Below are 247,710 nucleotides of genomic sequence, written 5' to 3' on the forward strand. Positions count from 1 at the left end.
TTTTCCAAACTACTCTTTTGTTTATGGAGGCTTAAAATGCTTGCCGCCTGCACCCTCCTGGTGTGTTGCAGAGTGGAGATAAAGTGGCTGAAAATAATTAGTATGGCTTAATTTAGGGAAAAAAATAACCTCAAAAGAATTTTGCAGAAAATTTAAGGCGGCACATTTTACTTTGTTTTGGCAGGAAATATTATGGAGCTGGAAATGGGACTTTTATGTTTTCCCTGTGCTATATTTCACCAGGGCAGCAAACCTGCAGGGCGGAGGAGGAGATTTTCATGCCTGGTTGTTACCAGAGCTCTCCCACACCTCCAGATTCATCACCTGGGCACCTGGAAATGAGTCTGCTGGGAGCCAGGGGAATGCTGCAGGGATGGGACCCATCCCCAGGCCCTGGATGGGTGCAGGGACCCCTTCCCAAAGCTGCACCCGTTTTCTGGAAGCCCAAGACATGAGTGATGCCCACCTCTGGCTCGGGAATGCCACTCCCCAGGGAGATGTTGGCATCATCCCCCCATCTCTGGGGGCTGAATTATTTAATTTATCCTTTCCCCTCTAAATGTGAGTAGGTTTTTTCCCCCCTGTTCTCCCCCACATCCCACTCCCTCAATCCCCCCCACCCATCAGCTCCTCTGAGCTGCCCAAAGGCCCCGGGTTTGCTGAGTCCTGCATTATCCAGCAGCGTTTGTCACTCGGGAGATTGCAGGCCCCTGTCACCGTAATTCCAGTGAGGATGCAAAGCCAGGCAGCTTCTCCCTGTGGGGATTAACTCCCTGCTCAGCAGGGGACAGCAGCACAGGGGGGCTCCCCTGGACCCAGCACAACTGGGGGGTCCCAGCCCTGCAGCCCCAGGATATGGGGCCAGTCTGCACCCACACGGGGTGGGACAGATCCAGGGGCTGCAGGGTGGGTCTGATGGGAGCTGCCTGGCATTGATGGAGCCCCTCAGGGGGGATTTCTTGGCTTCTTGCCACCACCCTAAATTTCCCTCAAGCTGTTTGCTCTTCAAGCCCCCCCAAATCTTTTCTCAGCCCCACAGCCAAGTTTCTGAGCCAGAGGTGCTTTAAGCCTCTCCATAAAGCCTGGAGGATAACAGGATCCACCATGGTTGTCACGCTGCAAGCAGGGGCTGAAGATTTAGGAATTTTTTTTTTTTTTTCTTTTGAGTCAAATCTGGCCGTTCCTTGCACAGCAAGAATTTAAAGCCCAGCTCCCACTTTCCTCCCCAGGGTGTGTGACAGGGAGGGATCCTGACAGGGTGCTGAATTCATGCAGGAAAACCTGCAGCCCTGGGGTTGTGAAGAGTGGGAAGAGGAGCACAGGAGCCATGCAGCCCCCAGGGATGCCATCCTGCCAGCAGTGATGCTCCTGAAGCCCAGGAATGGCTTGGATTGCTCCTTTTGGGAATTAGAACATCATTCCTACAGAAGGAGATAGTAAGAGGGAGGGGGAAATAAGCACTGAGACATCCCAGCCTTGGATTTGGGGTGTGGGAGCTGCTCACCCACACATTCCCACCTGGTTCAGGAGCACCCAGCACCATTTCTACCAGGGGAGGTTTAGGGTGGATATTGGGAAAATTTCTTCATGGAAAGATTTGCCCAGCCCTGGCCCAGCTGCTCAAGGCAGAGCTGGAGCCCCCAGCCCTGGAGGGGTTTAAAAGCCACGTGGATGTGGCACTTGGGGACGTGGTTCAGTGGTGGCCTTGGCAGTGCTGGGGCTCGATGATCTTGGAGGCTTTTCAACCCTAAACCATTCCAGGCTTGGGATTTGGTTCAATCCCAAACCCTTCCACGCTGCCACCGCAGCTCCCGGAATTCCACAGCAGTGGGACATGCCCAAGTCAGGGAGGAACATGCCCAAACCGTGCCCAAACCGTGCCCAAACCATGCCTAAACCATTCCCAAACCGTGCCCAAACCATGCCTAAACCATTCCCAAACCGTGCCCAAACCATGCCCAAGCTTTGCTCCTGCCCCGTCCCACCCGTGTCACATCCATGCCCAAGCTGTGCCCAAGCTGTGCCCAAGCTGTGCCAAGGACCCCGGGCTGAGCCAGGGCGGGTGACAAGTGGCACCCAGGGCCGGGTTCTCCTGCCAGCAGGTGGCAGGGCCCTTCTGCAGGTGATGCCAGTCCTCCCTCTTGGGACAACAAAACCGCCTAAAATAGGATATTTTGAGCAGGAAAAAGGCTGGGTTTGGGGCATTGGCAGACCGTGCCAGGGGGCAGTGGCACCGGGGGCTCAGCACAGCCCCCCAAAATGCCCCCCTGAACCCTGAAATCCGTCAGAGGCAGCGCCTGGCTCTTCCCATTGACATTCCTGCGCCGCCGCCGCCTCCTCTCGCCGCGTCTCTAATAATATCAGGGCAGATTAATTGGCACTAATACAAATGTACACAGCTCCATAAAAAGATGTCACCTCGCTCACAATGGGGGGAACGGCTGCTCCCGCATTATCTCTGCTCTGCAGGCGTGTAATTCACTCCTCGGGAAAACACGCTGTTTGTTCGGCTCCCCTGCAAACAGCACGGCCTCGGGAAGGGAGCAGGGAGACACCCAGCCCTGCCTCTGGCACCGCCACCGTCCCCGTGCAGGGCCACCCATGGGTGCCCCCGGGGGACGGGGCAGCGGGATGTGGCATTTGGGGACATCCCTGTGTCGGGATATGGCATCTGGGGACATCCCCATGTCGGCATGTGGCATTTGGGGATGGGGTGTGGCATTTGGGGACATCCCTGTGTCGGGATGTGGTATCTGGGGACATCCCCATGTTGGGGTGTGGCATTTGGGGACATCCCTGAGCCGGGATGTGGCATTTGGGGACATCCCCGTGTCGGGATGCAGCCTTTGGTTGGTGGTTGAGACTGAGAATTGTCACCCCTGGAGGGTCTAGGTGGGTGTGGGATGGTGCCAGGAAGGGAATTAAAGGGACATTGGCAGGGATGCAGCCCTTGGGTGGTGAGAATTGTCACCCCTGAGGGGTCCAGGTGGCTCTGGGTTGGTGCAGAAAGGGAATTAAAGGGACATTGGCAGGGATGCAGCCCTTGGGTGGTGGTCAAGACTGAGAATTGTCACCCCTGAGGGGTCCAGGTGGCTCTGGGATGGTGCCAGAAAGGGAATTAAAGGGACATTGGCAGGGATGCAGCCCTTGGGTGGTGAGAATTGTCACCCCTCTGGGGTCCAGGTGGCTCTGGGTTGGTGCAGAAAGGGAATTAAAGGGACATTGGCAGGGATGCAGCCCTTGGGTGGTGGTCAAGACTGAGAATTGTCACCCCTGAGGGGTCCAGGTGGCTCTGGGATGGTGCCAGAAAGGGAATTAAAGGGACATTGGCAAGGGACGTGCCAGGGGAAGGACTGCAACCTGTTTCCTTTGCTTCCCAGGGCAGGGTGGCAGCGCCCATCAGCTCCAGCGAGGCCTTTGGGGCATTTTTGGGGGGGAATGCAGCCCCCCGTGGGTGTGACAATGTCCCCTCATGATGCTGCCACCCCTTCTTCCAGCACAAAGAGCCATGGACAGCCCCCATCCCTCTGCTGCCATCCCTGGGCAGAGGAAATTTGGGCGCCTCATCGGTGTTCACTCCCCCCAGCCCCTCAAACCCGCGCAATTAACGACGCTGTGTTTAATTAAACGCTTGTCTAATTATCTCGGCGTAAGCAAACACGCCAGGTGGGTACCACGAGGGACATCCATGGATGTGCCAGAGGAACCGGCTGGATCTGCAGCGCCCCCAGCCCCAAAATCCCCACAGCAGAGCCAGGGGGAGCCCAGGGACCCCCAAAAGGGCTGGGATGGGTTTGGGATCCCCTCAGGAGGCAGAACCATCACGGCTGGCACGGAGCAGAGCCCACTGCAGGCTCCACAAGCGCAGCAATGCCAGTCCTCCCTCTTGGGACAAAAAAACCCTAAAATAGGATATTTTGAGCAGGAAAAAGCTGGGTTTGGAGCCTTGGCTGGGAGGGAGGGGAGAGCTCCACAAGCAGAGCTGCCCCCCGAGGGGATGGTTCCAGGGATGGTCCCAGGGATGGTCCCAGAGATGGTTCCAGGGATGCTCTCCAGTAAGGCAGCAATTTGAGGCCATTTGAGGTGAAAGGCGCCACCAGCACGGTTTTGGGGGGTGGTCAGTCAGAGAGTCTTGTCCTCAGCAGCATCTCCCTCCTTCCATTGGGTTTTTTTTTCTTTTTTCTCCCCTGGATTTCTTCTTAATTCCTAACTTAATTTCTTTTGACATCCTCATTGCCGGTTTGACCTCTTTACTGGAATCATGCGCTGCTTAAAACTCATTATCCCACCATTGAAACAGGAAGTTAATTAAAAACCCTTTAAAAAAAAAGAAAAAGAAAACGGGGGGAAAAAAAGCACATCCCATGTCCGGGCATAGATGGAGAAGGGATATGACCGAGCTGTGCCATGTCCCCACAGCCCCCTCCATTGATCCATCATTATTTGGGGACCACCAGCCTTCACCACTGGCAATGATCAAAAAACCCATCAAGATTTGGGGACCACAAGCCATCACCACCAAATCCCCCTGATCCAAGGTCAGCCACGGCAAAGTCCAGTTTGGGAGAAATTGTTGTTTTTCACAGGACAATATTTCCATCGTGGATTCAAAATCTAAGTGGCTCCTGTTTAACCCATGTTTCAACCCAAAATTTGTCCGTGCTCACAGGTCACCTGACTGGGATGATGCCAAGGGGGGACCCCAGGACACCCACACCATCCCAGGGTGTCATGGGGTGTCCCCCACCCCATGGAAGTCACAAGTGGGAGGTTTTGGACCATTCATCTGGAAATGAGAGGGGTTCCAAGGGATCCAAAAGAGCACCACAGAAGGTTTGGGGGGCGCCATAAGAGGCTTTGAGGATCTGCAAAAGGTGAATTGGGACCCAGTGATAGCACTGAGGTTCCAGCAGGGGGACCTGCTGTGAGTGCAGGAGCTTCCAGAGAATCACAAGGGATCCCAGAGGGGAATTTGGGGAACCCAAAGAAGGATGAAAGACCCCAAAGGGGCAGTTTGGGATGCTGGGGATGGGTTGCGGAACCCAAAAGGAGGAATTCGACCTAAGGGGGTGGTGCCAGACCCAAATCAGGGGCTGGAGCCTCACGGGGCTCACAGAGCGGGGCCGGGACCCCTTTGGGACCCTTTGGGGACCGCGGCGGGAGCGCGCACGGAGCCCCCGCAGGGAGCGCGCCCCGAGGCCACGCCCCCTCTGCCGTTAGCCCCGCCCCGCCGCGCGCGCCATCCGGTGGGCGTGGCCGGCGGGGGGCGGGGGCCTATGGGCGGCCGCGGCGGCGGCGCTGGCCCCGCCCCCCGCAGCGCTCCGCGGGTTTGATCCGGCGCGGCGCCCATTGAGAAAATCCCGCGGCGGCGGCGGCGGCGGCTTCGCTCCGCCGAGCACGGCCCGGCCCCGGCCCGGCCCGGCCCCGGCCCCGCGGGCGGGCGGGCGGGCATGCGAGCAGCCGGGGGCCCGCCCGCCGCCACCCACCTGCCGCCCGCCCAGCCGCCAGCCGGGGCGCCGGGCTCGCCCCTCGCCGAGCGATGTCCAGGAGGAAACAGAGCAACCCCCGGCAGATCAAACGTGAGTGGCCGCTACCGGCACCCCCCTCCGCCGTTCCCTGCTGGACCCACCGCATCCACGCCCCCTCCCCGCTTATTTTTGTGCACCACCCCTTCGGCGGCAGCGCTCCCGCACCCCTTCCCCCGTTGCCCCCGGTACTCCCGGGACACACCCGGGACACACCCGGGAGCCCCCCGGGACGGCCGCCGTGGGTGCCCGTTCCCGCTACCGGCCGCTCGCCTGCCTCGGTCTCTGTCCCCGCCGCTCCCCCCTCCCTCCCGCGCCGCCTCCCCCCCGCCAGCGCGGTGGCTCCGGTACCGGCTCCCGATGGGGGCCCCGATAAGGCTTTAAAATATTCCGTTCTGCAAGTCCCGTCCTGATAACATCGCTCTGTCGGGACGGCCTGAAATTGTGATCTTATCTCCCCCGCCTGCCTCCCATCCAGCGCCGGCGGCCAGGGCCGGGGGCTCCCCGAACCCCCCCCGGGCTCCCGATCGCCGCCGGGCCACCCCAGCCCTGCCGAGGGCTCCTCACCCTGCCAGGGCTCCCCATCCTCCCTGGGGTACCCCAGCCCTGCCGGGGGCTGCTCACCGCGAGGACAGCGCCCTGACCCTGCCAGGGCTCCCCTTCCAGTACGGGGACCCCCATTTGCCTGGGCGCTGCTGGACCCGCCGTGCCACCGTCCCCATGGTGCCCGTGTGCCATCCTCCCCACCGGGCACGCTGTCCTTGGCCCCCCAGGTGCCGCTCTGCATCCCAGCCCAGGTGGGACGTGGCCATGAGGAAGCGCCGCAGGATCCCTCGGGGCTTTGGGCACATCCCTGTCCCTCCCTGGGCACATCCCTGTCCCTCCCTGGGCACATCCCTGTCCCTCCCTGGGCCATGGTGCTTCCCGAGGGTTTCCACCGGCCGGGCTCTTGTTTTGCTCCAGCGAGGATGTACCAGCAAGGCAGAGGAATCCTGCAAAGTGCTGGAAGTTTTTTGGTGCCGGGCTCAGCTTGGCTTTTCTCCTTCCTCTCCGGTGTGTGTGTGTTTTTTCTTTCCCCCTCGAGTCGATGGAAGCTGCTGATAAGAGGGAGATGGGAGGATAGGGAAGGCTGGCCACCATGTGATAATCTACCTTTATCTTTCTCTTGAAATAATTGCAAGGCTGAGTTGCACCTACCTGTTTCCCTGCCTGGGGTGATTGCCGTGGTGATAACGCTCAGCTAGACTTTTACCCGGGGAGAGTTAAAAATAGTCCCAGCTGCCTCCTTTCTTTTTTTTTTTTTTTTTTTTTTTTTTCCGGGATACTTTTCTCCTTTGGCTTTCTCCAACTTCCGCGGCTTTATTTCGGCAGAAAGCCGCGTCTGGGTGGCTGCAGCTCGCTCAGCCGGCAGCGCTGGGAGCACTGGGAGCGGTAGCGCTGGAATCCTGCGGGATGCCCGCTCCCAGCGCCCACTTTGCGGGGCAAACTGGGGCAGGACGAGGCCGTGGCAGCTCGGCCGGGCGGCGGCGGCTGCTGCTGCTCCTCGTATCTCCTTCCTCTGCTGCTTTTCTGCAGAGATGTGAAGAAATGATAAAGTGGGAGGCTGATCTCAGGCCGCCGGCGATGGCCAAAAGTGATTAAAAGCTGAGAGCTTGGAAGCCTTCCTGTATGTGTCAACATGAAAACAGTCATTAGAGGCGGCGAGCGCGGCGAGAGCGCCCTGCCGCTGCTCCATCGGGGAAGGTATGCATGAATCAGGGCTCCGGTAACCAGACTCCTCTCATGTACACACCGGACCTGTTTCCACAAAGTCTATCCTCCTTATCATCTCGGCTGGAGCATTAAAAACCTCCTCCAGATTGGTATCTGCTGATTTTATTTTCCTGGGTGACGCGACGTTCTCGCTCGGGCTTCGCCTTCTCTTGCGGGGTTGGGGTTTTGTTGTGTTGTTTTTTGGAGCCCGATGCGAGGCGCAGATTAAGGCTCGCGGGGAGATCGCCGGGAGAGCGGGCGATCGCCAGCGCAGATAAGGCAGAGATCAGACACCGGACTATATTTAACCGGCTGCTTTAACCTTGCCCTCCTCGCTGCCTTTCCGGGCCGGAGCCGAGCGGGGACGGAGGGGCCGGGGGTGCCGCTCGCTCCCTCCGAGCCCCCCCGGCAGCGCTGGGCAGGTTTCAGAGCCGATCGCATCGCGATGGTGGCTTTCGATAGCGCAGAAAACACCCCGAGCATCTCTGCCTTTCATTTCTGGGGGTTCCTGCCCGCAGAGGACAGTTTCTTTCCATCCTTGCCTGTGCCACCAACCTCCCTGCAGCTGCTTCTGCCTTATGAGGTGGTTGATTTTTTTTCTTTCTTTCTTTTTCTTTTTTTTTTTTTTTTTTTTTTTTTTTTGTGTGTCTGTCTTTTGTTCTGCTGGTAGATAGATGTGAGGGGCTGATAGGGAGCAGGAGCTGATCTCCAACCCAGATAGCCTGTTATATTTATTAACTTCAAACATGGGAGCGCGGGCGCCCAGCTGATGAGCGAGGCTCTGGCAGCTGCCGGTGCTTTCACAGCGCCGGGTCCTGCGATGGGGGAGCTGATAAGCGCGAGATTGATCTCATCGCGCTGATGTGCCTCCCCCTCCCTTGTTCTTTTAATACACATTATTTTTTATTATTTTTTTGTTGTTGTTCCTAAGCGAGCTGGAAGCGCGTGTTTTGTCATAGTTGCAGGGGCCTGTTTGTGGTTTGTTTTTTTGTTTTTTTTTTTTTATGGTGGTGGGTTTTTTTTTTTTTCCTTTTCCCTTTTTATTCTGCGCTCAGCTACAGTAGATCTGAGCTCCCGATAAGCGCCAAGCCCCGATCTCCATCCTGATAGAGATTGCCAGGGCTGATAAGGAGCACTTATCTCTCCCCACCAGACCGGAGCAGGATTCGCTACAACAACAAACACAGCAAAGAGGGGCAAAAGGGCTCCAACAATTTGTTCCGCTGCAAATGTGATTAACGCAGGCACTTTAATTATCTGATGGGGGGCAGCTGCATGTGTGTTTTTGTTTCTCAAGGTGGTGGGGTGGTTTTCCCCCCCTCCACGTGCTCTGTGAAGCGAGCTGGGTTGAGAAGCCGAGCTCTCCCAGCTCCTGTTATCGGCTGCAGATGTTGCATTAGTTTGATGAGAGCTTTGACTTTTTTTGATCGTTATCTCCCATTCTGCACCGCCGAGCGAGCGCACGGGCTGGGCTGGAGGGGGGGGGGGGCGAGGTGAAAACACCGTCATATTTTTGCATGTGGATTTTCTTTAATTGCCATTAGATGGTGTCAGATAAGGAGCGCGATCTGCGCTGTTAAAGCCGCCGTCTCTCGATGGGCCGTGCTGGGCTCGGGTGCTTTTATTTGGTTTTATTTTTTCCTCTCCTCCTGCACGCTCGGGCGCTCCCCGGTGATGCCGGGCAGGGGTGGCCGTGGGAGAGACCGTCCTTCCCTCCCTTGGGGGAGCTTGGAAAATCGCGTTTCTTTAAAAGATGACAGTGGCCAACCCAGCGTCTATTTTTAGCGGCGGCGTGGTGAGCCGGTGGCGTGGGATGCTCCCGGCACGCCTCCTGCCCGCTCCTTCCCGCTGCCTTCCCTCCCTCCCGAGTCCTCCTTCCCTTTCAGGTGACTCTGTTTCAACCTCCTCTGCTTGTTGCTTTTGGTTTTTTTTTTTTTGTTTTTTTTTGGCCTGTTTTTCCCTCTGCGCTCTGATGCAGCTGCACTTTTCCATCCCTGCCACCTCCGTGCCTCAGTTTCCCCATCCGCGCCTCCGGGGTGGGGGTGTTTGGGGAGGGGTTACCCCGGGGTGCTCCGTGGGGTGGGGAGGGTTTGCTCCTGAGATGAGCTGGGTTCCATCAGGGCCTCTCAGCTCTGCTCTAAAACCGGAATTCTCTGCCCATCCCGGGCTCCCTCAGCCTCCCATCCCCCTGTACCCCACTGCTGGCATCCCCAGGGTGGCATCCCCGTGTCCCACATGTCTGTGACACCCACGGGGCGCTGCCTGCCTGCCTGCCAACCCCTCCCCTCTTGAGCAAACAGCCCCGAGGCTTTTGCCAGCCCTGGCGCGGCGGTGGCACCGAGCAGCTGGCAGGGCGAAGGTGGCAGAGCCCTGTGGCACCGCTGCCCCCGCAGTGGCTCTGCCCAGCCCAGCTGTCACCGGCCTCGGGGATGTGACACTGGGGGCTCCCAGGGCTGGGGAGCATCGTGGGATAGGGGAGGGAGTGGTGGGATACCAGTGGATCAGTGGGATTCTGGTGGGATGCACCAGCAGAGCCCACCGTATGGAGTTCTCCCAGCCACCCCCAGGTGTTTCCCACCGGGCACATTCCTGCCCCGTGGAGGGTCTGCCCCAGCCTCAGGTGGTGCTGGAAGAAGTTTCCCTCCCCTTGCACAGCCAGGTGTGAGCACCCCTGCAGGGCCCAGCTCCAGGAGAAGCTTGGCAGCTGGTGGCCAAGGGGACAGCTCCATCCACCATGGATAATGGAGAGATGGCACTGCTGGCCAGTGCCACCGCCCCGTGCCCTGCCAGCTGTGGCACACTGCATCCCTCGATGCCAGGGAACCCTGTGAGCCCTTTGGGGCCGTGCTGGGGGTGCATCCCAGGATGGCTCTTCCTGGCCAGCCCCGGGAGAGGAGGATGAGGAGGATGCTGAGGGAGCCAGGCCTGGATCCAGGCTGGCCATGGCCAAACCAGTTCTGCCAAGGGCCCGGCGAGGGAGGTGAGGAGGCTCTGCCAGCAGCTCCTTCCAGGGCCGTGGGCGCTGGGGCTGGGTTGGTTTTGTGTCTGCTGCTGCTCTTCCACCTCCTGAGCCCCCGGGGGACACCCCCACACCATCCCCAGCGTGGGCACAGAGCCATGGTGATGGACTGTCCCTGGCACCCCGGGGAAGTCACCTCCAGCCGGGATTTACACCTCGGGATCCCGATGGCGAGGTTGGGCAAGGTCTTATTTTGCACGGTGAATCACGAGGCCACCTAGCCAGCTGCAGCTTCCCCTTTGGCCAAGTTGTGATGGGGCCAGCTCGGCAATCAGGGCTGGGGAGGACAGCAATCCTTTCCCCACGGGTATTGCAGGAATTGTGCAAGGAGGCAGCGCCATGGCACAGGTGAGCCCGGGTTCCTGGAGAGGGGCAGCACCCCAAAGGCATCACCCTGTCCACATCATCCTGGGGCAGGAATCTCCGTGCCATGGGACATTCCCAGACCTGAGGGGACACCCACATCCCTGGGAGAGGAAAGGACAAGGCTGCCCAGAGTGGGAGCAGCAGGGCTGGGGATGGAGCTGCTGGTGCTGCTGGATTTGGGGTCAAACGCAGCCGTGCTGGCCGAAGGAAGAGGATCTTTTGAGGATGTTTTCTATCCGTCCTGCTGCAAAAAAAACCAAAACATGATCTGCCTTGGAAAACACTGGATGGGGCGTTGCTGTGGAGGGAAAACCAGCCCAGAGCTTCCACAGAGGCACAGCCAGGGCTGAGAGCTGATGCTGCCCAGAGAGAGGGATGTGAGCAACCGGCAGGAGCGAGGAACCTGGAGCTCCTCAGAATCAACATTAGAGAAGATGAATTGGAAAAGGCCTCTGTGCCAGCCCTGCACCACACTCCATGCTGAGGATGTGGATTTTTTTCCTTCCCGTGGGGCCAAGAAATCAGCTCCCCCACTTTAGAGAGGAGCAGCAATGGGAGCAGCAGGCCAATATCTCCCTTTTTTTTCTGCGCCACATCCCATGACTGCTTCTGCTGCCTGACTCAGGGCTTTTGGCCGCTCCAGCTTGGCCGGGCTGTGTCCTGCTGCTCCTTTTATCAGGAAAGTTCAAGTGTTTCGGGGTAATAGAGTTCCCTCTTCCGATGGCTGCCCGGTAAAGGCTCCACATTGTTCCTGCAGCAACATGTTTTTTTGGAAGGGCTGAAATGCCGAAAGGAATGCAACTGCTGACCTTGGGCTGCAGTGGGGTTAAGGAGTGTGTGCCTATGAGTCACTCCAGATAAGAGCCTTCCACGGCTCTTTTCCTCCAAAATAATTCTTTATCTCCTCTTTCTCACATCAACATATTTTCTTGACATCTCCCCTTCGATAGCGCGTGGAGGAAATGTGCTCCTCGGGTTTGTCCATCTGATGAAATGTGCATCCATTGTTTTCCCTCGGCCTTGGCCAGCTGGGAGCCTGACCCCAGCATTTGGGGATGTGCCTCCCTGTCAGTGCCAGGGCTTGGGGATGCTCAGTGGGGTCATGGCTGGGAGATTCTGGGGTCAGTGTGTGGGTTTTGGGATGTTCATTGCGGTCAGTGCCTGGAACTTTGGCAGTATTTAGGATTTTTGGGAATGCTTGATGGAGTTAGTGCCTGGAGACTTTTGGGATGTTCAGTGGGGTCAGTGCCTGGAGTTCTGGCAATATTTAGGATGGGTCCCTGCATTTTTGGAGCTGCTTGGTGGGGTCAGTGCCTGGAGGCTTTTGGGATGTTCAATGGGGTCAGTGCCTGGAGCTTTGGGAATATTTAGGAATGGTGCCTGCAGTTTTGGGAATGCAAACCCAGAGTTTGGGGATGTTTGATGGGGTCAGTACCCCTTGCTTTAGGGGTGGGCTTTGGGGTCGGTGCCCAGGATTTTGGGAGTGTTTGGCATGCTGGATTTTGGGGATTCCCCACAGATTCAGTGCCTGGAGCTTTAAGGATGCGCCTTGGGCTGAGTGCCCAGGAATTTATGGATGCTTGAAGGAGTTTGGGGATGCACCTTGAGGCTGTGCCTGAGCCTTTGGGGGGGATGCTCAGCAGGGTCAGGAATGTGCCTTGGGATGGTACCCAGGGTTTTGGGTGGAGGAAGAGTGAAAAGCAACTTGATGCTTGATGAGATTGGTGCCAGGGATTTTGGGGATAATTCTTTTGGTCGGTGCCTGGGGTTTGGGGATGTGCCTTTGGGATGGTACCCAGGGTTTTGGGATAGTTGATGAGACTGGTGTCAGGGGTTTTGGGGGTACTTCTCTTGGTTAGTGCCTGGGGTTTGGGGATGTGCCTTGGGATGGTACCAAGGGTTTTGGGAAGCTTGATGAGATTTGGTGTACTTCTCTGGGTCAGTGCCTGGGCTTTGAGAGTGTGCTTTGGGATGGTCCCCAGGGTTTTGGGATGCTCGATGAGATTGGTGCCTGCGGTTTTGGGGATGCTTCTCTGGGTCAGTGCCTGGGTTTGGGAATGTGCCTTGGGACGGTACCCAGGGTTTTGGGATGCTCGATGAGATTGGTGCCAGGGGTTTTGGGGATGCTTCTCTGGGTCGGTGCCTGGGGTTTGGGAATGTGCCTTGGGACGGTACCCAGGGTTTTGGGATGCTCGATGAGATTGGTGCCAGGGGTTTTGGGGATGCTTCTCTGGGTCGGTGCCTGTGGTTTGGGGATGTACCTCAGGGTTGATACCCAGAGTATTGTGATGTTGGAGGAGTCAGTCCCCGCGGCTTTGGAGATGTTCCCCCGGAGCTTTGGCAATGTGAGACCGGGAGCCTCAGGCAGAGCATCCCCATCCCGGGAGGGCACGGCGGGCAGGAAAAGCCGCTCTTCCCTCCCCTCCCTGCTCGGCCGGGAAGTTTGGCCGCTCTCTCTCTCTCTCTCTCTCTCTTCTCCGTCTCCCAGCCGAGGCCTCTCATGCTACTCGCAGCTCCTATGATAATGCGGAAAGTTGAACTGGCCCCATTACTGCGCTGCGATGGTTGCGGCGATAAGGGCGCGATAATGGCAGCGATAGCGGCAGCTCGGTAGCCAATGGCTCCGCCGCTCCTCCCATTAACATTCCCCACCACGGCCGGGCTCGGAGCTGCCTATCTGCTCTCCATTTCCACTCCTCCGCTAGATAAGAATGGAAATACTGACTTCATAGCTCACTGATTAAAGTGTCTGGATTTCTTGATAATACACAGATAAATTATGTTTTTCAAAAAGAAGGTAGGGAAGGGAGTGCGAGGGGAGGGAAAAACCTCCAGTCCATTTTTATTATTTTTTTTTTCCTCTTTCCTTCCCTCTTTCTGGCCGTGCCCTGGGAGTTGGGATTTCGCTGCTCCAAAATGCCCTTCCCAGCTGGAGGGCAGAGCCCTGTGAGGTGCCCTCAGGAATGGGGGGGATACAGAGGATTTTTGGTGGGATGGAGATGCTGTTCCTGCACCCAGGGACCTGCTCCCATCATGGGCAGCTTGGGCTCTGCCAGCTGTGCCACATGGCCAGGATCCTGCAGGTGGGATCTGTCCCCAAGCTGGCAGCACCAGGGATGCTCAGGAAGCATCTCCATTTCTCCATCTCTGCAGGATGTGCCCTGGATACTCATCCCTCTGCCCCATCCATGCTCAGCTCCTTGGCTTTCCTCCCTCATCCCCACTGGAGCAAACAGAGCTTCCAGACTCCTTAGCTTGGAGCAGGTATCGACCACAAGCCTGTCTGAGTTTGTTTCATCTAAATATAAAACTAAAGAGCAAACAGTATAAAGTTCATTTTTTAATGTGCTGCCCCATTCCAGTTGGGCTGCTCTCTTTATTTTTTTTTTAGGGGAACTGTGATAAAAAGCAGAGATAAAGCCAGGACTGTTTTGTGTAGGAGTCGGTATCTGCGTTATCTATCTCCCTTTTTCACTCTCCGGGCAGCTCTGTTGTTTTTCGCTCTTATCTCGCTCCACCAAAATGCCAAGAACAGGAAAAAAAAAAAAATTAGAAAAAAGAAAGAGAGAGAGAGAGGCAGCACAGGCACGTTTGCACAGAGAGAACTCGGTGTCCACGGAGCTGGGCAGGAGAAGGGCTGGGAGTTGGAGGAAGAGGAGGGTTGGGAAGGATTTTGGGAGCAGCGCTGTCCCAGGGATCTCCATGTGCCAGGCTTGGTGCCAGCTGCTCTCAGCTGGGCCACCCAACCTGGCTGTGCCCTCTGAGGGTCCTTCCCTGCCCCTGGAGCCCCACAGCTCCTGCTGGCTCCCTGGAGTGCTCCAGGATGGCTCTGGGAGCTGGGATGGGGCATCCTGTGGGACTGGGAGCAGCAGGGACATCCCAGCCAGAGCATCTGTGCTGATACCCTCCTGTCCCCATCCTTGTCCTCATCCCTTGGGCCTTGTTGTCACAGACTGAAAGCCTTGGGGTGGACACTGAAAACCATCCCTGTTCCCTTTCCATGCTTTTGGAAGTGGGATGGACCTGGCAGGACCTGGAGGCGCTTCCCACAGGAAGGGGGATGGCTCCAGCTCAGCATCTCAGGGTAATTTGTCGCTGGATTAGCCCAGAGCTTGACCTCTGTCCTCGCTGTCACCTGCTATTGATGTGCTCAAGTGCTGCCTGAGCATCCCCACCCGCAGCCACTCCCGCCTGGAATGTCTTTATTCCAGATGGGAGAAGTATCCGAATTGAGGGCTTTTCCCCCAGTTCCACTCTCTGGCAGGGAGCAGGGGTGGCATTGAGGGTTTTTCCCCCAGTTCCACCCTCTGGCAGGGAGCAGGGGTGGCATTGAGGGCTTTTCCCTCAGTTCCACCCTCTGGCAGGGAGCAGGGGTGGCGTGCTTGGAGCCTGATCTTCCTGGATGGAATTTCTTTGCGTATCCAGCGGCTCCTGAAGCGCCCACATCCTGGATCACCATGGGGACAAACACCTCCCACTGCTCTTGGATGGGCTTTGGATGGAGGCAAGCCCCAGGCAGGACCGGTCCTTCTCTCCCAGTCTCAGCAGCTGCCTCAGTTTCCCCGCTGTGCTCCTGTGGTGGCTCCGTGCGCTCTCCAGGCCACGTTCCGCGCGTCCCTTCTCTGGAGCATCCCCATCCATCCATCCTCCGCGCCCGGCACGGCTCCGTTCCGCTCTCTCCAAATCTATCAGGGCCTTATCGAGCCCATCTGAAACCTAAAGTCACTCCATTGTCATTGTCCCCGGCTCCGTTGCCCGGCTGCCTCCCCTGCCCGCTGGATGCGCCGGCGGTCCCCGTTGGGAATGGCGGCCCCCGGAGCGCCCCAATCTCCCGGAATCTCTCGGTGCTTTATCGGCCCATCGGAGCCGGCGCTGGCGCCGCTCGCTGCTGATAAAGTTACAGAGTTCAGGCAGTGATGAATGTTCAGTAACTGCACCCGCCACGATCCCACCCGGGCTTGGCAGCGCGAGCAGCTCCGGCTGAAACCAATCCCTCCCCTATCAGCAGCGCTGCTTTTTCTCAGGCTCGGCCTCTCCCCGCTCCTGCTCTTCCCTGGGGGGCTCCCCTGGGGCAGCACAGCACCGAGGGAGGCTCCGGGGGCTCCGTCCCATGGGGAGGGTTCTGGATTTCGCCCTGGAATGGCTTGGGTTGGGAAGGAACTTGGAGCTCTTCTTTATTCCAGGTGGGAGAAGTATCCAAATCCAGGGCAGGGATCTTCCGCCAGACCAGGCTGTGGTGGTTGGGACAGAGCAGCTCCCCAGCAGTGACTGGAGCATCCCATCCCATCCCATCCCGAGAAATCCCAGTCTTCCCAACACTTCCGTTCCCACCCTGTCCTTCATTTCCCTATTGGAAAAATTAGGCCTAAGTATGTTATAAATGTAATCATTATTTTAAATGTAATCATTATTTTAAATGTAATCATTATTATAAATTTAACAGTTATTGTAAATACCATCCCACAAGCAATGGCAGCATCCCATCTCATTGTGAGAAATCCTGGCCTTCCCAACACCTCCATTCCCACCCTGTCCTTCGTTCCCCTCCTGGAAAAATTAGGCCTAAGTATATTTTAAATGTAACGATTATAATAAATTTAACAATTATTATGAATTTAACAATTATTATAAATTTAACAACTATTGTAAATACCATCCCACGAGCAATGGCAGCATCACCCACCCCCTCCATCCCCTGACCATCTCTATTCCCCCACCACCCTTTACTCCCCTTCCTGGTATAAATTAGGCCTAATAGATTATCAATGTAATAATAATAATCAATATAAAGCCCCTCATGAGCAACTGGAGCATCTTCCCATCAAGAATTACAGCATCACCCAGCTCCTCTGTCCCCTATTTCCCTCTGGGATAAATTAGGCCTGAATACAAAAATGTAATAAGCCTATAAAATTAATTTGTAAATGATTATAAATATCCCCCATCAGCAATCCCAGCATCTCTACCACCTCCTGGATAAACCAGTAATAATTTAATACCAAATCATGATCAATACATTATAAATCTCCCCCTACACCTCCCAATCCTCCAACCATACTCTTTTTTCCTTGCCCTTTTCCCCCAGAGCACCACGGGCAGGGTCAGGGGTGAGCTTTATCTGGAGGTGATGGAGAAGGGCCCCAAGTTTGAGATAAAGCCCCCTGGGGCCGGCCCCAGCCTCTATCAGCTCCGTGCACGGGGCTGATCTCTCACGGGGAGATACCCATGGGAACAGCCTGGCCTGGGATGCTGCAGCCGGCCTGATAGGGGATGGAGGGGCTGATTTGTGCTCCAAAAAACCCCTTTTTCCACCCAGATAGACCCCAGAGTGTTGGAATTGAGTGCAGCATCACCGCGGGGAGGTTCAGCACCGGTTTCTTTGTCCCGGCTTGGCATCCCCGGTCCGCAGGGAACGGGGAGCAGCCGAGGTCGTTGGTAAAACAAACATCGGCAGGGCCCAGGGAGGAATTGGGTGAGAAGAGCGGGCGGGTGGCCCATCAGATAGCGGGTTTGCAGCATTTGCAGCCCGGCTTGTTCTCTGGGTGTTTCTGGCACGGCCCTGCCACCAGACCCTGGGGAATCCCGGGGTGCTCCGGGTCCCACCAAAGCACCAGGGCTGCCTTTGCTCAAGGAGCAGCTGGGACTGGCTCCAGGAGCATCTTTCCCCGAGGAATTCTGCCCTGCTCCTGCAGCACTTTGCTCTTGGCTCCGTAATTTAGGGGGAAAAGAGGTGGTTTAGGGGCAGCGAGGAAGAGATGCTTGAGTGGAATTCTCACGTTTCCAGCATGAGGTGATGGATGAGTATCCTGGTGATGCTTTGTGCATCCCAAAACCTGGTTTGGAGCCCTGCCTACCTGCTTTTGGGTTGGTATTCATTATTATTATGGTTATTATTATTATTATTGTGGTTTTTAATTGGAAGAGGATGGTGCCAGTGCAGGGATGAGGAGGAGCTGGAAGGATGGAGAAGGGATCCTCCATTATGCTGCCTGCCTGGTGGAGCTGGAATATCCCTCAGGATTCCCTGGCACAGCTGGGATGTCCCCACTGTCCCCCCCAGTGCCAAGGCTGAGCTTTGAGGTGCCTGGAGAGAAGGTTTGGGATGCGAGTTCACCCAGGTCCAGGCTCTGTCTCTCATTCCCTGACTCCTGGAGCCCTCCTTGGACTCATCCCCTGCCCGATGGGACTTGGAGGAATTTTTATTTTTAGAAATAAGGGTTGTGGATTCCCAGAATGGTTTGGGTTGGAAGGACCTTAAAGCTCATCTCCTTCTTCCCCCTCCACGGGCGGGGACACATTCCATTTAGCCCAGGTTGCTCCCAGCCCCATCCAACCTGGCCTTGAACGCTTCCAGAGATGGGAATTGGAAAGGAGTCGGATGGGAAATTTTATTTAAATTCGTATTTAAAAATAAACACTTGGACCTGACAGCAGCGCCGAGCGCCAGCCGGGGAAGGCAGGTTGCCACCAGCCTGCACGTGTTCCCAATCCAGGACCTGCTTTCCACCATGGGAACTCCTCCTCCTCCTCTTCCTCCTCCTCCTCCTCCTCCTCCCTGCTCCAGAGCCGGTGGGAAAGTCTGTGGCTGTTGCTATTTTCTATCTGTTATCAAGGCCTCTTATCACTTTGCTCTTGTCTCCGTGCCGGCTCTCCGAGCGCCCAGGGTCTCGCTCTTGGCAGCCTGGAAAAGTCCCCCCCCTCCTCCTCCTCCTCCTCCTCCTTGATTCCCTATATTCTTTTGCCTTTTATTTAATTTACCAGCTAAGCACAAAGAATCAAGAAAAGCTTTATTGTTCCTGCGCTGGGAGAGCCTTAATTGGAGTGCAGTGATCAAATCATTACCTGGATAACGCCGGGTTTCCCTGGGAATGCCGACCCTCGGCCCAGCCCTGCTGACACGGCCACAGCTCCCTGCAACTTTGTACAGTCACTGCCTTTTTTTTTTAATATTATTTTTTGAGGGGAAAAAAGAGGAAAAAGAAGGAAAAAAAAAATCCTTGCTCGTTATCAATAAAAAAAAGGAGGGAGGGAGAAGAGTTAATCGTCGAAGCGGAGTATCTTGGAAGGGAGCGTTTTTTGGCTCTTCCCCTCTCTGTAAAACCAGCCTCAGTAATTCAGTTTTAAAGCATGAAAAAAGGGAGTTGATGAAATTCCACTATCAGCACTGAACCAATATGCAAAATATCTCGCCGAGAATCAAATAGCTATTATGTTTTCATTTCCATTTCAGCGTATTTGCTTAATGAAGAATAGACAGATCAGGCCAGCCGAGGGAGGCTGTGTGCGGTGATAACTGTGCAGGGCTCCCAGCAATCCTGGGCAAGTGACGCTCCCTCCGCTCCTGCTCCTGCTCCCTCTCCCTCACTTGCTTCTTTTTTTTCCCTTTTTTCCCCTTTTTTTTATTTCTTTTTCCCCAGTGGTTGGTTTAACCCACACAGCTGGGGGGTTGGTGGGCACTGGGTGCTGCAGTGGGGCTGGGATGCACCCAAGGACACCATTCTGGGATGCTGTTGGCCACCCAGCCTCCCCGTGGGCACTGGTGACACCGTGGTCCCCAAACCCCTGCTTTTACAAGGTTAGATTTATCTTGTTTTTATTATATTTTTATTTATATTTATCTATTTTATTCATCCCATCTCCCTTGGGAGTGCTTTGGGGTGGGATGCATCCCAGGGCTGTGTGAGATGATTCCAGGATGCTGTTGGCCACCAATCGTCCCCATACCAGGTTTGACACGTTGGATTTATATGGAGCAGCCCCATCTTCCTCGTGGCTGGGCCTTGGTGTTTTGGGGTGGGGTGTGGGTGGTCCCAGGATGCATCCAGGGATCACAGTGAGAAGATTCTGGGATTGTTGGTTCCCCATCACCTCGTAGGTATTGGGTGACACCAAACCCCAGCTGGATTTAGGTGGAGCATCCCCATCTCCTCCCTGACTGGGGATGGAGATTTCAGGGTGGGGTGTGGGTCATCCCAGGGTGGATCCAGGGACCCCAGTGACGGTCCTGGGATGCTGATGGCCACCCATCATCCCTGTAGGAACTTGGTGACTCCACACCACTCAAAGCTGGATTTATATGGAGCATCCAGTTAGATTTATATGGGGCATCCCCGTTTCCCTCCTGGCTGGGGATGGGTATTTTGGGGTGGGATTTGGGATGCATCCATGGGATGCTGTTGGTCGCCCGTCATCCCTGTAGGCCACGACGCTGTGGTACCCAAAGCCATCCTCATCCTCCTGCTGCTTTCCCAGGTAGGATGTGGGTGGTCTCAGCACCCTTGGGTGGATGCCAGGTGCCCTCCTGGTCCCACCCATCCCTTCCCAGCCCCATCCAGCCCTCCCTGGGCAGGCTGGAGGTGCCAAAGCCCAGCGCAGGCGAGCGTCGGGTTAACTTTATCAGAAGCCCAAGAGCCGTGAAGGCGTGAAGGAAGAAATTAGCCTAACAATGTTTCATTTACAGCGGGAGAAACGATTTGTTAGCTGGCGATTGTTTCTGAATATTATCAGAGCCTTTTTAATTGTGCTGGAACTGAAATTAGCAGAATTAGAATAAATTGCCTTCCCTTCTCCGGCAGCCTCTTTATTCACGCTCATTGTTGTGTGCTTTGTATAGATTATGGGCTCTTTGTTCTGCTGCTGTAAATATACATGCCTGGAGTCACGGCGAGCAGCTGAGGTCTGCAGACGGGCTGGCCCTGCTCTGATCCCCCCGTGGTCCCCCCGTGGTCCCCTCATGGTCCCCGGTCCCGCGGCGTCGTGCGGTGCCAGCCATGTGTGCCATGCGTGCCACCGGGGCTGGGCCCTGCCCGCCTGCCTGGGGATGTGGCTGCGTTGCCATGGAAACAGATGGCAGGGCTGAGGGGTGTCCCCCGCGTGCGCCCTGTTTGTCCCCGTGTCCCCCCTGCAGTGCCATCCCCGTGGGTCGGTGTCCCCTGTCGGATAAGGGGTGGTGGGGATCATTTCTGGGGTGTGCACAGAGCCCCTCTTGCTGCCAGGCTGATTCCCCACCGTGCCCCAGGGAGGGGACACCTGCAGCAAGACATGGCCACCTCTGCAAGGGGACAGCACCCCAGGGAGAAGCTGCACTGCAGGGATGGCTGAGCAGAGCTTCCCTTCCTTCCCTGTGGGGCATCTCCTCCCAGCATCCTGATTTCCCAGCTGGCAAAACCCCCTGGCACCTTTTCCCCGTGGCTGTGCCCTCCTCACCGCCCTGTCCGTGCTCCCACAGGGTCCCTGGCAGCGATGGAGGAAGGCGAGGACGCCCCGGTGGGGGACAAGAGCCCCTCGGAGAGGGACGGGGCCACCTCGGATGGCGAGGGCTCCGCCGAGCGCGACACCTGCAGCCCCCCCGGCAGTGAAGGTGAGCCCTGCGCTGTCCCTGCTGTCCCCTCCCCACAGGGACAGGCCCTGCCACCAGAGCAACCTGCTGGGATTAGCTCAGGAAGCAGCCTGGCCGCTCCTTGGGGTTGGTGGGCGAGTGACAGTCCCCTGTCCGTCGGGGTTCCATCCCTGTGGGCACAGCCCTGTGTCCCTGGGGGTTCCATCCCTCTGACACCCAGGGGACAGCCCAGATTGCCAAGTCAAGTCCCTTGGGGTATGAAGGGACCCCCTTGGGGTGTGGAGTCACATAGTCACTGTTTAAAGTGACCTTTCACAGGGATATTAAGTGACATTTGGGGTATCAAGTGACCCCTTAGGTGCAGAATGACCCTTCCCCCTAGCTTGGGGTGCCAGTCACATTCCCTTGGGGTGCAAAGTCACGTTCCCTCGGGGTGCAAAGCGTCCCATGCCAGGGATGCAGAGTGACCTCTCGGGGTGCAAAGTCACATCCTTTGCAGTACAAAGTTCCTCTCCGCACCCGTGATGAAAGACACGTCCCTTGGGGTGCAAAGTCCCCCCGCTCAGGGGGACAAAGTCACACCCCCTGGTGAACCAAGTGACTCCCCCGGGGTGCCAAGCCGCCCCAGAGGGCACAGGTGGCCGTGACACGGGTGGGCTGCGGGCACGGGGCCGTTGGTGGCACCGTGCTGCCCACGCAGCCGCCAGGCTGGAGCCGAGCTGTGCCCCACCCCAGAGGTGGCTGCGACTCAGGGCCGGGCTGAAACAGTCCCAGATATCCTTTGAGTTCCTTCCTGTGGAGGTGGGGGCAAATCCCAATCAGTTAATGTTTGCTGTGCCCTTTGAGATAACCGCGCCGGGGCAAGGCTGCACCGGCTCACGGAGCTCCCGGCAAACCCCGCTGCCTGCAGCTGCATCTGGGGGAGAAATGTCCCCAAAACCAGGGCTGCCAGGCCTCGGTGCAGCAGGAATCCAGGGCTGCCAGGCCGTGGTGCACCAGGGATCCACACAGCTGGGGCAGGGAAGGACCCCAACAGCCGGGATAGGGAAGGGATCCTGAGAGCTGAGACAGGGAGAGATCCTGATAGTGGAGTAGCGAAGGGACATGAATAGCTGGGACAGTCAGGGACCCCAACATTTAGGGACCCTGATAGCCCCAACAGGACGAGGTAGGGGGAGATCACAAGACAGGGAAGGGACCCCAAGAATGAAGGGCAAGGAAGGCACCTCAGTAGCTGGGGCAGGGAGGGGACCCCAGTATTTGAGGCAGGCCAGAGACCCTAAAGCTGAAGCAAGGAGTTGACCCTAGTTGGAGCAAGGAGAGACCCCGATTTCAGCAAAAGGACCCCAACAGCCAGAGCAGGAAAGGGATCCTACAGCAAAGCAGGGCAGGGAGCCTGATAATTGGAACAGGGAGGGGACCTGATAAGTGGAGCAGGGAAGAGACCCCAGTATCTGAGTCAGGGAGGTCTCCCAGGCAAACTTTGCTCGCTGATGGAGGGAATCAGGGCCCTTATCTGATGGGGGAGCCGGGCTGGGGGCGAGGAGCCGGAGCCGGGGCGCGGAGCTGCACCTGGCACTGGCCTGCCTCGATAAAGAGGTGATAGCAGAGATAAGGCCCAGCAGCAATAACGGCCACTAAAGCTTTCAGCGCGATGGATAAAAATCGATATGCCAGGCACTTTGATTTATAGCCAAAAATAATAGGACTTTTATACCCGGTGATTGATTTATTTGATGTTAATCATGGAGCTTATCACCTGTATTAATAATCTGCAGTGGTGGTGACGTCACCCCTGGGCGGCCGCGGTGGCGCCGATCGATTGGGCTCCGCTGCTCGATCCGCCCGGGACGCCAAGGCAAACATGTACTTTGGGCACTAATCTGCCACACTGTCATATGCAGATTGCCTTTATCAGCCCATCTCCAGCAGCAGTTAATGGAGAAAATAATTGTTATCAAGTTGCTATGAATACGCCACAAATAGAGCCGTGAGGGGAGCGGGGCTCGGCCCGCTGGCGTGGCACGGCATGGCATGGCATGGGTGTGCCAGGCAGTTGGGGTGGGCTGATGGGGCACTCCCAGGGGGATGTGAATCCCCTCCCTGTGCCCATCCCAGCCCTGGGTGTTGGGTGTTGCTGCTCTGGTGGTCCCAGCCCCTGGGGATTGCTACCTCTGGAATGCCCTGCTCTGACCTGCTGCCTTCCCCCTCCTGCTGCAGAGTCCAGAGATGCTCTGGAGAGTCCAAAGGAGCTGGAGAAGCCAGATCCTGGAGAAAACCCCCAGGAGCCAGACAGCTGGAATGGGCCAGGTGAGTGTCTGCTGTGGGGCCGTCCTGCTCCATCCCAGTGTCCTGAGATCTGCTGGAACAGCCTCCAGCATTCACCTCCTCTTGCAAACACCAGTATGAGAGGAGAACTAGGAGCTGGGCAAGCTGCAAACCCCAGAACCCCTGCAGAGGGGAGATGTGAGGTGATGGGTGTGATCCCTGACATCTCCAGGGCGCTGTTGGGATGGTAAAGCATGGATCTGGGAGCAGCAGGGATGCCATCCCCACAGCTGGCATCACACTCCCTGGCACTGGCAGGGTTTGGGCCCGTCCTGCGCTGCACCAGGGCACTTCACCAACATCCTGGCAACCACAAGAGCGACGCTGGGGTGGTTTGGTGATGGTTATCAAAACCCCAAGGAGCAAATTCAGCCTCTATCTCCCCCTGGTATCTCCACACGGGCACGGGGGCACCAGCGAGGCCAGGCTGGCCCTGTGGGCACCCCCAGCCCTATCACCCACTTATCTCCAAAGCCACGGGGTTATAGACGTGTGCCACACAGATTCACAGAATCAGGGAATGTCTGGGGTAGGCAGGGAGCTCTGGAGAGCATCCAGCCCTAGGCAGGGACGCCTGGAGCAGGTGACACAGGGACACATCCAGGTGGGTTTGGGATGGCTCCAGACAGGAGACCCCACACCCTCCCTGGGCAGCTGGGCCAGGGCTCTGCCACCCTCCATGGGAAGTTCTTCCTCATGTTGAGGTGGAACTCCCTGTGCTTTAGTTTGTGGCCATCACTCCTTGGTTGGGGCTGTGGTTGTTCCACTGGGAGTGGCTCCTGGCAGGTGGATGGGGATGGGACCAGGAGCACCTGGCACTCCCAAGGGTGAATGTGCCACATTTTGGGCGCATTTTGGGCCCTGTGGGTGCTGCCCACACCCTGCTCCTCCCAGGGGAGCTCCCAGCTTTGGCTGGGCGTGTTGGGCAGTGCTGGAGGACAGCGATGGCCCTTTGGAGATGGACGCCCAGGGCAGGTCCCGCTGTGTCCCCAAGGCCACCAGGCTGCAGCAGCCCTGGGAAGCAGTGCCTGCCAGCACACGTGCTCCTGCTGCAGCTGCCCAGATCCCCACAGTCCCCTTCCCCTTCCCGAGGGGAAGCTCCTGCCGGCCCCGCTGATATCCCAGCCCTTCCTGCATGTGGTGTCCAGGAAGGAGCTGGAGGCCACCCCCTGCTCCTCCTTATCTGCTCCCAGCCCTTTGCCCCCAGCGCTCCCGGGGCAGGGTGGGATGGGGCTGCACCTCCCACCCCACGTTCCCCCCATCCCCTGTGGGGTCAGCACACCGTGCTCATCCCAAATCTCCCCAAGGAGCCTGGCCGAGGCCGTGCCTCCCCTTCTCCTCTGGGTTGTTTGCATTCTTTATGTAAAAGAGATTTGCCGATGGGGCCCTGCAGCCCGTGCGCGCTGTGTGATGGGAGCGGTGCTGGTGGCAGCGGCGGGAGCTGCCGGCGATGCCGCGCCGATAGAGAGCTCCAACCGCCGCCATGGCCCGGCTATCAGGGGCTCTGCAGGCTCGCCCTTTATCGGGGATGGAGCTGCCCAAAAGGGAAGCTGGGAGCAGCCTGGCTTCGCTGCTTTATCGGGCAGGATCCGCCGGCTGTCAGCGCGAGGATGCGCCGCGCCCGGGGGGCTCCGATTGCACCCCACGGAGCTTTGGGGGTCACTGGGTCACCCCCGCTGTGGGTCAGGGATGCCAAGGGTCATCCTGCTGATCCAGAGGGGATGTGGCCTGCCAGGAGCTCGCCCTGGGGCTGCCTGGCCCCTCCTGGCCGGAGTGAGGAGGGTTTTGGTTTAGCTTTGAAGTGACCTTGTTCCCTGGAGGGGGCTGAGGCTCTTCCAGCTGATGGGCAAGTTCCCGGGGGCTGGAGGATGAAATCCCAAACTTGGGAGCCTTTACAGATGTAAGGACTCACCATCCCTTCATCCAGAGCGCTGGGACAGCCTGGCTCTGTTCTGCTTGCCAGTGGGAGCATGGCCGTGCTTTGTGCTCGCTCCATCCTCTGGCGGGGCTGGAGACAGCACGTCCATCCTTCCCAGATTCCCCCAAACCATCCCAAATTCCCCCAAACCCTTCCCCACAGCCCCTCCATCCATGCCTCAGGTTCCCATCTTTCCCATTCGTTTTGGTTGGCCCTGGGGAAGGTTGGGTAGCAGAGAATTTCAGGAACACCCAGAGCCTCCAGGGCTGCCCCAATCCCTGCCCTGCCAACCTCAGCAATCCCAGCCAGCTTTCCCAGAAGGATAAGAGGAAAAACTCTGCAAAATTCACATGGAGCTGGTGCAGGAATGCAGCAGAGAGCCCTGCTGAGGGTCAGGCTGCTCAGCCTCATGATGAGCACCAGAGGGTTCCCACTGGGAGCTGCTGCAGCCCCTGGGAATCCTGGATTCTTCCCTTTGCACCAGGTAGGATGGAGCTTTTTGCTTTTGTCCTTGTGGGAGCAGCACAGGCAGGGACAGGGTTGGAGCTGTGACCAAACCCAGGGTGGATTTTGCATTATCCCACCTGGGAATTCCCTGGGAATTCTTCACCCCCTTCCCTACACCAGCATCGCTGTTTGCAGCTCCACCTTGCTGAACTCCCTTGCCTGTTTGGGCTTTATTTAATATCCAATTGCTAACTATGAACTATTAATTTAATATTAATATTTCCTCTGGGCAGCAGTGATGGCTCTGGGTTGATTACAGAGCTCAGGCTCCTCTCCTGATCCCCCAAACCCCTCACCCCCATCCTCCATATCAGGATGGCACAGAGCAACTCCTCATTTATTTTTTTTTTTTTTAGTGCATCTAATTAAAACTCCCAAGTCCTTTTTTCCCCCCCCTTTTCCTCCCAGCTGCCCCTTCCCTTCAGTTGTGTTTATCTCCCTCCTCAATAATCTCTGGCTGCCCAGGGTTTGTCTGGAAACCTCAAGGTTCATTATCGGGGTGAGCAGGGCACAATGGGGGGGACGGCTCCTCCGGGGGGGGACAGCACCCCCACATCTGCCCCGTCCCTCCCCTCCACCCTGGCATGTGTGGGTGGGAAAATTATCCCAGCTATTCCCTGTTATCACTGGGAGAGGAGCAGCAGAGAGTTGTGTCTGTGGGAGGCTGCTGAGGGATGGGGGCACTTGGGGTTCAGGGCATTGGCACCCCCAGTGTCCCAAATCAGGGGGGCCCAGCACCCTGAAACCCTCCCATGTGTGTCCTCCTGCCAAAGGCAGCAGGGTGGGGACAATCCCAGCACTGATGGTGGCACCTGTCCCTGGTTTGGGATGAGGAAGAGCAGCTGGGAATGTCCCCCTGTGCCTGGGGTCACTGCAGGGTGGAGGGGACAGCTTGGGGACACTGATGGTGAAGGGATGCTCTGACTGGTCTGGGGACGTTGCTGAGTGGATGATCAGACCAGTTTGGGGACAGTGACAGCGTGGAGGGATGCTCAGGGTGTTGGGGACACTGAGTGTGGAGGGATGTTCAGAGTGTTTGGGGACAGTGACAGTGTGGAGGGATGTTCAGAGTGTTTGGGGACAGTGACAGTGTGGAGGGATGCTCAGGGATTTTGGGGACAGTGTGGAGGGATGTTCAGGGATTTTTGGGGACACTGACAGTGTGAAGGGATGCTCAGGGTGTTGGGGACAGTGACAGTGTGGAGGGATGCTCAGGATCTTTGGGGACAGTGACAGTGTGGAGGGAGGGATGCTCAGGCATCTGTTCCCATTTTCCCTGGCATTTTCCTGCACTCTCATGGTGAGAGCCCTGAGGGTGATGCCTCCAGGTGGTGCTGATTGACAGCTGTCAATCACTCATGTTCCTGCTCCGCCCTGCCTGGATCTGAGGAATTGGGAAAATTTGGGGCTTGAACCCCCCATCTCCATCTGGGTGCCCCCTCCTGGGGGTTCTCCCGCCCCCCAGGCCCTGGGGCTGTGGCAGGGTCCCCCTGTGCTCCCCTCCCCTTTCCGTTCGGGATATCTTCCCTCTGCATCAGCTCCGGGGCCCCTGCATCCCCTTCCTCCCCTCTCTGGCTTCCTGCCCTCCCCAGTGCCCTCCTCCTGCTGCCTGGGCACAGCCAGGGGTCCCAGGAGAGGGGACAGGGTGTCCCTGGCACAGGGGTCCTGCCGTGCTGGCAGCCCTGGGGCAGCCAGGAAGTTTTCCTCCTTCCCATCCTTCCTGAGCTCTTTCTGGTGTTTTCCCCAGTGTTTATTCCTGTCCCCAGGACACAGGTCACAGGTCCTGTGTGTTTCCTGCATGTCCCTTGTGAGGAGGATCCCAGGGAATGGGGGCTGCCTTGGGATGGCATGGGAACCCCTTGGGATGGGGGACAGAGCAGGGACAGGGCACCCCTGGCACAGAGGTCCTGGCAGCCCCAGGGAAGCCAGGAAGTTTTGCTGCTTCCCATCCTCCCTGAGCCCTTCCTGACCTTATTTATTCCCAGTGTTTCCATCCACATCCCTGCAGGCACAGGTGCCAGTTCTGTCCTGGCATGGGAACCCCTTGTCATGAGGGATGGGCACCCCATCCCAGCAGGGCACAGCAACACCCCAAAGGCAAATGTCTGGCAATGCTTATCAGCCCATCCTGCAGGGGCAGGGCACCCCAGCTTCCGTGGGGTGATCCCAGGGCACACGTGGCACGGCCGGTGCCACCCTGCCAGCAGCGCCTGCCAGCTGTGCCCCACAGCTGGCGAGCAGAGTGGGCCCTTTTGGGGTGCAGCCCCTCCTGTGCGTGCAGCCCCCCAGGAGCTGGGTGGTGCCCAGGGGCAGGGCTGGCTGCTCCATTATCCAGGGGCAGGGTTCAGCCCGATAAGGAGTCGCTTTTGGACTCGGGCAGCAAACAATCAATAAGTGGCGAGCGATGGGCAGCAGAGATAAAGGCAGAGATCCCCCCTGGCTCCCGCCCCACCGGGGCCTCCCCAGCACCCCAGAGCAGGGCACAGAGCCCAGCTGTGCCACAGCCATCCCCTCTGCACCCACAGAGCTGAGCCCAAGCAGGCTGAGCCCAGCAAGGCTCGATTTAAACCCTCCTCACTCCTTTGTCGTCCCCAAGGCTGCCCTGATTACTCGAGCACCCGGGACGGCAAAGCCGGGATAATCTCCTTAGCCCCTTTGGAGAGATTTCCCTTTGTGAGCCGAGGTGAAGAGTGGAGATGCTGCGTGTTCACAGCTTAAGACTCTTCCCAATCGGCTCCCTCCATCTTATCGGAGCGGTGCCATCACATCATTGCAGTAGTTGAGTTGTCAGGATTTATTCCTTCCGCCGCGCTCTCGCCGCTTCTAAAAACAGCAGCTGGGGCAGGGCTGGGGAACTGGGGGAACTGGGGGGAACTGGGGCTTCTCCAGCTCGGATTTCCCCAGGCAGGATCAGGGGAGCCATGGGAGGTTGGTACCCGTTGGTGGATCCATCCCTCCATCCATCCCAGTGCCAGGCCGGCTCCTGCAGCCACCCACGTTGGCTCCTGGGTGTTCCAGGGGTGCAGCCACATCCAGGCACTCACATTTGCTTTCCTTGCGGGAGGGAAGGGCAGAGGGTGCCAAACCATCCATCCCATCCCATTTCAAGCTGCTCCTGCATCCCTTTGCCTCCCACATCCACAGGATTTGAACCACATCCAAATGAACTGAGGAATCTGGAGGTCCATCCATCCATCCATCCATCCATCCATCCATCCATCCATCCATCCATCCATCCCTCCCTCCCTCCCTCCCTCCCTCCCTCCCTCCCTCCCTCCCCATTTCCCAGTGTCTCCATGCCCAGGGCTGGCTCTGGCTGTGCCCCCCAGGCTGGCACAGGGCGAGGTGGCTGATCCCAGGCTGTGATCCCATGACACACTGATAGCACTATTTATCCTGATTGTATCCAGGCAGCTGCAAACACTGCAGGGCCCTCCAAGCCTGGGTGCCCACTGAGGGGCAGAGCAGTTGGTCTGGATGGGGTTCAAGTGCTCTGGATGCAGCTGAGGCAAAGGGATGTGGGAACAGCTTGGAATGGGGTGGGGAGGGATGAGTGGGTTTGTCTGGGGGCCCTCTGCCCTTCCCTCCTGCTCACTCCCACAGGAAAACAAATGGATGTGGCTGCATCTTCAGAGCTTCCAGTGCTGCTCCTGGCAGTGCCATTCCTCTCCCTGGCCCTGGCAATGCTGTGGTCACCGAGCCCATGGGCTCTGGCCGTTCATCTCCATCACACCCCGTGCTGGAGGAAGGCTCAGTGATGCCTCCCTGGAATTGTGCATCCCCACAGCTTCCTCCCTCCCCTGTGCCCACCCTGGACCCTCGGGATGGGCAGGAATGTGGGTGCCAGCCGTGCCTGCTTGGCCATGGGGTGGTGACAGGATTAATCTTTGCTCCTGGCACAGCTCAGCCGATTCCTTTGGAATCTCTTGATGGGAAGATAAACCAGGAGCAGCCCCGTGTTCCCTGTCCCTGTCACACCAGGCAGGTGCACCTGCCTCTCTGGGGGCTTTTCCTCCTTTCCTCCCTCCCTCCTTCCTCCCTGCTGCTTTTCTCTGTGCCCCAGAGCAAACAGGCCGGTCCCTGCCCCGATTTGGTTAATGAGCTGGGAGATAAGCCCTGCTCCCTGATAAGGAGGGACCGATGGCCAGGTGAGATACCTGGGGGGTGTTCACCTGCCAGGGGATCCCACAGGGAGCTGCAGCTCAGGGACTTTGCTCCAGGGCACCCCAGGGGCTGGCAGCAGCTCTCCCCAGCCTTGCAGGCAGTGGGATGTGCCTGGATCCAGGTGGGATCAGTGGGATCACTCCCTGGTGGTCCCACATAGGGACACAGCTTCTGCCTTTGGGCTTTGTTCCCAGTGTGGAGCACACAGCATCTCCCAGGCCTCCTCATCATGTTCCCTGTTCCTTCTCAGCAGTGCTGTGTGTTTAGCTGGAAAAAATCATCTTTCCCCTCCTTTTTTCCCTCTCTGCAGCATCCCTGGCTGGCCCAGGCACACTCATCCCTCTGGGGGAGCTCCCAGCACCACAGAGCAGGGGTTCAGCACCATCAGTGGGGTTCCAGCACCCCGTTTTGGGGCGGGTGGAGGCCGTGGGGCTGGCGGGAACGGGGCTGGCTGTGGCAGCACTATTTTTGTCCCCCTGTCTGGAACGGTTTTCTCTTTATCAGCGCCTGCGTGTTTTCTCTGCTGGGGATTGATACACACAAGATGAAGTGCTCTGACATGGGAAGTGTCAGGCGAATGCTCTTATCTCACAGACATGGTCTCCTGACCCAAACGCTGCTGATTACCACTGAGACGGGCAGGGGGGGCACCCGCAGGGGGACGTGGCCGTTGGGCTCCGGGCCCCAAAAGCAGCCGGGATCTTTGGGGTGCCAAAGGCAGAGGGGCTGCTGGGGGTTTAGGGGTGCAGGGGAGGCTGGGGATGCTGAGGCTGGGGGAGTTCAGCGCTCCAGGAGCGTTTTGGGATCGGATGGGAGGTGCTGGAAGTGTGGAATAATGTGAGGTCTGACTGCCCCGCTCAGCCACGCTGGTGGTCACTCTGCTCCCTGCCTGCCCCAGTCCTTCATGGACCCTTCGTCAGGCTCACTTTGTGCCAGGGAATAAATCCCAACAGCTCCTTCATCCCTCCTCCTCCTCTTCCCTGTGCTGGAGGAAATGGGCAGGGGGATGCAGGGCAGGAGGGTGCCAGGGATGCAGGGCACGCACAGCCCGTGCCATGCTCATCCCCAAAACCCCTTTGCAGGGATGAGATCGCAGCTGCACACAGAGCTGGGATCTCCATGGATGGCCAGGGTGCCTTTGGGAGCACTGTGGCTCCAGGGGCTCCCAGGCTGTGGGAGTGGGCAGGACAGGGGGGCTGAGGCAGAGCCCACCACCAGCAGGGCTGGGGGCTCTGCACAGGGCTGCAGGGTGGCAGGGACCAGCCTGGTGACCCCAAACACCTCGGGGAGTCCGGACACCTCCCAGTTCTGCCGGGATGGCACCGGCTGCTCCCCTGGGATGAGTTTCGGGCAGTGCCCAGGGTGGCCAGAGGGGACCCGCTGGTGGCAGTGGCACCTGGGCCATGGCAGGTGACACCACCCAGCGCTCCCAGTCGCTCACCTCAGCTCACCCCAGCGCCGGGAGGATCCAGATGTCAGCCCTGCTAATAAACACATCAGATTTCAATCTCCGCAGCCCTGGGATCGCTTTATCCTCCCCGCGCTCCGGGCTCCAGAGGCAATTTTGCCTTCAGCCAGCGCAGCCTCCTCCCTGTCCCCGGCACCCGGGACTGCCTGCACCCCTCGGGGCTCGGGGGGCTCTCTGTCCTGCCCTGCAGGGCTCGGGCACACGCGGGATGGGTTCGTTCTGTGTCCCCGGGGAGCTGCTCGGTTTTGGGGGGCAGCATCCATTGAGGGGCAGGCGGCACATCCATCTGGGTATTGGTTACCTGCCATCTTATCTGCGCTCCCAAAGACAAAGGCACAGTTAAAACATTTTCGAGCAGCCTTCATAGCGTATTCACATGTTATCTAACCCATTAAACCAGAGCCTTATCAGATAATCAAAGCCATTAAGCCCTGAAGCTGCTGCGACTTCGGGTGCGGGGATGAGAAACGCTCCTTCCTCTGCCCGGGGCCGGGCTGGGACCCCCGGGCTGGGCTGGGACCCCGCACGGGACCCTCACCAGCAGCTCCAGACAGGTGCCCACACCCCTGGGATTTGGGGTGCTGCAGTCTGGGAGGGTTTTGGGGCACACCCCACTGATGCTGTGCGTGTCTCCCCACAGATGAATTGGAGATGCGATCCCACACCCCCGGGATTTGGGGTGCTGCAGTCCAGGGGGGTTTTGGGGCACATCCCACTGATGCTGTGCGTGTCTCCCCACAGATGAATTGGAGATGCGGTCCCACACCCCTGGGATTTGGGGTGCTGCAGTCCAGGGGGGTTTTGGGCCACACCCCACTGATGCTGTGCGTGTCTCCCCACAGATGAGCTGGAGCTGGAGGTGCGGGATGGGCACAGACGGGTGCGGAGCCGCCGGAGCCTCCCCGAGGGCTTCTCCTGGGGCCCCTTCCCGGGCAGCATCCACAGCGAGCCGGCATCGCCGGGCCACGGCGACACGGTAAGGGGCACCCGAGGGGACAGGGAGCATCCCAAGGGGACAGGGAGTACGGTGAGGTGGAGGAAACATTCTTTGGCAAGAGAAGTCCCTGCCTGAGCTGCTCAGATTCCTCAGGGAATCTCCTGCTTTGAGGTTTCCCTGCCAGCCCAGAGCAGGGGACAGGAGGACATTGCCATCCCCTCTGCACAGGCTGCTTGGTGGCACCTGTCTCCTCACAGGGGAGATGGGATCTGCTTTTTCCCATCTCAGATTTGCTCCCTGGGGACTCTGGTGGTGCCTGGAAAGGTGTAGGGAAGGGGCAGGAGAGGAGCACCAAGGGGATGGTGGCTGTTGGTGGCACCACTGGGGGAGCAGAGGAGGAGGGAGGTGGCCATGAGTGTGACTCTGGATGTTTTTAGGCTCTGGATCCTCCATCCCAGCCACGTCCTTCCCTCCACATCCCCCCTGAGCCGCACACAGGCGGCTCTAGCCCAGGATCCTCAAGCCCTGGCTCCATCCCCACCTCTTCCTCCTCCTCCTCCTCTCTCCTTTGCTCTTTTTTTTTTTTCTCTTTTCTTTCTTTTTTTTTTTTTTTAAGCTCAGGCCCGTTTATCTTTGCTGAATTAAATCCTTGATTAACCCTTATCTGCCCAGTTTGGCTCCCTATCTCCCGCTTGGCGCCGTGTGTCCAGACACCCGGTACAGGATGATTGATTTCCCCAAGATATGCTCAGCTTTTTTCTGATACTTCATTTATTGTCTAAATATTTTTGCTCCCATTTCAGCAGCTCCCTTATCGAGCCCGGCTGATGATTCCCAGCCCTGCTCTCCTCTGCCACTCTCCTCCCTCCCTATCTCTGCTCGGGGAAGGGAGGAAGGAATTGCAGCCCCATCCCTGATAGGGGCTGTCACCCTCAGGTCCTTTCCTCTTTGTTGCTGGCGGCGCTGGGGGGGAGTGCAGGGGGTCTCCCCCAAATCCTGCCTGGCTCCGCTCTTCATCTCCGGGGAATAAACCCCAAACAGCACCCTCATCCCTCCTCCTCCTCCCTATGCTGAGGTGGAGCTGGTGAGATGTGGAGTTGTGGGAGATGATCCCAGCCTGGGGTTTTGGTGGGAGCTGGGAGCACTGGGTGGCTTTGATATTCCGTGGTGTGGAGCACCGTGTGTCCCATGGGATGAGGGAAAGGGAGAAAGAGCCGGAGGATGAGGAGGAGGAGGAAGATGCCTACTCGCCCCCACCTGCTCCCAGAGGGTTCCCCCAAAAGATCCTTGCACAGGAGGGTGTGCAAAGCCTCTTGCAGACATCTCAGGGTGCCGAGGGCAGTGAAGCCCCTCTGTGACTGTCCCCAGTCCCCGGGTGCCCGTGTCCCCCCGGGCAGGGCCGGGCAGGGCCGTGCGGATGCGCTGCCGGCGGATGCGGAGCAGCTCGGGTTTCAGATGGGAGTGCGATGGTTATCGGGCCGTGCAGCCACACAGCGACCTCTTTGTTCAGGGAGAACAAGGGAGGGCTTCACGCCGGGCTGAGGCCGCCGTGGGGAGCTGGGCTGGGCACCCCGGGGTGCTGGGGGCACCTTGGGGTGCAGTGCAGGCAGCCCCTCCAGGCAGGGGTGTCCCCATGCCGGGAACAGAATTCCCAAGGGACCCTGGGGTCCCAAAGCCCCCAGCCCCATTTCCCGTGTTCACAGGGGCAAGGGAGGTGCACCCACCTGTGGCAGTGTCACACTTGCGTGCCACATCCGTGTGCCAGTGTGTCACACCCTTGTGCCAGCATTGCACCCATGTGCCAGTGTGTCACACACATGCACCGGTGTGTCACACCCATGTGCCAGTGTGTCACACACATGTGTCAGTGTCACACACATGTCTTGGGGGCTTTATCAGGCTGCCGGCACTCGGCTCCTGGCAGTGATAAGGCCCCAACTGGCTGTGACTGTCAGGCTGAGTTGGAGGGGTTGGAAATATTGGGATGGATAATTAGATTTCATATCGTTACTGCAGCAGCCATCGGAGGATCAGGGAGATTAATTTTCCCCCCCTTGTGCTCATTAATATTCATTAGAATGCAGGGAGGCTGAGCTGGGCACGGGCTGAGCAGGGAGTGCTGTGACCCCCTGGCAGCCCCTCAGTGACCCCAGCACATTTTGGGCAGTGCTGTGACCCCCTGGCAGCCCCTCAGTGTGACCCCAGCCCCATTTGGGCAGTGCTGTGACCCCCTGGCAGCCCCTCAGTGACCCCAGCACATTTTGGACAGTGCTGTGACCCCCTGGCAGCCCCTCAGTGTGACCCCAGCCCATTTTGGGGAGGATGTGACCCCACCTCAGTGTGACCCCAGTGCTGACCCCTGTCCCTGCCCCACAGAGCCCCCCCCTGACACTGGTGCTGGGGGACGAGAGCTGCTGGCTGTCCTTGCTGCCCCTCGTGCCCCGAGAGCCCGATGCCAACGCCGTCATCTACAGGAAGGGTTGGTACTGGGGGCACTGGGGGTGGGTGGGAGGGGTCCCCATCCGTGTCCCCTGTCCCACTGCTGGCTGTCCCTAGGCTTGTCCCTGTCCCAGCTTCCCTGGGTGGCTGCAGCCAGTGGGGCTGGGGAGGGTATCAGCAGGGATGGGCATAGAGATGGGAGCAAGGATGGGCACAGGGATGGATCCAGGGATGGTTGTAAAGATGGGCACAAAGGTTCAGGGATGGGCACAAGGATTGGCAGAAGGGTGAGTGCAGAGATGGGTGTAAGGATGCAGGGATGCAGAGATGGGCACAGGGATGTGGCAGGGATGGGTGCAGAGATCACACAGGGATGTGGCAGGGATGGGTGCAGAGATGGGCACAGGGATATGGCAGGGATGGGTGCAGAGATCACACAGGGATGTGGCAGGGATGGGTGCAGGAATGGGCACAGGGATGGGTGCAGAGATCACACAGGGATGTGGCAGGGATGGGTGCAGAGATCACACAGGGATGGATGCAGGAATGGGCACAGGGATGGATGCAGAGATCGCACAGGGATGTGGCAGGGATGGATGCAGGGATGGATGCAGGAATGGGCACAGGGATGGATGCAGAGATCACACAGGGATTGCACAGGGATGGATGCAGAGATCACACAGGGATGTGGCAGGGATGGATGCAGAGATGGGCACAGGGATGGATGCAGAGATGGGCACAGGGATGTGGCAGGGATGGGTGCAGAGATCACACAGGGATGGATGCAGGAATGGGCACAGGGATGGATGCAGAGATGGGCACAGGGATGTGGCAGGGATGGGTGCAGAGATCACACAGGGATGTGGCAGGGATGGATGCAGAGATGGGCACAGGGATGTGGCAGGGATGGGTGCAGAGATCACACAGGGATTGCACAGGGATGGGTGCAGAGATCACACAGGGATGTGGCAGGGATGGATGCAGGGATGGGCACAGGGATGGATGCAGAGATCACACGGGGATGGCACAGGGATGGATGCAGAGATCACACAGGGATTGCACGGGGTTGGATGCAGAGGTCGCACCGGGATGTGGCAGGGGTGGCACCGGGATGTGGCAGGGGTGGCACCGGGATATCTGCAGACCCGGGCACGAGCCCGAGCGGCTCCGGGAGGGCGGTGCGGGCTCAGCGCGGGCAGACACCGCCATCTCCAGGCCATGGCCGGGAGGGAGCAGCGGCCGAGCCGGGACCGCGGGCACAGGGCGGGACGGAGGGGCCGGGCCAGGCGGGCAGGACGGGGTGCGGTGTCCCCGCTCACCGCTGTCCCCTCTGCAGACGAGGCCCTGTGGTGCCGCACGACGCGGGCGCTGCGGGAGGACGAGCCCCTGAGCGCCCTGGTGGTGGCAGAGCCGCCGGCTGTCCCCAAGCACGGCGTGAAAGCCGAGCCCGGCGAGTCCCCGTACCCGGCGGCGCTGCACTCCGACATCCAGCTGCTGCCACAGCAGGCCGGCATGGCCGCCATCCTGGCCACCGCCGTGGTCAACAGTGAGGCCGGGGGGACACGGGGAGGGACACACGGGGAGGGAGAGGCAGGGAGGGACACTTGGGAAGGGACACACGGGGAGGGACACACGGGGAGGGACTCACGGAAAGGGACACATGGGGGGAGGGACACATGGAGAGGGTAAGTGCAGAGGGACACACAGGGAGATGCAGGGAGGGACACACGGAGAGGGACATGCAAAGAGGGACACAAGGGGGGACACACAGAGAGGGACATGCTTGTATGGACACGCTGGGAGGGACAGGCAGGGAAGGACACGTGGAGAAGGACACACGGGAAGGGACACACAGGGACACGCTGGGAGGGACACGCAGAGAGGAACATGCGGGGAGACACACACAGCACCACAGCCCTGCGGGGCTCCCCAGCCGGTCCCACAGGAATGTCCCTGTCCCCAGCCCGTCACACAGCAATGTCCCTGTCCCCTGCTCTCCACAGAGGACGTGTTCCCGTGCAAGGACTGCGGGATCTGGTACCGCAGCGAGCGCAACCTGCAGGCGCACCTGATGTACTACTGTGCCAGCCGGCAGAGCGCCCGTGCCGGCTCCCCCGCGCTGGACGAGAAGCCCAAGGAGACCTACCCCAACGAGAGGGTCTGCCCCTTCCCTCAGTGCAAGAAGAGCTGTCCCAGTGCCAGCTCCCTGGAGATCCACATGCGCAGCCATAGCGGTATGGCACGGCATGGCATGGCATGGCACCCCTGGTCTGGAGGCTTTGGGGTGGCAGCATGGTGACCGGTTAGAGGAGGCTGGGCTGCTGGAGGGGCAGGGAGGATGCAGGGCTGGAGCACGCCGAGCAGTGGGATGAGGCTCTCCCCAGCTGGTTTGGGGCACTGGTTTGGCACTGCTCGCTTGTAGGTCTTCCCCCATCTCAGACCTGTAGAGACAGAGGGAGCTGGCCCTGTGGGGTGGCTCTGTGGGTGTCCCCATAGTCCCTGTCCCCCTCCCCTCAGCACTGTGTCCATCTGTCCGGCAGGAGAGCGGCCGTTTGTCTGCCTGATCTGCCTGTCCGCCTTCACCACCAAGGCCAACTGTGAGCGGCACCTGAAGGTGCACACGGACACCCTGAACGGTGAGTGACCCACGGGGACAGCCCTATGCCACCCAGGGATGGGCACTGTCCCTCCTGCCCTGCTCGCTCAGCCCCGTGCTCTGTCCCCTCAGGTGTCTGCCACAGCTGTGGCTTCATCTCCACCACGCGGGACATCCTGTACAGCCACCTGGTCACCAACCACATGATCTGCCAGCCAGGCTCCAAGGGCGAGGTGTTCTCACCTGGGTCAGCCCTTCCTGCTGCCAAATCCCTCGCTGCTGGTGAGTCCTGGGGCTGTGGCCATGGGGTGACATGGGATGGCACTGTCACCCAGGGCTTGTCCCCAGCTGGGCCTGCTGGTGGGAAGGGAGGTGGGAATGGTACATTGTCCCTGTGCCAGGATGTTGGGAATGGGGAACGGGGTGCCAGGGGTGTTGGGAACAGGACATGGCAAACATCCCTCTGCCAGGATGTGTGGAACAGGGAACGGGGTGAGGATCCTGCCCTGGGGGTGTCATAACGGGGGGACAGGGCAGCACCCCATGCTGGTGCTCTCGGTGACGCCAGTGCTGATCATCCCTGTGCTGGTTCTGTTGGTGACACTGTCCCCTCTGTCCCCCTGCAGGGCTGAGCCAGCCGAACAACGCGTCCCTGCGCAAGTGCAGCCTGGGCGCGTTCCTGCCCGAGGCGCTGCCGGCCCTGCCGCCGCACGTGGTGCTGCCCGGCCCCGACACCGCTCCGGTACCGACACCACTGGCACCGCCCGCCTCGCCCCCCGACCCCCGGGCCGGCAAACTCTCACCCCCAGCCCAGCCTCAGAACGGGGAAGGGCCTTCATCGGCATCCTCCTCATCCTCCTCCTCCTCCACGGCCGGCGAGCCCGTGCGCATCAAGGAGGAGCCGGCGGGCAGCCCGGCCAGCGAGGCGGAGGCGCCCAGGAGCGGGGAGGGGGCCGGCAGCCCCGAGGGCGGCTCCCGGACCTCGTCCCCCCGCAGCCTGGCCTCGGCCAAGGTGAAGTCGGAGCTCGCCAGCCCCACGCCGGGCTCCAGCCCCGTGCCCAGCGAGCCGGGGACGGGCACGGCGGGCGGCACCGTGTTCCTGCCGCAGTACGTGTTCGGCCACGAGGCCGCCGTGGTGCCGCAGGCCTCGGAGATCCTGGCCAAGATGTCGGAGCTGGTGCACAGCCGGCTGAAGCAGGGCCACGGGGGCACGGTGCCACCCGCCATCTACACGGGCTCGCCGCCGGTGCCCAAGGGCGCCACGTGCTTCGAGTGCGAGATCACCTTCAACAACATCAACAACTACTACGTGCACAAGCGCCTGTACTGCTCCAGCCGGCACCTGGCCGAGGACAGCCCCCCCGGGGCACGCAAGCTCAAAGCTCCTCCCGGGGCACCCAAGGGTCCCTTGGCCCCGGGGACGCTGCTGTCCCCCCCGACAGGCAACGGGCAGGGCCCGGCATCGGGGGACGGGGAGGACGCCGGGCGCGATGCCACCCCGCCATCCGCCACACCGGAGGGCAAGGCTGAGGATGGGGGCACCAAAGCGGGGTCCCCCGAGGCAGAAGGGAACTCGGGGCGGTGCAGCGAGGACAGCCAGAGCCCCGGCAGCTCGGCGGGCGACGAGGGGGACGAGGACCCCAGCAAGACGCTGTGCGAGGCCTGCAACATCCGCTTCAGCCGCCACGAGACCTACGTGGTGCACAAGCGCTTCTACTGTGCCTCGCGGCACGATCCCCCCCTGCGCCGCCCCGCCGCCCCCAAAGTGCCCTTCCTGCCGCAGCCCCTGCGCACCCGCAAGCGCCGCAAGCTCTACGAGATCCACGGCGCCGCTCGCCGCCCCGCGGAGCCCCCGCCGGCCCCGGAGCCGCCGCCCGCAGAGCCGCCCGCGGCCGCCCCCGAGCCCCGCGCCGGCCCCATGGACGCCGAGGGTCCCATCGACCTGAGCAAGAAGCCGCGCTGGCAGAGCGAGCCGGCACCCACACCGGTGCCGGCGCCGCTGCTGCCCCTGGCCGACTACCACGAGTGCACGGCGTGCCGCATCAGCTTCAACAGCCTGGACGCGTACCTGGCGCACAAGAAGTACCAGTGCCCGGCCACGCCGCTGCAGCCGCGCACGCTGGAGCACCTGCAGAAGATGAAGGGCGCCATGGCCGCCCCCCTCAAGGGCCGGCACAGCCCCGGCAGCCCCGGTGAAGGGGACCCTGAAGGAGGGGTGCGGGTGAGGGCGGCCCCGGCGGGCAGCCCCGGCATCCCTTACCCTGGGGCGGACTCGCTGCAGCGTCACCCCAAGGGCTCCCTGCCACCGCCGGGGGCCAAGGGTCCCCTGGCCGCCTGTCCCTACTGTCCCCTCAACGGGGCCATCAAGGGCGACCTCCTGGAGCACTTCCGAAATGCCCACGGGCTCTTCGTGGCCAAGCCGGGACCACCGGAGGCGCCCGGTGCCAGCAGGACGCCCGAGCCCCCGCTGCCCACCGCGTCCCCTCCGCGCCCGCCCGGCCCTCGCCTCCGCCGGGACAGCGCCAAGGAGGGCAGGGACAGCAGGGACAGCCCGCGGCCCCCCGGCTCGCCCGCCTCGCCCGCAGCCCCCGAGGCTCTGCGGGAAGCCCCCCGCAATCCCCCCACGCCCCCCGCCTACACGGACAGGGGGGTGCAGACGCCCCCGGGCAAGGCCGTGCCCGGCCCGGTGCCCAACGGGAACCACAGGTACTGTCGCCTGTGCAACATCAAGTTCAGCAGCCTGTCCACCTTCATCGCCCACAAGAAGTATTACTGCTCCTCCCACGCCGCCGAGCACGTCAAGTAGCCCCCCCAGAGCCCCCCGGCACCGCGCGGGGGGCTGCAGGGGCTGGGGGATGGGACCGGTGCCTGACACCCTCCCTGTGCAGGGGTTGGGGTGATGGAGGATCCCCCCCGGAGGCTCCACCGGGGGAGCTTTGGCATCTGGAGAGCCCCAAAGTTCACCCGGGTTGGGCGATGAGGACACTGGAGGTGGGGTCAGCCCCCACCTGTGCCCCCGGGGGAAACTGAGGCAGGAGGACTGTGCGTGGCCCTGCCCTGGGGCCTGCAGGGGGCTTTGCCCCGTAGACACTACGGGGCTGGGGTGGCGGGCACGGCACCCCAGGAAATCTGGGGGTGTCCCCACTGCAGAGCAGACCCTGTGAGGATGGAGCTGCTCTGGGAACTGCGTGTATAAATAAGTGTGTACAGAAATAAATATGTCTGCTAAACACCTGTGTGGGGTGGGGGACACTGTGGGGGCTGGCACAGCCACCAGCAGCCCCCCGAGGGGCTGGGCCATGGGGACATGGGGTGTGTACAGCCACGGTGACAGCAGGGACAGGGCATGATGTCCCAGCGCTGTCCCCGGGTGGCACCTTCAGCAGCCATGGGGCAAAGTGCTGCTCCCAGATGGGGCTCAGCTGGTGCTGATGGCTCATTAATTATCAAGGTAATTAAGCCCCACAGCGCCGGGTGGGGCCCGGTCTCTGCCACAGGAGCAGTCCCTGCCTGCAGCTCCAGACCCTGCTGTGGGTGCCCAGGTGAGTGTGGCTCAGGTCAGGTGTCCCCCACAGGGTGACAGGGGAGGATGGCCCTAAGGACCCCCCAGAGCATGGCTCCTCACCTGCCCACAGCTCATCCCAGTGCTTCCCAGTATTCCCAGTCCAGCGGAGGCGGGCAGTGGGTTGTTCCCCTCCCTCCCACCCTCTCTGGCAGGGATGGTGCCTCAGGATCTTTCTGTGTCAGGGACAGTCCCCAAAGGCCAGCCCAGTGCCCCCAGCCCTGTTTGTTTCCCAGCTGGTATCCCTGGAGCTGCTGGGCCCTTGGGATGCCCCCAGACCTGGCCAGGCCAGCAGCAGCAGCACCCAGGGTTGTGCAAGGCTGGGGTGGGCACAGGGACTGCCCCTGCCCAGGGCTGCCAATGGGGCTGGGGACCCCAGGCACCAGAACACCCCCTCGTGTCCCTCCCTCTGTGCCAACCCTGCACAGGCAGGGGCACGGGGAGATCTCTCATCCCTTTAAAGGGAGCAAGGGCAGGCGTGGTGCCAGCTGCCACAGGCCAGGGCTTTGGGGTTAGCCCCATTACTGTGTTGTGGGTGTCTCAGCTCTGTGCCAAGGAGTGGGAGCCAGGCTCTGGTGCCAGGGAGGAGGAGGATGATGATGAAGGCAGCAGCTCCCCTGGGGAAGCGCTTGCGACAGGTTCCCTCCTGGCACCTCTTACACCACCACCAGCTCAGGGTGCCAAGCAGTGCAAGGGCTAAGCATCCTGGGTGTCCCCCCCACAAAGACAACACAAAACACAGCTGAAGTCAGGAGAACTTTACTTAAATAAATATATTTACAGAGCAGCAGCTATTCCAGAGCAGGCTTGGCCACACTCAGCCAGCGGAGTGCAAGGAGAGGCTGTGCCAGGCACCGTGGCAGCCTCTGCCCAGGCATTGACCTAGCAGGGTGCTGAGACCCCCGAGGGCTGGGGGTACAGCAGAGGGGACAGGCCAGGCCAGCCAGCCTCACTGTGACATCTTCTTGTAGGGCAGGGCGGGGAGGCTGCAGGGCAGGAGGTTCTGCAGGGGCAGCGAGCTCTTCTCCTCTTCCTTCTGCTCCTCCTCGGTGGCATCCAGGAGCTGCTGCATGTAGCACGAGGTGCCCAGCAGGACGTGGCCCGTGGCCTGCATGCTGAACAGTGCCCAGCGCAGGGCTTCCCTGGGCAGAGAGAGAGGGGTCAGCGTGCCACGGCAGGGCTGGGCAGTGCCCCTGTCCCCAGAGTGTCCCCTGTGTCCCCAAACCCCCGCACTCACTTCACCAGGCGCCGGGCCCCGTAGCAGCGCAGGTCGTAGGACATGCTGTAGGTGCCATACAGGGTGGCTTTGACGTTGAGGCAGCCCAGGTCCTTCGGGTGGGTCTTGTACAGGTCGAAGGTGACGCAGGCAACGTCGATCCTGCGCGGGGGCTTGCGGGACAGGCTCACCTGGTAGCCACGTGTCTGTGGAGCAGCAGCACCGCGGTCACCTGCTGCACCCCACCCTCCCAATCCCACCTCAGCATGAGGGGACAAACCAGCCCCTCAGGGGTCCCTCACCTTGGGGGCAGTCCAGCTCTGCCCCTTGCTAAGGGCCATCAGGGCCGTGCCCTCCTCCAGGGTCCGGAAGAAGGATTCTGTCTCCACAGCCGTGCCGTCCTCATCCAGCACCAGCGCGATGGGCGCGGGCAGGGCCAGGGCGCTCTGGGCCTGTGGAGGGGCTGGGGGTCAGCAGGGCTGGGGGCAGGCCCTGGGCGGGCAGACAGAGCCCAGACAGATGGACAGAGGGGCAGACAGACAGACAGACCTGGCGCAGCAGCTCGGCCAGGCTGGGGGCCATGACGCCCTTGCGCACGCTGCGGTCCCCGTTGCACACGCGGTAGGGCTTGGGCCGTGGGGCCGGGCCCGCCAGCAGCTGCTGGGTCATGGAGGCGCTGGCTGAGACACATCTGGGAAGGGACACAGGGATTGGGGTGTTCTGAGAGGCAGCGGGACCCCCTGGCAGTGATAGCACCCAGGGAGGGATCTGGGGGATGTCCCCCATGCTGGGGACAGGGGGTCCATGGCACTTACTTGGACACGGGGGCAGCCAGGCGCTGGCTCAGGGATTTGGCGTAGTCCATCTTCCAAGGGGCACGGAGCAGCCTGCGGGGAGGAAGGACAGTGGCTCCCGTCAGCTCAAGATCTGTTTCCACCAGCACGTCCAACTCCGCTCCAGGGGTTCTTCTGCTGCTTTCAGCTCCCGTCTGCTCCAGATCTCCCCGCTGGCAATGCCGGTGACAGAATTGAGCCAGAGCTCTGTCACCCGCTGCCTTTACAGGGGCTGGTCCTGCCCTTTGGCCGGGGCCAGGCCAGCGGTGGCCGCCCGGCCAGAGTCCCCTGCCAGCAGGGCTCTTGCGCAAAGGGACACGCGGGGGCTGAGTCAGCGCTGGAGCAAAGGTGAGACAGCAGCCCTGGGCTCTGGGAGAGGGCACCGGGGCTTTGGGGCCAGGGACACCCATGGGAGCACCCCAGCCCTGCTGATCCAGGGGTATCTCCAGCCAGGAGCCTGATCCAGGGGTATCTCCAGCCAGGAGCCTCATGGGGGTCCAGCAGAGCTCCCATTCCCTCACCTCCAGGGAACAGCAGCTCTTCTCCCGAGGATCAAACCCGTCCGCCTCACCTGCCCTTATGTACCTGTCACAGAGGCTCCTCCCTCCCCAGGCCGCACCCTTCTGCCCGCCGGGCCTAATGGGTCCGGTCCGGCCGGGGAGGGACCGGGAGCCGGGCGGGTCCGGCTGAGGGGGCACCGGGAGCCGGGCGGGTCCGGCTGAGGAAGGACCGGGAGCCGGGCGGGTCCGGCTGAGGGGGCACCGGGAGCCGGGCGGGTCCGGCTGAGGAAGGACCGGGAGCCGGGCGGGTCCGGCTGAGGGGGCACCGGGAGCCGGGCGGGTCCGTTCGGGGAAGGTCCGGCTGACAGGGTCCCATCAATCCGTACGAACGCTCCCGTGGGTGTCACAGGACGGTGCCAGGCTGTTCCCAAGGGTGCCCAGGGACAGGAGGAGCTGCGCTGGCCACGAACCAAACCACGAGAGGCTCCCTCTGAACGCGAGGAGAGCCTGTGCCCATGGAGGGTGGCACAGCCCTGGCACAGCTGCCCAGGGATGTGCGGTCTCCTGTCTGGAGCCATCCCAAAGCCACCTGGATGTGTCCCTGTGTCACCTGCCCCAGGTGTCCCTGCCAGAGCTCCCGAACATTCCCCGATCCTGCGGCACGCGGGTGCCCCGTCCCTGTGCGCGTGTGCCACCCCGGCACATCTGGAACCTGGCACATCCCTGCCCCTCCACGTGCCCGCCCGCACACGCCCCATGTGCAGATGTTGGCGCGTTCACGCGTCCAGCTGTGCGCGCACACCTGCGCTCCGTCCATGCCGTGCGCGGCCCCTTTAAGAGACCGGGGGGTGGGGGGGTGTCAGAGCGCGCGCTCCCCCCTCCCCTCGCCTCGCGCCGCCGGGCCCCGTCGCGCGCGGATGACGTCACGCCATGGCCGCCCTGCGCCGCCGCGAGTAGAGGCCGCTCCGCCGCCCCGTCCCGCGCTGCCGCCGCCGCCCCGCCGGTCCCCGCCGGCCCCCGCCGCCCCCGGCCCGTCCCCGCCGCGCCCCGCACCGCGCCGGGCCCCCGCCGCCCCCCGACACCGGTGAGCCGCCGCCCGCGCCGCCGCGGCCTAGCGCCCGGGAGGGGGGGCGGGCCCGGGCCCGGCGGGGGGAGCGGGGGCGGCACCGGGGAGGGGGGGCCGGGGGCAGCCCCGGGAGCGGGAACGGGGCGGGCGGCGGGGACAGCAGGGGAGGGCCCCGCGGTGTTCTACAGGGGGTCGGGGGGAGGCCGGAGGGCGCGGAAATGAATGAATTCCCCCGCTCGGTCGGGACCGGGAGTGGGACCGGGCGGCCCCGGGTTCGCGGGGAGCCGGGGGACAGCGGGGCTCGGCAGGGACGCGGCGTGCGGGTGGCTCTGACTGTCCCCCTCGGCCGGCAGCGGGAGCAGGGACAGCGCCAGCAGCCGCGGCCCGGGGGCACGGCAGGAGAGCCCGCCTGGCAGGAGAGGAGCCCCGGAGGTGAGCGGGCACCGCGGGGGCACGGCCGGACTGCCCCGCCTGGCACGAGAGCAGCCTCGGAGGTGAGCGGGCACACACCGGGCACCACGGCAGCCGAGGGTGCTTGGGGTTTGTCTGCTGCAGGGTCAGCTCTGAATGAGTTTGGGGTTTGTCTCCTGCAGGGTCTGAAATGGGTTTGGGTTTGTCACTCATAGGGTCAGTGCTGGGATGGGCTTGTGGTTTGTCACCTGCAGGGTCAGTGCTGGGTGGGATTGGGGTTTGTCACCTGCAGGGTCAGTGCTGGGTGGGATTGGGGTTTGTCACCTGCAGGGTCACTTCTGGGTTGAGTTTGGGGTTTGTCGCGTGTAGGGTCACTTCTGAGGTGAGTTTGTGGTCCCTCACCTGCAGGGTCAGCTCTCAGGTGGGTTTGGGGTCCCTCACCTGCAGGGTCAGTTCTGAATGGGTTTAGAATTTGTCACTTGTAAGGTCAGTTCTGGGATGGGTTTGGGTTTTATCATGACTGACTCATGGAGTCAGTTCTGGGATGAGTTTGGTGTTTGTCACTCATGGGGTCAGTTCTGAGATGGGTTTGTGGTCCCTCACCTGCAGGGTCAGTTCTGAGATGGGTTTGTGGTCCCTCACCTGCAGGGTCAGCTCTCAGGTGGGTTTGGGGTCCCTCACCTGCAGGGTCAGCTCTCAGTGGGTTTGGGGTCCATCAGTTGCAGCTGCTGATCCAATATCAGTCTTTTTGAGTGGGATTATCCCAAATCCTGCTGGACCCAGGTGTGACCCTCTGGTTGTCTCTTCCCGAGGCCCTGAGAGCTCACACTCAGCATTTGCTGGGGGAGAGCTGCAGGAAGGAGCTGCAGGAAAATCAGCTGTGCTGGGAAACACACTGCAGCTGCCTTTCCCTTCAGGTGCCCACCACAAATCCAAGGGGAACATTCCCAGTTAGAACTCTCTGAGCTCTGCTTCAGACCCAGCTCCTGGAAATGCCCTGAGCACCAAACTGACCCCACAGGGCTGAGCTTGGGGCATTGAAGGGTGCCCTGAGAGCTGCTGAGTTCCCTGGGCACCCTGCACCTCAGAGCTCCCTAAGGATGGCAGAGAAATGAGGATTTTGGTTCATTAACCCTGCTGGCGGCTGGAATTGCAGTCAGGGCAGGGCTGCACACGGGTTCATCCTCTCAGTGTTCTGTGTTTCCCCTCTCCTGGATCCTGAGAAATTCATTTCCTGCTGTCACTGCTCCTCCACGTTTTTCCCTGGGTTGGTTTCTGCTTTTGCAGTTTTTTGTTCCCTGAACCTTTGTGTGCTGCCCTTCTCTCCTCCCCTGTCCTGTCAGCTCTGTTCTCTCTGCTCAGCTCCCTGCCTGTCCTTCCACCCTGCTCCAGGGCTTTCCTGCCCTGCTTTACCCCTGGATTTCATGGGTCTGATTCACAGCACCTCCTTGGCTTCTAGAAATGGGATTTTTTTACCTTTTATCCCAAAGATTTCAGCCTGAAGGACAAAGCTTCCTCTCTTCTTTCCTTCCCATGTGTCCTGTGACATCCCCAGGGCTGCCAGGGGCACAGAAATTTGGAATGCACTTGGTTCTTCATATCCATGGACATTTGTAGGATTTTAAGGGCGAATTTGATGGCTCTGCCCAGCTCCAGGTTTTTGTAGGAGCTCAGTTCCTGCCTGGAATTTCTTCCTTTTTAATTTTGCAACTTTTGGTGCTGTTAAATTAACACAGAGAAGAAACTTGGCCTGATTTTGCAAAAGGAGCTGCTGGGTAAAAATTCCTGCCCTGACTCCTCAGGCCTTGTGAAAATCAGCTCACAAAAGTGTGAGGTTCAGGATTTTATTTGAAATGTATCCTGGCAAGGTGGAAGTGGATTTTTAAAGGCAATTTAAGTAGCAAAGAGTTTTTCTCTGCCTGCCTTTAGTGCCGTGTAAGGCTGCTCAACCCCAGTGCTTTCAGTTCAAACATCTTGGATGTCATTAAGCTTTGATAAAAATATAAAAGTGAAGCAGGTGAGTTTAAACTGCTGGAGCGTGTCCACAAATTTCTCCTCCCCTTTTTAGGGGGGAAATGTGTGATTTGAAATGTTTCTAAGGAGGCTGGGAGGCTTTAGTAGGAACAAATTGGCTCCATCCAGGCATGGTGAGGATGGCCAGGTAGGAGGAGCAGCTCTGTCCCACCCTGTGCAAGCTGTGGGACTCTGATCAATTCAGGAGCATAATGAAGCATAAATTCATCCTTCATTCCCTAATTTGAGATACTCCAGAGCCCAGGCTGTGAAACTTCCAACTCACTGTTATGTTGTGGAGCTAAAACCTCCTCACTCCTGGGAAGTTCTGCTGCCAGATCCTCAATTTCTGCCCTGAGAAGCTGTGACCTGCTTTGAAGAGGCTTCCAGCTCGCTGAGCCATGCCCAAATCATTCCAAAACCAGGGAAAAACCCCTTTTTTTTTGCCTGAAAATCCCCTTTATTGATTGCTTTTCCTCCCTGGGACAGGGCTGCCCCAGCTCATTTAGCCTGGGAGTTAAATGAGGAGAGTTTGTGAGCCTGGATGGAATTCCCAGTGCCCTGAGCTGCTCCAGGCTGCTCAGACACTCAGGGAAGGAACATTTGACACACTTTGAGCAAAAGGAGCTGGTTTGGAACAGAAATAGTTGTGCAGCTGGGACCAAAGGCGGCTTTGCCTGAATTTGGAAGATTTCTCAAGATAAAAGGCTGCTCAGTGAGAGGCATTAATACAGCCCTGCCTCTTGCCTGAGCTGCAGGTCAAACAAGCTTATCTGGGGCTTAGGAGAGTTAATTTTTTGCTTTTATAACTGGTTTTGAACTAGGAAGAAACTGGCTTAGTTTTAAGGCACAAAAAAAGGCCGAGTTTATGATGATGGAGAATGAAACCTGGGGGTTTCTGGTCTGCCACTTCTGCCACTGCTGCTTGATTTAAAGCACTTCCATGGAGCCAATTTTTCTTAGGTTTTTGTGATGTTTGTCTTTATGTTTCCCTAAAGGACAGCAGAAAGCAATTAAGAAACCTCAAATGTACAGAAACCCCAAACAACCCCTAAAAAACACCTCAAAAATCCCCAAAAACCTTTCAGGATTTCAGAGATCTGGGATAAATTGTGATTTGCAGTTTAAAAATCATCTGAATAAAAACTCTTGCAGAATTCTAAAAATTTAGAATAAATTGGTTTGCAGATCAAGACAACAGTTAAAACTGGAATTAAACTTGTCCTGTTCCATCATCGGGCAGTTTTCCTTTTAATTTAAACTCCCAGTTTTTTTCCCTGCTGCTGATTTTACCTTTGGACATCTGGGCTTTGTTTTGGGACATTTCCATGCAGGGTAAGATTGCTGCCAAAATCTACTTTGTTGGTTTTGGGGAATCTTGGAGCAGCAGCCCAATCCCTGAATCCAAGGAATTACACCCCAAAAACCCTCCCTGCCTGGATTTTCTGAGCCCTTCTCACTTGGGCCATCATTTATTGTGTTTCTTATCATTTCTGCTGATGGAAATTAATAGGAAATTATTACAACTGCTGGATGCTGTGGATTTTATAAAAGCTGCTGTGCAGGTCAATGTTTTGTATTTCAATGTTTTATATTCCTCACCATCAGAGCATATTTGTTTCCTCCCATCCCTCTAAAGGTCTGCATGTCAAACACAAAAAGCCATTTGCTTCACTTAAATACTTTTTTTTTTTTTCTTATTTTTTTTTGCTGCTGCTTATTTGCAGGAAAACAGAAAACAAATTTCCTGAGTCCACGTGGCCCTGGCAGCTTTGATATTTGTGGTGGCCTCTCTGGGCTGACCTTTGTGTTCACACAGAGTCACTTCTCAGGCACTTGGGCAATTAAAATCTTCAATCTGAGCTGGCTCTTAAAGCCAATCATGATTTGTGCAGGAATTTATGAGCTCAGATCAGGCCTGATGTGCTCAATAAGGAGAGGATTTGTTCAGCTCCATCCTGGGGAACTGCTCAGAGCTGTTGTCACCAGGAGGCAACTTCTGGCTTTTCATTTGGCTTTGACCTTGTCAGGGAAATCAGAACTTTGCTGGTGAGCCAGAACCAACTTCAGTGTGCAGAGGAAGCTCAAAATGTGGATTTTCTGCTGCTCTGGGCCCTGCTGATGCTGAGGTCATCTCGTGTTTATCAATTCCCTGGTAGCAGCAGGGCCCTGGGGGCTTGGGGAGAGCACAGTCAGCCCTAAAATGCAGCTTAAGGTGCTTCTGGGAGGGGTTTGGATTTATTTTCTGGTTTTAACTCCTCTGCAGACCTCCCACAGTATAAGGAGCAGCATTTTCTGGAGTGGGACTTTGATCTTGGGAGTTTGCAGCAAATTCTGTTCATTAGCAAAAGATTTTGGGGGTTCAGGTGCTGGGAAGGCTCAGTTTGCTTTACTTGGGGCAGTGTTTGGTATGTCTGGGTGGCTTTTTGATGGGAAATCACCTTTCCTGTGCAAAACCAGCTGGACAAACAGGGGAAAGTGTCAGGAAAAGGTGAAATAGCAGCTTAATAAAAGATTAGTAAACTCTGATTTCATGATGGATGGCTGGGAATGTTTAAAAAGCAACCAGAGTCTGACATTTGTAGCATTTCTGCTCCAAGGGTTTTTAAAATGACGGGTGGAACTCTGCTCATTTATGCCATGGGTTTGTGGCAGCACTAAATGAACTTGCAGAGAGCAGCTGGAGTGAAACATGGGACACATTAAAATGAAGATGATTTGTAATTTTGTGGCTTTTTTTTTTTTAGGGTATTTAGAGCTTTTGTGTGGATGTGACCCAGTCAGCTCAGCCAGTTCCAGTCAGGCATTTCTATAATTTATGGGATTTTTTTTCTGGAGTAAAATTAATGCACGGCCCAGCTTTTTTCCCCTGCTTTGCACCCTGCCCTTTTCTGTTGTATTTATTTGCTTTATTCTGGATGGACATGGCATTTTTAACTTCCACCAAGCACAAGTTTAGACATCTTCTAGGAAGGTCTCTGTGCAGGCAGTTGGATCTGCTGCTTTGATGGAATTTGGGGGTCTTTACTGAGGGTTCTGCCCCCTCAGGTGAGAGCCCAGCCCAAGGAGGAGCTGGAGCTGCTGGAGGAGCCCAGAGGAGGCTCCAGGGGGATCAGAGGATGGAGCAGCTCTGCTGGGAGGAAAGGCTGGGACAGCTGGGAATGTTCACCTGGGCAGGAGAAACCTTGGGGCCTGAAGGAGCTGCAGGAAAGAGGGAGAGGGACTTTGGAGAAGGGATGGGGGACAGGACACAGGGAATGGCCTCAGGCTGAAGGAGTGCAGGGATGGATGGATGGATGGATGGATGGATGGATGGATGGATGGATGGATGGATGGATGGATGGATGGATGGATGGATGGATATTGGGCAAGAATTGTTCCCTGTGAAGGTGGGCAGGCCCTGGCACAGGTGCCCAGAGCAGCTGTGGCTGCTCCTGGATCCCTGGCAGTGCCCAAGGATGGGGTTTGGAGCACCCTGGGACAGTGGAAGGTGTCCCTGCCATGGCAGGGGTGGGATGGGATCTTTATGATCCCTTCCAACCCAAACCAGTCTGGAACTCCATGAAATTCCAGCCTCAAGCTCTGTCCTTGTCTGTGAAGGGCAGCACACTCCAGGCTGGGGCAATATTGCCATCAGTTTTTTATGCAGTTTAAACTCTGAATTTCCCTCTTGGAGGGAAACCATATTCCTGAATTTCTGGCATCCCAGAATGGTTTGGGGTGGAGGGGACCTCAAAGCTCCTCTCCCTCCAGGAGCGGCTTCCTCAGGGCCCCATCCAGCCTGGCTTTCCAGGAGCTCCAAAACCTTTCCTTGGGAGGCAGAGCACAGGAGGAGGAGTCCCTGAGGGTGGGATTTCCCTGCCTGCCCCCTTTGCTGCCCATAACCAGAGCTGTTCTCCCTGCAGGCTCGCGGGGACTGATGGACGTTCCTGACAGCCCGGAGCGAAACCCCTGCTCTCCTGAGGAAGAGGACCAGCAGCTTTCTGATGAGGAGGTCCTGAAGGAGAGCGGCTCCGAACGGGAACTCGATGGGGAGGGTGGCCAGGGGAGCCTCCTGGGCGAGGAGGAGGAGGCAGGCAGGGCCCTGAGCCAGGCAGAGGAGGAGGAGAACCACTCTGACGAGGAAGATCGGCTGAGCGAGGCCAAGTCGCAGGAATCCGACACCAACGAGCAGGGCATGGAGCTGAAGAGCCCCCGGCCCCGAAAAGGGGAGGAGGAAGACAGGACAAACGACCTGGAAGTGTCCTCTGTCACCAGGGAGCTGGATGAGCACGAGCTGGACTATGATGAGGAGGTTCCCGAGGAACCCAGCGCTGCTCCTGCAGAGGAGGATGGGGAGAAAGCTGCTGGGGAGGATGATGAGGAAGAGGAGAAAGGAGATGATGCCCCTGAGGATGAGAAGAAATCCAGCAGCAAAAGTGATGATGAGAAGGATGGGCAGGATCCCCTCAAGGAGAAGAAGAAAGAAGAGGATGATGGGGAAATTGATGATGGAGAAATTGATGTAAGTAGGAGGTGGGCAGAGCCCTGGGGTGCTTCTCCCACTGCAGTTCCTTCCTCCTCCTGGTGAGAATATCCCTGTCCCTGGTGTGCAGGAAACCCTTTCCCTGGAGGTAAGGCCAGAGCATGGAGCAGGCCCTGATTTCAGGGGTTGTCTGTGCTGAACCAAAACTTTGTGCCAGAGCCATCAAATGAGCTTTGTTCCCCCTCAGTGCGAGGAGGCTCCAGTGCTGTAAGAAACTGCCCTGCCTCAGCTCCAGGGGGGACTTGGAAATGATGCTGGCAGCAAATGCCATGGATGGGGTGGCCAGGAACTGTTCAGATTGAGGGGCTGGTGCTGGGGGTGTTTGTGCTGCTCAAACCCTGATCCTGGGCTGTTCCTGGGCTGTTCCAGCAGCATCTGGGTGCATGGAAGGGCAATGGAAGGTGCTGGGCTTTCTGGAAAATTCTCAAGGCATGGCTTGGATATGGAGTAAGAGATGTGCAGTGTTTCACAGCTCTGAAGCAGCCAAGATACTCAGAAGGATCAGAAGTGGGGTTTAGTTGCAGGTGGGGATAGGGAAAATCTCACCTTTAGCCATGGCTGTGCTCAGCAGGGAGCTCTGCAGAGCAGCAGCTGTTCTGTGCCCCTGAACTGCCATTTCCTCCTTTTCCATGGAGGAAACAGGGCAGAGTAATTCCAGTAAAACCCCTCCTGTGGGCTCCTGGTCTGAAAGTGCATCCCAGCGGGGGGAATGTGAGGAGGAATTGCTGGTGCAGAGCACCTGGGCTGGCTCCCATTGCAGAGCTGCAGCTGCACAGCTGGGCTGGGGTGTGGGACTGTCCTGGGGACAGGCAGGGAGGCCCTGGAGGGGACTGGGGTCACTGCTGGGGCTCCTCGGCTGGGCAGGGGAGATGCTCTGTCCTCCCAGCCCCATTCCTGTGGCTCTGAGCTGGCCACAGGAGCCTGGGAAGCTCCTGAGCCTCACTGCACACACCCTCCTCCCTTTTCCCTAAAGAATCATATTTTGTGTGCTTTTTACTCTTCATAATTCATTGACAAGTTTAATTGTTTTCAAAAGTGACGTGGTTTTCCTCCCTCATGCCCATCCTGGCAGGTGATTTTGTTCAACACGTGTTTTCCAAAGGTTTTGTGTATTCCTAAATCAGTTAGAAGGAATTCCAGTATCTTATGGGCAGAAAAAAAAATTCCTGGAGCCCTGACTCCATGCCTGTTCCTTGATTAAAATATGAATGCTCTCCTTTGGAGCCTGAGGCATTCTTGGGAGCTCTCCTCACAAAGCAGGAGATGAATCTGTACCCTGGTTTTCATACATTAACTCATAACAGCATTCTCAGCTGCCTGATTCCAAGGAGACCTCCCAGAAATAAATACTTCCCCCTTTGTTGCAGACTTCACACAGCTCTTTTGAAATCAGCAGAGTGGAGCTGCTTCTCCCATTCATGCAGCACTGAAAGCCAGCCCCAGCTTTGGGGAAAACTTCAAGCTCTGCATTTTCTGCTGCCTCCTGGTGTGGAGGGAGGGGAATATTAATGCAAATTTTAATTGGAATATAAGTGCAGGCTTTGAAATCTGGTGCTGTTGAGGAGAGCCCTGTCCCTGGCTGGCTCAGGAGTGCAGCAGCAGAGGCTCCTCACCCTCCTCTCTGTGCTCCTGGGTTTGTCTGCAGCCAAGGAATGGCTTTTCCTTCTTGCCAGCTGCTCAGTGGATCAAAGGAGGGAATTTTCCTCATCTTTTCCACCCAGAGAGTGGCTGTTGCCAGGCACAGGGAAGGCCCATGCAGATGCTCCCTCTTCACGTGTTTCATGTCCTGAAAACAGAAATGGAGGCAGAGAGGGAAAACCAGTGTGTCCTTTGGGATAAAATCCTGATTTCCTGGCCAGGTACCCCTGACACCTCTCTGGTCTTTGTACTTTAGCCTCCTGCATCCCGAGCTCCTTTTGGTTTTCCAGTGCAGCCTAACAAAGCCAGGGAAGGGATTTTTCCCTTGGAAAAAGGAGAAAATGCTGGTATTTGAAAGCTCCAAGAACTTCTCTTCTGGAGGTGTTTCATGGCTGTTATTTCTTAATATTGGAGCAGCCTCCAGCCACCAGAATTCTCTCCTGGGGCTGCAGTCCCCGGGGATGAGGCAGAGTTTTGTTTGAGCTGGTTCCCAACTCCAACATGGAGCTGAGGAGTAGAAGGGAAGGTGGAGATGACTGGAAGAAATCTGTTGGATTTATCCTGAGAAGTTCCTTTGTGAGATTGTCCCTGGAGAGGGACTTTGGACAGGGGTATGGAGTGATGGAATGAGGTGGAACTGGCAGGATTAATTTGGATTTGGGGAAGGAATTCCTGGCTGCGAGGGTGGGCAGGCCCTGGCGCAGGGTGCCCACAAAAGCTGTGGCTGCCCCTGGATCCCTGGCAGTGCCCAAGGCCAGGCTGGATGGGGTTTGGAGCAGCCTGGCACAGTGGAAGGTGCTTTTACAGCCACCTGGAATATTCTGTCCTCCCCCTGTGCAGGTGCTCTGGGGCATTCCTGTAACCTGACCTTGTTTTTCTCCTGTGGTTTTGCCCCAGGGTGGCTCTGAGTGTTTGAACAAGACTAGGAAATGTCAGGTCCCACATGAAATGTCAGCTTTGTGTGTCTGTTCCAGGATGATGACTTGGAAGAAGGGGAGGTTAAAGACCCCAACGACAGGAAGGTGAGGCCCAGGCCCACCTGCCGCTTCTTCATGAAAGGTAACCCCACCCTGGGGGCTGGAGGAGCCAGAGCTGCTGCCCTTGCTCCTGTTTGGGGATTTTGGTTCTCCATTAAGCTGCTGTTACATGATAAATTCTGCCCCAAGCGTCCTCAGTGCCACCTTGCTGTTTGTTGGTGGCCAAAGCTGAATTTTCATGGAGCCACTACACAAAAAGGGCTTTGCCCTCAGCATGGTGAGCCTGGAGGAGGTGAATAAAGGGAGATTTTCAGGGAATAAAACATAGAAGTTGTGGCTGCCCCGGATCTCTTTAAGGGTCCAAGGCCAGGCTGGACAGGGCTTGGAGCAGCCTGGGGTAGTGGAAGATGTTGGGATTGGAATTGGGGAGCTTTAAAGCCCTTCCAGCCCCAACCACCATGATTCTGTCCCTGTTTGTTTGGGATGCTCTGTGGTCCTTGCTTTGCCCTCAGGTTTCCTGTGAAAGGCAAAGCTCCCAATTGGAAATGTTTGTCAGTAACAAATGAGGATCTCATAGGCTTATTCCTACATTTAATTACCAGATGTGTCCAGCCCTCCCTCCCTCCCTTCTCCCCACTGGAGGAGAGCATTGTACGTTGTTCCATCTGTGTGTGGATGTGTTTGTCCCCTCTGGCAGGTGGAGAGTGCCATGTGTGTGCAAACAGGTAAATCGCAGCCCAGCTGGAGAGGAGAGCAGTCAAACACCTCCAACAACATTACTCCTTACTGGGTTTTACCTGCCTGCTGGGGTTTTTGTGGGGCTGGGGTGCTGCTGGGAGCAGGGTCTAACAGCTGTGTGTGTGTGTTCCCACAGGACACTGCACCTGGGGCATGAACTGTCGCTTTATCCACCCCGGAGTGAACGACAAAGGAAATTACTCACTCATCTCCAAACCTGAGCCCTTCTCCCCCAACGGGGCCCCTCCCATGGGCCCTCACCCGCTGATGCCAGCCAACCCCTGGGTATGGAACCTCTCATGGCCGTTCATGGCTTCTGCACCACCCTCCCCATCCCTGCACTGCTCCAGGTGGGCTTTTGGACAGCCTGGTCTGGTGGGAAGTGTCCCTTCCACTGGAACCAGATGAGCTTCAATGTCCCTTCCAACCCATGATCCTGGGATTTTCCTCCTCTTTATTTGACCTAATGCCTAAGCAAAATTCAGCCCACAGTTGGACCTGTGATTTTTAAATGGAGATCTTGGAGTTGCCAGTAGAGGGGGGTAAAATTCCACGGATTCCCAGCTTAGTCCTGCTGAGGCACGTCTGGAGTAACTCTGAGTAGCTTTACAAAGCACAGCTTTGCTGTTCAAAACTAACTCAAGTGTCTTCTCCTGCTCTCCTCACCTTTCCAACAGGGAGGCCCAGTGGTTGATGAAATCTTACCTCCACCTCCTCCAGACCCTCCAACAGAAAGTGCCTGGGAGAGGGGACTCCGGCACGCCAAAGAGGTAAATTCCTTCCTCAGGGAATTGCTGGCTGCCTCCAAAATCCACTAAAAAAAGCTCTTTTTGGAGCACAGGTGTCTTGCTCTTTGTCTGTTCCTTTTGCCTTTTAATCTATTAATTGTGATTTGTTGTACATCACACTTGTTAGACAGCCAAGAGGAGCTCAAATCCAGGTTGGGGGGTTATATTTAAGAAATAGTGGGAATTTGTGTCCCTCAGCTCCAGCCCTTCGCAAAGCAAAGCTTTAAACTGATCTAATTTGCCTCCCTTCAGTGCCTGTTTCTCCAGTTTGTGATCACTGCAGGGGGGAAACTTCTGTTTCCTGTTGTTCTGAGCTGGTGGAACAGGGAATTAATCAGGAAAAGTCTCCAATATCCTGCACATTCTGAGGGAAGAAGGTGTTCTGGCTGCAGGAAACCTCCTGAGGGCAGGATTTTTAATATTCCAATTTCTTCCTGCCCCAGGAACCTTCTCTCCTCACACTATTTGTGTGCTCTTTAAAAAGGTATTAATTTTTTTTATTAAAAAAAGTTATTCAAAAGGTATTTGTAGTGGTTTCATCATTGGTTTTTCTGGGTTTGGATTGAAGGCATTGAGACAGTAATTTGTGTTCGGACTCAGGTGTTTATTATTTCTTATTAGTAAAACAGTCTCACTACTGTGAGTTCAGCAGCTTTTCATTAGAGGGCACAAAATGGCCAACAAGGTCTTTTAAGACTAAACTATCTAATTAGGAACTGACACCTAGATTATTTTCCTTTTTTTTTAAATTACTATTTTCCGTATTTTCCTTTTTAACTGATGCCAAAGAGCCCCCGGTGAGGATTTTTCTGCCCAATTACAAAATACCACCCAAACCCAAGAAGAAGAAGGAAGAAGAAGCATGAAGAATAAAACCCAGGACGACACTCTGTGCCCTCCATCTTTGTTCCATCCACAACATTCTAAAAATTCCAAATCCTAAATTTCTCACCACGTGATACACGTGCACTGCTCTCTATAATCTATAGATTATAGATTCCATTTTTGTGGATTCTAATCTGTTCTGGAGCTAGGAAACTTTCTCCATGGATGAGGGTCAAAGTCAGTGCTCCCCTGGAGGTCAGGGCACCCCAGAGCAGACTGAGAAATATTCCTGGGTTTCCACAGGTATTAAAAATACTCTTCTTTTTAAAAAGTTATTAAAAATACCTTTCTTCTCTTTAAAAAAGGTATTAAAAAAAGCAACAATGAGGAAGGAGCAGGAGCCTGACTTTGAGGAGAAGAGGTTCACAGTGACCATCGGGGAGGACGAGCGGGAGTTCGACAAGGAGAACGAATTCTTCCGGGACTGGAATTACCGCATCACCCGCGACGTGCGGGACCCCGCGTAAGAGACAGCCCTGGCAGCTCCAGGGAGGGACCCCTGGGTGGGGCTGCACTGCAGGGAGCCTGCCTGGGGTCCCCTGTCCCTCCAGACTTGGGGTGGCACCTACAAACAGGGAGCAGCTCCCTTGAACAGGAGGTTGGGAGCTTGAGCCGCCTCCGCTCGCTCCGGTTCAGCCCCACCTTCCTTCCCGGTCTCCTTGAGCCCTTCCTGCCTCCAGTCTCCTTGAATTCTGCTCCTCCTGGGCTCTCTCCAGCTCTGCATTGCCTCCCTCACACCAGTGTGTTCTTCCAGCTTTTTTTCTCCCTTTTTTTCCTTATCCCAACCATGACAAGTTGGAGCGTGTTCAGTGTGCAGGAGCTGGTGGCCCCAGCTGGGGCAGAACTGGTTTAACAAACACCTGGACTGGTCCCAGTTAAAGCTGGTACCTGGTTTAACAAACACCTGGACTGGTCCCAGTTAAAGCTGGTACCTGGTTTAACAAACACCTGGACTGGTCCCAGTTAAAGCTGGTACCTGGCCACAACAAGCCCCCTAAATTTAAGTGTTCAGGTGATTGGGGTTTTAAGGTTAAATTTAAGGTTCTGGAGACCTCAAACCCAGCTCTGGGAAATTGTTTGGGAGTTCTCAAGCCAAGAAAAGGAATGGGAAGAGCATTTTTGGGAGAGAGGTTTGGATTCTGCAGGAGTACAGGTGGATTTGTGTCTCCTTGCTCATGCATCCTCTGTTCTTCCTACATGAACAGATTATGGAAATATTTCCACTCCCAGAGGGTTTGCAAGGCTTAGTTCTGTTTATTTTAGAGTGGATGAATTACAAAAAAAACCTCTGAAAAGGAGCAGATTAAGCTTTTGTTCAACATTCTTTGATTTGCTGTAGAGTGCAATTCCTTTCCCTAATTAAAAAAAAAAATACAAAAAGCCCTGTCCTCAGTTCTGCAGCCTGAAGGAAAAGAAATTTCTAAAGTATTGACATTTTCCTGAGTTTAATTAGCTCTGGATCTTGGCCTTGTGTTCCTCTCAGAGGCACCTGGGGTTTACCCCAGTGTTCTGATGGCTGTTCATCCATTATCTTCATTTTATGACTGTCTATAAAATGCACCAGCAGCATTTTGGGCCTCTCTGATGTAGGAATTGTTAAGAGCAGGCCTGGTTTTCATATAGTCCATAAAAAAATGTATTGCACATAACCAGTGTTAAACAAAACTCATCCAACAACTGGAATTCCTGAAAATTGAAGGCTGTGTGAACAGGCTGTGGCATTAAAATATCTCCTTTGTGTGTGACAGGAAAAGTTATGAATCTGCTACTGTAAGCTCTAGAAAATGCTGATTTTTCTCCTCCCCACACACAATTTGTTGCCCAGCTGGACACCTGGCAGCCACCTGAGCACTGGAAGTGCAGCTGGGATGTGGAAAATGCTTTCAGCACTGTCTTGTGACATGTGGAGTTGTCTCAGTAGTTCATGAATCCCTTTTTCTTTTTTGAATGACTATAGGGAGGTGGACATCAAAGAAAACATTAACTATGGGTAAGCAGGTCTTTGATTCCAGTACATGTTACAACTGTAAGAGAATTTTCCTTTGCCTTTTTTTCCATTGCATTTCCTCCAACTTCTGGGACCACAGACAGACCCCTGGCCCCTCAGCAGCTGACTCAGTGGATAGATTGGATTATTTTTGGGGTGGTACCAATTATTTTCTAATGATTTAAGCACTGAATTACCCAAAGACACAGCAGTGATCCTTTTTGAAATTAAAATAACCCTCCAGTGTTATAGGAAGGGGAAATTTGGACTTGAGGCTGTGTGAAAAAGCAGAATTTCCTTTCTGGCATGGCTTGAGATGTTTTTCTCTCTTTGAACACCTGATGTCACTGAATGCAGGCTGCTCTGGGGTTGGCATCAGGAGTTTGTAGCTGACTGAAGCATCCCAAATCCTGGTTCTCCTTCCCTTGGCTTATTGCTTCAGGCCAAAAGAGAAATCCTAAATTATTTAAGAGCACTGAAAGATATACAAGTACCACTCACAGGGCAGCACCTACATCTTAAGCTGGTTTAGGTTATTTGGCACTGTAAAAATTTAAAAAGTGGCCTCTTTATTCTTTTTTTTTTAATAAATCAGAGTCTCATTATGGATAATCTGGAATTTGGGAGCATTTGCTGTATAATCTTAGCTCTGCCACTGACTCCTCTGTGGCCCTGGAAGTTTCTTACTCCCTGTACCCCCTCCTCATCCTCACAGTGATCTGATATTTGCACTCCAGGTGCTTGGATGTTGTTGAGTTGGGGAATTAAAACCATCAAACAATGTGAATAGAAGTCAGGAGATGGAGGAAGCAGCTTTAAGGAGGGTGGGGTTTCCATCCTTCTCCTCCCCAAAAATCCTTCATTCTGCAGCTGTGTGTGTGCCACCAGTCCGTGGCTGGGCCAGCAGCTGATTCCCAGTGCAGGATATCAGCTGGAGAAGTGGTGCCTTCATTCCAGGGGGCACTTCCAGGTCCAGAGTGTTGCTGACCTGCCCCCAAAGCTCCACTGCTCCCTGTGCAGAGCTCCTGTCCTGCACTGGTGGCAGCCATCCCTGCAGGGGCAGGAGCTGGGGCACTGCTGAGGAGTTTGGGATGAGCTGTGGGTGCATGGGCAGCAATCCCAGCTCTCAATCCAGGAGGCAGAACGTGTCCTGCTCCCTGTGCAGGCACTGGAAGGAGCTCTCAAAAGCACTTTCTGTGTTTGCACCACGTTGATTTGAAGGCTGAATTTTTGGTAGCTCTTTTTTTGGTGTTTATCGAGAAAGGTTTGTGCTTTTCTCTGATAAGCCTCACTTAAAAAAAGACTGTTTTGTTGGGCTGTGTGCAGAAAATAAACATCTCTGCACAGCCCTGCTGCATTGAAGGTGGTTTTGTTGTCCCAGTGGCTGAGCTGACGTAGCACACAGAGTTTTTGTGGTGCCAAGGTGCCTTTTTCCTCTCTAACACTCCCTGTTTTTCATTGTAGGCTTGATCCCTATGCAGATCCCTATTATGACTATGAAATAGAGCGCTTCTGGCGTGGTGGGCAGTATGAGAATTTCAGGGTTCAGTACACAGACCCCGACCCCTACCGTAACTACAGAGTAAGTAAGGAACTCCCCCTTCCCCCTTCTCCTTCCTGACTCTCTTCCAGGTTCTTCTGGGCCTTGGCACAGTTCCAGGGCAGTGCTTGAAACGGGAGTTTTCAAATAGTTCAGTCTTGGCTCAGCCCCAGCACAGAGCACGCTGGAGGTGAGGGGATGGAGGATGTTCTGTTCCAGCACCATGAGGGTGAAAGCAGCGTGCCAGGCTGGGGAGGGAGGCTGGGAAGCTGCCTGATGGAAAAGGACATAGAGTGCTGCTTGGCAGTGGCTGGGAAAGCCGCTGGCACCTGGCTGGCACCAGCCCTGGCATGGCCACAGCCCCAGGGCAGGGACTGTCCCTGTGCTGGGCACGGCTGAGGCCACACCTGGGGCTCTGCTCAGGTTTGGGCTCCTCCAAGACAGACCTGGAGGGGCTGGAGTGTGTCCAGGGAGGGGAATGGGGCTGGGAAGGGAATGGAGAATCCTGAGGGAAATGGGAAGGGCTGGAGAATCCTGAGGGAAATGGGAAGGGCTGGAGAATCCTATGGAGCTCAGGGGGCTCAGCCTGGATAAAAGGAGGCTCAGGGGGGCCCTTGTGGCTCTGCACAGCTCCTGCCAGGAGGGGACAGGCTCTGCTCCCAGGGAACAGGGACAGGAGCAGAGGGAATAGCCTCAAGGTGCACCAGGAGAGGATTAGATTGGATTTTAGGAAAATTCTTCCATGGAAAAGGTATAAAGCATTGGAAATACTGCCCAGGAAAGCAGTGGAGTTCCCAGCCCCTGGAAGTGTTCAGAAAACCTGTGGGTGTGGCACCTGGGGACCTGGTCAGTGGTGACCTTGATGATGGTGCTGGCTGAGGGTTGCACTTGATGATCTAAAGGTCTTTTCCAACCTTAACAATTCCATGTCTGAGGTGGGAAGGTGGTTCCTGCTCATGCTCCTTGGCTGCTCCTCAGTGTAGCAGTTGAGCAGTACTTGCCCGTCCTTGGACATCTTGGAGTTTGCTGGAAAGAACCTCCTTGAAAACTTCAGAAAGGCTCTGAACCCTTTCCCTGCTCTTCCTTTCCCCTCATGCAAATTTTGTGCCTCTGCAGCAGTGACCAAACCAACCAGTCCTGCTTGGGGGGAGCTTTTCAGTGCTTTCCATCAAATCCTTTTAGGAGCTTTTCCTTTGCTCTAAATCCTTGTTTTCTGCAGGACAGGAGCCTGGGCCTCACTGTGGCCACACATGACCAATTATTTTCCTGGTGCTCATTTGCAAAGTTAATTATCTGGTTATAGAAATGATCAGTAATGAGAGGAAAGACTTGTAAACATCAACACATTTATTTAATAAGCCTCATAAACCAAATTAATCCAGGCATTGCCTTTGAAAACAACAGTTGTGTGGGATGTGATGCTGGGTTTGTATCCAGGGTCTGCTCAGCAGGATCCAGATTATTATTCTCCAGATTATTGATCTCCAAATAATTGATCTCCATGTCATTGGGTTGCAGATTATTGATCTCAATCCTTTGCTGAGGGAGGGCACATGTAATTCCTGGCATTCCTAGGATTGATCTGGAATTGTAACTTCTGGCATTCCAATGTCATTGATCTCCAGATCATTGATCTCCAGATTATTGATCTCAATCCTTTGCTGAAGGAGGGCGGATGTAATTCCTGGCATTCCCATTCATTGATCTCCAGGTTATTGATCTCCATGTCATTGGGTTGCAGATTATTGATCTCCATATTATTGGTTTGGAGATTATTGATCTCGATCCTTTGCTGAGGGAGGGCAGATGTAATTCATGGCATTCCCAGAACTGATCTAGAATTGTAACTCCTGGCATTCCAATGTCCTTGATCTCCACATTATTGATCTCCAGATAATTGATCTCCATGACATTGATCTCCATGTCATTGGGTTGCAGATTATTGATCTCCATGCCATTGGGTTGCAGATTATTGATCCTTTGCTGAGGGAGGGGGGATGTAATTCCTGGCATTCCCATGTCATTGATATCCAGATTATTATCTCCATGTCATTGATCTCCAGATGATTATCCCCATGTCATTGATCTCCATGTCATTGGTTTGCAGATTATTGATCCCTTGCTGAGGGAGGGCAGATGTAATCCATGGCATTCCCATGTCATTGATCTCCATGTCATTGGTTTGCAGATTATCGATCCCTTGCTGAGGGAGGGCAGATATAATTCCTGTCATTCCCAGACCTGCCACCTTTGCCGGGAGCTGTTCCCACATCACCACCGTGGTTTCTCTGTTGTTTTTTCCAAGGACCGAGAGCGAGAACGGGAGCGGGAGCGCGAGACCCGGCAGCGGGAGCGGGAACGGGAGCGCGAGCGGGAACGGGAGCGGGAGCGGCGGCAGCGGGAGCGCGAGCGGGAGCGGGAACGGGAGCGCGACAAGGAGCGGCAGCGGCGCAAGGAGGAGTGGGAACGGGAGCGGGAGCGGGTGAAGAGGGACGAGAAGGACAGGCAGCACCGGGACCGCGACAGGGACCGCGACCGGGACCGCGACAAGGACAAGGACAAGGCCAAGCCGCGCTCCCCGCTGCTGCCCAGGTGAGTGTGAGCCGGGATCTGCCTGGGGGGAGCCACAGGTACCAGTGGGATGTCAGTTATTGCCTTGTGATTATGGGAAGGGTGGGTTGGGTGGTGTTTGCAGGGGTCCCAGGATGAGGGAAGAGACGAGAATTTTGACTCTGTATTTCAGAAGGTTGACTTATTATTTTATTATATATATTATTTTTAAACTATTCTAAATAGTATATAGAAATAATATATATTATATTAAAACTAGACTAGATAGCATGTATAATTAATGTCTATTATATATTAATTAATATATATAATTAATATATATAATTAATATATATAATTAATATATATTATATCTAGTATATATAATTAATATATTACATATTAACATATGATTAATATATTGTATTAAAATACATTAATATATTTTAATATATTTTATATTTATAATAGACATTTTAATTATTATACATTATTTTATACTATAAATTCTTATATTATATATTAATTTTTAATATATATTATATTCGGGGTATATTAAATGAACTATAAATATTATATTAAATCCATACTAAATAGTATATATAATTAATATATATTCTAATTAATATATACTTTATATATATTATATATATAGTATATATAATTTATATATATTATATTAAATAGTACTAAAATAATAGAAGAAAGGATTTAATCAGAAGGCTAGCAAGGAATAGAAAGGAATGGAATGATAACAAAATCTTGTGACTGACTAGAGTCCAAGACAGCTGCACTTTGGCCATTTATTAAAAACAGCCACATGAGGCCAATCAAAGATGCACTTGTTGCATTCCACAGCAGCAGATAATTATTGTTTACATTTCCTATCTGAAGCTTCTCAAGAAAAAAAAACCTAACGAAAAGATTTTTCATAAAATATGTTTGTGACATTGGATGTGCTCTGAAGGAATGCTGGAAGTGCTTAAACTTGTAGAAAATAGTGGGAGTTGGTTATGCATGTCAGAGGCTTCTCCAGGAGGGCCAGGTTCTCTTTTGGAATTAAAGAGGATATGAATTGGAAGAATTCAGTTTGATTATTGTCTATAATGCTAATATTGAAAGAGATTTGAAAGCAGGATAATTAAGATATTTTCAATAATCTTAATGGCACAAAGCCGTGTCAAGTAACATTTAGGGTGGATATTAGCAATATCAGAGCTAATAGAGCTCAGAGCACAGTTAGGCGCTGGAACAGGTTCTCCTTGGAAGTGGTCACAGCACCAAACCTGACAGAGTTCAAGAAGCATCTGGGCAGTGTTGTTGTGTCTGATCCCAGTGTGTGTAACTGCTGAGGACAGTTGTGGTTAATGAGCCTTGTGGCCACTAAGAGGAGCTAAAACATCAGTGACAGTGAGTGCATAACCTGACCCTGAAAGCAGGAGTGCCCTTTGGTGTGGAGATGGTCAGCTCCTCCCTCTTCCCTTCAGGCTGGAGAGGTTTTGGGAGGATGAGGGACTCCATCCTGCAGGATGGTTCACTAGGAGCCCTGTGGTGATTCCCTTTGGGGCCTTGGGACATGTCTGTCACAAGAACCAGGGCTGCTTTGGGAGCTTATGGATAGCAGAAGTATCTGAAGATTTAAGGGCAACTCGAAAAAGGAAAGTAGTTGTCCTTGGAATGAGTCTCTGCTCGGTGGAATTGCAGCATGAGGTCAGGTTTGCTTCCTCTGACCACTCATTTGTGGAAATCCTGGTTGTGACCTGTATGAAAGAGAAAATGGAACCAGACAGACTGAAAGTGCAGGAACATGATTCTTGTTTTGTTCCTCTGTCAATGATTTACCTACCCTGCCTTCCCAGCCTCCTCTGCCTGAGGCTCATTTGTAAAGCACTGGATAAATATCCCAGTGGAATGGAAGCTCTGGTGTCACAACCTCATTTGGCTCAGAATCATGGAAAACTATCACATTTTTTGCAGAGGGACATCTTGGAGCAACCTGGTGTAGTGGAAGCTCCCTGCCCTTGGCAGAGGGTTGAAATGAGATGAACTCCAATGTCCTCAACCCAACCCATTCCATGATTTGGGATCTCCAGGAAAACTGCTGAACAGTTTTTTGGGAAGAGTGGCAGACAGACACTCCCAGAGTGTGTGGAGCAGCCTGGGCACACTCAGGCGTGTGTGGGGCACAGAGAAGTGCAGGGCAGCTGTTTCCCAAGATTCCCTGGAGCCTTTCCTGCTGCCTGGTGTCTGTGCTGTTCTCTGCACTGGAGGAAGGTGTGAAACACCATGGGCATGAGGAAGAGTTGGATCAATGAAGAGCAGGGCTGAGAATGCCAGGAATGAGGCTCCACGTGGAATCAGGTGGTTTCAGGTGGGAGTAGGGCTTAGTCCTGAATCCAGCCCAGAATTTTTATCTGCATTGCTGAAAGGGTAGCTGGTTTTTGTCCCTCTTTCCCAAGAGGAAGTGACAGTTTCAGAACGGTCTGGAGGAGCAGTTATAGGAACACCATAATTACACGTTCCGTTTAATTATAATCTTCACTTAACAACCACGATTTGTGCACGTTAATTACCACGTTGCCCCAGTGGTTTCTGCTCTCCTTGGCTTGGTGATGGGACAGATCTTGTCCAGACCCATGTCATGGAGGTGATGTCAATGAAAGTGATGTCACCTGCTTGGCAGCTCAAGGTCACGAGTCAGTGACAGTCAGTGTGACCCAAGGATGAGCCTGCTGGCTGCTCCTTCCCCTGGCACTGCTGGAGTCCTGGGGCAGGGCACTCTTGGCAAAGTTTGTGCTGCCCAAAGGGTGCTGGCAAGGAGCAGTGGCTGTGCTCACCAATCTTGGATCTCTCTCATTCCATAAAACCACGTGAGAGCCCAGAGATGGGATGGACAGCATTCAGGGGATACACATTCCCTGCTTCCCTCTGGCACCAGAGAGCTGGGGATGTGTCTTGTGCCTCCAAAATACGCTCCTTGAGATGAGTCTTGGTCATTCAGAAATAGTTCCTGATGCACCTCTTTGCTTTTTTTTGTTTTAAATCTACTACAGAGAGGGACTTTTCAAAGGGCATGGAGTGACAGGGCAAGAGGAATGGCCTTAAGTTCAAGGGAGAGCAGGTTTAGATGGGATGTTGGGAAGGAATTCTTCCCTGTGAGGGTGGGGAGGCCCTGGCACAGATTGCCCACGTTGGAAAGGACCCTAAAGCCCATCCCATCCCCTGCCATGGGATTTCAGTTCCCATGGTGGACATCCCTGTCAACATGACCCCATCCCACAGCTCTGCAGGTGTCTGCTGGAGAAAACAAACCTGCAGAAAGAAGTTTTGAAGGAGCTTTTTAACAAGTGAAAGCGTGATTCCAGCTTCTCCCTTGGAGGCCACGTCCCTCACCCGTCCCTTGGCGCTTGCCCAGCTGTCCCCGTCACGCTCGTGCTGTGACCTGGCTCTGGCCTGTGTCCCACGTCACTTTGTGACCAGCTCCCAACTTCCTCGTGGCAGTGCAGTGGCTCGAGCCGTGTCACCTTTCCTCCAGACTGCTCCGTGCCAGCTGCAGAGGGGCAGCTCTGGCATCCTGGCACCGAGCAGCTCCCGCTGAACGGGTCACACCTGGGATTGCTGCGCGCTTCCTGGCAAGCAGGATGCAGGGCAGTGCCACTGCACACACCTGGGGCTCTGCTGCCTCTATTTATAGACTCTGGGCTTTCCCTAATTGCTGGATCCCAGCTTTTGGCAGGTCCAGCCTCCCCGGGCTGGCTCACGCCACAGCTGCCCGTTAACATTCCTGCCACTCGCACGGCCCACGCGGCCCTGGCGCTGAGGAGCTGGGATTGCTCCTCCTCAGGAATGGGAGAACTCCTCCTTAGGAATGGCAGAGCTCCTCCAGAGGGCTGGGAGAGCTTCAGAGATGGAAGAATTCCTTCACGGGGCTGGGAGAGCTCCTCCTCAGAGATTGAAGAGCTCCTCCAGAGGGCTGGGAGAACTTCACAGAGATGGTAGAGCTCCTCCACGGGGCTGGGAGAGCTCCTTCAGAGAGATTGGAGGTCTCCTTCACAAAACTCGGAGAATTCCTCCACAGGGCTTGGAGAACTCCTCCTCAGAGGTTGTGCAAGCAGCACTGAGCTTTGCCCAAGGCACAGGTGAGGGTGTCTGTAATTCCAGGTCCATGCTGGTTGCTCTGTCAGTGTAGGGGCTCCCACAGGAGCTGGAGGAAGGAACAAACCAGGACCTACAGAATTAAGGGATGAGAGAACCCAAAGTCAAACAGCCAGGAATGCAGGAAAAGATTGCCTTTCCATTCTGCTGAAAGCAGGGAGGTTTAATCTGATCTCTAAACAACAGAGGAGTTTAAGGCTAAAAATGTGGAGAAGCCAAAATTGTTCCCAGCATTGCTGGGTGATGGAGCTGAGCAGGAGTAGAATTTAACAAAGATTTAAACCCTGATGCATTCAGGGACAAGTGTTTTCTTTTTGAACCTGTGGAAAGAAGAGGCTGCAGTGTTTGGGCTCCCATGGGATTGTCACATGTGGATTCGCCTTTTTTGAAGGAATTCACAAAATTGTCTTCCAGTACCTGTAGGAGCTACTAAGGGAGAGAGAGGGACTTTGAACAAGAGCATGGAGTGAGAGGACGAGGGGAGATGGATTCCAACTGGCAGAGGAGAGGTTTAGATTGGATTGTGGGAAGAAATTCTTCCCTGTGAGGGTGGGCAGGCCCTGGCACAGCAGCTGTGGCTGCCCCTGGATCCCTGGAACTGTTCAAGGCCAGGTTGGAGCAGCCTGGGCTGGTGGAAGGTGTCCTTGCCCATGGCAGGGGGCTGAATGAGATGAGCTTTAAAATGCATTCCAAACCAAACCATTCCATGATTCTGTGAATGTGCAGTTGCTGTTTTAAGCTTTGGGTTGGGTTTTTTCCCCAAGTGAAGATGAGCACTCCAAGAAGTTTAAAATCTGAGATTGCACTGCTGGTAAAACTGTTCCTCCCCCTCCTCCTCCTCCTCCCTCCTCAGGCATCGAACACTCAGACAAGCCAGGACACTTTATGATCAATTAGAGGGATAACTTGGCTGTCTGTCCTCCTGCTCCCATCTCCAGAACGAGTTCTGATGCCCCAGGCTGGGCCTGATTTTTGCTGAGTGCAAAATTCCTTCTTTTTCTCTGTGTCTTGCCAGTGGAGCTCCCTGTTGTGCAAAGCCTTTCAGGGATAAAGAAGTGACATGAAATACGTCCTCTGAAGAAACTTAGAGCAGTGCAAGATGTTCTGACCCTTAGCTGGGGGCAGAGGCTCTACACACTGAAGTAATTTGCTTTAATCCTTTCTGTTGTTGCCATAGGCCCTTATCCCACCAGCATCTGAGGGAATCTGTTCCAGGAGCTTGTGAAGCAAGCCAGGGTTGTGGGGCCTGTTGGTGGTTGCATTCCCAAAGCACTGAGGGACATTCAGGAGATCATTCCCAAGGGGCAGCACCTGCACTGATGTCCCTGTGACGGGGACAGCACCCAGGAGTGGCTGGAGCTGTGCCAGGGAGGTTTAGGGTGGATATCAGGGAAAGGTTCTTCCTCCAGAGGGTGCTGGGCATTGCCCAAGCTCCCCAGGGAATGGGCACGGCCCTGAGGCTGCCAGAGCTCCAGGAGAGATTGGACAGCACTCCCAGGGTGGGATTGCTGAGGTCTGCAGGGACAGGAGTTGGACCCACCAGAGAGAGAAGGAACCTCAGTTTTGCTGCCCCCTCAGCTGGGGTGACCCTCAGTGTTATGATCAAGCAAGGAAGAAGATGGTCCATGAGATGGACATCCATGAGATGGAAATTCCACCTGGATTTCCTCTCCAAGGAATGCTGGGGGTTCTGGTGAGGAGCACCATGGCAATATGAACCTTGGAGTGAGACATTGTCTTCTCCAGTCTCGGAATTTGTCCTGATGTCTGACCTAAAAGCTCTTCCCACAAAGTCCAGACAAGCTTCAGGCTGTGCCTGGGGAGGCTCAGGTTGGACATCAGGAGGAATTTATGGAAAAATTGACTGGGCTCTGGAATGGGCTACCCTGGGAGATGCTGGAGTCCCATTCACCCCTGGAGGTGTCCAGGGAGGGACAGGATGTGGCACAGGGTGGGGATCAGTCACAGACTGGACTTGGTGACCTTGGAGCTCTCTTCCAGCCTCAGTGACTCTGGGATTCTCATGGTGTGGAGCCCAAATTCCATGGAACAGCAGTGCCAGGTAGGATGAGGAGAAGGGAGGGGCTCTTGTCCTCAGAGATGTTCCCAGGAGGTGCCAGCAAGGAGCAGTGGCTGACACACCATCCTGTCATTATCACACACACCACACTTTTTTTGGAACGAAGCTCCCTCCATCAGGACTAAAACCTATTAATGGAGAGCACTTAGGCATCCATTAAAAACCAAAATAACCCTGGGAGGGGGGACTCAGACAACTGACAGCAAAGTCAGCAAGGACAAAACCTAAATCCTCCTAAAACCTTTCCAGCAAGGAACGTTGAGCTTCTCCCAAGGTGTCACCTGGAGTGAGAGGTACTGCAGATTGCAGGACAGAAGGTGACAAGGTGACGTGATCCCAGGCCCTGCTCACCCTTGTGTTGTTTTCCCAGGCTGGCTCAAGTTGACTTTGTTAATCTGTGAGCACGTTAATGAGCAGGATAACCCAGGCTCTGGAATCAATGCAGGTTATCCAGGGCCTGCAAGTCAGAAAGTGTTGGAAGGAGCCTGATTAGATAAAGGAGTGGCAAAAAGAAGGGAATGCAAATGGAGTGATTCATGGTGGTGTGTGCACCACAAAGCAACTGAACCCGTTTTTTTTTTGGAGAATCTCTAATTCTGAGTGTTCCTGGGTCGTTGTTGTCTTTCCTGAGAGTTTCTGGTAGTCTCCCAGTGCTGCCAGCTGGATTTGTTCCCTGTATTTTGGGTGTAGAAGCTGTGGATGAAAGTAGCTGTAAGTTGTGGAGGACTCAGTGATGGCATCTCATCCTGCTGCCTAAAGGTGGGAGGATGGTGGATTTGGGATCCCTATGGTTTCCCTATGGAAATCTGTTCATTCCTACAAGAAATCCTTCATTGGTTGCCATTTGTCTGCCCAGGAGGAGGAGCAGGCAGGACAGACAGCTGTGTGCTCTGCCTGTTTGGGGAGTTGGGCATTGGTAAAAGCCTGGAATGCCCTGATTTAGTCCTGGATCCATGAAAATTGAGTGAAGGGGGAAACCAGCCTCCATCCAGGGGCAGGGATTTGCTCTGCAGGTGTCTGCACCTCCCTGGGCAGCTCCAGCAGTGCAGGGGATTGAGGGAAGCAAATGACCCCAGGCTGAGATGGGTATCACCTGCTCCAGCTGCAGCTGCACCTCTGCTCCTGCACACTCCAGGTGTTCCAGGACTGCTCAGAGAAGGAATTCCCTTCTTTTCACATTCAGAACACATCCCGTGCCACCCCAAGGTTCTTTGGAGTCTCAATGCAGTGCCCTACATGGAAGCTGTGCTGTGATAAACACGATAACAACTTGTTTACATCCCCATTTTTCATGGTGCAGCTGCCACCCCGAGCCATGGAACCTGCTTAGACAGCTCTGCTTTCATTTCTGCTCCCAGGACTTTGGGGAAGTTGGTGATAAGAACAGCTCTGCTCTGGAGCCAGGCTGGGAGAGCTGGGGGTGTTCAGCTTGGAGAAGGAAAAGCTCCAGGGAGAGCTCAGGGCCTGAAGGGGCTCCAGGAGGGCTGGAGAGGGACTGGGGACAAGGGATGGAGGGACAGGACACAGGGAATGGTTCCCAGTGCCAGATTAGATTGGATATTGGGGAGGAATTCTTCCTTTTGAGGATGGAGTTGCCCAGAGCAGCTGTGGCTGCCCCTGGATCCCTGGAGGTCCCCAGGCCAGGTTGGAAGGGACTTGGAGCAGCCTGGGACAGTGGAAAGTGTCCCTGCACAGGGACTGGGTTTCAATGTCCCTTCCCACCCAAACCATTTTGTGATTCCATGATGATAAAGTCTGTGAATCAAACCAAGCTCTCCACAAAAAATTGCTGCTGCCTGGAATTTCTGTTGGTCCTTGAGCTGCTGCCTCCACTTCCCCAGCAGCAGCAGCAGAGTTTCATTACCCTAAACAGAGATGGAGAGCAGTGAGTGACTTGGATATGGATCTCAAGGAATGTGATTTTCTGTGGCATTTCAGAGATGGAGTTCCAGGGAGATCCCCCAGCCTGGATTTGAGTGGAACAGGGTAATTCCAGGGCAGGATCAGTGGCGCATTCCAGGCAGGATCCTGCCTCCTGCTCATGGAGAGGAGGCTCTCCAGGCGGCAAATGCTCAGCCCTCCGGGGAGATGCCATCTCAGATAGCTTTATCTCCCTGCTGGGATGATTTCATCCTGGAGGTTCAGATCCTATCTCCACTCTTTAATTTCCAAGCCTCTCCCTATCAGGCTTTGAAGAAATCCTTCCTTTTTTTTTTTCCTTTTTTTTTTTTTTTTTTTTGAAGTGACTGATAACTCAGCTTGAGATGGAAACAGCTTGAGAAAAGCATTTTCCCTGCTAATATTTCAAATATTTCACCAGGACCCATGGGCAGCAGCTCCAAGGCCCAGCATTCGCTGTCCTGCACACACAGGGTTGGCTTTCCAGAGCTGTTCTCCCTCTCCATTACTCCAGGACAGGAAGAGTTCCTGCGTGCTTGCACTCTGCTGGAATTTATTTTGGAGCACTTACAGGTCCCTCCACAGCTGCCTTGGCACATGGCTGCAGTCATTCCTCGAGTTCCAGAGTTCCACTTCCTCTGGAAAATTCCACTGCAGGAAAAGCGGCGCCGGCGCTGCTGACGCAACCGCGGCTTTCCTGCAGGAGCACAGGGGCTGGGAAATCATCCCTGCACTTTCCTCCTGCACAAAAGGGAGCTGGAGGAGCAGCCCCAAGCCAGACTGACGTCACTGCTGCCCAGGGGTGATGGGGTTTGGTTCCCTGGGCCGGGATGGGGAAGGACAGGAAGCTTTTCCCTTGCACGCTCCTTTTCCCCTCCAAGATTAGAAATGCTGTGGCAGCATTTGCATAATGCATGAGCACAACTTCAGCTGGGCAGCTTTTTTTTTCCCCCTTCAGAGTTTTGTTGGGCTCAGTGACGTTCAGCTGGGTTTTTTTGGGAGGCAGGTTTATTTGGGAGCTGGCTGAGCCACGCTGGGGTGCTGCCAGCTGGAGCTGCCTCTGCTGCTCCTCTCCCTGCCAAAGCCACGTTCAGCTTCACTTCTCCTGATTGCTGTCATTGCATTCCAGCCAAATGGGCATCAGCGTGTTCCTTCTGGAAAAGAAAACTTTCAGTTGTTCTAAGGGTGAAATTGCCTTTGGAAGCTGCTGCCCGAGTGATTCTTGAGGATCTGGGTGGAAATTCAGGTGCTTTTGGTCACTCCTGTCTTGTCTCTTCTTCCCTCTAATTATTATTTTTAAAACCTTGCGGAAGAGACTTAGCAGTTAATTCTGAAATATTTCAATTGTTTCCTAAAAACTGGAATTTGGTGAAAAAGATTGGGATGAACATGAAAGTTCTTTGCCACTCCGTGCTGAAGTGGGTGAGGTTTGCCAGCAGCCTGGGCAGCTGTGCGAGGATGAGGATGAAATCCTGAGCTGATCCCAGGCTCACCAGGCCTGGAATTCTTCCCTCCTTCCCTCCTTTTCACCATGGCAGGTTGATCTCACTGAGCCAGCAGCAAACCATTCTTCTTTTTTAATTTCTTGAATTCAGCACAACATCACCTGGCTGTAGGAATGCAAGTGAGGAGAAATCCTCCCTTCCTCATCTCCCAGCCATGGCACCTGGCCAGGCTGTCATTGGGATGTTCTCTAGGGAGCTGCTCCTCCTCACTTTCCATCCTGCCTCCTGAATTTCACTGGAGAAGATGAATCCAGCAGCACCAGCTCCCAGTTTTAGGTTGAGCAATTTTCTTTGGTGATGCCACACGTTGGAAGCTCTGAGGAAAGGCTTTGAAATTCTCATGACAGGAGCAGCACCTTCCTCATCTGTAGCGTTTAGTGCTGAGTCAAAAAGCCAAGCACACCCCAAAAGGAGAATTTCTGATGTGGTTTTCCTGGGGAAAAACCTTTCCTCCACAAAGTGACTTCATCCAGAGGGAATTGCATCAAACCAGGTAGTAGGTGCAGGTAAATGAGATTTGCTTTCAGAGTTATCCCTGCTCCCAGCTGGCAGCCAGGCTCTGGAGCTGTTCCAGCTCCCAGGATGGGCTGTTGGATGGGAGTTTGAGGTGGTTTTAAGGGACAGTAAATCCTGGAGGATGCTTTTCTTTCTGAAAACTGGTTCAGGAGGGAATTGAGCCTGGAGAGGTGCGAGGGCATTCATTAGTTCATGGACTTGTGGGATACCTGCGCTGGAAGGGACACACAGGGATCTTCAGCCAGTGCTTGGCCCTGCCCAGGACACCAAAATCCAATCCTGGGCATTGTCCTGCAGCTCTGGCAGCCTCAGGGCTGTACCCATTCCCTGGGGATCCTGGGCAGTGCCCAGCACCCTCTGAGGGAAGAACCTTTTCCTAATATCCAACCCAAACCTCCCTGATAAAGATGTTGGTTTCCATGTTTGTCATTCTGGAGAAGCTTCTCCAGAGGTTTTATCCTGGATAAAGCTGCCTGTGGCAGCAGAATGTGTCCCCTGCATCTCCCAGAGCCCACAGACTGCAATCCCCTGGGAAGGGACACTTGATCAGGATATTGGGCATTTTCCATGAGCACCCTCACATGGTTTTCTCTCCTTTTTCCTTGCTCTTTATCCTGCACGGAGTGGAGGCTTTTCCCAGTCTTCCTTTCCTTCTTTCTCTGCACTTGGTTGATTTGAGGATATTCCAGAGGTGAAATGGCAATTCCAAATGGGTTTGTAAACATCTGCTGGAAGGAGCCCTGGAGCCAGCTTGGACTATTGAATGTTAGCAGGTTATAACATATTCCAATTTTTGGTGCTCCTCCAAGGTGAAATACTCATGGAATTGTGCCTGTAACTGGGAAAATTTGGCCAGAGCATTGCAGGTACTCTGAGTTAATCAGTGCTGAGTTAAACAGGATGTGTTGGAGCAGTGCTGGGAGAGGGGAAGGATGGAATGGACCCTGCCTGGGACTCCCTTCCTGGGCACCCTGTGTGGGATGGAGGATCCAGTTCTCTTCTCCTGGAGCTGGGGTGAGATTGGTGGGAGGGATGAACGTGAAAGGAGGGATTTTCCTCTGAATATTCCAAGGGAGTTGTGGGACAAAGAGCAAAATTGCTTTTACATCAGCAGAGATAAGGAAAGAGTCAGATGCTGGATTTTTAGGTCAGCACATCCCAGTCCTGGGCTGGGGATGAGGCTTCTGTGAGGTGTGAAGTCTTCAAAGGCCAGGCTCCTGACCAAGAGCTTTCAATATCCTGGGGTTTGTTGAAGTGTGCCTGGAATTATTAGAAAACTCGGAGGTGGCTTTTTTATCTCAAAAAGGTTGAGGAAGCTGTGTGGGGAGTGGTTGCTGCAGTGCTGTGAGTAATGGGGAGGTGCTGGCTGAACCCAGCAGGGAAGGGGCCTTTCCTCCCCCAGATTCCCTGGGAACTCACTGCTTTGAGGAAAGGAATAAATGCATCATTGTCCTGCTGATGTGGTGAGTGCAAGAGGCTTCAGAAGCTTTAATCCCTCACAAACTCTGCCTGAAACCCCAGGGAGAAGGGTAGAAGCAGGTAATTGAGGAGCTGCGTGCAGGTTAGAGTGAGGGCAAGGAGAAATTCCAGTTCAATCACCCAGAGATAAGAGAGGTAATAAAGTCTCAGCCTCAAGAAACTCATCCTGGAGTACTCAAGGAAGTGTCTGGGGCAGGTGCTGAAAAGTTGGCCCTGAATTATTTTCAGAGGGTTGGAGAGGAGAAAGGAAACCTGGAGAACCAAAAAAGGAGAAATGAAAGTAGAGCCCTGAAAAGGGGAGGGAGGAGGTGGAGAGAGAGGCCTGGCTGGGCACCTGTTTGGTGGTGTTTGAATAATCCAGGGATAAACCAGCCTGGTTTATGGCCAGGGGGAGGGAGCTGTTCCCTTTGGAAGGGGACAGGAGGTCACTGGGTCCCGGCCTGTGACAGCCCCAGGGGTGTCCTGGTGATGGGAACACCAGAGTGACCCTGGCTTGGTGCTGGCTGCTCTCCCCTGCCCCAGCTGGGCCTGCTCCAGCTCTGGGCTGCTCCAAGCAGGACCAGCTCTCCCATTCCCTTCCTCTTGCTCCTGTCCAGCCCTTGGAGGCCAAGAGCGGGGCCTGGAATCAGCCAGGAGCTCACAGAGTGCTCAGGGGGACTGAGGAGTTCCCAGAATGGCTTTACAGAGCAGCTCTGCTTTGTCACTGGTTCACAAACTGAGTTCTCCCAGCACCTTACCACCCCATAATGCTGCTGGAATCCCACAGGGGAGATCAGGAGCTGTAAGCAATCAGTCTAAGGCGTGAATTTGGAGATTTTTCCATGGCCATGTATACCTTTTATTATAAAATATGAACATTAATTAATAATTAATATATTATTTATTATATTATAATATTGCTAATTGATATATTGATACTATATTAACATGGTATTATAATAATATTATGTAAAATATTCATATATCATTGCCATTAAATTATTCCAAAATATTACTATATTATCATATTATATTCTAGTATATTTGAATAATTATACAGCATTATTATATTCTTATATTCTTATGTTATTATATTATTATATTATTATTATTACATTCTATTACATTATATTGTAGTATGTTGCATTATAGTATAGTATACTATAGTATAGTGTATTATAGTATAGTATGTTCTATTATATTATGTTATATTAATAATTATTATATAGTAATAATATTATATTATTATAGTATATATAATTTTATATTATAATACTATATTATTATCGTTTATATTATATAATATATAATATAATTTAATGTTCTATTAATTATAGTTATTATATTATATTATATTATATTACATTACATTACATTATATTATATTATATTATATTATATTATTCTGTCATTACACAATACCATGTCTGGCTATGTCCCCTGTCCCCGTGCCCTCCCTGTGTCCCCCAGCCCAGCTGCTGACGTGTCCCTGTTCCGCAGCCGGCAGCCCGAGCTGCCCAAGAAGGACAAGGAGTCGCTGGCGCTGGGCACTGCCCCGTCCAAGCGGGCAGACGAGTGGAAGGACCCGTGGCGCCGGTCCAAGTCCCCCAAGAGGAAGCTGGGGGTGTCGGTGTCCCCCAGCCGCGCCCGCCGGCGCCGCCGAGCCTCGGCCTCCTCTGCCTCTGCCTCGGGCTCCTCCAGGTGAGCCGGGGGCTGGGGCTGTGTGCTGGGCACCTGCTGGCTGCTCTGGGCTGTGTGCCACGGGGTGCTGAGCTCTCTGCTCTGGGCTGTGTGCTGGGCACCTGCTGGCTGCTCTGGGCTGTGTGCCACGGGGTGCTGAGCTCTCTGCTCTGGGCTGTGTGCTATGGGGTGCTGAGCTCTGCTTTGGGCTCTGGACTGTGTGCTATGGGGTGCTGAACTCTGCTCTGGGCTCTGGGCTGTGTGCCACGGGGTGCTGAGCTCTCTGCTCTGGGCTGTGTGCTATGGGGTGCTGAACTCTGCTCTGGGCTCTGGGCTGTGTGCCACGGGGTGCTGAGCTCTCTGCTCTGGGCTCTGGGCTGTGTGCCACGGGGTGCTGAGCTCTCTGCTCTGGGCTGTGTGCTATGGGGTGCTGAGCTCTGCTTTGGGCTCTGGGCTGTGTGCTATGGGGAGCTGAACTCTGCTTTGGGGTCTGGGCTGTGTGCCACGGGGTGCTGAGCTCTCTGCTCTGGGCTGTGTGCCACGGGGTGCTGAGCTCTCTGCTCTGGGCTGTGTGCTATGGGGTGCTGAACTCTGCTCTGGGCTCTGGGCTGTGTGCCACGGGGTGCTGAGCTCTGCTTTGGGGTCTGGGCTGTGTGCTATGGGGAGCTGAGCTCTGCTTTGGGCTCTGGGCTGTGTGCCACGGGGTGCTGAGCTCTCTGCTCTGGGCTGTGTGCTATGGGGTGCTGAGCTCTCTGCTCTGGGCTGTGTGCCACGGGGTGCTGAGCTCTCTGCTCTGGGCTGTGTGCTATGGGGTGCTGAGCTCTCTGCTCTGGGCTGTGTGCCACGGGGTGCTGAGCTCTGCTTTGGGCTCTGGGCTGTGTGCTATGGGGTGCTGAGCTCTGCTTTGGGGTCTGGGCTGTGTGCCATGGGGTGCTGAGCTCTGCTTTGGGCTCTGGGCTGTGTGCCACAGGGTGCTGAGCTCTCTGCTCTGATTACTAAGAGTTCCCCAAGGACAAGGCTGGTGGAGTTTGGAGCAGAACACCTTTGGAAACAAAAGTTTGGGGGCTTTTCAGGAAGCTCTGAATTTTAATATTTAATCTCAGGAAGCTCTGAATTGTAATATTTCTTCTCAGGAAGCTCTGAATTATAATATTTCTTCTCAGGAAGCTCTGAATTGTAATATTTCTCTTGCAGGAAGCTCTGAATTGTAATATTTCTCTTGCAGGTCCTCTTCTCGTTCATCCACCTACTCGGGGTCCGGCTCCTCCCGCTCGCGCTCCAGGTCCTCCTCATACAGCTCCTACTCCAGTCGCTCCTCCAGGCACAGCTCTTTCTCAGGCAGCAGGTCCAGGTAGTGCTCCTGGGACTGGGAACCAGTGGTGGGATGGTTTCCAGATGCTTCCTGACAGTTCCTCTTTGCTCTGTTAAGATGGAGCACTCCAAGCCCTTGGCTGAGCGAGGGAGGCTGCGGTTGTTGGCTGAAGGAGATCTGTCAGCCACCCCCTCCTCTCCCCAGTGCTCCCACCCACAGCTGCAGTGCTGTTGTGGCTGGGCTCTTTCCCATGCCTGTGGTGGATTAAAATTCCCATCATTTGCATTTTCTGATTGGAAGGAGTTCAGCAGCATCTCTTTTCTGTGGAGCTGGGATTTCTATTTCAAGAGGCAAATCCCATTTCTTTATTAAAGCAGTTGTGTCTTGTGATAGTCCTGACACTTCAAAGTAGCAATCCAGTGTCCCATGGTGATTAAGATTTATTCCTCTGCTACTTCCTTGCCCCTGCAGACAGTTTCCCAAGTCTGGAATACCCATAGTAGGAGAACTGGCTCCTCAGATAGGAGCTGAAGCCACACAGGTGCCCAGAGCCGATCCCACAGGTGATGGCAGAGCACACTCTGTCACTTCTGGGACTGCTTTCCTAGGAAAGGCTCAGCTGGGAACTGATTCCACCTGGGAAGCAGAATGAGCTTCCCCATCCATCCACGCTCCAGGCAGGACAGTGCCAGTGTGGGTGACACCCTTGGCTGCCTCTCCCTGAGGTGACAGGGTGAGGAACACCCTGTGCCAGCTGTCCCCAGAGGAGCTGTCACACAGGAGTCAGGCTGCTGAGGCACTGGGGTGCAACCGAGGCACTTCCAGTCTTGGCACGGGGGTGAATCACCCCGAGAGCAGCACGTGGTGTGTGCTCAGGGCTCAGGAAACAGCTCCTGCCCTTGACTGTCACCCTAGGGATGCTCCACTTAATGCTTCTTCTTGGGTTCCAGAAGGTACAGATTTGATTTAGGTGAATTTTTTGTCTTTCTCCCAAGTTTCTTTTGGTTTTGTTGCTGTTTAAAGGTTGAACCGCTCTAGGAGTTAACAGGACAAAAAGTGATGAACATAAAACTCAAAATCCTGCTTCTTTTCCTGTGTATTCTCCCTAAGGAGAGAATAGAGAGGATGGAGGAAGCCTCAGGTGTTGCTGTGGAATACCTGGGCTGCCTCTCTTCTAGCTGATCCCATTTTTCCTTCTGTTTCCTACTTTTCCCATTGTCTGGTGACAGAAGTTAAATTTTGCTGCACAGAGTCCAAATATAAAGTCAGGATAAGTTCAGAAAGATTCCTGTGGAGGGGGCAGTGGTGGCTGAATGCCCTGAGAGCCAGGAGAAGCTCCTGCAACCCCAGAGCCTGAGCTGAGTGATGTCTCCTTCCTTTGCAGGTCAAGGTCCTTCTCATCTTCTCCCTCTCCTTCTCCAACACCATCTCCTCACAAGCCACTGACCAAGGCTAAAGGGGAATTATTGCCACCTCCTGGGAAAGGGTAAGGACCCAAATTCCTCTGGGTGAGGAATTCTGACCTTCAGGGGCCGTCAGGAAGGAATGCAGGATTAGATGGAATATTGGGAAGGAATATTTCCTGTCAGACTGGGAAGGCCCTGGATGCCTGGAAGTGTCCAGGGCTGGATGGGGCCTGGAGCAGCCTGGGCTGGTGGAAGGTGTCCCATGGCAGGGAGTGAAATCTTTGAGGTCCCTTCCCATCCAAACCATTCTGGGATCCTAAACCTCACTGAGTTTAAGAAAGAAATGAAAGATGTAAAATACAACCTTTATTGAAGGGGTTTTAGCTTGGCAGATTTAATTAAATAATGGCACTTTTACTTATTAAATCCAAGTTAAACTGTGCAAGTATCCTTAAATATTACCTGTGTACAAGTGTTTAAACACTTGATTTACTGCTGGAGCATTCTCTGTGTGCAGATATATTTGTATAATCTAAATATACATAATAGGAGCTATAAAAAAGTTTAAATTCCTTCCTCTGCTGTGGCTTTGGTTAATCCACAGCCTCAGAATAAAGAAATGGTTCAACCTCATCAGCTTTTCACACTGGAGACGGATGAAAACAGGACTGGAGCTCTCTGCAGCTGGGTTTGGCACGTTCTGGCAGCCCTGCTGCTCTTTTAAATTCCTGAAATTGCTATTTCACAAACCCTGCAGTGGCAAATTACGGGGACGTTGGAGGGTGACACAACACCGCAGTGATGTCACCTCTTCTAAGCTGACCTGCAAATAAATGACACCATGGGAATCCCCCTGAATTCTCCAGAATTTAGGACAATCCCCTTTGCCACAATTCTTGTCCTTTGTTACCCTGCCTTTCGGGGTTTTTCCCCCTCCACTTTGGGGCTCAGCCCTCCCAGGCCCTCTGCTCCCTCCTGGCAGTGCTGGTTTGGGGACAGCAGGGCAGCTGCCCCAGCACAGGGGTTATTGTCACTGGCTAACACAGTGCCATGGGCTTAACCCTGTGTTCTGAGGGGGTAAATGCAGATATTGAGCTCTGAGCCCCAAATGGGGCAGCCCTGAGCAGCCAGAGCCATTCCCATCTCCTGCACTGGGTGGGATTGGTGCTCCCATCCAGTTTTCCCCAGGGAACACAGGCCAAGGGACAGATCCAGGCACACACAGGCTGTTGTGCACCCTCCTGATCTGTGTGCTGGAGTTAAAATGAGAATTTTTGCATTAACTGTGCACATTTCATTCTGAAGCCTGACTGGCAGATTTTAAGCAGGTGTAAGTGTCTGGGATAAAAATGATGGAATTACATGGATGAGAAACAACATTTCCACCCAGTCTGCTTCAGGAGTTCATTTACAAGTCAAATATCTCCAGAATTGGCTGTTGTACAGTAATTTGTCTCTGAAAAGATGAATCGATTGAGCATATGGGGAGCAAATCCCTTTAGGGAAATCTGTGCTGTTTGTGTTTTGGTGAAGCAGCCAAGTGTTTGAAGCTTCAGGAATCACATCAAGGCCAGGTTGGATGGGATTTGGAGTAACCTGGGATAGTGAAAGGTGTCCCATGGAATGGAGTGGACTGGGATGATTTTTAAGGTCTCTTCTAGTCCAAACCATCCCAGGATTCCATAACCTCTAAAATATTAAACAGCAAACCAGAGCACATCATTTCTAAGGACATCAGTGCTCTGTGCCCACCCCCTGGGATCACACACCTGAGAATTGTCATTTTTCCAGGGAGAAATCTGTGAAGAAACTCACTGCCCTCCCAGTCCCTCAGCCACTCACAAAAATTACAGCAGCAGCCCCGGAGGCAGCCAAGGCAGGGGACAATCGGGAGGCCAGGAGGAAGGAACGTCAGACAAGGACTCCACCCAGGAGGTGAGAGACAGGGGGGTGAAGGGAGCCTTGATCCATGGCAGATCCAGCAAATCCCAGCTTTTTGATCCCATGGCAGATCCAGCAAATCCCATAGCCCAGTGCTCAGGGAGAAATCCTCCTGGAGAGGGAGAGAAGGGGAACAGAGCTGGGCTGGGGTGGTCCTGATTCACCTTGAGTGGTTCCTGTCCATGGAAGCTGGGGGAGGATGGAGTGGGTGGGACACAGGAAATGTGGCAAAATCAGGGTGGGAGTGGGGAAAAGGGCATTTTTGAGAGCTGCTGCTTGTGGAGGTGGGGGAGTGGGGAAGGAATGTGGGATCTGTTTGGTGCCACACAGATCTGATGTGGTGGAGGGTCAGCAGCTGGCCCACACTGACCACAAGGATATTCCCCAGCACAGAACATCATTCCCAGGGATGTTCCCCACCACAGAGCATCATTCCCAGGGATATTCCCAAGCACAGAACATCATTCCTAGGGATGTTCCCCAGCACACAACATCATTCCCAGGGATATTCCCAAGCACAGAACATCATTCCCACCACACAAACTGGGAGAAGTGGTGGAAGAGGCCATTCGGTGTTGGTCAGAGGGTGCTGAGCAAATCTTTGCTTTTCTCTGGGGCTTTTCCTCCCCTGTCTCTCTTTGCCATGACAATTCTCATTGTGGGAGGGGGTTTGCTGCCTTGCAGGAGGACCATCAGTGGCAGCATCAGTGGCAGTGCCAGCAGCTACAGCGGCTCCAGCTCCCGATCGAGGTCCTTGTCCCGGTCTCTCTCCAGATCTCATTCCAGATCATCCTCTGCCTCAGTCTCCCACTCTCCCTCTGGCTCAAGGAAATCCAGGTACAGCCCTGAGCCTTTGTGACCTTTACTTAACAGCAGAGATTGTGGCTGTTGGTCACAGGTTTGTTTTCTTGCAGTGGAAGCTCTCTGTAGCTCCAGCAGCACCAGCTGCAGGTGCCTGAGGGTGGGAGAAGGTTGGGGATGGGATTGCAAGTCCTGAATTGTGGTGGGAATACAGTGTTGGAGAGGGCATGGAGTGATACAACAATATATAATGGCCTTAAACTGATAGAGGGGGTATTTCAGTGGGATATCTAGGAGAAATGCTTCCCTGTGAGGATAGGGAGACCCTGGCTCAGGTTGCCCAGAGAAGCTGTGGCTGCCCCATCCCTGCAAATGTCCAAGGCCAATTTGGACAGGACTTGGAGCAACCTGCTCTTTTGGGAGGTGTTGGGGTTGGAACTGGATGATCTTTAAGGTCCCTTGCAGCCCAAACCATTCCATGATTCCCTGATATTTCTCTTGTGGTTTATTCAAGGAAATAATCCTGTCATGTGTGTCCAAGTACCCATTTAAGCTAAATGATGACCAGAACAACTCCTTCTGGCCAGGGTGATCCCACATCCTAATTAAACTACAAATGAACAGTTTCAGGCTATGGAGCTTGGCTCTGCTGAGCCTCTCCTACCTCTGGTTCCTGTCCTTAGGGGAGATGCTTGGCCAGTCAAGAGAGGTAGGTCAGAAAATCCCCAAAAGGCCCAGCTAATGATATTTTCCCTTTGCTGGCAAAGTTGCAGGTCCAGTTCCTTTTGTGCATAGCCCCAAGTGAACAGTTCCAAGTCTCTTGGTCTGTGGGATGTGTAAACAACAAACTCCTTCCAGCAAAGAAAAACAAACCGCTCTCCAGTCATTCCTTCAGGTTTTTTCATCTCCTCACACAGAGGATTCCCTGAATCCTCACAGGCAGAGCCTTGAAACCCAACACGTCCCTGGCACACGGGTGTAAGAGTAGTCCTGGGGTGTAAAACCAGTGGCTGGAGCAGGATTTGGCTCTGAGCATGGCAAATTCCCATCAGTGAACTCTGTGGGACTCCGAGGTTCAACGTCCGCGTTATTTTACGGAAATCCCGGCTTGTTTACTCCGTGCTTGTCACGTTCATCAGCCCAGCCTGGGGTGATGCAAGAGCTTCAGAGAGCACCAGGGCAGGGATGGGAAATGGGAACACACTGGGGCTGCCTGTGCTGCTCTGTGGGAAGGGGAAACGTGGCAGATGCACTGTGTGCCCCCAGCAGGCCAGCCTGGTGGCCTGGGGGGGTTCCTGGCTCATCCTGGAATCCATGAGACCTCTCAGAACTCAGCTCCTGGTGCCAGAGGCTGCAGAGGGTTGGTCTGTGCTGAAGCTGCCACAGCCCCTTCAGTCATCCCAATGCAGTTTCCAGGCAGAGAGCCTGGCAGAGCAGGGCGGTGTGGCCCGTGGAGCAGGCTGGAGAGGCTGCCTGAATATTCATGGAGTGGGATGGTTTGGCTTGGAGAGGAGCTTAAAGCTCATCCAGTCCAACTCTCTGCCACCTTCCACTAGACTAGATTGTTCCAACCCTGTCCAACCTGGCCTGAACACTTCCTGGGATAGGCCCTGCTGGGAAGTTTCCATCTTGGAGGTATCAGTCGTGACAGTGGATGCGTGCCAGCAGCAGAAACCCTGCCAGGGAACCCTTGCCCTGAGCTGTAACACTGACCTGGATGTGCCAGTGCACTCCCTGCTTTCACTCCCTGTTTTCCTGGGCAAACAGTGACCTGTTTACCCATTGCCTTAACCCTGGCTATAAATAATCATTACTTTCTAGGCCTGCACCCCACAGCTTTGACATTTTCCACACCAGCAGCACCCCAGCACGCACGGCCTTTGTGCATCCTTCCCTGCCGAGCTTCCCACCATCCAGGGAGATGCAGAAAGGCTTTGCTGCCTTGCTGGGTGTGCTGAGCTGTGTCTCTTGGCAGGTCCCTGAGCGTGAGCAGCGTCTCCTCCGTGTCCAGTGCCTCGTCCAGCAGCAGCTCCGTGCGCAGCGCCGACTCCGAGGACATGTACGCAGACCTGGCCAGCCCCGTGTCCTCGGCCAGCTCCCGCTCCCCCACCCCGGCCCAGCAGAAGAAAGGTACAGGGACCTGCTGTGCTGGGGGTGGATCCCTCTGGGGAGCCTTTGGAGGAGAAGGGAGGAGCAGGGATCCTTCCCTGGGAATTCTGTGGGCTCCGGGAAAGCCCTTGAGCAGAGGGGATACAGGAGCACAGGTGCTGCGGAGCAAATGTGCACCCACATCCTTCCATCCCTGTGCCAACCCTTGTCTCAACCCTTTTCCTGCCTGGCAGTTCTGCCTCTCCCATTCTCCTTCACCCTTAGAAGGTGATGGAAATCTGGACAGCTTTGTATCACTTTGCTCTTCCTCTGCTCCTTCCAGACCATGGCAGAGTCTGTGGCAAAAGCTTTTTTGTTCTTTGTCTTTTTTGTTGCTCTCTGTGGAAATTCAGGCTTTCCTGAATCCCTTAACCTCGTGTCCAGCAGCTGAGATAACTGCTGTGGGCTTTTTCCATCCCTGGAGCAGCATCCCCTTGCCCAAAGGAAGAGAAGGCAACAGGAATCATTCCCAAGTCACCCCTTGTGCTCTCTGCTTTCAACAGGAAAGTCAAAAAAAGAAGACAGTGCTAAAGAGGAGAAGAGGAAACGAGATGTGCCCGCTCAGCTCCTGAAATCAGCCAAGCCCACCCCGGGCAGCAAATCCCAGCAGCTGCCCCAGGGCCAGCAGCCCTCAGCCCCCCAGGCACAGCAGGGCAGCTTCAGCGGGCACAAGGAGATCAAACTGACCCTCCTGAACAAGGTGGGAATGGATCCCTGGGGCTGGGATTCCCTGCTGGCTTTTTACTGTTTAAACCAGTTTGCAACCCAAGGCTTCCTCCTGTCTCCAACCTCTTTTCTCCCACTTGCTCCTGGAGCCATGTGGTAGATGTGGCACTTCTGGGGGCCAGAGGGGATGGATCCTGACAGGAGGGGATGGATCCCAGTGGGAGAGATGGATCCCAGCAGGAAGGAGGGGATGGATCCTGCAGGAGGGGATGGATCCCATCTGGAAGGAGGGGATGAATCCCAGCAGGAAGGAGGGGATGGATCCTGCAGGAGGAGATGGATCCCAGTGGGAGAGATGGATCCCAGCAGGAAGGAGGGGATGGATCCTGCAGGAGGGGATGGATCCCAGCAAGAAGGAGGGGATTGATTCTGAAGGAAGGGATGGATCCTGGAGGGAGGGGATGGATCCAGCAGGAAGGAAGGGATGAATCCCAGCAGGAGGGGATGGATCCTGGCTGGAGGGAGGGGATGGATCCCAACTCCAGGCTCAGCACTGCTGGCATGAGCTCAGCCAGGAAGGTCTGGGGCTGGCTTGGAGGGCAGCACACAGAACCAGTCTGGCAGCACACACCCTGTGCTGGCTGCACTGTGGGGCTGTGTTGGCGGCTGCCCTGGGGCACATTCCTGCTGCAGCTTCCAGGCTCTTCCCCGCTTGCTCGAAGGTCCCGCTGGGGCCTTTCCCCTGGGAGATGCTCTGGGAGCTCCTCCTGTGCCACCCCAGAGCGGGCTGGGCACGGAGTGCAGGGGCACGAGGGGCAGCTGGGGTGCCCCCCTGGCTGCCCCCCTCCCCTCTGATCCCTCTGCCCTGCTCAGAGCCCTGGGCACAGGTGCCAGCCCCAGCCCGTGTGGGGGAGTTGTTCCCCGTGGGGTTTGCTGCTGGGGCAGGGTGTTGGCCCCATCACGTGGGCAGGTTCCTGTTTTTGATATTTTGCTCTGCCAGCCCAAATTCCCCGGCGCAGTCTGAGGCTGCAGATTTCTCTACTTCCCTGTGCTCTGACGTGAGGAGGCTTTATCAGAGGCAGGAACTGCTCTGGAGGGAGGGAGGGAGGAGTGTGCAGTGACACATGACAGCCTGGAAAAGGCACGGCTCCACATGCCTCCTTCACATCTGCTATCCTTGGTGCTGCTGGGGAAAAACCATCCCAAAAAGCTGCTCTTTTCCTGTTCCTGTTCTGAAATTAGTACAGCCTTACCCCCAGAGCAGGGGGTGTTGCTGTTGGCTCCTTGTGGTTGGGAATTAGGTGGATTCAGGGCTGGCTGGCACTGGCGTGTGCAGAGTTTACTGGGAAAGGTGTTTGCAGGAGGCAGGGAATGGCTGTGCCTGTGTCCCTGTGCAGAGGGAAGTGGCTGCTCAGCTCCATTGTTTCAATTCCATTGCAGGCAGCTGACAAAGGAAGCAGGAAGAGATACGAGCCAGCAGACAAAGAGAGGCCAAGCTCTCCTCCAGCCAAACGGGCCAACCTGTCACCTGACAGAGGTGAGGCATCTCCAGCAGCTGGAGAGATCCACTGCAGCCATCCCAAAACCTCAGAGTGGGATTGCCACAGATAAAGGGGGGTAGTGACCATCCTGCTGCAAGAACACAGCAGAGCTGAGGCCCTGGGCAGGCCCAGGGGCACGTTGTGCCTGGTGTGACTCCACTGTGTCCCTGTAATCCTGTCCAAAAAACCAGCCCCTTGCCTTTGAAGACACAGAGTTCTCACCTCCACATCCACCCCACGGCCTCGTGCTCGCTCTGCTGGCCTCGGATGTGGCTGTGGAAATCAGGTTTAGGTTGGAAATTAGGAAATATTTTTTCCCAGAAAGGAGCAGACTGTCAGGAGGGAGTCCCCATCCCTGGAGGTGTTCCATAAGTGTGTGGATGTGGCACTGGGGACAGGGTTAGTGTGGCCATGGTGGTGCTGGGCTGAAGGATGATCCTGAAGATCACTTCCATACCTCAGCCACTCCAGGCCTGTGAGTCACAGGAGTTTCCTTTGGTGCATCCTGGAGTTTTCCAGGGGGAGCTGTCCCTGCCAGCCAGGCTGGTGCTTCGAAAGGCTGGGAGGGAGGGAGGGAGGGAGGGAGGGAGGGAGGGAGGGATGGATGCAATCAACCCCTGCCTGCATCAGCCAGCCTGGGACAGGAGCAGATTGCCCCACCTCTGGGTGACACAACCCGCTCTGCCCTGGATGTTTAGAAAGACCTGGGCTTTCCAAGTGCTCTGCTGGGGCTCAGTCCTCCCCAGCAGCAGCAGCAGCTCGGGAAAGCGAGCTGGCAGGCACAGACAGGGACTCGGTGCCACCCTGCAGCCCTGGCTGTGGCTGCCAAGAGGCACAGGGGGTGTGGGGGGAGTTGGCAGCCAGAGGTGGCTGCGGGTGACGTTGGAGCTGCCACGTGATGTTGTTTTCCCTGGTGGCTCGGCTGTAGGTGGATCTTGTTGACTCTGGGTGCCAGCCAGAGAAGGTCTGTGCTAATAACCTGCAACATTCACCTCCTGCAAGGGCAGCCTGCAAGGGACTGCCCCAGGTTGAAGTTCACTGGGGTCTGGTTCACGCACGAGTGGCAGGGCAAGGCCAGGATGTTTTTGGAGAGGCTTTGGTGCCATCCTCTGCTTTTTGGTAAAAAGCAATTTCTGAGCTGCAGCACAGATTCATTTGGGCTGGAAGGGACCCAAAGATCAGCGACAGCTTCCACAACCCCAGGTTGCTCTGAGCCCCATCCAGCCTGGCCTTGGACACTCCAGCCATGGAGCCTCAAATCCAATTTTTAGTGTTTAAGCCAGTTTTCAACCCAAGGCAAAATCCAATGGCAAAGGTGCCCTTGGCTGAGTTGGGACTGAGCCCTTGGCATCCCAGCACCAGTGGTGGTGGCTGAGTGTGTCACCTGCTCTGTCACCTGCACCTGTGGGCTGAGGCTGCCCCAGTGTCCATCCCCAGGAGCAGAGGGATGCCCTGGCACACACAGGGGCTGCTGCCATGAGGGACTGGGCACCTTTGCTGCTCCAGCTGAGGTCAGAGCAGGGCAGCAGCTCCACAGGCTGCCTTCCAGCTGCAATTCCCTCTCTGTTCCTGGGGTACCCCAGCTGCTCCCCAGCCTCCCTGCGTGCCCAGGGCAGCTGTGTTGGGGCAGGGCCTGGCAGCTGAGCCGTGCTGCACAAACACGGGGGTGCTGCTGCCCCGGGGGAGGCCCCGCTGGCTCCCAAAGCTGCAGAGCTGCCCTCGCCTGTCACTGCAGGAGCCACTGCACCCTGTGACCCGCCAGGGCAGAGCCAGCAGCTCTGCAGGCACAGAGTGCCATGGAGGAGCCTCACTCCAGCAGCTGGAGGGTGAGGAAGGGCTGGTGGAAGGTGGTGTGTGCAGGTGACTGCGGGGCACAGCCCTGCCTGGCTTCTCTGCTCCCCCAGAGGTGAGGGGTGCGCACAGTGAGGCTCTTCCAGCTGCTGCTGGACCTGGCATTGTTTTTGGCATCGTTTTTGGCACAATGTGGTCAGTGGGTGCAGGCAGGGGTGGCCTGTGCCTTGTGCCCAGCAGGAAAATGAAGGAATGTCCTTGTGCTCTCCCCAGGCTCTCGCGATAGGAAGGCGGCCGGGAGACCCTCGTCCCCCAAGCAGGAACGGCAGCGGGGCCAGAACCCAAAACCTTCCCCTGCACAGGCAGACAGGTGAGTGCTGCTGCTTCTGCTGGGCCTCACGGCCCTCCAGGGCCTGCAGCCCCTCTCCCAGGCTGTCCCGGGCCAGCAGCTGCAGTTTCCATGGAACACAGCGCCGGGAAGGACGCGGAGCTGCCTGGGCTGGTGCCAGGGGTGCCAGGGCTTGTGCAGAGCTCCAGCTGGGAGAAGAGCAGGAGCACCCAGAGCCAAGTGGGTCAGGAGTGAGCTCAGCCAGTGCCTCTGCAGCTCTTTAGCACATGTTAAAGAGCACCAGAGTGCAACCCCTTCCCCCTGGCCAGCTCCTCCTGGCACCTGGTTCCAGAGCCTCATTCCCCTTTTCCCAGCCTGGCACAGCCTCAGCTGCTCCCTTTGCTGCTGTGGCTGTGTCCCCTGCATGGGACAGAGCGGTGACAGCCCTGGCTTTGCACCTTCCATGCAACTCAGCCAAATTCCTGGCAGGCTGTGCCTGCTGCAGTGCTGCAATGTCCCAGTGCAGTGTTGGATGTGTGGATCTGGGGACTCAAGGGCTGTGGATCCTCTCCAGGGATCTCTGGGGGCAACATCACAGGGAAGGGTCTGAAGGATTTGGGATTGAGGGGATGCTCCAGGGCTGCTCTCCCCTCTGGGTCTCACAGGGAGCTGCTCACTGCAGCCACGAGCTGGCACTGAGTTTAATCCTGGGAATTTGAGAATCCCCATGTAATATCTGTTTTTTTACTGTTAAGCCAGTTTTCAACCCAAGGCCTCCTCCTATCTCCAACCTCTTTCCTCCCACCTGCTCCTGGAGCCATGTGTTAGATGTGGCAGTTCCTGCTATTTTAGTTCAGTTCAGAAATTAGGGAGAAATCCTTCCCTAGTGAGCCCTGGCACAGGATGCCCAGAGAATCTGGCTGCCCCATCCCTGGCAGTGCCCAAGGCCAGGCTGGAGCCTCCTGGGGTAGTGAAAAGCGTCCCTGCCTATGGAAAGAGATAAAATTTATGTGGGAAAGGACCTTAGAAACCAATGTGGCCAGTGGGGCTCAGTGCATTTTTCATCTTAGAAAGAGATGAAACTGGTATGGGAAAGGATGTTCAAAACTGTGATTTTAGTGCGGCCAGCAGGGCTCAGTGCACAATCCCCTCTTGGATTCCCTAATTTGGGCCATTCCCATCTCTGTCTCCCTGCAGGAAACGCCAGCTGTCCCCTCAGTCCAAGAGCTCCAGCAAAGTCACCAGCGTGCCGGGCAAGGGCTCGGAGCCGGGCCCCGGCGCTGCCAAGGGCGGCAAATCCAGCACCCTGTCCCGCAGGGAGGAGCTCCTGAAGCAGCTCAAGGCCGTGGAGGACGCCATCGCCCGCAAACGCGCCAAGATCCCGGGCAAAGTATAGTGGGCTGTGCCCCCAGTGACTGCTGAGGTTTTTATAAAGAGAGGCAGAAGCAAGCGGCCGCTTTGGGATTTTGCAGTTCCTCGTCTTCGTTTTGGCCGCGCGGTTCTTTTTAAAAAAATAAAACAAAAAAACAAACGTAAAACCCACACATACACACGCACACATACACACACACACACACACACACACACAAAACAAAGAAATTAAGGAAGTTTTTGCCCGACGAGCAGCTCCGGGAGGGCTCCGGGGCCCTGTAAATGTGCACAGAGGACTCCAGCCCTGGGTGCTCCCAGCTCTCCTGTGTCCCCTCTCCTCTTTGCTAGCCTCCAGTTGTATTCTCCTAGTTAGCCCTGCTGTGTGTTGAGTGTCTTCAGCAATGCAGTTCTAGTCCCGTGTGCCGAGAGAGCCGAAAACTGCTGTGAACTGCTGGCAGCACCCTCCTCCCCCAGGAACAATATAAATATATCTATTCCTGCCTCAGCCCTCGGGAGTGCCCTGTCGTTTCTTTGGAGCAGGGGATCGCTTCAGTTGATTTCCCAGGAGCCCTGCAGGTGTTGTGGGTGTCCGTCTGCCAGGAGGGTCCTTCTTCCTTTGGTTTTTCCTCTCTTTTTTTTTTGTTTTTTTTTTTTTTTTCTTTTTTTTTTCTTTTTCTTTTTTTTTTTTTTTTTTTTTTTTTTTTGGAGGGATCTCCCTGAAATAAAATATTTTGATAACCAATTTTACTGTTTCCTGCTTTTCTCTGCATCTCCCTTGCCTTGGGGGGATCTGTACCCCTCATTTTGGGGTTTTTGGGGCATGAGCAGCTCCATGAAGCTGGAAAAGCTGCTCTGTTATCCAGGGGAGCACCCAGTGTGAAACCGTTGTATTACTGGTGTGTAACTGGGGGCTTCTGCAGCTTCTGCCCTGCCTGGCATCATTGACGGGTCCCTCTGATAAATTCAGGGAGCAATCTGGGGGCTCTGAGGATTTCCCAGGCTCCTTGTTCCCAGTATGGAACCAGTGTCCTACTGGTGTGAAGTGTTAGTGGGGGGCATCATCTGGGGTACCTCTGCCAGACCCCTCTCATTCAGAGAACAATTTTTGGGGTCCCTGGGATTTCCCATCCTCCAGCCCTGCTCCTTGCTCCAGCACCAAACCGGCATCCCACTGGTGCCGCTGGAGGCCATCGGGCCATCCCGGAGGGCTGGTGGCAGCCCTCGAGCCCTTCCCAGCGTTGCCCAATTTGGGATTTCTGCCCGGGAATGCCACGGTGATCTCACGGTGCCGCTGACGCAACGGGGCACGGCCTGGGGGATGCCCGTCCCGGCCCGGTGTCACCGGGACACCCCTGCCCGCCTCCCTGCCCAAATTGCGGGGCTCGGAGGCGCCCGTGCTCCCGGCTGGCACACGTGGAGAGCAGAAGGAAGTGCCGGCCCTGTGCGGGGAGGAGGAAGGAACCTGGAGCTGGAGTTTCCAGGTGTGTGCACATCACCTGCCCGGCCCTATAAAAAGGCGGCGGCGGCGGCGGCGCTGCCACTCGGCCGCCTCATCCCCGGGGCTGCGCTTCCCAAGGGCCCCCCGGACCCTGCCGTGCTCCCGTCCCCAAATCCGGGCCTGTTCCCCGCCCCCCGTGCCCCCCAAATCTTGGCGTGGTGCCTCCACACCTGGCTGATGGTAACGCGGGGTCTGGGGGCGCTGGGGGATGTTGGGGGTGAGGGGGGAAAGTGTGGGGCTGGCAGGGTGTGGGGTGTGTTATGTGTCGAGTGTGGGGTTTCATGTGTGTTTAATGTGTGTATGTGTTCATTATATGTGTAATATGTCATGTGTGGGGTGTTATGTGTGTGTTACACACCTGGCACATTGCTCTGAGTGTGTGTGAGAGTTCATTATATGTGTTACATGTCATGTGTGGGGTGTTATGTGTGTTTAATGTGTGTATGTGTTCATTATATGTGTTACATGTCATGTGTGGGGTGTTATGTGTGTGTTACACACCTTGAACTCTGAGTGTGTGTCCTCATTATATGTGTTACATGTCATGTGTAGGGTTTTATGTGTGTTTAATGTGTGTGTTACACACCTTGGGCACAGCTCTGTGTGTGTGTGTTACACACCATGTGCAAGGCTCCCTGTGAGTGTTTATTATGTGTGTGTGTTCATTATATGTGTTAAATGTCATGTGTGGGGTGTTATGTGTGTTTAATGTGTGTGTTACACACCTTGGGCACAGCTCTGAGTGTATGTGTGTGTGCTCATTATTTGTGCTACATCTCATGCATGGAGTTTTATGTCTGTTTAATGTGTGTGTGTGTGTGTTCATTATATGTGTTAAATGTCATGTGTGGGGCTTTATGTGTAATGTGTGAGTTACACACTGTGTGCATAGCTCTGTGTGTGTGTTTGTGTTCATTATATGTGTTATATGCCATGTGTGGGTGTTATGTGTGTGTTACACACCTTGAGCACAGCTCTGACTGTGTGTGTGCATTCATTATATGTGCTACACGTCATGTGTGGGGTTTTATGTGTGTTTAATATGTGTGTGTTTATTATATGTGTTACATGTCATGTGTGGGATTTTATGTGTGTTGAATGTGTGTGTTACACACAGTGTGCACAGCTCTGTGTGTGTGTTCATTATGTATGTTATATGTCACGTGTGGGTGTTATGTGTGTGTTACACACCTTGGACATTGCTCTGAGTGTGTGTGAGAGTTCATTATATGTGTTACATGTCATGTATGGGGTTTTATACGTGTGTGTTACACACTGTGTGCACAGCTCTGAGCCTCAGTGTTTATTGTGTGTGTGTTTATTATATGTGTTATATGTCATGTGCACAGCTCTCTGTAGTTTTATTACATGTGTGTGTTACACACCCTGTGCACAGCTCTGTGTGTGTGCTACCTGTCACATGCAGGGTTCTCCGTGTGTATGTTTTATGTGTGTGTGTTACATGTGCACTGCTCTGTGTGTGTATTTTCATTTTATTACCTGTGTGTATCTGTTACACACCATGTGCAGGGTTTTTGTGTGTGAGTTTTATGTGTGGGGCTCTCCACATGTGTGTGTATTTTGTGTGTGTGTTTTTGCTCTGTGTGTGTTTGTATCTGTGTGTGTAACACGCCATGTGCAGGGCTCTGTGTGTGTGTTAATTGTGTGTGTGTGTGTGTTTATTCTGTGTGTTACATGTTATATGCACAGCTCTGGGTGAGTTTTTATTACAGGTGTGAGTTACCTGTCATGCACAGCTCTGTGTGTGTTACACACACTGTGCACAGCTCTGTGTATTTTATGAGTGAATTACACACCATGTGTGTATTTTATGTGTGAATTATACACCATATGTATGGTGTATAACATACATAATATATATGGTGTATAACATACACACATACATACCTATACGTATGTATGTATATATTTATATTTCATGTTTATTAATAAATTTATATGTCTACATATAATATATAATATGTAAATAATATTATGTAATATGTATATAATATAATATAATATAATATAATATAATATAATATAATATAATATAATATAATATAATATAATATATTTTACCTTAATATTTAATATACATTAACATTAATGTATTAATATTATATAAATATATTAATATAACATTTTAATACATAATATATTAAATTTCTAATATATAAATAATATATAATATATTATAATATATTAGTATACTTTATAATTATTTTTAATAATTCTATATAGATATATATTATATATTTCTATCTTTTTTTTACCTAAGTGCTTATCTGTATTTCTATCCGTGTGTGTGCTGAGTGTGGGAGCTCAGCCCACACTCCTGTGCAGCCCTGCACACACAGAGGGATCCAGGGGTGTTTTTGGCAGCCCTGAACACAGGGGCTGCTGGATGCTGTCCCTGTCCCTGTGTGTGTGCACTGCCAACACACACAGATTTATATTTATTACTGCAGGGATGATATTTAATATGCAGTTATATTCAAATTTATGTTATCTATATCCCATTCTATGATATTTTTGTTATTTTAATTTTCTATTTTATTCTCATTTTCTATGTCTATGTATACTCTTCATTTCTTTACTTTATCCTTTTCTTTATATTACCTATTCCCTTATTTATTTATTTACTTATTTATACTTATTTTTATTTTATATATTTACATTTAAAAGTATTTAAGTATATAAATTTATATCTTGCTATTATGTTTGTTTCTAATTTATTTAAATCCATTATTTTTTTCCATTATTTATTTTCATTCGAGGGGTTGTTTATCCTTGATTTAATATTTCATTCACACACACAAACAGGTGATTTCTGTGTCTGTGTGGGTGTGAGTGCACAGGATTAGCTGCAGGTGTGTGCACAGATATTTCCTACTCCTGCAGGGGCAGGGTGTGCAGACTCTGCTAGATGTATGTATGTAAATATAGACATATATTTTTACATAAATATAAAATATAGAAATAAATATAAACCTATATATAAACATATATACATGTATATAAATATAGACATATATTTTTACATAAATATAAAATATAGAAATAAATATAAACCAATATATAACCATATATATGTGTATATAAATATAAAAGTATATAAATAAATAAAAATAAATAATATAAAATATATGTGTGTGTATATATATAAATTTATTTGTACACTGATCTATACGTACATATGAAAATATATAAATCAAAAATATATAAATAAATATAAAAATATACACATATATAACATATATATAATGTATATTCTGCTTTATATTAATATCTATACACGTATACATATATAATTTACAATACATAAGATTTTTAATATATTAATATATCCATGTGCGAGACAGTATGTTTATGTTAGTATATATTATATGTTATGTTATGTTATATTTTATATTATATATTATATATTATAAAATATATAATATATATATATTATATATATATAATATATATAATATATATATATATATAATATATATATTATATATATATATTATATAGTATATAGTATATAATATATAGTATATTGTAAATTTAAGTATATATATTATAGTTCATGTATATTATGTATATACTATGTAGATTTTATGAGACATAAACCATATGAGACGTTGTGTATATTATATTTACTTTACCATAATACATTACATATATTATACATTATGTAGGACACATTAGGCTGGGGGTCTATAGGTGTGTGCTCACCCTCTGCCTGTAAACACCTTCCCTTGGCCTTTAAATAAAAATTTAATATATATATTTTTATATATTTTATATATCTAAATATATTTTAATATTTTTCTATAAATATATATACGTTTTATATATATTTGTGTATGTGCACTTATAATTTAGGTTTTATTTTTATTTATTTTTATATATTTATATAAAATATATATTTACTTTTCTATAAATATATCTCAAAAATTATGTATACATTTTATATATATATCAAATATTTTTACTATACATATATATATACTTTAATATATTTTATATAAATATACATTTTTATAGATACATTTGCGTGTGTGTATTTATAGTTGTATTTTTTTGTTGTTTATTTTATATACTTACATAAAATATTTTTCTACAAATATAAAAATGTTATATATCTTTTTATATATATTTTTATATATAAACATATTTTGTGTGTGCATAGTTTTATATTTTTGTTTATATTTCTCTTATATATTTATATAATATATTTATTATATAGATATAAAAATTATATCTATTTTATATATATCTTTTTATATATATAAAATAGATGTATTTTAATAGAAATATATAAAAAATTAATATATTTTTGTGCATATGTATTTATAGTTTTCTATTTTTATTTCTCTTTCTTTTTCTATATTTATATAAAATACATATTTATATATGTGTGTGTGCGCGTGTGCAGTGTGAGTGTGGATATTGAGCATATCCAAGCACGTATGCACGTGGGTGTGCTAAGTTTTTAGGGATGGGATACATATACATATAAATATATAGATCTTGTATATATATATATATATAAATATAGATAGATATAGATCGATACAGATAGAAGTAGAAATATATACATAGCTAGCTATATCGATATATTGATATATAGATATAGATAGCTATAGATACAGATGGCTATAGATAGAAATAGCTAGCTATATTGATATATTGATATATAGCTATAGATATACTGATAGAGACAGAGATACAGATATAGATAAAGACAGATACAGATAAAGACAGAAATAGAAACAGAAATATCGAGATAGAGACAGAGATACAGAGATGCTCTAGAGACATCTATGTACAGATAAAAATGTACAGATGCTCTGTAGACAGAGATATGGAGACATCTATAGATATAGAGATTATACGGATAGAGAGACGTGTGGAAATAGATAAATATATAATGGCAGGAAATAGATAGATAACGGATGGATTATGGATAGATAATGGATGGATAACAGATCGATACACGGGCACACACCTGCCCAGGCCCCGGGGCTGCGCGCTCACATTTTGGGGAGGGCTCTGCTGGTCCCTGCCTGTCCAACCCCCCTGTGTGTGTGTGCCTGTCCCTTTGGTGTCCCTGTCACTGTGCTGTGCGTCCCTGTCTCTTCTGGTGTCGCTGTCACTGTGCTGTGCGTCCCTGTCCCTTTGGGTGTCCCTGTCATTTTGGCTTGTGTGCCGGTCCCTTTGGGTGTCTCTGAGCCCCCTGGTGTGTGTGGCTGTCCCTTTGGGTGTCCCTGTCACTCTGTCCGTGTGTCCCTGTCCCTTAGTGTGTCCCTGACGCTGTGCTGTCCCCGCAGGGCTGGCTGTGCGTCCTGGCCGTGTGTCCCTGTGTGTCCCTGACACTGTGCTGTCCCCGCAGGGCTGGCTGTGTGTCCTGGCCGTGTGTCCCTGACACTGTGCTGTCCCCGCAGGGCTGTCTGTCTGTCCTGGCCGTGTGTCCCTGTGTGTCCCTGACACTGTGCTGTCCCCGCAGGGCTGGCTGTCTGTCCTGGCCGTGTGTCCCTGTGTGTCCCTGACACTGTGCTGTCCCCGCAGGGCTGTCTGTCTGTCCTGGCCGTGTGTCCCTGTGTGTCCCTGACACTGTGCTGTCCCCGCAGGGCTGGCTGTGCGTCCTGGCCGTGCTGGCGGCGCTGGGGCAGTGCCGGGGGCTGCGGCGCGCCGGGGCCGGCTCCGCTCACTCCGCCGTGCGCTGCTTCAGCGGGGCCGAGCTGGGGGACGAGGCTCCGGCGCAGCTGCTGGGCCGCAGCCTGCGCTGGGACCGGCACCTGTCGGTGCAGCTGGTGCCGCAGCTGGAGCGCCTGGAGGCGGCCGGGGCCCGGCGGCGGCGGCGGCAGCGCCCGCCCGCCTGTCCCGCGCCGTCGCTGCGCACCGGGCTCCGCAGCGAGCCCCACGAGCGCTCCATCTCGCCCTGGCGATACCGGTGAGTGCCCCGCTCCCCGACGGCCCCCGCGTATCCCCTTCCCAGCCGGTTAGAGCTGCTGGCACAAGCGAAAGCGTCGCCGTGTCCCCGCAGCATCGACGAGGACGAGAACCGCTATCCCCGCAAGCTGGCCTTCGCCGAGTGCCTGTGCAGCGGCTGCGTGGACGTGAAAACCGGCCGGGAGACCACGGCGCTCAACTCGGTGACCATCCAGCAGACCATGCTGGTGCTGCGGCGCAAGCCGTGCCCGCGGCCCGCGGGGCTGGGGCTGGTGGCGCTGGAGGTGGATTACATCCGAGTGCCCGTGGGCTGCACCTGCGTCCTGCCCCGCACGGCGCACTGAGCCCACGCCGTGTCGCCCCCGGGACCGTGTCACCTCCGTGACCGTGCCACCCCCGGGACCGTGCCACCCCCGGGACCCTGTCACCCCCGGGACCGTGTAACTCCGGGGACCGTGTCACCCTGATGACCGTGTCACCCCACCCGTGCTTGTTTTAGAGCACCCGACCCCGCCAGGGTGGCCCCTCCCTGGTTATTTATCAGTTATTTATAAGTTTTGCTGCCGGGGGGGTTTTGTACCCTCTGTTATTTATTGCTGACCCCCCCCGGCCACGGCTGTGCCTCCAGGGCCAGCATCGCCCCACGGCCAGACCCTGTGAGTGCTGCACTCACTAGTTATTTATTCCCCCAAAAATGTATTTATTGTCTCCTTCCTAGTGCTATTTAATGCTGCAAATAAAAGCCAACAACTCCTGGTAAGGTCCTTGCTCTGTTCCCAGCCAGGGCATTGGGATGTGGGGAATTGGGGCACAGGGGCAGAGGGACAAAGGGACAGAGGGACATCGTGGGACAGCTCTCAGCCCCTGCACGGCGGGCAGAGCACCAGAGCAGCAGGGCAGGATGAACTGGGAGGTGACAGGGAGGGCACAGGGTGCCCCACACCCCCAGCCTGGGGGGGACCCAGCCCTGGCACCCCGACACCCACACCTTTCCCACGGCTCTGCCCCCGGGCACCGCGTCCCACGGGCCTGGTGCCACCTGCCAGGGCCACCCCACCTGTGCTGGCAGCACCTGGGGACCCTGGGCCACCTGCAGCCCGCGAGGGGCAGGGTCTGTGTGGGGAGGGGGCAGAGGGGGCCTGGAGCAGCTGCTGATCCCAGTGGGATCAAGGATTTGGCACCCACGTCACACTTGCAGCAGCCACCAGTGGGATGGGCAGGGAAATGCTCCCCACATTCCCTGATGGGGGTGCCCCAGGTTTTGGGGGCTCCTTTGGGACCCCCTCTGCAGCTCCAGGGTGGGGCCCTCCCAGTTCCTCCCAGTCCCACCCCACTGTGGGCTCCACAAGGATTTTGGGAGGGGACCCTGCCCTGGCCATACTCTGCACATGCACATCCTGGATTTGCCCATAACGGCACTGTTTGTCCCCAAAACACCTCCCCAGTCCTGTGCCAGCCCCCCAGGAGTAGGGCAGGGCTGGGGGGATTCCCCTGGAGCAGGAGGCAGGGGCAGCCAGGGCCTTTCCCACTTTTTATTGCAACAGCAACTGCAGAAATGACAAAAATGACAAAAACCAGGGAGAGCGGGAGCAGAGCTGCCTGATCTCCCTGGGAGCTGGGGATTCCCCCTGAGAGCTGCACTTCCACAGGGATTTGGGGATCCCCCAGGGAACTGGGGGTGCCTGGAGAGCTGGGACCCTCAGGGAGCTGAGCATGCCCAGGGATTTGGGGTTTCCCAGGAGCTGAGGAGCCCCTGGAAGAAGGAGACACAGGGAGCTGAGAATCCCCAGGGATTTGGGGGATCCTTAGGAGCTGGGAAGGCCTTGGGGGCTGCAGACCCCACAGGAAGCTGAACGTTCTTGGGATTTGGGGAGCCCAGGAGCTGGGGAGTGCCTGGGAGCTGGAGACCCCACAGGGAGCTGAGCAGGCCCAGGGATTTGGGAATCTCCAGAAGCTGGGAAGCCTCCGAGGACTGGGAACCCCACAGGGAGCATCACATCGCTGGGAAATTGGGAGCTGAGCATCTTAGGGGATTTGGGGATCCCCAGAGGATGGAGATGTTAGAGGGAGATGGAAATCCTTCAAGCAGCTGAGCATCTTAGGGGATTTGGGGATCCCCAGGAGATGAAGATCCTACAAAGAGCTGAGCATTGCTGAGGATTTGGGGATCCCTAGGAGATGGAGATCCTACAAAGAGCTGAGCATTGCTGAGGATTTGGGGATCCCTAGGAGATGGAGATCCTACAAGGAGCTGAGCATCTTAGAGGATTTGGGGATCCCCAGGAGATCCTACAGAGAAATGGAAATCCTACAAGGAGCTGAGCATTGCTGGAGATTTGGGGATCCCCAGGAGACGAAGATCCTACAGGGAGATGGAGATCCTACAAGCTGAGCATCTTAGAGGAGCTGAGCATCTTAGAGGATTTGGGGATCCCCAGAGGATGGAAATCCTACAAAGAGCTGAGCATTGCTGGGGATTTGGGGATCTCCAGGAGAGCTGGGGACCCCAGAGCATCACTGGGGTTTTGGGGATCCCCTGGGGAGCCCAGGGGAACTGATGATCCCAGGAGCTGGGGACTCTCAGCAAGGGGCTCCCAAGCCCCAGGGTTTTGGGGACCCCAGGAGCCCAGTGGATGGCTGCAGCGGATCCAGGAGCAGCTGGGGAGCAGGAGCAGAGCAGGGCAGGGGATCCCCATTACTCCACCTCCACGGGGATGGGGTTCACCTGCCCCCCCAGCTCCGGCTGCTTCCTGCGGGCGTCGGGGGGCGGCCGGGGCGGGGGGTTGCTGGGGGGCGCCTTCATGGTGCCCCCGCCTTGGGGCCTCTCCCGGGGCTTCTGCTCGATGGGTCTCCACTCCTCCCCTCGCACCGCGGCCTGCGGGGTCAGAGCAGGGCCGAGCATCAACCCCCACCCCAAAAAGGGGCAGGGAAAGCACAGTGGGACCGGAGGGGAGGATGCGACGTGACCCCTGCCCACCCCGTTTGGGACAGGCTGTTCCTGCAGCCCCATCTGGGAATGCTGCTGGAATTCCCATGCAGACACTGGTGCATGGGTTTAGGGGTGGCCTCCCTCTCCCAGCCCCCCAAAACCCCCAAAACCCCTGTGCTCTCACCAGCAGGTAGATGCCGCTGGCAATGCCCAGGCAGACAGTGCCCAGGATGGTGGAGAGGAGGAATCCAGCAGGGACAGCCAGGCTGTGACAGAGATTTGGGGTTCAGAGGGAGCTGGGGGGGCTCAGCCCCCATTCTCAACCCTGCACCCCACTCACGCAGCGTGGAGGATGGCTCGGATGTAATAATTCCTGGTGAGGGGCCCCAGCAGCTTCACCACGGCTGTCAGGTACTTCTGGCCACTGCAGGGTGACAGCAGGGGGGTCACTGGGGGTGTCCCCACCCTCGGGGGACAGCCAGCCCCCAGGGACCCCCATGGCTGCAGGGTGGGGGGACCCAGCACTCACCACCTCTCCATGGTGGAGCCCTTTTTCCGTTTGCTCCTGGGATACTCCAGCAGGCACACCAGGACGCCTGCAGCGCTGCCGGGGCGTCAAGGAAAGGCGGGATGGGACGGGAATGGCCCCAAGGACACCCCAAAAGGGCTGTGTGGGGCAGGGAACGCACAGCCGGGAGCAGGGTGAGGAGATGAGGATGTGACCCCTGCCCGGTCATGCCTCCCACCCGTTCGGGACGAGGTTTTCCCGCAGCCCAGCCCCGGGAATGCTGTCGGGAAGGATACATGGAGTACGCCGCGAAGTACCAGCCCTTGAACTGCCCCGCCACGGCCACGATGCCGCCCGTCAGCAGGACTGCGGGAACGGAGGGGATGGAGCGGTCACAGCGGGCCGGGATAGCGACCCCAAACAGGGATACCGAGCCCAAACCGGGATACCCACCCCAAACAGGGATACCGAGCCCAATCCGGGATAGCGACCCCAAACAGGGACACCGAGCCCAATCCGGGATACCCACCCCAAACAGGGATACCGAGCCCAATCCGGGATAGCGACCCCAAACAGGGACACCGAGCCCAATCCGGGATACCGACCCCAAACAGGGACACCGAGCCCAATCCGGGATACCGACCCCCAAACCGGGATACCCGCCCCAAACAGGGATACCGAGCCCAATCCGGGATACCGACCCCCAAACCGGGATACCGAGCACAATCCGGGATACCGAGCACAATCCGGGATACCCACCCCAAACAGGGATACCCACCCCAAACAGGGATATCATCCCCTAAACCGGGATAGCGACCCCAAAACAGGATACTGAGCCCAAACAGGGATACCGACCCCAATCCGGGATACAACCCCTAAACCGGGATACAAACCCCAAACCTGGATACAGTCTCCCCAACCCGGGATACCACCCTCCAAACCAGGATACAAACCCCAAACCTGGATACAAATCCCCAAACCGGGATAAAACCCCCAACCCGAGATACACCCCCCCCAAACCGGGATACAAACCCCAACTCGGGATACAAACTCCCCAACCCGGGATGCAGCTCCCAAATCCCCAGTTACAGCCCCGAGATCAGGATATGCCCTCCCAAACTCGGGATCCAGCCCGGGTCATGGCCCTGGGGACACACGGGACCCCCAGCCCGGGGTTACGGCCCTGGGGGTCCCCGGCCCCGAGCGCTCCCAGAGCGGACGCGGGGGCGATGCTGGCGCGGGACCCCCGAGCTGGGGAGCTCCGGGGCCCTGGGGGAGGTTTTTGGCCTCGGGAACGGCCTCGGGGGAGGTTTTTGGCCTCGCGGCCGGAGCAAGAGGAGAGCGGAGGAGGAGAGAACGGAACCGAAGAAGAGAGGGCAGAGGAGGAAGAGAAAAGGAGGAAGCGGAGCCTCCAGCCCCGCCGGGCCGGGACTTCCCGGCCGTCTCCCGCCCTCACCCTCAGCCCGGTGGGACCGGGACCCTCCCAAATCCCATCCCAGCCCATTCCCGGGGCTCGGCATCCCCGGCCCGCGGGGCGCTCACTCCTTCAGAGCCCGGGGACTTCCCGGAGTGCCCCAAACCCCCCAAACCCCCTCACACTCACTGAGCCCGGCGGCCAGCGCCTGCTCGTTCGCCCACATGGCCCACTCGATCTGCCCCATGGCCCGACGGAACCGGCCCGAGCGGGTTCGGCTGCTCCGCTCGGCTCGCTCCGAACGGGTTCGGCTGCTCCCGGCTCCGCTCGGCTCGGGCCGAACGGGTTCGGCTGCTCCCGGCTGCTCCCGGCTGCTCCCGAGCGCCTTCGGCCGCTCTCGGTTCCGCTCGGCTCGCTCCGAGCGGGTTCAGCTGCTCCCGGCCCGGTCCGGTTCGGCTCTGCTCAGTCGGGTTCGGCTCGGCCCGCTGGAGCTCGGCTGCTCCCGGTGGGCCCGGCCCGGCCCGTCCCGGTTCGGCTCCGCTCGGACGGTCCCGACCCGGAAGGCGGGTGCGGCGCTACCCGCACAGGCCACGCCCCATTCGTATTGACCACACCCTTTTTAGAATGCCACACCCATCCGTATTAACCACGCCCCTTTGGAACAGGCCACGCCCCCGAGGGGACACGGCACCGGCCCGGGGCCACACCGGGGACACGGCGGTGACACGGATGGCGCGGAGGGACAGGGACAGCTCCAGGGACTGTCCCCATCCTCTGTTCCTCCCCCAGCCCCACACACAGAACGCGACACCCCAAAACAGCACTGGAGACGGGAACCCTCTATTTCCTTACAAAAGATTAAAAACCAGCCCCGGGTTGACATCCTGCCCCAGGGCTGGGGACAGCTCTGCAGCAGGGCTGGCTCAGGGTCCCGAGGCCCGCTGGTGGCACCGGCAGAGTTCCCTTGGTGTGTCACGGCTGTCCCAGAGTGTCACCAGGGTCAGGCACGGCTCCGGGGCAGCCCATCCGGGCCCAGCAGGTGCTGGCTGGGGTCATCCACGAGCTGGGGACCAGGGCCAGGCTGTGGGACAGGACACAGGTCAGGGACACCAAGGAGCTCCCACTGCCACCCCACCCACTGTGGGTGGGGGCAGCTCTGGGCCCCACGGACCCCAAAAGGGAATGTGTCGAGAAATGGGGTCCTGCACCCCCACCTGGGGATGGGGACAGGGATGGGGTCCCATGCAAAGCCCCTGGGGATGGGGACAGGGCCTTACACACCCACCTGGGACTGAGGACAGGGATGGGATCCTGGACACCCCTGGGAATTGGGACAAGGATGGGGTCCCACACACAGCCCTGGGGATGGGGACAGGGATGGGGTCAGAGCCCCCCCTCCCCAGCTCACCTTGGTGTGCAGGATGTACTGGACAGCCCCGGGCACGGGCTCGCTGAGCACGGCAGCCTCCAGCTCCGGCGGCAGCACGGCCGAGCCCACCGGCAGCCCCCGCACAAACCTGTGACACAGAGAGCGCTCAGTCCCCGTGTCCCCAGTGTCCCCAGCACCCTCACCCTCCCCAGTAAGCAGGGGTTCCCTTACTGGTCCCCGTTGGTGGCGGGGGGGAAGCTGCGCCTCACCACCTCCACAAACTCAGCCACGGTGTCGGCCAGCGCGAAGATGACGGCGTTGGGGCCGGCGTCGAAGGAGTAGGCGACCTGTGGTGGCATCGTGGGGACATGGGGACGGATGTGGGGACCCAGTGAGTGCCACAGTGCCATGGCAGCTCCGAGGCCCCGCGGGTACCTTGGTGTGGCCGTGGTGGGCGTTGTAGCGGTGCGCCAGCGCGATGATGCGGCGCGACACGTCCGTCAGGTAGAAGATGGGCGGGAAGGTGTCCAGGCAGGTGGCGTGGAACTGGTTGCTGTCCCTCATGGCCAGCTGGCCAAAGCCCTCGAAGTCACGGTCACGGATGTGCCGCATCATCTGGGCAAGGCGCTCGGGGACCACCACCTCTGCCCGGTGCTGCCACAGCAGGGTCACCAGCAGCCCGGTGACACCCACGGCAGGAGGGTCATGGTCACCCCGCATCAGTGACAACCACAGCAGGCAGGTTGTGGCCACCCCAGTTTAGTGACATCCATAGCAGGAGGGTCATGGTTACCCAAATTTGGTGACCACCACAGCAGGTGGGTTGTGGTCACCCCCAATTTGGGGATTCCCACAGGAGGAAGGTCACTGTCCCCGCAGTTTGGTGACACCCACAGCACCATGCCCCTCTGGGTGCCACTGCACACTGTCCAGCCCCATTCCAAGTGAAAGGGGATCCTGTCCCTGCCCAGGCAGGACGAGTCCCGTGTCCCCCTACCTTCAGCAGGGGACTGGTCTCCACGCTGGTCTGCATGCCCGCCGTGCTGCCCACCGGCTTCTTCTCCCCACTGACCTGTGGGGACACAGACGCTGGGACACGGCCCCTCCTGACGCCCCCGGGTCCCAAATCCCACCCAAATCCCTGCCAGCCCCTCACCACCAGGACGAGGACGCGCAGCTCCGGCCAGTGCGTCTCGGGGGCCACCTGCAGGGCCAGGCTGTCGGTGCCATCGGGGCGCTCCCCGCGCTGCCACTGCACGAAGCCACCGAACATGCTGCGACAGGCGCTGCCCGAGCCCCGCCGCGCCACCTCGGACAGCTCCTCCTCCAGCCCATAGAGCCGGGCCAGCGCCGACACTGCGGGGACAGGCACAGGGGACAGCCCTGTCACTCCTCCTGCTGCCACCATAGAGTCAGACCAGCGCTGACACTGCAGGGACAGGCACAGGGACAGCCCTGTCACCCCTCCTGCTGCCACCACAGAGTCAGACCAGCGCTGACACTGCAGGGACAGGCACAGGGACAGCCCTGGCACCCCTGCCAGCCCCGAGGGGACAGCCCCACACGCACCCAGGCAGGCGTAGCCGGCGGCAGACGAGGCCAGCCCCGCGGCCGTGGGGAAGTTGTTCTCGGAGGCGATGTGGATCTTGTAGGACAGGCTGAGAGCGGCCGCGTCCTCACCGCCCCCGCGGCGCTTCCGTGCCAGGCGCCGCACTGCGGGGACAGCGGGACAGGGGGTCAGCGGGGACAGGGACAGTGGGACAGCAGGGACAGCGGGGTCAGAGGGGGCAGGGACAGGGGGGACAGAGGGGTCAGTGGGGACAGGGACAGTGGGGACAGGGACAGAGGGGTCAGAGGGGGCAGGGACAGGGGGGACAGAGGGGTCAGTGGGGACAGGGACAGTGGGGATAGCAGGGACAGCGGGGTCAGAGGGGGCAGGGACAGGGGGGACAGAGGGGTCAGGGGGGACAGGGACGGCAGGGACAGTGGGGACAGGGACAGAGGGGTCAGAGGGGGCAGGGACAGGGGGGACAGAGGGGTCAGTGGGGACAGGGACAGTGGGGATAGCAGGGACAGCGGGGTCAGAGGGGGCAGGGACAGGGGGGACAGAGGGGTCAGGGGGGACAGGGACGGCAGGGACAGTGGGGACAGGGACAGAGGGGTCAGAGGGGACAGTGGGGATAGGGGACAGCAGGGACAGAGGGGACAGTGGGGTCAGGGACAGAGGGGACAGGGAGTTAAGGGACAGCGGGGACAATGGGGACAGCAGGTCAGGGGTCTGGGACAGTAGGCTCAGGGACAACAGGAGCAGTGGGGACAGCAGGGTCAGGGATAGAGGGGACAGGGACAGTGGGGACAGCAGGGACAGAGGGGTCAGCAGGATGAGGGACAGCAGGGACACTGGGGTAAGGGACAGAGGGGACAGCAGGGACAGCCCCAGCAGGGGACACGCACCCTCGCGCAGACAGGCCTGCACCCGCGGGTGCCCCACATCCGCCTCCTTCCCATTGAGCCACAGCCGGTCCTCCGTGAAATCCCGGCTGGCGGCCGCCGTCGTGGTGGTCTTGAGCTGTGGGGAGAGAGGGAGGGGGGTCAGCACCCCTGGGGGCTGGTCCTAAACCTGGTCCTGGTCCTCATGCTGACCCACCTGGTCCTGGTGCAGTGTCACGCTCAGGGAGGAGTTGATGGGCAGGATGAGGTCGGTGTCTCGCTTGCCCCCTGCAAGAGAGCACGGCATGGCACGGCTTGGAATGGCATGGGATGGGTAGGAATGGCATGAAAGTTTGAAGGCACTGAAGGACCAGAAAAGCATGGCACGGCACAGCCAGGAATGGCATGGCATGGCATGGCATGGCATGGCATGGCATGGCATGGCATGGCATGGCATGGCATGGCATGGCTAGGAGCGGCATGGAACAGCTCCGAATGGCACTGAGGGACACAAAGCAGAGCATGGCATAGCAGCGCTTGGCACGGCTTGGAATGGCACGGAACAGCACGGTTAGCAGGGACACAGCGCAGCCCAGCCCGGAGCCCGTGTCCCCGTGCCCGCCCCGGCCGTATCCCGGCACTCACAGTACTTGATCACGGCGATGTTCACCGGGGCCGTGCAGGTCGCCATCGCCAGCGCTCGCTCCGCCGCCATCGCTGCCGGCCGCACTCAGGCCCCGCCCCCGCGCCACGCACATCACTGTGGGCTGCGGCCGGTCCCGCCTCGCTATTGGTGGAGACCGCAGCGCCCGGTTCCCAACAGCCAATGGCAGCGATCAGACCACGGGCGGCCCCGCCCCCTGAGCGCGCTGGGCGGGGCCTGCGGGGCGCCATTTTTGAATTGGGCAAGGCCTGCGCATGCGCAGATGCTCCCGGTACCGCTCCCGGTTCCGTTCCCGGTACCGCTCCCAGTGCTCCCCGCACCGCTCAGTGTCCAGCACCCCGCTGCCCCAGCACCGCCCCAGTGCTCCCAGTACACCTCCAGTGCTCCCGCACTCCCTGTCACCTTCACACCCCAAATATCCACATATCCCCGGTATAAAAGCACCGGATCCCTGCAAGTGTCCGGGGATCCATGGATCCGAATGTCCCCAGGACATTCTGAGTGCCCCCACAGCCTTCAGGGCCACTGTATCCCAGTGCCCCGGCATCCCAGTGCCCCAGTATCCCAGTGTTCCCAGTATCCCTCCAGTGCTCCCCCCCCCAGAGGCCACGCGTGGATGAAACTGCCTTTATTGAGAAAAATGGTCTGCTACAAATACGTCATCGAGTTAATTCCTTTTCAAAAAACAGGACGGCTCGTTAAAAGTTCTAATTATGCAAAAAAGTGGTGGGTGATGCACTGGTGGGCACGGCCAGTGGGGTATCCATGGACCCCTGGCACAGAGGGGACCCCTGGCACAGCCCGGTGTGGCCCCTCACACCCAGGGCCTTAAAGTGCTTTACAAAAGCAGCTCTTGCTGCCCCTGCTCTGTCTCTGTGGGGCAAAAAGGAGGAGGAAAAGGAGGAGAGAGGGAAGGAGCCCGAGGTGAAGAGAGCTGGATCTCTCATGGAGGCTGCTCCACGAGAGCTGAGCACAGCACAGGGAAACGCTCCTGGGTCCCTCCTGGAAGATTGCAGCGCTCTCCATCCCACAGGAACGTCCCCCAGCACTGCTGGGCAGCTCAGAGAAGGTCCCATCCCTTTCCCTGCCCTGCCAGGGGAGCTCAGGGCTCCTCACAGGGCTGCAGGTCCCAAAGTCATCCAGCACTATGAAAACCAGAACAAACCCCAAGGCAGTATTGCTAGAGCAGAGCTGGAGCCAGGTTTTGGATAAAGCTCAGGAACTCCTCGAGCAGAGGGGGCCTCTCCCAGCCCTTCCCTGCAGGAGGGCTCTCAGGAACCACCCCGTGGCTGGTGCCATCTCCCTGACAGCCCCTCCCAGCCCTCCAGAGCCAAGCCCAGCAGCAGCAGCAGCAGGGCTGAGAGGCAGGGGCCGGGGGAAGGGGGCTCCAGGATGCTGTGGATGGAGCACCTTGGATGAACAGTGCCCCATTCCCAGGGAGGGATTCCCACAGGGAAATGCAGTCCCTGACTGCTGGGGGGATCAGCAGCTCGGGGCTGGGATCCTGCAGGGACAGCCATTCCATGGGCATCCAACCCAAGCATCCTGCCTGCTCCCTCACAGGCAGAGGATTCTGCTGAGGGAAGGGAAAGGCCCAGAAATATCCAGGGATCTCCCAGAAATATGCAGGCATGTGCCAGAAAGATCCCTGCACCTCCCCCTACCTCAGAGTCCGACCTGCTCCAGGATCCAGCTCCTGCCCCACTCCCAAGCCACGTGCTCGTTTGCTTGGGTTATCTGTGTAAAAAATAAACTTTCTTGATAATGTTCCATAAAAATACTCTTGTCCTGGGTGGCAGATATTGCAGAGTGAAGGGGAGCAGCTTCTGAGACCGCTCTAGAAAACGTGGAAAAGGCTTCACTGCTTTGTGTAGAAAAAGGCAAGGATTTGGTGTCCCAAGAGCCGGTACAAAACGAGGAAGGGGAGGATTCCCTGGATGCCTCCTCCAGGCCTCCTCTGAACCACTCTTCAGTCCCATCCTGGGATTCAGCTGAAGGAGGCAGCTGCAGCCTCCAGCAGGGGGGTCAGGACAGCCTGACATCTCTAGAAAAATCCTTGGAGAGTTTAAAAAAAGAAGCTCTGTGCTGCCTTCCTCCTTTTTGAAAGGATGTGGCTGATTGCAGTCCCAAGGGAGGGTGTTAGGCATCCAATCCATCAGTTCCAGTACCTGTTCTGCTGCACCAGAGAGCAGGGACGAGTGTGCCAAAAAGCATCTAGCAATAAACAGAGCTGGACACAGGGCTAAGCTCCCAACAGGGATATTAAACACAATCCAAGGAGTGATCCCAGCCCTGCTCCACAGCTCTCTGCTCACTCACTGGGACAGCTGGAGAGGCTCCACCTTCTTCAACAAGGTGGGAATTGCAGTGGGAACAGAGAGGGTTCCTGGAGCGTCCAGAAGGAGCCAGGGCAGGGAGAGGGATCAGCCTCAGTTCTCAGAGAGGGACAGAGCCAGGGCTGCCTGCAACGCTGCCTCCTCGTCGATGTTGTAATCCTGAAAAGCAAACAGGGCAGCTCAGAGAGCTGGCACAGCCAGGGCACGCTGTGCCCACGGTGCTCTGCCTGCTCCTGTGCCATGGAGCCTGAATTCCCCTGGCACACGGATCCCAGGAGCGCCACCCGTGCTCTCTGTGCCCACACCACCCCTCTCCTGCCCAGGATCCCACGCCTGGCAGGAGGGATGGAACCTGCCCACACAAGCTGAGGCCAAAGGGTGAAGCCTTCCAGCGAGGCCAGGGGTTTTGCAGAGCTCTGGGTTGGGATATTCCTCTGAAAATGCCGGGAGGTTCCTTTTCCTGACATCTCTCCAATGAAAGCAGGATGGGAACAGAGCCTCCCCTGAGGCCAAGGCTGAGCCATCACTGCTGCCCCCCACACAGGAGGGGTCAGGGACCCCCCACATGCAGCAACCACAACCCCAAACCCTGGGGCAGGGCTGCTCCCACCCCCTGCTCCCAAAACCTCCCAGAAAAGGAGCTTTGTGTTATAATCCTCAGGGGAAGAATTCCATGGAAAAACCCATATTGTGGAGTGCAGGAACAACCCCCTCTCCTCCTGGTGTGTGAGGAGACCCTGGTGTGTGTGGGGGTCTCGTGGGTGGGACATGAAGGGCTGGTTTCACCTCCTGGCATAGAACATGGGGAGGGGGATCCCCTTTTTTCCCCTTTTCTGGCTCAGGGTCAGACTCACCACGAAGGTGTCATAGGAGAACTTGTGCCTGTGCAGCAGGTGCTGCAGGAAGTTGGCACTCTTGTAGCTGGGATCCCCCCAGGGCATGGCCGAGCACACCGGGCACACCTGTGGGGACAGGGACACGGGATGGTGGCACCTGCACAGGCACCCAGAGAGGTGAGTGCTGGGTGCCCCTCCTCTGACAGGCTTCAAGCCCCATCCAGCCTGGCCTTGGGCACTGCCAGGGATCATGGGGCAGCCACAGCTGCTCTGGGCACCTGTGCCAGGGCCTGCCCACCCTCACAGGGAAGGATTTCTTCCTAATATCCAACCCAAACCAACTCTCTGGCAGTTTGGATCCATTCCCCCTCGTCCTGTCACTCCAGGCCCTTGTCAACAGCCTCTCTCCACCTCTCCTGAAGGTCCTGGAAGGCCACAGTTAAGTCTCCCTGAGGCTTCTCTTTTCCAGGCTGAATAATCCAAATTTTCTCAGCCTCTCCTCATGGCAGAGCTGCTCCACCCCTCTGATCACCTTGGTGATCTCCATCAGCTCCAGGTCCTTCCTGTGCTGAAGATCCCAAGTTCCCCACCCTGGTCAACCCAGAGGGAACAGGGAGAGGAAATGCAGCACCACCTGGTTTACAGGAACAGGGGAAGGGAGGCAGCTCATTCCAGGGAGCCTCCAACAAAGCAGACACAGATCCCCATCTCCCAAAGGGATTTAAACCATCTGGAACACAGCAGTGCCTGCACAAACATCCTGGGATGCTGCAGGGTTGTGGCTGGTTCCCAGAGCTGTCCCACACCCCCAGCAGCACTCACCACTTTGTTGGGGTCATTCCTGTGGTTCTCCATGCAGTGCTTCACCAGCTCCTGCTGGTCCAGGTTCCTTGCCCCGCAGTACGGACACACGAACGTGGAGCGGTTGGGAATGTTGCTGCAGAGAGCAAGGATGGGCTCAGAGCCGAGGGGAGGCTGCACTGCCTCCTTCCAAACTGACACACACACAGCTCTGTGGCAGCAGGAGCCAGCCCAGCTCACCTCCCTGCTTGGGTGGATCCTTCATCCCACCCCACAGCCCAAAACCCAGAGCAGCAGCGCTGTCGCAGACATCTTTTCATGAAAATCCTTTCTTTAGGATTTTTTATTTTTGAGAAGCTGAGAGGTTTCAAGAACAAACTGTAAACAATGGTTATCTGCTGCTGTGGAATGTAACAGGTAGATCTTTCATTGGCTTATCTTGAATATTTATAATTAATAGCCAATCACAGCTCAGCCAGCTCACACTCTCAGCCCAAGCCACAAATCTTTGTTTTCATTCCTTTCTATTCTTAGCTTAGCTAGCTTTCTGAGATGAAACCTTTTCTTCTATTCTTTTAGTATAGTTTAAACGTAATATATATCAAAAAATAATAAATCAAGCCTTCTAAACATAAAGTCAACATTCTCATCTCTTCCCTCAACCTAAGCCCCCTGTGAACACGGTCACACAGCACCAGGAGGGAAGAGGTGCTGCTCCTCTCCCAGGACAGGCACAACACACACCTGGATTTTGGGGCATGCAAGGAGGGCCCCGTTTCAGGCATACCTGGGAATAGGCTGGGATGTGGGGACCACTGGAACAAACTTGGGGCAGTTGGCCATCTGCTCCTGCACCTTGGCGCAGGACGAGACGTGCGAGCGCATCTTGGCCAGGGTCACCTGCAGGAGGGGGACACGGAACACTCCTGGAGCTGCGGGGACACCTGCCAGGAGCCAGGACAGCAGCTGGGCTGGCAGCGACCTCTGCTCCACCACCCACAGCACTGGGAATGCTGCACCCATGGAGGGGCTGGGCAGCTGGCCTGCAAGCCAAGCTGAGTTAACAGCAGAAATAACAACTGATGGTTTTGGAGTGCATCCATAGCAGGGAAGGAGACAAGGCCATCAGCATGGAAACAGATTAGAAAAGACACATAAAAATCTTTGTAAGCTAGACCGTGTGCATAAGTAGATGCGTATACATGCCTTATTAAATTTCTGTAAAACTTTTGCCAATTACATTGACGTTAATTGCTTTGGACCAATGAATATAATAAGCTATTGTGACATAGTTAATGACTTAAAATCACACTTTGTTAAGAGTTTATAAGCTGGAGAACACACAGAATAAAAAACTTTTTTTCTTGGACCCTGATCACGTGCGTATGTCATGTCCAGCCTAACAGTGACATGCACCCACCCTGCAGAATGGAGATTTGGGGCTGCAGGGACCCCCAGAGGTTCTGTCCCCATTCCCTGGGGGCAGAGCCTGACCCTCCCTGGCTGTCCCCTCTGTGCAGAGCCACAAGGTGCCCCCTGAGCCTCCTTTTCTCCAGGCTGAGCCCCTTCCCAGCTCTGTTTCCTTGTCTGGACACATTCCAAGGAGGATGGGGACAATGGGGACAAGCAGCCTCACAGCTTTACCTTCTTGCTGCAGCCTCTGCAGGGAGCCTTGTAGGACGAGAGCTGTTTCTCCACGCTGGAAGCCTTCTCCACCTTCTTGGGGTCGAATGGCACTCGGCAGAGCGGGCACAGCGGGGAGGGCACCTGCAGGCAGGGCTGCAGGCATTCCCCACAGAACCTGCGGGCACAGGGGGGCCCTGAGCAGCCCGGGCACAGCAGCACCCCAGCAGGGCACCCCTGCTGCCCGGGACACCCCAAAACCCAGCTGATGGGGTCTAGCTTTTTAGCATTTTTAGGTTTTGTATTTTCGGGTTCTGCACTGCATTGGTACATAACTCTGAACTCTATACAGAGTGTCAGCAGCTCTCCTCACAGCTCAGGCACACAGAACAATCCTTTTCCTCTCCTCAGTCACACAGAACAATCCTTTCCACCCCCAGAACCAAGGACACCGCTGCAACTTCAGGCCCAAAAGGTGCAAACAACAAAAAGGCCCAAAAAGTGCAAACAGCAGGGAATTGAGCAGAGCAAACTGTGAGGATGGGACTGCATCACCTGGAGCTGGGACTGGACAATTAACCCCAATGTGGAAATGGACCAAATCTTATAAAAATGTGAAAACCTGTGGCTCAGAGTCCATCCTGGGCTCTTGTACTGCCCAAGGTGCATCCTTTGAAGGCTTCTTAACAAATCCCTATTTTATTCCTTTAACTCTGTTCTGGGCAGTCTCTCAGGGCACCACAGGGATCAGCAACCCTACTGGGAGAACTGGGATAACTGGGAGCAGGGGAGCCCCCAGGGAGCTCCTGCAGGCTCAGACAATTCCCCTGCTCCAAGGCTGGATCTGAAAGGAGCCCGAGCCCGTGCTGGGTATCCAGGCCAGGCAGGAGCTCATTCCAAGGTCCTTACAGCCCCAGGAGCAAAGGAATCCCGTCCCCAAAATCCCATTATCCCGGCATTCCCGGTCCCTCCTGCTCACCAGGAACCCTAAATGCCCCCGAGATGCTGGGCAGACACGGGGGGCCCGGGGACAGCAGCGAGACCTGGGAGATGAGGGAGGGGAGGGGGAGGGATGGGGATTCCGCTGTGGGATGGGCTGAGGGCCCCGGTACCGAACCATCCCCGGTGTGGGCCGGGGGTCTCGGTGCCGGCTGCGGTCACCGCGAGGATGATCCCAGGGCCGGCACAGCGCCCAGCCCCGCGTCCCGCGCGTCCCCGGGGCCGCCTCAGCCCGAGGGTCCCCGGGGGTCCCCGCCGCCCCCGCCCGGGCCCCGAGTGTCTCACGTGTGGCCGCAGCCCGCGATGCCGACGGCGCGGTGGAAAACCTCGAGGCAGATGGGGCAGCTGAACTGCGCCTCCAGCGCCTCGGCCGCGGCGCCGGGCCCGGGGGCGGCGCGGGGGGGCCCGGCCGGGCCCTGCGGCCGCTGCGCCGCCGCCACCAGCAGGCTCCGGAACATGGCGGCGGCGGCGGCCGGCGGGGCGGGCAGCGCGTCACCGAGCGGCGCCAACGCGTCACCGCCGTGCGACGGGAGCGCGCCGGGACGCGGCGGGACCGAGACGAGCCGAGTGCGAGGCGAGAAGAGCCGAACCAGGCCGAGCGGAGCCAAGCGGAGCCGAGTGAGAGCCGAAAGAGCCGAGCGGAGCCGAACCAGGCCGAGCGGCGCCCGGGCCGAGCAGGACCCACCGGGACTCACCGGGACCTACCGGGACCAGCCGGGATACACCGGGACCAAGTGGCGCCGCAATGTGCGACGTGGAGGGTGGCGGTGGCGGCTGCGGGGCGGACGCGGAACCGCCGCGGCGCCGCCGCGCACCGGCAGACAGGTGTGAGTCCGGTCCGGCCTCGGATGGACCCGCGGGGCCGCTCCCGGTACTCCCCGGTGTTCCCCCGGGCATCCCCGGTACATCCCTGATGTGCCCGCCAGCACCCCCCGGTACCGCCCCGGTGTCCCCCCGGTACTGTCCCCGGTGTCTCGCTGGAATCCCCCGGGGCTGCCTCTGCTGTTAACCCCGGTAACATCCCCGGTATCCCTGCAGTGCTCCCCATTGCCATCCCCGATCCCCCGCTCCCGGTGTACCCGCGATATCTCTCGGTGCTTCCCCCGGTAACATCCCGGTATCCCTGGTGCCGCCCGGGGACCGGGACCGCTCCCGGGGGTCGGTGCCGGTGTCCCCGGTGACCAGCCGTGTCCCCGCAGCCAGCCCCGAACGTGCATGAAGTGCCGGCAGAGCACGGCCGCGCTCGTCATCCGCGTCGGGGACCCGTTCTGCCGGTGAGGGACCGGGGGCGGCGGGGCTGGGGACAGCAGAAATTTGGGATATCAGAAATTGGGAACATTGGGGCTGGGGACATTGGAAATTGGGGAGATCAGAAATTGGGGGCATCGGGACTTGGGGACATCAGAACTCGGGGACATTGGGGCTGGGGGACATTGGGACTTGAGGACATTAGAACTTGGGGACATTGGGACTTGGGGACAATGGGGCTGGGGGACACTGGGGCTTGGGGACATCAGAAATTGGGGACATCAGAAATTGGGGTCTTTGAGTCTCCAGAGGATGGAGGCTTGGGAACTTTGTGTCTTGGGGACATCAGGGATTGGGGACATTTGTTCTCAGGGACGTTGTGTCTGGAGCATTGGGATGTTGGGGACGTTAGATCTCTGGGACTTCAGGGCTTGGGGACATTGGGTGTCTGGGACAGCGGGGCCAAACAACATCAAGGCTTGGGGACGTTGAGTGTTGAGGATGCATAGGAGGGGGGACAGGAACGTTTGGGGACGTAGCTCATCGGGATCATTGGATCTTTGGGACACTGGTCTGGGGGACATCAGTGGGACTTTGGGGATGTGGGGTCTGGGGGTATGGGCCCAGCTGTGGCTCAGGAGTCCCCATGTCCCCGTGTCCCCCAGTGGCTGCTTCCGTGAGTACTTTGTGCACAAGTTCCGTGCCATGCTGGGCAAGAACCGCGTCATCTTCCCGGGAGAGAAGGTACTGACAGGCAGGGGGACCCACAGAGGGGACCCGGGGGTGGCCCCACGACTGGTGACTGTCCCTGCTGTCCCCGCAGGTGCTGCTGGCAGTGTCGGGGGGCCCGGCCTCCAGTGCCATGGTCAGGCAGGTGCAGGAGGTGAGTGGGGACTCGGAGGGGTGCACGGCTCGTCCCCCCTCACCCCACAGCTCACCCCACAGCTGACCCCACTCCTCACCCCACTCTTCTGTAGGGGCTCAGCCGGGAGGCGGCCAAGAGGCTCCGCTTCATCCCCGGACTTGTCTACGTTGAGGGTGAGGGAGCCCCTGTCCAACTGCCCATTCCAACCCCATCCCTGCTCTACATCCAGCTCTCCAATCCCTGCTCCACATCCAGCTGTCCATTCCAACCCTATCCCCTGCTCTCTGTCCAACTGTCCATTCCAACCCCATTCCTTACTCCTGTCCAACTGCCCAATCCCTGCTCCTGTCCAGCTGCCCATTCCAACCCCATTTCCTGCTCCAGCCTCGTTCCCTGTTCCCTGCCCCGTTCCCAGCCCCAGTGCCTGTTCCCTGCCCATTCTGGCCCCATACCTGTTCCTGCCCCACTGCCAGTGCTCTATCCTGCTGCCAGTTCCCAGCTCACTGCCTGTTCCTGTCCCATTCCCAGTTCTGCTGCCCATCCCCTGCACATTCCCAGCCCCACTCCCTGCTCCCTGCCCAGTGTCCCCTGCACTGTGCCAGGGCTGTGGAGCTGCCACCCTGTCCCAGGGATGTGGCAGTGTGGCAGCAGCCCTGGCAGTGTCCCCTCCTTGCAGAGGGAGCCGTGCGCAGGCAGAGCCCGGAGCAGCGGCAGCAGACCCTGGCCCAGATGGAGACCCTGCTGCAGGCCACCGGCTTCCCGTACCACCTGGTCCACCTGGAGGAGGTATTGGGGTGACATGGGACAGCTGCTGAGGTGAGGGGAGACTTCTGGACAGCTTGCCCTGTATCCCTCTCTGCCCCACAGGCGCTGGAGCTGCCCCCATCCATCCTACAGCCGGGGCCGGAGTGCACCGGCACGTCCGGCCCTTCCTACAAGGAGGCTGTGGACAGCTTCATCCAGCAGCAACGACAGGATGGGGACAGTGGCACCTCCCTGCCTGGTCACAGCACCCCGGACAGGCCAGCAGGAGCCACCCCCTGCCTGCCAGACGCTGCCCAAACCCAGGAGCTGCTCCGCAGCTTCGAGGCTGCGACAACAGCGACGGCGCGGGAGGAGCTGCTGGAGATGCTGCGGTGAGGGACTGACCCTGCCTGGCACCGCTGCCAGCTGGGCACAGGGTGGCTCTGACCCGCTGTCCCCTTGTGCCCAGGACCCACCTGATCGTGCAGACAGCCCGGGACAAGGGCTATGCCAAGGTGATGATGGGCGAGAGCCTCACACGCGTGGCCATCAAGCTCCTCACCAACCTCTCGCTGGGGCGCGGCGCCTACCTCGCCGTGGACACGGTGAGCTGGGGACAGCCACCCACACCCCAGGGGTGACACGATGCCATGGGGGATGTGGCTTGGTGGTGGCACAGTCCCCTGGCAGCCCTGCACCCACAGGGTTTCACGGACCAGCGCCACGGTGATGTGATGGTGGTGAGACCCATGCGGGACTACACGGCCAAGGAGATCGCCTTCTACAACCGCTTCTTCAGCGTCCCCACCGTCACTGTGCCACCCCTCTTCACCAAGGTAGGGGTGTCCCGTGGTGGGGAGCCCACGCTGGGAGTCCCCAGGGCAGGGACAGGACCCTCAGTGCTGCCCTGCCCTCCCTGTTGTTCCCTCAGCGCCGGGAGAAGCTCAGCATCCACCAACTGGTTGAGCGCTTCCTGCTGGGGCTGCAGGAGGAGTTCCCCTCCACCATCAGCACCGTGTACAGGTATGGAGGGTCCATGGGGGGAAACTGGGGGTGTGGAGGGATTGGGGTCTACGCACAACCCTCATTTTGGCCGCAGGACTGGAGAGAAGCTGAGCCCGGAGCCAGCCAAGGCCAGCAGTGAGTCCCAGCGCTGCCTCCTCTGCCTCTGCGGCCTGGACACCATTGGGGGTGAGTGGGGAGGGCTCTGGGGGGATTTGGGGAGCAGCCCAGCACCCCTCAGTGTCTTGGACCCCATTGGGGGTGAGTGGGGAGGGCTCTGGGGGGATTTGGGGAGCAGCCATGCACCCCTCGGTGACCCCCTGGCTCTTACAGAGGAGGAGCTGGCTCTGGAGCCCACGCTGATCTGGGAGGAACCAGCACCAGGGTGAGCACATGGGCTGGGGGCATTCCAGGATCCCACAGCTGCCCCCAGGCCACCAAGATGGCACCGCTGAGTGTCCCTGTCCCCATCCCTGTCCCACAGGGTAGAGAGCAAAGCCGCCTACATCCCCCTGCTGTGCTACAGCTGCCGCCTCACCTTCAAGGAGCTGGTGAGGTTTTGGGGTGCAGAGGGTGGGCCTCGGGGGTGGTGGGGGTCGCCAGGCTCACAGCCCTCTCGTGCAGGGTCCCCTTGACACGCTGCCACCCTACATGCGCGCCGAGGGCCAGCGCAGGATCCGCAGGTACCGGGGCTGGGGGTTCCTGGGGCTGGGGGGCTCCTCCCCACCTGCTCAGCCCCCAAGGCTGTGTCCAGCCAGTGTCTGTTCCCTGCAGAGCTGAGATGGAGCAGAACCAGGAGAACCAGGAGTCTAGTGAGAACTGAAGGGGTTGGGGACAGCAGGGGACACATCCCACTGCCACTCCTCAGGGCTACATTCCTGACAGCCAGGCAGCTGCTTCTGTACCCCACTTCTGCTGCTTTTATACCCCATTTATGTGCCAGCCAGGAGCAGGGAGAGCCCCCATCCCCATTTATTGGGGGTTGGTTGGGGTGCAGGTCCCCAGTCCCTCCCACCTCCTTGCCCCAGCTGCCTGCCAGCCAGGGAGGCCTCAAGTTTGTTTTATTCGGTATCTGTATAAATAAAACATTTGAATTATTAAAAAAAAAAAACAAACCCAAAGTCACAAGTGTCTAAAGTCCAACTGGGGCTGCCAGACCTCCTCAAACGTGGAGGGGCCACAACCCAGGACCCCCATCCTGGAGCTGGGGGGGGGGGGGGGGGGGGGGGGCTATTGCTTGAGTTCAGCCTGGTTCTGGAGCAGGGCTGGGGCCGGCAGGGAGGGGGCACAGGCTGGCTCTTGACCCCCCCATCCCCACCTGGCAGCCAGGGGTGCCCAATGGGCGGGGTGGGGGTGGCACGGGCTGGCTCTTGACCCCCCGATCCCCACCTGGCAGCCAGGGGTGCCCAATGGGCGGGGTGGGGCTGGCACCTCCTGTCCCCCCTCCCCGGGAAGGCACGACGCGGTCTGTGCACGTCGGACGGCTTCAAAGCAATGTAAGAAAAACATCCAGAAAAAGGGAGCGCCCAGAACCCCAGATCCCAGTGCCTCCCGGGCCGGGATGCAGCCCCAGCCTGGGGGGCTGCTTAAGGCACTGGCGGTGATGTCCCTGCCCGGGGAGGGGGCTGCAGCCCCTTCCCCCCTTATTCCTTCTCCCGCGTCCACTTGATCATGGTCTCGGGCGAGCGGTAGAGGAAGATGAGCTTGGCGTAGAGCTCCTCCTCCAGCTCCAGCTCGCCCGTCTCGCGCACCAGGAAGATGTCCTGGCACAGCTTCAGGATGCGATCCACGTAGGGCAGCTCCTCGAACATGATGGAGTGCGACACCTCGCTGAAGAAGTCCCGCACGAACTTGCCGATCACCAGCACCACGGACACGTAGAGCCCCATGATCCTGCCAGAGGGGGGCACATCTGGGTCACACCGGTGTCACAGGCATCCCAGTTCTTTCCCCAGGTGTGCCAATAACCTCTCCCTTCCCCTCCCTCGCTCCCTGCTGTCCGTCAATCTTGGCATTCCAGAAAGGGTTTCGAGTGATTGGCCAAGTTCAAAAGATGCCTCTCATCCCTGGGGACGCTGGGCCATCCAGGTGTCATTTGTCCCCTGAGACTTCCCCCGCCTTACCTGGTTGGTGGGATCCCTACCCCTTCCCTGCCCCTCTCCCCAGGGTTAAAAGGAACAACCACGTGGTTTAGGAAGTTCTGTTGGAGGAGATGCTGAATTCAGAGGCCTGTGGGCCAGGAATAAAGCTCTGGATCCAAACCCTCCAGCAGAACTGACTCCTTTCCTTCACCATCGCCTTAAAGCTTCTCCAGCAGAGGTAAACCTGAGCTCCTGCATGCCTGGGCTTGTCCCAAGTGCCCAGCTGCAATATCCAGCCAGCCAAAGGTGTCTCTGGGGTGAAACACCACACACCCAGCCAGCCAAAGGTGTCTCTGGGGTGAAACACCACACACCCAGCCAGCCAAAGGTGTCTCTGGGGTGAAACAACCACACCTGGCCCCTTTGGTCGAGCAGCGAGAGCCAGATGAGCCCAGGCACGTCCCACCTGGCTATACTGGTATTTAATTCCAATGCCTCCAGATCCCCCCACACCCTGGCACCCTCCACGTACCCGTAGCCAGCCAGGAAGCCCAGGCTGGGGGGGCTGACTTTGTCGTTGAAGATGACCATGGGGAGGATGCTGCCCACCTTGGATGGCGCGTTCTTCTGCCTCAGCACCCACCACTCCACAAAGTGCTCACCGGGGCCAGAGCCCCTGCGCTCCTGTTTCAGCTGCAGCTCCACGTCCAGGAAGTTCTCCTCACCATCTGCAGAGGGTGACACCGTCAGGGCAGGGCACAGTGGCTGCTGTGCTCTTGAGGACATTTTTTGGGTGGGAGTGACACGGCAGGACTCGCGTCCTCACTGTCCACAGGGGCTGGCACCACCAGATGTGCTCCCAGTGCTGCTGCCTTAGGGAGGGACACACTGGGACTCATGTCCTCACTGTCTTCAGAGAGAGAGGTGGCACCCAGTGCTGGTTTTCTTGTGGGGAACATGTTGGGACCTACCTGGCTGCAGCTCCTCGATGGGTTCGGCTTCGAGGCCAGTGGATGCCTGGATGTATTTGGGGAAGAGGTTTTGCAATGCCCTGCAAGAAAGCGGAGTGACAGGGGGGGTTACACCGTCCCACCGAGCCCAGGGGTCCAGCCACCCCCCTCAGGGGACACTCACACGGGCTCAGTCCTGGTGCCATCCAGCATCTGGGCCAGCTGCAGGCGCTCGGGCGTGCCGGGGTCCAGCTCTGTGCTGTGTTTGCCGTAGGCGTTCTCCACCGTGCCCCCCTTGCTCAGGTCCCTGCGGGCACCAGAGGCTCAGTGCGGGCACGGGGGCGCAGGCAGGGCTGGCTCCTCCCTGGCCGTGCCCGAGGTACCTCTGCAAGATCCAGCTGAGGTGCAGGGTCATGTCAGAGGAGCCGTTCTGCAGCTCCAGCCGCATCTGCTCGCGGCTGGGGGGGCTGATGCTCCACAGCGAGCCCGAGCTGCCCTCGATGCGGGCGGTCACGATGTCCTCCACGTCATAGATGGTGATGAACTGCATGGCCAACTGCCACCGAGGGGGACAGAGCTCAGCCCCTGCCCTGGGGGCTCTGCCAGCCCCCGCCCTGGGCAGCCAGCAGGGATTTTTTGGGGTGAGGAGGGGATTTACCAGCTTGCCCTCAAACTCTTTGGTGAGGTCCTCGTACTCCTTGTCAGTGAAGGGCTTGATGTATTGCTGCTGGGAGCTCGCGCTGAACAGAGGCTGAGGAGGGGGACAGGGGGACATCAGCCAGGCAGGGCACCCTGGTGTCCCATCTGGGCAGCCCAACAGCCACCCCCACATCCTCACCTCGTACCCCCCCAGCTTGAGGGTGACGGTGACGTCGATGGGGTGGTTGATGATGCCCACCACGGAGCGCACCAGAGACATGAAGAGCAGAGGGAACCAGATGATGCCCACCAGGAAGAGGATGATGAGGCCGCCCATGCCATACTTCACCACCTTCTTCTTCTTCTGCCCCCTGGGCTGGGGGAATTTCTGGGGTGGGGGGAGACAGTGCACGGTGTAGGGCGGGCTCAGGGAGACCCCAAGAAAGCCCCCGGAGGGGTTTAGTGAGGGACCCTTCCTGGCACAGGGGCTGTACCTTCTCAGTCTCCCGGCTGCACTTGATGATGAAGATGTTGGCGTAGATGTCCTCCACACACATCCAGTCGGGCAGGGACAGCGTGGTGTCCGTCCACACCCAGTCCATGACGGCACGCAGCTCCACCAGGAAGGGCACGAGGCGGAACCTGGGGGGGACACGGGGACAGGGCAGTGGTACGGCACCCCCGGCGTGCCCAGGGCTCCCTGCGGCCCCGTGCCCTACCCCTGGAAGAGGAAGAGGTTGAGGTAGTTGTATTTCTTGGTGAAGAAGTTGCCCAGGATGCGGGTGGGGTAGCCGCAGCGGATCTGGTAGGCCGACAGTCCAAAGTAGATGCACTTCACAAAGTACCAGAGCTGGGCCACCGTGTTGTGGCGGAACAACCTGCGGGAGGGACGTGGCACCACCCTTCAGCCACCAGCCTGGGCCACCACGTGGGCTGGGGGACACCAAGGTACCACGCAAGGGCCACGCCGTGCTGCGGCGGGGAATCCTGTGGGACGTGCCTTTGGGTGACGTAGGGCAGGATGAAGAACATCCAGATGTGGATGCCGATGACCAGGATGACCTGGAAGACGAGCTTGCCCAGCACGCTCTTGCGGAGGTAGAGCGCGCGGTCGATGACCATGGTGGTGAACTGGAAGAGCAGCATGAACAGGAAAGCCTCTGGCACTTGGTTTTCCAACAGCGAGGAGGTGATGTCGGCGGCCGCCGTGTATTTCTGGGGGGCAGGAGAGGTCAGGACCCGGCCCAGCCTCACCCCGTGGTGGAGGCAGGACAGGCAGGGCCCTGTGGGACTCCCCGCTCACCCCAAAGGCCCAGAAGCCGAAGATGATGATGATGAAGCCGACCACGTCGGCCAGGAACATGTAGGCGTAGACGTCGGTGGCCGCACGGCTCTGCGTGTCCACGATGTCCCGAAAGAACTTGCACACTGGCTGGTATATGTCGCGTGCCCTGCAGGGATGGGGACACAGGGAACAGGGGACAGGTGACAGGGACTGCACCCCACAGCCCCCACCCCAACCAACACCCCCACAACTCACATGGTGAGGAAGAAGCCCTTGACCTGCAAGCCAAACGCCCTCAGCTTCCTGTGAGCGTGGCTCTCTTCTGACTCCTCCTCCTCTTCCTCCTCCTCCTCGTCCCCTTGAAGTGAGGCACAGCGTGGGTGACAGCCAGGGTCCTGCACAGCCACATCCTGCCCGACCCCAGCACCCTGGGGGTGGCAGCTTTGCTACTCAGCAGGACATGAGGGTTGGGAACTGGTGCTCACCTTCCACCAGAACCACCTCCGTTGTCTTCCTCCCCTGCTTCTTCCTGAAGCGGAGCTGCGTGGCCTCACTCTCCTCTTCCTGCTCCACAGACTCATCCTCTGGCTCCAGCTCCAGCCCCGTGGCTGCTCCCAGTGCTCCTGGCTGGGCTGGGGCCTCCAGCCCTTCCTCAGCCACTGCTGATGGTGGGGACACGGCTTCCTCCGGCTTCTCCTCCCCTTCCACGCTCCGCCGCTTCTCGTCCGTCATCTTCTCCTGGTCCCACAGCCCATAGGACTGCAGAGGGACACGGTCAGGGGTCCTGCTGCCCCCCCGCCTCACACACCTCACTCCCAGGATCATCCTGCAGCATCAACTCCCACCAGCACTGGTGGGAAACCACGGCAGAGCCACCCAGCACCTGCTGGGTTCTGCCTGGAGCCCCCAGGAGCAGCTCCAGCTCCCCCCAAGTGCCCACCCACGGCCCAGGGCTCACCAGCAGCAGGGAACGATGGAAGAAGAGGGCCAGGAGCTGCAGGAGGTCATACTGGATGTAGTAGATGGACTTCTCCAAGCCAATGATGCGCGGTGGGAAGAAGGGCTTGCCCTCGTTGCGCAGCAGGGTGATGTAGCCATTCCAGGGGAAGAAGCCAAACTGGAAGAGGTATTTCACCACCACCATCATCTGTGGGGATGCTGGGGTCAGTGGGCGGCAGCGGGGGCCGGGTGGCACCGTCCCTTCACTGGCCACCCCCTGCCCACCTCGGTGAAGATGATGGCGGTCACCCAGAAGCGCTTGGTGGGCCGGGGGTTGGAAAGCATGGCCCAGAGGAAGACGAGGATGGGCAGGAAGAGGGAGATGACAGAGCCAGTGACCATGTTGTTGAGGACGATGGTGAAGTAACAGAGCAGCTCGGAGCGGCCGGTCCCGAAGCGGTACCCGGCCAGCAGCAGCTTCAGGAACCGGTTGTGGGACTGGTAGAACCGTTGTGACTCATCCAGCTCAGCGACACACAACCTCCTGCAGGATGCAAGGCTGGGGTGAGCCCCCCTGCTGCCCCCCGCCCCATCCTGCTGTCCCCATGTCCCCCTGTCCACCTGCTCCTGAGGAGCTCACTGGCAGTCCGCTTGCGCTGCTGGGGAACGGTCAGGAACTGCTGGGCATCAGCCCCGTCCTCCACGCTGATCTCCTGCTCCTGGTTGCCAGAAGAAGGGGCAGCTCTCACGTACCTGTTGGGGATGACAGAGGGACAGGGGTGAGCCCCCTGCCTTGCCTGTGGCACTGCCAGGGTCCCTCAGGGTATCTATGCACCTGCCTGGAAGCGCGGAGGAGGGACGCTGCAGCCAGGGAGGTGGGCGGGCTGGGCTCCTGCAGGAGCTCCTCTGGCGGCAGGTCGTACAGCTCATTGGCGAACTCCTCCTCGTTTATCTCCTCTCCCTGTGGCAGGCAGGACGTCAGTGCCACCCCCGTGGGCTGCCACCCCCACGCCGTGCCCCGGTGTTCCCCCGGGCTCACCCTGGCCAGCCGCTCTGCCATGACAAACCTCTCGAGGCACAGCACCCGGGACATGTCCGTGTGCTCCCGCGTCTGTGTGTCCAGCCACTGGGCCAGCCCGTCCATCAGGGCCTCGCACAGCAGCCACAGGAACTTCAGCGTGTTCACTGCCCGCTGCAGGGCTGTGCTGCGCTCTGCCAGGGCAAGGAGAGGGCACGAGGGTCACCCCAGACCTCCTCAGCACCCCCAGTGCTGCAGTCCTGCTGCCCACCTACCAGCTCTTCCCACGTTCTCTTGCTCCCGGCCTTCAGCCCCCTGGGCAGCCTCCACCCCTCTCCTTGCACCTCATCATGCCCCGCACCAAATGATGAACATCATTTCTGGGGCTCTCCCATCCCCTGTCCCCCCACATCCACCTGAACAACCAGGGTGGGCACCGAAGAAGCTGCACAGCCTGTGCCAAACCCCACTGTGCCACCAGAGAGCCCTCACACATGCTGGGAGTGCCCTGCCAGGGCACACAGCGGGCATCAGGCAGGGCTGTGTCCCCTCCTGCCCCCCAGCCCCATTTTGGGGTGTCACACCCACCTGTAGGGCTCTCAGTGCCCGTTGGCTGCTCAGGCTGCTGCTGCTGCCTCAGCACCGCGTTGGGGTTGGTCACCCAGGCCTGGTAGGCCAGCTGGAGGGGGACAGGGGCCATCAGCAGCCTGGGGACACTGCCAGCCCTCGGGCTGCTCTGCAGTCCCCCAGCCCTGCTCACCTGGAAGGCGCTCGGCCTCCCCGACTGTGGCTCCTCCTGCACCTCCTCCTCCTCCTCGCTGTCCGACTCAAAGAGGAAGTAGTCCCCAGAATTCAGCACTGCCGGGGGGCACAGGGCGTCACAGCACAGCCAGGGCCATGGCAGGGGTGCCACACCCCAGGCTGTCCCCGCTGCCATCTCCCAGGGCGCTGCCTGGCACCGAGGACACCCATGGGGGACATCAAACCCAACGACTCAACTGCCACGTCCCCAAAGTGGCGCCAGCATTCAGAGGTGACCGACGTCAGTGACCCCAAACCCAGCCTGGCACCCCCAGCCCAACACCCCGTGAGTGCTGGGGAGCAGAGAAGCTGTGGTTAGTGCTCTGAGGCTGAGCCTGGGGACAGGGGACACGCGGGGTGTCCCCCTGGCTGAGCAGTGTCCCTGCAGGTGTCAGTGCAGTGTCCCTGCAGGTGTCCCTGCAGTGTCCCCGCAGGTGTCAGTGCAGTGTCCCCGCAGGTGTCAGTGCAGTGTCCCTGCAGGTGTCCCTGCAGTGTCCCTGCAGGTGTCAGTGCAGTGTCCCCACAGGTGTCAGTGCAGTGTCCCTGCAGGTGTCCCTGCAGTGTCCCCGCAGGTGTCAGTGCAGTGTCCCCACAGGTGTCAGTGCAGTGTCCCCACAGGTGTCAGTGCAGTGTCCCCGCAGGTGTCAGTGCAGTGTCCCTGCAGGTGTCAGTGCAGTGTCCCTGCAGTGTCCCCGCAGGTGTCAGTGCAGTGTCCCTGCAGGTGTCAGTGCAGGGTCCCTGCAGGTGTCAGTGCAGTGTCCCCGCAGGTGTTAGTGCAGGGTCCCTGCAGGTGTCAGTGCAGGGTCCCTGCAGGTGTCAGTGCAGGGTCCCTGCAGGTGTCCCTGCGGTGTCCCCGCAGGTGTTAGTGCAGGGTCCCTGCAGGTGTCAGTGCAGTGTCCCTGCAGTGTCCCCGCAGGTGTTAGTGCAGGGTCCCTGCAGGTGTCAGTGCAGGGTCCCTGCAGGTGTCAGCACAGTGTCCCTGCAGTGTCCCTGCAGGTGTCAGTGCAGGGTCCCTGCAGGTGTCAGTGCAGTGTCCCTGCAGTGTCCCTGCAGTGTCCCCGCAGGTGTTAGTGCAGGGTCCCTGCAGGTGTCAGTGCAGTGTCCCCGCAGGTGTTAGTGGTCCCACGGAGGGACCTCTCGAGGGCTGAGCCCTGTCATGGCCCCGTGCTGGGGCTGTACCTGTAGCATGGTCTAACCATGGCCGCCACCAGCGCTCCCTCTGCCGGGACGGGTCTGCCGGGCCACCAGGAGCTGTGGGATGGCAAAGGGGGCTGAGAGAGGCTGAGAGGGGCCCTCCCTGCTCAGGGCACCCACTCAGGGCACCCACCCTGCCCAGGGGGACTCCACAGGGCTCCACCACGATGGGCGTCAGCGAAGGGTCACGGTGCCACCCACGTGTCCAGAGAGGGTTGGGGACACGGGAGGGACCCCCCGGCTCTCACCTGCTTTGTCCCCTTCCTGCTCCGCGCTGACAGCCTGCTCCTGGTGGTACTTCTGCTGCTTGGTTCGGATCCGCTCCATCCTGGGGGCACAGGGTGCTGCAGAGCCCGCTCCCCAAGGGGCACCCCATACTCAGGGGGGTCCCAAGGTGCAGGGAGAGGGGTCCCAGTGCCCCCCAAACCCACTCACTGCCGCTTCAGCTGGTCCAGAGACTTCTTCTCGGCCTGCTGGTGCGAGCGCAGGCTCTTCATGATGCTGGCCTTGAACAGTGCCACACCCCTGGGGGACAGGGACAGCAGAGGGTCAGGGGGGCCCCCCAAACCCATGGGGACCCTCCAGGACCCCAATCCCACCTGGAAGCCTGCAGGGCAGTGGCTCGCAGGTCCCACATGACGTGCAGGTAGTAGGAGCTGAGGAAGACGCGGCGCTGGAGCAGGAGGAAGAAGAAGCAGATGCTGTCCCACATGATGCCGGCCTCCTCGATGGGCAGCGTGCAGTCGTGGTCCTTGTGCATCGCCTTGGCTGGCAGGCAGAGGAGCAGGCGGGTCAGGCAGCAGCCCAAGCCTGCAGCCCCACGCCCCCCAGATCTCGCCCAGAGCAGAAACTCACGGTTGTAGTAGCCCTTGACGGTGCAGACGAGGCTGAAGAGCTGGATCACCCAGCAGAACCTGCTCTGCATTTGCTGCACGAAGACACAGGACAGGAGCTGCGGGCAGAGAGGGCACACACGGCTCTGTCACCACCCCAGGGGACAGCCAGGGCTGCTGCCACATTTCTCTTCACAGAGAAAAGCAAGGCACAATTCTTCCCAAGGATTTCTGAGATTCACATCCTCTGAACCTCAGAGAAAGGGCAAACACAATTCTCATCACTTGCTGTGCCTGTGTTGTGCCAAAGCAGAATGCAATATGGAGATTGTTTATCCAAAGTGAGGATGTTTTGTTTCCTTGGCCTGTCTGGGCCAGGTGTGTGTGTGTGGTGACAGTCACGAGATTCTGGGCAGTGTGAGCAGAGTGAGTGCTTGGCAGATTCAGCTTAGATGAAATGTATATGGTACAGTATAATAATGCAATTAATCAGCCTTCTGATATCAACGGAGTCAGATGCATCATTGTCTCCCCTTTGATGTACAACACAGGGTGACCCGAGGAGGAGCCCGTGGGGGCTCAGCACGCACCGAGAGCATGTTTTTGGAGATGATGACGGCGATGTTGTAGAGGATGAGGCAGTCCCAGAGCGCCAGGCGGGCATGGGCCGACTTGCGCAGCATGGCGGTGCCCGAGAGCAGCAGGTAGAAGCAGGCCAGCACGTAGCCCAGCCCAAAGAGGCTGATGCGGGTGGTGCCGGTGATGAAAACCACCACCAGGACCACCCAGAAGAGGTAGTGGAACACCACCACCTTCACCATGTCCAGGTAGGACCTGTGGATGCATTGGTCAGAGCAAGGCCTTGTCCCTTCCCGACACAGTCCCAGTGCCCCCCACCAGTCCTATCATGGGGGACAAAGGGTTTTGTCCCAGTTTATGGCACAAAGCCTGTGAGGGTCCAGCACCGGGGGTATTCTGGACCACCTCATCTCCTTCTAGAAGAGGCTCAGAGTATCCCTGCTCCAGCCATCAGGGGAGTCAGGTCCAAAGGAACCCTGGCCCAAAAGGGTTCCAATCCCATTCTAGAGGATCCCAGCCCAGCAGGTCCCATCCCACCCACACCCCAAGGGGTCCCATCCCAGGAGACTTGCCACCCTAAGGTGGGATCTCATCTTGTCCCTACCCCAAAGGGTTCCATCCCAGGGGGGAAGCCCATCCATACCCCAAAGTCTGGCATCCCAAGGTTGGAATTCCAAGGCTGGGATCCCATTGTGCCCACACCCCAAGGGGTCCCATCCCAGAGGAGGCCCCCATTCAGTGCCCACAGCGGGGATCCCGTTCCCGCAGCCCAGCCCCGGTGGGGGTGCGGTGCTGGGGACACCCACTTGCAGTAGATGAAGTTTGGGGTGGGGTTGTGGTGGTCCTTCTCGCGGTCCAGCCGGTCAGAATTGCTCCCGGCCGCCCGCAGCCACACCTCGGAGCGCTCGGCCTCGAAGACGCGCCACTGCTGGGCGGCGCACAGCAGCAGCAGGAAATCATCTGGGGAAACAGGGCTCAGCCCGGGCCACAGCCCCCCTAAATGCTGATACCACCCCGCAAACCCTTCCCCCAGGCGTGGGGCACCCCCCTCCTGCCCAGCATGGGGAGCTGTTCATTCCCTCCAGGCAGGTGCAGCTTTCCCTAGCCCCACCTCCTCTTTAACCAAGGGTGGATCCCTCCAGGTCCCTTCTTTTCCCAAAAAGGGGTGGGATAACAATTAAGGACCCCAAAAAGGGCTGGGATAACAATTAAGGACCCCAAAAAGGGGTGGCATAACAAAACAATTAAGGTCCCCCCAAAAAAGGTGGGGTTTGCCATGACTCCTTCTCCAGCGGGGTGTGTGATTTAAATTCTACCTCCAAAAGAGTGGGGCTCTTAAAGCTCCTCCACCCCTCCTGTCTGTCCTTCCTCCTTCCTGGACCCAAAGGATGGCTGGGGAGGTCCCAGAGGCTGGGACAGGGGGTGGAGTAGGGGGACAGGGCACCCCACGGGCACAGAGGTGCCAGGGGCCGGAGCAGGGGGGCCAGGGGGCTGCCGTGGGCTGTGCCACCCCATGAGCAGGGACTGCCAGGGGCTGGAGTAGGGGGCACCCCATGGGCAGGGGGCTACTCACTGATGAGGTTGGTGGATTTGGGAGCCTGGAAGAAGTCGGGCAGGTAGAGCCACTTGACGAGGGCCGAGTTGAGGGGAATGGCACGGCTCCAGCGCCACGGATAGTCTGGGGGGGCAGGGGGCACCATCAGTGCCAGGCCTCTCCTGCAGCCCCTTCCCACAGACAGGCAGGGTGCCCCTCACCTATGCAGAGGGCGGGCGGCATGCCCAGGCACAGCAGGTACTGGTAGAGGAAGAAGATGACGAGGAAGAGGCAGTACTTGGGCCAGAGGCGGGCGATGGCCGCGCGCCGCCGCCGCGTCAGCATCACCACGAGCCAGCAGCCGTGCAGGATCACCAGGAAGTTCATCCGCTGCCCGATCACGTTCACTATCATCAGGAAGCAGATCTGGGGGCGCAGGGGGTGCAGGGCTCAGCAATGGGGTGCTGTGAGCGCCGGGACCCCAATCCACACAAGGGGTGCCCCCACCTCCAAGCCAAACTTGTAGTAGAAGTAGTTGATGAAGTATTTGGCGCAGTTGGCGAGGCTGAGGTCGAGGTGCTCGCGGGAGATGTCCTCAAACACGGTCTCGGTGACGGGGGCCACCAGCTGGTGCTGCTTGCGGTGGTACTGCTGGCGCCGGTACACCACGGCCTCGAACACCAGCAGCAGCAGCACCTGCAGGTGGTTCTGGGGAACAGGCCACGCTCAGGACCACGGGGTGACACCAGCAATCCCCCCACAGGGCGGTCCTCATACAGAACATCTCCCCAGGTTCTTGGAAGACACCTCAGAACCATGGTGTGAAGCCAAGAATCCCCTCCAGGTGGTTCCCAAAAAGAGCATCTCCCCAGGTTCTCAGAAGAGATGCTCAGGACCACGCTGTGACACCAAGAAGCCCCTCCAGGCGATCCCCAGCGTGTCCCTGTGCCCACCTTGACGTATCCCCAGTTGGGGAAGCCCTTGCGGATGCCGAACCAGTTGGCGGGGTCCACGGGGCCGCGGTACAGCGTGGAGTTGCTCAGCTCCTCTGGGGTCAGGTTGGTGCCGTTGGGCAGGGGCTGCAGAGGGGAGCACCGGGGGATGGTCAGCGCCCTCAGCCCCCCCATCCAGCCAGGGAGCCCCCCAAGAACCGGCCCCGCTGGGCACACCTGGGTGCAGTTGCTGAAGTACTCGTGGGGGTCCACGACCTCCAGCTGGTAGAGCATCTTGCAGACGATGATGATGCAGGTCCAGACGGTGGAGAGGCACGAGGCCATGTGGCGGAAGCGGCAGTAGGGCACGGCCAGGGTCCACAGCAGCACCAGCAAGAAGTTCATCACCGAGACCTGGGGCAGAGGCTGTGTCAGCACCGTGGCGAGCCCAGCAGAGCCCCCCAACCCTGCACCCTCAGGGGTACCTCCTCCAGGGCCACCCAGACAGCGTAGACAGCCACCAGCTTGAGGACGTGGAGCTCCAGCAGGCGCCTCACGAACACCTCGCTCCGTGTCATCTTGTCCGAGAAGGTGCGGCCCAGCACCACCAGGCGCTCCAGCACCAGCCCCCATTTGTTGGACACTGTGGGACGTGGACCCTCATGGACACCCCCACAGCCTTGCTGGCTCTGAGGACACCCAACCCCTCCCCTGTGTCCTCCCCAGTCCATTCCCACAGCACCCCAGCCCTGGAGAACACCCCAATCCATCCCTGCATCCCCACCCATCCCTGCATCCCTCCAGACTTGGAGGAGACCCCAATAAATCCTTGCACTACCCTGGTCCTACCCTGGCTTTCAGGACACCCCAACCCACCCCCATGCCCTCCCAGCCCATTCCTGGCTCAGAGAACATCCCAGACCATCTCCACACCGTCCCAGACTTGAAGGACACCCCAATCCATACCCTGAAAGGCTCTTCCAGGCTTGGAGGATGCCCCAGTCCATCTCCACACCCTCCCACACTTGGATATCAACCCAAATCCACCTCCTTACCCAGACATCAACCCAAGTCCATCTCCCCACCCAGATATTAACCCAAATCCACCTCCCTGCCCAGACATCAACCCAAATCCATCTCCTTGCCCAGATATCAACCCAAGTCCATCTCCCCACCCAGATATCAACCCAAATCCACCTCCCTGCCCTCCCAGGTCCCTCCTGGCTTGCAGGACCCCCCTCCCAGCCCGTGCCCCATCCCTGCCCATACCCAGGGATGCCGTGTCTGAGTCTCGGGAGTGGGTGGTCTCAGAAGCAGCTGCGTCCCGCAGCAGGCGGCTCCCGTGCAGCTCCTCAGACCTGTGGGGAGGGGGTCAGAGCAGGGATGGGGGGGGTCACAGAGCAGGGACAGGGGGCTCAGGGTGCAGGGGGGTCACTCAGCACCAGCCCCTACCTGTGGATGTAGGAGGAGGCCAGAGAGGGGGGCCGGATGTGCTGCAGGTCGGTGATCTGCATGAAGGGCTCGTGGAAGTAGTGGAGCTGCAGGATGCAGGCCAGCAGGAAGAAACCCATCATGAGGATGCTGGAGAAGAGCTTGGAGACGCTGAACTGCTGCAGGCCCATGTCGCTCAGCCTGGGTGGGGACAGGAGGGTCAGCACGGGGTCCCATCCATCCCACCCCAACCAGGCACCAAGGTTGATCCACACCAGGGATCAACCCCAACCTGCTCCGTGCCTTGGTTTCCCCAGCCCTTGCCCATGCCCAGCGAGTAGGGGACACTCACTGGTCATCGTTGAGCCCTGTAATGTTCCTCCAGTACATGGGGAAGTCCTCAAACTGGTATGTGTAGGTGGCGATGAGCACCAGCATGGTGTAGGCCACCACCAGCCACCAAAAGCCCTTGAGCACCTTGCGCCACAGGCTGTAGTACACCTGCGGGGACAGGGACATCAGCAGGGCCACCCCGGGCGTGGCACAGGTCCCCAGGGGTGCCCAGCCCCTCCACCTGGAACAGCATGAGGCACAGGAGCAGGAGGAGCATGTAGACGATCTTGTAGAGGACGAGGCGGCCGGCGAAGGTCACCACGATGAACTGCACGGCGCAGACGCAGATCCAGAACTTGGCAAAGAAATCCCTCAGCACCTCGCCCAGCTTCTGCAGCACGTCCCACATCTGGCTGGCTTCTGTGGGGCACACAGGGGCTGCAGGAGCTGGGCAGGGACACCGGGGTCCCCCCACAGGCACAGCGACGCCAGGAGCCCTCACCTGTATCGGTGACAGAGGTGGCCATCGCCCTCCTCGCTAGCACCTCGCCAACGAAGCCCCGCAGCAGCATCCAGAAGGTGAGGGTGAACAGGAGCTGTGGGGACAGGCGGTGAGCGGGGTGCTGGCAGCACGGGGGTGGCACGGTGCCGCGGTGCCACACTCACCTTGGCCCCCAGCACCATGCAGGGGTAGCTCGGGTGCACCAGCCCCAGCGGCTGCAGCTCCACGAAGCTGAAGCGGGTGGGCAGCTCGGCGGCCACGTCCATGGCCCACACGTACTGCAGGCCGCACAGGCCCATGGCGTAGAGCACCAGGAAGGGCGAGCACAGCATGGCAAAGTGCCGGCGGCTCCGCACCGTCCAGATCAGGCACGCCCACAGCAGCAGCACGAAGGTCAGCCAGCTGTGGTACGTGATGCTCCACACCTGCGGGCAGGGAGGATGAGGGCCCAGCCCACCGGGTGACCCCCCAATGGCTGCGTCCCCTCCCCAGGGCCGTGTCCCCGTGTCCCCTGCCAGCTCTTTACCATCATGGCGATGAGGGCAGCCACGTAGCTCTGCTTCATGAGGAGGTGGCCCACGGTGTGCAGCCACGGCGCCGGATGCCTCCTGCCTGGCATGGGGAGAGGGAGCGTGAGGGACCCCGGGATCCAGGCAGGGTTTGGGGAGGGGGAGCACAAAGCACCCCCAGGATCCCAGCAGGGCTTGGGGAGGGGGAGCACAAAGCACCCCCAGACTGCAGGCAGAGTTTGGGAAGGGGAGCATGAGGGACCCCAGCGATCCAAGCAGGGTTTGGGAAGGGGGAGCATGAGGGACCCCAGCGATCCAGGCAGGGTTTGGGGAAGGGGAGCATAAAGGACCCCAGGGATCCAAGCAGGGTTTGGGGAAGGGGGAGCATGAGGGACCCCAGCGATCCAGGCAGGGTTTGGGGAAGGGGAGCATGAGGGACCCCAGGGATCCAAGCAGGGTTTGGGGAGGGGGAGCATAAAGGACCCCTGGGATCCAGGCAGGGTTTGGGGAGGGGTTTGGGGTCAGGCTTACGTGGGTTCAGGATGTGGATGGTGCAGTTCTCGCTGCTGGTGCTCCGTTTCCCAGTGTTGGGGTACAGCATGGGCTGAGGGCAGAGAGGGCTCAGAGGCCACCCTGGCACCCCCATCCCGCAGCCATTCCCTGCACAGCCCCCCCAAACCACCCCAGACCCACCTTGGTGTCCTCAGCCACATGGGGAGTGTCCTGGGGCCAGCTCTCCAGCTCCACCAGGTCCCTCGGGCGCGGCCGTGCCGGTGCCGCAGCTCTCTGCGAGGGGCGGGAGCCAGCTCAGGGCACCACTGGCACCACCGGGGAGCAGGACATGCCCCAGCCCCCTGCCCTGGCACCCCGCACTGCGGGCACCCCACTGCCCCCCCTGCAGCAGGGCCGGGGCGGTCACAGCCAGGCACATTGTCACCATTGTCACCGCTGCCACCACCGGGCTGTGGCTCAGCCCTGCAGCCCTCACCTTGACCTCCCGCCGGCGCAGCTTCACCAGGGTGGCCAAGGTGTAGTAGAGCAGGAGCAGGATGCCAGGGTTGGCGTAGACAGGCCAGGGGTGGCTGTTGTTGAGGTCCAGGATGTTGGGCTGCGAGCAGTTGTGGTACAGGATGATGTCCTTGAAGCCAAACACCCTGCGGGCACAGAGGAGCTGGCATCAACCCCCAGCCAGCGCCAGCAGCCAGGCTGCCATCCCACTGGTGGCACCAGCATCCAGGCTGCCATCCCAAAGATGGTACCAGCAGCCAGGCTGCCGTGCCTGTGGGTGGCTGCCCTCCCCAGGGTGGCTCCCCCTGGCACAGCTCCCCCCTGGCACTCACCGTGCCCAGATGGTGGGGGGTGGGAACAGCCCCTGCACGAAGGGGGTCTGGTAGGCATAGAGGCAGAGCAGGTGGCAGGCGCTGTAGATGCCAAGCAGCACGCAGAGGACGTTGAAGGCCTGCTGGCTGGAGGGCAGGTGGCAGGCCCACCACGTGCACAGCCCCATGAAGAGCAGGAAGTAGACGCTGGAGGAGGCGGAGGGCAGGGTGATCCCTGGGGAGCAGCGCCCCACGGGCGGTCAGTGCACAGCCCGGCATCCCACTGGAACCTCCATCCCACTGAGAGCATCCTACTGAACCCCCCATCCCACTGAGAGCGCCCCACTGCACCCAGCATCCCTCCTCACAGCAAGCATCCCCTCCCCTTGGACAGTTTTCCACCTTGCACCAAGCTCTCCTTCCTCTTGGTCCAACCTTTTCCCCTTTGGACTCCAAATCTCGCATCACTCCTGTTTGGAATGAGCATCGTCCCTCCTTGCACTGAGCATCCTCTCCCTCCCCAGACCAGGCATCTCTCCCTCCACAGATCAAGCATTTGGCCCTCAGAGTGAGCAGCTCTCCTCTGGACTGAGATTTATGCCTGGGATTGAACATTTTCTCCCCTTACACCAAGCATCCCTTCTCTTTTCACTGAGATTTACCCTTGGATGGAAAACCCTCCCCACTGCACCAAGCAGCTTTCCCTCGGACTGAGCATCCCCACTTTGCACCAAGCACCTCCTCAGCAGCTCACCCATCCCCGTGTGCCCCCCAGGCTGTGCCCTCCTGTGGGTGCCATGGCACAGAGACAGAGAAACAAGAGTTTCTCATAGAGGCTTGTGAGAATTTTCAAGGAGTTGTAAAGATGGGATAACTTGTTAAATATAAACAATCCACAAATAAATATATGTTAAATATAAACAATCTACAATTAAATATATGTTAAGTACAAACAATGTACAATCTTTGTCTCTCTGTTCTTCTCAAGAACAGCGTGTGAGCAGGATGTTTTTGTTCATTAACCAATCAAACAGAATCCATCGTATCTCTCTATAAAAACTGCGTTCTCTGGAATAAAGCCTTTACAGCGCTGCCTGCAGCCTGTCCCCGTGCCACCCCCAGCACCCCAGCGGCACACACGCACCTGCCAGGGCCAGCAGCAGGAATGCCAGGCCCTTGCCAGCCTCCCAGAGCAGGGAATGAGCCTTGTCCCGCAGGCGGCTCCGCAGCCTCGAGTCCCTCCGCGCCCTCCGCTGCCGCCCCGCGTCCTTCTCGTCCCTCTGCCGGGGACAACAGCGCGCCCTGAGCCCCGAGAGCCGGCCAGCTCCGCCGTGCCTCAGTTTCCCCAGCCACAGAGGGCAGGCTCAGTGCCCGCCTGCAGAGCTTTGCCTGCTCGGGCCGTGTTCGCCTTGGCTCCGGGAGCTCCCAGCACGGAGCTTTTTCCTTTTTCCAGCTCCCTCCCGGGCTCACGGCAAAGGCGTCCGTGCCTGCAGTGCTCGGGTTACACCGGGGCTGGGTCTGCCCCGTGCCACCAGCACGGTGTCCCTGTGACCGGGTGGCACTGCCAGGTGGGGCTGGCACGGCACAGCACAGCATGGCACAGAATGGCACAGCACCCACCCTGCACCAGCGAGCTCCAGCTGGGGGCCTGTACCCCGTAACTGCCCACCCCACAGCTGCCCACCCCATAACCACCCAACCCCATAGTTGCCCACCCCCATAAATGCCCACCCCACTGTCCCAGCTGTTTGCCACGATCCCTGTGGCACTGCCAGGGCAAACACAGACACTCCTCCACGGCTGAGTCACCCTGAGCTGTGTGACAATGACCGAGCCCTCCAGCCTGGCCAAAACCACCCCAAACTGGGTCCCCAACCATGGGGATGCCCCCGTGCCAAGCCCCAGGCCGTGCCCAGGGAAGGGACAGGGACAGCCATAGACGGGCACCCGGTGGCACGTGCATGGTGGGATGTCCCCGTGGCACAGGGGCGGCTCTCACCCACTCAGAGGACTCCAGGACCTCGGGATTCCCTCTGGAGGCGGCAGGGGCAGGGCTGAGGCGGCAGCACAGGCACAGGGACACGGACGAGACCAGCAGGATGCCAACGTCGGGTGCCACCAGCCGCACCGAGTTGGGAATGTCACTCAAGTCCAGCCTGGGGGGACATTGGGGCAGGGCAGGGCTCAGGGGTGACCCCCCCCAGCCCCTGCCAGCCCCACGGGGGAGGGTGCCCTTACCTGGTGACCCCAATGTGCCGAGCAAAGACCTCCCAGGAGCTGCCTGTGGGGAGGAGGGGGCACTGAGAGGGGCAGAGCCCCGTGGGCAGGCACTGAGCACCCCCAGCCATGGCAGGAGGGGCTCTGTGCCCAGGGCACTGGCACCCAGCATGGCACAGGTGAGGTGGCACACGGCTGGCACACCCTGCAGAGCCTCAGCAGCCCCAGGATGGGTCACACACGGCACCAGCTGGAGGGTGCACAGGGAGCAGGGCTGGGGGTGGGTGGGTGAGGGTGGGCACGGGCACCCCCTACTCACAGCTGGGCCCCAGCAGCTGGTCCAGGGCGGGCAGCGTGTACAGGCAGATCTGGAAAACCAGGTGGGCGAGGAGGAAGAGGATGCTGATCCCCAGCAGAGCCTTGAGGATGCGGCTGCTGTGACCTGTGACACGGGCAAAGCTGTCACCCCCCAGCCAAGGACAGCGGGAACCCCAGCAGGGACCCTCAGCAAGAGCTGGGAAGGGAGAACAGCGCCCAGAGATGCCAGGGCTGTGCCCAGGGTCGGGATCCCAGCAGGGCTCTGCCCTCACCCAGCACAGCCCAAGAGCCAAAGGCCTGGGACCACCCTGGGGCGCAGCCAGCGTCCCCATCCCTGCTGGAACACCCTGTGGGAGGCCCCAGGGTCTCCATCCCTGCTGGAACACCCATGGGATGGCTCATGGGGTCCCCCCCTCCAAACCCCCCCACCACCTGGCTCTGCCCCCATTCCCAGCCGGCTCCCCGGGCCCTGTGCCCATTTTCCTGGCCAGGGGTGGGCTGGGCAGCGAGCCCACCACAGCTGTGAGCTTTCCCTCCTCTTGTTTTTTCCTGTAAATCCAGGCAAGGCTCTGGGCAGTGCCGGGATCCATGCAGGGCCGTGCAGCCCATGAAATATTCAGAGGGTGAAGCTTGGGTAAAGCTTTTATCTGTGGCCGTGCCAGGCGCTGGCAGTGGGCACAGAGCCGGGCACAGGGGGGCTGCGGGCACCTGCCCATGGGGTGGGGGTGACCCCTGAGGCCACCACACACCCCAGGCAGGGCGGAGGGGCTGCTCGCGGTGTGCCCACACAGCCCAGCCCTGAGGTTTTGGGTTAAAAAAGCTCCAAACCGGCCCTTGTGGAGCAGCAGGGCTATTAATAACCCCCCTGGGCTATAATTAACAGACAGAGGCTCCACACGGAGCCACTGCCCAGGCGGGGTGAAACCACAGCCAAGGTGCCCACGGGAGGGGGGGCAGCTCCCCTGTGCCCACTGTCCCCTGTGCCGTGCCCACCCCCTGTCCCCTGTGCCCACTGTCCCTTGTGTGTGCCCTGGGGTACCCTGTGCCACCCCCTGTGCCCCCTTACCTGTGGAAAAATGTGAGGAGGGCCCCGGGAACCAGGGCAGGAGCAGCAGGAAGAGCAGGTACACCAGGGACAGCACATTGTAGCGGAAAAGGCAGGCTGGGGACAAAGGGACAGGGTCAGTGACAGGGATGGGGCACAGGGGGGGATCACAGGTGCACCCTCCCCACTGCGGGGATCCCCTAAAGAGGGGCACCCCGAAATGCCAGATAAGGGGGGCAAGCCCCAAAAAAGTGCCATCAGAAAGAGGGGCACAGGCAGAACATCAGGCTGTGCCACTCTGGGTGACAAGTAGAGGGGACACCAGAGGTCCCAGACACGTGGGGTGACAGGGGAAGAAGAGCCATGACAAAAACCTGCAGCGTTTCCACATCATCCCCACCAAACCAGGCTGAGCGGTGCAGGGACCCCCAGCCATGACCTCTGCAGGGCTGGCACAGCACCTGTCCCCTGTCCCCTGCCCTGCTCTGGGCGTGCCACCAGCCCAGCACCTTCCCCCTCACTTATTTTTAGCCCTAAATTACAGCTCGTCTGCAGGCACGAAACTACCGGAGGAGCCAGCGCCCTGCGGGGACAGACACGGGGACAGGGATGGGGACAGGGACGTGGGAAGGCACCTGCCACCCCGGCTGGGGACTCAGCGTTCCTGTCACCTGTGTGACAGTGACAGACACCAGCACATGGGGCAGGGGCTGGGAGCAGCCAGGGCAGCACTGAGGGTGCAGGGATGGGCAGCACCAGGGGGACAGCCCAGATCAGAGCCTGGGGACAGGGGACAAGCCTGGGACACCCCTGGGATCAGTGCCCAGGGACCTGGCACTGGCCTGGGACACCCCTGGGACACCCTGGGATCGGTGCCCAGCTGGGCACAGGGCAGTGAGCTTTGTCACCGTGCTGTCCCAGGAGCTGTCCCCATGCCCTGTGCTGCAGACCAGGGGGACACGTCCCACCAGCATGGGGGGTCCCTTTGGGAGAGCCCAGGGAGGGGACAGCCCCAGGGGACAGCTGCTTGTCACCCAGGGCAGGAGCCGCTCCCCTTGGCACCACAGCCGCGAAGGAGGTGACAAAGGGGGTGACACGGAGGGTGACACAGGGGAGGTGACACAAGGGGGGGTTCAACTCTGACCCCGTGGCACCGGGGGGGTGAGGGGGGCCCGGCCCGGTGCCAGGGCCGTGCTCAGCCCGGCCCGGCCCTTCCTGTGTTTACTTGGTTTCAATGGGACAGCACATCCTGGGGATGGGGACACACGGCACAGCCCCGGGGACAGCGGGGCACGGGGGGGGGGACACGGCCCACAAGCAGCTCCGGTCCCCGCGCGTCCCCAGAGCGCAGCCCGGGCCGGGGACAGCGGCACTGCCACAGCCGCCACCTCCCCGCGGTGAGCCCGGGCCGGGCCGGGCCGCTGCCGAGGGCTCCTGGCTGTTCCTGGCTGGTTCGGCGCAGGATGATCTCATGGAGCAAACATTCCAGCCGAGAGGAGCCTTCCCGGCACGGGGGCGAGACGCTGCTGCTGCTGCGGGAGCCGCGCAGGGCCACTGTCCCCTGTGCCACCACCCCTGTGCCACCGTCCCCTGTGCCACCACCCCTGTGCCACCGTCCCCGCGCCCACCGAGAGCCCCCGGCCCTGCCACGGCACCGAGGGCACGGCTGGCAGCTCCAATGAGAGCACGGATCACGCTGGGCACTGGGGGTACCCATCTGCCAACCCCAAAATTTGGTGCCACCAGGACCCTCTGCTTGGTGGCACCCCCTGCAGCCCCCAGGCACCACCGGGAGCGCTTGATGGCTTCCACCAGGACGGCAAGGAGGGCAAGAAGGTCACGACAGCCGGGTTTGGGGGCACCCCCGGGTTTGGGGACACCCCCGGGTTTGGGGACACCCCGGAGCCCGGCCTGGCACCCCCTTTCCCCGGGTGCAGCGGGCGTGCCGTGCCCGGTGCGTGGGTGCGCGGAGGGAACCGGTTCCCCGCAGTGCTGACAGCGGGAAAGTGCAGCGCAGGGAGGAAAAACCAGTTTGGCGTGTGGGGAGAGCAGAGCCCAGCAAAGCCGGGCAAAGCCGCCCTCCAGCAGCCACCTGGGGGTGGGCACAGCCCTGTGGCACCCACAGCCCCCTGCCCGTGCCCTGCCCTCACCAGCACACCCCGGCTGTGTGTGGGCACTCACCATGCCCCCTAAGCCAGGCACCCCAGTCTGGCACCCCAATTGCTGCCCGCCCAGCCCGTGACCCCGGAGCAGCTCCCGGCATTAACGTGAAATATTAATGACATTAATGAGGCGGGAGGAGGCTCAATCACAGCGCCGGGGCTGCTCCACGCCAGCCCTAATTGAATCTCCCCGTGGGAGGGGATTGGGGTCACTGGGCACCGCTGGCAAAGGGGGCAGCCAGGAGGAGCGGGCACCGGCGCCTTTCCCTGGCACTGCGCTGGGAGGAGATTTGGGGTCTGGCACAGCCCCCTCCCTGCCCGCCAGGCACCATCCCACACCCAGGCAGCTTCCAGCATGGATCCATTCCCAGCTGAATGGGGAGAGGGGGATCCCAGACCCCCCAAAACCGGGCGAGCCCCACAGAGCAGCCCTGCAGCATCGCTCTGCATCCACACCATGCTCAGTACCTGCAGCCACTCAGGGTTAATCAGCAAAGCTCTTTAATTCCTGCCCTGCTCCTTCACACAGCCTGGCCCCAGCAGCAGGTAACGGGGCCAGGCACACCTGCCAAGCTGCCTGCCAGGTCACCAGCCCCAGGTGGGGACCCCAGGGACCCTGACAGGGTCCCCAAGGTGTCACTTTGCTCCTAAGACTCGACTCTGCACCAGCCGGATGAAAACCAGAGGTAGGGTGAGGAACCCAGAGGCCTCATCCCAAAATCCCATCAGTGTTGTTTTCCCCGTCCCAAAATCCCGTCACTGGGGCTCTCCCTGTCCCCAGATGCCAGCAGCCCCACAGCCACAGCCCTTGGGCACGCAGACCCAGCCAGCAGCACATTCCCAGCCCCACTTTCCAGGAAAGAGCAGCCCCACCGGCTCACCCTCCACATCCTGTTTTTGTGGAAAGTTCATCCCGCCAGCTCCGACCCTGCCCCCGGGAATGCCGCAGGAGATGCCCCAGGAGGGCTCCGGGCCCGGTGCCAGCCTGGCAAAGCCCAGCTGGGAGCCAGGAGCTCGTGCCAGGGCACAGGGAGCTCAGGGGCCAAGTGTCACACACTGGCACATGCCAGGAGGGCACAGGGAGCTCAGGGGCCAAGTGTCACACACGGGCACATGCCAGGAGGGCACAGGGAGCTCAGGGGCCAAGTGTCACACACTGGCACACGCCAGGAGGGCACAGGGAGCTCAGGGGCCAAGTGTCACACACGGGCACATGCCAGGAGGGCACAGCCCGTGCCACAGGGCTCCTGGAGCTGCAGGCTCACACTGGGACACACGAGGACACATTCCCAGGGCCACCAGCATTCCCAGCGGGGCCGTGACCGTGGCTGCCACATGGCAGTGCCAGCTGTGCCCCAACCCTGCTGTCCTCACCCAAAGGGGACCCGCTGCACCCCTGGGGAGCCCCTCACGGTGTCCCCCACCTCAGTGGGGCTGTGGGGGCTCAGTCCTGGGCACCTGGTCCTGCACCTCCATCCCATCTCATCCTGCCATCCCCTCCCCCTGCCCGGGAGGAAGCAGCAGTTATTGCTCTTGGAGACAGCGGTGCCTCTGCTTTTCTTTTTTTATTTTTTTAAATAGGTTTTTTTTTCCTCCTCTATTCTATTTCCCTGGGTTTTATAAAAAGCACCTGACCGCAGCAGGCAGCAGCTGCAGCCCACGCTGGCACCCGGCTGGGCTCCAGCCCCGTGGCACCCCCAGGGACCCCCAAACACCCTGGGCAGGCAGGGGGGGCTGTGTGCCCACCCCAGGGGGCTCGGGGGGCACCGCAGCCCCAGGGGGAGGGGGCGCCACCCTCACCCACCACCCCTCCCCACGGATCACCATGGGCAGGACCGGCATTGGGAGCGCAGGGCAGGAATTAAAGGGTGCCCCCACAGCACCCCAGAATCCCAGCAGGAAGGACGGAGCCGAGGTGGGCACACAGCCCGGGGCTGTGCCAGCCGTGGGAAGCCGGGGCTGCCCCAGCCACGGGACCCGAGCCCTGCGGCCGCAGCGGCCCCGGACTGGCCGGGAGCCCCGAGCAAACATCCTGCGGACGTTCGGGGAGAGCCAAGCTGCCCGGGAAGGAAGGGCCGAGCTGGGGGCAAACCCTCCCGGCCAGGTGCGGCGGCACCGGCCACACCCCCCGTGCCTCAGTTTCCCCCGCGGCTCCTGCGAGCCCCCCGGGCGCTGCTGAGTCACCCCCTCCGGGCAACGAGCGGGAGCGGGACGGAGTCACCGCCCAAGCGGGGCCCCAAATTCAAACACGCCACCCACGAGCTCCGCGGGGGCGGTGGGGACAGCAAGGCCACCAGTGTGTCCCCAGCTCTGGGGGAGCCGCGCTCCCCAGCACACCCCGTGCTGGAGCGGGGGCAGAGCCGAGCGAGCCGGCAGGATTTGGGGTAAATCGGCATCACTGGAGCAGCAGGGCCCCGCGGGAGGCTGGCCCGCAGGCCACGTGTCGCCCCGGGCACCCATGGGATGCCCCCGGCAGCTCCCGCGCCCCGGCCCGGGCAGCGCAGCCCCGGCTGGGCTGGGTTATAATTAACATGAACCTCCTGACATCCTGCGCGATGCTCTGAGTCACTCCCCGGCAAAGCAGAGGAAAAGCAGCTTTTTCAAGAGTCACCGACTTCCTCCGCCAGCGAGGCTGCGCCCGGAGCCAGCACCCCGAAACCCGACCCCGCTCCCCAAAACGCGGCTGGGAACGGGGCTGGCTCGGCCGGGCGCGCCTCCCTCGGCCGGCAGCGTGTCCCTCTCTGTCCAGGGGACAGTGTCCCAAAAGCCCTTCTAGGGCCACCCCAAAGCCACCCCAGAGCTCCGCGGGGCTCGGGCCCCCAGCACGGCCGGTGCGAGCGGCAAAGAGCCCGCACAAGGAGCCCGTCGAACAATCCTCGCTCTAAGGAGGATTTTCCTTTGCGTCTACGCAAACGCAGCGTCCCCGAAGAGGCTCCGGAGCAGGCGGGCTTCAAAGAGCCGATTCTTGTCCTGCGCGTCCCGGGACACGGGGATTTTCCAGGCCGGTGGCCAGCCGGTCGCCTCGGTGGGTGGCACAGCTGCCATCAAAGGCCGACAGTGCTGGCAACGGGCTGGCGGCAGCCTGGGCACCGCAGAGCCACGGGGGCACCGGATCCACCCGGGCACGGGGACGGGATGGGCACAGCCGCCCCCGGGCATCGCCCACCCGGTCGGAGCGAGCTCCTCGCCCCCAGCAGCACAGCGGCGGCGGCTGTGACCCAACCGGGCCACCTGCACCCGGACAGCTGCGGGGACAGGGGGGACACGCACGCACCGTCCCGCCCGCGGAAAGCGGCAGCGCTGCCCGCCGGCCGCTCGGTCACGGGCGGAGCCGCGGGGTCGCGGGTGATCCCCGCGGAGGGAGGGACCGCCCGTCCCGGCTCCGGGATCGCAGCCCCGGTTCCCGCTCGCCTCCGGTTTCCCGGCGCTCCCCGCCCCACGTGCCGGGACAGCCCCGCGCCCGCAGCCACCGGCGAGCGGCGGCAGCCCCGAGGCACGCTCCCCGTGGCGGGGGATCCCCGCACTCACCGGCCAGCAGGGCGAGCGGCAGCAGCAGCCAGTAGAGCCCCTGGCAGAGCCCCCGGCGCTTCATCCCGCCCGGCCGCCGCGGCGGGGGGGCCCGGCCCGAGCCGCTCCGAGCCGTTCCGCCCCGCCGGGGCTGGGCAGGCCCCGGTGCCGACGCCGCTGCCCGGTCCCGCGGCGCTCCGAGGCGCTGCCCCCGCCCCGCGCCCGCCGCTTTATAAAGCGGCACCGCCCGCCCCCCACCCGCGGGGCCGGCGCGGCCCCGGCGCCTCCCGCCGGCACCGCGCCCGCCGCTCCCGCCGCTCACACGGGCTGGCCGGGCTGGCCGGGCTCTGCGCGGGCCCCGCAGCCCCTCGGGCTCCGCTTTTTGCCGTCGGGAAAAAAAAATACCGACTAGAAAAAACAAAAAAAAAGGGAAAAAAGGAAAGAAAGATAAGCAGATGTGCTTCGTGGTTTTTTTTGTCCGAAAATGAAATGAAGAAGTCAGAACTTGTTTTTGTTGAATGTTTGTTGTTGATACCAGGGCTCAGAGCTGCTGCGTGGAGTGGGGAGCTCGGGAGGGGTTCATATGCAGCCCTGGAGCTGGGTCATGATCCCTGGCACTGGGGAATCATTCTGTGTTCCTGGAGCTGGATCCATGATCCCTGACACCAAGGAATCATTCTGTGTTCCTGGAGCTGGATCCATGATCCCTGACACCAAGGAATCATTCTGTGTTCCTGGAGCTGGATCCATGATCCCTGACACCAAGGAATCATTCTGTGTTCCTGGAGCTGGATCCATGATCCCTGACACCAAGGAATCATTCTGTGTTCCTGGAGCTGGGTGCTGTGTCCCTGGCACCAGGGAATCATCCCATATTCCTGGAGCTGGACCCCCAGTCCCACATTCCCAGAGCTCGGTGCCCGCTGCAGAGCCAGATGCAGACCCACACCCCCATGGAACTGGGAGCCCAGGTCACATCTGGAGCTGGGCTGTCCCAGTCCCAAATCCCACCCCAGATCCCGGTGGGAAGGTGCCAGGCACAGCTGGTGGCACGGGCAGTGTGGCTGGTGACACCTGGCAGTGCTGGTAACCACCAGCCTGCAACAGGAACCACCGGCCCATGAAATTCTCCACATTCCTTGGCTCCCCTGAGCTTGTTTTCCCAACACGGTTCATAAACTGGCATCCAGCTGGCACACTGCCACACTGCTCCCCACTCTCCTCTGGGCTCTCTCCAGAGTTCCAGGGCCTCTCCTCCCCACCCCAAATGTGCCCAAGCCCCATCCAGGCACGCCTGCCCACCCAGAACCCCCAAAGCAGGATGGGTCTGATGGCTCCCAGTGTGTGATCCATGGGATCAGTGGGCACAGGATGGGCCTGATGGCTCCATACTGTGTGGAACCCTGGGATCAGTGGGCACAGGATGGGTCTGATGGCTCCCAGTGTGTGGATCCCTGGGATCAGTGGGCACAGGATGGGTCTGATGGCTCCCAGTGTGTGATCCATGGGATCAGTGGGCACAGGATGGGTCTGATGACTCCATACTGTGTGGAACCCTGGGATCAGTGGGCACAGGATGGGCCTGATGGCTCCATACTGTGTGGAACCCTGGGATCAGTGGGCACAGCCCCTCGTGGCACCATCCTTATCACGGGGACTCAGCTGCACCCACCCTCAGCACTGGGATCTGGAGGGAGCTGCTCGTGTAAATGAAACCCTGCGCATCACAAAGATGAAGTTCAGCACTAACACGGTGTCTGGAGATGGGAATTACCCCTGCCCACCCCCACCAGCAGGGATCCAGGAAAGGGCGGTGCAGCACCCGCAGCAGCCCCGAGCACGCACAGCCAGGCAGGGAATGGAGGCAGTGGAAGCAAATGGGCACCGGAATGGCACCCCAGAGCCCTGCCCTGCCCGCCTGGATCCGGCCCTGCTGCTCTCTGCCAGCCTCGCTCGGGTTTTACGAGGGATGGGGGAGACACGTGAGGCTCCGTAAAGTGCTGTGGGCACGGCCTGAGTGCCTGGTCCGGCAGCGATGGGCCAGAGGCTGCTCCCAGCTCCGGGCACTGCCAACAGCACAGGGCAGGGAATGGCGGGCAGGGGGCAATGCAGGTGCCCCACAGCCCCTGTTCCCATGGCTGCGCCCTGGAGGGTCCCCATGGAGCTCCAAGTCAGGGCTTGGCCTCGTGAGCACTGGGGAGAGCAGATCAGGGATGACCACCAGCACCATTCCAATGGAAATTCCCAGATTTTACCCCACTGAGCCCAACCTGGAGTGGGCAACCTCCATCCCTGCCCATGGTGCATCAACTGGTTCCTGACCCAGCAAGGCCAGAGCCCCTCGTCCCCCGGAGCTGTCCCGGCCCCCCGGAGCTGTCCCGGCCCCCCCGGACCCCCACGTGCAGCACGGCTCCGAGGGGTGCGGCCCCTTTAAGAGCCGAGTGGCGCCAAACCCGCCTCACGTGACCACTGCCCGCCCCCCGGTGGGCGGGGCCTCGGCGCGCGGGCTCCCGCCAAGAGAGAAGCGCGCGGGACCGACCCCACGTGTTCCTGGGAGCGGGACCGGGATCGGGATCGGAACCGGGACCGGAACCGGGACCGCGGCCATGGCCCAGCTCCGCCTCACCGACTTCTTCGGCCAGACCAAAGGGACCACCGGAGCCCCGGCCAAGCGCAGCGGCGGCCGCCCGCTCAAGGCCGCCCTCGCCGGTGCCCCGGTGCACCGGGAGGAGGAGGATGGTGTCCCGGCGGGGCTCAGCGGGCGCTCGCTGCCGCTGCCCGGCTCGCCGCGCACCCCGGCCCGCGGGGGCTCCCCGGCGCTGCGGGGCCTGGCGGGCAGGAAACGGAACCGGCGGGAGATGGAAGCGGGGTCGCCGCTCGGGGCCCGGTTCGGGGAACCGAGCGGGAAGTCGGCGCGGAAGAGGCTGGAGCTGCCCCCGGATGCGGAGCCGGGGTCTCCGGGAGCGGTAGGGACATGGAGGGGTCGGGGATGCGCCGCTTCCTCGGGGATGCGGCCCTGCAATGGGGTGGGGGAGGATAAAGGGGCGGGGGAGCGGATGGGAGCGTGTGGAACCAAAAAACAACAACCCCGCAAGCGTTCCACCCCTTTTCCCCGTGCAGGACCCTCCAAACTCGCCTCCCCTTCTCCTGATTCTCAATCCCCCCTCACCCGGACTGACCCCGGCCCCAAGCGCGCGAACCCCAAAACTCGCCCCCTTCAGCCCCTCTGCCCCTATTGCAAACCCCTCCATGGCTCCCCCTCCCCATGCAGGACTTTGGGGGGCACAGGGGAAGGGGCGCCGGGCGGGTGGGTTCCCCGGACAGTCCCTAAGGACCCCGGACAGTCCCTAACTCTCCTCTCTCTTGCAGGCCACCAGCTCCTCGCCTCTGGCCACTCCTCGACCCCCGACACCGCTGTCACAGGACCCGGCCGTGACCCCCCCGGCCAGCAGCAGCGGCTCCCCGGGCCGTGGGCAGGACACGGGGACAGAGCCCGGCCCAGGATCCCCGGGACCGGCCCGGCGCCTGCAGCGGGTACGGGCTGATCCCGGCTCCGCTCCCGGCTCTGCGGATTCGGTGCCGCCTGTCCCGCTCTGACCCTGTGTCCCCTCCCTGCCCAGGAGGACGTGGCCGAGCTGCAGGGCCGCCTGCAGAGGATGAAGGTGATGAAGGTGCCGGGCCAGGTCCCCTCTGTCCCCAGCGGGACCAGCAGTGACCTGCGGAGCCGCCTGGAGCGGGTGCGGCAGCTGGAGCAGCGCGTCCGGCAGAGGAGAGCGGCCACCGGGGCTGGGGACACCAAGGACACTGGGGTGGCAGCTCCAGAGGGAGAGACCGGGTGAGGAGCAGCTGCAGGGGCGATTTGAGGGGGCTGCCACTGCCCTGAAGTGGTTTTGTGAGGGTTTGAGGGCTGTGGGGGCTCTGAGTGGTGTGACACGGATGCCACAGGTGACGTGACCCCGATACCGACCCAGAGAAGGGCTTTGGGGTGGGGTGGGAGGTGGGCACGGGGTCAGCAGCAGGGCCCTGACCCCGTGCTGTCCCTCCCCACAGGCAGAAGCTCCCGGCGTACCAGCGGTTCCACACGCTGGCCCAGGAGCTGCCCCCGGGGCTGACGCTGCCCTACAAGTTCCGGGTGCTGGCAGAGATGTTCCGCAGCGTGGACACCATCGCCGGGATGCTCTTCAACCGCGCCGAGACCGTCACCTTCGCCAAGGTCAAGCAGGGCGTGCAGGACATGATGCGCAGGTGAGCTGGCCCCTTTCGGGGTCCCAGCAGCCCCTTTCGGGGTCCCAGCAGCCCCTTTCGGGGGTCCCAGCTGCAGCTCTGGGCGTCCCCAACCCCCGTGGTGCTGTCACAGGCAGTTTGAAGAGCAGCACCTGGGGCAGATCAAGGCTGTGTATCCCAGCTCGTACCGGCTGCGCCAGGAGAAGAACGTCCCCACCTTCGGCAGCGGTGGGAAGAAGAAGTCTGAGTATCAGCTCACGCTGGAGCCAGTCCTGGGGGAAGGTATGGATGGTTTTGGGGTACTCTCAGTCCTGCCTGATCCCTGAATCCATAGGGATGCTCTGCTTGGTCTGTTAATTTGACCCCCTGAGCGTACTGGAAGTGGGAAACAGGTTTGGGACAGGAGGGAGAACATCCAGGCAGCGACTCAGCTCCGTGGCAGGGCTGTGATCCTGTCCTGCCGTGGTTTGTGCCCTGCTGGGGCGTGCGGGTGACACTCGTGTCCCTCCTGGCAGAGGAGAAGGTGGATGGGCGCCCGCACCTGTCGGCGTCGCGGCTGCTGGAGCGCAGGAGGGAATTCCACCGCAACCTGGTCAACATCGTCAGGGAGCACCACAAGGTGAGGGGCACCTGGCACCCCCTGCTCTGGCCTCTGGGGCTGTGCCTGGTGCCATCCAGGCTGAAGGACACGGAGATTCCTCTTGGAGCTGGGCTCTGAATCCGCTCCCTGTGTCACCAAGCTGTGCTGGGAGCGCGGGGCAGCGGCTGCCTCTCCATCCTGGTGCCATGACACAGCTCTCACCCTTCTCAGGCATTCCTGGCTGCCCTCAGCCCTCCCATGGTGGTGCCAGAGGAGAAGCTGACCCGGTGGCATCCCCGTTTCAACGTGGACGAGGTGCCGGACATCAGCCCTGCGGAGCTGCCGCGGCCGCCGCAGGAGGAGAGGCTGAGCACGGCCCAGGAGGTGCTGAGCACGGCCCGGGGCATGCTGAGCCCCAAGGTGAGCCAGGGCACCCTGTCTGTGCCACCTCTGGGAAGGTGTGGGTGGCTTCCCACTGCCAGAGGGCAGGGATGGATGAGATATTGGGAAAGAATTGTTCCCTGTGAGATGGGCAGGCCCTGGCACAGGTGCCCAGAGAAGCTGTGGCTGCTCCTGGATCCCTGGCAGTGCCCAAGGCCAGGCTGGACATTGGGGCTTGGAGCAACCTGGGCTAGTGGAAGATGCCCCTGCCATGGGGACTGCAAATGAGAAGAACTTCCAAGTCCTTTCTCACCCAGAACATTCCATGATTCCATGAAGCACTCCAAGCTCCTCTGTGCAGGCAGGATGGATCAGGATCACTGGGCTGGGCTGCCGGGTGACAGCGGGGGCGGCAGAGGGGAAACTTCTCCTTCCTCCAGCCTGAACTGTAACCCAACTCCTCCTCCTTCTTCCACATGAGCAGATGGAAAAAGCTCTTGCCAACCTGGCCCTCAGAACGGCCGAATCCAGCGCGGGGGAGCCGGCACTTTCCAAAGCCCCAACCCCTGCCAGCACCTCCAGTGCGCTCAGAGGGGTGTCCCAGGGGCTGCTGGAGCGGGTGAGTCACCGTGCTGGGCCTCACAGGGGGCTGGGGGCACTCCCTGTGCCCAGGGTGGGGGTCCCAGGGGCTGTTGGAGCAGGTGAGTCAGATCAGGCTGGGGCTGGGGGCACTCCCTGTGCCCAGCCCCTCCGCTGGGGGTGCTGCCCGTGCTTAGGGTGGGTGTCCCAGGGGCTGCTGGAGCGGGGTGAGTCACACCATGCTGAGCCTCACCTGGGGCTGGGGGCACTCCCTGTGCCCATCCCCTCCTCTGGGGGTGCTGCCCGTGCTCAGGGTGGGTGTCCCAGGGGCTGCTGGAGCGGGTGAGTCACCGTGCTGGGCCTCACAGGGGGCTGGGGGCACTCCCTGTGCTCAGGGTGGGTGTCCCAGGGGCTGTTGGAGCAGGTGAGTCAGATCAGGCTGGGGCTGGGAGTGCTGCCTGTGCCCAGCCCCTCCGCTGGGGGTGCTGCCCGTGCTCAGGGTGGGTGTCCCAGGGGCTGGTGAGTCACACCATGCTGAGCCTCACCTGGGGCTGGGGGCACTCCCTGTGCCCATCCCCTCCTCTGGGGGTGCTGCCCGTGCTCAGGGTGGGTGTCCCAGGGGCTGCTGGAGCGGGTGAGTCACTCTGTGCCAGGGCTGGGGGTGTGGCCATGCTCAGGTGTCCCCGTTTCAGGTGCGGGCGAAGGAGGCGGCGCGGCTGGCGGCGCTGCTGACGCGGGACGCGGGGCAGGAGCAGCGGGCGGCGCGGCTGGCGCGGCTGCCGGCCCTGGCGCGCCTCCTGCGCGGCGCCTTCGTGGCCGAGAAGAAGGCGGCGCTCAGCATGGAGCTGCTCTGCGCCCGCCTGGCCGACAGCTGCCCCGAGCTGGTGGCGCCAGGTAGGGAGGGATTTTGGGGGGTCTCTCTGTGGGAGGAAGGCGATGCACAGAGCTGAGCGCTGACCCCGCTGCTCCCCGCTGCAGGTGAGATGGAGAAACACGTGCGGCTCTTCGCCGAGCTCCTGCCAGACTGGGTGGGCATCCACAACCTCAGGACGGACGTCTACGTCAAGCTGGACAAAGAGAAGGACCTGGGCCTCGTCACTGAGAGGCTCAACAAGGCGGCCAAGGAGGCTGGAGCCCTCTGAGCCCCCCTCAGGGTTGGGGTTTTTCTGTGCAATCTCCTCGAATGTAGCAAATCCCGACAGCTCTGGGTTCTGGGCTGGGCTGGAGGGAGGCTCGTCCTTGGGTGTCTGAGGAAGGGCAAAATGCCTTAATTTAACTGATCCTGTGGTGGGAGCTGTGAGGAATGTAGGTCCCCTAGTCCTGGAGCAATCCTGGGGTGGTGATGAAAGCAACCCTAACCTGAGGAACCTTTTCTTCTCCCTTTCCCGGTTCTCCTGAAGGTCCAATTTCAGAGGTTTCTTCCATTAACTGGGTCCTGGTGGGGTGAAGGCAGAGCAGGGCAGGCTGAGAGGGTGACAGGCAGGAAGGAGTGAGAGAAAAAGTCACAAATTGATGTTTCTGGAGCTTTGGGCCTCGTTCTGTTTTTAAGGGAGGGAAAACGCATCTTCCAGTCCTCACTGGAAACAACTGCAGGACTTGTCAAAACACATTTGTATTAAATGTTTTAAATATAGCTGACTTGTGTTAACCCAGTGCTCTTCCTCGCTGCCTGTCTCGTGGTTCTCCATGGCAATTGGCGCCGGCAAGGGCTGGCTCCCCATCCAGCTCCTGGAGAAAAACTCACTGGAAAAAGTGAGCGTGGGCTTGCAGGGAGCTGAATGCAGCTTTTGTGGATGGGGCTGGGGGAGCAGCTGCTGCAGGACAGGGGCAGGCAGGGCTGATGGGGATCCAGGGTTTGCTTTTCCCAGGGGAAATCCCAGGCCACTCAGGCTGAAGTGGCTTGGCAAGAGGGACAAAGAGGGTGAGGATGGCACAGAGGTGCTGGGCTGGCACCGTGCCCAGGTTGGGGTGGGAGCTGCCCAGGGGCAGGGCAGGCACAGCTCACAGTGCTCCCCAAGGTAGGCTGGGGACACCAGGGAGCTGCAGGGAAAGGGGGCTCCCTCATCCTCTCATCCCATGCTGGAGTCTGGCAGATCCCACAGCACTTCCTGAGGGAGCAAGAGGCCTTCCTCCTCCTCCTCCTCCTCCTCCAGGCCCGTGCTTGCCTGTGCAGGAGCATGCCCATTTTCCAGAGAGGAGGAACAGGGATTAAACCCAGCCCAGGGTTTGGGTGTGAGGCTGGGGGCTCCTGAGGCAGGCTGGGCTCTCAGCCACGCTCAGGGACCTCACTGAGGTGGGAAGGAGCTGGATTGCAGCAGCTGGAGTGGAGCAGGACTGGAAAGGAGCTGGAATCAGCAGCCAGGCTCACATCCCAGGAGAGCTCCTGGCGAGCCCCCGTTCTGCTCCTTGGGATAAAACCCCTCTGCTCCTCGGGGTAAAACCCCTCTGCTCCTTGGGATAAAACCCCTCTGCTCCTCGGGGTAAAACCCCTCTGCTCCTCGGGGTAAAACCCCTCTGCTCCTCGGGGTAAAACCCCTCTGCTCCTTGGGATAAAACCCTTCTCCCACCTGGCAGCCGCCCCTGCCCAGCCTGGTCTGTCCAAGCAGATGACATCAGGGGCTGCTGGCAGGGCCAAGGCAGTGTCCCCACGTTCCCTGATGTCACCTGCTGGCACGGGCAGGGCTGACGCTGCTTCCCCAGCACGCAGCTGCTTTCCACGGCTCTCGGGGCTGGAATTGATTTTCCCTCCTCCTCCTCCCCCGCAGTAGGGAGCTGTGAGGTGCTGCCTGCCCTGGCTCCCCTGGGGCAGCCTGGTCACCAGGGAATTGTGTTCCTCAGTGCAAACCGAGCAGTGCTGAAGGGGTTTTTCAGGAAAAGGGGATGAAAATAGCTGGAATGCTCCTTCCAAGTGGATGGGCTGGCTGGGAGGTGGCCCCAGGTGCTGGGTGGGGAAGGGGAGCTGAGCTCACCAAGCCTCTGCAGCCAGAGGTGGGTGCAAAGCAAAGCAAAGGCACCTGAATGCTCCCTGGGAAACAATTCCAAGCATTTGGGAGACAAGGGAGAGCTCACAGCACAGCCCTGCCCCACTGACCAGCTGAGACACTGCCAAGGGTCATTCACGGCTTCAGCCACTGCAACAACAGCTCTGAGACAGCTTAGGAAATATAAAAATACATCAATGTTTATTTTACGTGTGAGTCCAGTCCCTGCTGGTTTCAGGCTCGTGGAAGTTTTGGCACACAGGGATTTACTGTGAGCAAACTGAACTGTGCTGGAGGAAGCATCTCCAAACCCCCTCACACACCTGAGACCCCTGCAACACCTCTGCTGGGCCTCACCTGGCACCAAACTCCCACCAGGACAGGCTCTGATGGCCCAGGACAGCCCAGCAGAGGGGAAGCAGCAGCACAGGGGTGGGATGTGGTGCAGGAGAAGGGGAATTGTGCTGAACAAGGTGCCTGTGGCCTCCAGGGAAGGAAAACACTGACTGGGCTCATCCCACAGCAGCACCATCCTGATTTAAGGGCACAGCAGGCACCTCATTCCCCTCAACAAGCACAGCCCTGGTGCAAGAGCAGCTTGTTCTGGTGTGACAGCACAGAGCCCCAGCCCATCCTGAGGTCAGACACAGCAGGATTTGTCCTTTACAGAAATAATTGCTTTTTGCCCATCTCCTGTGTTTCTTTGGGAATTTTTCAGCAGGTTCCTTGGAGGCTGACAGCCCAGCCCAGGAAATGCTGGTGCCCTGTCAGAGCTCTCCTGCCTCAGCAGCAATATTGTCACTTTGGTCTCCTAAAAAACACAGATTCAGAGAAGCTGCACTTGGTCTCCATCCCCCCCAGTCAGTCCGCCTGTTCCTTCTTCCTGAAAGGATGAACTCCAAAAAGGATCATTACACTCAACACAGTGCTTGGGAAATTCAGGATTGAAGAGCATCTGGCCACGCCCAAAACCTGTGATTAACCCCATTCCCCCTTCCCCACCCCCTTGTGACAGCCAGAATCACTACATACAGCCCCAGATTTGTTCCCAGTGCTCCCTCCTCAGTCATACTGCAGCAGGGAGTAGAAAGGGACGGAATTCAGCTTTTCTGACCCTTTCAGGGCTTTCAGCTCGATGATCACGAGGCACTCCAGGATTTCAGCCTTCAGCCTCTTGAGCAGCTCGCAGGCAGCACGCATGGTTCCTGTGGAGGGGAGCAGAAACATCCTCACTCCAGGGGCACCCCAAAGCCACCCCTGCTGCTGCCAGGCTGAGGGTGCCAGAGAGGTGTGGATACTCCTGGCAGTGCCCAAAGCCAGGCTGGAGGGGGCTTGGAGCAGCCTGGGCAGGGGTGGGACTGGATGGGATTTACCCAGCCCAGCCATTCCATGATTCCATGCACACAGGGGTACAGGATCACACGTGCTTCCCTCCCCTCCAGATTTATCCCCCCCAGCCATTCCATGATTCCATGCACACAGGATCACACGTGCTTCCCTCCCCTCCAGATTTAACCCCCCAGCTGTTCCATGATTCCATGCACACAGGATCACACGTGCTTCCCTCACCTCCAGTTGCCAGCAGGTCATCCACAATCACCACTTTCTGTCCCGGCTCCACAGCATCGCTCTGGACTTCCAGCTCAGCCTGCAGGGAGCAAAGAGCAGCTTTGGTTTAGTCTGGCCTTGGGGAGAAGCCCCTCAGGAGCTGCTGGTTCATGCTGGAGCACAGACAAGTCCTCAGCGACATCAGCATGAATACTCAGCACCTAAAATCCCAAAAACCCCACGAATTCCAGCTACAGGGGAGCGCCACAGAAACACAGAGCAGGGAGGGGATTGCTGGGCCAACCCTCTGGCACACCAAGATCCTGAACTTTCATGGTGTGCGTTATGGTGGAATGTTATCCCAGAGCAGCTCTCCAGCAAGGAAAATCTCCTGTCACGCCCTGGGGAGCTCTGCCTAGAGCCAGATCCAAACTGGCACCTGTTTGGATGTGTCACACGAGCTCAGTTGGCCCAAACAATCCTCGTGGCTTAGGCCTGGCTTTGGGGGCTCTGCTGCTGTTAGTTCCTAGTGGGAGCAGCACAGGCTGAGGCTCAGCCCCCGAGCAGCCGCGGGTTACGGGGCGGGATGGGGGAAGCCATGCAGGACAGCTCTGACTTACAGCACTTACTGCCAGAGTGGGGACACTCTCCGTGGTCATGCCCCTGGATTCAAGCCAAAGAAAGCCATTTAGCACCAGGTCTGAGCACCACCCCCTGAGAAGAATCACGGCACAGCACCAAACATCCCCCATGGGCACAAACGGAGCGACCGCGGCTCGGGGCCGGCTCAGTGCCACTCCCAGGGCATCAGAACCCACCCTGGGACCCCCTCCCCGTGGGTTCAGCCCCCCTGGCGCCCCCAGGGTGAGCCCCAGGCCTTGCCTTGCCGTACTCCAGGCTGTAGGAGATGGATTCAGTGGCACCGGGCAGTTTCCCCTTTTTCCGCACGGGCACGAAGCCGATGCCCAACCTCTGCGCCAGCGGGGTCCCGATGAGGAACCCCCGCGAGTCCAGGCCTGGGGGCACAGCAGGAACAGGCAATCAGGGAATCAGGAATCATTCACCTGGGAATAGGCCTCCAAGGCCATCAAGTCCAACCATCAAGGCTACATCCGTGTATTTTTTGCAATGGTGACTCCACTACTGCCCTGGGCAGCGTGTCCCGACACCTCATCACCCTCTCAGTGAATTTAATACTCCCTCATATTCAACCTAACCCCCTTCAGGTGCAACTTGAGGCCTTTTCCTCTTGTCCCATCACTCAGATTGGAGCCATTTCACTGGGGGAAGGTCTTGGCATAACCCCCCTGTTTTATCCTCCCGTTCTAAAAGCAATTTGCTCTTCAAGCGACTTGTGAGGGTTGAAAGCACAGCCCAGACTCCTGTTCTCACTCACACATGCTGCTGCTGGCCCCAAGAGCCCATTTCCCTCCCCTCTGACCCTTTTCCTTAGAGATAAAGGCAGCAGGGCCCTGGTATCAGCCCAGCCACACGAGCAGGAACTCTGCACCTCGGGCAGCCCTCACTTATCTCACCTGGGCCAGGTTTGGTCTGTGCCCCTTTGGCTGTGGCCCAGCCCAAGCTCTGCCTTCCTCTTCCTCAGCACCTGGCCAGGTGAGCTGAGGTGTTCTGGCCACCAAGGCCATTTGTGCTGGCCTGGAAAGGCTCCCTGAGGAAAACCAGCTGGGACAGGGCCTGCCTGCCCTGGGGACAGCGTGGGGACACTGCAGGCTCTGTGTGTCCCCTCCTTTTTAACAATGAATTATGCACTGGCATGGAAGTGTCAAAGGGCACCTGCCACATCCTAGACCAGCATTTCAGGAATGACAGCAGGAGGAGAAGGATAGAGTTCTGGTGTTACTTCGTGACAGAGGCCAATGTTCAGGTGATTTCTGTGGCCAAGGGCCACAACATTCCCCAAGGGCCGCCCCTCACTTCCCACCCAGGACACACTGCTCGGGGCTGTTCAACCAACACTCACCCACAATGAAGTCGATTTTCGGGTAAAGTGCCCTCACATGATCCTCCAGAAGATCAATCAAAGCCCTGAAGGCCACAGGATCCTTCAGCAAGGGGCTGATATCGCTGCAATAAGGGAGGGCAGGGGTGAGGGAACTGCGGGGCTGCTCTGGAAACGCTCAGCCCCTGATCCCAGGGGAGGCTCCTGACCCCAGGGAAGGTTCCCGAGCCCGGGGAAGGTTCCTGGGCCCAGGTAAGGTTCCTGATCCCAGGGGAGGCTCCTGATCCCGAGGAAGGCCGCTGCCTGGTGCTGCCGGGGCCAGGGATGGGCAGCGGGCACAGGAGCTGGCAGCGAGTCCCCGGCCCGGCTCCAGCCCTGCTCCCATCCCCAGTTCCAGCGCTGGTCCTGCCTCCATGGCCGGCCCCATCCCCTGTCCTGGTTCCAGCCCCGGTTTCCCCCCCGATCCCATCCCCGATCCCGTGCCGGTCTCACCGGAACAGCACGCCGGGCTCGGGGAAGTCCGGGAAGGGCCGGACGCGGTCGCGCACCCGGCGCAGCCGCTCGTCGCTCATGGCGGCCCCGCCGTGCGCAGCCGCCGCCGCCGCTCCGCTCCCGCAGGCCGGAACGGGCCGGGAGGGGCGGGACGGGGGCGGCACCGGGCAGGGAGCGGAGGTGACCTGGGGACGGAGGGTGTGGTACCGCGGGGCGTGGAACATCCGTGCCCCCGGTGCTTGGAGCTCCGGTATCCCGGGGCATTGGACCTCCAGTCCCCCCAGTATTTGGAGCTCCGGTATCCCAGAGCATTGAGCCCCAGTCCACCCCGTATTTGGGCTTCTGGTACCCCGCGGCATTGAGCCCCAGTCCCCCCGGTATCCCGGTATTCGGAGCTCTGGTATGCTGCAGCATGGAGCATCGCCCTCCCCGGGCACACGGAGCTCTGGTATCCCGTGCGCAGAGCCCCAGATTCCCGGTGCAATGAGGTCTGATACTCCGGACATGGAGCTATCCCAGAGCCCCCAGCTCCCCATGAAGGTCTGGTACCCCAGGACACGAGGCACTGATACCCCCAGGTGTATGGAGCTCTGACACTTCATGTACAGAGCCCAAATCCCCCCGTGCATGGAGCTCTGATAACCCTGGCACATGGAGCTGTGATTCCCAGGTGCATGGAGCCCTGGCACCCTGGCACATGAAGCTGCAATTCCCAGGGGCACGGAGCCCTGGCACATGGAGCTGCAGTTCCCAGGTGCATGGAGCTCTGATAACCCTGGCACATGGAGCTGTGATTCCCAGGGCCATGGAGCTCTGATAACCCTGGCACATGAAGCTGCAGTTCCCAGGTGCATGGAGCTCTGATAACCCTGGCACATGGAGCTGTGATTCCCAGGGCCATGGAGCTCTGATAACCCTGGCACATGAAGCTGCAATTCCCAGGGGCACGGAGCCCTGGCACATGGAGCTGCAGTTCCCAGGTGCATGGAGCTCTGGCACCCTGGCACATGGAGCTGCAGTTCCCAGGTGCATGGAGCTCTGATAACCCTGGCACATGGAGCTGTGATTCCCAGGGCCATGGAGCTCTGATAACCCTGGCACATGGAGCTGTGATTCCCAGGGCCATGGAGCCCTGGCACCCTGGCACATGAAGCTGCAATTCCCAGGGCCATCGAGCCCTGGCACATGGAGCTGCAGTTCCCAGGTGCATGGAGCTCTGATAACCCTGGCACATGGAGCTGCAGTTCTCAGGTGTATGGAGCCCTGGCACATGGAGCTGCAGTTCGCAGGTGCATGGAGCCCTGGCACAGCAGTGGATGGAGCCCCAGGCTCCCCTCTCAAGAGCTCCCAGGTCCCTGCTCCGTGTGGAGCTGGATTTACCTGCCTGACCCCAGCCTCAGAAAGGAGCTCCCTGCCTTGGGGCTCCATTTGCACCCCCTCACCCTGCTCAGCACAACACAGACAGCAAACTCCTCAGGACTTCACTGTTTCCTACTTTCCCATCCCTCATCACCTCGTGTGAACTCCTGGAGTCGTTCTGTGTTGGTTAAACCAGTTGGTTGGGATGAGGGACAATAACACAGCCCCAGGTCCTGGAGCAACAGCTCCTGGTGTCACCGAGCCCTGGGCAGGGCAGGGAGCTCCCACAGCTCCCATCTCCCAGTGCTGAATGTTGTTTGGCCATGCAAAATCCACCAAGTGAGTTCAGATCTCCTCTTCCATTAGCAAATACACCTTGGATGTGCTCCAAACGCATCCAGGCACGGCTCACTGTGGAAAGCAGGAGCAGTTGGAGCCTGTAACACCCCTGGCTGAGCTCAGTGTTTGCTGTGAGAGCTGTGACTGGGAAAGATTCACCCACAGCCTCTGGAGAGCCCCTGCCATGGCAGGGACACCTTCCACTGTCCCAGGGTGCTCCAAGCTCTGTCCAGCCTGGCCTTGGACCCTTCTCTGGGTACCCTGTGCCAGGGCCTGCCCACCCTCACAGGGAGGAATTTCTCCCTAACATCCCATCTAACCCTGCCCTCTGGGGAAGCCATTCCCCCTTACCCTGGCCCTTGTCCCCAGTCCCTCTCCAGCTCTCTCAGAGCCCCTCCAGGCACTGGAAAGAGCCCTCAGGTCCCTCTGGAGCTGCTCAGGCTGCACAACCCCAACTCCTGTTAGGTTAACTCCCTCTGCTGCCAGAGACAGCCCGTGCTCCCTTCACAACCATTCCCCCACAAACTGAGCCTTTCCCTGGACTCAGATGATCTCTCCGGCACCAGAAGAACCCTCCTGGGCAGCTGTTGCAGGGCAGCAGAGGGGAGGAAGGACAGGGCTTGCAGGGGAGCCGGGGCTCTGCAGCGCTCACACTCCCTGCCCCGAGCTGGACGGGCTCCTCCGCTGACCTTACAGCACAGCACTGCACAAGGAGCTCTTCCAGCAACTCCTCTTCTTCCTGGCAGATGGAATTGCTGATGGAATTTATCTGCCTACTCGTGGAAATAAATAAGCAGGAGTTTATTTCCTGGGAAAAAGGATCTTTTCAGCCTGCCAGGCAGCTCTGCTGCTGCCTCTCACTAACGGAGGGGCCGGAACGGGGGGGGTTTGTGTCACCCCTGTCCTGTTTGTGGCCCCCCCACCACCCCACCCTCACTGCAGGAGTCTGCACCACATTTCCCTGGAGGCTGAGGGAGGTTCCCAGGCCCCTCATGCCAACCAAGCCCTGGCAAACCTGGCAGGATGAGCTGCTGAGTGCCCCGCCGAGTGCTCCCCTCCTCCTGGACGTGGGACCAGTCTGTCCCCATCAGTTCTGCTGGGAAGGGCACAAAGGTTACACCAAAGTGGACTTGCAGTGACCCAGCTGCCAGAAACCATGGTTAAAAGACAACATTCCTGAGATTCCTGTTGAGCTCCTCACTTATCCCCCATCCCCAGGGATTCCAACTGCACCCACCAGCACAGATTGGACTGGAACACCCCAAGGAAATCAGTTTTCCCTGTGATTGTTCCACCTTCCAAACAACACTGCTGACTCCTACTGCAATTTCCATCTGCAAAGAACTTTCCTAGGACCCCTTTCCAAATGTGATGTCAAAGGGCTCTGGAATATCACCCGGGAGGTGACTCCACATCCGCTCTGAATGCTCTGTGCCTGGCAGAGGAATCAGCACCTGGAATCTGCATTCCCCCAGGGAACTCTGGCTTTGCTCTTTTCTGGACACCATCAGTGATTTAAAAGTGCTTGGAGATCCTGATAGCAGAGGTGTTATTAGCCAGGGAGCACAGAAGCTGGGAATATAAAAGCCTGGGAACTGACTTTAATCAGCTTAACCAGGCAATTAAAGAGCTGTGCTGAGCCTGGAAGTTTCTGTTCTGTTCAGGATTTTAACACTTCAGTGTGAAGTGGAACAAAATGCCCCGAATTTCAACATCTCCCTTCCACGAGGGAAAACGAGCACAAAAATTTCCCTGCAAATCCACTGGAATGTTTCAATCTCAGCTGAGGAAACTCATGCACTTTAAACCCTTAAAAAAAAAAAAAAAAAAAAAAAACCAACAACAAATTTGAAATATCTTATTTCAACACCAGAAGAATGCAGCTCCCCAGCCAGATCCTGGGCTCGGGATGGAAGCCTCAGACCTGGTTTTGTCCCCCTAAAAGAGGGAAAAGTGTGGAAAAAATAAAAGTGATCCAGCTGTGCCTCACTGGGAGCCCAAGGCAGCACCTCCTGCCTGCTGCAGCAGGTTGGATCAGGCCCTTGGAGAGGACACAAAACTCCTCTCTCTGCCCTGGCCAGCCTGGGTTTTGTGTCTGATCCAGAACTAATGGATTTGGCTCGCATTCCTCGCTGCTGGCTTTTATCTGCTCTCCCTTTCAGCTGGGAATTGTGCTACCAAGCTCCTGTCACCCAGAGGGTGTTAAGTGACTCCAAGAGGGACAAAGGCCCACAGAGCTGCCAGATTTCCTCTCTGCAGAAGCTGGAAGGCAGAGGTTTTTTTCTCCCTTCTAAAAGACCACAAGCTTCTGGCTACGGATCCACCTTTATTTAGGATTTATATAATCCCAACTAGGCTTCAAGCAATAAGAAAACTTTAAATGGTGGCAGGGGATATAAAGAAAACAGGCAAATGGAGCCTTGGTGTTTAAAACAGCCGTTTTCCAAAGGAGAAAAGAACCCAAAATGGGATTTCAGCTCTTCCCTTACAGCTGTTCTTAAAACCTGACAGTTTAATTCAAGGGGCACCACAGTGTCGCCTCCTGATAACATAGAAAAACATCCAGTGCTACCAGAAAACAAAAGGAAAAGTCCATTTCCAAGTATTCTAACTGCTAGGAGAGATGGAAAACAGGCCATTCTGACTGCAGAACAGTTATTTGGAAGCTGAACAAGCAAAGGAACTCTTAAGAGAATAAAAGTGTGTTTAGTTTGTAAAGTTTCCCAGTGCTGAGGACAAGGGCAGGACCCTGGGGAGGGATTTCTCTGCTGCCTTTGCTCCAGAGGCTGCTGGGGACTCTGCAGCCAGAAATCACCTCCCAGCACCCCAAACCTTCCTCCCCCTCAAAATCCATTCAGGTCTCACCTTCCACAGGTCCTGCTTCAGCTGCTGGAATTCTTTCATGGGGTTATTTCATTTCAAAGGTGTTGTCACTGGGAAAATAGGAGTGTCCAACCTTGAGGAGATCCTGTATGTGAAACAGGAATTTTGGGATGCTGGCCATGATGTCTGGGAAGGGCTGGAGGTGACAGGAATGGCAGCTGCCACTGTCCCAAGTGCCACAGCCTCCTTCCACTTCTTGTACTCAAATCCCACTGTCACTGGGTTTTACCAGCAAATCCATGGGACTCTCTCACTTCCCTGGTTCCAGAATTCCCCATTTTCCCTTGGAACATTCCTGAGGCCCCCTTGGCCAGGCAGGGCTGTGCTCTCCTCGCTGCTGCTGCACTCAGGGCAGTTTGCAGGGCATTAACCTTGGCTCCAAGTGTTGGGAATTGATCTGCAGCTTCCCAGTTCCAGCATTCAGCTCCCCAAATTGCTGCTCCCCAGGGAGCAATTTGCCACGGAAATAATCCATTTGTCGCTGCAGAATTTGAAATCAAGGCTCCAGAGCCTGAAGTGCAGCCCCAGCTCCTCCACCATTATTAGTTCCATCCATTTCAGAAGCTTCTCTGCACAGAGGGTGGGATGATAACACAGCCTCAGGGGCAGAGCTGGGAGGCTTGAGAGGCTCAGCTAATTGGAAATTAAAGGCAAGAAAGAAATTCTTTGGACTCTTAGGCCAGGAAGAGATGGAGCTTTTAGTGCTCAGCATAATAAACATAAAGAAAGGAACATCACAGCCCCAAACTCCAGCATTCCTTTGGCATTTCTGTCTCTGCTGGAGAACAGAAGCCACCACCAGAGCAGTTTGACTGCTGCAGGTCCCTGAGTGGGCAGGAAATCCCTCCAGCCCCAGTTCCTGAGCTGGGAAGTTTCAGGGCAGCAGCTCAGGATGGTTTTTAAGGGCAGATGTGGCCACTTTGTGCCCTGAGTGGGCAGTGGGGGCTGCAGGCACCATCCCCACCCTTGTGCTGGCCCTGGCTGGGAGACTGATCCAGGTAAAAATAATTCCAGGAAAACAAACCAAGTTATTTTAACCCCAGTCAGTCCCATGATCCATGAGGAAAATCTGGGAGAGTGCCCCAAAGCAGGTGTTACTCCCTTGGCTCACAGGTGAAATCACAGACTGCACTGCTGATAAATTAGTTTATTTTCCCTCATGAGTTCTTCACCTCACCACTTTTAAATCTGTACAGTTTTAGGAAAGGCATTCATTTAAAATTCCTCCTATTATCCAGCTGGAAAACAACTATTCCTATTTAAACTTAAAGCAGAAGCTTTGTCACATTAAACCCTGATAATTTATGATCTGCTTCGTGTCCTTTTACTCTAAACAGACACGTCATGGCTTCACTTACTTGCTTTCAAGTGCAGCATTTCCCTGCAGGATCTGTGTCCTGAGATCGCTCCAGGGATGAGGAATGAGGCTGTGCTGTGCTGGGAGGGGGACAAACCCCGTGGCTGCTCAGTGCAAGTCCAGGGGCAAAGCAGCATCTCCCAAAGGCAGCTGTGACAGAGCAGGGGAGGGAGCAGCAGGCAGGGGACAGGGAGGAGAGGCCACAGCAAACTCTGGGACTGAGGAGCTTGGCCAGGCCAGGCCCAGCTCTGATCCTGGGGATCTCTTCCTAAGCAGCACAGAACCCCACCAGGGCTGTTTCCTCACAAGGATCTGAGGGCTGACAGGATTGCCACGGAGCTGCAGCCAGGGACTCCCTCCTCTGGTTGGATTTTACAGTGAGTGCAGGGCTCTGACAGCCCCAGGGACACAACTGTGGAATCAAAGCCACTGAGGCTGGAAAAGACCTCAGAGATCAAATCCAGCCCTCAGCACCAGTCACCCCAATGCCACATCCAGGGGGTTTCAACACTTCAGGGCTGGGATATCACCCCTGCCCTGTGCCCTGCTTTTCACCCTTCCCGTGAATAAAATTCCCTGATATTCAACTCAATATCCCCTGGCACAACTCTGCTCCTGTCCCTGTTCCCTGTCCCAGGAGCTGTGCAGAGCCAGGAGGGCCCCCCTGAGCCTCCTTTGCTCCAGGCTGAGCCCCCTCAGCTCCCTCAGGATTCTCCATTCCCTTCCCAGCTCCCTCAGGATTCCCCATTCCCTTCCCATTTCCCTCAGGGTTCTCCATTCCCTTCCCAGCTCCCTCAGGATTCCCCATCCCTTTTCCAGCTCCCTCAGGATTCCCCATTCCCTTTCCCAGCTCCCTCAGGATTCTCCATTCCCTTCCCAGCTCCCTCAGGATTCTCCATTCCCTTCCCAGCTCCCTCAGGATCCTCCACCCCCTTCCCAGCTCCCTCAGGATTCCACATTCCCTTCCCAGCTCCCTCAGGATTCCCTATTCCCTTCCCAGCTCCCTCAGGATTCCACATTCCCTTCCCAGCTCCCTCAGGATTCCACATTCCCTTCCCAGCTCCCTCAGGATTCTCCACTCCCTTTTCCAGCTCCCTCAGGATTCTCCATTCCCTTCCCAGCTCCCTCAGGATCCTCCACCCCCTTTCCAGCTCCATTCCCCTCCCTGGACATGGAGAAGCCCCAAAGCAGAGCTGGAGCAGCCCCAGCAAACGGGGAGCTCCTGGTTTTATCAGTGCTGACAGACCCACAGCTGCTGGCCACATCTTCCAAGCCTTGAGCTGTGTCTAAACAAGGGAGGAATGTTATGGGTGAGCTGGAAATGCCGTGATACACTTGAAGGACAAGCAGGAACATCCTGAGAAATGTGGGCTATAAACAAATGGCACTTGCAGATGTGCAGGGATCCCTGAAATTCTGGCTGGGATTTCTGAGAGGTGCAACAGCAAGAGCTGACCCAAGGGCTGTTGTCATTCCAGTTTAATGGGATTGTCCAGCATGAGACACACAGCAGGGATTACCAGGGAGGTACATAAAGCATGGGATGGGGGAATGGGAGGGTTTGGGGTTACAGGGGGGTAGGAAGCAGCTGGAGCCTGGAGCTGGCACAAGGGCAGAGCTCTCCAGCAGCTCCAAGCTTAGCTGGGGAGGGATTTGAGCTGTTTCCAGGTACAGAGCACCTGGATTTTCCTAAGGCAGCACAACATCACACAGAGAAGGCACCTGTGCTGTGGAAAACACTGCAGGGGTGGAAGTGGAGCTGTTGTGGGACCAGTGGAGAATCATGGAATGGTTTGGGTGGGAAGGGATTTAAAGCTGACCTTGCTCCACCCCCTGCCATGGGCAGGGACACCTTCCACTATCCCAGACTGCTCCAAGCTTCTCTGGGCACTCTGTGCCAGGGCCTCCCCACCCTCACAGGGAACAATTCCTTCCTTATATCCAAGCTAAACCTCCCCTTTTTCAGTGTGAACCCAAACATGCTCAGGCTCCCTCCAGCTGCTGCCCTGAGGGCCCAGGGGAGGCTGGTCTGGCTTCAGACAGGTTTATTGGAGATGGGGAAAGGTGTGGAGCAGGCTCCAGGGCAGAGCAGGGATCTGCCCTGTGGCATTGAGCAAAGGCTGATCCTGTGTTCCCCAGGAGAGCAGCAGCCAGGCTGGGGAAGGTTTGCACAAGGAGAATTCCTGGGAGAGCATGTGCTGGAAATGGGGCAAGAGTTAAGTGCTGGTGCCAAGGGGCATTTCTGAGCCCAGAGCACCAGATGGGAAGCAGGGCTTGGAGCAGCTTTAGACCCAGATTTCTGGAAATGAAGGAAAGCCCTGAAATGAACAGCTGACCCCCATAAACGTCCTGCACCAACCATTGGCAACAGAATCCTGGAATGGTCTGGGCTGGAAAAGGCCTCAAAGCTCTCCCAGTGCAGCTCCACTTCCACTGTCCCAGGGTGCTCCAAGCCCTGCCCAGCCTGGCCTTGGGCACTTGAGGGATGCAGGGGCAGCCACAGCTGCTCTGGGCACCTGTGCCAGGGCCTCACCACTCCTGCAAGGAGGAATTGCTTCCCAATATCCCATCCATCCCTGCCCTCTGGCAGTGGGAGCCATTCCCTGTGTCCTGTCCCTCCATCCCTTGCCCAAATTCCCCCTGCAGCCCTCCTGGAGCTCCTTCAGGCCTTGGCAGGGGCTGTAACCCCAATCCCCACCTTTCCTGAAACCATCACCTGGGAATGTTTGCAGCTACACATGGAAGGAACTCAGGGCATTCTCCCTGGATCCAAACCCCCCAGCTGTGAGCAGGAGGGATGCCTGGTTTGCACCCAGAGCTCACAGATTTGGGGAGAAAGCAAAAACAAGTTGATGTCCAGAGCTCACAATGGAAATGAAATGTTAAAACAACAAGCCACAGGCAAACAAAACATGGGCAGTTTGGGCAGGGCTTTCTGGCAGCTCTGAGTTTCCTGACTGTCCCGTGGCTCCTGTTGGGGCAGCTGAGGGAGCAAGGCTGGGTGGAAGGAGCAGGAGTGATCCAGGGCATTCTGGAGCTGGTGGCAGAGTCCAGAGAGCTTTTCCAGCTGACCCAATCTCCCTGGAGTTACCATTTAGGGAAAGAGCTGGGGGAAGAGAGGAGTAGAGGCTAAACCCTGAGCATGAGGAATATAAACACTGGCCCTTTTGGAAGAGCAAGTGATGATATCATGCACACATCACACCCTTCCTGTGTAAACAGGAGTGCCAACAGGAGCAGGCATTGCACACTGGATGTCCTGTGGGCAGCTCTGCAGGGCTGTAGCCATCAGTGAGGCCAAGAGCATTTCTTAGGATCAGACTCTGGTGCTTTCAGGCACTTCCCAAGCTTCTCGCAGCCCGGAGGGGCCCAATTCTGTTAAAAACAAACAGAAACAGACAGAAAGATGATTCACACCAAGTATCTGCTAAGCTCTCACCCCAAGCAGCTCTTTATGATCCTCACAAAGACACTTTTATGTGCTGCTTGAAAAATGAAACTCCTCTTGCAGCCCAAGCCTCTGGGCTCATAAACTTCCCCACTCCAAACAGTGCTCAAATCAAAGCTGGGAAAGGCTGCAAATGCTGGGCTGTGCAGGATTCCCTGTGCTGGGACACTCCAGTCCCTCCTGGCCTCTCCCAGCCCAGCTTGGGGCGTGCTGCTGACCCTGCTGTGGCAGCACAGAGGAACAGAGCAGGAGGTTTTGGGGACACCCTGGCAGTCCAGGGCAGTTGCCACTGTCAGCACTGCAATATCCAGGCACTGTCCTGAGGAGGCAGAAGGCAGCACAAGGCCAAGGGTGTGAGAGAGATAAGAATGCTGGTATTTTAATGAGTGTTTTGATGGAGGGATCCACAGGCAGAGGAGGCAGGAAGCATTCCTGAGACACGTCTTCCAGTGCCTGCACATCAAAACTATTTGTTTGCCTTGTTTCCACGTTTCTGGAGCTACCTGAATGTGTGGAACAGAAAAAGGAGATCCACTGCCAGCCTCAGCTTCCAGAGAGATTAATGGAGGAAGGAATTTGGATAGATGAACATTTTTAATTTCACTGAGGTTTTGCCATTACAAATTTGGGATTGTGGTCATGGGAAGGGCAGATAACACTTCCCACTCTGCCTTCAGGAATTTTTTGTGCCTCCCTCTCTCAGCTGTGTCCATCCATGGGACATTCTTGCTGTCCCCTATTAAAAGCCAGTTCAACACTGACCTCCTGCCTTTCATTTTGCTGATTTTCACCCTGCAAGTATTTCTGTTTTCTTGGAACTAAATTCCTACAGAAAATAAATGCTCAACCCCAGGAAAACACCACTGGAGCAGGTTTTTGTTCCATGGAGCTGACAACAGATGGCAGTGAGACACCAGCAATTCCAGCAGAGGAGCAGACCCAGAGGGAGCTGTGCTGGAGCCACCTCTGCACCGAGGGCTCTGCAGGCTTGCTGAACAATTAATGTAGTTTTCTAAATCTGCTCCTCTGGTTCAAAATGTGCAACCACGGCTGGAAAATCCAGAGCACCCTGCAGAAGGAACTGAGGGCCAAAGGAACACATGAAGTGCAATGTTTGTTCTTTTGAAAAAGCAGAACAATAAAGGGTCTGTGCTGCCTCCTGCAGCCCTGGTCCCGCTGCTGGGCTGAGCTGGGAGCCCCGGGGACACCCCGAGCTGCAGAGCAGCTTCTGCCACGCTCACACAGCAGGAACACCCAGCAGAGCCTCTGGGGGAGCTCCCTGGGCAGGGGGATCCAGCAGGGATGGGCTGCAAACACCTCCCTGCCCCTGCCTCCATCTCTGCTCTGCAGGAGCTGCACGAGGAGCCAGCTGCTGTCCTGGAATCCTGCAGTGCCTGGCTGGGAAGGGACTCAAAGCCCATCCAGGGCCACCCTGCCATGGCAGGGACACCTCCCACTGTCCCAGGTGCTCCAAATCCCATCCAGCCTGGCCTTGGACACTGCCAGGGATCCAGGGGCAGCCACAGCTCCCAGGGACAATTCCTCATTCCCAATATCCCGTCCATCCCATCCTCTGGCAGGGGGAGCCATTCCCTGTGCCCTGTCCCTCTGTTGCCTTGGACACTTCCTTGAACACTTCCCCACACTTTGTTTATATGTAAGTAAAGACAATTCTCCTCCTCTCTCCCAAATACATCAAACACCCTTATCAAATCATCAGGTGACAGGAGATAGTGGCAGTAAATTATCTTTATCTCCCAGCATCCCCCAACACCAGATTTAGCCCCCAGCCCACCCAGCAACAGTCACTCCCTAAAGGTTTGCTCAGCTTCATTCCTGCTCCCAAAGGCAGCAATCTGTGCCTGACACTTTGGGGTAGTGACCATGGAAAACTCACTGGGTTTCCTGCTGGGACTGAAACATTTCCCCTGAGACCAGGATCCCCCCAGCCCTCCCTTCCATTTGGGAAGCAGTTCTGGAAGAAATGCTTTGCAGTGCTGCCTCTGGCAGCAGCCAGACCCTGGGGACAGTGCCTGAACCCAAAAGCCCCAGAGGAACAGAGAACAGTGTTTATTAAGGGAAAAGTTGAATAAGGAAAGAAAACACAGAAACAATGGGCCCTCAAATCTTTTTCCTATTTAACATCCAAAAATAAAGAGATGGGCCAAAGCTAAGGGAGATCTTTGCCTTGTTACTGAGGGGACACAGCTCTTTGCTGGTGACAGACCAGAGGCAGCAGGTTCTGACTGATTCAGGAGATGATTGATTTATTTATTATCAGGAAGGTTTTGCCTGTTACTATTTTGTCAGAGCCTGTTCCAAGGTTTTTTGTCTGTAAGAAGATTTTGCCTGTTACTATTTTGTCTGTCAGCCCACAGACACATTCCCTGGGATACATAACCTCCTGTCAAGTGACAACCTCCCCCAGATTATCCAGTTCCTCTCCCAGGTTCTCAACAAACTAAGCAGGGTTTGACAGGGGAGCCAAACTGTAACTTTCCAACAGGAGACTTGAAAGAGCAAACAGAACTGAAAAAATTCAATTTCAATAAAGACTTTGGAAAATTCAGGCATGGGGAGAATTGGAGGAGACTAAAGATACATCACTGAAAATGTCCCATAGAAGACTCAAAGCAAAGAGGGCAGGGATTGGATGGGATATTGGGCAGGAATTGTTCCCTGTGAGGGTGGGAGGCCCTGGCACAGGTGCCCAGAGCAGCTGTGCCTGCCCCTGGATCCCTGGCAGTGCCCAAGGCCAGGCTGGACAGGGCTGGGAGCACCTGGGACAGTGGGAGGTGTCCCTGCCATGGCAGGGTGGCACTGGATGGGCTCTAAGGTCCCTTCCCACCCAAACCACTACAGGATTCCACAATTCCAGGATTTTGAGAACTGCAGAAGGGGATTAGAAAGGAGAAGAAGGATCTGCCCTGTCTCTACGCAAGGAATCCACTAACAGGTAATTGTGCATCTCTTCTTCATCCCTTCCCACCACTGCCAGTTTATAAAACCTTCACAAAATGTATTTCAACCCTAGGAGTCCCCATGCCTTTGTGCTTCAGCACTCACCATGACAGCCTGGTCACACACGTTCAGCTGGGGCTGGCCTGGCACCAGGGTGGCCCTGTGCTGCTGCACCAGCCCTGAGATGTGCTGCACAGCCTGCTGGTACTCCTCACTGGCAAAGCTGCAGGGGAAAGCACAGGGGTTACTGCTGGGGGTTACTCCGGTGTCCCCGAGGAGGAGGGGATGTGCAAACACCCTGCCAGCTGCCCACAGTCCGCAGGAGATGGAATCCAGGCTGGCAGAGTGCAGGGGCTCTGCTCAGGGCAATGAGGATGGCAGGGCCTTGTCCTCCCCAGAAATCACCTGCCTCCAGAGCAGCTCAGCCTCCCAAACTGCTGCTCCAGGGGCCCCACATGCTTCCTCCTCGTGCAGATCTGCTAGGAGCTCATGTGGCCTCCCAAGGGAATTGTCTTAGCAAATAAAAGGACATTTCTGGGTTGTCCCTTCAGCGATTACCCAGGGACACTTCCCAGACACAGGACAAACACCTTCCCAGACAGCTGAGGACAGAATTTCCCAAGACAGCCCTTCCAGCTGTCTCACCTGAGCTCAGCAGCTCCCCACACTCTCCCCCCTTTTCCAAGAGCTCTCCTGCACACCTGCCCCGGCAGAGGGGAGGCGTTTGTTGCAGGGAACAGAAGGGAATGTCAATATTTTGTTTTACAAGAGTGTTCTCAGGAAGGGTTTCAAACACAACCCTGGGCCAGTTCAACTCCACAACCACCACGGAAATGAACTAAAATTATGCAAACACAGAGGAGAAGAATAGAAGGGCCTTGTCCAAGACAAAAATACCTCCCCCATTGCACAAAATGCTGAGGTTCTGCCCCATCCACATTCCTCCACTACAGCTTGATTATTCCAAGCTGGGAGCCATCTGCCATGCCCCAAAATGTGGTTCTAATGACCAGATCCTGACCCACCCGATTCCTCCAGCAGCCATTTGCTGGAGTGGCTCAGGGTGCACTTCACTAATATCCCAAGTACTTCTAAAAAGCAGGATTCCTAACAAAGATCTCTCTTTGTCCATCACCTTAAGAGTCACTTAAAAACCACCAAAACCCCCCCAGAGAGCGGCAAATTCCTTGTGAAGATAAAAGAACCAATGCAGCTGGGTCCTGACCTCGGGCTCCCCCTGCTCCCAGGCCAGGCTGGCCAGCAGCCCCACACTCCAGCTAATTTCCTTCTTTGCAAAACAATCACATTTGGAAGGCCAGCGATGTGCCAAGCGTTTCCAGTAAACCCTATAAATATCCCAGCTGGGCAGGCAGCCAGGCAGAGGCTGATTGTGGGGCTGTGCTGATAGAGAGCAGGAAGGGAACGTGGGATGAGGAGCTGGAGCTGCTCTCACACCCAGCTGCCTGCATCCTGCTGGACAGAGCTGAAGGACCACCCTGAAACCCAGAGGATCCTGAGAAGCTCCTGAATTTCATAGAATCCGACAATCTTTGGGTGGGAGGAGATTTAAAACTCCCATATTTCCCACCCCTGCCATGGCAGGGACACCTTCCACCATCCCAGGCTGCTCCAAGCCCTGTCCAACCTGCCCTTGGGCACTGCCAGGGATCCGGAGGCAGCCACAGCTGCTCTGGGCACCTGTGCCAGGGCGTGCCCACCCTCAGAGCCAGGAATTCCTTCCCAATGTCCATCCATCCCTGCTCCATGGAGCTTGGTTTTCATTTCTTGACCCCATTGAATCCCCATTCCATGTGGGTTGGTTTTCCTGCCTTGGCCCCATGGCTCAGTTTTATCTCAGATATTACTGTGCAGCTCCAAAACATGCCCCAAAATCCCACATCCACGGATTTGTGAAGTATTTACTGACTGCACAGGAGTTAAAACTGCCTCCAGCCCTAAGCAAGTGCATTTTGAGACAGAATCTGCAAGAGTGCCTGGAATTTGCATGTAAAATGGGGATAATTACCTCATGGTAATCAGCCAGAGCTGTCACGGGAGCTGGGAACCTCTCCTGCCTGGAGTCCCATCCTCTCCTGGAGTGCACATGCAGGCCTGGGCTGCAGGGCCAGGTTTGCTGCATTCCCTGCCCCACAAAGAGGTGCAATTATCTGTCCAGGTGCCTGGGCACCATTGTCTGGGAGGAGCAGCCTTCAGGGTGAGCTGCATTTCCTATTCCAGCTCAGCAATCCCGGCGAGGAGGGCTGGGAATAGCACTGCAAGGAGGAGAGGGTGAGCAGGTGGTGTTGTGAGGAGCTTGCTAAAAGAGATCCCCCAGCGTCCATGAAATTATTCCAGGCTCAGAAGGAGGGAGCAGAGTGGACAAAGTCCAGGGTCATTACACTAATTGACACTTTACCTCCGGGAAGCCCCTGGAGATGCAATCAGGGCTGCATTGGAGAGCAGGGTCCCAGGCACAGGTGTGGGCTGTGCTTCCTTCATTTACTGTAATTGTGCCTTGGCAATCTGCTCCATCCTCCTCCCCCCACAGCTCCTGGAACCTGCTCTGCTGCTTAACCCCAGCAAAGCCAGCCTGCAGGAGGAGGGCTGGCCTCACCCAGAGCCAAACTCTGCTGTAATCCCCTGCTCCTGGGGTTCCACCTGCGGGGATGGCTCCCTGCCACCACTAAATGCACCCTCAAATAGATCAGCACCCAAATAAATGCAGGAGCATTTCCAGCAGGGTTTCAGATGTTTGTGTTACACCTCATGATTCACACTGTCTGTCCTGGGAGTGATGGGGCCCTGAGAGGGCTGGGACAAAATGGGAATGGTATTTTATAAAAACTCCCATAATGGGAGTCACAAAAACCTGACAAAGGGCTCTAGACCAGGCTGCACAGGGCTTGGAGCAGCCAAAGGTGATGAGTTTTACACTCATGAGTTTTAAAGGCTCCTTCCAATCCAAACCATTCCATAGTGCTAGGAACAGCAGCTCTCACATTGATATGAAGTTATGGGAAGAGCATAAAACGTGGCTAATGATACTTGACTTCCTTCTCCCCTGGAATTATTTTAATTAAAACCATTATTTTTAATTCTGAAATACACCCAGATTCTGATAATTTGATTTTATCTGTTATCAGTGCTTTGAGGCTTCGCAGCACCGTGGTATCCAAGTCTTGATCTTGTCTTATTACTCAGTCTTCCTCAGTTCCTCTCCTCTATTATCAAGTTTATTTGCAATTTAAGGTCTGCACAATGCAGGAGGCAGAGACAGGTTTGGGGCCCTGCTGCTGGAATTACTGGAGAGACTCAGAGGAGCCAAAGGAAAACAAATGAGGAACCAAAGGCTGAAGGTGGCCCCTACCCTGAGTCACCTCTGGTCCAGCAGTATTTTGGGCCCATCCCTGGAGGCATGAGGGGCACAGGACACCTTGGAATTCCAGAATCATCCAGGCTGGAAAAGGCCTCCAGGGTGGGAGAGCCCAAGGTGTGATGATCAGCACACCCCTGGCAGCAAGGAGATGTGGTGGTGCTGATCCTCCACCTGCTCACCTCTTCTCGTGCAACTTCTCCCTCTACAGCTCCCAGAATCCTGAATTTCAGTGCCAGGAACCCCAGCACTGACATGGCAAAGGGGATAAAGGTGAAGTGAGGAGTGAAGCCTTCATCTGGGGGTGAACAGGTGACAGGAATAACAGCTATCCACTGATTCTGGCTGCTCCTGTGCTATTCCTGAACTTTCATTTTCAGTGCTATTCCTGAATTTTCATGTTCAGTGCTACTCCTGAATCACAATTTATGTTCTGTGTTCTTCAGGGCACTTTCTTGTGGCTGCAGCACTGCCTGGACCTGTCTGTGGAGGTGATGATGATGATGATGAAGATGATGGTGTCCCTGTCAAACTGCATTTTGCATTTTTCCCAGCTGGTTCATGCAGGGTTTTTCTCCCAATACTCCTTTTCATGCAGCATGGCTCCACCCAGAGCTCCTGAGGGCTGTGGGCTGATGAAGCACGAGCCCCAGGCTGGTCCCAGCCCCTGGGAAAGGGCAGCCAGAGGTGTTTGTGCCCATTCCCAGTCTCCAGGCTGCTGATTCTCCTCCACAGGTGGGTTTTATTTCCCCCTCTTTGGGTTTTATTTCCCCCTCTTCCCTCCAGCTGGCTCTGTACCAGTCCCACCCTGCTTCTCCCCACCTTGCTGCAGCCATTCCCACTGTGCTTGGTGCTCCATGGTTGTTATTGCCTCCTCTGAGGCTCCTCAGCCACAATTCCCACATTTCAGTGTCCCCTCTCCTGTGGCAGCTGCTAATTCACCCCTGCACTGCAGCTGGTGCCATCTCCCTTTTCCAGGATGTGGAGCCAGCATCTCCCCCAGGCACAATCCTTGCTCTCTGTTATTATTCACCTTTTCCCCCCTGTCTTGCACCTTCTCTCTGTTCCCCACAGCCAGGTTTGTGCCCTGAGCACTAAGGTGAGACTGGCAACTTTTCTGTCAGATCCTTTCCCCTTTAGCTTCCCTTCAGGAGCTCCTTCCCTTTTTTTTCTGGCTCCATAACCACTGCAATTACCTCTCTGATGATTTCCTGAATTTTCCTGAATCTGCTTGAAATAGGCACTTGTGAGCTCTCTTCTTAATTAATGTGTTCTAAAATCATTATGTTCATCAACCAAGCCTTATCACTTCCATTTTCTTCCATAATAGTAAAATCCATTGCCCTAAGTAAAACACAGGAATTTTGATGTTCATAATTCAATAAACTCATTGCTCAGAGCAGAAGCTGCTACAAACCTGAAGTAACAACAAGGTGTGAGCAGGCTGTACTCACCCTGTCCTCACTTGTTACTAAGCTTTGCACCTCTGGCTCAAACTGGCAGCATTTCAGAGATTTCTCTTATAAATTCCTTGGCTTCAAAACACTATTTCTACTTCAGGCTGCATTAGGTATTTTACTAACTGTGTTTTCAGCTGTGCCAGCTTTGCTTTTTATATATACATATAAAATATATAAATAATATATAATATATTATGTATTTATATATCTAAATATAAAGATTATATAAAAATAAAAATAATATTTATGCAGTATTATAGTAAATGTCTGCATAAACAATAATCTGACTCAGATAATAAAACTGACAACTGCTGGTGAAGATGGTACCAACAGATAATTTTGCTGAATTTGTCACATTGCAGAAACAAGTTCCCTCTGTGGTACTTAGCACACACACCACAGCCCAAAGATAACAGAATCTGGCCAAGGAAAAAACCTATCAGATCTTTTAGTTCTGCATTTGGATAAATTTGGTAACAAGGGCAGTTATTGCATGCAGGGAGGAAACAAAGCCCTGCTCAGAGTCAGGGAAACGCTTCTGCTTTCTGGGCTGCCCCACTCACGTTCTGCGTTACAGTTTAAAGTTGAGAGCTATTAAAAAAGAGAGATTTTCTGTCCCCAGCCTGCACTGACCTGGTGACAAAAAGGCACAAAGGGCTCCCCTCTCACCACCAGGGATGAGGTGACTCCTACACAGGCTCCAAAGGGGCTCCAGGAGAGGGACTTTGGGCAAGGGATGGAGGACACAGGGAATGGCTCCCAGTGCCAGAGGGCAGGGATGGATGGGAGATTGGGAATGAGGAATCGTTCCCTGTGAGGGTGGGCAGGCCCTGGATCCCTGGCAGTGCCCAAGGCCAGGCTGGACAGGGCTGGGAGCACCCTGGGACGGTGGGAGATGTCCCTGCCATGGCAGGGGTGGGATGGGATGGTCTGTAAGGTCCCTTCCAATCCAAACCATTCCAGGATATTTCAAGGCAAATGAAATATCACAAACACAATTGTGTCCCTTGGCAGAAGATGAGGAGCAGCAGCAGGAAGGGAAGCCCCAGCCACGGTGGGAGGGCTGTTCCCAGAGCAGCTGAGGGCAGGGGGCAGCGCCACAAGGGATCAATGGGCAGGGTCAGCAGTGCCAGACCTGTCCCCACACCTGGCAGGACCTCCTGGAATTGCCTGAGCCATCCTTCAGTGCATGAGGAGCTCCTTTTGCTGGCACTGTTTTGCAGGCAGGCTCAGGAAATGCAGGGACCAGAGTGAGGAAGAGGAAGGACTTGTCCTGCCTCACCAAGAGCCCCAGGGAGCTGAACTGATGTCGCTGCTGCCTCTGGGGCTTGCAGGAGCTGCACCTTCAGGGATCCCTTTAGCAGCCACTTCAGCACAGACTGAAAAGCTTTGTTTGATTTTTGGAAAAATGGGTAATTTCTATCCACTCATCTTCCTAATACAGAGTAACAATCAGGGAATGGTTTGGGTGGGAAGAGACCTCAAAACTCATCTAAGTTCCAACCCCCGTGAGATGACTCAAATAGAGGTGGGCTTGGCAGGGCCAGGTTAACAGTCCTAAGGGTCCAATCTGAAACATTCCCTGAAGCTATAAAGTGTCCCTGTGTGTCCTGCACGTGCAGTGTCCCTGCCCTGCAGGTCAGGGTGCTGCTGCAGGTGACTGAGCTGCTGGTTCCTGGGATTCCCTGGCTCTGAGATCCCAAACACAGAAGCAGTGAATCCCTCTGGAGCTGCAGGTGATGCCAGCCCCTCCTGAGCAGCAGGGACACCCACTGCTGGTGGCCTTGCACATGATCCCACTCCAAACTCATGTAAATCAAGAGAGATGACAGATTATTAAAACCATTTCAAGGGAGAAGAAAAGGCTGCACTAAATAAGGAATAAATGTAATAAAAAGTGAGCAAAAGCAGGCAGGGAGAGCAGAGGCAGCACACAGGGACAGACAGATGCAGGCTGGGAGCAGGATGCTGGATTCCCTTTGGAGAAACATTAGTGTGGGGACTCCCAGCAGGCTCCCTGCCAAGGGGGATAATTAAGCTAAATAAAAATACACACCAGGAACAGCTCCACAAATGAGGATAATTTAATTACCACATTCGATAGAGCAGACCCACTTCCCATGAGTTTTCCATTGTGACCAGAGAGGAGACAATAGCAGCAGAATGTGCTGGAGAAAGGAAGAGTGGTGTGCTAAAAGCAGGGCTTCTATTAGGGGCTGCATAATAAACACCAGCCCAGCTCTCCATAATCGGGTCATAATCTTGCCATAAAATTCAATCAGAGCAACAGCTTGTGAATATCCAAAAAATCAATGCAGCCATATGAGAAATGATTGCAGTTGGAACCCTGGAATTTATTCCAATGCTCACTCTGGGGTGGTGGGAAGGAGCAGTGGAATCACAGGGAAGCAGATGCTGCAAACACCTCTGAGGGGAGAGCTCCTCTGCCTCACATCCAGAGGAAACACAAACAGAAGCCCAAAATCACAGAGTGTTTAGGGCTGAGAGCTCTAGAGCTCACCCAGTGCCATCCCCTGGCAGGGCAGGGTCACCTGGAGCAGGTGACAAAGGTGACACACACAGCAGGCAAGCTACAGTTCAGTTACTGCTGCCCATTCTTTTGATTTCTGAAAAAAGATATTATTTATATACACTCATTTCCTAAAACAGAATTCTGGAATGGTTTGGGTTGGAAGGGACCTTACAGCCCATCCACTGCCCCCCTGCCATGGCAGGGACACCCTCCACCATCCCAGGGTGCTCCCAGCCCCATCCAGCCTGGCCTTGGGCACTGCCAGGGACCAGGGGCAGCCACAGCTGCTCTGGGCACCAGGAGCTCAGCACCCTCACAGGGAGTAATTCCTCCCCAATATCCCACCCATCCCTGACTCTGGGGCACCCATTCCCTGTGTCCTGTCCCTCCATCCCTTGGGAATGACCCAGTTGTTAAATCTCCCTGGAAGCCCAGCCCGGTTTGGTTTCACTGAGCTGTATTTCCAGCCCTGGGGCTGCAGCTGGGCTCTGTTCATTAGTGCTGGAATGCAGAGGGAGCAGAGCCCCCAAAGAGCTTTACCCACTGCTGATGCCCCTCTAAAGTGCTCTGTTAAGTGAGAGAGAATGGAAATATTCTCCCTCCCCTCCTCTCTCCAGTGAAAACACTCCATGGGCAGCACAGGCTCAGCTCCTCTGGAAGGAATGGGCTGAGTGTGTCCACTCAATTATTCAAACCAGCTGAGTAATGGCAGCCCTGTCAGCTCAGGAAACATCTCTGCCTCTCCAGGCTGCTGCACAAACCCAGCTCTGGGCAGGCAGGCCCAGCAGCTCCTGCTCCTTGATTTACTCCCACCCTGTCCCTGTCAGAGCCCCTGCAAGGGATGAGGCTGAGTGTCCCTGCATTTGCTGCAGGGAGGGAGGTGGGGACACCTTGGGAGCATTTCTGGAGGTGGCAGAGCTCGTTGTGGGCTCTGCTGAGTGCATAAATCCTTGTGGGAATCTCTCAGGGCATGGTGTGTGCCAGAGATAAACATTTCAATAGCAGGCTTAGAGGAGAATGGATTCAGACAGGCAGGAGAGCCCGAGGAAGGAGCAGGACTGGGCACAAAGTCCTGCTCAACCCCTCTGGAGCAGCTCCCTTAGCTGGGGCAGGAGACAGGAAGGTGACCAGCCTGCCCTCCAGGGATTCCAGCACCACACAGGTTATTTATTTATTGCTCCCCTGGCCCCAGAGCTCCCCAGCAGCTCTGTTTGAATGTGCTGCACCCAGCCCTGACCTGGCCTGGCCAAAAATTGGTGTTTTCCTCCTCCCCGAGGGGCTGCAGGACACACAACAGGAACAACCAGGCTGACAGGTCCATGTGCACACCCATCCCACCTGACCACCCAAAACCAAGGGTTTTGCTCCTTCTCCTGAGAAAAAGCCAGCAGGAAAGCCATCATTTCCCAGCCTGGCTCTCTGGGACAGCTTTTAAAGCAGATTTCAAGAACCAGCAAATAAATTGTGAACAGAGACACTGCTGAGTTTTCAGGACAGCCCAGGAAGTGGCTCACCTCAAGGGGTACTTCTCCCCAGGGTCCCTGCCCAGGTGGAAGAGCAGGGGCAGGTAGGTGTGCTCCTCCTGGGTGTGTGTGGTCACTCCAGCCACGCTCTGGCCAGGACAGAAATCAATGCCCTGCAGGAAAAAGGAGAGAGGCCATCAAAGGTGATGCAGGGCAGGCAGCAAGACTTGAGTTGATGCCACTTTCTGCAGCAAAACACCAACAAACCTCAGGATTGTTTTAAACCAAAAGTCCACTTCAATCTCCAAAACACATTCTGAGCTGCTGGGGTAAAATAAGTTGAGCAAGTGGTGTTGCACTAAGAGCTGAAGCAAGGCCGTGCATGCTTGTCTTATAAAAATATAATCCCAATAAAATATTCATTAAAATGAAATGGCAGAACAAAAGACAAAGAGGTGGAAGCATTTAATCATAAAAATTCTGCACGTGGAAAGGATTTTCTGTCTGGTTTTTCTGGCTTTGGAAGGCCCCAGGAAGATGGGATTGCTTGACACTTCTGATCAAAACCGAAACCCCAGGAGAGACATCCAGAGAGGCAACAGGCACCTGAAAACTCCCCTGGCAGCACCTGAGGGATCAGTTTCTCTGAGAAATGAAGCAAATCTGGTAAATTTTATAAAAACTGGTGTGTTTTCAATTGGATTCATGGCAAGCTGGTATTGAGGGGCTCCCCTGGGCATGACAGTGGGGATGGGGGTACTGCAGGAAGGGGAGACACCCCCACATTCCTGTCTCTGGCCATCTGGGGGGCACAGGGTGGCATTTCCCTGCAGCAGCACTGGATTTGAAGGGCTCAGCTCCTGGGGAAGCAGCTGGCAGCAGCAAGGGGTTAAATGCTGGCTGGGCACCAGAGCTGCCAGCTCCATCTGCCCCTGCCCTGCCAGCCCCTCTCCCTCCCTCCCCAGCCCCGATTTGCCAGCTGGGAGCTCCCTAATCCCTGCCCTGCAGCCTCCAGGGCCACCAGAGCCCATTTAAACCCCTGCAAGAGCCAAAAATGCAAAAAGCACTCATTTCCCTGGGCAGGCAATAAAGCAGGGCCCCCCAGCCCAGCCCAGCCCAGCCCTGCCAGGCCCGGCCCCAAATGGACTTGTTAAAGCTGGGTTTTACAATTCCAGCCCCCATGCTGCTCCTCACAATCCCAAAGTGCCCCAAGCCATGGACACAGACGTGGAGAGCAGGTAAATGGGAGTGCTTCAGGGAAAGGGGGAAAGCAGCTGCAGCATTTGCTTATAAAACAAACTGAAAAGGCTCTCTACAGATGTTGGTAGGATTTGATTGGCAAACAATTTTCTAAAAATATCCCGTGTTTTTAATGGACAGCTGGTCAGTGGAGCAGTTAATATTCTGCTTTTCAATAAAGCAAGAAGTTTAGAAGCCCATGAAATCCCATTTATCTGCACAGGGCTATAGATTCCTGAATCACTGGCTGGAAAAATAAGGGAGTTGCTTGATAGGTTGGAGTGGCCCTACCAATAATGGACTTTAAATGGATACAAAACTGATTGACCTTCCCACCCTGTGATGCCACAGGCTCTGAAACACACAGGGAAAAGAGATTTTTGTGGGGTTTTTTCCCCCACAAAAAGACCGGTTAATGAAAAGGTATCAAAGCCTCCATAACATCCAAATTATAATTTGGATGCAAATCAAACAAGCAATTTAATTAAGAGCCTGCTAATTGGTACAATGCTCCTCGCTGCAAATGCTTCAGTGTGAAAGATTCTTGTCTCTGGGGTGTTTGTTTAGACATTGCTCTGTTTCTATTTTATCTTGTGTTTCCCAGGAAATCCTTGTAGCCCAAAACACAATCCCAAAGATTCCCAGGAAAGAAAATGCTGGGACAATTTGCCTGATGCCACCAGCCCAAAGCCACCTGTCATTCCAATTTAAGCACTCAGTCCCCTCTTGAAAAGCAGTCTAGTGGAGAAAAGTCAAATAAATAAATAGGTAAGCAAATAAAACCCCAAGAATATAATTTTAAGACATTTCTAAGGCATTCCAACTTTATCCCTGCAAATAAAATGGAATATTGCTATTTTTATGTGCTCTGTGAGTCAATATTCAACCTGCAGAGAGAGCTTAAAAGATTTTCTATCTACTTGTCAACAAATTAGTAAAAAAAAAGCTATAAATACACAAAATTCAATATTATTTATTTTGCACAGGTAGGTTTGGTGATGTTTGGAGCTGGAGAAGAGGCAAGAGCTGCCTAAGCAGGATAACACCACCCAATTCTACTCTTCTGTTATCCCTAAAGCTGTTTATTGTCACACTGTTCATAGCAATGTGCAGGGATCAATAATTTGGGCACATCCCTCACTTCTGTCCCTGTTCCCTCTCCAGGTAATGGCTGGAGCCCCATCCCTGCAGGGCTCAGGGAAGGCCTGGATGAGGCTCAGTGCTCACACCTGGACTGGTCCCTCCATGACCCTGGGGCTTTTCCAGCCCCAGATTTTGGGATTCGCAGGGCTCACTGATCAAACACAGCACAAAGGTCACTCCCTGTGTTTCAGCAAACTCTTGGGCTTTTCTCCTCCTGAAAAAGCCTGAAAACCAAACCAGCAGCTCCTTCCTGGAGCATCTCCTGCCTTCTAAAGGAGCCCACACAGAGCATCAAAGCTCCTGCCCAGCCCTTACAGTGTTTTGCACCACCACAGAAAGCTGTTTGCTGCAGGAGAGACCCCAACCATCCTTTCCCTCAATGATTCTGACTAAAACATGGCACTCCCTGCCCACCAGGTGAGCTTCCAGCCATCACCACCCTGTCCTCCTCAGCAATCCCACAGCCCCGTTGTTTCTCCATCCCTGGCATGCAGCAGCCTTTGGTTGCACAGCTTTAATTTCCAGAGCAAATGGCCCACAGATGCTGTGTCAATAGAGACATGAGACAAACACAGCCACTTTGGGCTCCCTGCCAGGAGATGGAATCACCACTTGTGTTAACGGGAGCCCTCTGGCAATTGCTCAGCCTGGCTGCAGCCCAGCCCAGCCCAGCTCTGCCTCCTGCTCTGCCCTGCTCACCCCAGCACCAGCAGGGCACCAAAAGCAGGTGAATACTGCAAGGAGAAAAGCACAGCTGCCAATTAAAGCCTGGAATTTTTGTTTCTTGCTGTTTGCACAGGTAAACGGTGCCCTTGGTGTCCTGGCCATTCCTGGGGAAATCCTCCTGGGGACCAGCTCCAAGTGGGGGTGCCAGGCTTCAACCCTGTGCACCCAAAACTGCTGCTGATGGGATAAGAGGGTGGAAGAGACCCTGGGATGGGCAGCACCAGAGATGGGAAGACCCTGTGGATGGGCAGCACCCAGGGATGATGGGCATTCCTGGGAATGATGGGCAGCCCCAGAGATGATGGGCATTCCTGGGATGATGGGCATTCCTGGGAATGATGGGCAGCACCCAGGGATGATGAGCAGCACCCAGGGATGATGGGCAGCCCCTGGGATGATGGGCAGCCCCTGGGATGATGGGCAGCACCCAGGGATGATGGGCAGCCCCAGAGATGATGGGCAGCACCCAGGGATGATGGGCAGCACCCAGGGATGATGGGCAGCTCCTGGGATGATGGGCAGCACCCAGGGATGATGGGCAGCCCCAGAGATGATGGGCAGCACCCAGGGATGATGGGCAGCCCCAGAGATGACGGGCAGCACCCAGGGATGATGGGCAGCACCCAGGGATGATGGGCAGCACCCAGGGATGATGGGCAGCTCCTGGGATGATGGGCAGCCCCTGGGATGATGGGCAGCCCCTGGGATGATGGGCAGCACCCAGGGATGATGGGCAGCCCCAGAGATGACGGGCAGCACCCAGGGATGATGGGCAGCACCCAGGGATGATGGGCAGCACCCAGGGATGATGGGCAGCACCCAGGGATGATGGGCAGCTCCTGGGATGATGGGCAGCACCCAGGGATGATGGGCAGCTCCTGGAATGATGGGCATTCCCTGGAATGATGGGCAGCACCCAGGGATGATGGGCAGCACCCTGGAATGATGGGCATTCCCTGGAATGATGGGCAGCCCCTGGAATGATGGGCATTCCCTGGAATGATGGGCAGCTCCTGGGATGATGGGCAGCCCTTGGGGATGATGGGCATTCCCTGGAATGATGGGCATTCCCTGGAATGATGGGCAGCCCTTGGGGATGATGGGCATTCCCTGGAATGATGGGCAGCCCCTGGAATGATGAGCATTCCCTGGAATGATGGGCAGCCCCTGGAATGATGGGCATTCCCTGGAATGATGGGCAGCCCCTGGAATGATGGGCATTCCCTGGAATGATGGGCAGCCCCAGGATGGGCAGCGCAGCGAGCTCGATCGATGCCTGGTTCGTATGCTCAGAGGACCAAAATCAAATGTCATTATTTGTGAGGTTCTACTTGACTTCACATCCCCGGTGCAGAAAAGGCTTTATCGATCCCTTCACGTGCAGGAGAAGGGCAATGGCAGAGCCTGACTGGAATAACCCCTCTGGCATTTCGCGTTAGAACAATAGCGGCAGCTTTAGAGCCGCAGCTCAGGAATCCCACAGCAGGCTCCCAACAAGCTGACAGCACAAAGGTTGATGTTATCAGCCCCTCTCCCACAACCAAAGGGCGTTTTCCACTTTCCCTTCGTTATTTTTTCCCTCTCTTGCCTCGGTGCTCTTGGGAGGTCCAAGGGCTGTTCTGTGCTGGATGCTTTTGGTGGGAGGCAGAGAAAAGGAAATTTCCTTTCTGCTAGCTCCCATTCCTGCCTCTTCCATCCAGCATTACATTAGCAAATGCCTGAGGACTTGCTGCCTACTCTAAATTTATAGAAAACACCCATTTTTTATCCTTTCAGACCCTTACTTTCAAAGAACCCCAGCATTTGACAGGTGGCTGCCAGTAAAAGTCCTGTGTGTTTTCACTGTCCAAGAGGGCTCTCCCCAGGTTTATCCTCAGGTTTATCCCCAGGTTTTTCCTTAGTTCTCCCTTTGCTCTTGCACACATGGCTATTTCCATCACTGCTGATTTTTGCTACAAGGAAAAAAAGGTGAACAAGAATGGAAAAGCTTTGATATCCAGCAGTCCCGGAGCAGCAGGGACTGAGCCCACGTGCAGGAGGCAGATTTTTCTGCCTCTATCAAACTGTTTAAAAATACAAACACATTTTTCAAGTCAGGCTTCCTTTCATCTCCCTCTGTCCCATTTATCACCTCTTGAATGTCAGAGATGTCAAATTATGTAAACATGAGCCACCTATATGGATGGAAGGCAGGTAAACAGCTCCAAATAAGCATCCTGTGCAATCCTCAGGGAAAATGTCCCACAAAATGCTTACTCCCACTTGATTCTGTGAGTGAGCCTTCCCTTCATGCCTTCAAGAGATCACCCCCCCAAGAATCAAGAAATCCAGTTAATCCAGCAGAAAAGGCAGCAGCAAGGTATCCTCCAGCACTGAGACAGACTACAAGACTTCCTGACAGGAGTCAGACTAGAAAATAAAATTGCTTGGGGGTTAAAAAATAAACAAACAAAAGCTGGGAAGAACAGAACAGCACAATTCATCAGTGTGTCAGATGACAAGCCCTAATCCCAGGCCATAAGGCAGAGGATGCAGACCAGTAAGGGCATGCTGCTGTCATGGGACTGGGGGATGACAGCAAACCTGTGTGCTGCCTGCATGGGATGTTTCCAGAGCAAATACTGCGAGTGCCAGATGGAGAGAGGAGCCCTCAGAGCCCTGCTCTGCTCTGCTAGGCTGTGCCTGCTGCAGGCTGTGTGTCCCTGGCAGCTTTTTATTGGTGTGTACATCCTTTATTGCTGAACCAACTCACACCCCAGCCAAACACAGCTTTCCAGGTGAGGGGCCACATCCTCCCTCACCATCCTGCTCATCCCAAACAGGCACCAGCTCCCCATTTTCCAGGAGCAGCATGAAAATGGGGCGCTGGCTGCTTTAATGAGATAATCCCATCTGAAAGTTAAACAAAAATGGGAATTAAACCCAGGGCAAGTTTACTGTATCAGTGATTTTCCACACAGCCAATTACCAAGGGAATTCTGAAAGGGAAAGGAGGGCTGGCTAAAGTCTGTCAAAACCATGAAATATTCCCCTACCCATAAAATAAACCTCTCCAAAATGTGCAGGCAGCTGTTTGGCCACATCTGGCAGACTTCAGCTCTCTTTCCAATGGATGACAGGAAAACCACATATTCCAGGTCTGAGTGGGGACCTTCACACAGAGAGCTTCATATCTGGAAGTCTCACTGGATTCACAATGAGGAAAGACCTCTAAAGATCACACAATTAACAAATCCTCATTAGCTGGAGTTCTACTGGGATGGCAAGTTAACCTTATTGAACAAACAGCCAACAGTCAGAATTCCAAATGCCACAGATGTGCATGGATTTATAGTTGTTTTTCAAATGGAATTAGCAAACAAAGTGGCCTTTTTGATTCCAGAGTCCAATATCAACACAGCTGGGAAGCCCAAGCACTGAAAGAGGGAACTGTGCTGTAAGGTGAGCTTAGAAACTCCTCCAGCAGGGCTGGGAGCTGTGGAGCTGCTCTGCATTCTGATTTATTTCTATTTTTAAACTTGCGAGGTTTGTAATTAATGGCTCGAAGACATGAGGAGAATTGGAACAAATCTCAGCCTCCTCTGCATGTTGTTAATGGCTGCTCTGGCCACTAATGTGCTCCAATTTTCCCCACATCAAGCTCATGTGATCCAAGCTGCAGGAAAGAGAGTGGATTTGTAATCGTCTCTCTGATGTACAGGATAATTGCTGACTTTTATCAGACAGCAGTTAAACAAAGACTTGGAAAGAAATAAATATTCCCTAATTGCAGCACTGCCACTGCTCACAGTGGGAGAGCCTCTGGAAGGAGTAGCTGGTCCCCATTATCACTGTTCCACACTCAGACATGCAGGAATGAGTTGAGCTCCATGCAGGGGTTTATTTATTTCCCCACTGGAATGAGGGTATGTGCTTTTATCAGCACGGAGAGCAAGGATTGCTGTGGGAATCTGCCACCCCTACACCCAAACACACAGACACAGGAGCTCCCAGTTCCTCCCACCCAGGGAAAACCCTCCACGGGTGATAAACAGGTTTTACTCACACACAAGACAAATAAATGATCTCATTTTATCTGTGTGGAATTAGCACCAAGACAGAGCATAAAAAACATTTCTGGAGCCAACTTTCCTTTTCTGCCTGCTGCCTGTAAAACAAGCTTTAAATCCTGAAGCACTGCAGTCTGAAAAAAGACAAACACACACATTTACAGCCCTGAATGGAAATGACTCCCTTGGAGCTGACACTTCCTTCTACCCCCAGGACATCCCAGTGAAAGAATCCCTGCACTTTTATATCCACAAATGTCACCAGCACTTAGCTCTGCACCTGTGATGCCTTGAGGACCTTCCATAAGTTCAAAAAAAAAGAAAAAAAAACATAAAAAAATTTAAATCATGCAAACAATCCCTCCCCAAGCCCAGGCTGCTGTCAGGGCCTTGGTGCTCTGGGTTCCTGTCTGAAGGGATCTGCAGCAAGGCACACGTGTGAAGCTGCCACTCAGCAAATGCCCCAGAGTTTAGAGCCAAGAAAGACACAAAAAGGAAAGGAAATAATAGTGCTTAACATCTAACTGTGAGGAGATTAGCCAGGAAATAAATATAATAAATAAAATGGTGTACATAGTGTGATGTGGGCTCACAAAAGTGCTGATAACACATTAAACACATTTAATTCACTGGTTTCAACCACTGCTGTATTTTCCACTGTGCTTTTCCTACAGCTTTTCTTTTAAACCATCACAAACTCAACAAACTCATCCCAGTTCCATTTCAATAATTCAAAATAGGTGTTTTGTGCCAGGAATTGTGAGACTCATGGTCATTGTGGCTCTAGACTTTCCCAGAATCACAGAATATCCTGAGTTGGAAGGGACCCACAAGGATCAGGGAGTCCAACCACAGGTGAACATCTAAAAGCTCAGATTCAGCAGGGAAGGTTTAATATTAAGGGGGATTAAGTGCTGATTAAAGGGAGCATCCCTCAGAACAACTTGGAATCTGCTCATTTTCCTCTCTTTGTACCTGATTTCAGGAGGGGGAGGTCCAGTCCCCTCAGGTTTTTTAGGATCACAGAATTATTTAGCTTGGATATCCTCTAAGATCATCAAGCTGTTCCCCAAGCACTGCCAAGGCCATCACTGACCCATGTCCCCCAAATGCCACATCTTGTTAAACAGGGGGGCTGGGACTCCACCAGCTCCCTGGGCAGCTGTGCCAGGGCTGGGCAGCCCTTTTGGGCAGAAATATTCTTGGTACCCAACAGAAATATTCCTGATAGCCCACAGAAATATTCCTGATAGCCCACAGAAATATTCTTGATACCCCACAGAAATATTCCTGGTACCCAACAGAAATATTCCTGGTACCCAACAGAAAGCTGCACAGCAGCTGTGGCAGCTCTGAGGAGACTGAAGCATGGTGACATCCCCCAGTTTAAAGGGGTCTGTGCCCAGGATCCCAGGTTCCTGTGCCATTACCTTGCTGTGCTCCTCCCAGGAGTTGCTCCAGGTCCAGAAGTGAGCTTTGTAGAGCCCAGCTCTCACTGCCATCAGCTCGTTGCCACGATAATAGAAAATGGGCCTGGAAGGAGAGCAGAGCTGCATGAGAAACACCAAGAGCCAGGGCCCAGCCTCCTGATAAGGGCCACAAACCCCTTAATGGCATCCCACTTCCCATGTGGATATCAGGCAGGAGCAGGCTGCCTCCTAATAGTCTCCTCTGCAAGGTTTTCAATTAACATTTCTTAGAGTGTTCATCAAGTTGAGAGCTCACAGGGTGCAAGAATGAAACATTATCCAGCTTGGCTGCCAGTGATTGTTAATCCTTGAACTCCCAGCCCCCGGGATTTCCTCTGGAGCGTGGCGGTTCCAGTGTCACACAGCTCTCAAGTGCCTGCCTGCCTGCCAGGGAAAAGGGGATTCAGGGGCTCTGGGATGCTCAGGCTGCTCTGCCCAGCCCTGCCATGGAGCTGGCAGTGCCACACAGGCAGGGTGGAGCTGGCAGTGCCACACAGGCAGGGTGGCCAGGAGGACACCAGATGCCGGCGTGTTCTGCATGACATCTCTGAGAAACTCCACGTGGAAAAAGCTGGCAGCCAGACATGCTGTGGTTTTAATTCCTCTCCATTTTCTCCCCCCAAACCTCACTTTGCAGCATGTAAACACGCTGCTAAAGCTGCACTTGCTCCCAGAGGTTTCCCTGATTAATAATTCATCCAGGAAATGCATCTCACTCGCTGCATCTGTGCTGCTCCCTGGGCATCCCAGCAACATTCCTGCTGGTTTTCCCTACAAAACACTCCTGGTTTTTTGGGGGGAACAGCACTAAATTTTACTGGAAGGGACTATCTGCAGGAGAGGGGGTTGATTTGTTGGTGCAGCTCCTCTGTCCAGCTCTTTTAACAGGACACAAGGGTGAAGCTGTCTGTCACTGTCAGGGGGAACCTTTGTCTTTCCTTCTCAGATGCCATTCCAAAAACGACTTACTCTGGTGATGCCACCTGCAAAAACCTGTCCCTAAACGCAAGGTGAAATTTAAATATCCCTGTGTGAATGACAGGAGTGGCCTCAGAGCTCTTTTAGCCTCAGTAACAATGAGCCTCCCTCCTTTGTCACCAAGAGGAACAAAGGGAAAACAACTTTGTCACCAGGAACAAAGGGGAAACAACTTGGTCCTCAGGAAGAAGGGGAAGCTGCTCCCAGAAAATCCCATTCCTGCATCCTTAATGCACCTGGAAGGGAAATAAAGGCAGCAAGAGAGACCTGCCAAAGTGCAGCACCTGATCTAAACCAGTGCCATCAACAAAGGCTGTGTCTGAGGAACCTGCAAAGCTCCTGTAATATTCAGGTGTGTTCCTTGCTTAGGAGGCACAAAAGGAATTTCACAGCACAAAGGTTCTCATCCAAGAAGGAAAAGAGTTCCAAAAATGTTTTCCATGCATAAATTTCCTTGCTATCTCCCAAAGAATATGATTGCAGTCAGATTTCCCAGGGTGCCAAATTCCTCACCAAAACGCCAACTCCAAGACCTCTCCTGACCTTTGACACTTCCAATAAAATATTTGTTGTCAGGATTTGCTGTCAGATCTTGGTGCCCAAGAGCTGACAGCACATAGAGATTCCAGGTCTTTCACCCAAATCTATCCCTGCAGAAGCACTCCAGGACTTTGGAAGGAGGATTTTCCTGGTGTTTCCAGGTCCTCTGCAGCAGCACAGCCTTCCCCTCCCAGCTGTGCAGCAGGACAAGGACCCAGCACACTCTGGGCAGCTTTTGCAGTGATAAATAATGGATTGTCCCTCAGCCAGGCTCCAGTTCTCAGGCTTTTATCTCCCCTCCTGCCATATGTTGTTCCAGGGATCCCTGCTAACCCTGTGACATTTTCATCTGTCCCCAGACTCCAGTGTATGGCAACATGCCACATGTCAGGAATTCCCAGCTCAGCCTGTTCCAGCGGAGCAGGAGCTCAGGGGCAGCTCTGCTGCTGCCTGCACTCAGCTCCCATTAAATACTCGTGAGCTGGTGATAAAAACCCAGCCCAAATCTGGCATCCCTTCAGGCAGGAGCAGGGCTGGGATAATCACTGACCTGTCAATGAGCTTGCCCTGCAGGATGACAGGTAAAAGGTCGATGCCATCAATCTGTCTGTCACTGGGAGGCTGCAGACCCGCCAGGGAGAGGCTGGTGCTGAACAGATCCATCACACTGCCCAGCTGATGGCTGACCTGCAACCAAAAAGCAACAGGAACACGTCTGCAAAGAGCCCTTCAGGAAAATCTACATGGAAACAGGTTCCCTCCAAAGCAGCCTGAAAACATCTCCCTTCACACTGCTGCAGCCACCAGTAAACTCCTCTGAAAACAATAAAGCAAAGGAAACAATCCTTATTTCACCACTTCCAGGGAGAATTTGTATTTTTTATTCTTTTCCATTTTCCTCTCCCTCTCCTCACTCCTGTGCATCCCTTTTCCAGGAGTGTGCTGTCACAGGGCTCAACTTAATTTAGCAAATTCCAGCTCATTTGTGGATTGAAAAATCAGCACTTACACCAAGGGAAAAAAAGTCCTTGATTTGTTCCCTTCTCCAGGTCATCTCTGGAGTCCAGAATACCCTGAGAGAGTTCCCAGAAAGCACAGGGATAGATGGATAATAACAAAAAGAGCCTGATGACTTCATCTGCAAACCATTTCCAACAATTCAAGAACTGTAAAGTTGTGGTATTTTTAGTCCATATTTTAATAAGGGAGAAAAACATCTGGGTTTGGCTTCAATGGAGATGTGCAAGGGTTTTTTCCCCCTTTTTCCTTACTTGGAAGCCATACTCATCTCTATGCTCTTAATTATTTATATTTTAAAACCCTCCAGAGTCTGTTCTGCCTGATTCTTTGTGAGCCTTTGCTCCCTCCCCGATGGTGGGAGCTGTTGCAGGGTGTTTAATTAGTCAGTGACACGCTCACTTAAAGCAGATGCTGCCACATCAGGGGCACCAGCATGCACCAGCACAAGATGTGACAGGAAAGGAGCATTTTCAGCCCAAGCACTTGTTGGGAAACAAGAAACCATTGGATACAACCCCACAGCCGTGAGCACCAAAGCACTTTCTGACCAAAATCCAAGTCCAATCCCAACAGAACAATGTTGGGACTATCAAAGACCTTTTACCTCTGATTCTACTCACAAACAGACCCCCAGCCCCTAAGCTGACACAAATTATTTAAATGCAACAAATGATGACACGATAAATGAATTTTTATGAGATGCTGGCTCAAAACTAAAGGGAAAAAAAGGGATACTAAACCTTGTATTAAGAGGCTGGGCTGAACAAAGTGAACACAAAGGAAGAAATTAAGAAATTTAAAAAAAAAGAACTGGAGAAAGCAACATGCAGGGGCCTAATTACAAGTTTAACATTACAATATCACATTACTTGATTACAGTCATTTCAATTTTTAATGGCTTTCATTCATCAGGAGGTGTTGGCAGGAACACATCTTATTAAAGCTGCATGCAAGAACCCTGCCACAATTCCTTGGGAGGAAACAAAGTGCAGAGCTTGAAGCACAGGAGGGAACCTGGCTGTGCAAATCCTTGGGAAAGCAGCTGGATCAGCTGCCCATGACCAACAGGGCCCTCAGTTCAGGATTCATCCATGATTTATCCATGGCCACAGCCTGGGAAAGGTCCTGCTCAGCCTGGCCTTGGGGACAGGCACAAAGGGAGACCTTTCCCAGACAAGCTGGGGCTGCCCCAGCTCTGGAAGTGCTCAAGGCCAGCTTGGATGGGGTTTGGAGAACATTTATTCTTTATTTTACTGCAGCCTTTTCCTCTCCTTAAAATGATTTTAATGATCCACTCCCAGCTCCAGCAGGGCCATCCCAGAGCACAGGGCACAGGATGGTGTCCAGGCACTTCTGGGGTGTCCCCTGAGGGATCTCCACATCCCCTCTGGGCACAGAGGAAAGCTCTGCCTCATCTCCAGGTGGAACTCCATGGGATCAGCTCCTGCCCATCCCTCCTGTGCCATGGCTGGACCCTAGGACAGAGCCTGGGCCCTGCCCTGTCCCCTCCCTGCACAAGGACACAGCCAGGGTCCCTCTGAGCCTGTCCCTGCACAAGGACACAGCCAGGGTCCCTCTGAGCCTGTCCCTGCACAAGGACATGGATGAGGTCCCTCTGAGCCTGTCCCTGCACAAGGACATGGCTGAGGTCCCTCTGAGCCCTGTCCCTGCACAAGGACACAGCCAGGGTCCCTCTGAGCCTGTCCCTGCACAAGGACATGGCTGAGGTCCCTCTGAGCCCTGTCCCTGCACAAGGACACAGCCAGGGTCCCTCTGAGCCTGTCCCTGCACAAGGACATGGATGAGGTCCCTCTGAGCCTGTCCCTGCACAAGGACACAGCCAGGGTCCCTCTGAGCCTGTCCCTGCACAAGGACACAGCCAGGGTCCCTCTGAGCCTGTCCCTGCACAAGGACATGGATGAGGTCCCTCTGAGCCCTGTCCCTGCACAAGGACATGGATGAGGTCCCTCTGAGCCCTGTCCCTGCACAAGGACACGGCCAGGGTCCCTCTGAGCCCTGTCCCTGCACAAGGACACGGCCAGGGTCCCTCTGAGCCTGTCCCCAGGGCTGAAGCTGGCCCATGAGCAGCTCCCAGCCCCAGAGGTTCCTCCCTGGGCTCATTCCCACCTGCAGAGCTGCAGAAGGAGCAGCTCCAACCCCTCCTGCTCCCCCCACCCAGCCCCTGGCTGAGCCCTTTTGTAATCAGAGCTCTCACAATTTCTCCATCTAATCCAAAAATCACTTTTCCTGTTGTGGCTCCGTCCCAGCACCTCAATCTTTTGATAAGAGGCAATCGCTGACCCTGGGCTCGTGCCTTTAATGTCACCTCATTTATCCAGAGCGTGGGGACACTCCTGGGGGGCCACCAGGCTCCCCTTGTCCTGGCCCTTATTAACCAGCACCAGATGTAGATGACTCTCTTTAATCATCCAATTACGTTTCTGCTCTCAGACAACATTTTTGCCGTGAAGCAGAGAAAACTTCTTAAGGAAATTAAATGCCCATGCCACAGCCACTTGGATTTATCTGTGTTCTGCAGCAGCACATTGAAGAAGGAAAAAGGAAAAAAAAAAAAAAAAAGGTTAATGTTTATATAAAACTTTGAAGTATTTTCAGAGAAAAAATAAAAAAAAATTCCATTTTTCTCCTGTCAACAGGGCTCTTTCATTCTAGTTGCCTTTCCCTTTTATTTATTTCATTTTTTTTTCAAGAAAAGAAAAAGAAAAATCCAGAGAGGGCAACAGCCCAGAGAAAATAAATAATATATAAACGGAGGGAGATCAGATATTGCTGTATCAGTGAGGAACAGCCGGTATTACGCACGTAAGGACGGATTTTTTCCCCCTCCTTTCCCCCCCTTCTTTTTAATAAACTCTCAGTATCCACACAACGTCTTTAAGAAAATGAAATCCTTTTGCTGTGGGCCACGGCGCTGGAAGAAATAGTCCCCAGTGCTGTTATCAGTGCTTTCAAGCTTTAACTCTGAATCAAAGGCGACAATTAATAAAGTCGCCCCCGCCAGGAATGGAAAGGAGGAAAGCTAAATATTTGAAACTGGGTGAACAAATGTCAGGGTGTTTTTAAATAAAATCCTTTTACAGTTATCACAGCGAGCAGACCTGATATCCCTGTCTAATTCAATTTCAATTTGCGCCCCATGGGAGATAGGGAAGAAAAGGTTGCAATGCTGTCTTTGGGTTGATATGTTCTTTTCTCCTTCAGGAGGCAGGCACGAGAGAGGAAGGGGAGGAGGGCGAGGGGAGAGAGGAGGAGGATTCAAATACCAACAGAATATGATTTTTTTTCCAGCTGGATCCTTCCAGAAGGCAGATGTGATGTGGGGAATGTTGAAACACTGATTTGTTGTGAATTCACCTGGAAAACGGAGCCGAGGAGGGAAGTGCAGCCAGGCTGTTTGTGTGGGAATAAATATTCCTGGTGGGGAGCAGAACTCACTGAGTGTTGATGCCAAGAGCAACACACACTCCTGAGGCATCTTTCCCCTCCAAAAACCTGCAAACCAGCCAACTGCACCAATTATCCCCAGCTCCACAGAGAGCCTGGCAGGTGCTCCCACCCTGTCCCTCACTCCTTGTGTTTAGACCCTGCTGCTCCTGTATTTTTATTAAAGGAATGTGCCCTTTAATAAAAACAAAACCCCCCAGCCTTATGGATCAATAAAATTATTAACAAACTGCCAGGTGGAATCATGGAATGGTTTGGGTTGGAAGGGACATGAAAGCCCATCCAGTGCCACCCCTGCCATGGCAGGGACACCTTCACTGTCACAGGTGCTCCCAGCCCTGTCCAGCCTGGCCTTGGGCACTGCCAGGGATGCAGGGGCAGCCACAGCTGCTCTGGGCACCTGTGCCAGGGCCTCCCACCCTCACAGGGAGAAATCCCTTCCCAATATCCCACCTAACCCTGCCCTCTGGCAGTGGGAGCCATTCCCTCCTGTCCTGGCACTCTCTGCCATATAAAAATCTCTTTCCCTCCATTCCCAAGGCACTGCAAGGCTGCAGTGAGGTCTCCCTGGAGCATTCCCATCAGCAGACAGAACTTTCCACACAATATCTGGATTTCAGTGGCCAGAGACACAAACTCTCCTTTCCTGGCTGCAGCTGCTCCACCTGAAACAGCTCCTGGCCCTTCCCTTGCTCCTCAAACTACTGCCCTGGGAGCAAACCCAGCACAGGAAGGACTTGACCCTTCAGCTTTGTGCTGAAGCTCAGAACTCCCAAACCTTTGCTTCCTTCAACTCTGGACAAGTAGGAGCAATGAGAAGCAGCTTTCCCACATTTCACAGCTACCTGGAGTACACTGGGGCTGAGCAGTTAAATCTCCTCCAGAGGATGGTGAAGCTACAGCAAGGTACAGAAAAAAAAAAGCCAAAAATGCAGTGGTGGACACAAGTCTCTCACCTGTGGTCAGGGCTGCTGAGGAGCAGTGCAGGAGCCTCGAAGGCAAGAACACAAGCAGAAAACACAGGTGAGTTTCTATCACAGTTCCTGAGCAGCACATAAGGAGGATTTGAGGCTGAGCACGTGCTTAAGGCTGACACTGGCATGGTGGAGGAGAAATTTTGGGTGCATCCCAAAACCTGGGAGCTCCAGGCACAGCTCAGCGGCCCAGCCCACCCTGCACACACAGCTCTGCCTCTTCCCAGGAATTCCAGCAGCAGCTCCCAAAATCTACCTGGGAGAGGGGTCCCAGCCAGGCAGAAAAGAAGCAGGCACAAGGATTTCTCTCTCCTCCTGTTCTTAATTATCCTCAGAGTTACTACAATGGAAAGAATTTTTAAATTTGGGCATTTTCTCGTCCCCATTTATAATGCATGTTTACTTTTAGCACATTATTTAGTTTGGACCCAGCAAACAAAACACTCAGCTGCAGTTTCATGTTCTCCCTTGCTAGCCCAGGGCTGTTGTACTTGGCTTGCAAAGGCTTTATGGAAATGTTTAAATTTAAACAAAACGACTGTTTTCATTTCAAATTAGAAAAATAATAAACCATCCTTGGTAGGTTTGGTGAACTCTGGAAAAATAATGAAACCAAACCACCCTCCTGCCCTCAGCTGCAGATCTGAGCTGCCTCATGGTCCCTCCTAAATGTAAATGATAAATTATCATTAGCCTGCCTCAATTAAACCACCCCAATGGAATGCAACCTCCACAAATGTTTTATTTATGACCAGTTTGCAGGCTGGAGCACAGAGCCCAGCTAATGAAGGATCACTTTCTGCAGGGCTCAGGGATGCTCACCAGGGGGAGGGGGCTCTGCTGTCCCTGGGATCCTGCAGCAGGACTGATTGCATCCTTCTGTAATGAGAGCTGGGACAAGGGGGGCTGGCAGTGCCACTGGGGGGTTATTCTGAAATGATCATATCTGCATTTGTGTACAGGCAGCACACAGCAATCGTGTGGTGTCTGAACCTCCCTGAGTGGGACTTTCATCAAGCACCAAAGTGAGAGATGTGAGGGTCAAACCCTTCAGTACCTCAGGGCATGGGGAATGGGGAGCAAATTTCTGCTCTTTATATTCCAGTTTGTTCAAACACATGAGAAATATTGAGGTCCAAAAGAGTAAAGAGGTTAAAAAGAGCAGGAAGACAAGAGCAGAGCCTCACAGCAAAACTGAGCACAAATTTTAATGCAAATTTGCATTAAAATGGCACAGCTGTCTGGGGCAGCAGCAGCAGCTCCTTATTCACACAAACACCTGGGCTTGGGGCATGGTGAAAGTGTGAAGCAGAGCCCCCTGAGGCCAGCAAGGAGCCCTCCATCCCTGCAGCCCCCCAGGCACAGACTCACCCCTCCTGCAGGGATGTGGCCGGGCCACCAGGCGATGGCTGGCTCCCTCATGCCACCCTCGAAGGTGGTTTGTTTGCCACACAGGAAAGGCCCATTGCTTCCTCCTAGGGACAGAAAAACAGCCTTAAACCCCACAAAACACCAGCATTTCAAAGGACACTCTCACCCAGGCTGGTTTGAAATGATTTTTCATTTCTGCATGGATGCTTCTCCAAAGGACACAGCCAGAGTTGGGTTTTTGTCATTATTTCCTTGTTTGTTGTGTTGTGTTTGTGGGTTTTTTTTCAATATCCATTTGTGATGAAATTTTAGGAGTCTTTTCAGCACAGGGAGACGGTGACAGTTAAACACACCTTGCTATAAACAACCAAATGAAAACCAAACCACAAACAAACAGGAAATACCTCATTGGTGTTGTCCTTTCCTCTAAGGGTGTTAACTGCTGTCTGTAACCAAAGGAAATCTGACACTTTCAGGCAGAAATAGCATTTTTTCACAATGATTTTAAATTTTATAGTACCAGAACAATATTAGATGAAGGTGTAAGAGTGAGAAAAATAATCCTGCGTTCCCTGAATGGTCACTCAGAGATGGCCAGGGCTTTGCAGGAATATCTGGAGTTTTAACCCAGCCCTGGAGCTCAGCTGGCCAAGGAACAATCAGGGAAGTCTCATAACTGATTCCAGGTCACACAAAGTCAAAGCCAGTGGCTGAGCTGAAATCAGAACTCAGGTTACTCCCTGCTCTGTGGTTCAATAACCACAAGGCAAGCCTGGCTCCAAAGAGAAGAGAGCAGGTTCTAAAATCAATCTGCAGTGATTTGTTACAGAGAAACCATCACTGAAACAAAAGAAAATTTGTTAGCTAACAAAACTCGTTTCTCTTCTTGATATTTTTCATGAGAGCAAAAGAATGAGGGGCTCTTGAAGTCTCTCTAATTGCTCAGAAGGCTGAAATATGCATTTGGCAGATGGAGAGTAAACACCCTGCTAAGTTACTGAGCCTGGTTCTCAATAAATTACAGAATATTCCCTCCCTGACAGTGCAAATACACACAGGTAACAGCAACACTGGGGCAGGAAAAATTCCATTTGGCCAAGGACACCTCCTCCAACAGTGACCAGAAGCGCTGCACATAAATTATTCCAAACATAAATACTCTGTCTTTTGAGGCTTCTCCTACCTCATAACACAGACTCCACACACAGGGATTTTTTCTCCTCAGAGAGAGAGATTTAAAGCCTTGATTTCCCAAGGCCAGGTTGGTTCAGCTGAGCCTCACCTTGCTTGGGAGCTGAAATGAGAGCAGCCCCGTTGTCAGAGGTGAAGAACACAAAGGTGTTCTCACTGATGCCCAGCTGCTGGAGGTGCTTCAGGATTCTCCCAACGCTGTCATCGATCTCCCTCACAGCATCCCCATACCTGAGGCAAAAGGAGAAGAAAACACTCAGAGCAGCAAAAAACGGTCAGCACAACGAGTTCAGTGGATTGAATTTGTACCTGTGCTGCAGAAATCCTTCTCATGCATCAGGTTTTCTGCTGCCACTGCAAACCTTTGTGTCTCTGGCCTGCAGAGAGCAGCCCTTGGGTACTGAGGGTCAGGGTTTGCTCAGGTGTGAGCCTTGAACTCTTGGACAGAGGAATTCAGCCATAAAATTCACAAACACAGGCAAACCCACCTTGCCACAGACTGGGAGGTAATAACATGGCTTTCCTTATGGTTAGAAACGTTGAAGCAACACTCCCAGTGTCTACAGAGCTCTTTGCCTCCTCCAAACTGCATTTTTAGGAGTGTTTTCTATTTGCTGGTCCCATTTATAGGCTTTTAAAAGAGGCACTGATCATACAAAAGCCTCCTAAAAACTCATCTGTGCCACAGACAGCATTTCACTCCTCACACAACTGGCACAGGAGCTCAGAGGCCCCCCCCTCCCCCTGGGGTCATGTGAGCTTCACTTCAGATTAAAGCCAAATTATGAAACAACAATTCAAGCAAATAATGCATTTCAGCACACACACACACACACACACTTGAGAAGTGATCCATGCCTTGGATCTACCAAGCACTGCTCAGGTTGGCTGTGGCAGCTGCAGGAGGAATTCATTAAAACAACCCCAAAAAGCAGAACTTACAGCCCTCTCTGACTCGTGCCCAGGAACTGTTTGGAGGCATAAACAGGAGCGTGGGTAGCATCAATTGCCCAGTATAAAAAGAATGGCTGCTGGCTGGCCTGCTGCTTGCTAATAAAATCCAGAGCTTCCTGTAAACAACAATAAAAACGAATTTATCCTCTGCCGTCAAAATTTCTCCAAAAAAACAAAAAAAGCAGAAAGTCACCTTGGCTTAGAAGCCAGCACTAAAATAGTACCTGCAGGTAGAGCTGAGTCAAGTTGGATTCACCTGTCTTCAGATTAATTTTGAAGTCTTCATAGTATCTTAAGATAAAAGGAATCAGAGAGGGAAAAAATCAATCCTAAGGAATAAGCATCAGAAAAAGGATTTTTTTTTCCCCTTTTATGGATTTTTCCCCTTTTAAGGATTTGTTCCCCTGTGTAAGGAGGTGACAAACAAGTCATAGTTACTCTTCAGATATTAGAAATATGTCACCATAATTGTTCTTATGGGAGAAAGTGGTGACAGAGCTTGATGCAAATTAATGACTTCAAGTTTTGGACAAACCTCAGGGACTGGCCTTTTGCTGTAGGGGGCAAAATGCTTTAAAATCTCCTGGTGATTCATAAAGAGCTGGTTGAAATGTGAATAAAATTTCAGAAGCACACAACAACTTTCAGTGAGACAGAGAAATGCTGGAAGCAGAACTTGGGCTGCTTTGGAAACATTATTTTAGAGGGCAGAGAAGGGCCTGGGGAGGTGCTCAGAGGAATAACAGCAGTGAAATGAGACAACAGCAGAGTGAAAAATGAATGGACAAGACTGCAGACTGGGAGCAGGGATGGAGCTATGCAAACACACAAAATGTTATTCCAAACAGGAAGAGAAAGAACAAAGAGGTCTTTCAGTGCAGAATGGGAGCAGCTTCCAAGAGTGGAAGCCTTTAGGGTGCCAGGGATGAGCAAACAGCTCTGGGAGGGCAGCTCCACATCCCTGCACCATCCACAGGACACTTCCAGGCTGGTCTTGGTGTTGGGACCTTTATGAACCACAGAACCAGGGGATCCCAGAATTGCCTGGCTTGGATGGACCCCCAAAGCCCATGCAGGTGTGAAATGGCTGCAGGGAGAGCCCAGAGCAGCCCAGGAGCTGGGTTATGTAGGAGTGATGGGGGTAGGATGGTCAGGACAGACAGAGATGAGAGATCTCTGGAGCCAGGTCAGGAATTTGGGGTTTTTGCAAAGGGCCTGGGTGCAGGACCCTGCTGGGAGCTGCCAGGCACAGCTGGAGCAGGACTGAGAGAGAGAAAGAGAGGGGTAAAGAGAGAGAAGGCAAGAGTGTGGTAAAGAGGATGAGAGAGTGAGGTTCCTGTTACAATACCATAAATCTTCTTCTGTGTTGAATATTCCAATTCTCACTAACCAATCTAGTACAAGATACAAATCCTACAGCATTTACATACAGCCTATAAGAATCATTACATTACCATACTGTGCCACATTTTAAACCCTGAAAACTCCTCTTTGGGCCCTTCTGCCGAGCTGTAGGGTCTGCTCTGACCCTTGGGCCTGTCTGCAAGCAGAGGGTGCTGTGTAATGAAAAGGGGATTACCTTCAGTGGCCACACCATTGTTTTCCCGTTGCTCAGTAACTGAGGTATCTCAAAGCTTGCTTTCAATCTCATTTATAGTTTCCATATTGTCACAATCTTTTGCCAGGCAATGATATTTATAAGGGCTTCCTGTTTCCCTTGCCCAGAGTTACCTGCCAGCCATGTCCCAGTCCCTGTACACGGGGATGTTGGGGTGCTCAGTGCTGTCGTAGGGCCCGAAGTGGCAGTTTGGGGACCCAAACCACTCCCTACAAACTCCTCTTTGGGCCCTTCTGCCAAGCTAACAGGGTCTGCTCTGACCCTTGGAGCTGTCTGCAAGCAGAGGGTGCTGTTCCATCAAAAGGGGATTACCCTCAGCTGGCCATGCCATTGTTTTCCTCTTGTTCAGTAACTGAGGTATCTTAAAGCTTGCTTTCATTTCAATCTCATTTATAGTGTCCATATTGTCACAATCTTTTGCCAGGCAATGATATTTATAAGGGTTTCCTGTTTCCCTTGCCCAGAGTTACCTGCCAGCCATGTCCCAGTCCCTGTACACGGGGATGTTGGGGCGCTCGGTGCTGTTGTAGGGCCCGAAGTGGCAGTTTGGGGACCCAAACCACTCATCAAAGCCGTGCCTCAGGGGGTGGAACTGGGGCCTGTGCCCCAAGTGCCTGGCAACAAAAACAGCAGGTCAGAGCTAAAATCCTACTGCAGAGCAGCCACACATCATCAGCTCATCAGAACAGCATGCAAGAACACAGTGTCTGCCTAAGAAATCAAAACTCAAAGCATTTCAATCACATAAATGACTCCAGAGCAGTGTCTTGAGCTCTCTCACACTTGTTGCAAGCACAGCCATGCAGACTCACCCCAGTGCTCACTTATATTCCATTTTATTTACTCTCCAATCACTGTTTTCCATTTTTTCCTTCCACTGGTGTCTTCTCCCATGCTGTCTGATGATCAGCACTGAGGGACTACACTGCCCCAAACCACTGCAGAGATCACATAATGTTTCACTTAAGGATTCTGATCTATGACAAGTCCCTTTTATCCCACTGAGCTGTAAAAACACAAGGCAGAGCTCATGAAATGCACCATTCCATCCTCATCCCCTTTATGGAGCATTCACGCTGCCAAAATGGTACAAAGAGACCTGAATGGAAATGAAATGAGGTTTTTGTGTGCACATGTGGACTTAAAACACATTTAGCTACTCCTGATGACAGCTCCTCTCTACTGTGCAGCTTGAAAATCCTCCATCCTTAACTTCCAGATGAGGCTTCTCTCTAATCTCCAGGTTTTGTGCAGCAAATTCTGCATTTCCTGCATTTATAGCACCTTGAAGACAGAGAATCCTCATCCTCTCTGTCTCTAAAGGGGATTTTGGTGGCTCAGTGTTTATTTAACCATTCCATCTTCCCCTCACGAGCCTGGATCTGCCCCTGTCCACTTTGTGCATTCCTCTCTGCACCTTCTGAGCATAAAGGCCATAAAATGCATAAAATGCATTCCCTTGGAGTTACTCTGAGCTGTTCCAAATGAGTTATTACAGAAAGAATCCTCATTTCAGCTCTGGTTACAGCTTGCTGATGTAACTGCCACTGCAAGTCTGACCTGCAGGATTCCACCCTTTCCCTTTTGTAGATGTGGGAACACAAAGTTATTCCTGGCTGTTCCTACAACAGGGCAGATGGAAAAGCATCTTATCCTACAAAAGCCCTAAAAGAACTTACAGGGACATTAAACAGTGACTGAGATCAGTCTCTGCATCTTACAGCACAAAAAAACCCCTGAGATTTAACGAAACACAACAAATTCCACACTGGTCATGGAAAATACTTGACTTGCAAACTTATAATTAAACCATGGAATTCACACTCACAGGACACACTGAAGAGATTTTAGAAGGGATGATGAAACAATAAGAAAATTATCTGCTGGAAAACCTCTGTGAGGCCAGGATGAGACTCCAGTTTTACCCAGCATTTCTTCACACCTTTCCAGCCCTGACCAGAAGTTTTTGGATGCACAATAATGCCCTGCACATTCCTACTTAGTCCTATTCCTGCTAACAGCTGCAGGTCCTTCCAGATTTGCCTTTTTTTCCAAGGAGCTGGCACCAATCTGCATTTGCCTTGCTTATTCCTTTTCCCTGAGTGTATGAATTTCCATTTATTAGCACTGAACTGCAGCTGATTGCACCCAGCCCACTGAGCTGATCCCTCAGGGCCATTCTCCTGCCTGGATTTGTGCTGATAAATAATTCACTGTCTTAGGGTGCTTTGCTTTCCTCCCAGCTCCAGCAGGTGAATCCAACCACAATTCAAACTCAGCCTTCTCTAACTTATTAATGAAACTGATAAAGAAATTCCTGTTACTTTCCACAGGAATTCAGTTCATTAATAAAACCCCAAAATATAGCAAGAGTCAAAGATAAAAACCACATAGGTGCTCAAGGCAAATTCCAACAGAATATCCTGGTGTTTTCTGATCAAATAAGTGGTGTGAGGTGTGGATAAAAGCCCAGAGTTGAGGAGTTTATAAATACAAATACACACATAAAACCTCCTCAACTCTTTGTATGAAGACATATGTAAGTATTTGTAATGGGAACACTCAGGAATTGATCCCAGCAGGGGGAAGATCCACCACACTTTCCAAACTTGGACATTTGAGCTTCAAAACAGTTTTTTTCCTGTAATTCTGTTTTTATTGCTGCTCCTTCCCAACACACACAGAGTGAAATCTCAAAGCAAGACACCTCCACATAAATTTACCATTTGCCAATGATCTTATTGGTGTAACCAGCTTTCTTCAGGAGCTCTGGAAGCAGTAATTCAGAATCTGGGATTCCTCCTACTATGTTCTGTGGTGTGTATGCTGTGGAAAACAAATCAAAAACACTTTTCTGACTCTCCAAAATATTACAGCACACAGCTCATGTACTGGATCAGGAATAGACTCATTTGGAATGCCATCAATGCCATTCCCTGCAAGTCCTCCCATGGGATGGAGAGAATAAATTGATTCAGGGAGACCAAAGGGAGATTTCCACCCACTTGTGCATGAGGGTAAATGATAAAGGGAGCTGCCACCCCAGAGTGGAGGTGACACCCTTGAAAGGGAGATGTCACAGAAAATCAGGTGCTTTAGGGGCGGTCTTTATGCTGTAAATTTGCTTTGCGTTTTCTAAAATGAAGGCAGCCTTCTCCTAAACCAAATAACCAATAAATGTGCTCAGACTGCAAGGGCTGATCTGATCTATTACAGGTTGGACTTGATGATCCCAAAAGTCTTTTCCAACCTAATTCATTCTGTGGTTCTGAAGGAAATGAAGAGTGTCTCAGCCCCCGAGGCTCTCAGGTGTGATTGTGCTCAGGGAACCAACCCCAGGCTGCTGCTCCTGCCCAGCCATGTCCCAGCACGTGGCATTTGTCACCCTGGGACCCAAACCAACCCAGGGACCTTCCCTGGAGGCACCAGGGATGGAAACCTGCTCTGAAACTGGGTGGAAATGTGCCTGCTGAATAAACCTGTGAGCAGCCAGCTCTCCCCTGTGGGTTTCACACCCCCACCTGATTGTCCTTCACCAGACCCCAGTTCCCCTGCCCAGAGGAAACATTTCTCAGAAATATTTCAGAAATATTTCTCAGAAATATCTCAGAAATATTTCTCAGAAATATTTCAGCAGAAACAAATGGATCAAGCAGCCTGGTTTATCCTCCTCATTTGAGGAGGAAGTGATAAAATTCACACTTATTACCCACACCTAACAGGGTTTGGTGGCACTCTGGAACATCCATGGGGATGTTTGTCCGAAGAGAAACTCGGAAACAAGGCGCAGAGGGAAATCAGGAGAGGAAGGGAGGTGAGGCATGAGGCTCCTACCGTTCCTGGCGTGTCCATTGGTGGTGTAAAAGCCGCTCCTGACCGGGAGCCGGCCCGTCAGCAGGGCTGCCCTTGCTGCAAACAACACAAACACTTCTTTACAGCCATCCTCTGCTAAATATTCAGGTATTAAAGACTGAATATAGGTATTTATATTGTTATATGATATTATTGTAGGAGGATGAGGGCTGCACACTGACTGGAGTAACAGCCAGCCACTAAATCACTCACACTGTCCCATGAGCCATGGGGAGAATCAGTTCTGAGGCATCATTTCAGTTATTCCAGCTGAAATTTGGCCCCTTTATTAAATCAGCCACACTGAAGAGTCATTCCTTTGAATAGTCAATGGAGGAACCCTTACAGCTCGGTTATATATATATTTATTATGCATTTAAGAGGAAATCCTAGCACAAACTGATTAGATTCTCAAGGCTAAGCTTTCGAGCTTGACTGAGCAAAAGTCATGAAATACAAAGAAAGAGCTGTCCAGCTTTGACAATAAAAGTCAAGTCCTGACTGCAGGGAATATTTAAATAGATGTTTAACTTCAAGCATATGCAGTGCCACCACTGGCTTAGCAGGATTTCAGCATATTTTAAATGCCTTGTCTGAGCAAGGACATCATCAACACACTGGCAAGTGCTATCCTAAATGAGAGCCCAAATAACAAAATATAAAGCTCCTGTTCTTCATTTTTGCTTCAGTTCTTGGCAGCTAATCAGGTTTGAGAGGAAAAAAGAAAGCAAAAAAAAGAGAAACCACCTCACAGAAAAAACAACAAGGAGAAAAATATCTGCCTCTCCCAGACCCAAACGTTCCTTTTATCTCCTGTCCCTGTCCCAGGAGTCTTGTAAGACACCAGGGTCAAAAGCAGGACACAAACTGCTGCCTTTCCTTGCATGAAAGGCTCACCAGAGCCAACAGAATCAGACCAAATATGTCCAGCAACAGATCAGATCCTGCTTTGTTTAACCCAAAATGAGAAAGATGAAAAAAATGCAATGACTGGTGCTGGAGTACTGAACTGGAATGGTACAAAAATCCTGATCACTGAAGCAGTGCTTTGTATGAACTGAAAACTGTCGGGTTTCCAATCCAAACAGAAATAAGAAGGGAGCAAAATGCAAGATCAAAGCAGCAAATGTGATCTGTGGCCTGAGGGCAGGACTGGTTTGGTTGTCAGCCCATGTCAGAGGCTGGCACACACCCCAAACTCCTCAGAGGGAGATGCTGCTCATGCTGACACGGTTCCAAGGGCTCTGTACTTACAGGGAGAGCAGAGGGGGCTGGCAGTGTAGAAATCCAGGAACAGCATCCCTTCTGCAGCCATCTGGTCCAGGTTAGGGGTTTCCTTGGAAGGCTCTCCAAAAGCTCCCAAATCCCCCCAGCCCATCTGGAAAAGGAACACACCAGAAGATGTCAAAGTCCCTTTCTACAACCTCATTTTTGGGCCCACATAACACTTGCATTGTACCCTTTAATTTATAAATGTTTACAGCGCTCATCTCCCTACTCAGCACCTCACAAATGTGACACAAATGTGACACAAATGATCTCTGCCAGCCCTGTGGAGCAGGGAACTCTCACACTTTCCCCTGCTGGGTGGGAAACCGAGCACACACAGGATTAAATGATTTATTAACAGGGATTAAAGCACTTGCAAGGAGCCCAGTGCCTTCACTGTTACTCAGAGGCCTGAGGCACACCCAGAGCAAGGAGGAAGAGGAAGTTACACGTGGTTTACTCGGGGTTGTGCAGCTGCACGTCTGAGCCCTCAGTGCCTGCCCTGCTGTCTGTGCTGGGGCCCAGGATTCCACCTCAGCCTCTGCAGGACTGCAAACACAAGGACAAGCCCTGAACTCCAAAGCAGCACTGCAGGAAAAGCCAGGAAATGTTTGAAAAGCCAGAGGAACCTGCCAGAGGCACCACCAGTCCCTGTGCTTATCTGCAGGACTGTGCCTTCACCCTGCTCTTCCTCCTGATCCTGAGGGGTCACACAGCAGGAGAACCACAACATTCCCATCAGGGCTCCGTGCTCACTGCTGGAAACCATTCCAGGCAGAAGGTTCTGGAAGGGAGCAGCTCAATGGGCACCACAGGTGCTTTGGGAAAGGCAAGGTGTGTGTCAGGTGAGCCATGGATGCATCCAGATCCTCAGGGAACCACCTGTGCCATCAGATAAGGAAATCACTGCAGACATGGTTTCTGAGTTAAGGAGCATCCCTGGGATGAGGGATTAAAATGGATCCAATGGATTCACCCCCAAGTTCTTGATTTTTCTGCATCATCAAGGAAGAAAGACAAAAAGAATCTCACATTGCTCTAATTCCAGAGTCACAGAGGGTGAAGGGAAAAACGCAGGGAGAGGTGTTTTTAATGAACATATTAAATAAATCAATATTAATAAATCAATATTAATAAACCAATAAAGCTGCAGACAGGAGCCTCATGCTGTACCAACACTTCCAGAGTGGGAGAACCCCTGTCCCAGAGAGCTTTCCTCTGGAAAATTACAAATGCCAGCTTGGGAGGGGGAAATATTGCTGAATGGAAAACTGAGATCACTGAGCTTGGGAAACACTCTGAGTCCCAGCTGTGCCCAGTCCCCACCCTGTCCCCAGCCCAGAGCACTCAGTGCCACCTCCAGTCCTTCCCTGGGCACCTCCTGGGGACTCCAGACGTGCCTGGGCAGCCCCTGCCAGAGGCTCAGCTGGCTGGAAATGCAGGGGATTCTCCTGCTCAGGAATGTGGGAACACCATGGAACAATGGGCACGATAAACTGGCAAAAAGGGAAGGTTTGCCCACCCTCGTGAGCTCCTTAAGCAGCTTCAAACAGCAACAAACACATTTCCACCACAAACACACCTGGAAGGGGACAGGAAATTATCAGGAGAGAAGCAAACTGGGCAGATGGCAGCGACCTGAATGTGTTGGAAATGAATATAATTCCTTATCCGTGTGGCCAAGGGTGCAAAATTGAAAAGATTTTGAGTTAGAAATAAATCTGTGATAATCCCTGCTCTTTAATAATTTACTGTAATTTTTTCTCTTCCCAGTTCAGAGAGCAATAATGAGCAGAATTACTTTTCTTGTTTAGTTTTTCAGGAGGCCACCAAGCCCCTCCTTGTGACCAACAATCACCAGGGTAGGAAGGGAGCAAGGCAGGGACACCTGGGGCAGGTGACACAGGGACACATCCAGGTGGCTTTGGGATGGCTCCAGACAGGAGACCGCACATCCCTGGGCAGCTGTGCCAGGGCTGTGCCACCCTCCATGGGCACAGGCTCTCCTCGCGTTCAGAGGGAGCCTCTCGTGGTTTGGTTCGTGGCCAGCGCAGCTCCTCCTGTCCCTGGGCACCCTTGGGAACAGCCTGGCACCGTCCTGTGACACCCACGGGAGCGTTCGTACGGATTGATGGGACCCTGTCAGCCGGACCTTCCCCGAACGGACCCGCCCGGCTCCCGGTGCCCCCTCAGCCGAACCCGCCCGGCTCCCGGTCCTTCCTCAGCCGGACCCGCCCGGCTCCCGGTCCCTCCTCAGCCGGACCCGCCCGGCTCCCGGTCCTTCCTCAGCCGGACCCGCCCGGCTCCCGGTGCCCCCTCAGCCGGACCCGCCCAGCTCCCGGTGCCCCCTCAGCCGGACCCGCCCGGCTCCCGGTGCCCCCTCAGCCGGACCTGCCCGGCTCCCGGTGCCCCCTCAGCCGGACCCGCCCGGCTCCCGGTGCCCCCTCAGCCGGACCCGCCCGGCTCCCGGTGCCCCCTCAGCCGCACAGCGCTCCGGGCCCCGCACACCCGTCCCTCCATGTCACCAGCCCGTCCCCGCGGTGCCGCACTCACGTCGTCCATGAGCAGCAGGACGATGTTGGTGGTGGCGGTGGCGGCGGGGCCGAGCAGGGCCCAGCACAGCCCCAGCGGGCCCAGGGCCCAGCGCAGGCCCCGCGGCCCCGGCGCCGCGCTCGCCATGGCAACCGGGCCGCGCGCGCCACGTGACCGCGCCGCGCCACGTGACCCCCGCGCGCGCCGCGTGACCCGGCGGGAGCGGGAGGGGCGGGGCCAAGATGGCGGTGTGCATCGCCGTGATCGCCAAGGAGGTGCGGACAGACACGGGGGGACAGCGGGACACGGGGGGACAGCGAGACACGGGGGGACAGCGAGACACAGGGGCACAGCGGGACACGGGGGCACAGCGGGACACGGGGGCACAGCGGGCCCAGATGGCGTCATGAGGCCTGAGTGGGGCCGGGTGCAGCAGCGAGGTGTGAACGGGCAGCGGAGGCCTCAGGCTGAGGGGAACAGGGGTCAGTGAGGTCTGGGGAGGGGTGAAGGGAAAGAGGCCGGGGCTGTGACAGGTTATGGGGTACGGGAGAGGGAAATGGGCAGGATTTCGGGTTGTGGGGTTAAGGAAAACGGGATTAGTGGGGTCTGGGGAAGGGCGAGGGCAGAGGGGCTGGGCCTTAGGTTGTGGGGTTGAAAACAAGAGATCGGTGCGGTGTGGGAAAGGGTGAGGGGAGAGGTGCTCTGGTTTCAGGGTCTGAGCAGGGCTGGACTGTGGGGTAGGGGAGAGGAGAATGGGCAGGATCCCGGGTTGTGGGGTCTGGATGGGGGTGAGGGAAGCAGAACAGAGCCAGGGGCAGGAGGGCAGCACTGGGGGGAATGGGCTGGGCAGGAGCAGGGGTGGGGCAGCCGGTACAGGCACAGTGTGGGGGTGCTCCAGGCTGTCCTGCTGCAGGGACAGAAGGGTTTTCCTTGGCACAGACGGGCACAGGCTCTGCTGGGGCAGGAGAGCACAGAGACCCGAGCCTTGTGTGCTGCCTGTGCCAATGGTTCTCCTGCCATGGGGACAGCTGTGCTCCAGAGGGGCCATGCTGGGAACACAAAGGGTTAACCAGCTCTGGCAGCAGCAGCAGTCTCCAGGCAGTGTGGCTTGCTCCGCTCCAGAATTACCCCCTGTACATCCGGAGTGTCCCCACGGAGAACGAGCTCAAGTTCCACTACACCGTGCACACCTCCCTGGACGTGGTGGATGAGAAGATCTCAGCCATGGGCAAAGCCCTGGTGGACCAGAGGGAGCTCTACCTGGGGCTCCTCTACCCCACTGAAGACTACAAGGTGTATCCTTGTCATGCTTTGGGCCAGGCCTTTGTGGGTTTGGTTTAATCTCAGAATATCCTGAGCTGGAAGGGATCATCAATCCAACCCCAGCCCTGCACAGACACCCCAACAACCCCACCCTGTGCATCCCTGAGGGCATTGTCCAACCTCTCCTGGAGCTCTGGCAGCCTTGGGGCTGGAACCATTCCCTGGGGAGCCTGGGCAATGCCCAGCACCCTCTGGGGTAAGAACCTTTCCCTGAAATCCAACCTAAACCTGCCCTGACACAGCTGCAGCCATTCCCTGGGTGCTGTCCCTGTCCCAGAGAGATCAGCTCAGTGCCTGCCCCTCCTGAGGAGGTGCCCCCATGTTTCCTGCCCCTCTGGGCACAGCCCAGCCTGCTTTCTGCTGTGTGGGAGCAGCTCCTTGACCCCTGCCCAGCTATGGCTACGTGACCAACTCCAAGGTGAAGTTTGTCATGGTGGTGGATTCCTCCAACACAGCCCTGAGGGACAACGAGATCCGCAGTGTGAGTGCCCCAGGGCAGAGCCAGCCCTTGATGGATTCACCTCCAGCCTCACTGGGGCTGCCCCTGCCAGCCCCCCGGGCTGCTGAGGAGCCAGCAATTGATGGATTCACCTCCAGCCTCACTGGGGCTGCCCCTGCCAGCCCCCCAGGCTGCTGAGGGGCCAGCCCTTGATAGATTCACCTCCAGCCCCCCGGGCTGCTGAGGGGCCAGCCCTTGATAGATTCACCTCCAGCCCCCCGGGCTGCTGAGGGGCCAGCAATTGATGGATTCACCTCCAGCCCCCCGGGCTGCTGAGGGGCCAGCAATTGATGGATTCACCTCCAGCCCCCCGGGCTGCTGAGGGGCCAGCAATTGATGGATTCACCTCCCCTCCCTTTGCAGATGTTCCGCAAGCTGCACAATTCCTACACAGACATCATGTGTAACCCCTTCTACAACCCTGGGGACAGGATCCATTCCAGGTGAGTGCCTTGTCCACGTGCCACCTTCCTGGCATTTTCAGGGCGCTTCTGATGCAACAGGACCAACCTGTGGTGGGCCAGTTCAGGTGTGTGCCCAGTGGTGTTGGTTTGGGGCTGTTCCTGCTCCTGAAAAACTGACAGTGTAATAAAAAGTTCTACTGAATTCTCACTGCTACCTCAGAACTGGGGTTACAAACATTAAGCTGAAAAAATGTATCTTTTTGTAAGAAAAAATTACCTGAAAATAGAGGTAATAATAATAACCCCCAAACAAACATAGAATTAACCCCAGAACTAACCCCCCCCAAAAACCCAAATAAAAATACAAACCATGATGATAAATAATCAACCAGTCACCCACCAAATTTTACATTCTTGTAGCTTGTTTGATGGTCCTAGAGGTGTTTCGCAGATTTAATAATTGTGAATATAAAAGTGTAATAAGTTGAACAGGTTAGAGTGAACAAGGGCCCTTGTCCAGGGTTTATCCTTGGGTGGGGACAAACATTCAGCACATGGAATTCCTCACCTGTGAGGGTCAGTGTCCCCCATTCCCACTGTAACCTCACAGGGAATTTCAATAAATTGGGAGTTTCTGTTTCTTGGCAAGAACAACTCTGCAGACACAGAGCAGCAGCCAGAATAAGACCTGTCCTTACCTCAGCTTAATTAAAAGTCATTAATCCCTCAACAGCCTGTGGTGTAAAGAGGAAAACCCTGTGTCCAGGCAGAGGCAGGGTGAGAAAGTGGTTTTGTTACAAAAGCTGTGCAGAATGAGCTGCTTCCCTTAATAATCTGTTTATTCCCCTCTGCAGGGCTTTTGATACCATGGTGAACTCCATGATGATGCAGGTGTGCTGAGCCCCTTCCCACCCCCCTGGGAAACATTCCCTGTGTGCAGGAGCATGCCTGCAGTGCTGTAAATATTCCATTCTGTGTCATAATTTAAATTTCCTCTGTGTAAAATAAACCTGACACCTGCAAGGTTTGCCTGGATTTGTACTTGAGCAAACACAAACCACTGCTCAGAGATTCATGGCATGGTTTGGGTGGGAAGGGACACTAAAGCCACCTCATAGGGACATCTTCAGTGTCCCAGGCTGCTCCTGGAACAAGAGGAGCTCCAAGGTCCCTTCCAACCCAAACCTCTCCAGGAGTTTCCCTGCCTGGGCTGATTTCTGGGTGCCTCAGGTGCTGTTAGCACTTTGCACAGTGACTCCCAGCCCAGGTAGAGCAGCTGGAATGAACCCACCCCATCCAGCATGGATTAAGCCATCAGGATTGCACAGCTGCCTGCCTCATCCCAAATTCATCTCCATTAGCATCTCCTCCTCCCCTGCAGCTCTAATTACAGACTCCCAAATCAGCAGCAGGTATTTATCTGGAATAAAGCACAAATTGCACTGTAAAGCATCCCAGCTCCATCACAGGAGATGCAGGCACACACAGCTCTGCTGCAAGCACCTCCTCAGTTCAAAGCCACAGAAACCAGCTAAAAATAACAGATCTGCCCAGCCCCAGGGGCCTGGACAAAGCCAGAACTGCACACGAACTTCACACAGCAGGATCATTTATTTTAAAAATAAGTAACAGTTACAAATACTTTCTCAAACAGAACTTAAGCACATTTTATCAGCAACCACCTGGAATATCATGGGAGGTTCAAGCCTCTCCCACCATCTCCACAAGGCACAGCTGTGCACTGTTATCCGCAAACATTTCCAGCTAAAAAATTTGGCTGTTTTCACTCACAGAGATGGCAGCTCAGTGTTGCCTCTTCCACAAGAGAGTCCAAATACCCCAAAAGTAGTTTTTTATTTAAAAATAACCCTCAAAAATGTATAATCCTATCAAACAGAAGCCCTAGAAAAAGCTGGTTTATAGTCTAAGCCTAAGGGTAGCTCAAATCAAGGTCGGTCTCAGCAGCTCTGAGGACAGTATCAACATAACATGAAGAGTTAAGGCCCCAAGCTTTAAAAAATTCTAGAGATCTTAAAGGGGAAAAAAAAAAAATCTGGGATTTTTAGCCTGGCAATGCCCCTGAGCTGTGAAAAGCTGGTTTAGGAGTCGGTTGCATCTGCTGCATCTGGGTTAGAGGGATCCTAACCAAGGAGCCTGAAAGATTAGAGTGAGAATTACATAATAAAACCCATTTCCATGCAGAACTTCTCCCAGGAATGCTGTCTGCCTGGGATACCAGCATGCCCTTTCTAATACAAAGCTTCTCCTTTAAAAACACGGGGCTGCATAAACACAAATCCAGCAGGAAAGGGAACAGCCAGGACCCTTAACTTGCCTGGTACCCAGCTCCTGTGGTGCTCTTTGGTCCTGAGCCTCCTGCAGGGCTCACACCATCCCCAAAAGTGACTCCAGAGTAGCAATGGTGATGGGAATGAAGAGGCCAGACCAAAGTGCACCAGTGAAGGTGGTTTTGTAATGCTGCCCTGCAAGAAATAAGGTGAGGAGTTGCCAGCACCCCTGGAGTTTGGAATAAAAGCAGGAAGGAGGGAAGAGGGGTTTGCTGACAGCCAAACTAAAAAAGAGGAAGGATTTTGTGACACCCAGGTCTTGTTTAACTACCACAGAGATACAGAGGCTCCCAGAGAAACAAGAGATATTTTTTTCCCTGTCCTGGATGTGCAAACACAGCGAGCTAAAAACCAGACCCAAACCACATCAGGCTTCCCCAGAGGAAGGTCACACCCAGGGCTGATGATGGAAAAGCTCCCCAGCAATCAGATCTGGAGCTGCAACCCAAAACCTGCTCCATGGATTTGGGAAAGGAAACAGTCTCTAGGCTCTCAGAAGAAAAGGCTGAGCATCCAGCTGCTGTAGGAAGAGCTGAGGAGCTTCTCGGCCAAGCAGTGGCATGGAGGGCATGCAGTCAGGTAGGAGCCAAACCAAACTCCCCAGGACAGCCTTTTCCATAGGATAAGGAGGAGTCTTGATGGTCTGGGAGAGCTCTTCCCTTCCCAGGACAGAGTTCTCTGGAATGAGGCTGTTCTCCGTGCCAACACAAGGCTCTGGGCAGAGCTGAGGTGGGATGAGCTCTCCTGGGTGCTGGCAGCATGGAGCAGGTCCCATCTTCCCTCCTGCAGCCAGCACAGGGCTCACCAGTAATCCTCACAGCCAGGCAGATGGCATTTTTAAAATTAATCTGGTTTTTGGCTTGGGCAGGTGTATTTTTAAATCTCTCCAATCCCATCTCCTCGTTTCAGTCCCATTGGCATCACCAGGCAGTCCAGCTTCTTCTAGTATGGAAAATACCAAGGCAGCAGCCTTGCCCGACCCCTGCACAGGAACAAAAGCAACACCCTGAAGCACAGGGGCACCACTCCCTGCTCCTTCAGCCTTCCAAGGGCTGAGACCCCCCAAAACTAGAGGATCCCCACAGCCAGGCCCAGCTCTGGGACTGGTCAGGCTGGGACAGTGCAATGCCCACCCACCACTCCCAAATTCCTGCAGGGACAGGTGACAACTCCAACATTCCAGATATTCCTTCCCTCCAGAGCCCTCCTCCATCCTCCCAGGGTGGGAGTGGCACAGCACAGCCCACCCTGCTGCACACCTGAGAGCCCCCAGGGGCACAGCACAGCCCACCCTGCTGCACACCTGAGCAGCCCCCGGGCCCAGACTCACCTGTAGGTTCTCCCCCTGACCCGGGGCTGCTGCCCATAGGGGCCCCCCCAGCGGCCCAGGCCACCCCGGGCGTGGAAGCAGCCCCGGTATCCACCGCGGTCCGTGCTGCTGATGCCGGGCATGTTGGTCCTCTTGGGCAGCACCTGCAGGGCAGGGAGGGGCTGCTGGAGCTGGGGTTTGGCCCACACCAGGCAGGCAGGGCTGGGAATGCGGGGAGCAGCCCCTGGGGGCTCCCCCAGCTCTCACCTTGATGACACGGCCCCTGAAGACGCTCTCGTCCAGCTCCACCGCAGCCTTGACGGAGCTCTGCTCCTCGAACTCGATGTAGGCATAGCTGTGTGTGGGCAATGGCGTGAGCAGAGCCCCAGGCACACCCTGCAGCCCCCAGCCCCCCCTGCGCACTGCACTGACCCTTTGGGGTGGCCCGAGAACTTGTCACACAGGATGGTGACGCGGTTGATCTGCCCACAGCTGTTGAAGTGAGACTCCAGCTCTTCTGCTGTGCCCCCGTAATCCACCTGCAATGACAGCCCCAGCCCTCAGCTCTCTGGCGTCTGATGCCTTGGGGTTCAGCTTTTCTATTTTTCAGGTTCTCTGCTGCCTGCTGCGTAACTCTGAAACTTCCTGTGAGGTGTTAGTAGGGTCTCTTCACAGGGTGGTTGGACAAAACAATCCCTTCCCAGCTGAGAATCAAGGACAGCCTTACCCCAAAAGCACAAACAGCTGTGAAGGGAAGGGAGCAAGGCAGGGGGTTGAGACTTCATGAGCTGGAGCTGCAACTGGACAGCTGAACCCAATATGTAGATGAACCAAAACTTATAAAAGTGTAAAAACTTGTGGCTGGGATCCACCTTGGATTCAACCTGGGTGCAGCCCTGGCCAGGCTCTTGTGCTGCCCAAGGTGTGTCCTTTTAAGGCCTTGCAGTAAATACCTATTTTGTCCATTTAGCTTTGTCTGGTCTCTGTTCCAGATCAGCCTCTCAAGGCAGCAGATCCACACCCCAGCAAGGGAGGCAAAGGGCCCAGCTGGCCCCACTCACCCCCCAGCACAGCTCAGCCCCTGCTGAGGGTCAGGGGACCCTCCCAGCTCTGAGTGCCCCCACCTGGAACACAAATCCAACAGACAACCTGCCCTGTTTTGAAGGAACAGGCAACACCACACAACCCACAGCTTCCAGGGGGCTTTTGGGAAGCTGACACCTGCAACAGGTGAGCTGCAAGTGGAGGATAATGAGCCACATTCCCAGGCTGGGCTGGGCACAGGGGAAACACCTGGGATGGGAACAGCCAGGCTTTGGGGAGGAGCAGATCCACACCAGGGATTTGGGACACACACACCCAGCTGGGCACAGAGCGGGGGCTCCCACTTACATTGCCCACGTAGATGGAACGCTGGTCAGCCTCCATCTTCTCCTTGGTAGTCAGTGGGAAGAGAGCTGTGGAGAGGAGGGATTTGTCATGGACAGAGGGACATCTGTCTGCTCCCAGCACAGCCACCCGAGCTCCTCAGACCCCTGGTCACATCCAGGTGCACCCAAACCCTCACACTGCTGCCTCCTCCTCCACCCCCTTGCCCCTTTTCTTTTCACTGTGACTCCTCTACTAGGGCTGTTGGTACTAAACTCAATTACTTAATTGAATTAAATACAATTAAATTAATTTACTACATCTGGGCCCACACAGGTAGGAGGTTAGAGCTGACAGAATGTGCATTAGCAGGCCCGGAACCCCCCTCACCCACCTTATGTGCCCAGTCCCAGAGAGGCAGAGCCAAATCCTCTGGCTCCAATTGCCACCCTGTGCCCCAGAGGTGTCCCTAGGGAGGGACAAAAGCACCCTGTGACAGCCCATACCTGCTTCTGAGCTCATGAACAGGTGATTGTCAGCTTCCAGCTGCAGCTCCTTCAGCCTCTCATCCTCCTTCTCTATTTCCCGCAGTTTGGCTTTGATGGCCTCCAGCTCCTGCATCCCAAACCAAGAATTTCACAAGCAGCACTCGGAGCAGGGACACCCCAGGTGTAAAAGGGTCCCCATTCCCTTTGGGAAGCCGGTTCCCCGTGCAGGCAGGCACTCACCGGGTCCTGAACATCCTGCTCCTCCTCCGCGCTGTTCCCCTCCTGGGGGCTGGGGTCTGAGCCCTCATCCGCTGCCTTGCACACGGCTGCCACCTCTGCCACGTCCCAGGGCGCCGCCTCCGCTTGCAGGGACGGCGGGTCCTGCCACCAGATCTCCGAAGTGTCCAGGAAGAGAGGACTGGGCAGGAGAGGGGGCAAAAGGCATTGAACCAACAGCCATTTAACGTCTCGGCTAAAGCACAGCCTCCGCCGGGCAAGGGCGTTTCCAGCAGGAGGATGGAGAGGGGACATTAACGCAGCTGCTTCTCTGTGCAGCAAAGCCCCAGCACTGCAAAGGGCAGCGGTTCACACTGAGGGGGTTCCCAGCTCACGGGGGCTGCAGAGGGAACAGGGAAGCAGCTGCCCTAAAGCGGCGGGTAGGGACGGGAACGGGCAGGCAGCACACGGCCACCGGCAGCGCAGCGAGCAGCCAAGGCAGAGCCGCACCCTCCCAACCCCCGAGGGGGCACGGAGGGACACGCCCTCCCGCCCTGGGGAGCGGAGCGCCGCCCGGGCTGCAGCCCACGGAGCGGTGTCCCGGCGGTGCCCAGCCGTGCCCGGGCGGTATCAGGGCGGTGCCCAGCCGTGCCCGGGCGGTGTCCCGGCGGTGCCCAGCCGTGCCCGGCCGTGTCCCGGAGCCGAGCCCGTCCGGAGGCCCCGCGGCCCCGGCCCCGCACGCACCTGGCCCGGCCCCCGAACATTGCTGCGCGCGGCCCGCGCGAGCGGCGACCACGTGCGGCTCTCCCGCCACCACGAGCGGGGCGAGCGCCCGCGCGCCGCTTTTCACACATCAGCGGCCAATCGGGGCGGGGCGCGCGCCCAGGCTCCGCCCACCGCAGCCGGCGGGGGAACGGTCCCGGAGCCGCGGGTTCGAGACCCGGCAACGCCGTTCAGCTGGGGCGGATCGGGGTGGGCAGGGTCCCTCCGCCCCTCCCATCGCAACGAGCCCGCTGTGGGGCCGGGGCTGCAGCCAACTGGCAGCGCAGGTGCAGCAGGGGGCACCACAAGGGCGGAGCTGCAGCCACGGGTGTGACACATCTCTCTGAGTGCCCCCAGGACACACCTGAGTTACCCCGCCATGAACGCCCCTCCTTCGCAGTGAGCGCCCCCAGGGCTGTATGAACCCCCCGAGGCAGGAGTGGGGGCACCGGGCGCAAAGCACTGCCAGGAATGGGGGATGAGGGCACCCAGCACAAGCCCAGGCTACGGAGCCGCTGGTTGATATTAAATTGTCTTTATTACACAGATACAGAGTTAAGAACAGACATAACCTGAATCATAAAGTTTACATCTTTCACAGGTCAAACATACAGTACACTTAGAGAAAGCGGGGAACAGCAAGGGGGGACAGCATGCCGAAGGAAAGTCCTACCACGTCATCTCTCATCGTGGGCTGGCCCCACGCCTGGCCCGGCCGGGGGCTCTGCTTTCCAGCCCCCCGGTGTCCCCAAGCCGGGGCTGGCAGGGCTCGGCCCCGCACGGGCTCGGGGAAGCGGCCGCCAGGGACGGGGGACAGCGGCACCCCCTCCCCGCCGGGGCCGTGGCGCTCGGTGACACCGGAGGAGCCCCCGGGGCTGCCACCGCACGGGGGACACCCCATCACAGTGCCTGGCACCGGGGGACACAGTGGCATCCTGTCCCCAGCCTCAGAGCCGCTGGGATGCGGAGGGGACCCCAGCAGCCCCCGGAGGAGGAGGAAGAGGAGGAGGAGGAGGAGGAGATGCTGCAGGGGAGTTCGGGGGGCTCTGGCAGTGATGGAGCAAAGGCCAGGCAGGTGTGGGACCCTGCTCCAGCCTCGCCGGGACGCGGCACTTTGGTTTCAGCTGGGATTGTGGGTTGGGAACGAGAGGTTGGAGAGGGCACCCCAGAGAGCCACGTCCCTCCTGCCACCTCCCAGTGCCACACCAGCGCCCAGGGCTCTGCCTCCCCGCGGGCACGGGCACCTGCCACACGCTGTCCCCGTGTCCCCGATGTGGCACCCCGTGGCCCCAGGCTGCCCCACAGCACCCGGCCCGGCCAGGCTGTGCCAGCACCGCGCTGCCACCTCCGAGGTGCCACCAAAGGGGCACAGGTGCCTTGGTCCCCAGCACCACCATTCCGGAGCAAACCCCCGGGAAAGCGCCCACAGCATCACCGCAGCCCCGCGGCCGCTCCGTCCTCCCCGCAGCACAATTCTATTTTTTTTTTTTTTTTTTTTTTTTTGGGAAATCTGACATTTAAAGCTGTCGTTCTGGTTTGGCCGCCCGTCACCGCCGGCCCTCCCTCCCCTCCCTCGGCTTTTGGTTTCAATGCAAGGTTCTGTAGGGTAGTTTTATTCTTAATTAAAATTAAAAAAAAAAAAATTAAAATAATTCCAAAAAAAAAAAAAAAAAAGCAAACCAGCAGGGAGCGGAGCGGAAAGGAGAGCAGACCCTGGGGAAGGGATCTCGCCCCCGGTTTCCCGGCGAGGTGGAGGTAGAGAGGCAGAGCCCCGGCAGGAGCGGGGCCGGGGGCGGCGGGGACGGGCAGGGACAGGCGGGGACGGGCCGGACACCCGGGCGAGCAGGGGCATCTGCAATACTCTTATATATTACCTCTTCTCAGGAAACGTAAGAAAAATAGACAATATTACATATGTCACACCATAAATAAAGTGAACAGTCACGGGAGGGGCACCCGGCGAAGCCCCCAGGGTTGGGGTGGGGGGCACAGAAACCACCCAGGGGGTGCAACGAGGTCTTGGGGGGCACAGAAACGTCCCTGGGGTTGGGCCAAGACCTTGGGGTGCACAGGAAACCCCTGGGGGGACGCACCAAGACCTTGGGGTGCACAGAACCCTCCTAGCAGGATGCACCAAGATCTTGGGGTGCAGAGAAACCTCCTGGGGGGGATGCACCGAGACCTCAGAACAACAACCCTGGGAGGATTCAGAGAGATCTCGGGGTGCACAGAAACCCCCCGGGGTCTCAGGGTGCACAGAACTCACCCAAGGTGACACCCAAGGTGACACACCAAGATTTTGGGGTGTGCAGAGCCCTCCCAGGGGATGCACCAAGGCCTTGGGGCGCACAGAACCCCCAGCAGGGCTGGGTGACAGTGGCACAGGGCCGTCACCCTTGGCATGTCCCAAGCTCTGCTGTGGCCCAGCCCAGCCCTGTGACCGGCAGCACAACCCCTCGGCCCCCAGCCCTGCCCTCCTCTTCCTCCCCTATGGAAAACACACAGGATGGGTTTTGCAAATGCAGAAAAACTACAGCTCCTCTCGATGCCAGGCCCGCTCGGGCCAGCGCCACGGCTCCACGCTTCCTCCTCATCCTTTATTTGGCAAACGTCTCTTATTATTATCACTAGCATCATTATTATTATTATTATGGTTCATTTTTGGACCTCTGCAGACACTATTTACATTCACATTAGCGCACAGCACTGCTGCCTCTGCTCGGAGCTCGGGCTTCCCCTATTGCACTTCCTCCTCCGTGCTGCTCCAGCGAGGCAAGAATCCCAATAATCCACATTGTCCTTGGCCAGGAAGGCGGCAGCGTTCCTTTTCCTTTTCCTTTCCTTTTCCTTTCCTTTTCCTTTCCTTTTCCTTTCCTTTTCCTCTTAAAAATCCTTGTGAAACAAATCCAGTGCGGGGTGTGGGAGCAGCCTGGCAGTGAAGGGATGGGGGGTCCCCCGACGGCTTTGGAGAGGGAGAAACCCAAAATCTGTCTTTTAACTTCCTTTTTTTAAAATTTTTTTAAATTATTCTCTTTTTTTTTTGTTTTTTAATCTCCTTTTTGTTCTCCTTTTCCAGGGTGGTGGCGGGCAGAGGTAGAGATGTGCCAGCTCCAGCTGCGGTTCTCAGCCCCATCTCCCCCTCCCACGCCTTGGGGGTTGGGGTTTTAGTAAAAAAACACCTTTTTTTTTTTTTTTTTTTTTTATTTTAATAGAAATTCTTTAAAGCCCCAGGGGCATGTCCATCCATCCTTGTGGGGAGGGTAAGGAAGCGACAACAGAACGAAACGAACTTTGGCAGTGGAGAGACGTTTGGATCTTCCTTGGTTTTGGATTTCCTTTGGAGCAGAGGTGAGTCTGGTCTGTTCTTGGCTAGCTAGCAAGGTAGTTACAGGTGAGCGTCCGTCACGCGTCGTCTGGTTTTTGGATTTTCCTTTTTTTTTTTTCTTTTTTTTTTTTTCTTTTTTACAATTTCTTACTTAAAGCCAAAGAGTCCGACGTTTTCTTTTTTATTTTCTTTATTTTTTTTTTTACAAAAAAAAAAAAGGTAAAAAGAAAAAATAAAAAAATAGGAAGAGAGAGATGAAGAAAAGAAGGTTCTTTCCTCCTCCAAGTGAGCCCCTCTGCAGCGCTGATGGGGGATGGCATCGGGCTGGTCTCTCCCCAAAGCACTGCTTGGTGGTGCTGGAGCCAAATCCCTCATCCAAAGAGCAAAAAAAGAAAAACAAAACCAGCCAAAAAACCCAAAAAATCCCAAACCACAATCCCCCAACCGATAGAAAACCAACCGAAAAAAAGCCAAAACAAAGACTGAAGAAAGAACAGAGACCGGTATTTGCCTTAACTCCACTTAAAGCCCAGTTTGAGGATCCGTGAGGATTAGTTGTGAGAGCTAGAGAGGTCGTTTCGGAGGTCACACGAGTCAGTCAGGTAGCTGAGGAAATTGCACGGGGTGCAGTCAGTCAGTGCGCGGCTCCGGCTCAGCGGGACGCGCTGTCCAGCGGCGCCGGCGTGGCCGGGGTGCCGGCGCGGGACGCGGCCACCGAGCCCGCCTCGCTGGGGCTGCTGGCCACGGCGGGCACCGCGTCGGGCTGGCCCGGCCCGGGCGCGGCGGGGCCCGGCAGCCCCTGCAGAGTCTGCCCGCAGACGTGGTGGTGCTTCTCCCAATCCTTGTGCTGGCAGAAGGAGCCGCAGTAGCGCGCCGTGTTGCAGCCGCTGCACGTCTCGCTCGCCTTCCGCCCGCAGTTCCAGCAGCTCTGCGGGAATGGGAACGTGGACTCAGCTCTGGAGCGTGCACCCCAGGCTGGGCTGCGCACCCTCACCTGGGACTGGGCACTCCATCATCCCAGAGCGTGTGCATTCATCCCACAGTGTGCACGTCCATCCCAGAGTGTGCACATCCATCCCAAAGTGTGCAGCCCTGTCCTGGACCATGTACATCATCCCAGAGAGTGCACATCTATCCTAGTCTCTGCACATCCATCCCAGACCATGGACATCCATCCCAGAGTGTACACATCCGTATCAGACCAAGCACACCAATTCTGGACCATGCTCCCCTATCCTGAACCAGGTCCCTCCAATCTCAGACCATACAACCCTACCCTGGACCATGCACAACATCCCAGACCATGCGCATCATCCTAGACTGCATCCACATCCATGCACCCCATCATTGCCCACACCTTGCATCCCCACCTTGGTGCAGGAATTCCCCTCTCCTCCCATCCCAAGATGCTGCTGCACGCTCCCATTCCCACCCTTGCACGCAGATGCTGTGACATCAATGACGTGACAAGCAGGTCCCACACACCAGCACTGCCACCACGCCGTCCCCAAGGTCCCCACCTCGCTCGAGTCCTCCTGCTGATTGATGACGGTGAGGGCATCCTCGGACGCCTGGCGCTTGGCCTCGGCCAGGGCCCGCTCCATCTTGGCGCGCTCGGTGGTGATCAGCTCGTGGGCCTTGCGCTCGGCGTCCGACACGGCCTTCTGCAGCTCGGACATGGCCTGGCGCTTCACCTCGTTCACGGCTTCTTCTGGAAGGCAGCAGCCGAGCGTGGCCGCGCTGTGCCGCTGCCCCAGCATCCCCCTTCCCGCTAAACCACCCCAAATTCCTCCTGCACCACAGGCACCCCATGAGGGGAGCTGGGCGGAGCCCTGCCAGGGGCTGTGCCCACCCCGCACTCACCAGCCTTCCTCCAGATCTCCTCGGGCATGTACCCGGAGAGCGGCCGCGGCGCGAAGTCCCGGTGAGCGTCTGCCAAGGAGAGAGGGGACGCCCTTAGGAGATGCCATCCCCTGGGAACGCCCCTGCCGGCAGCGCCAGACCCCCGGGAGAGCGGCGCGGGCACCCGGAGCGGGCGCAGCCCCCGCGGGCAGCCCGCGGCCCCGGGGGTCAGTACCTAACTGGGGAGCCTCGGCGGCGGCCGAGGAGGAGTTGTGGGGGCGTGCCGAGGGGGGGCTGCCTTTCTTCATGTCCTCGGCGTCGCTGTAGCGCCGGATCCAGTGGTTGAGCTCCTCGCGATCGGCCTCCTGGCACCGCCGCAGCACCGTCAGCGAGCGCCGCGTCTTCTCCACCATGTCCATGATGCAGTTCAGCAGCTGTGGGGGCAACAGCGGGCGTGGGGAGGGGGCTCTGCTGCAGGCAGCTGGGGGCTCAGTGCCCAGCGCTGGGCAGGGCGATTTTGGGCTATGCCAGGCTGTGCCAGCTCCAGGGTGCTGTGCTGGCTGGGGAAGCAGAAGATGCTCGGGAGGAAACGTCCATAGGGATTAAGGGCAGAGTGGAAGGACACACAGACACGGGGTGGGGCAGCCACACCACTTACGTTGTTGAGGTGCTTCCACTCCTCGGCCCACTCCCGGTCCGTGAGCCGGTGGTCGATCACCTCCTCCTGCCGCGTCCCATGCACGGCTGCGGGGCAAGAGCAGAGCAGGGTCAGCCCTGCGGGACCCCTCTCCCTTTGGGGTCCCAGCCCCGTTCCCCCCGTGCCCGGGCGCAGCAGGGCTCACCGGCGGGCCGCGGGCGCTCGCGGGGCTCGGGGTGCCGGTAGCTGTCCCGGTAGTGGTGTGCCATGGCCATGTCCTCCAGGCGGTAGTGCTGGGGCAGGGGGGGGCCGGCAGGGGGGTGCCCCAGCCCGTTTGGGGGGTGGCTCAGCCCGTTGCTGGGGCTGTAGCGCTGCGCTGGGCTCATGGTGCACGGCCGCTTGCTGAGGTGCTCGGGGTGCAGGGGGTCTCGGTCCAAACCGTTCTCTTTGGTCCTGGCCGGAGGAGAGGAGGTTGGTCCCCACTGGGCCCCCCGGAACAGCCTCCCCTTTTCAGGGCCGTGCCCCTGAAGGATCCCACACGCCCCTGCCCAGGCTGGCACCTGTCTGGCGTCCTCCTCTTGCCGCTCTCGCCCACCTCCAGGAGCAGCTCGGAGGAGTCGATGGGAGAGGAGGCGTTGGCGTCCAGCAGCAGCTGCTCGTGCTGGGCCAGGTACTGGGCCGGGGTCTGCTTGGCCATGCGGGCGCAGTGCAGCAGCTCCCGCTGCAGCAGAGGCAGGTTGGCCTGCAGAGGCGGGGTGACAGTCCAGTCCACAGCCCTGCAGCCCCCCCCCGAGCAGCCTGGCTGTGCCCCCTGCTCGCCATGGGCACGGGGTGCCAGGGGGTGCCTTCCCTTTGGGGTCCTGCTCCATTTCCCCAGGGATGCCAGCAGTGTGCCCAGGGGCCGGGTGGGCTTTTGGGGAATGTGTGTGGCACCCCACAGGGTTCAGACACAGCTTCAACAGATCCCTCCTGCATCCTGGAAGGGGCTGCAGAGCATCATCCCTGGGCCAGATCGGCACCTCGGCCACCCTGTCCCCGTGACTGCTCCGTGGGGACTGTACCTATGGGACCCCCACAGCCCCTGTGGCACCCACAGCTGTAAGGATCAGCTGTGAACTCCCCTCCCACCCACCCACTGTGTCCCCCCACGGCGCAGCAGCCCCAGGAGCAGCAGAATTAAGCAGCAGAACCCCCTTTTGCCCAGCACTCTGGCTGCCAGCCCTGGATTTTGCCTTAGGCAGCTGAGCCGCAGCCAAATCCCATCTGTAGGACACGTTAGCGCCACGGCCCGAGCTGCAGTTGCGGTGAGCAGGGCCAGACCCTCCCTCCCCTTCCCTTGCCTGGCCCCGGGGGGGGGGAGCAATCCCACAAAAACAGCAAGTCCCCAGTCTGGGAAGCACGCCGAGCCCGGCTGGTTGCAGTTAGGATAATGAGAAACATCTGGGCCGGGCGGTGGGAACAGCTGGGAGCGGGGTGCCAGGGCGGCCGCTGCGCTCCTGGCACGGGGACAGCGGGGATGGATCCCAGCCTGCCTGGAGCCACAGGGCCACCAGTGCCTGCCCGGGCCTGCCAGGTCACCTTCCCTGCTCCCACGGAGCCCAAAATCCCTGCAAACTGCTGTCCCCCTCCAGCTCAGCGTGGAGGAAACCACTCCAGCAGATTCCTGTGATAAACACAGACCTCCGCTCATGGACCCCTGCTCTGGGGGGGCTGGGATGCAGAAGTAGAAAAGGGGCTATTTTTGCACTTTTTAATTATTCCTTTGCTACAATGGACAGGGGACAGCAGGCTCAAACATCTGCTGGCAGTGCCCATGCTGCCAGGTGTGCCAGCACCGGGCAAATCCCTCCAGAGCAGGGTGACGCTGCAGAGTCAGCACAAAATTCAAAGGTAAATTAAAAAAAAGGGGGAATTTTTAATGAATTTGCAATTGCAAGTGGCAACCAGCTGGGCTGACCCCTCGCTTTATTGCAACCGGCCCTGGCCCTGCATGACTCCACACGTGTGGGGGTACACGTGTGCCTGGGGGGACACGGGCAGAGCCACGGGCAGCTTCCAGCCCAAAAGGCACCCCCAAATCCCCAAAGGCACCCCCAAATCCCCTGTGCTGAAATGCTGCCATGAATCCCACCCTGCCCAGGCTGGAGACCCACCTTGAGGAAGGGGATGACGAAAGGTCGCAGAGGGAAGTTGGTGGCCTCTTGGAGTTTGGCGTGGAACTCCTCGATGGTGAGGGTGGAGTTCTGTGGGGACAGCCTGGGCTCAGCACCCCTGGCACAGCCCCCTGCACCCCTGGGGCACACCTGCCTGTCCCTTCCCCACTCCTGCTCCTCTGCCAGGCCCACAGGGAAACCACACCCAAGGGAAAACCACGCTCAAGGCTTCACTGGCCATGCCAGCAGCCAGGACCAACCTGCACTGACTGCGCAGATCCCCGGAGACGCTGGGGAAACAACCCCCTTTCCTCCAGGATTTAGATCAATCCAGGCCACTCTTTCCCTTCTAGCAGCATGTCCATCCCATAAAGGAAACCCAGGATCCCCAGATGTGGGGTCCCCTGGCTGAGCCCAGGACGTACCACGAGCCCCAGGACGAGGGTGCGCACCCGCTCCCCGATCTCGGGGGAGATGTCGTTCCCAAACTGCTGCAGGGTGGTGAGGAAGCGCTTCAGCTTGGAGAGCTGGCGGGCACCACAGGCTGGAGGGAGCTGGTGGGTGGACAGGGAGGCGCTGGAGGAGGTGGCCGGCCCGTTGCTGAACCCGTTGGGGGTGGACGGAGCCCCATTGATGGCGGTTGGCGAGTGGCTGCTCCCGTTCATCACTGGGGACACAGGGAATGGGGGGTCAGAGCGGGTGGCTGTGCCATGGCACCCTGGGGACAAGGTGGGATGGTAGGACCAGAGTGTCCTGCTGGGTAATGTGGGGCTGGCACCCCCTGGAGGTATTCAGGATGCTGGTGAATTCTGGGGCTGCATCCTGGACTGATGGGAGGGCAAGGAGGGGATGCAGAGCATCCCCCAGCATGGTGAGGGCCTGACCAGCTCCTCAACAGCCAAGCAGCCAAGGGAAGGGGCTCCATCCTGCCCCTGCTCAGCACCCCCACAGAGAACCATTTCCCACGGAGCCCAGCCTGGCTTGCAGAACACCACTGCCACCTCTGTCCCCACTGCCCGCTCAGCCAGGACAGGAGCTGCCTGCACACTGCACACCGACAGACCCAGGGGGATATACTGGGGTACCAACCATCACAGGGGCAGACCCTGCTCTCCTGCACCAGCCCCACACGAGCACAGGGACCTTTTCCTGGCCACCACAGGTGACAATGGGTGTCACCTCTGTCCCGACGGCGTGGACGACAGCACACATCACCCCTGTCCTGATGGCACAGGTGACAACACACATCACATGTCCTGATGGCGCAGGTGACAACACACATCACAAGTCCTGATGGCGCAGGTGACGACACACAGCACACATGTCCTGATGTCATGGGTGACAACAGGCATCGCCCATGTCCCAGCAGCATGGGTGACAAGACATGTCACCCACATCCCAATGGCAGGGGTGACAACATGTGTCACCCTCGTCCCAACGGCAGGGGTGACAACACCTGTCACCCACATCCCGAGGGCGCGTCACCCCTTCCCCCGGCACGCACGCGCCTGTCCCCACTGGGACCCCCCACACTGACCTGGGGGTGCCTGGGCGTGCTGCCCTGCCCTGCCCTGCCCGCTCAGGGGTCCCTCTCCGCTCACTCTCTGGCTGGGCAGCGCCCGCCGCCCGCTGAAGAGGTGCCAAAAATAACCCAGCAGCCACCAGAGCTTTATTCCCGCGACAGCTGCGTGCCCAAGTTGGACAGCACCGCACACGTGTCCCTGGCTGGGATGGGGCTGGGGGTCCCATCCCTGTGTCTGGTGAGGGGAGCACCCCGGGGCTGTGGCTGTGCTCAGGTCTCTCATGAGAGCGGGTGTTTCATTTTACTTACAAAGACAGACCATCGACCATTTCAAGCAACCATGAAAACGGCCGCGAGGCAGAAACGTCGGAGGGCCAGCGTCTCGATCTGCAAGCAAAATAAAACACGCTATGATGAGAGAGCAGAGGGGGCAGCTCTCGGCCCGGGGCCCTGCACGGGATGCTCCTCACCATGGGCACACCAGACCCACCAGGGAGCCGGGTCCCTGTGTCCCACTGCAGCCACAGGGAGGGTTCACAGGGATGCTCGGCTGCCTGATAAAGTCCTGACAGTTTAGGGACCAAATGAGGTCTCCCGAGGCCAAGAACAACCAAAACGCTGTGGTGGCCATGCCAAGCTGCTCCATGCCCCCAGCCTTGTGTCTCAAACCCTGCTCCATGCTGAGCTGGGATGGAGAGGCCACCTGCACCCCTGGCCCTGCATCCCAAATCCTGCTCCGTGCTGAGCCACGGCAGAGAGGCTGCCTGCACCCCCAGCCCCGTGTCCTGAACCCCTCTCTGTGCTGTGGTGCAGAGGCCATTTGCACCCCTGGTCCCTCATCCCAGACCCAGCCATACCTGGGCTGCCACATCAGCACAGGGCCGGGATTGACACCCAAACCAACCAAGCACGGCCAAGCACAAACTGATTTCTAGAGTCCAGAAGCACTGCTAGGGGGTGCAGGGGTCAGGGGATGGATCCTGGGCATTGTTTTTGGGTGTTTTCTTCCCCACTGGGGTTTTTCTAAGCAAGAAACAGCTACGAGCAAAACCCTTGCACATGCACATGCCCAGGAAAAGTCTCAGCAGAACTGGAGCAGCCGCTGGCAGTGGCCACTGCCACTCCTGCCAGGGCCCAGCCTTGTCCCCTGCCTGTCTGGATCCTGCACTGCCTGTGCCTTGTCCATCCACGTGCCAGGACAGTGACACCGGCACAGTGACAGACCCCTGGTGCAAACCCTGTGGGTGTGCAATGAGCCCACGTGGCTCTGGTGCCACCACCACGTTGGGTGGCTGTCCCCACTCAACTACAGAGACTGCAACTCCCACCTGGCATCCCCTGATGCCACCACACCATAGCCTGGGCAGGACAAGGAGCTCCCAGCCACTGTGTCTGGCCATGACACTGCCCTGCCACCGCTGGGTGCCACATGCAGAGGGACAGATGTGTCCCCACACGCGTGGGGCCATCTGCAATCCACAGGAACTCCCCCAACCCCACCACCCTCCAACCACACACTGCCCTGTGCCAGCACTTGGTGACTGGCTGGCAGGATGTCCCTGTCCCCAGGGACCTCACAGGAACATGCTCCAGCAACGGGCACCCCAGCAGAGCCTCGAGGCCAGCTGCTGTCACCCGTGTCACCGCCAGCGCCGCGCTGGGCTCCGAGCGCGCCGCTGGCCCCGGATGCCACGCGTCAGGAGGAGCGGGGGGCAGCCCCGGGCCGGCAGCCCGTGCCAGGGTACTCACTGGTGCTGGGAGTGAAGGAGGGGTGGCGGGAGGCTCCCTGGGCGGCGGGCGGGGGCATGCTGGGCGGCGAGGAGCGCGCCTGCGTCTTCACGTCGGCCGGCGAGTCGGGCATGGCGGCGATCTCCGCGTTATCTGCGGGAAGAGGGCACGGGGAGGTGAGCAGGGCGTGCCAGGCAGGGCTGGGATTCCCTGGAAAACTGGGGTCAGGGGTACAGGGGACACTTAGGGACATCAGGCTGGGCTGGGCATCGCTGGTGCCACTGGAGAGCTCAGGTGACAGGGACGGTGCCCGGTGTCCTGTGTGCCACAGGGTGGTGGGGAGGGTACGGAGCTGCTGTTCATGGACACAGCGCCGGCACCGCTCTGCCCCTGCAGTGCCAAGCCTGCCCCAGCCTGTGTCACATCACTGCTGTCACAGTGACACATCCTGGGAATTCCTGCTGCCTGCTGACCCCTCGCCATGCCTGGCAGCATCACCCAGGGCTGGCACAGCCCCTGGCAGAGAACTGTGGGGTCATTACAGCCAGTGTTTAGTGGCAGTGACAACAGCAGGACCCACTCATCCACCAGTGACTGTCCTGCCCAGAGCTGAGAGGCCCTGCAAGGTCAGGTCCTGCAATCCAGGGACCATGGAGCTCTGGCCATCGCCATCACCATCACCATCATCATCACCATCATCATCACCATCACCATCACCCCAGAGGGCATCACCGCCTCCCTCCCAGCCCCAAACAACTCCCAGCAGTGTATTCCCCACCAAGGGGGGAGCACGCCAGCACCATCCCCTGCAGACACAGCCCCAGGGCAGGCTCTGGGCCCCTGGCTGCCACGCTGGCCCTGACGGGTGGCCACAAGTGCTGGCAGCTGTGGGGATCTGTCATTGTCACCGTGCCCATGCTGCCACCGGCTCCAGCCAAAGATGGAAGCGGCCACCACGGCCACCCCCGGCCATGGGGACCCCCTGTGCCTGGCTGATAATCACTAATCCAATATCCAACCTAAATCCAGGGCAAATGTGGGGAGGTGAATTGAGCCCGGCCACAGCACATTGGCAGGGCTACGTAAAAGCAGGGCCTGATCCCCACGGAGATGCCATCGGGGTGGTGCCACAGGCAGTGGCACACAGAGCACCAGGAGATGCTGGCAGCAGCCAAAATCTCAGCTGGTCACCCACAGGATCCTTCTGGAAGGAAGGATCACGTGGGATAGCACATGGCTATCCCTGTCTGTCCACAGCAGACTGGAATGCTGCAGTTCCCTGTTCCTTGCTCCCTTCTCCCTGCCCAGCCACAGGAGAAACCCCAAGACCTTGCAGCTTTCCTTCCCCCGAAACCTCAGCTTCCTTACAGGGCCTGCCAGAAGAAATTATTTGTTTAGAAAAACTTTTCTTTTCCTTTTTGTGAAATGTCCATCTCTGGGCAAAACTCCTCCAGCCTTCCAGGCTTCCCCTGTCCCTCAGCAGAGCGGGATCCAGCTCTGACAGCACAGGATGAGCCCTGAGTGTGCACAGGGGTCACAGCTGCAGCACCTGGATCCCACAGGATCCTTGCCTGCATCCCTGGCACCATCCCTGTCCCTGTCACAGCCCTGGCAGCATCCTGGCCTGCATCCCTGCCCTGGGCCCTGCCTGCATCCCCCCCATGCCAGCCCCGGTCCCCCTCGCTGCCCTGACTCCCTGCACATCCCCACACCAAGGAGAAAACATTCATCCTGGCACTGACATGGCTTTTCCACAGCTTCCCATCGGCAGGAAAGTTTCCATCAAGCTGAGCAAGCACTCAGGGCAATGGGGCCTGGTTCTGGTTTTTCTTGTGTTTTCTTTTTTGCCTTTAAGTTTTAAATTTTCCCTGAGGTGTTTGCAACCCAAACACAGCCAGGCAGGCACAGGAATGGTCCCAAATCCAATGGGATACAGAGCTTGGAATGCCCAAAGGACCCAACCACAGCTGTGCCAGCAACCCAGCTCCTCTGCAGGATGGGATGAGGTCCAGGAGAGCAAAAGAGGTTTTGGGGAGCACAGCGCAGCCTCCCCTCAGCACCTTCACCAGCGATTCCCCAGCACAGCTCCAGCTCCAACTCCACTGGAATTATTTTTCCCTCTATTTTTTTCTCTCTTTGGGGTAATTTGTCCCAGCCACTCGGGGCTGTGTCTGTTTTCCTCCATCTGGTTTCCATTAGGTCTGTGCAGCCCAGATGAATAAGTAATAATATAAAAATAAAAGGATTAGTATTTTCTGCCGGGCCGGCGGGAGCAGCCGCTCCCCACCCTGCCCCCGGGGCCGGCGGATGCGGGACCCCCACACCCCCCGTGTGACCCCCAGCCCCCCATTTGTCACACGGCAGGGAGGGTTGGACCCCGGGGCAGGGTGACACTGTCACACATTCCAGTGGGCATCCAGAGGGGCAGGGGCAGTGCCCGAGGGATGGGGCTGGCAGCCATCCCATCCCATGCCATCCCATGCCATGCCATCCCATGCCATCCCATGCCATGCCATGCCATCCCATCCCGTGCTGTTCCCACAGCCCTGGGGAGCCTTGTCCTGCCTCCTCCCAGGCAACAAGTGGGATGTGGCAGCTCCAGGATGCCCGGGCTGGCTGCCCAGCTCTCCTTTCCCCGGGGATGGGGTGAGGCAGGCACGGAGCTGCCCTGGATGTGGCCGCTGGAAAGCTGCGGCTCCCTGCAGGCAAAGCAGCCCGGGTGAGGAAGGGGTTAAAGGGAATTCAGCGCCCAGCATCCTTCATGCTCTCCAAATGGCCACAAATGAAATCCAGATGCTGGAGGCGACGTCTCCCCAAGCCAGGCTGCCTGTGAAACAAAGGCAGGGAAGCATTCCTGCTCCTCAGCTGCCGCAGCCGGCGGGGCCAAGAACAACTCCCCGATAAGATGGCAGGGCAGGAGCTGTCCCAGCTGGAGCACGTTTGGAATTGGAGGCGTGCAGTGCCTGAGGCCGGGCAGCAGTGCCAGCCACGTGCACCAGCCCGAGCTGCTGGGACCTCGGGCACCATCAGCCACCATCAGCTCCCTCCTGCCCTGAGCCCATCCTGATCTCTGGGATCAGCTCCCTCCTGCCCTGAGCCCATCCTGATCTCCTCTTTGGGCCATGGTGACAAAGGTGACACAGGCAGCTTGGAGTGCATCCCCAGTTGCACTTGGAGCAGGACAAGGCAGGAGTGCAGCTGTGGGATGGGACAGAAGGTGGCTTTGGATTGGACATTGGGAAGGAATTGTTCCCTGTGATGGTGGGGAGGCCCTGGATCCCTGGCAGTGCCCAAGGCCAGGCTGGACAGGGCTGGGAGCACCCTGGGATGTGTCCCTGCCCATGGCACGGCAATGAGCTGAGCTTTAAGGCCCCTCTCAATCCAAACCATTCCATGATTCCATGATGATGCTGCCCACCCATCACTGGGGTGTTCCAGGTGCTCATTTTGGGGAGCCATCCCAGCAGGGAGCAATCCACACCCAGCACTCACCAGCACAAACGAAGCCCTTCAAAATTAAATCAAATTAATCAAACTCTGCACAATCTGTAAAGGAACCCAGATCCAGGCAGCTCCAGTCCTGGGGAGCCCCTGCAGGTCACCCCCAGGGGCACCCTGAGACAGCTCCTGTGCCCCTGGCCCAGCTGGGACCCCTCCCAATAGCCCAAATTTCCCAGGGTAAAGCACATTTCCCCAGCTCAGAGACACCCCAATGTACCATGGTAAAGCACATTTCCCCAGCTCAGGGACACCCCAATTTCCCAGGGTAAAGCACATTTCCCCAGCTCAGGGACACCCCAATGTCCCAGGGTAAAGTACATTTCCCCAGCTCAGGGACACCCCAATGTCCCAGGGTAAAGCACATTTCCCCAGCTCATGGACACCCCAATGTCCCAGGGTAAAGCACATTTCCCCAGCTCATGGACACCCCAATGTCCCAGGGTAAAGCACATTTCCCCAGCTCAGGGACACCCCAATGTCCCAGGGTAAAGCACATTTCCCCAGCTCAGGGACACCCCAATTGCCTTTGCTTTCTGAGCCCCCACATCCTGCAGTGCCAGCCCTGCTGGCAGATGCCCCACGGGCACCAATTCCAGGCCACCATCCCCAGCAGGTCCCAAGCCCTGCAGTGTGGCAGTGACAGCACAGCTCCACACGGGACAGCAGCACCCACAGCCAGGCTCTCAATGCACCCCAAACCCCAAAATCCCAGTTTTTAACCCAAACCCACCCAGCCAGGGACCCAAAGCAGCTGGCTCGGTGCCACCAAGGCAGTGCCAGCAGCCCCAAGCTGGCAGGGCCAATGGTGGGGGATGGGGATGGGTTTGATTTTTCCTCGAAACAACAACAAAAAAGCCAAAAAAAAAAAAGAAAAAAAAAGGTGCCCTCTCTGTTTTACAAGCCTTCATTTGCTATTGTTTATGTAAACAGGTAAATTGTTTCGTATCTCAATTAAAAACATCTGCCACATAAATGAATACCAATTAACTCATCCTGTTTTTAATTACTCTGTTAATTACACACAGGCAGCAAAAAGGATGGCAGGGGAATAGGGAAAGCATGCTCACACCCCCCTTCCCACCTTGCTCTTGGCAAGGATCCGAAATGTGCCCAGATAATGATGGATTAAGGTGAAAGCTGTGGCTCCCGGCCAGCTCCGGCGTGGCGGCTCCTCCCGGGGCTCCTCGCACGGGGATTTCCCGGCACCCTCCGCAGAGGTTTCGGAAACCCAAAATCCCGCGGGATGCCCCAAAATCGGCGTGGCCCAGCCCCGCTGGCACTCCCGGTGCCAGCCCTGAGCTCCTTCTCCAAACGTGCCCACGGAACTTTGGGATGGCGAGAGGAGCGAGGCGGCAGCGTCCCAATGGAGCGAGCGCATCCGTGTGCCCTCCTGGCACCCAGGGGTGGCACGGGGTGGCACGGGGTGGGTGCCATCGCTGCCAGGGACCCCGGGCGCCGCCGGCCCCCCCCCCCCCCCGGGTGCGGGCAGCTTTCCAAGCGAGCAGATGGGGCAGGGAGCGGCGGCAGGAGGAGGAGGAGAGCAGAAAAGGCTATTTTCTCACGCTACATATTTTACAAGTCGAACATTTTGTGCATTTCAGCCCTGCCTGTAAAAGCATCTCGGCCTCAGCCCCGGGACTCGACGGCGGAGCCTGTGAGTCAACAGCGGCTGGCGACGACGTGGCTGCTGGGGGGGGACGGGCTGGAGGAGGGGTCCCCCCCGCACAGGGGTGGTTTGGGGGGGTCCCCCTGACCTGTCAGCCAGCAGCACAGAACCCGCTGCAGTGTTGTACCCGCTGCCACCATCAGATTGATCCCACCGGGGTGGCACAGGGAGGTGGGCGCACAGACACATACACACACACCCTGCTGCTCCCCAGCTGCCTCACACTCCTGGAAATTAAATATCCTGGCTAAACACCAGGAGTAAACAGCGCCGCGGGCAGCCCGAACACCTGGAGAGGAGCAGGGCTGGGGCTGACCCTGCCGGAGCTGCTCCCACCCAGCAAACACCCACGCCTGGGCTGCCAGAGGGACCCCCCAAAACCGGCCCCGTGCCCCAAAACCGGCCCCGTGCCCCAAGCGGGGCTCTCTGCATCCCTGTGCAGGGGATGCTCATGGATGGAGCAGCGACAAGCGGCGCACGCAGGGGGCTCGGGCATCCTGGAGGCAGAGCGCGGCTGGAGAAGGGAAAGCTTCCCCTGCACCCGCGGCTCCGGTGGTGGCACCGTGGGAACACCGAGGCAGAGCCGCTGCCCGGGCCGGGACCGGCTCCGAGGGGATCCGGCCGCGCTCTCCCACAGCCTCAGGCTCTGCTGCCTCGCCGACTCTTTGTCTATTTTTGAACCACGGGCTTCCATTTCAAGGCGGTTTTGCCCGTGTGAAATTGAATCAAAGAACACACAGGGAAAAAAAAAATATTAATGAGAATTTTGCAAAATAAACAGGAAATCCCTCGGATGTTTTCTGGAAGCATCGGTCAGCATCCTCCGAAGGAAAGCTGGGGGTTTGTCAAGGTGGGGTTCCCCCTGGGGAGCCTGAGCACAGTGGGAGGGACGGCACAAAACAGCTTCAGGAAATATAAAAATAGCCCCAAACCAGGCAATGGCACTGAGGCCAGGGAGTGCCCTCTGTGCCACCAGCCTGTTCTTGCCCCTGGTGGGCAAGGATTGATCCCAGCTCGGGGTCTCTCCATCCTGCAGGGCAGCTGAACCCATGTCCCATGTGAGATCCAGCCTGGAGAGCACAGGGCAGGCTGCAGAGCACAGCACAGCCCCCGAGCCGCAGCACCCACAGCGTGCCCGGCCCCAGCAGCAGCGATTAAACCCGGCTTAACCCCTGGGCTGTCCCTGGTGCCTCCCAGCCCCGTTCACAGCACCCGGCCCTGATCTGCCCCTTGCGCTCACTGTGGCCCTGCTGCCCTGCCTGGGGGTGCAGAGGGTCGCTGCCGGTGTGGGGGGATTTGTGTGTCCCACTGCCAGCACTCCCTGGCAGCCCTGCACTTCCCGGTTGACTCACAGAAATTTGTGGGGTGCCTCCCTCCCCGGGGGTGCCACGGCACAGGGACACCTTCCCGAGGTGGCTGCAGCACAGGGCGCCGTGCACAGCCACGGGCAGAGCTCAGTGCCCCCGGAGCTCAGCAGGGATTGACGGCAGCGAGCAGAGCCAGACCCCGTTCCCAGGGCACCGCCGGAGCCTCAGCGCCGGATCCTGCCGGGGTTTCCAGGCATGCAAACACCCACGGCTCAAAGCAGAATTCCAGGAACGACAGCACAGACCTGCCAGCCCCAGGTACCCCGTGGGACCTGCCAGAGCCCCCTCCTGCCCCAGCAGCCCAGCCCTGAAGGGGGGCTGAGCACCAGAATATTTTTCCATCCTGCAGCCTGGAAGTTCCTGATGTAAAAAGCAAATCCTGCAGCCACACGAGGCCTCCCCACTGCCCAAACCCACCACGGGAGAACAGCCTCTCCCCCTCCACGTCCTGGCTTTCCCCCCTACAAACCAACATCTGCACTCGCGTTTGCCAAACAAAACACACCCAGCATCTGCCGGCTCCCGGGTAAAGCCTTACCTGCCAGCACGGGAGGCAGCCGGCAGGGCAAACCCCCCTGGCACAGCCCAGCTCGCCTCCACTCGCCTCCCCAGGCACGGAACCTCTCCCTGTGTGCAAACTCCGGCAGGATTCCTGCCTCACAAACCTCCGAGGATCCAAGAGCCCGCCCCAGGCGGCAGCTCGGCTCCATGGGCTGCTCACCCGAGCACCGAGGCTGTCAGCATCCTCCGCGGCTGCTGCTCCGTGCGTGCCGCGGGCTTTCGGGCTGGCTCCCCCGCTCCTCCATGCCCCGCACCGCGGCACAGCTCGCCCACCGCGGCGCCGAGCAGACGGGCGTTCGCAGAGTGTCTTCGAGTCGCTCCACAAAGGAGCGGGGAATTAATATTCCTTTTAATTAAAGGCAGAAAAATCTCTTTGTTCCTGAACAGAGAGAAAACAACAGAGGGAAGAGCTCAAAAGCTCTTCCTAAGCTGGAGACGAGACCATCGCTTGGAATCAAAGACACTGTCAGCGCACACGTGACCTCGAATTAAAAAAACAAAATGAAACGCAGCAGCGGCGGCGGCTCCTCTCCGACAGCGAAGCAAAGTTGCAAAGTTTTCCTTGGCTAATAGAGGGCAAAAAAAAGAATTCCAAAAAAAGGTGTGTTTAACTAGAGGAACGCTCTGCGGTATCCGAAGGCACCATCCAGCGGCGAGGGGGTGACGGGGAGAGCTGCTTGTGCTCCGGCTCGGTGTCGCGGGGCCGGGCTCGCTCCATCGCTCCGCAGGCAGCGTTCCTGGGCACGGCCGGGCTGCCCGGCTCAGAGCGATTCCAAAGGGAAAGCGAGAGCGGGCGGTGATGAACGGCAGCGCTGGAGGCTCCCGAGCCAGCCTTCCTTCCCAAATCCGCGTCCAAACAAACAAACAAACATCCCCTGGCACACGCCGGGACTCTGCGAGCGCTCCCAGCACAGCCCCGTGTCCCCAGCACGGAGCCGCGTCCTCGCACCGAAACACACAACGGATGGGCTGCAACTTCCCGGAGCGGCCCCGGGATTCCTCCCGCAAACTCTCCCGCGTGGGGCAGCTCCTCCTCGCCCCCAGCACGGCTCCGGCTCCCAGCCCACAGCAGCCGGAGAGGGATGCGGGCATGACAAAGAGTTGGATTGCGGGGCACGAGTGGGGAGGCACAGCCGGGGGGCTCTGCTGTGGGTGGGCACAAACTCGCGTGGGTTCCCGGGGACGCTGTGCCGCCCCACGCCGCCCCGGCGCTCGGGGGGACATGGAGAGGAGAGCAGGAATTGCCCCGGCAGCGCAGGGAAGCGGGGTCCGTGGGCGCGGTGATCCCGCTCCGGGGCTGCCTCCGCCGCCCTGCCCCGCTCCGAGCACTGCCCCGGCCGTGCCCCCGCTGCCCTGCCCGTGGCGGGCACCGCGCTGGCTCTGGCACACGGAGCATCCCCGTGCCCTGCGCACCGGCGGCTGCCCCGATACCGGGAGCATCCCCCGGGCACCGGGAGCGTTCCTGGGGCACCGGGAGCCTCTCACTGCCCTGCGCTCCGGCAGCTGCCCCGACACCGGGAGCCTCGCCCGGGTACCGAGAGCATCTCGGACTCCCGCACAACAGGAGCGTCCCCCGGGCACCGGGAGCCTCCCCGGCTCCTCCACGCCGGGAGCATCCCCCGAGCATCGGGAGCGTTCCCAGCCCCTTTCCACGGGAGCCTCCCCGGGCACCGGGAACCTGCGATTCCCCGGGCACCGAGAGCATCCTCCGAACACCGGTAGCACCCACAGCCCCTCTGCCCTACGAGCCTTCCCGGGCACCGGGAGCCTCCGATTCCCCCGTGCACCGAGAGCATCCCCCGAACACCGGGAGGATTCCAAGCCCCGCTTTCACCGGAGCCCCCGCGGGCACCGGCAGCCTCCCCAACCCCATCCCGCTGGCGGACGGCACTTACCGTCCTGAGGTGTGGCGGAGGCGTGAGGTAAGTCCCAGGGCAGGGGCCGGCGGGGCCGGCAGGAGCGGGCAGGGCCGGCAGCGGCCCCCGGCGGCGGCGGCCCCGGTCCGCTTAAGGCCGGCGCTGGCGGAGCGCGGCCCCGCGGCGGCGGCTGCCCCCGGCACCTGCCCGCCGCCGCTCGCCGCGCCCGGGGCCGCCGCTCGCCGCCAGCTCCGGGGCTCGGGGCGCTTCCCCTCCCCCCGGCGGGGGGACACCGGAGAAGCGGGCGAGGGCGGAGAAGCCGCGGTAAATCCGCGGGGCCGCTTCACCCCCGGCGCCGCATCCTCCCGGCGCCGCGCCCCGGCCCTGGGGCGCCCGCGGCCGCGCTCCGTGCCCGGCCGGGCCCCGCCGAGCCGCCGCTGCCGCCGCTGCCGCCCGCCCGGCCCGGAGTGAGCGCGGCCCGCCCGCGCCGCTGCCTTAGAGCGGGCCCGCCGCGCCCGCCAGGGGGCGCCCCCCGCCGCCGCCCCTGCCACCGGAGCGGGACCCCCGGGATGGGAACGGGAGGGGATGGACCGGGACCCCCGGGATGGGAACGGGAGGGGAGCGGGAGGGGAAGGACCGGGACCCCCGGGATGGGAACGGGATGGGAGCGGGAGGGGATGGACCGGGACCCCCGGGATGGGAACGGGATGGGAGCGGGAGGGGAAGGACCGGGACAGGGAACGGGAATGGGAATGGGAGACATCGGGATGGGAACGGGATGGGATGGACCGAGAATGGGAGCGGGAATGGGAATGGGAGACATCGAGACGAGAATGCGAGGGGATGGACGGGGACAGGGAATGGGAATGGGACAGGGAATGGGAATGGGAATGGGAATGGGAATGGGAATGGGAATGGGCAGCATCGGGACGGAAACGGGATGGGATGAACAGGGATACGGGGCTGGGCCGCACCGGGGATTCTGCACGGAACCAGGGGACTGAGTGGGACACGGGGCTGTGTGACACTGGTGGTCTGCACATGGGGCTGCCCAGGGCTTCAGGGGCAGCGTGGGACCTGGTGACACTCTGGGGCCTGGAAGACCTGATGTACGGGGCTTGGAGGCTGCAGGGATCTGGGTTTGCAAAATCGTCAGAGTTGGGGTCGCTGAAGATCGGGGGTTACAAAGCTGAGAGTGGGGGGATGCATGGGGGGCAGAGTAACACGTTTTGGGGAGCTGCAAGGAGCTGGGAGTTGTTTTGAGGGAGCCGGAGGGACTGCAAGGGAACGGGCCAGGGCTGGTCTGGGGCCATGGGAAGAGTCAAGGGGGTGGAGCAGGGTGGGGGTGTCTGCAAGGGGCTGGAGGGCTGCTGGGGGATGGAGCTGTGCTTGCTCAGCTTCCCTCTCCGGGGGCCCAAGGGCTGAGCTTGCACCGGAGCAGCCACAAGAGCACGGGCACAGCCCTCAGAGTCCCACATGCCCATCCCAGCCCGGCCTTGGAGTGCCTCCCACCCTGCTGGGCCTCGGGGGGGCTCCGAGGGCAGCTGCGTGCTGGGAATGCCCGTGGGACCCTCCCCGACAGCAGGGCACATCTGGCTGCCTGGCACACCCTTCCTGCGTGCCCCGTGCCAGCTGGGACAGCATTCAAATTTTCCCTCCCCAAGTCCTCCTACAACGCTGCGGGAACACAGTCCCTGCGAATTTCCCTGCGAATTTCCCTGCGAGCCCAGCCCTGCCTCTGTGTGTAATTACTGTGCCTGGCAGCTGCTTCCCTCTGCGACTGCCCTGTGCCGGTGCATTACTCATCCTCCCCTCCCCGGGGATTGGGAGAGCGGCAGCTCTGCCGGGCGGAGCCACCGGCTCGGCACGGCTCGGCTCGGCCGGGCTTGGGTGGCACAGGACAGCTGCGGGGCCACTGGGCAGCCAGAGAGGCACAGACACTGGGTGGGCACTGTGAGGGCACTGCATGGCCCTGGCACGGCCACTGCACAAGGGCTGCATGGCCTCTGAGTGACCACTGCATGGCCTCTGCGTGACCATTGCATGGCCAGTAAAGGGTCATTGCATGGCCTCTGTGTGACAATTGCATGGCCTCTGTGTGACCACTGCATGGCCAGTAAAGGGTCATTGCATGGCCAGCAAATGCCAACCACAAGGCCACTGAGTGACTTTTCTATAGGTAATAAATGATTATCACCAGGCCACTGAGTGACCATTCTATGGCCACTAAATGGCCCATTGCTTGGCCACTCTGGGGACATCCCAGAGCTGCTCAAGCACTGTGGGGATGGGCAGGTGGCACTGCCACCCGGGACAGAGCCACCACATCTCCCCCAGTGGTGTCACCCCTCAGGACAGCAGGGGGACAGAGCCACCACCCCGCAGGACAGCAAGGGGACAGAGCCATCACATCCCCCTTTAAAAGGCAGGACAGCAGGGGGACAGAGGCACCACATCCCCCCCAGTGGTGCCATCCCGTGGGACAGCAGGGGGACAGAGCCACCACACCCCCCTCCCCGTGGCGTTTGGGTGGCAGGGGCTGCTGCGTTCCTATTCCACGCACGCAGCCTGTAATTTTGGTCTATTGAAGTCATAATTCACCACTGTGAAAATAAACATTTGTGTTAGCTGGCTTTATTCGGCGGGTTCGGCTGAATGTTGATCATTCCCCGCCGGCGCCTTTGCACGTGGCCCGGGGTGCTGGGACAAAGCCGGGCCACCGTGGCCGTGGCCGTGGCCACCTCCTCCAGGCTTTGGGCGAGTTCCCCCCCTCCTTTGTACCCCGTCCCTGGGATCCCCTGGATCCCGAACGAAACGGGAAAGGAGAGCCACTTTGTACTGTCAGGGATAATGAGGAAGATAAATAGGATTTTTAGACAATATTTGAAGTGCGGCACCTACTCAGACCCTTCCCATCCCTGTCACTGGGTTTGTGCCCTTGTGCTGCTTTGTGGGTGCTCCCATCACACCACAGGCACCCCATCACCCATTCCGTGCCATCGCCATGCAGGAGGAGCCTGGGACCCCCAGCCCCGGCCGTCCCCAGGGCCGTCCCCAGGTCTGTCCCCGCTGGCTGCGAGGGGCTGGAGCTTCCCCCGGCATTTGCATCTTCCCAGCCTTTATCTCCCTCCCGGTCTCTGTATTGCTGCAATTACAGACACTTTAAAACACAATGATCTGGCTGTTAGCGTGATGGATGACAGAACCTTTCTGTCTGGTTTAAATCATTGCTGAGAGTGAGCAAACTTCCCCGGCTTAACCCTTTCCTGCCCCGAACCCGCTGCCAGCCCGGGGCTGCTGTGATCCCCACGGTCACCCATCCACACACGCCTGGGTGCCATGGGTGAGATAAAGGCATTCCTACAGGAAACATTCCCGCACCCCTCAGCCCTGGGCTCTGTGCTGTGCCTGGGGACAGGGATGGGAGCAGCCCCGGCCGGCAGAGCCGGTGGCCCCGCTGCGCTCGGCTGCGGTGGGAAATTAACGGCTGGAGCGGAGATAAGCGCGTGCCAGAGCCCGATAGCCGCGGGATCCATCCAGCCCCGGGCTGGCAATCCTTCCTTCCTTCCCCCGGCAAATCTGGGAGCGGGGCGCGGCGGGGCCCAGTGCGTTCCCACCCGTGGCAGAGGATGGAAACTGCCGTCCTGACTCGCTGTCGGTCACGGTGTGTGATTGATGGGTGTGTGATTGATGGCGATGAGCCACACACGGTGCGGCGATCCCCGCTCCCTTTGTTGTGGGGAGGTGGCATCTCCCACCGCCCAGCGTCCTGCCCGGTGCCCATCCACAGCGCCTGCCCACCCACGGGTGTGCCACCCCAAGGGAGGTGTCACCACCACCCATCCAATCCGCCACACGGATTTAGCTGCCCAGCAGGATGGGGTGTCACCACCACCTGTGCTCGGGGGTCACATCCTCCATCCATCCCTGCTGGGTGTGCACATGGAGAGGCTGCACGGGGCGCTCTGGAGGGTGACAAGGACCTGTCCTGGGGGAAGGGACACCCCAAGGCACAGCCTGGGGGAGAAGGGGAGCCTGAGGCCTTGGCCTGGTGTGTGCCAGAGATAAAATGCTCGCTGAGGGCAGATGAAGGCAACTGGTACCAAAACCTCACAGGAAATGGTCACCACCGTGTGCAATCCGTATCTGCCCTGCACAGGACCCCTGCCCGCTATCGGGGCTGTGCATGTGGGCAGGGGCAACGAGGTGGGCGCTGGGCTCACGGTGCCACCAGGGCACCCTCAGATGGCCCCTCTTGCTTCTGCAGCCACCACAGTGATGGGACACTTTTCACACCTTGTGGGTGCCCAGCCATCGGTGGTGACCCAGGGCTGTCCCCACACACTCCCCTTGTCCTGGCTCTCCCGGAGCTCCATCTCAGCCCCGGCGCTCCCCAGCGTGCCGGGACGAGCTGATTGCTGATTGCCGTTCCTGCTGCATCCCCCCTTCACAAGCCTCAGGCATTTAAAGCAGCGCACGGTGCTGGTTTATCGCACCTTGCCCCTGGCCAGGCAGGTGGCCCAGCCCTGTCCCTCCCCGAGCCGTGCCGTGCCGGTCCTGCCCCCGCCCGCTCTCAGGGGACCGATGGTGTCTGCAGGCGAGAGCACCGAGCCGTGCTGTGCTCAGCCCTGGCGTGCCTCAGGTTTCCTGTGTCACCCCCCGCGGGTCTGTCTGTCTGTCCGTCTGGGTTTCTCAGTCTCTGTCCGTTCCCTCTCGGGGAGCAGAGCATCCCTGGGTACCAATCTGGGTCCCTGCTGGATGTGGCACTGCAGAGCTTGGTGACAGCGTGTGGCCGAGTGCCCACGAGCTGCAGTGACACAAAACCCTACACGGCCCTGGGGTCTCCAACCCCCGTTTGCTTGGAGCATCCCTGCAGGGACAGGGAGCTGCTGGGCTGGGAAGGGTCAGTGTGACCATGGATGGTCCCATTGCCCTGGCTGCAAAATCTCAGTGCCCAAATCCCGGTGCCCAAATCTCAGAGCCCAAATCTCAGTGTCCAAATCTCAGTGCCCAAACCTCAGTGCCAAAATCCCAGTGCCAAAATCCCAGTGCCCAAAATCTCAGTGCCCAAATCTCAGTGCCCGAACCTCAGTGCCAAAATCCCAGTGCCCAAAATCTCAGTGCCCAAATCTCAGTGCCCGAACCTCGGTGCCAAAATCCCAGTGCCCAAAATCTCAGTGCCCAAATCCATCCCGGCACCAGCACTGAGTACCATGAGCCAGGCTGCAGCCCCCGGCGCTCTTCCCTTGGCATTTGCCTTGCAGCAGGAGCCCCGGCGCTGGATTTTCCTGCCCGTTAATCCATGGGGGAATGCAGCAGGGCGATAAGGGGCCGCTGGGGAGCCAGGGCCGGGGAAGACGCTCTCCTGCCCGCGGCTATCGCCCTCCGCAGCTGCATCCGCCCGGGGACATCTGCTGGGCAGGAAGCGCCGAGCGCCAGCCTTTCCCAGGAAAGGGCTTCGTTTGTGCCTGGCTTCCCTCCGTGACCACTCCTGGTCACCCACCCTGCAGCCATCGGCCAGCAAGGAGCAGCCCCAGCGGCTGCTGAAGCACATCCAGTGGCTTTGTGGCTTTCCCGCAACTTCCACATAGAAAAGGAAAAAAAGCGCATCTCCCATTAAAAGAAAAAAGATAATAATAATTAAAATCCTGTTTTCCTTGCTAACAGATTCGTTCCTGCTTCGTGGCATTCAAAGGGAAACCAACCCCTACTGCTTATCATCCCGCTCACCCTGCGCTGCTGGCTCTGGAAAATCACCAGTTTGCCTTAAATGTGGGAGACTTTAGGGTACAGCACGGCTCCTCTGGGTGTTTCCAGGTTTTGGGGCTGCAAGGGGCCAATTTCCAGCTTTTCTTTGCCATGGAGAGCCTGGGAAGGGTTTTAATTGCAAAGTAGAGATGGCCACGTGCTGCCCTGACTCCTGGTGTTTTGGGGTGCATGGAGACTGTGCTGGCACCTCCAGGGGAGCAGCACCAAGTCCTCCAGTCCTGCCAGCCTCATCCTTGGCCAGCAGGAATTCACTGATAGATATTGAGCAAAATGAGATGCCCTTGGGTTCCCAACAGGTTCACATTCCCCTTCTCCCACCCTAACTTTGGCGACCAGCTCCTTCCTGGCCCTCCCCACCCACAGGCTGCACTGCCTGCATCGTTCCCAATAACAACGGGGATTTAATTAGCAGGCATTGCACTTCCAACACTTCGCATCCCTGCAAAAATCAATGGGAGCTGGCAGGAGCTGCTGTGAGCCTGCCTTCACTCCAGCACGCAGCTTGGATGGACATCCAGGCCCTGGGGTGCTTCCAGAACCTTCCCAGGGCCAAACTCCTCCAGCCTGGGGCTCGGCTGTGTGGAGCCAGTGCTGATCTGTGCTGTGCCAGGCCATGCCTCGGGGAGCCATGGGTTGGTGCCGGGTGAGGTCTGGGATTTGTTCTGAGCTCCAGATGCGCCACAGCAGCAGAGGACGTTGCGGCTGTCTCTGGCCACCTGCATCGTTTCCAAGTTCCCAGGCTAAAAGCAGGGCTTGTTATCAAGAGCAAAAAATGTGCCACCTCTGTTGTATTTCATTTCCCTTTCCCCACCTCTTCCCTGCCCGCTGTGCATCAGAGATAACAGCGCTCGGTGCCGGAGCCGGAGAGCGGGGCCGGCAACGGCCTCGCCAGCCCTATCGCTGCCTCGCCGGCCGCAAGGAAATCAGGAAGTTTGCAGAGATATTTGGCCAGCAAAATAAACATTTCTCCTGCCAAAGCCTAACGGGCAGGCTGGTGAGCCTGCAGCAATCTGCACGGCTCCCTGGCTGCAGCCTTCCGGAGCACCGAGTCCCGGCCGCATCCCTTATCGGAGCGTGCCCTGGTGGCATGGGCCAGCTCGGGGGACAGGGACCCCAGCACAGCTCCCCCACCCTTGGGGGACGAGCACAACAGATGCAGCACCCAAACCCTGCCCTGTGCTGTCCCAGCTGTGTCCCTGACCCACGGGAGGGTGCCAGGGTGGGCAGGGGGCTGCGGCCGGAGCGCGGTGCCGGGGCAGCGGGTGGGGAGTGAGGGGAAGCGAGGCACGGGGCCAGCATTGTTCACACCGGTGACTCAGCTGGCTCTGCTTTCCAGCCCGTGCTGGGCACAGGCCCTGCAGAGCCCCCGAGCCCCCCAGAGCTGCCACAGCCCCTTGGCCTCAGTGCCTGGGGATGCTCCAGCACAGGGATGTGGGATGCTGCATCCCCACGGAGCCTCCGCACTGCAAACTGTCAGCAGCAGCACCTGGAGAGCCCGTGGGGTCAGGTGTGAGCTGCTGATCCCAGGATGAGCACAAACACCCAGCAAACACAGGGCTGAGATGCTGGAAATAAAACATCCTCGGGGCTGATTACTCGTTATGGGAAGGTTTAATCACAGAGCAGGCTCCGAATGGGTCCCCACGACAGTGAGCCCATGGTGCCTTGGCCATGGGCTTGGCCGTGTCCCAGCTCCCCATCCCCACTGGCTGGTCCCCAAGGAGATGCACTGACTGCTGCCAGCCACGTGCGACCCTCGGCGAGCACCTGCCTGCCCAAGGCTGCATTTGGCACTGGGGTGTCACCCGTGCCACAGCACATGGCACTGCCACGGCCCCCACACCTTCCCGCCATCACCGCCTCTCACCTTGGCTGTTCCTGCGTGGTGCCCTGGCCCAGGAGGGGTCCCTGTCCTCTCTGGAGGATCCCGAGGAGATGGTGACAGCACTCCAAATCTGCGAGCTCCGCTCAAGCTGGTGCTGCCAGCCTTTTCCCAGGTGTGGGCAGGAGCTGTGCTGGGGATGCCGAGCTGCGGAGGGATGCAGGGTGTCCTGCCCAGAGGGGCTCAGGGCGTCCTGTCTGGAGGGGCTTGGGGTGTCCTGCCCAGAGGGGCTCAGGGTGTCCTGCCCAGAGGGGTTTGGGGTGTCCTGCCCAGAGGGGCTCAGGGTGTCCTGCCTGGAGGGAAGCAGGGTGTCCTGCCCAGAGGGGCTCAGGGCGTCCTGTCTGGAGGGGCTTGGGGTGTCCTGTCCAGAGGCGTTCGGGGTGTCCTGCCCAGAGGGGCTCAGGGTGTCCTGCCCGGAGGGGCTCAGGGTGTCCTGCCCAGAGGGGCTCAGGGTGTCCTGCCCGGAGGGGCTCAGGGTGTCCTGCCCAGAGGGGCTCAGGGTGTCCTGCTCGGAGGGGCTCAGGGTGTCCTGCCCAGAGGGGCTCAGGGTGTCCTGCCCTCCTGGCGCCTGCCCGGCCGCCGGGGCCGCTCATGTGCCGGCCGGGGCCGCGGTGGCAGCGCAGCCGTGTCCCATGGCGAGGGGAAGGTGAACAGCTGCCGGGCAGTGATAATGCGGCGGGTGGGGGTGGCCGGGCAGCTGCGCCCGTGTCCTTCCCCAACAGGAACCATCTGTGACCAAGCCCAGCTCTGCCTTCCCTATCAGCCATTCCGGTCTGACTTTCCAACAACTTCCCCTTCGCGCCGGCCTCACTTCCTCACTGCGAGGGGCTGGAGCGGTGCAGCGTGGCACGGCAGGACACGCATGGCAGGACTGGCATGGCACAGCACGGCAGGACTGGCATGGCACAGCACGGCACAGCACAGCACAGCAGGTCTGGCATGGCACAGCACGGCTGTTCTGGTGCACCTGGGCACAGCCATCCCCATGCACAGCAGCATGGCACAACCAGCATGGCAAGGCATGGCATGGTTGTCCATTTGCAGCCTGGCACAAACACAGGGCTCACCTCCCCTTGCTGCAGTCCCTTTGCCCAGGATTATCCATGGGATGAGGTTTTCCCACAGCTGCTGCTGCTGCTGCTGCCCTGATCTGCAGCTGCAGCATCACCCCGACCTCCCCAGCACTTGGGGGGACCCCCCTGTGCACCCCATCCCTGCACCCCCAGCCAGGCCCCTCTGTGCCGGCGTTTGGGCTCCCCAAGAGCTGTCAGAGAGAGAGAAACAACTTGTTAGAAACCCAAAAGGCAGCTCTGGGCTGCAAGTGGGAGGGAGGAAACGTGTCCTAAAAATACAGCAGCGCCTGCACGGTCCCCGAAGGTGGCTGAGCAGATGGCGTGTCTCGGCGGCCACCTGGGCTCCTGCAGATGGTACCCGGGGCTCCCCGCCTTGTGCCCCCGCCCCGGCCTCGGGGGGGCCACGAAGGGATGGGGGAAGTGGGGAGGAAGGTGCCGGGGTGTGGGGGTGCTGTGCTGTGCTGTGGGGGCAAAGCAGGGTGTCACCAGCAGGGGCTGTGTCCTGAGTGCAGCCCCGAGCCCCAGGGGACATTGAGCATGGTCTGAGTGCTGCAGGGGAAGCCCCAGCACGGGGCTGATGTGCTGGGGAAAGGGCCACAAGCTACAAAGCACAGCCTGACCCTTCAGGACTGTGTGTTTTGGGGGAGATGTCGCAGCTGTCCCTACATCCTGCATCCCAGCAATGCTGGCACACCTCAGCTCTATTCTACCCACCCTGGAGGTGCCCATGCCCCACCAGCACAGGCACAGCAGCCTGAAGGCTGGCAGAGGTTTTGGCAGGTTTTCCAGCTGTGTTTCAGGCTCAGCCTTCCCCTTTTCTTTCTGGCCAGCCCAGGTGGGCGCTGTGTCATCACTCGGGGTTTTGCCAAGCTGCCCCTCGGCCAGGGCCAGCCTCACCATGGCACACAGAGTGGCAGCTCTGGGGAGTGTCCCAGGGCAGCGAGTCAAAACAAGAGGGTTTCAGGTCTGGCCAGGAAAATCCCTGCCAGCTGCGGCCCCGTGTCCCCGGGTCACCCCCGCGGGAGGGTTTTCTGCGCCAGGAAACGGAGAGCACCTGCCCGGGCAGCTGCGGGCACCGGGGAATGCCCCAGCAGGGGAGACCCCCGAGCTGGGCCCCGGGGTGCAGGGAACCCCCGGGCTCTGGCTGGGTGGAGGGGAACCCCTGGATCCAGAGTTGTGATTCACTGAGGGAGGGGAGCCCCAGGGTCTGAGGGGAAACATCTGAGGGGAAACATCTGAGCTGTCCTAACACGGAGAGGAGCTGTGAGGGTGTTGGGCCCGCCCTGGCACGGGGAACCCCGGGGTCTGAGGGGAAACATCTGAGGGGAAACATCTGAGCTGTCCTAACACGGAGAGGAACCCTGGGGTGCTGGGCCTGCCCTGGCACGGGGGAACCTCGGGGTCTGAGGGGTCTGAGGGGAAACATCTGAGCTGTCCCAACATGGAAAGGAACCCTGGGGGTGTTGGGCCTGCCCTGGCACGGGGAACTCCGGGGTCTGAGTGGCCTGAGGGGTCTAAGGGGAAACATCTGAGCTGTCCTAACACGGAGAGGAACCATGAGGGTGTTGGGCCTGCCCTGGCACGGAGGAATCCCGGGATCCTGGGGTCTGAGGGGAAACATCTGAGCTCTCCGAACATGGAGAGGAACCATGAGGGTGTTGGGCCCGCCCTGGCACCAGGGAACCTTGGGTTCTGAGGGGTCTGAGGGGTCTGAGGGGAAACATCTGAGCTGTCCAAACACAGAGAGGAACCCTGGGGGTGTTGGGCCCGCCCTGGCACGGGGGAACCCCGGGCTCCGGGGCCTGCCCTGTCACGGGTGACCCCTCCCGCCCACACTCCCGGCGCTCCCGGAGGTTTCTCTCTGAGTCACAGCGGCTCTCGCTGCAGAGCAGGAACTTCCCCCGGCTCAAGGAGAAGCAGGACGGGCTCCCACTGCCCCCACACTCACTGCGAGCAGGGGAAGCGAGGTCTGAAAGCCCCGGGGTGCAATGGAGGTGTTTCCGCCTTCGCAGGTAGTGGGGCTGTGCCATGGCATGACACAGGATGGCACGGCACGGCACAAGATAGCATGACACGCTTCCCCAGAGCTGAAAATGCCCCATGCTCATGTGCCCCACTGCCTTCCCCTCTCCATTTGGAAGCGATGGGTGGGGGAACAAGGGGGAAAAGGAAGCGGCAGCAGCAACCGGTGAGCAAAACATCAGCGGCAGCTGCCGGAGCCAAACCGAGAGCATCGCCTCCCAAAAGGGGCTGGGATGGGGCACGGCCCAGCCTGGGCTCGGGATGGGGCTTAAATCTGCCTCCCCCAGCCCAGGGAAACGGGGATTTGCAGGAGCCAAGGCAGGAGCTGGGAATGGGAAGGAGAGCGGTGGCCAAGCCGGGGAGATGGGAGCTGCCGAGAGTTCACAGGGAACACAAAGAAAAATTCTCTAAGGAAAAAAAAAAGGGAAAAAAAGAAAAAAAAAAAGAAATCAAAGGGATGTGGAGAGGGAGATAAGAGGGAAGACAGAGCAGGGAGACGGAGGGAGCGGAGAGGACGCGGGCAGAGGGAGGCGGGCGAGGCGGGAGCCGGGGGAGCTGTCTGGCGCGGCCCTATCGCCTCTCTCCATCGCGGGAGCCCAACCTCGAGTAGTTTTTCACCGAGATTGGAGTGATCAGGTAGGGCTGCCCTCGGCGGCAGCTGCGGGGCTGTGAATAAGCACCTGCTTATCTCTGCCCAGCGGCTGTGCGCGGCTGCAGATTGCGGGGGGACGGGAGCTGGCTGCCGGCTGCGATTTCCATATCAGCGCCCTGCAGCCGCCTGCGCCAAATAAACACAACAGCCCCACGGACAAAAGGTTAATTATCAATTTTCAGAAAGGGAGAGACAGGGGAGGGGGAGAGGGGAGAGCAGCGGCCGTCGGCAGCCGCGGGGACGCGCAGCCGGGCCCTGATGGGTGCTGGGCTCTGTGCCCCGGGCACAGCGTCCCCAAAAACCCCTGGGCACAGCATCTCTGAAAAGCCCCGGGGCTCTGCCGGGACCCGCCGGGCTGCGGGGAGGGGATGGGATGGGGATGGGATGGGATGGGATGGGATGGGATGGGATGGGATGGGATGGGATGGGATGGGATGGGATGGGATGGGATGGGATGGGATGGAAATAAGGACACATTATTAGGATGGGGGCAGTGACAGGGGTAGAGATGGGGATGAGGACAGGGATAGGAATGGAGGTAGGGATGGGGACAGGTACCCAGATGAGGAAGGGGACAGGAATGGGGCTGTACCTGCACAGGAGCAGTGGGACTGGGGAAAGACATAGGAGAAAGAAAAAGAACCCCTCTCAATACTCTGTTTCAGCCCTGACTGGGCAGAGGCCGGACTGGAAGAAGGCACATCCTCCTCTTCCTCTCCGGGCATGCATGGCCCTACTGGCTCCACTTCCCTCAGCCACATTTCAGTATTCAACAGCTTTCTCCTCTTATCAAAGCGACCATGAGCTCCCAGCTTGGCTGGGCCTCGGGGCTCGGGGAGACACAGGGAAGGCAGAGGTGCCCTGATGGCCCAGGGAGGGCAGAGGTGCCCTGATGGCCCCAGGGAGGGCAGAGGTGCCCTGATGGCCCCAGGGAGGGCAGAGGAGCCCTGAAGGCCCCAGGGAGGGCAGAGGTGCCCTGAAGGCCTCAGCCCCAGGGGAGGGAGGGCAGGGCTGGGTGGTGGCATCACTTGCCTGTGGCTCAGACCACGTGCAGCCATCAGGGATGCTCATGGGCTGTTGATCACCGTGCTTGGGGTCAGGGCTTGTCCCCCTCTCCTGACACTCAGGAGTTGTTCAAGGTGGCAGGGGGTGCTGGTGTTCCCCTGGTGCCACCCACCCTGTCCCCCATGTTCACTCAGGACTGCAGAACTGCTCTCCTGTTGCTGGGATGGTTTTCCCATCCTGTCTCACTCTCAGCACACCCTGGGCAGGGAGCACTGCCCTGGCCGTGCCCGTGATGCTCCCACGAGGACTCACAGAACCCAAAGGAGCCCCACAGGGCAGCAGCTCCGTGGCCGGGAAGCCTCGAGCCCACATGGCACCAGATTTAGCCACAGACACGTCCTAAAAATAGCCAGGAGCTGGGAGGCTGCAGAGTTGCATCTGCTGCCACAGGGAGCAGCCAGAGCTCCAGCCCTCATCCCCGGGCTGGGAGAGATGGAGATGGGAGGGATGGAGATGGGAGAGATGGAGATGGGAGGGATGGAGATGGGAGGGATGGAGATGGGAGGGATGGAGATGGGAGGGATGGACATGGGAGGGATGGAGATGGGAGAGATGGACATGGAGTGAACAGAGCTGGAGTGAGCAGAGATGGGATGAACAGAACTGGGGTGCACAGGACTGGCCCCAGCACAAGTTGGCTTGAGGAGAGTTCAGAGGCACCAGCCTGGAAGGATCCAGCCACCCCTGTGCCAGCCTGGACACCAGGATGGAGATGCTCTTGGTGCTGGGATCTGGTCCTGATCCATTTGGGAATCAGAAGGGCAGCTGTGGATAAGAATAATGAGCATTGATAATATTCAGCACCTTTAGGGCAGGCAGGGCTCTGCAGCTCCCGCCCGATGGGTGTCCCTGTTCCAGGGAGAAGCTGGGGGCAGAGCCAGCACTCAGAAAGCTGTGGGGCCTGGCTGTGAGCTCAGTGTGGCCCCAGCCTGCCCCTGATCCCCAGAGGGGCCCGACCTGCAGCTGATAAAACACTAAAAATAGCAGGATAAATATGAGGGAATGCAGGCGGGGTGTGAGCATCCCGGGCTAGAGCAGCCACCCCCCTCCAGCCCTGCCCAACCCCCCCCACACACAGCCCCAGCCCAAAATACCCACCCAGGGCCCATCTGGTGTCCAAGTGATGAGCACAGATGTGTTTGGGATTTCCGAGCCGGCTGGCAGCCGTTCAGACCTGGCGCAGGCTGCACCTGCTGCAGGATATTTTCCCTTCTGGATTTAATCCCCATCCCCTCGGCAGCCCCCAGGGCTGGGCAGGCAGAAGGAGACCCCCCCCCAAGGGCTGACCTTCCTGACCCGTGCCCATCCCTGCCATAAATATGGATGTGGGAGCAGGAAAAGGGGGAATTCAATGCCCAAGGGGGGCTGTGCTGCCCAAATCTCAGCCCCCCACCAAGGAAATGCCTGGGGGAGGGCTTGGTGTCACAGCCAGCCTCCCCCGGCATGGGTTCCACCACCTCTGGGTGTTTTGGGGAGGGCAAAGGGTTCCTGGGAGCATCCCCAGCCGCAGAGACCCAGCCCTTCACTGCAGGCTGA

General features: G+C 56.9%; 15 protein-coding genes across 22 annotated transcripts; 6 read left to right on the top strand and 9 right to left on the bottom strand.

Moving 5' to 3' along the window:
• Window positions 1–5,432: 5,432 nt before the first annotated feature.
• On the top strand, window positions 5,433–40,548 carry ZFPM1 (zinc finger protein, FOG family member 1). Its single transcript, XM_058813669.1, has 10 exons — window positions 5,433–5,579; window positions 20,891–21,022; window positions 23,222–23,311; window positions 32,229–32,362; window positions 34,700–34,802; window positions 36,099–36,308; window positions 36,766–36,996; window positions 37,303–37,398; window positions 37,491–37,640; window positions 37,985–40,548. The coding sequence occupies exons 1-10, from the start codon at window positions 5,540–5,542 to the stop codon at window positions 40,162–40,164; spliced, it is 3,366 nt and encodes a 1,121-aa protein (XP_058669652.1). The 5' UTR covers window positions 5,433–5,539; the 3' UTR covers window positions 40,165–40,548.
• Window positions 40,549–41,663: 1,115 nt separating this feature from the next.
• Window positions 41,664–43,647, bottom strand: CIDEC (cell death inducing DFFA like effector c). The gene is made up of 6 exons (XM_058813383.1): window positions 43,555–43,647; window positions 42,952–43,023; window positions 42,686–42,827; window positions 42,439–42,588; window positions 42,158–42,342; window positions 41,664–42,062 (listed from the first exon to the last, which is right to left on the bottom strand). Exons 2-6 carry the CDS (start codon window positions 42,999–43,001, stop codon window positions 41,870–41,872), a joined length of 720 nt encoding a protein of 239 aa, XP_058669366.1. The 5' UTR covers window positions 43,002–43,023; window positions 43,555–43,647; the 3' UTR covers window positions 41,664–41,869.
• On the top strand, window positions 43,230–89,782 carry ZC3H18 (zinc finger CCCH-type containing 18). The gene is made up of 20 exons (XM_058813381.1): window positions 43,230–43,317; window positions 44,889–45,029; window positions 50,865–51,463; window positions 54,097–54,181; window positions 54,974–55,122; window positions 55,515–55,607; window positions 56,816–56,973; window positions 58,468–58,500; window positions 59,962–60,079; window positions 62,343–62,629; window positions 75,701–75,901; window positions 77,106–77,231; window positions 78,577–78,678; window positions 80,390–80,533; window positions 81,224–81,376; window positions 83,316–83,470; window positions 83,992–84,188; window positions 85,595–85,691; window positions 87,760–87,856; window positions 89,012–89,782. Exons 3-20 carry the CDS (start codon window positions 50,879–50,881, stop codon window positions 89,208–89,210), a joined length of 2,979 nt encoding a protein of 992 aa, XP_058669364.1. The 5' UTR covers window positions 43,230–43,317; window positions 44,889–45,029; window positions 50,865–50,878; the 3' UTR covers window positions 89,211–89,782.
• A 721-nt stretch (window positions 89,783–90,503) lies between these two features.
• IL17C (interleukin 17C) lies at window positions 90,504–96,973 on the top strand. Its single transcript, XM_058813355.1, has 3 exons — window positions 90,504–90,863; window positions 96,308–96,630; window positions 96,724–96,973. The coding sequence occupies exons 1-3, from the start codon at window positions 90,504–90,506 to the stop codon at window positions 96,971–96,973; spliced, it is 933 nt and encodes a 310-aa protein (XP_058669338.1).
• Window positions 96,974–98,162: 1,189 nt separating this feature from the next.
• LOC131563450 (cytochrome b-245 light chain) lies at window positions 98,163–102,054 on the bottom strand. The gene is made up of 6 exons (XM_058813507.1): window positions 101,670–102,054; window positions 100,363–100,432; window positions 100,088–100,162; window positions 99,899–99,982; window positions 99,743–99,824; window positions 98,163–99,504 (listed from the first exon to the last, which is right to left on the bottom strand). The coding sequence occupies exons 1-6, from the start codon at window positions 101,725–101,727 to the stop codon at window positions 99,325–99,327; spliced, it is 549 nt and encodes a 182-aa protein (XP_058669490.1). The 5' UTR covers window positions 101,728–102,054; the 3' UTR covers window positions 98,163–99,324.
• Window positions 102,055–102,326: 272 nt separating this feature from the next.
• Window positions 102,327–106,000, bottom strand: MVD (mevalonate diphosphate decarboxylase). The gene is made up of 10 exons (XM_058813723.1): window positions 105,925–106,000; window positions 105,497–105,567; window positions 105,304–105,418; window positions 104,419–104,562; window positions 104,006–104,205; window positions 103,847–103,921; window positions 103,285–103,503; window positions 103,081–103,196; window positions 102,889–102,997; window positions 102,327–102,561 (listed from the first exon to the last, which is right to left on the bottom strand). The coding sequence occupies exons 1-10, from the start codon at window positions 105,992–105,994 to the stop codon at window positions 102,481–102,483; spliced, it is 1,200 nt and encodes a 399-aa protein (XP_058669706.1). The 5' UTR covers window positions 105,995–106,000; the 3' UTR covers window positions 102,327–102,480.
• Window positions 106,001–106,556: 556 nt separating this feature from the next.
• On the bottom strand, window positions 106,557–113,001 carry RNF166 (ring finger protein 166). 2 transcript variants are annotated; one of them, XM_058813531.1, is made up of 6 exons: window positions 112,824–113,001; window positions 111,561–111,717; window positions 110,704–110,816; window positions 109,938–110,052; window positions 109,134–109,241; window positions 106,557–108,438 (listed from the first exon to the last, which is right to left on the bottom strand). In XM_058813531.1, the coding sequence occupies exons 1-6, from the start codon at window positions 112,994–112,996 to the stop codon at window positions 108,373–108,375; spliced, it is 732 nt and encodes a 243-aa protein (XP_058669514.1). In that variant the 5' UTR covers window positions 112,997–113,001; the 3' UTR covers window positions 106,557–108,372. The 2 variants fall into 2 exon arrangements, with proteins under 2 accessions (XP_058669514.1, XP_058669515.1); XM_058813532.1 differs by having other exon boundaries at window positions 109,134–109,272.
• Window positions 113,002–113,140: 139 nt separating this feature from the next.
• Window positions 113,141–117,460, top strand: CTU2 (cytosolic thiouridylase subunit 2). The gene is made up of 15 exons (XM_058813797.1): window positions 113,141–113,363; window positions 113,738–113,812; window positions 114,452–114,530; window positions 114,610–114,669; window positions 114,764–114,824; window positions 115,328–115,437; window positions 115,519–115,787; window positions 115,865–116,000; window positions 116,100–116,231; window positions 116,327–116,418; window positions 116,495–116,586; window positions 116,731–116,782; window positions 116,882–116,948; window positions 117,022–117,080; window positions 117,172–117,460. The coding sequence occupies exons 1-15, from the start codon at window positions 113,284–113,286 to the stop codon at window positions 117,218–117,220; spliced, it is 1,413 nt and encodes a 470-aa protein (XP_058669780.1). The 5' UTR covers window positions 113,141–113,283; the 3' UTR covers window positions 117,221–117,460.
• Window positions 117,461–117,807: 347 nt separating this feature from the next.
• On the bottom strand, window positions 117,808–142,701 carry PIEZO1 (piezo type mechanosensitive ion channel component 1). Its single transcript, XM_058813796.1, has 50 exons — window positions 142,547–142,701; window positions 136,878–136,973; window positions 135,813–135,935; window positions 135,515–135,557; window positions 135,276–135,432; window positions 134,421–134,556; window positions 133,298–133,511; window positions 132,946–133,111; window positions 132,651–132,743; window positions 132,489–132,561; window positions 131,975–132,060; window positions 131,613–131,873; window positions 131,449–131,542; window positions 131,188–131,366; window positions 130,966–131,114; window positions 130,635–130,814; window positions 130,452–130,540; window positions 129,668–129,825; window positions 129,420–129,596; window positions 129,204–129,329; window positions 128,758–128,958; window positions 128,472–128,676; window positions 128,290–128,394; window positions 127,523–127,676; window positions 126,728–126,971; window positions 126,160–126,256; window positions 125,904–126,072; window positions 125,740–125,829; window positions 125,553–125,632; window positions 125,290–125,361; window positions 124,070–124,167; window positions 123,898–123,988; window positions 123,331–123,503; window positions 123,131–123,252; window positions 122,913–123,044; window positions 122,577–122,835; window positions 122,311–122,499; window positions 121,838–122,111; window positions 121,608–121,710; window positions 121,371–121,518; window positions 121,068–121,282; window positions 120,787–120,945; window positions 120,562–120,709; window positions 120,267–120,455; window positions 120,087–120,179; window positions 119,812–119,984; window positions 119,613–119,735; window positions 119,450–119,529; window positions 119,011–119,206; window positions 117,808–118,290 (listed from the first exon to the last, which is right to left on the bottom strand). The coding sequence occupies exons 1-50, from the start codon at window positions 142,608–142,610 to the stop codon at window positions 118,041–118,043; spliced, it is 7,296 nt and encodes a 2,431-aa protein (XP_058669779.1). The 5' UTR covers window positions 142,611–142,701; the 3' UTR covers window positions 117,808–118,040.
• A 2,369-nt stretch (window positions 142,702–145,070) lies between these two features.
• On the top strand, window positions 145,071–149,889 carry CDT1 (chromatin licensing and DNA replication factor 1). Its single transcript, XM_058813726.1, has 10 exons — window positions 145,071–145,491; window positions 145,895–146,059; window positions 146,146–146,360; window positions 146,576–146,770; window positions 146,883–147,031; window positions 147,265–147,368; window positions 147,561–147,749; window positions 148,195–148,329; window positions 148,982–149,183; window positions 149,268–149,889. Exons 1-10 carry the CDS (start codon window positions 145,132–145,134, stop codon window positions 149,429–149,431), a joined length of 1,878 nt encoding a protein of 625 aa, XP_058669709.1. The 5' UTR covers window positions 145,071–145,131; the 3' UTR covers window positions 149,432–149,889.
• A 1,586-nt stretch (window positions 149,890–151,475) lies between these two features.
• APRT (adenine phosphoribosyltransferase) lies at window positions 151,476–155,388 on the bottom strand. The gene is made up of 5 exons (XM_058813680.1): window positions 155,271–155,388; window positions 154,800–154,903; window positions 153,701–153,834; window positions 152,840–152,918; window positions 151,476–152,475 (listed from the first exon to the last, which is right to left on the bottom strand). The coding sequence occupies exons 1-5, from the start codon at window positions 155,348–155,350 to the stop codon at window positions 152,333–152,335; spliced, it is 540 nt and encodes a 179-aa protein (XP_058669663.1). The 5' UTR covers window positions 155,351–155,388; the 3' UTR covers window positions 151,476–152,332.
• Window positions 155,389–162,509: 7,121 nt separating this feature from the next.
• GALNS (galactosamine (N-acetyl)-6-sulfatase) lies at window positions 162,510–204,988 on the bottom strand. 2 transcript variants are annotated; one of them, XM_058813379.1, is made up of 14 exons: window positions 204,858–204,988; window positions 202,290–202,413; window positions 201,018–201,092; window positions 199,907–200,009; window positions 197,654–197,797; window positions 195,790–195,856; window positions 195,554–195,681; window positions 194,703–194,842; window positions 193,421–193,524; window positions 187,141–187,277; window positions 185,034–185,136; window positions 176,498–176,619; window positions 167,723–167,840; window positions 162,510–164,583 (listed from the first exon to the last, which is right to left on the bottom strand). In XM_058813379.1, exons 1-14 carry the CDS (start codon window positions 204,981–204,983, stop codon window positions 164,497–164,499), a joined length of 1,578 nt encoding a protein of 525 aa, XP_058669362.1. In that variant the 5' UTR covers window positions 204,984–204,988; the 3' UTR covers window positions 162,510–164,496. The 2 variants fall into 2 exon arrangements, with proteins under 2 accessions (XP_058669362.1, XP_058669363.1); XM_058813380.1 differs by lacking the exon at window positions 204,858–204,988 and adding an exon at window positions 197,996–198,121 and having other exon boundaries at window positions 202,290–202,306.
• Window positions 204,989–205,062: 74 nt separating this feature from the next.
• Window positions 205,063–208,085, top strand: TRAPPC2L (trafficking protein particle complex subunit 2L). Of its 2 annotated transcripts, XM_058813640.1 has the most exons (5): window positions 205,063–205,111; window positions 205,959–206,131; window positions 206,553–206,640; window positions 207,022–207,101; window positions 207,917–208,085. In XM_058813640.1, exons 1-5 carry the CDS (start codon window positions 205,079–205,081, stop codon window positions 207,960–207,962), a joined length of 420 nt encoding a protein of 139 aa, XP_058669623.1. In that variant the 5' UTR covers window positions 205,063–205,078; the 3' UTR covers window positions 207,963–208,085. The 2 variants fall into 2 exon arrangements, with proteins under 2 accessions (XP_058669623.1, XP_058669622.1); XM_058813639.1 differs by lacking the exon at window positions 207,917–208,085 and having other exon boundaries at window positions 206,553–206,820; window positions 206,959–207,101.
• A 577-nt stretch (window positions 208,086–208,662) lies between these two features.
• On the bottom strand, window positions 208,663–213,594 carry PABPN1L (PABPN1 like, cytoplasmic). The gene is made up of 8 exons (XM_058813647.1): window positions 213,536–213,594; window positions 212,816–212,993; window positions 212,594–212,702; window positions 212,112–212,176; window positions 211,152–211,258; window positions 210,987–211,074; window positions 210,741–210,883; window positions 208,663–210,392 (listed from the first exon to the last, which is right to left on the bottom strand). Exons 1-8 carry the CDS (start codon window positions 213,553–213,555, stop codon window positions 210,353–210,355), a joined length of 750 nt encoding a protein of 249 aa, XP_058669630.1. The 5' UTR covers window positions 213,556–213,594; the 3' UTR covers window positions 208,663–210,352.
• Window positions 213,595–216,733: 3,139 nt separating this feature from the next.
• On the bottom strand, window positions 216,734–241,918 carry CBFA2T3 (CBFA2/RUNX1 partner transcriptional co-repressor 3). Of its 5 annotated transcripts, none has more exons than XM_058813294.1 (12): window positions 241,348–241,918; window positions 224,782–224,913; window positions 223,342–223,419; window positions 221,936–222,177; window positions 221,511–221,600; window positions 219,918–220,099; window positions 219,563–219,810; window positions 219,379–219,464; window positions 218,956–219,154; window positions 218,742–218,810; window positions 218,399–218,589; window positions 216,734–217,806 (listed from the first exon to the last, which is right to left on the bottom strand). In XM_058813294.1, the coding sequence occupies exons 2-12, from the start codon at window positions 224,891–224,893 to the stop codon at window positions 217,531–217,533; spliced, it is 1,773 nt and encodes a 590-aa protein (XP_058669277.1). In that variant the 5' UTR covers window positions 224,894–224,913; window positions 241,348–241,918; the 3' UTR covers window positions 216,734–217,530. The 5 variants fall into 5 exon arrangements, with proteins under 5 accessions (XP_058669277.1, XP_058669275.1, XP_058669276.1 ...); XM_058813292.1 differs by lacking the exon at window positions 241,348–241,918 and adding an exon at window positions 233,751–233,893; XM_058813293.1 differs by lacking the exon at window positions 241,348–241,918 and adding an exon at window positions 232,016–232,270.
• Between the last annotated feature and the right edge of the window lie 5,792 nt (window positions 241,919–247,710).

The sequence above is a fragment of the Ammospiza caudacuta genome, chromosome 13, assembly GCF_027887145.1.
Source record: "Ammospiza caudacuta isolate bAmmCau1 chromosome 13, bAmmCau1.pri, whole genome shotgun sequence".
Lineage (NCBI taxonomy): Eukaryota > Metazoa > Chordata > Aves > Passeriformes > Passerellidae > Ammospiza > Ammospiza caudacuta.

Bases quoted from the DNA above. Each gene is read 5' to 3' on its own strand.
- RNF166 (XM_058813531.1), bottom strand. From the start codon at position 112,996: ATGTTCCGGAGCCTGCTGGTGGCGGCGGCGCAGCGGCCGCAGGGCCCG. The intron at 110,053-110,703 runs GTATGCCTGAAA...TGCTCTCTGCAG, and splicing joins ACATCCCAGCCTATTCCCAG to CAACATTCCCAACCGCTCCA. The intron at 108,439-109,133 runs GTGAGTCTGACC...TTTGCTTTTCAG, and splicing joins TCTCCTATGACACCTTCGTG to GATTACAACATCGACGAGGA.
- APRT (XM_058813680.1), bottom strand. From the start codon at position 155,350: ATGAGCGACGAGCGGCTGCGCCGGGTGCGCGACCGCGTCCGGCCCTTC. The intron at 153,835-154,799 runs GTGAGTGTTGGT...CTGTGCCCCCAG, and splicing joins GAAAATCGACTTCATTGTGG to GCCTGGACTCGCGGGGGTTC. The intron at 152,919-153,700 runs GCAAGGCCTGGG...TGCTCCCTGCAG, and splicing joins ACAGCCTGGAGTACGGCAAG to GCTGAGCTGGAAGTCCAGAG.
- ZFPM1 (XM_058813669.1), top strand. From the start codon at position 5,540: ATGTCCAGGAGGAAACAGAGCAACCCCCGGCAGATCAAAC. The intron at 32,363-34,699 runs GTAAGGGGCACC...CCTGCCCCACAG, and splicing joins CGCCGGGCCACGGCGACACG to AGCCCCCCCCTGACACTGGT. The intron at 36,309-36,765 runs GTGAGGCCGGGG...TGCTCTCCACAG, and splicing joins GGCCACCGCCGTGGTCAACA to AGGACGTGTTCCCGTGCAAG.
- ZC3H18 (XM_058813381.1), top strand. From the start codon at position 50,879: ATGGACGTTCCTGACAGCCCGGAGCGAAACCCCTGCTCTCCTGAGGAA. The intron at 56,974-58,467 runs GTAAGAGACAGC...GAATGACTATAG, and splicing joins CGCGACGTGCGGGACCCCGC to GGAGGTGGACATCAAAGAAA. The intron at 62,630-75,700 runs GTGAGTGTGAGC...CCTGTTCCGCAG, and splicing joins CGCTCCCCGCTGCTGCCCAG to CCGGCAGCCCGAGCTGCCCA.
- MVD (XM_058813723.1), bottom strand. From the start codon at position 105,994: ATGGCGGCGGAGCGAGCGCTGGCGATGGCGACCTGCACGGCCCCGGTG. The intron at 103,922-104,005 runs GTGAGGGGCTGG...GTGTCCCCACAG, and splicing joins TGCGCGTCCTCGTCCTGGTG to GTCAGTGGGGAGAAGAAGCC. The intron at 103,504-103,846 runs GTAGGGGGACAC...CTGCTGTGGCAG, and splicing joins AGACCAGTCCCCTGCTGAAG to CACCGGGCAGAGGTGGTGGT.
- GALNS (XM_058813379.1), bottom strand. From the start codon at position 204,983: ATGGCGAGCGCGGCGCCGGGGCCGCGGGGCCTGCGCTGGGCCCTGGGC. The intron at 195,857-197,653 runs GTAACTCTGGGC...TTTTATCTTAAG, and splicing joins GACTGGGACATGGCTGGCAG to ATACTATGAAGACTTCAAAA. The intron at 194,843-195,553 runs GTAAGTTCTGCT...CTTTTGCCTCAG, and splicing joins GGCACGAGTCAGAGAGGGCT to GTATGGGGATGCTGTGAGGG.
- CIDEC (XM_058813383.1), bottom strand. From the start codon at position 43,001: ATGGACTACGCCAAATCCCTGAGCCAGCGCCTGGCTGCCCCCGTGTCC. The intron at 42,589-42,685 runs GTCTGTCTGTCT...GCCCCTCCACAG, and splicing joins TGGCCGAGCTGCTGCGCCAG to GCCCAGAGCGCCCTGGCCCT. The intron at 42,063-42,157 runs GTGAGTGCGGGG...CTCTCTGCCCAG, and splicing joins GGGGCCCGGCGCCTGGTGAA to GGAAGCCCTGCGCTGGGCAC.
- LOC131563450 (XM_058813507.1), bottom strand. From the start codon at position 101,727: ATGGGGCAGATCGAGTGGGCCATGTGGGCGAACGAGCAGGCGCTGGCC. The intron at 99,983-100,087 runs GTGAGTGCTGGG...GTCACCCTGCAG, and splicing joins GGCTCCACCATGGAGAGGTG to TGGCCAGAAGTACCTGACAG. The intron at 99,505-99,742 runs GTGAGAGCACAG...CTGACCCCGCAG, and splicing joins CCAGCGGCATCTACCTGCTG to GCCGCGGTGCGAGGGGAGGA.
- PIEZO1 (XM_058813796.1), bottom strand. From the start codon at position 142,610: ATGAAGCGCCGGGGGCTCTGCCAGGGGCTCTACTGGCTGCTGCTGCCG. The intron at 135,433-135,514 runs GTAAGGGCACCC...ATGTCCCCCCAG, and splicing joins CGGCACATTGGGGTCACCAG to GCTGGACTTGAGTGACATTC. The intron at 125,633-125,739 runs GTGAGTGGGTTT...CTGTGCCCCCAG, and splicing joins CTGGACCAGCTGAAGCGGCA to GATGGAGCGGATCCGAACCA.
- TRAPPC2L (XM_058813639.1), top strand. From the start codon at position 205,079: ATGGCGGTGTGCATCGCCGTGATCGCCAAGGAG. The intron at 205,112-205,958 runs GTGCGGACAGAC...GCTCCGCTCCAG, and splicing joins TCGCCGTGATCGCCAAGGAG to AATTACCCCCTGTACATCCG. The intron at 206,132-206,552 runs GTATCCTTGTCA...ACCCCTGCCCAG, and splicing joins CCCACTGAAGACTACAAGGT to CTATGGCTACGTGACCAACT.
- CDT1 (XM_058813726.1), top strand. From the start codon at position 145,132: ATGGCCCAGCTCCGCCTCACCGACTTCTTCGGCCAGACCAAAGGGACC. The intron at 146,060-146,145 runs GTACGGGCTGAT...CTCCCTGCCCAG, and splicing joins CGGCCCGGCGCCTGCAGCGG to GAGGACGTGGCCGAGCTGCA. The intron at 147,369-147,560 runs GTGAGGGGCACC...CACCCTTCTCAG, and splicing joins TCGTCAGGGAGCACCACAAG to GCATTCCTGGCTGCCCTCAG.
- CBFA2T3 (XM_058813294.1), bottom strand. From the start codon at position 224,893: ATGCCCGACTCGCCGGCCGACGTGAAGACGCAGGCGCGCTCCTCGCCG. The intron at 219,811-219,917 runs GTGCCAGCCTGG...TCCTCCGGCCAG, and splicing joins AAGAGGAGGACGCCAGACAG to GACCAAAGAGAACGGTTTGG. The intron at 219,465-219,562 runs GTGAGCCCTGCT...CTTGCCCCGCAG, and splicing joins CGAGCGCCCGCGGCCCGCCG to CCGTGCATGGGACGCGGCAG.
- IL17C (XM_058813355.1), top strand. From the start codon at position 90,504: ATGCCCGTCCCGGCCCGGTGTCACCGGGACACCCCTGCCCGCCTCCCT. The intron at 90,864-96,307 runs GTAACGCGGGGT...CTGTCCCCGCAG, and splicing joins GCCTCCACACCTGGCTGATG to GGCTGGCTGTGCGTCCTGGC. The intron at 96,631-96,723 runs GTGAGTGCCCCG...GTGTCCCCGCAG, and splicing joins ATCTCGCCCTGGCGATACCG to CATCGACGAGGACGAGAACC.
- PABPN1L (XM_058813647.1), bottom strand. From the start codon at position 213,555: ATGTTCGGGGGCCGGGCCAG. The intron at 212,177-212,593 runs GTATGGGCTGTC...TCCTCTCCACAG, and splicing joins GTTCATGAGCTCAGAAGCAG to CTCTCTTCCCACTGACTACC. The intron at 210,393-210,740 runs GTGAGTCTGGGC...GTTCCTGTGCAG, and splicing joins GTCAGGGGGAGAACCTACAG to GGGTCGGGCAAGGCTGCTGC.
- CTU2 (XM_058813797.1), top strand. From the start codon at position 113,284: ATGTGCGACGTGGAGGGTGGCGGTGGCGGCTGCGGGGCGGACGCGGAA. The intron at 116,783-116,881 runs GTGAGCACATGG...CCTGTCCCACAG, and splicing joins TGGGAGGAACCAGCACCAGG to GGTAGAGAGCAAAGCCGCCT. The intron at 117,081-117,171 runs GTACCGGGGCTG...TGTTCCCTGCAG, and splicing joins GGCCAGCGCAGGATCCGCAG to AGCTGAGATGGAGCAGAACC.